This window comes from Carcharodon carcharias, chromosome 18 (genome assembly GCF_017639515.1).
Source record: "Carcharodon carcharias isolate sCarCar2 chromosome 18, sCarCar2.pri, whole genome shotgun sequence".
Lineage (NCBI taxonomy): Eukaryota > Metazoa > Chordata > Chondrichthyes > Lamniformes > Lamnidae > Carcharodon > Carcharodon carcharias.
In genome coordinates this window covers 105,385,458-105,673,815 of record NC_054484.1, presented here as the reverse complement: position 1 = coordinate 105,673,815, position 288,358 = coordinate 105,385,458, and the positions used below count along the sequence as shown (strand labels likewise).

The following is a 288,358-nucleotide window of genomic DNA, read 5'->3' as shown; positions in this document are numbered from 1 at the left end:
TCGCATACACCCACTCACTCAAACACACAAACACACACACTCTCATGCATTCATTCACTCACTCACTCACACACACACACACACACACACACACACACACACTCACATACACTCACACAGCCAAACACACTCACATACACTCACTCACACACAGCACAAATTTCCCGCCAGGCAAGAGTGGAAAATTTGGAGAGAGGCCAAAAATCAGATTCATGCCAGAGGGAAAGCAGTTTGGAATTTTCCCCTGATGATGGGTCAGGTATCCTGCTGATCAATGTCAGGAATTTCATTTGCATGCATTACCATCTCTTGAATATTCATTAGATATGCTGCTCGCCAGAATCACATTTCACCTTCCAACCTTGTGTCACACCAGTGGGAATTCACAACAGTCAGAAGCAGATTTGAAAATGACTGGCGTCCTGACTTTGCTCCTGACTTTGATGTGAGTGCACTATTCAAAGCCTATCTGCAACAGAGCTGCTCTGGTTTCCTAGTGATGCCAGTGTAACACTGCATTGATCGGGAGCGTAGGGTTGGTCTGCTCATGGTGGATAACTCCGTACTCTGGGAGGGCAGCACTGTGCAGTGGCTGTCAGGCAGGGCTGCACCCTCAGAGACCAGCATTGTGACTGGGTGAGGCTGGGGGGGGAGGATAACGCACACACGGAGGGGGGCAATGGCGTATGAAGGGATTGGAAGGGGGGAGGGAAGGGGAAACGGACGCATGGGGGGGTAGACAATGGGGTATGAGGGTGTTGGAAGGGGGAAGGGCAAAAACGGCAGGCAGAGGGAAGACTGAGGGTGGGAAAGCGGGAGGCCGTCATGAAAGACTAGAATGCAGGCACACAAGGGGGTGGATGGGAATCGAACTGTATGGATGGCAGGGGATGTATGCAGACTCTGGAGTAGAAATGATGGGGTGGGGAGTGTGTGTTAGTGTGGCGCAAGAGGGATGGACAGAGACTCATGGGTGAGGGGAAGGGAGACTGTGTTGTGATCAGTCATGAGGGAACAGGGGAGCTCATTGAAAGACAGTCATAGTCCCTGGTCTGGGGCCTACAGGTCAGAGTGAGAGATCCTGGAGCCTTGTGCATCTCACAGTCAGAGTGAGAGATTAGGGACAGTCCTGGGCTTTGCAGGCCATGCTATAGGGCTATGCAAGGCGCACATGTTGTACTCCTGCTCCAGGGAGGGCTGATAGACTCGTCAGGCTGCAGATGGGATGGTCATGGTTAGGGGAGGCCTGTAAATGGAGAAAACATAATAATTAGGCTGGGGGTGGGGGGGGCTCTCTGTATGTGACTGTGCACACAGCCTCTAGATTGGGAGGGGTGAGGTCCACATGAGTCATGGGCTCAACAACAGTGATGGGTTCAGGAGAGAGGGCTGGAATGTCCACCACAATGACAATGGGATCCAGGATTACTGCTGGGGGAGGCTGGAGAATAACCGGAGGGAGCTCTACCTGCACTTCGTGAGATTCCAGGAAAATTGGAGGGACCCGAACACTGACATGGGAAGGTCATAGCTGGTCTCAAAATAATAATGGAGCGCCACCATCTTGAGTCAACAAAGTAATGGTGCCGTTTGAAATCGAAACTGGAAAAGAATCTGCATGGGACAGGTCCGAGGAAGTGTGGGAGGAGTCCACAGCTGGACTAAGGGGTCCTTTTCTCAAACTGCTTAGAGTCATAACATTGAAATAGAGTCAGAGCTGAGAGAATGAGGAAGACCCACCCACAGTGGTGTTAGGTTAGGAATATCAAGTGCTTTGACTCAGTGACCATATTGAATTGGAGTTCTATGTGCAACACAGAGTGAAGCCGCGAAGGCCTTTCTGTTCTTGGTGTTAGAGGGGAAGAGAGGAAAATGCCTCGGTAAGTTGCTGCAATGCATCTTTGTATGGAGCTAGAGTGTGCCATCGATGTAAAGGGTGGTTATGAAGGCACCCTTTCAAACAAACTGCTCTGTCCAGGGATATTTCTGATTTAACAGTTGAAGAGTTCATTGACTCTTGAATTTCTCCCTTTAATGCCAAAATATTCTATTTGGTTTATCTCAATTTCAAAGCTTGATTGAGCTGGATTTCATCCAGGAACTAATAAATCTGCTTGAATGGATGACATTTCATCATCATCTTTTCAATCAGCCCATACCCCACCTCAGTGGTTCCTTTCACCTGAGAGGTTGTTTGTCCATTCCCCACCTCAGTTTATTCCCCACCTCAGTGGTTCCTATCGCCTGAGAGGTTGTTTGTTTTTGAAGCTGATAGATAAGTGGCATGAAGATTTAGATCCATATTGAGAGTAGCTGCAGTGTAAATACCAATCTTTCGGAGAGGATGTCCAAATCAAATTCTGCTTGGCTTATCCCCAATTTTGCTGCCACTGCCATTTCCCTCCCTTCCATTAACCCAACTGATCAAACTTCCTCTAACACACTGCCCCAGCCCTGAATTTGCTTCTTTCTCTATTCACTCCTATGTCACCTCACACCCTCCCTGAGCTCATCTAGTCCATGAAACCTACCTCCTGCACCCTTGATCCAATTCCCAATAAACTGCTGATCACCCAGCTTCCCTTCCTGTTAGCTGTTGTTGTAAGTGATTTGATTTGGTCCAAGTCGAGTGGGATGCCTGAGGTGGTGGCTGCGGTTAAGGGCGGTGCATCTTACAAGTTGCTGAAGCAGTCGCTGATCAAAGTCACCAAGAAGCCACCCAAGAAGCGGAGGAAATCCTGCAAGCAGAGCTATACCACTTACAAGTACAGGGTGCTGACCCAGATCCACCTTCCACCAGGATCTTGTTCAAGGCCATGAGTGTCATGAACTCCTTCATTGTTGACATTTTCGAGTGCAGCTACTCCAAGGCCTCACACCTCATTCACTCCAACAAGCGCCACACCATCTCGGCCAGAGAGATCCAGAGCACCGTCCGCCTCAAGCTGCCAGGGGAACTGGCCAAACACTCTGAAGGTACGAAAGTGGTCACCAAATACACCAACTCCATTTAGGTCAACCATTCCAAAGACTAAATGATTCCCTCTCCTCAGGTGTTGTCCCTCTGTCCTTTAAACCTGCCATCATCACCCCTCTCAAAAAACCTACCCTTGACTCCACCATTCTTGGAAATTACTGCCCTATCACCAACCTCCTTTTCCTCTGAAAAGTCCTTGAATGTGGTGTTGCCTCCTAAATCCATTCCCACCTTTCCCAGTACTCCATGTTTGAATCCCTCCAACCTGGTTTTCACCCCTATCGCAATGGCTCGTATCAAAGTCACAAATTATATCCGATGTGACTGTGACAAAGGGAACCTTTCAGTCTTCACCCTCCTTGACCTGTCTGCAGCCTTTGACACATTTGACCACACCATCCTCTTCCAGTGCCTCTCCACTGTCATCCAGCTGCGTAGGACTGATTTCACACAGTTCTATTGACATCTATTTAATCATAGCCCAGAGAATCACTTGCAATGGGAACACCACCACCTGGAGGTTCCCTTCCAAACCAATCACCATCCTGAGTTGGAAATGATCAGAAACTAGGAACTAAATTAGAGAACAGGTCCTCAAGTGTTATAATCTCCAAATTACTACCCAAGCCACGTGCAAATTGGCATAGGGACGTGAGAATAAGGGAAGTAAACACGCGGCTAAAGGAGTGGTGTGGGAAAGAGGGGCTCCATTTCGTGGGGCACTGGCATCAGTATTGGAACAGGAGGGATCTGTACCGTTGGGAAGGTCTCCACCTGAACCGATCTGGGACCAATGTTCTAGCGAAAAGGGTAAATAGGGTGGTCAACAGGACTTTAAACTAGAAAGTGGGGGGTGTAGGGAAGGGTAAAACTCCAAGAAGTATGACTAATGGGAAACGAAGCAGCAGGTTAGCGAGTGGGGGTGTGGATTCAACTTCATGGAAAATTATGAAAAAACTGAAAAGAAAGGAGAGCCCAGGAGAGGCTATTAAAGTCTCCAGAACACAAAATAGGACAGAGTGTTTGGAAAGGGCTAGGAATCTAACTTCAAGCACATCAGATAAAGGGATGACAATGAGAAAGAGGACGGGAAATACAGGACTGAAGGTGTTGTATCTGAATGCACGCAGTATACAAAATAAGGTAAATGAGCTTGTGGCGCAGATTGAAATTGGCAGGTATGATGTGGTGAGCATCATGGAGACATGGCTGCAAGGGGATCAGGACTGGGAGCTAAATATCCAAGGATATACATCCTGTCAAAAAGATAGGCAGGTTGGCAGAAGGGGTGGGGTTGCTTTGTTAGTAAGAAATGAAATTAAATCGATAGCAAGAAATGATGTAGGGTCAGGTGATGTAGAATCTGTGTGGGTAGAGTTGAGGAACCGCAAAGGTAAAAAGAACCATAATGGGAGTTATGTACAGGCCTCCAAACAGTAGTCAGGATGTGGGGCACTAGGTACACCAGGAGATAGAAAAGGCGTGTTAGAAAGGCAAGGTTACAGTGATCATGGGGGATTTCAATATGCAGGTAGACTGGGAAAATCAGGTTGGTAGTGGATCCCAAGAAAAGGAATTTGTGGAATGTCTACGAGATGGCTTTTTGGAACAGCTTGTGGTGGAGCCCACTAGGGAACAGGCAATTCTAGATTTAGTGATGTGTAATGAGGCAGATTTGATAAGGGAGCTTAAGGTGAAGGAACCCTTAGGAGGAAGTGACCATAATATGATAGAATTTACCCTGCATTTTGAGAGAAAAAAGCTGGAATCAGATGTAACGGTATTACAGTTGAATAAAGGCAAGTACAGAGGCATGAGGGAGGAGCTGGCCAGAATTGACTGGGAGATGAGCCTAGCAGGAAAGACAGTGGAACAGCAATGGCAGGAGTTTCTGGGAGTAATTTGGGAGACACAGCAAAAATTCATCCCTAGGAAGAAGAAGCATACTAAAGGAAGAACGAGGCAACCATGGCTGACAAGGGAAGTCAGGGTCAGCATAAAAGCTAAAGAGAAAGCATACAATGTGGCGAAGAGCAGTGGGAAACCAGGGGTTTGGGAAGCCTACAAAGACCAACAGAGGACAACTAAAAAAGAAATAAGGAGGGAGAAGATTAAATATGAGGGTAAACTAGCCAGTAATATAAAAGAATATTGCAAGAGTTTTTTTAGATATATAAAGGGTAAGAGAGAGGCAAAAGTGGACATTGGGCCACTGGAAAATGACCCTGGACAAATAATAGTGGGGAACGAAGAAATGGTGGAGGAATTGAATAGGTACTTTGCATCAGTCTTCACGGTGGAAGACACGAGTGACATCCCCAAAGTTCAAGAGAATCAGGAGGCAGAGGTGAGTATGGTGGCCATTACCAAGGAGAAGGTACTAGGAAAACTGAAAGGTCTGAAGGTGGATAAATCACCTGGACCAGATGGATTACACCCCAGAGTTCTGGAGGAGATAGCTGAAGAGATAGTGGAGGCGTTAGTGGTGATCTTTCAGGAATCATTGGAGTCAGGGAGGGTCGCAGAGGACTGGAAAATTGCTAATGTAACCCCTCTGTTTAAGAAGGGAATGAGGCAAAAGACGGGAAATTACAGGCCGATTAGCCTGACCTCGGTCGTTGGTAAGATTTTAGAGTCCATTATTAAGGATGAGATTTCAGAATACTTGGAAGTGCATGGTAAAATCGGTCAAAGTCAGCATGGTTTCATCAAGGGAAGGTCATGCCTGACAAATCTGTTAGAATTCTTTGAGGAGGTAACAAGTAGGCTAGACAAAGGAGAACCAATGAATGTTATCTACTTGGACTTCCAGAAGGCCTTTGACAAGGTGCCGCACAGGAGGCTGCTCAGTAAGATAAGAGCCCATGGTGTTAGAGGCAAGGTACTAGCATGGATAGAAGATTGGCTGTCTGGCAGGAGGCAGAGAGTGGGGATAAGGGGGTCCTTCTCAGGATGGCAGCCAGTGACTAGTGGAGTTCCGCAGGGGTCAGTGTTGGGACCAGAACTTTTCACTTTATACATTAATTATCTAGATGAAGGAACTGAGGACATCCTGGCTAAGTTTGCAGATGATGCAAAAATAGGTGGAGGGACAGGTAGTATTGAGGAGGCAGGGAGGCTGCAGAAGGATTTGGACAGGTTAGGAGAATGGGCAAAAAAGTGGCAGATGGAATACAACGTGGGGAAGTGTGAGGTCATGCACTTTGGCAGGAAGAACAGAGGCATAGACTATTTTCTAAATGGGGAGAGAATTCAGAAATAAGACCATGACACCATAAGACATAGGAGCAGAAATTAGGCCATTCGGCCCATCGAGTATGCTCTGCCATTCAATCATGGCTGATAAGTTTCTCTCCCCCATTCTCCCGCCTTCTCCCCGTAACCTTTGATCCCCTTACCAATCAAGAACCTATCTATCTCAGTCTTAAATACACTCAAGGGCCTGGCCTCCACAGTCTTCTGTGGCAATGAATTCCATAGATTCACCACTCTCTGGCTAAAGAAGTTTCTCCTCATCTCTGTTCTAAAAGGTCTTCCCTTTAGTCTGAGGCTGTGCCCTTGGGTCCTAGTCTCTCCTACTAATGGAAACATCTTCCCCATGTCCACTCTATCCAGGCCTTTCAGTATTCTGTAAGTTTCAATCAGATCCACCCTCGTCCTTCTAAACTCCATCGAATACAGACCCAGAGTCCTCAAGCGTTCCTCATATGTTAAGCCTTTCATTCCTGGGATCGTCCTCGTGAACCTCCTCTGGACCCCAGGGCCAGCACATCCTTCCTGAGATACGGGGCCCAAAATTGCTCACAATATTCTAAATGTGGTCTGACCAGAGCCTTATAAAGCCTCAGCAGCACATCCCTGCTTTTATATTCTAGTCCTCTCTAAATAAATGCCAACATTGCATTTGCCTTCCTAACTACCAACTTAACCTGCAAGTTAACCTTTAGAGAATCCTGGACTAGGACCCCAAGTCCCTTTGCACTCCAGATTTTTAAGAAGGGAGTGAGGATTCTCTTAAGGTTAACTTGCAGGTTGAGTTGGAAGTTAGGAAGGCAAATGCAATGTTGGCATTTATTTAGAGAGGACTAGAATATAAAAGCAGGGATGTGCTGCTGAGGTTTTATAAGGCTCTGGTCAGACCACATTTCGAATATTGTGAGCAATTTTGGGCCCCGTATCTCAGGAAGGATGTTCTGGCCCTGGAGAGGGTCCAGAGGAGGTTCACGAGAACGATCCCAGGAATGAAAGGCTTAACATATGAGGAACGTTTGAGGGCTCTGGTCTATACTCGATGGAGTTTAGAAGGATGAGGGGGTTCTGGTTGAAATTTACAGAATACTGAAAGGCCTGGATAGAGTGGACGTGGGGAAGATGTTTCCATTAGTAGGAGAGACTAGGATCCAAGGGCACAGCCTCAGAGTAAAGGGAAGACCTTTTAGAACAGAGATGAGGAGAAACTTCTTTAGCCAGAGAGTGGTGAATCTATGGAATTCATTGCCACAGAAGACTGTGGAGGCCAGGTCATTGAGTGTATTTAAGACCGAGATAGATAGGTTCTTGATTGGTAAGAGGATCAAAGGTTACGGGGAGAAGGCGGGAGAATGGGGTTGAGAAACTTATCAGACATGATTGAATGGCGGAGCAGACTCGATGGGCCGAATGGCCTAATCTCTGCTCCTATGTCTTATGGTCTAAATACATCACCGTTCCATCACTGTCGCTGGGTTAAAACGCTGGAACTCCCTCCCAAACAGCACTGTTTATGTACCTACACCGCATGGACTGCAGTGGCTCAAGAAGGCAGCTCACCACCACCTTCTCAAGGGCAATTAGGGATGGGCAATAAATGCTGGTCCAGCCAGCGATGCTCACACCCTATAAATGAATTTTAAAAAAGAATTCCCTTCCTGCTATTGCAGTGTTACCTCAGGTGTCCTCCACGGATCTGTCTTTCACCCCCTCAAGTTTCTCTTCCACGTTCTACCACTCAGTATCAACATCAGTGTTAGTTTTCACATGTACGCTGATGAGACCCAGCTCTGCCCCACCACCACCTCTCTTGATTCTTTTGATTGTTGCTAAATTATCAGATTGCTTATCCAACTCTCAGAACTGGATGAACAGAAATTTCCTCCAGATAAATATTGGGTAGACTCAAGTCATTGTTTTCGGACCCCTCTCCAAAACACGTTTCCTAACTACCAACTCCATCCCTCTCCCTGGCAACAATCTCAGGTTTATCCCATCTGTTCACAACTTTGGTGTCACACTTGTTCCTGATTATAGCTTCAGACCTCATACGAACATACGAACAAGGAACAGCAGTGGGCCACTTGGCCCCTCGAGTCTGCTCTGCCATTCAATAAGATCATGGCTGATCTGATTGGAGCCTCAACCCCACATTCCTGCCTACCCCTGATAACCTTTCCCCCCCTTTTAAATCAAGTATCTATCTAACTCTGCTTTAAAAATATTTAAAGACTCTGCTTCCACTGGTTTTTGAGGAAGAGAGTTCCAAAGACTCACAACCCTCTGAGAGAGAAAAATTCTCCTCACCCCTGTCTTAAATGAGCGACCCCTTATTTTTAAACAGCGACCCCTAGTTCTAGATTCTCCCACAAGAGGAAACATCTTCCCCACATCCCTCAGGATCTTAAAGGTTTCAATTTAGTCATCTCTTGCTCTTCTAAATTCCAGTGGATACTAGCCTAACCTGTCCAACCTTTCCTCATAAGACATCCCACCCATTCCTGGTATTAGTCTAGTAAACCTTCTCTGAACTTCTTCTAATGCATTTACATCTTTCTTTAAATAAGGAGGCCAGTACTGTACACAACATTCCCGATGTGGCCTCACCAGTGCCCTGTATAACTGAAGCATAACCTCCCTACTTCTGTAATCAATTCCCCCGTACTAGCTTCCCCAGTTACCTGCTGTATCTGCACACTAACATGCCTTGTGATTCATATACTAGGACACCCAGATCCCTCTGAAGTGCAGAGCTCTGCAATCTCTCACCATTTAGACAATAAGCTTCTTTTTTATTCTTCCTGCCAAAATGAATGATTTCACATTTGCCCACATTAGATTCCATTTGCCATCACTAAGACCACCTATTTTCACCTCTGCAAAGTTGCTCGACGTGCCGCTATCTCAGCTCATCTGCTGCTGAAACTCTCATTCATACCTTTGTTACACCTAGACTTGACCATTCCAACACACTCCTTACTGGTCTCCTGCATTCTACCCTCCATGAACTGGAGGTCATCCAAAGCTTTACTCCCCATGTCTTAGCTCACAGCAAATCTTGTTCTCCTGTCACCAAAGTGTTCCCTATCAAGCAGCGTCTTGATTTTAAAATGCTCATCCTTGTTTTCAAATCCCTCCATAGCCTTTCCCCTGCCTATCTCTGTATTCTCCTCCAATCCTGCAACCCTCCAAGATATTTGCACTCCTCTAATTCTAGCCTCTTGAGGAACCCGATTTTAATCTCTCTGCCACTAGAGGCCATGCCCTCATCTGCCTAGGCCCCAAGCTCTGGAATAACATCCCTACACCTCCCTGCCTCTCTACCACATTTTCCTCCTTTAAGACACTGCTATGTATCTGCCTCTTTACCAAGCTTATGGTCACCTAACCTAATATCTCCTTGCGGCTCTAGTCACACTTTGTTTTAAGATGCTCCTTTGTGATGTTTCATTACATTAAAGGCAATAGATAAATATAGGTTGCTGTTGTCAAATTTCTGCAAGAACTACAAATAGAATACTCTGTTCTTCTCTGTTAAAGAGTTGATATTTTCGTATTTAAAATGAAGCTGGTTCTAACTCATTGCTGACGCTTGAATGAATTCTGCTGAATTGACCTATTATCTTGAAATGTTCAAAAGGAAGATCTAGGTACCTAACCAGTATCTTTCAATTACCTAACTCTTCCCCTGGAAGGTTATATTTTCTGAAAAACTCCTCCTGTCATGACACCATTAACTGTTTTCAATCTTACATTGCGAAGGGACTATTTCCTGGACCATTCTTTGTACCGTTAAACCATAAACTTCACATCGTGGAGTGAGTCTATATAAAATGCATGTTTCCAAAGATACCCTTGGCAGTTTTATAATGTAATACACAGCAGCAAAGGAATCAAACAGGCTAAAAGTCAGAGGACAAACGGTGTTGGTGGGAAGGAATTAATCTCTAGGCCACGCTAACTATAAGTAGAAGACTCTATGGGGGAGAGGACTGCAGGGGCAACTACAGGAGAACATCTTTTGCAGCAGGATAGCAGACTTAGATGCAGAATAAAGCTCTTTGTATTTGGCCCCCACTGTGCCTCAGGTCTGATTTCAATAAAACTTCACCTGGTGCACCAGTGTAACATTTTAATATTTCCCATACCAGCCACCCAATAATCTGTCTGAGTGAGGTCGCCGAATAGTGCAGAGGTACGGTTACATTAATGGTGGAACTAGGAACTGGATGGTGACTGTTTAAACCTGTCCCTATTTTCCAGTTATATTGCGTACTAAATTTGCAAGGTGAGGATTGGGCTGGTCCATAGGACCTTTGGGCAGTGTCCCTTTTTACTTATAGGAAATGGCTTCATATAGGAACCAGGCTGATGGGTTAAAGGTCTCCTCCTACTTATCCTAAATGTTCTAAGTGTGAGCCTACAGTATAAAACTGCCCTTTAATTCAGCAAATGTTGGGACTAAATTAGGAATCTCAGTAATGGAATCTGGAAAGAGAGCGATGGAAAAAAAACAATTCTTAGTGGTTCAATTGAAGGTGCTCCTTTGATGTTGTTACTGGCCGTAGTATTGTAGCAGAACAGGGGGAACTTTACCTTGTGCCTAATGTCTGTTATTTTTGATATGTGTTGTCCTTAGCGTTTGTGCTGGAGAGATAATGGGCATTTTTCTGATACCCAATGGTGCCTGCAGATCTCACTTGTCAAAAATGCATATATAGAATATTGTACCCCGAAATGGAAATGCTTCATTCCATTCCAGTAACATCCTCACCTCAATGATCCCACAAAATTCAGCAACACAAAATGGTCACATTACTCTCACATTTTAGAAACGTATGGGGCAGAATTTTGCCCTTGATGGGCCCCACCGGCTTGGCGGTGGATGGACAGCTGAAATCCACCGCCGAAATGGGGCCTGCCGCCATCTTGAGTGGGTGCGCCAATTAAGGCCCACCCAGCGGCCTGTCCAACAGGGAGCGCTACGCTTCCCCATCTGTCAAAGTGCGCTCTTTGGTGCATGCGCACTGCTCCCTGAGGCAAAGTGCTGTCTCAGGGAGTTTACTGACAGGTAAGAAAAGTCAAAAAATAGAGAAATATTAAAATTATTAACATGTCCCCCTCATGTGACAATGTCACATGCGATGGGACATGTTAATAAGAAACACATAAAATTTATTAACCGTTTAAAAAACGGACATGAAATTTCATCCCGCCAGTGGATGAGGATTCATGTATTATCAGAAGCCCGCTGGGGGCCCTGGTCTGTCCGCCAGCCTTAAGGTTGGACGGGCAGGTCTTTAACAAGGTTAACTATCCTGTGAAAGGCCTCAATTGGCCATTGACAGGTCGGCGGGCAGACAGCTGATTTCGCTGCCCACCCGCCTTCCTGAAAATTTCAGTGGACCGGGATGACGTTGGAGATTCCTCCTGACATCATCCCTTGTCGGCGAGTGGGCCCCGCCCCCAAATCACCGACGGGAAAATCCTGGCCATGGAAAGATTTATGGCACAGGAAGAGGCCATTCAGCCCATCATGTCCTTGCCAGCCAAAATAAAAACATCCAACCTAATTCTAATTTCCATCTCTTGGTCTGTAACCTCAAGTGCATATCCAAGTGCTGTCTACACATGATGAGGGTTTTTGTCTCTACTACCCTCTCAGGCAGTGGGTTCCAGACCCCCACAATCCTCTGAGTGAAAATAATACTTCTCAATTCATCGCTACTTCTTCCACCAATTACTTTAAACCTATGCCCCCTGGTTATTGGTCCTTCCTGATCACTCTATCTAGGCCCCTCATAATTTTATACACCTCAATTAAAGCTTCCCTCAGTTTCCTATGTTCCAAAGGAAACAAAACCACCTTCCCAATTTTTCCTCACGATGAAAATTGTCCATACCTGGCACCTTCCTCATAAATCTCCTTTCTACCCTTTCTAGTGCAATCACATCCTTCCTGTAGTGCGGTGACTAGAACTGTATGCAATGCTCCAGCTGCTGTCTGACTAGTATTTTACACAGTTTTAGCATGACCCTCCTGCTCTTAAACTCTAGGCCACAGCTAATAAAGGAAAAAATACTGTATGCCTTCTTAACCACCTTATCCACCTGTTGTTCAGGAGGCAGGGTCATTGAATATTTTTAAGGCAGCGGTAAATGTTCTAAGGCTGCTTTGGTGTCTCACTAAGAGGTCTGGATTCTTGTATGGTAACCCATGACTATATACATATTCAAGGCATTGCCATGCATGGGTGCTGTCTCCACGTTGGCTCCTTCTACGCTCCACTACACACAGTCTATCAGACTCTCTACATAACTATGTGAGCAGTCCTGTTTCCCCAGTCCCACATTAACCCTTGCTCTGCCCAATCACCCTTATGCCATACCTCCCCGCAAGTCCTTAACCAAATATATTAACAATACAATCTTTTTTACCTGTTACCCCTTCTCCCACCTCAAATCTCTGAGTTCATAAATTCGGACAGCCTGGAGGCCTAACAATTCTTCCAGGTCTCGTTCTGTCACATTTGAAGGAATGATAGTCTTAGTTGCTTTGGGTTGACCTTGTCAGTTTGGCATTCAAACTGTAGTACTCTAAGTTTCTGGCACTTGGTTGCCTCCATTTGATTTGCTTTTTGCACTCCTTCGAGTTGAGTTTCTCCTTATCGACAACCGTCTGCTTTGTTCGGACACCATGGGTTAATCCCGTTCCTTCTGAAGGGAATGTTCACTCCATTAATTCCAAGAGTGGACTTGGATTTTCTTTTTCCCTGGGGTCTGCCATGTTCTTGCTGGACACTGACATTTCAAAAAATGGAACATTCATTTCCACTTGATGCCCAATTTCAACCAAGTATTTGTTTACTCTCTTATTTTCCAATCCCTCTTCAAATTTATGATTTTTTTCGTTCAACTCAGCAACATTCTGGTGAATTGAGTTGTATTTGTTTCAGAGTTATCTGTTTTTAATGTCTGGATTTGCTGTTCCAGACTGTGCAACTCAACTTTCATGTTCTTCAGATTGGATCGAAGTTCGAGAATTTCATTGCTCCTTTCACAATGAAGCTTCAACATTTTACCGAATTCAACTTCTAAACGTGAAAGTTGGTTTTCTACACTGAGCAGTTTTTCCTTTGTAGAGCCTAATTCCTGTGTGCTATCCTTCAAGATCACATTCTTTCATTTTACTTCTACTAATTGTTTCTGAGACTCTTCACGTTCCTTTGTGAGAACTTCTACTTCTTCTTGCAACTATTCAACTTCAGTTCTTCCAGGCCTCATTCTGTCACATTTAAAGGAATGGTAGTCTCAGTCACTTTGTCAGTTGGCGTTAAAATTGTAGTACTCTATGGGCAGAATTTTACGACAGTGGGATTTTACAGTCCCCATTGAAACAGGGCCGTAAAATTCTGCCCTATGTTTCTGGCACTTGGTTTTCTCCATTTGATTCACTTTTTGTTCAACAACTCAATGGTTCTTAGTACATTTGAGGCACTCATTGCTTTGACTTCTAGTTCTTTGATCGTCAGAACTGAATTGACATTTTCCGCTCTTATTTCTGTCTTTTCTTTCTCTGCCTGCAGCAGAGCTTTGTCCTTGTCCTTCATTTTGGTTTCACTGTTGCTCAGGTCTGTCCCAGTGAAGTCTTAACTTGTTTTGGTTCTGTAATTGTGCTACTCATGGCTTCATTGTCCAATCGCAGTTTGGAAAGTTCTCTGGCTTTTCCTTTCAATGCCTCCCCCTTCCCATTCGGTTGGTTCTTCAGCTCTTCAGGCACAGTCAAGGAATATTCCATCGAAAGGGAAAGATAGGGCTAACAAATCCAGAGTTCCCTGGATGAAAAAGGAGATAGAAATTAAGATAAAAAAGAAAAAGTGTGTTTATGACAGGTGTCAGGTAGAAAATACAATTGAGAACCAAGAGGAATACAGAAGGTTGAGAGAGGAGGTGAAAAAGCATATTAGAGAAGCAAAGAGGGATTATGAGAAAATACTGGGAGCCAACAGAGGGGAATCCCATAGTCTTCAATAGGCATATAAATAATAAAAGGGTGGTAAAGAGAGTAGGGCCGATTAGGGGCCTAAAAGGGAATTTACACATGGAAGTAGTGGCCATGGCTGAGGTATTAAATGATTACTTTGCATCCATCTTTACCAAGAAGGTAGATGCTACCCCAGGCCATGGTGACAGATGAGGAAACTCTCTCAATAAAAAGGTTCAAAATTGATAAGGAGGAAGTGTTGAATAGACTGTTAATACTTAAAGTTGACAAGGCACCGGGACTGGACAAGATGCATCCAAGGATATTAAAGGAAGTGAGAGTAGGAATTGCAGGGGCACTGGCCATAATTTTTCAGTCTTCTCTAGACTCGGGGGAGGTGCCAGAGGACCGGAGAATTGCAAACATTAAGCCCTTGTTCAAAAAAGTGTTATAAGGATAAGCCCAGCAATTACAAACCAGTCAGTTTAACTTAGGTGGTGGGCAAGATTCAGAAACAATTATTCAGGATAGAATTAGTAGTCAGATGGAAAAATATGGGTTGATAAAGAAGAGTCAGCATGTCTTTCTAAAGGGGAGATCATTTTTAACTAACTTGCTGGAGCTTTTTGAAGAGGTAACAGAAAAGGCCAATGAGGGTAATGCTGTTGATATGGTGTACATGGACTTTCAAAAGGTGTTCGATACAGTGCCACACAACAGACTTATGAGAAAATTTATTGCTCATGGAATAAAAGCGACAGTAACAACATAGATAGAAAATTGGCTGAAAAATAGGAAGCAGGGGGTAAAGGTGAATGGATATTTTTCAGGCTGGAGGAAGGTTTGTAGTGGAGGTCCCAAGGGTTGACCTTGAGACCATTGCTTTTCCTGATATATATTAATGATTTAGATCTTGGTGCGCAGGGGACAATTTCAAAGTTTGAGAATGATACGAAGCTTGGGAGTGTTGTGAACTATGAGGAGGACAGTGTGGAACTTCAAGAGGATACAGACAAGTTGGTGGAGTGGGCAGATAGGTGGCAGATGAAGTTTAATGCGAAGAGGTGTGAGGTGATGCATTTTGGTAGGAAGAACATGGACAGACAAAATAAAATAAAGGGCAAAATGTTAAAGGGGTTGCAGGAGCAGGAAGACCTGGGTGTATATGTGCATAGATCATTGAAGGTGGCAGGACAGGTGGAGAGAGCAGTTAATAAAGGATATAGTATTGTGGACTTTATTAATAGGGGCAAAGAGTACAAGAGCAGGGAGGTTATGCTGAATTTATATAAGACACTCATTAGACCCCGGCTTAAGTATTGTGTACAGTTCTAGGTGCCACACAATAGGAAGGATGTGAACACATTGGAGAGAGTGCAGAAGAGGTTTACAAGAATTGTTCCAGGGATGAGAAACTTCAGCTATGAGGATAGATTGTAGAGGTTGGAACTGTTCTCCTTGGAGAGAAGAAGGCTAAGAGGAGATTTGATAGAGATGTTCAAAATCATAAGGAGGCTGGACAGAGTAAATAGGGAGAAGCTGTTCCCACTTGTAAAAGGATCAAGAATGAGAGGGCAGAGATTTAAAGTGATTCGCCAAAGAAACAAATGTGACATGAGAAAAAACTTTTTTCACACAACGAGTGGTTCGGGTCTGGAATGCGCTGCCTGGAAGTGTGGTAGAGGCAGGTTCAATCGAGGCATTCAAGAGGGCATTAATGATTATTTGAATAGAAACAATGTGGGGGGGGACAGGGAAAAGGCAGGGCAATGGCACTAAGTCACAATGCTGATTTGGAGAGCCGGTGCAGACATGATGGGCCGAATAGCCTCCTTCTGTGCCGTTAAAATTCTGTGATTCAGTCTTTTTCTTGTACCTCTTTAAATTTTTTTTCTCTGCATTTATTTTCTTTTTCTTCTGTCTGTTCTTCCTGTGAGTTGTCGGGTTTGGGCAGGCTTCCATTGCCCATTTCCTTTCAAGCTAATCGATTTTCCAGGAAACGTCAAAACAAATTGTTTGGGTCGGCTACTTGTCCCTGAAAGCCTGGGAATCAACTGGAAGGTGATTTTTTTTTTTAAACACTGCCTGCCATTTTTAATACTTTTTTTCTCAATTTGGCCCAGCTCAGCTTTTTGATTCACTTGTTAGGTGTTTGCGTGTTATGGTGTCAGCTACAGACCAGTTGCTGCAGCTTTCTTGTAGCTGCCCTCTGGATCTGCTGATCCTGATTGCTGCCTATTTTAAAAAGTAATTTCAGCATTTTTTACAGTATTTTGCTCACCCTTCTTGAGATTTGGCTAGGCCTCTGGAATCTGTATGCACTCAGGTTCTTCTTTTCACCTGCACAGTGGATTCTTCCTCTGCTGTTCAGCCTTTTTCCCTTTTTTTGAATTTTACTCAGCCCTTGAACCAGTTAGGTCCCTTGACTCTACATTCGATCAAGTCTGGCAATGGAGTTCCACATGCCCTGGTGGAGTCCTTCAGCCCCCATGGCCTGTATTTCATGCTTGGCATGCGCGCAAATTCGGTGGGCCCGGGAGTGGATGTAGAATCTGATCCTGGGCAAGATCACGTTTTCAGCATGATTTCACACTAGGTGTCCAATTGAGGCCAGTCCCGTGTGAAACATGTCTTCTCAGCGGTCCAAAGGTCCGGGCGGGGGCTGGGGCAGAATCCTGTTGGGCACTGGTCCAATGACAACTCGGTAGGGGACTCAAAAGCAGCACAGGCGGCTTCCTGAAGGATGCCGGGGACACCCAGGGAGCTGTTGAGTTCGAGGAAGAAAAATTTGTGTGGAATAGCAATGGCATCTACACCTTCTGGGCATGCCAGGCCAGAGGGCAAGTCTGGTGGGCACTCGATTGAGTGCCTGGGAATCCTCGTGGGGGAGATCATTGCCAGACGAGATACCTTCACATCCAGGCTGGCAAGTTGGCATGGATTTGTGTGGAGAAGTGTTAACAGCTGGCCATCACACCATGGCGCTCAGGGGTGTAAGAGTCTGAGGGCGGAATTGTCCAAGATTTGCACTGAGCGCAATAGTGGGCAGGTAAAATGACATCTTACCCACCACAGGATGGCAGATTTTCATGCCGTATCATCCCAAACCCACCACATTAGTTCTGTATTCCCCGGGTGTTTGCATGGCAGGTGGGATCTCAGCCCCCTGCCTCACCATCGCCTCATCACTTCATCAAGCTGGGCACCATATTTGAAGCCTGACCATGTACACACGTCTCAGTGCTTCCAGCCCATGACTACTGCAGGGAAAACGTCCAAGAAAGGCAAAAAAATCTGCAGCCCCCAAGTATAGTGAAGCCTTCTGGACAGCGTGGAAGCTTGCCATGATGTCGTCTATCCCTGCTTTGGCCACAAGATGGGCAGCAGCATGACCAACTAGACTTGGGAGGCAGTGGCAGTGGTGATCAGTGCCAATGCTGCACAGAAGAGGTTGGTCATCCAATGCAGATAGAGGATGAATAATCTCATCTGTGTAGCTAGGGCATGGCAACCATCTCATCACCCTAAACTCACACACTCAAGCCCTTCACACATTCACTGGCATCTCACTCACTGCCAGCTCAACGTACATAGAAACATAGAAACTAGGAGCAGGAGTAGGCCATTCGGTCCTTCAAGACTGCTCCGCCATTCATTATGATCATGGTCATCCAACTCAATAACCTGCTCCTGCTTTCTCCCCATATCCTTTGATCCCTTTCACCCCAAGGGCTATATCTAACTCCTTCTTGAAAACACACAGTCTTTTGGCCTCAACTACTTTCTGTGATAGTGAATTCCAAAGGCACACCACTCTCTGGGTGAAGAAATTTCTCCTCATATCAATCCTAAATGGTCTACCCTGTATCCTCAGACTGTGACCCCTGGTTCTGGACTCCCCCACCATCGGGAACATCCTTCCTGCATCTGCCCTGTCTAGTCCTGTTAGAATTTTATAGGTTTCTATGAGATCCCCCCTCATTATTCAGAACTTCAACAAATATAATCCTAACCGACTCAATCTCTCCTTATGTGTCAATCCCGCCATCCCAGGAATCAGTCTGGTAAACCTTTGCTGCACTCCCTCTATAGCAAGAACATCCCTCCTCAGATAAGGAGACCAAAACTGCACACGCTATTCCAGGTGTGGTCTCACCAAGGCCCTGTATAATTGCAGCAAGACATCCCTGTTCCTGTACTCGAATCCTCTTGCTATGAAGGCCAACATACCATCTGCCTTCTTTACCGCCTGCTGCACCTGCATGTTTACCTTCAGCAACTGGTGTACAAGGACACCCAGGTCTCGTTGCACATTCCCCTCTCTCAATTTATAGACATTCAGATAATAATCTGCCTTACTGATTTTGCTACCAAAATGGATAACCTCACATTTATCCATATTATATTGCATCTGCCATGCATTTGCCCACTCAGCTTGTCCAAATCACACTGAAGCATCTCTGCACCCTCCTCACAGCTCACCCTCCCACCCAGCTTTGTGCCATCTGCAAATTTGGAGATATTACATTTAATTGCCTCATCTAAGCACCAATCCCTACGGTACCCTACTAGTTACTGCCTGCCATTCATACGACTTGTTTATTCCTATTCTTTGTTTCCTGTCTGCCAACCAGTTTTCTATCTATCACAATACACTACCCCCAATCCCATGTGCTTTAATTTTACACGCTAATCTCTTATGTGGGACTTTGTTGAAAGCCTTCTGAAAATCCAAATAAACCACATCCACTGACTCCCCCTCATCAACTCTATTAGTTACATTCTCAAAAAATTCCAGTAGATTTGTCAAGCATGATTTCCCTTTTGTAAATCCATGCTGACTCTGTCCGATTCTGCCACTGTTTTCCACGTGCTCAGCTATTAAATCTTTTATAATGGACTCTAGATTTCCCCCACTACCGATGTCAGGCTGACTGATCTATAATTCCCTGTTTTCTCTCTGCCTCCCTTTTTAAATAGTGGGGTTACATTAGCTACCCTCCAATCTGTAGGAACTGTTCCAGAGTCTATAGAATCTCGGAAGATGACCACCAATGCATCCACTATTTCTAGGGTCACTTCCTTAAGTGCTCTGGAATATAGATAATCAGGCCCCGGGGATTTATCGGCCTTCAATCCCATCAATTTCTCCAATACCATTTCCCTACTAATACTGATTTCTTTCAGTTCCTCCCTCTCACTAAACCCTGTGTTCCCCAACATTTCTGGTATGTTATTAGTGTCCTCCTTTGTGAAGACAGAACCAAAGTATGTATTTAGTTGGTCAGCCATTTCTTTGTTCTCCATTATAAATTCCCCTGTTTCAGACTGTAAGGGACCTACATTTGTCTTCACCAATTTATTTTCTCTTCACATACCTATAGAAACTTTTACAGTCAGTTTTTATGTTCCCCACAAGCTTACTCTCGTACTCTATTTTCCCCTTCTTAACCAATCCCTTGGTCCTCCTTTGCTGAATTCTAAACTGCTCCCAATCCTCAGGTCTGTTGTCTTTTCTGGCCAATTTGTATGCCTCTCCCTTGGATCTAATACTATCTCTAATTTCCCTGGTAAGCCATGGTTTGGCCACCTTTCCTGTTTTACTTTTGCACCAGACAGGGATAAATAATTGTTTCAGTTCACCCATGTGCTCTTTGAATGTTTGCCTTTGCCTATCCACTGTCATCCTTTTCAGTTTCCCAATCCATCATAGCCAATTCGCGTATCATACCATCGTAGTTTCCTTTATTAAGATTCAGGACCCTAGTCTCAGAATCAACTATGTCACTCTCCATCTTGATGAAAAATTCTACTATATTATGGTCGCTCATCCCCAATGGGCCTCACACAACTAGATTGCCAATTATTCCTTTCTCATTACACAATACCCAGTCTAGGATGGCCTGTTCTCTAGTTGGTTCCTCAATGTATTGGTCCAGAAAACCATCCCGTATACACTCCAGGAATTCCTCCTCTATGGTATTGTTACTAATTTGATTTGCCCAATCTATATGCAGATTAAAGTCACCCATAATTACAGATGTTCCTTTATTACATGCATCTCTAATTTCCTGTTTAATGCCATTCCGAACATCACCACTACAGTTTGGGGGTCTATATAGAACCCCCACTAATGTTTTTTGACCCTTAGCATTTCTCAGCTCTACCCATACAGATTCCACATCGTCGAAGCTAATATCTTTCCTCACTATTGCGTTAACTTCTTCTTTAACCAGCAAGGCAACTCCACTGCCTTTTCCTTTTTGTCTGTCCTTCCTAAATACTGAATACCCCTGCATGTTCAGTTCCCATCCCTGGTCACCCTGCAACCATGTCTCCCTAATCCCGTTATATCAGACCTGTTTACATCTTTTTGCGTGGTTAATTCATCTGCTTTATTGTGAATGTTCCTCGCGTTAAGGCACAAAGTCTTAAGGCTTGTCTTTTTAACATTACTTGTCACGGTCACACTACTTTTCATTGAGGCCCTATTTGATTATTGCCATTGATTGCTCTGCCTATCACTTCCCTTATTCCTCTTTCTGTCTTTTGTTCTTGTCCTTGATTCCCCCTCCTCTGACTGCTTGCATAGGTTCCCATCCCCCTGCCATTTTAGTTTAAACCCTCCCCAACCACTCTTTCAAATATTCCCCGTAGGACATCACAGCTAAGGTAGTGAGCTCTGGCTGCTTGGCCTGACTGCATTGCGGCTCGAGGGCCACGACTCAGATGTGCCCTGTGAGGTGTTCCTCAGCTGGGGTCGGCCAGGCTACAATGGTGCTAAAGGTAGAGAGTGCACTAATCAATGCTCCTCTGTCCTATCAGGAGAAGAAAAGCTGTTAAACCATCGAGAGGCCAGGGACAGGCAAGCACCCCCCCAAACCTGATTATTCTGATGAGGTATGAGATGGATGCCTTGGAGATGGAATGCAGATGGCCAGCTCAGTCCACTGTTCATGGAGAGGCAGGGGCCTCTGACAATGGTAAGAGTGCAGTGCAAAGATGTCAGAGTATCAAAGTGTGTAAACATTGTTTTCTTAGTAAAGGAAACTACGATGGTATGAGAGCGAGTTAGCTATGATGGATTGGGAAACGTTCTGGAATGGAAACCTCAAACCTTTGGTCTCCGTTGTTCATTGAATGATGATGGCACCATGATGCAGATCTTCACATTCAAGGCTATGGGCCAAGTAAATGGGATTATGTAGGCAGGTCAGGTTTTTCTCACGTGTCGGTGCAGACTCGATGGGCTGAAGGGCCTCTTCTGCACTGTGTGATTCTGTGATTCACTGTCTCACCAGTCCACCTAGCATGCACAGTGATGGAGTAATGACTGATACTACTGACGTGTTATTTTCCTCCCCTAGATTTGCCATCTAGCAAATGATTGCAGGACCCTGATGAGCTACCCTTGACACCGGAGGAACAGTGCCTCTCAGATGCACCTGCATCACACCCCGCTCTCTGAACCAGGCACCAGCTTAGATACCAGCACCTCGATGGTCATTAGATTGTCGACTACAATGTCAGTGCACAATGGGGAGGGGCCGGCAAACTTGCATGAGGAGTTGGTGGAGGCTGGGGGACTGCTGGAGACCAGGACAATGCTGAGTCCAAGGCAGATGATGAGCCTCTGGGGTCATCCATTAGGCGCCAGATGCTGGATGTCTAGTGGGATGCATGGGAGGATCTGGGGGAGATTCCTGAGGGTTTGTGTGCCATGGCCTCTCTCATGGAGGAGTCCATGTGAAACATGAACACTATGTTGACCCTGAGCACCGAGCGCACTGCCTTCTCCATTGAGAGAGTGGCGACTCTTATGGAGAGGCAGCTTCAGGAGCAGACACAGGGTTCCTGGGGTTGCGCTCGGACCTGTAAGCCTTCACGTAGGCAATGACCTCAGGAGGTCACTGCCAGTGTGGGAGATGGATGAGGCACTGAGCCTCTCTGCTAGGTGCCCGTCCATCGAGGGCAAGCAGGGAGGTCCAGACCGACCTCACATTGGCAGACAAGCTTCATGCCATCCCTGCGGGCTCCTCTCAGGGTGCTCTGGATGGCAGCAGCAGCTCCTCCGCCCCTCTGCCAGTGACTGTGCCATCTGACGACATACACTCCATGGACGGTTTGCTCCTGTACATCTCTCAGAATCCTGCCATTTATTGTGTATCCCCTGTCTTTGTTTGGCCTCTGCAAATATATTACCTCACACTTCTCCAGACTGAATTTCATTTGCCATTTTTCTGCCCACCTGACCAATCCAAGGACATCTTCCTGCAGTCTACAGATTTTTTTCCCATTGTCAACCACATAGGCAATTGTCATATTGTCGGCAAACTTCTTAATCATGACCGTACATTTAAGTTTAAATCATTGATACATATCACAAACAGCAAGGGACATAGCGCTGAGCTCTGTGTGAAAACCCACTACAAACAGCCTTTCATTCTCAAAAACATCAGTTGATCCTAACCCTTTGCCTCCTTGTCCCCTTTGTCTGCTTGTCTCCTGAGTCATTTTTTGATCCAACTTGCCACTTTCCATTAGATCCCTTGGGCTTTTACTTTACTGAGCAGTCTGCCATGTGGGGCCTGCTCTGTGACTTAAGTCCTATGTAATCCAAACACTTTAATCCTCATTGGCTCTCTATGTTACTTCCTCAAAATATTCAATCAATTTAGTCAAACATGACCTTCCCTTAATAAATCCATGCTGAGTGCCCTTGATTAATCTGTGCTTCCTAAATGACAATGTATGCCATCTCTCAGAATTTTCCCCAATAATATGCCCATCAATGACTTTAGGCTGACTGGCCTATAATACCTAGGCTAGCTCTTCCTAACTTTTTAACAACAGTACAGTGTTAGGCACCATGCAAGTAGCCAGAAAAGATTGGAAAATAACACTCAGGGCTCTGCTTCCTTGGCTTCCCTTGGGATATACTTCATCCAGGAATGCTGATATATCTGCTTTCAAGGATGCTAAACATCTTAATATCCCCTCCCTTCCTACATTATCACATCCAATATTTCACACCCTTCTCCCTTAAACACAATTTCTGCTTCATCCCTTTGTTTTGTGAAAACAGATGCCAAGTATTCATTAAGAGCCATGCCCATATCATCCACCTCCACACAAAAGCTTCCTTTTTGGTCTCTCTTAGTTATCCCCTTGATTTTTATGGTATCTATGAATTAGCTTCAGGGTTTTCCTTGAATTTTACTAGCCAATATTTTATCCTGCTCTTTCTTTGCTTTCCTCGTTACTTTTTAATTTTGCCCCTGTGCTATCTATACTCCTCAATCTTTCTGCAGTACTGAACTCTCAACATCTGGCATAAGCTTTCTCCTTGCCTTATCCTGTATGCTCCTTTGTATAGAATCAAGCCCAGCCCAACCCCCATACATAATGAGCTGAGAAAGGGAAAACAATATGCAAGAGGCTCATTCAATTGATTCATTCATTCCAATTGATTGCACAACCAATCCAGCCATACAGTAATTGCCACTCTGAGGATTATGTAATTAAAACCGAGGTACTGTATACGAACAGGGTAAACTATTATTCAGTTGTAAGAAATCGTGACATTATTAACTGACTTTTTTCAATATTCACAGTTCATAGTGGAATTAAATAAATGCATCAAACCATGATGATAAATACAATCATTTCAGTTGGCCTTGTAAAGTGGCATGAGCAGAATTAGCATGAATCAAATAGCAGTCACAACTTTCCTGTGAGCAATTAGACTCATTCAAATGCTGTCTAAGGCTGGAATCCCAGATTGATTACCAGAAGCACATTTATTTTGCTTGAATGAGAAGATCAATGTTCCTGCACATTGGAGTGAAATGAAATCTTGAGGGCATCCTTCATTTGAATTGTTTCCTACATAGGTTTAATCAGAAGAGTGGCATGTTGGTGCTGGCTTTTCCTCTTGCTAGAACAATATTAATTCAGGGTCAGTTTTTCTTTTCATTGAGGGCCGAATACTATTTCATCACAGACAATTGTTATTCAGTAAATGCCCACTAGAAATGGTACAGTTTTAAATTGTTAGCCTGTTGCACTACTTACCTTTAAACTTTCATATTTATATATATTCAAATCTTCTCTGATTCTGTCATGAAGGAGCAAATTTATATTGGAGTACAGGTCCACGGGTATAACTCTTTTGAGGTACAGATTCACAAGAGTGACTGTATTGGAGTACAGGTCCACGGGTATAACTCTTTTGATGTACGAATTCACAAGAGTGACTGTAATGGAGTACAGGTCCACGGATATAACGCTTTTGAGGTACAGATTCACAAGAGTGACTGTATTGGAGTACAGGTCCACGGGTGCGGCTGTATTGAGGTACAGGTTCACAAGTGTGACCACGTTGAGGTACACGTCCACAGGTGTTACTGCATTGTTTGACTGCATTAGGGTACAGGGGCACAGATTTTACTGTGTTGATGTGCAGGTCCACAGGTGTGACTGTGTTCGGGTACATGTCCCCAGGTGAAGGTATTGGAGTATAGGTCTACGTGTATGGGGTATAAATTTATTGAGCTACAGGCTCACAATTGTAACTCTATAGACATACAGACCCACTGGTGTGCTGATATTGAGGTACAGGCCCACAGATAAGTGTATTGGGGTATAGGACTATAGGTGTAACTGTATTGATGTAAAGGTCCACCAGTGTTCACTGTATTGGATTCAGTCCACAGATAAAACTATTTTCATCTATAGGTCTAAAGGTATAACCATATTGTGGTACAGGGCCATAGGTGAAACAGTATTTGGAAAACATCCATAAGTGCTCACTCTTATGGGCTACAGATCCACAGCTCATTGTATTGGGGTACAGGACACAGATGTGACTCTACTGGGGTACAGGGCCTCTGGTGTGTCTGTATTTGTGTGCAGGTCCACAGCTGTGACTGTATGGAGCATGGTTCATCTGTGCGACTCTATTGGGGTTAATTTCATTGGTGTAACTGTATTAGTGTACAGTCCACAAGTGTTCACTATATTGGGGGTACAGATCCACAGGTGTAACTGTGCTGAAGGACATTTCGACAGGTATGACTCTTTTGGGATCCAGGTCCACAGCTGCAACTGTAATGGGGGTATAGGGCCACTGGTGTGTCTGTACTGGGGTACAGTTCAATAGTTGTGACTGTATTGGGGTTCAGGCCCACAGGTGCAATTATATTGGGGTACAGCTCTATAGTTGTCAACTGTATTGGGATGCAGATCCACAGGAGTGACTATATTGGGCCACAAGTCCAGAGGTATAACTACATTGGGACACATGTCTACAGTTGCCAACTCTATTGGAGTGCAAATGCAAATCTGTAATTATATTGGATCACAGGTTCTCACGTATGACTGTATTGGGGTACAGATTCACAGGTTTGACTGTATTGGGGCACAGCACACCTGTGTGACTTTATTGGAGTACAGGTCCACACATGTAACTGTATTGGGAGTATAGATCCAGAGTAGTGATGTATTGGGCTACAAGACCACAGTTGTTCACTTTATTGGCATACAGATCCACAGGTGTGAATGTATTGAGGTACAGATCTACAGGTGTGACTGCATTGGAATACAGATCCCTAGGTGTAACTGTATTGGAGTACAGCTTCACAGGAGCAACTGTATTGGCATACAGGCCCACAAGTATTGGGGTACAGGGGCATAGATGTGACTGTATTGAGATACAGATCCACAAGTGTGACCATATTGGAGTATAGCTTCACAGGTGTAATCGTATTGGCATACAGGTCCACAGATGCTCACTGTATTGGGGTACGGGTCCGCAGCTGTGGCTGATTGGAGTGTAGGTTCACAGGTGTTGCTATATTGAGCTACATGCCTACAGGTGTGAATGTATAGGGGCACAGGTCCACAGAGGTGCAATATAGCGATATATTGGGATATAGGCTCACAGTTGCTGACTGCATTGAGATGCAGATCCACAGATGTGACTGTATTGGGGTGAAGGTCCACCAAATGCCATTGTCTTTGGATGTAGGTTGACATATGCCAACCTTGTTAGGATGCAGGTCCATAGATGTGACTGTATTGGGGTACAGGTCCACAGGTGCGATTGTAATGGGGTGCAAGTCCACAAGTGTAACTGTATTGGGGTACATGTCCATCGGTGTGCTGCAGATCTAGGGGTAAAGATTGTCTATGACATAAATGAGATGCTCTTCTTCAAAATAGTGCCCTTGGATCTTTTCTGTCTACCAGATGGGGAAAGCAGGACCTTCGCTTTAGCATGTCATCCAAAAGATGTCACCTCCAACGATGCAGTGCTCTCTCAGGCCCACACTAGAATTTCCACCTTTGAATTAGGACTTGCACCCATAGCCATCTGACTTTAAAGCAAGATTTCTACCACTGAACTATGGTTGGACTGTGAATGCAAGAAAGAGACATTATCAAACGTCTTCAACTGGAGATTGTGTTTTGTGGGTTATCTTGTGGCCTAACCTATCCTGGGAAGCTTTCCCTCTACTTGAGTGACTTGGGTCAGAGTCAGGTAGGTTACTTCAAAACTACTTTATTTACACTATATACATGATAAGCTACTATGTAAGTACATCTCCCATATGTACAGACTCTTCCGTCTTCTCTACAATCTCTAGCACATGACTGCTGATATCACTGTTACATCATGACACATGTCACTATCTAATTACCATAATTATTAACCCATTAAGCTACAGATTGTGCCAAAGCCACATCTTATTCTAATGTTGCCACAGAGATCAGGATCAGTTTAATAATCTATCATGCGGGCCTCCATTAAGAGAGCTGTAAATGCAAAGAATGATTTACCGCAAACTCTTTTAAAAGGGCTTGTGATAATTTTGTAAATATTTTTGTCATCTGCTTATTATACTGAATTGTACAATTACTGTGACAATATCATATTATTCTGTGGCATTTTTGTAGACAGGTCTATAAACCTGGCCAATGCCTTTACCACAGCATCAATTTATGTAAGACTTTTAACATTGAGAACATCTCAAGCATGTCACAGAGCAGGCAGAGAAAATAAATCAGATAAACCGGTGGGGCGGGTCACTCAGCTGTTATAGAAACTGAAAATCCGGCAGTTTCTCTAATGGTTGCTCTGCCAATTTAACCCACAAATGGTGAAGGTGAAAATGATTGCCACTGGGACAAATGAGGTGTCCCCAGGGCCACCGTCAGCTCACATATGAGGACATTTTCATTCTCACCAGTTGGACAGTAAACTGATGGGGTAAATCACTCACCTGTTATGGAAAATATAATGTTATCATGGCCTGGGATTTTAGTCAGCAGTGAAGTGGCATTGCGCAATAAGATTTCAAGCTTTAAGATTTTCACTGTAACAAACCAACTAAAATCAATTTGTTACAGTTAACAAAATCGGCAACTAATGCTCTAAACTAAAGATTATCCTTATTAATGGCTTAACACAACCAATAGCCACATGCCGCATTTTTATGGTACGAGCAAGCTCTCTGTAAAATTTACAGGAAACAGTCCAAAGTCAATCCTAGCTTTCAACGGGTTCACTTCTCCCTGTTTCCAGTGACCGTCGAAGATCCTTTCCCTTAGTCTTCTGAGGATTCCTGAACAAACCACTAGCAGCACAGGTTTCTTCAATTAATCCCTCCCCCAGCCACACCAGGACAAATCTATTGAGTGCTTAAATTTTCATGGGTTCCATCTCTGTGACCAGAGAATGTCTTCTCGCCCCCTTTCTGTTCGCTAGCCAGCAGCAAAAGCTGCCTTTTCCAGCAGCTGCTGTCTATCTCTTTCCCTGGGACTCTCTCTATCTCTGTTCAAAGTCCCTGAAACACTGGGCAGAATTTTACTGCCCCATTTTGGCGGGGATGTGCTGTAAAATGTGGCGGGCCGTTATAAATCCCATTGACGACAGCGGGAATGTAAAATCCGGCTGGCGTAAAATTCTGCCCAGTGAGTCCACAAAAGCAAAATCATCAAAATCATCCACCTCTCCCCCTGTGCTCAGGTATTAACCTGGCATGTGAATTTCAATATCATTTGACCTGGGCCACTAGTCCCCATATAACCGTCATCTGGCCTATTGCCTGGCAGAGTCCAATCCACCTTCACACCAACCCGCTTTTCCAGGGATCCTATTTTACCTTACATTAAAAGAGACAATTTAAACATAACCACCTTTTAAAACCTTGCATTCACAACATGACGTTAATTTCAACCTGGCACCAAGTCAAGGGGTTCTCCAGGTGTGTGTGCACTGCAGTTTAAGCAGCCAATCACATCACTGAATTCTCACAGACAGCAAACTAGGAAGTGAAATACACTGATTATCCCTGACTTTAATTACATTTTACAGAAAGCAAATTAAATGATTGGTTACACATAGGTTTAAGGCAGGCGCTGAAATGTTATAAAAACTCTTCTCTTAAAAAATATTATTTAAAAGAATATATGGGCCAGAAACTTATTTATATCGGGGAGGCTGGGCAAGAGCAGGTGAGGAGCTGATCGCCGCCCGTGATCGGCTGCGCGCTGCCATTTTACATGGGCAGGCCAATTAAGGCCCACCCAGCGTGACGCACGGCCAGTAGTGCTCAGCTACCTGTGTGGGTGGGGGGAGGAAGGAGAGTGGGGGGCCTGCGCTCTTTCATGCATGCGCGAGAAAGAGCGCAACGATCTCCCTGAGGCACGAAGCTGCATCAGGGAGATTAAGTTGATGTTAAAATAATTAAATTAAGCATTTAAAAAGTTATCTGAACATGTCCCATCTCATGTGACAGTGTGGATGAGGTTTCCTGACAAGTGCAAAGATCGCTTGGGCTCCTCGCCTGCTCTGCCATCCTTAAGGTTGGACGGACAGTGATGTTTTAATTGGCTTTATTAGTTTCCTAATGGCTTTAGTAGGCCTTTGACAGTCCGGCAGGTACGCAGCTGCCTCCGGTGCGCGCCAGCCAAACGAAAGATCTAAATGACGTGCAATGATGCCAGGACACACGCCCGATATCATCTCACGTCATTTTGCGCATCGGCATGTTGGGCCCACCCCCACACACCGGCGACTATATCCTGGTCCTTTTATCCATAGCGGAGAAATTCGATATTTTCAAATATAAAATTACCCTTTCAGGGTCAATGAAGCTGTTTACCCATAATTATGAACTTCAAAACCACATTCAACAAGGTGTGAGGGTTGTTAAGGGTTTTCACAGTGAGACTAAAAGAGTTCGAGTGGAATTTTTCACCAGTTCAGTGATTTCTAATTAATTGCAGTCTGCAGAGACCTCTGACAGTGTACCCTCTGGAGAAGGGTAGAATCACTGAGAGCAACTCTTGGGTTTCCATGTTTAACTGCACACGTTCAGACTTCAGCATGTGCTGTCAGTTTCAGAGTAGTGATGATGAATGCTGACGGTTTCGCTGGATTTACTGCTACGAAATCCAAGCCCCACCTGGCACTGGGATCGTCCAGCCCTGTCGCAAGTCAATGGTCTTTTGGCTGGACCGCTGCATTGCTTGTGGCAGGTCCTGACACAGTGGGGCTGGAAAACCCCAGCCGTAGAAACAGCTTGATTCTCATTACCGCCGGTTTTAAGGGAAATGCAAATGGGTCAAATCCCATAACATGGGTTAATTCACTCCATCAGCTTCTAAGGCAAGAGGTGAAGATGAAATTAACTCCATTGCTCTTTCACTTGAAGGGCCTTCCTTTAAACCTAGCTAGGACTGATGGGATGAAAGTCATTGATAGCTGCTCAGTATCTTTCAAAACGAATCTGGAAATATTAATTGTGGGATCAGTGTACACGGAAATCTGTAACGTGAAGTGAAATGTTGATGTAATGATAAGATATTGTTGTGAGGGAGAAAAGAGTGGAGTTGGGGGGGGGGCGGGGTGTGGTGCGGGGGTGCAGGGTTGCGCTGGTTGGAGAAATAAAACATCACATCTGAGTTGCTCCTTACCTGCCCTTGAAATGCTAGGAGCTGATACCAAATTGGGCAAGTCACCCATTCATCAGAACTTCCATACCTCATCCAGGCAATGAAGACGACATATGAATAATGAACCTTAAAGCAGATGAATTGCAGCCGTTTGTAAATGGAAAGTAATCATTTGTGCTATAACTAAAGGAGATCTGAGACACAATTTATATTTGGCGATAGCGCCTCAGTAATTTGCACTTACCTTGAAGCAATGGATAAAACTCATACTCTAAAAATGCTTGTGATGGTGAGAAAGAATAGCAATCTTTATATAGAACACTGTTCAAAAATCATTACTTTCAAAGGTTTTTTTTAAAGACAGGATTAATCTTTCAATCTTCTCTCCAGCCCTCCTTATACTGGGGTGCAGTTCCATAAATCCCAACAGTCCTACACCTCATTCAAATGGCATTGTGGCCCTGGTCCTGAATCAAACTGAACAAAAACTTCTCCAAAAAAAAATCACCCCTTTCTATCTCTATATCAACAAATTGTTTTCAGGTCAGCTAACTGTACATACCAGCCTGAATCTTACCAAGTGGACAATCTAATTACCTCTGTGAGTCTCTCCCTCAACTAAGCTGTCTGATACCACATGGTTATAGGTTCAAACAGAGCACTTACACTTCAAATCATTTCAATAAATATTGATACCACACAGCAAACAAGACTAAAGTTGTGAAGTTAGAACGAAACAGAAAAATGATTTTCAAAGAAAGCAAACTTATTTTGTGTGATATCTTGTATCAATGGAACAAAATCATTACTTTTTCTTGGGTTTGTCTTTCTATCTCATCAGAAGACAAAAGGATTTATTCCTTTTGGTCTTGTGGTTGGTTACTTTAAAGGTTATGCAAACAAAAGTTGATGTGACGGGTACAATTTCTGATGCTTTTGCGTAATACAGTGAAAGACCAACAAATTGAATTGATTCCCTCTGGTCTTGAGGTGATAGCACAGTGCATCTATATAATTATATTTCTTACACTTCTTTTTAAATAGATGAATCCCTTCTGGTTTAGCTATTTCTTCTGAAATGTGTATTCACTCTTGTTGCCTGAGGTAATGTTCAATTATAGTAGCTGAGGTCTTGAAGACCAGCGAAGGTATTTGGGATAATTTTAGGCAAGTTTTTAGAAGGTTGAGATAATTTTAATTGTCAGAAAAGCGGTAAGATTGATTAGTAGTATCTGCTATATACGTTTATACATCCTCTGCCTTTATAACTTGCATGTTAATACATTGTATTTACATTATTGAACGGAACTTTCAGTGCACAGCTAAGGTCTGGCTGAGATATGTCACCATAATTGGTGGCACCAGAGGGCACGATTACTCTTACCAGATTTCTGTCCTCTGTGCCAGTCAAAAGTACTCAAACAAGTGGTGAGAATTTATCTATTATAATGTACTTAAATAAGCTAAATAAAGCATGGCACAATTTCCAGACTACCGAACAGGAGTGGCTCTAATGTATAAAAACAAAAAAACTGCGGATGCTGGAAATCCAAAACAAAAACAGAATTACCTGGAAAAACTCAGCAGGTCTGGCAGCATCAGCGGAGAAGAAAAGAGTTGACGTTTCGAGTCCTCATGACCCTTCGACAGAACTTGCGTTCGAGACGTCAACTCTTTTCTTCTCCACCGATGCTGCCAGGCCTGCTGAGTTTTTCCAGGTAATTCTGTTTTTGTTTTGGCTCTAATGTATGCTATTTAGACTGTGCAGTTCTTAAAGGGGCAATTTTTTTATTTTTGCAAAGATCTATGGGGGTAAAAGGTATCCCAAGCTGTTTTTTCCTTCTTCGTCTCTGACAGTGAAGTGCTCCTTTTGAACACGTGCACAGTTTGATATGCCAGCTGAGGTGCCCAAGTGTTGGTCAATAAAAATCCATCTGGTGTGAGTAATGTTGACATTCGTGCTTGGCTTAATTTGCCAAACACTGATTGGGGCTTCCTCTTTCCCCCAGCACTGATGGACGTCCAAAATAGTTAACCTTACACTGTGTCAGCCTTCTCAGCTACAACAGAGGAAGAAGTAAAATATTAATATGCAGCCAGCCATTTTTTTTAAACAGTAATGTAGGACAGTAGAGGTGTGAGCTAAGAAACCTAGATTAATCCCAGAGGAAGTAATCTGTTCTGCTCAATTTACTGCAGATATAAAATGCCTCATTGCAGTTCCATAATAATCTTGGCAGATTTTGTTTTTAATAATTATGATTAATGCTCTGTTGCCGCTGACTTTATCACTGATCTTCATCTGAGTTGTAAAATTGTGAAAGGCTAGAAATATATTCTCATACATGTTAAGATGTGATTTAGAGAGTGACAGTCTGGAGGATTAGCTTTAGATATAATTAGAATCTGATGTTCTGATTTGGATTTGCTTGAGATACTTTTTCCTCATCTCCGATGCAATCAGTGCTCATACTCTCACAATGCCTCGTGGCACTTCAGAAAACAGATTGCGTCAGCCATGATAAACACTTTTCTAATAAGCCAAAACTGCTAAACAGAAAATTCTGGAGATAATCAGCAAGCCAGTCAGCATTGGTGGAGGGAGCTGGCAAGTTACTATTCAGGTGATAAGATGTTAACCTGTCTGTTCTCGCCGCAGAGGATCACTGACTGTTGAGTGACCTCAGCGATTTCTGATTTTATTTTTTGATTTTTGACATCTTGCACAGTCTTTTTCTTGCTTTTTATTTTCATTATTAAATCGATTTATTTATGAACAGCATTGTCAGCATAAATTACAACAAAACCAAAATATTAGAGCCAGTCCAATAACAAAATGTTGGAGCCAGTTCACCAAAGGCGTCATGAAAATATAATAATTTTCATAATACTATTGTGATTTATTGTAAAAGTGGGCTAATAGTGGTTTGGATTAGTTTCTCTGTGTGTATGTGTGTGTGTGTGTGTGGGGAAGTGGGGTGGGTAGTTAATTGAATTGGAGACAGCTTGTCTGGAGATTTTGAGTTATCAACAAGAAGCTGGGTTTGAAATGCTAAATATGTAAACATAGCTGAAGTTTTAGAATGTGAGATGTGAGGAACATTGGCATTTTTAGTTAACTTATGTTAGTTTGAATTTCAAAGAGATGGTAAGATGTTAGACCTAGCCAGAAGAAGCTAAGCCAAACAATGTGTTTATTTTCCCCAAAAGTTACTGGTAAAATTAGAACTATGAAAGATTTATATTATGAGAAAAGTAATGTTGCAAAAACATATATGAATAAAGGAATTTACATGAAAAACGGAGATGCATGTATAAAGGAGGTGAGGTCATGTATATGGAGAAGCATTCTAAGATCTAACACGAGTCTGAAAAGCCTCCAGCCTCTGTGCATCAAGTTGCTGTCTACAGGAACCGAAGCTGAGAAAACTCACGTTGAAGATCATTGTCCAGGGTAGCGTGTTGCCTTGCCTGGATCTGTTTAAATCTATTTGTTTTTACTGTTGCCTTAACAGAAGTGTACTGGAAGCCGGATTAATTAGGGGTTTTAGGAGTTATTATAGTAGTAATTTGTAGACCTATGCATGTGTTTCAAACCTTTTCTTTTTTAATAACTGTTTAATTTAGTTTTCTAAAGACCTCTGAAGCCGCGGTATTCTTATTACTTCTGAATTCAGGGCACATGTCTCGAAATCAAATACAAATTACAAAACAGTCATGACCGCGTGATCTAATTTCCCTTGTGGATTTGATCCACCTGGCACACATCATCTGCTACGTTATAACAAAGGGTTCAATCAGCAAACTGTTCAGATGAGATTCTTTGAATGACTCGTTGCAGAGCTTGAGACAAAACAAATACAGTCCAGAGAGAGCAGCCTGGTTCCTAAGTGAGCCAACAAAATATAGTCCTTGCCAAATGTTTGCCCACAGGTCCACTTTGTAGCTCCACATTCATTGCCAGACAGAACTGAACTACAGGTACATAGAATTATATCAACCTTTTACATCACAGAAAGGCCATTATAGTTTGATAGGTTAAAACCTGTGTTTATGCTGCACACAGAACTCCTCTTCATCCTTACTTCATTTGACTCTATCAACAGGTCCTTCTATTCCTTTCTCTTTCATGAATAATGTGCAGGGTTTTATATGTATTAAAACTCCTTGAAGACAGCCAATAATAGCATATGGAATTTGATGTGAATTCTGAAAAACGTTTTAAGCTACTGATTCAATCTGATGACTACTGGATCAAAGCAATCTCTTTGATTGGATTAAGTGATTGATTCTAGTGCTACATTCAACTTTAGTATCTTAGGAATCCAAATACTGACATGTCAAGGATTCTTTGTCCCCACCAACGTTCCCATAGACGCCATCATTTACACTTTGAGAATGATGTTTCAGAATTTATTCACAATAAGAAACATGTTAAAGAAGGAATAAGAAACCATGGACAAAATATTCCATTATTTATCACATCCGATGGCTCCCTACATTCCAGTAAAAATGTGATTTGATGTTTGTTTGATTTTATTCTCTGCTTTCCAGCAATTTGCTCTCTCGTTTTGTCATTTTGGCCAGAGTTTCGCGGTCAACGTGCAGGCACGGCCGGAGTGGGTGGAGGTGGTCGGGAAGCTGACCGCCAACCGCGATCGGCTCCACGCCACCATTTTACGCGGGCAGGCCAACTAAGGCCCACCCAGCATAAGACGTGACAGCGGCAACAGGGAGAAGGGGCGGGTGGGGGTGGGGTTGGGGGGGGTGCGGGAGCTCAATGTCCGCTGGGTCCGATGGTGACCCAGCGGCCAATTCAAAAGTGGCTGTGGCAACCATGCGAAGGCTGCTAGTGAAGCAGATGCACCTCATCATGGAGCTCATCACTGGTAAACACCGCAGGCAGGAGGGCAGGTCGGCAGGGTAGTCAGCTCCGCACTTTTCCAACGAGTGTCTCCAGAGAGAGATCCTTGTCTCCAGGGATGGGCGGAGGAGGCACCCCATCCACCTCACCAAAAATGCCTGGGAGGAGGTGGAATCCAGGATGAGCTCCCATGATGTGGTGAGGCGTAAATGGGTGCAGTGCCGTAAGCAGTTCAATGACCTCCTGCGAGCAGCAAGGGTGAGTACTGTGTTGGCATGGGTCACTTAGCACAGCAGTCAGGAGCTCCCCACCTCCCCCCGCCCACTTTGGGCCTCTGAGGTCTTAGACTGTGAGCGGCAAATGTCAATGGAGCAGCATCCGGACAAGGGGGTGAGCCCTGGCTGCTTGGAATGAGTGTCTTGCGGCTCCAGGTCATGAATTGGCTGAGCCCTATGAGATATTCCTCAGGTGGGGTTGGCCAGGCTGTAATGTCAATGCAGGTACAGGGTGGACTAATCAATGCTTCTCTCTCCTTTCAGGAGGAGACATCCCATAACAATGCTGAGAGGTTACAGACTGGCAGAGGACAACCCCAACTGCTAACGCTAACTCAATATGAGCAGGAGGCCCTGGAGCTGGAGAGGCACCAGGCGCCTCGGTCAACCAGCCGCGTTGAGGTTGGGGTGTCACAGGGAGGTAAGTGTGCAATACACTGAGGTCAGAATGTCTGTAATAACATCCATTCCACTGTTGTCTCTATATTTGATGTGAGTCTCGATCATAGAATCCCCGTTGATAATGGAAAGACGAGGGCACCTTGATCTGGGTACCAGGAATGCACAGTAACGGTGTAATTACTCCAACTAATGACAAGTGCCTGCTCTTCCTTTCAGGCTCACCAGCAGCCCATCGGGGTGAGGAGTCTGAGGGCCCAGCACTGACCCCAGAGGACAGTAACCATGGAAATATACCTGCATCACACCCTCTCAGCCAAGCAGGCACCAGCGCAGATACCAGCACCTCGGTGGGCATTAGATCGGCAGATAGTACCTAGATGCACAGCGGTGAGGGCACTTCACACTCTCTTGAGGTGCAGGCGGAGACAGAGAGTGACCAGGGCGCTGGCAGTCAGAGGACTACAGGGGACCAGGAACATGCTCACTCAGTGGCTGATGATGGGCCTCTGGAGTCGGCCCTGAGGCAGCAGATGCTGGACATCCAGCAGGGTGTGCAGGAGGATCTGGCGGAGATACATGCCGTGGTCTCCATTGTGGAGCATGTGCAATGCAATGATCCTTATGGCCGAGCACAATGCCCCCTCCATTGAAAGGCTGGCGACTCTCATGGGGAGACTCCTCCAGGAGAATAATCAGGGCTTCCTGGGGATGCACTTGGACCTGCAAGCCCTCAGAGCATCAATAACTTCAGCTGGTCCAGAGTCAGTCAGAGGGAGATGGGTTGGGCACCCAGTATCCCAGCCAGGCGCCCATCCATCGATGATGAGCAGGGAGGTCCAAAGCGACCCTCACATTGGCACACGAGCTGCCTGACGTCTCTGCGGGCTCCTCTCCGGGCGCTCCAGATGAGGGCAGCAGCTCCTCCACCCCTCTGCCAGTGACCGTGGCATCCGATGAGGCTGCAACGACTGGGGAGATACCAGCCGTGGCACTGGCCGTTCCCTCCCAGGCATGGGCACAGCAGGCTCCACGGGCCAGAGAATGTCCGCCAAGGTCATCAAGGCCAGCAGGACAGCAGAGTGGGCAGCTGTCTCCAATGCCGGAGCCAGTGATGGGGAGGACCTAGACGTAGCGCCTGCAAGTGAAAACTTAAAGCACCTTAAGCACAACACGGGGCTTATCACTGGTGATAATTTTTTCCCTCACTTTTATTTTAAATGTTATTTGGTCTGATGGATAACACCTTTCAGTTTAATTTTGTATTACGTATGTCAGGCACCACAGCATTAAATGTGTTTCTGTTCAACAAACCTCTGGGTGCTTCACTAGTTCTGCAGGTGCAGGGTAACCCATGATGTTATGATTGAATTATTTGTCATCGAACTTTATTGAAATGGTACATAGTGCATGTTGTTCACCAAGCAAACGTCATATCGAGTATGAAGTCTGCAGCCCTGGCATGTGGTGGTGGCTCTTATTTGGTAGGCTAGCTGAAGGAGCATTGGATCAAAGTGTCCCGGGTGTCCCTGCCTCCCTGGAGGTTACACTGGTCACCGTCTATCCCCTCAGCATTCTCCTGACTGTGCTCATCTTCAGACACACCACTGGACTGTTGCCAGAGCAGCTGCATCAACATCTTCTTCCTCCACTGCGTCCCTGCTTTCCAGTGCCAGATTGTGGAGAGTGCAGCATGCAACCACTATCAGTGACGCACGATCTGGGGGGTGTTGCTGTGTGCCCCCTTGATGGTCCAGGCATCAGAAGCACATCTTGAGAAGACCTATGACTCTCTCTACAACCGCCCTTGTGGATGCATGGCTCCTATTGCACCACTGCTCGCACTGTGTTCTTGGATGATGGAGTGACGTCATGAGCCACCTTCTGAGGGGATAGCCCTTGTCACCCAGCAGCCATCCATCCAGCCGGGCTGGAGTACTGAAGAGCCCCGGCACCTGGGAGTGTCTGAGGATGTAGGTGTTGTGGGAGCTGCCTGGGTACCTTGCACAAACTTGCAGAATCAGCAACCTGTGGTCACACACTATCTGCACGTTCATGGAGTGGAAGCCCTTCCTGTTGGCGAAGGCACCGGGCTCACCTGCTGGCGCCTTGATGGCCACATGTGTACAGTCTATTGGACATGGGGGAAGCCAGCAATCTTGCAATGCCTCTGGCTCACTCTGTCTGGCTGGCCTTATCCATGCAGTAGTGAATGAAAGTCAGTGCACACCTGAAAGGGTGTCCGTCACCAGCTTGGCACAAGTGTGGACAGCTGATTGGGAGACTCCACAAAGATCACCCACCGAGCCCTGGAAAGAGCCGGAGGCATAGAAGCTGAGGGCCGCTGTGACCTTCAGAGCCAGTGGCATGGGGTGTCCACCCACACAGCTGGAGCTGATCTCAGGGCCGATCATCTGACAGATGGAGGTCAGTGTCTCCCATGAGAGGCGGAGCCTCCTTCAGCATTGCACCTCAGACAAATTGAGGTAGCTGCATCGCCTGTAAACCCTGGCAGCAGGATAGTGGCGTCTTCTGCGGCCCCTTCTGCCTTGGACTTCCTGTTGTGCCTGCACCCCTTGTGTCTGCATCTTTCCTCCCAAAGCTCGCTCTCCTAGAGCCTGAATATGGACTCTTGGCCTCCTCCCTCTTCTGGCCCTCTCTTCCTCAGAGGAGGAGGTGCCTCCAGCGGAGACCACAATGCCTGTTGCAAGAGTAAGGAAATGCTGTCTGATACCTGGAAGGACCCAAGTGTTATGACTCCTCCGGAGTCCTGAACTGAAGCCTCTTATTTCTGTCAAAGCAGCTCTGAAGCGAAATGAAGATGTCCTGTTCGCACAAACAACCAGCAGCAATTTACAAGCTAAAGTACAATCAACTCGAATTAATGAGCCCACTCACCCCTCTTTTCCCACCCGTGGTTAAGGTTTTTGAAAATGTGGCCCTGAAAATCACACCGACTATGTAAACTCCCAGACAATTGGTATCTCAAGGGCCTTAACTGGCCCGTTAATTAATAGTGGGCGCGCCTCCCTGTTCATCGCTCACCCACCTAGTGAAATATCACAAGGGCGAGCGGTGACATCGGGACACATGCCTGATGTCATCGCGTGTCATGTTACACTCTAGCATGTCGGGCACGCACCCACACTTCCAACGTAAAATCCTGGCCTTTGTGTGCACGGCTGACCCTGGCTCCAACTTCAATCCCATTGTTACCTGGTGCCCACACTCATGTTGTATCGCGATCAGGAGCAGCAACCCAGGCTTACCTTAGCTACCCTTGTGAGGTCATTAAATCGTCCATGGCATCATGGCGATATCCAGGGTAGCAATCTTGCTGGCACTTACATGCTCTGTTAGCTCTGCTCATTGCACTGGGCTGCTGGCCTGGTTATCTTCTTACCATCTGCCTGCTTCTGCTGTCACCTTCTCCAGCAAAACCATTAATGTGATAGTAGACAACTGGAAAACTAGGGTGGGAGAATCTTTGAAGTTTCTGCTGTGCCTGCTGTATGACTGTTGCCTACAGCCAAGCTGCACCTTCCATTTAAGAAGCTCAGGCTGCCTTTAACTGGCACTAGCAATGTGAAATATTGACACCCTGATAAGATGTGAGCTACCATTGAAAAACACCAGTAGCACTGACAGCCTGCCTGTTTTGTTTAAATTAATGGGGGGCACGAGTCTGAGGCTCTCTATGCTGTCACATAATCAAATGTGCAGTCCGAGTGAGGTGTCCATTCACAATTTCTATCCCTTTAGCTGTGAGCCATTGGGTGAACCCTCAAAATAAGTTGCTTACCTCTAAGTCAAAGGTCACTGTGCATTGTTAATTTTTTGTGTTACTTCCTCACTAGCACTTCCTGTGTGGAACATTATATTATGCACTACACTAACACTTTTACCCATAAACCTGATGTCTCGCATTATAAATAATGCAGTTCTCATGGGCAACAGCACTGTTGGTAATGATTACAGCGGTTGAAACTGTAAGGTGCAAAGACTTCAGGAGGAGTGGTTTTCAGAGGAAACCCCACCACTCACTGATCTGATTCATATTTCTGCTTTCGTAGTTTGATAATCCATATAAACTACTTGTTACATGACGAGCTCTCTGGATTAAGCACGAAGGAATAGGCATCATGGTTTGTCCAACTAAAGCACAGTAAGAGTGTTGATCCTTGTTGATCTGTGTGCTGATATTACTCGCTTATAAATACATTGAGGCCTACTCTAACTACGTCATTTCATCCTCATTGTACAATAGAAGCCAAGCTTCTATTCCACTTGGTCAAGTTCCATTAAGGATTGCATGTAGAGGTCCATGTACAGTGAATACTGGCAAATGTTTGTTGTGTGTGCACAAATTGATTTGCACAGAGGGACCATCTGTATAATGCAAACAGTTTCCAGATAACTTACTGAATGTGCCTAAGTGATACATTCATTTATATGAAAAGAAAGACTTGCATTATGTATAATACTTTTCCTGATCTGAGGATATTCCAAAACCCTTTTCAGCCAACTTAAGCAGTCACTGTTGTAATGTTGGAAATGTGGTAGCCAATTTATACACAAGTCCCCACAAACAGTAATGAGATAATGGCCAAATAATTTGTATTAATGATATTGGTTGAGAACTAAATATAGGCCAGGACACTGGGGAGAACTTCCTTGGTCTTCCAATAATGGTATAGGATATTTTACATCCTCCTGAGTCTCAATTTAACTCCTCATCCTCTGACAGTACTGGCTCAGTATTGCACTGAAGTGTCAGTCTGGATTTTGTGCTTAGGCCTTTGGAGTGGGATTCAAATCATCAGCCTGATTCAAAGGCTACAAGCTGAGCCATGGCCGTCACTAAGGGTAGGGTTGATATAATAGATAGGTAAAATTGTAGTATGTTCTTTGCTGTGCTTAACGATGGTGCTTATCGCAGGTCCAGAAAATGGCAAAGAGTGAACACTGTAGTGTAGGCAGGTACAATGTTTTTGCTGAACCATGTTCCAACTAGCGTCATCTTCACCTTTCCAACTCCAACATAAGTGCACAGATGTGAAAGTACAGCAAGCTAGATTTGCAATAGAATCAATAAACTGCTTGCAATTTAGTCCGTGCACAGAATTGGATTGCTGTTTTATCTGGGGTAGAAATCCTTCTTTCTTGTACTGAAGAAAGAGTCAATCATTTAAGTTTACTTCATCGCTCCCTCCAGGTGTGAATTTTGAGAGATACTTGCCTTTTTTAATACTATGTATTGTTGTCAGTATCTATGCAACATGCTGCACGGTGCTGCATAGCTCCTGAATCTCTGCTCAGTCTTGCATGATGCTAACACCATCTAGTGGCTCTTTATAAAGATCACTAACAGCTGCATGAATAACACCAGTTGCTACTGTCATTTTAAAGTTACAGTAATGTTCCATTTGCTTACGTATATGTTACACTAAAATCTAATACATTGAAATACTAGTCCTTTTAGGTTAGAAATTTCCAAGGTAGCCTTAGTCAGTTTAAGACACTCCTAACACTGATGCAGGAATGATAGCACTTGGGTGAGTGCTACACTTATTCCCAGTAACTCCTATATGGATACAAGCAGAAAACATCACCTATGATTGGCACAAGACCGGTTAATGTTTCTGATGTTTTAATCTTCAGAAATACCACACTCCAAAGCATTTGTAACATTGTCTAGATGTCTTTCAGGGGAAGTTAGCTAAGTACACATGGATATTCTGATATGGTTAGATGAAGTGAATGAAGCACAAGGACAGGATTTTTAGGTCAGCATGCGGGCACAATCGGCGGGCCCGAGAGCGGCCGGGCAATGGACTGCCACCCACCATCGGCTCCCGACCGCGATTTCACGATGGTCGGCCAGTTGCCGGCCAGCCAGCGTGAAGCGGAGGCTGAAATGCTCAGCCCTGATGGGGTGGGGGCAAGAGGAGGGCGGGCGCTGACTGAAAACTCCCTGAAGGCAGGGAGCTGCCTCAGGGTGCTGAAGACCTCAAAACAATCAAATAAAGATTTTAAAATCCGGAAAAATGTGTCCAGACATCGGAATCAGTCACCTGAACATACACATGATGAAAATTCTGTCCATACATTTGAATTTTTTTTTTAGTTTAATAACGGAGACCTCATCTGGCCCTTGCATGAGGTTTCCTCAGAAATGCAAAGTCTGCCTGGCCGATTTGCCCGTCCACCAAACTTATGGTTGGACGGACCATGAAAAATCGGGGACAGTTGGAACTTTAACAACTTTATTTGTCTTCTTAATTGTCGGTAGGCGCACTTCTGACGCTCGCGCACACCCGCCGACCGAAATATCACAAGAGCGTGGGATGCTTGCCCGACATCATCTCGCGTGACTTAGCGTCCGATCGGGCCGGGTGCGCGCCCGCACACTGACCTGAAAACTCTGCCCCAAGAGTTCAATAGAGGGATGGAATTGAACTGCAGAGAAGTTTTGTTAAACTTGTATGGAATCTTGGTTAGACCACATTTGGAGCCTTGTGCACAATTCCGGTCTCCGAATTTTAAAAATAACATAGAGGCACTACAGACAAGGTGCAAGATAGATTCAGTAGAATGATAATATAACTGAGAGCTTGTACCTATCATGAAAAATTGAACAGGTAGCACTATTTTCTCTAGAAAAGAGAAAGCTGAGTGTTGACCCGATAGAGTCCTTTAAGATTGTGAAGGGATTTGATAGGATAAACATAGATAAGCTGTTTCCACTTTTAGAAGAGACTAAATCCAGGGGCCATAAATACAATATAGTCACCAATAAATTCAATGGAAAATTCAGGAGAAACTTATACAGGGAGTGATTAGAATGGAGATCTTGTTATCTTACGAAACAGTTAAGGAAAATAGCATTTGGAAAATCAGCTTTTAAGGGGAAGTTGGATAAACAGCTAAATGAAACAAGAATAGTAGATTACGCTGGTGGGATTAGATTAAGAGGAGTGTGAGGAGATTTGTATGGAGAATATACATCAGTATAGATCAGTTGGGAGGAATGGTCTTTTACTGTACTACACAATATAATTCTGGGTGCTTGATTAAAGTAAATGTTCAACCAGTTGAAGTATATAAATCAGGGTCTTTGGATTGTTTTAAGACCTTTTTGTTGAAATTAGTATGTCGCACCCAACATCTGATTCGCTATTTCTTAAGGCCACCTAGTAAATCATTGTGAGAGTGGTTTGGAGGCAGCCCACGGGAGTGCCATTTAAAGGGATCCTGACCCCCATTAAAGCAAGTGTCTCGTTCATCTTTATAGGGGGTTAGGGTGCCTGTCGGCCTTTTCTAGGCTGCAATTACAGTGATGAAAAGATTCCCTGAACAGCTTTGTGGATGTGCAGGAATCTTCCCTAGGCCTTGGATTCAACAATTATTTTCCTTTGTGTGATGTTGTGTTGTGCCAGAATGAGGAGGAGCAGAACAAGTAAGAAAGAATGCACAGAACTAAAGATGTCGCTTGAAGAGGCGAAGGAGAGGTAGCCAAACAAGACTCTTATACCAGGCAGGTAATTGGGAACCTCATTTCCTACCTTAGCCTGTTTGAGGATCGGTATGTGGGGTACCCTCGCTTCACTAGGGAAGTTGTCATTGGGTATGCCACCTATTACAGCACCAACTGGAGGTCCTGCACCAGAGCATTGGCTGTGGCTGGAAAGGTGATGGTGACCCTCAGTCTCTATGCCACGTGTAATCTTTATTCCAGGCTGCACAATGTGCCTTCAGCAACATCATCCAGCTTACTGCAAAAGCAAAATGCTGCTGGAAAGCTGAAATAAAAATCTTTAAACGCTGTAAATACCAGGCAGCATCTGTGGAAAGAGAAACAGAGTTAATGGGCACACAATTTGATGATCCTTGGAGTGGGCTGGGATGAAGGTTGGGCCATAACATGAGGGCAGGAAGGCTCAGGGTGGAGACCCTGTCATCTTTCAATATTTTCCCTAATTAAGTCATTTAAGGGCTACCTATGGGCCTCAGTCCACCACTGCTGGTATTCAGCCTTCAGCAGGGAGAACACACATGTGCACAAGCTGTCAGATATATCCTGGAGGGCACACCTGCAGTCTGTTGGGGGGATTCTACCTGTCAGGGCACCTGTGCCCAACAGAGGAACCTATGGGAAGCCAGTGCCGCTCCTGTGGGGAAATCCACCCCCCCTGCCCTTTACACCGAGCCCCCTCCCCTTGCCCCCTCACTGGGACCTGCTTGATTGGCCCAGCAAGCCTACCCCACTTGTTCCAGGTGTCCAGTGCCAATACTCCCCCTGGGGCCTATTGAATGATGGTGTGTGTGCCTGCATGGCATTGTAATGTAAAGGTGCTTGGCCAGCAAGGGTTTACATAGGACTGGAGAATAGCATAGCCCATGGTATGATGTATAGAGTTACATGGTAAGAGAGTCTGGGGGAGAACAGACTAGAAACAAAACTGTGTAGGTAAGCAGTCTACATGCATGGGGCATAACATGGGATCTGTGAATAGTTAACGATTACCAATAAACAGTTCATGTTTAAACATAGAAGTTTCATGATCTCCTCATTGAGACATCTAAAGAACCCAAAATTCAATATCGGGTGACAGCAACTAGTGCCATAGTACAACAGGGCCTACAACAGAACTGGCAGCGGCCACTGCTCCCAGTCAAAATGCTGGTGTCTGATTGGCCGGCTGCTCTCGAATGCAGGATATCTGCCCAGTAGGAACTGGAAACCCCAAAGGCAACGAGCAAAGTGCCTAACTGGGATTTAATCACATCGGGGCTTCGGGAATTGGCAGCGGCAGGGTTGCCATCAGTTCTCCAGGCAACCACGGCAACCATTAAATTCTGCCCAATGTTTCAGGTCAATGACCTTTCATCAGAACTGGGGGAAAGTTAGAAATACCCAAGGTTTTAAACAAGTGAAGGAGGAAGGTGGTAAAAGAACAAAAGTGCAAGTCTCTGATTAGGCAGTTGGCAGGAGAGATTAAATGACGAAAGGGTTGGCAGTGCAGGGCCAGGTGGCGTGGTCATCGGACAAGTAAAGAAACAAAAGATGCATCTGGAGGAGGTGTGAATGGCAGAATGATAAACAGTTGTCACCCAAAAGCAAAAAGAAGAGAAAAACAAAAGTAAAATCAAAATTTGCAAAGAGAAAGGAAATAAGCTGGGGACAGAGGTTATGGTGTGAGATTGTTGAACTGAATGTTGGGTCCAGCTGACTGTTAAATGCCTAACTGGAAGATGAGGTGCTCTTCCTTATGTAGAGCTTCAGTGTAACAATGGAGGTTGAGCACAGAGAGATCAGCATGGGAGTAAGGTGGAGAAATAAAAGGACAAGCTTGGGTCCACAGTTGTGGTGCTGCTTAGCCATTCAGGCTGTGTCATTTGTGAGGGGCAAAAAAGGCAGCACTTCCAAGCATCAACAGAAAGAGATATTCCTCATTAGGGCTCATGAGAGAATTGGAGGTATGCAATATGATGGCACTTAAACATTCACAATTACTGGTCTCAATATTAATGAGGACAGCAAATAATATGGGAGGTTTTGCAACTTCTCAGCCCTTAAGAAGAGAAAGTACTCAGTGTACTCTTGCAGGAAAACTGAATGAGTCTATAATACGAAGTTGACTGGGGAGGGTGGTGGGGGGAGGTCCACTTAGTCACCTTGCCACCATATTCCCTGCCTGGGCTGTCTTGTAAGCACCCCTACCCACTATCCCCCCTCCCCAACCACAGCAACCCTCAATCCCCACCACCATTTTAAACGAAGTAATTAGGTACTATTGAGACAATTCAGTAGTAATTGCTCCACCTTCCCACTACACTTGTTGAATAGTATGGCATAATAGAGAAAATATGCTCCCTTGACTGAGTGTTTCCCTTCATTAAATTGGTGCATCATCCTCAGTTAGGACTTCAATCGCACCCTTGATGTCAGGACTATACCCATTCAGAGTGTTGGGGAGTCTGGGACTAGAACAAAGTCTCAACATTAATGGCAGACCATTCAGGAGTGAAATTAGGAAATACTTTTACATGTGGAAATTTTTATCAATATTTTATTTTTATATATTATATATTTATAAGAATTGTTAATTTTAAAACAGAGATTGGTAGAATTTTGTCAACCAAAGGAAATAAGGGATATAAGGCAATGGTGGGCATATGGAGTTAGGTCAATGAGCAGTTATGATCTCATTGATCAGCCATGATCTCATTGAATGGCAGAACAGACTTGAGAGGCTTAATGGCCTACTCCTTTTTCTATTTCCATATATTCCAATGAATGGCAAAGGGTGTCAAGAGAAAAGCTGAAGGATCTACATGTTGTACCTTTGCTGGGACAGGTGTCAGGGGCAACCAGAAGGCACTGCATTTATACTTCCCAAGCCAAGTGTCTTGTGTCTGGACCTCTGGGCTGTGTTTGGACCACTGATTGGTATGAGTAGGGAAAGCACAGCTTCTTGTCCAGTTGCTGTATGTGCACTGACATTTTAATAACACTGAATTGGAGGACAAGTGCTTCCACCTAGGAGCATAACGGCAGAAGTAGCCTGTTCAGTCTCTCAAACCTGCTCTTCCATTCATTTAGATCATGCCCGATATATATCTCAACTCTGTTGGTTCCATATTCCTTAACTCTATTCTAATTTAATAATTATTCTTAATTCCAATTCAATTCTATCACTTAATATCCTTAGTTAATAAAAAAAATTATCTATCGCTGCTTTGGCTTTTTCAATTGACTTAACAGTTTTATGAGTTAAAGAATTCCAGATTTCCACCAGCTTTTATGTGAACAAGTGTTTCTTGACATCATTCCTGAACAGCCCAGATCTAAATTTAAGGTTATGCCCCTTTGTTCAGGACTCCTTGACCAGAGGAAATACAATAGATTCTCTCTATTCACCTTTTCAAATTCTTAATCATCAACAACACTTTAATTATAGTAAGGCCGATACATCTTTCCTGAGGAGGAGCAGAATGGATGGGATTGACATGCCAATTGACTGGTGAGTGTTGCATTGCACCGGTTTATCTCCTGAACATTTGTATGCTTGAAACATTGCAATCTAACATATCACAGAGGGGTAAATCTAGGGGCAATAAATAACTCAGCAAAGTGTGACACAAATTCACTTTTTCATTCTTGAGATCTGGTCATCAATGGCGAGGCCTGCATTTATTCCCCATCTCTAGCTGGCCTTACAGCTTCACCTGGAAGTTTCACCGTCCCCTCGCAGCCACAACCACCTTATACTTCAAGGGTTTCAAGCCCATATCCGTTTATTAAAAGGCTTGAGCTCTCACAGGAGGAAGGGACAACAATTTAAATAAAGTTATAATGTGCAAGTAAAAGATGCCTGAACCCCCAGCTGAAAGTGGGGCCAGACAAACAACAGGAAGCAATAATATAAGGTTGTGTTCTAACCTCTAGGGTCTTGTATGACTCAAAACATATCTAAATTACCTTGTGCACATTGATGATAATGACTGCACTTTACTTTGGTTCCATACTGCAGCATATCCCATCACAATTTCATAAGCTATAAACAGTTCAATATCCTTCTTCTGGTACTCTAATTAAAGACCTGGGGCTGAATTTTATGGTCCCATGGGTGGGCACGCACCCAACCCGATTGGGCATAAAATCGCACGAGAAGACATTGGGCAAGCATCCCGATGTCATCGCGCACTTGCGCAATATTTCGCTCGGCGGGCGAGCTTCCGAGGGCAATTAAGCCCATTTATAGCACAATTGTCTCCGATTTATCATGGCCCGTCCAACCTTACAGTTGGCGGATGGGTGAATCGGCCAGGCGGACTTTGCATTTTTCATCAAGCCTCATCCAAGGGCGGGTTGAGATTTCCGTTATGAAATAAAATAAAAATCAAAATCTGTGGACAGCATTTTTATCAGCTATATTTCCAAGTGCCTGATTGTGATGCATGGACATTTTTTTTTTTGCAGCTTTTAAAAACTTTATTTGATGATTTTCAGGTCTGCAGCTCCCTGAGGCAACTGTCTGCCTTCAAGGGCCTTTCTCTCAGCGCTCACCCACATGTGCAGTGATGTCATCACCCACCCTGACCCTGGCAGCATGCGCGCGTTTTATGCTGACTGGCTGTTAATTCACGGCTGGGGTCTGATTGCAGTCACCGGTCCATTTCCCGGCCACTCCCAGGCCCACTGATCGTGCTAGCCCACCAAAGGTAAAATTCAGGCCCTGGACTCAGTTTCATTTTTGTACCCAAAGGCCTTCGATGTTCAGATAATTCTTAATGCCCAATGCTACTGTGACAATTCCAAATGTTGACATCCTCTTTTAACTTGGCGAGGCTGTCCAGGATTATCAGCACAACTATCAGGAGGCTTATTTCTGGCATGTTTGGGCCTCCCTCCCAGATTTATCCCATGTCAAACTGTGTATATGTAGGTGTGTCTTTGTCCTCAGTTTCGCTGCATCTTTCTGTCTCTCGTTGTCAATCTCTCTCTCTCTCTTTATTTATCCTGCTATTGGTGCTGGCAAACACTGCAGGCTCTGTTAAAGCTACTTTCTTCAGCTGGGCTATTCCTGGTGATTCACTGGACTGCTCTGTGCCTACATCACAGTTAGGGCTGAGGCCCTCTAGCACTTGGGCTCTGCACCTCACTCTCCTCTGTGCATCATCCAAGGCTTTCTTTGCAGGCACAGTAGGACAATTACTGTGGAAAGGAAACTGAGACACTGTCTGGATTAAGGTTCCTGTATAGCTCTGTCTCTCTGTATTAGACTTTCTCACATGCACCCTTCTGTCTCTTTCTCTCTCAAGCGCACACACACACACCCCCTCTCTGGTTCTCACTCTTCTGCATTCAGTCTGATATATCTGCTTGTGCTCCCTCCTGCACCTTCTTAATTATTACACTTTCCATTTCTCCCTTTAGCCCTTTCTGTTCAGATTTTAAACCTCATTAGAATTTTTTGGACTCCAACATCACTGTGACAAAATAGGAACATTACTACATTTTGAAAATGTTGGAGTTCAAATGGTTGTTTTTTTTTATAACTAAATATTGGGAGATATGCTGTGTAGGACCAGGCCAGATTGATTAATCTGAAATCTTGGACAGATACAGGGTACAAATTGGATGTTGTGACATCCTTTGACCAGGAAGGCAGACAGAAAGGAACATTTTTAATTTTTTCAAAACATCTGTGGCATTTGTAATTGGTTTTAAGAATGTTTGAAAAGGACTTTTAAGGGTTTGCATTAATTGAGGGATCAGTTGTAATTTTCTTGGATAATAAGAAATACTGGTCTCTGTGACCTGCAATCCTCGACCTGGAAGCAATACCAGCAGAAAGTTAGTTAAGAAAGAAGTTGTGTGACTGGCAGACACAAAGGAGAGCTACAAAAAGAGGAGCTGGAGGGTAAAGGCAATCAACACAAAGATGCAAACACAAAGAGAAAGCAAACAGAGGCAGAAGGAGGAGCACAGAGAATTCTTGTGAGGAGAAGAAGCAAATCACTCTCAGGAAGAGGTCAATTTGTCTGTTGGGCAGAAAAGGAGGCAGGAGCTCTTAGAAGTGCAGTGCGAGCTGGCTAAAAAGATTTAAAACCTGGAAAGCTGTGTGAATAGCTTGGAGTTGCTAAAGAACTGGTTGTGTTCCCAGAAGTAGCCAAACTATGAAGCAAGGTGTTATTGGTGTTCGGTTGAAAAGCTAAACTATCAGGACTGTTGTGACGCAAGGGAGAGAGGGTTCATAGAGGTGTGGCTGGCTGATGATAATCATACTCGTAAAACTTGAAGATGAAAGCTGTTGTCGAATAGAACCCGTAATCTCCACTGTATGAATAAAGAACAGCATATTGTGGAACAGTGTAGCTATGTAATACTGTACATGCTAAAGGGGAATGCTGGTTAGTTGTATAAGATGTATCATTGTTGTATCGACAATTTAAAGTGAAATTTATCTTTTTATTTGAGGTATAATTTTCCTGATAATTAATGTTTAATTTGTTTTGGTGCTGATTTGTGTTAAAATAAAAGTTACAAAAAGGGAAATCTTGTTGGTAATTTCTTCATTTGTGGGTCAGTTAGTAAATTTGGGCTATATTCCCCCCAAGGAGACCATAAGAAACTACACTTTGGCTGGAATTTTAATGGCTATAGTGAAGTCCCAACATCGTGTTGTGCAGGCAGACAACAGGACTGTGGAGGCTATTTCACTAATGGTGGCCAATTAAGTGGCCTTTTTCAGGACCACCACCCATTCTAAGGACAGCAACCTGCCTCCCTAAGATGCTGGCCCTGTCGGAGTGCCAGCAGCTCTGCAGTCTCCACAGTGCTGAAAGGGGAGGCTGCTGCTGAGGTTGCAAGGGATAAGAGAGAGCGCCTCAAATTGAGGCGCCCTGACAGGCAAGTGGAAACTGTGATTTCTGTGCCGGGGTCAGCCCTGTTGATAGGAAGGGTGCCCCCCTCCAGCAGCACCATCAAGGCCACAGGGGCGAGTATTGCCAACAGTGGGACCCAACATGGTCCTTTGAGCCTCTGGAAAGGCAGCTGCCTTGATGAAGGTAACTGACTCCTCACGCGGCCAGGGGCTGTACCCATGCCAGTAAAATGCTGGCAGAGACATAAAATGGCCATTAATAGGCCAACTAATTGGCTATCTGGCCCTGCTCAGTGGGCTGTTGAGCTGCTGCCATTCTCACTTCTGGGTATATCCCCTAGCAGCAGGAACAAATTGGGCTTCCTTCCTGTCGCTTTCCACTGCCATTTTACCATACCTCCCGCCTCCCAACCCAGCTGGTACAATTCTGGCCAGCGAACGCATTAACAGCTAATCCGAATCCAGATGATAAATGAAGAGCTGCTCAGTAGCATTCAATATAACAAATCTGATGATGTTGTCATTAATGATTGAGTCACAGCTCTGACACGAGTGGTCCAGGTAGTAATGATGTTCAAACACTACTTTCCATTGAACTGTAGAAAATCTTAAAGAGCATATAGCAGTTATTACCAATAATGCCTTTCTCTTCGAGATGTTTGTCCAAATTTGACCTTGAAGAATTAATCGTTTTGCCCCTATAATCCCCCTTGTTCAGCTTTTCCAAAGGCCATCCTTTCAGTGAAGTAATTGTTTCTTATAACCCACCTGAATCCTTCCCTTTTCAGTTTACACTCATTCTCTTGCTTTGCCATCTTATACTAAATCAAATAGCCCTGAATGAACATGTACATTTGTCAACCTCACTCATATTCCCCCCTCAGTCTTCTTAATAATGCGAAGGATCCCAATTCTATTTTACGTTATTTACTTTAGATTCCTAATCAGTCCAACAGCTCTTCTCCGCAAATGTGGCAACTCAGGGGTATTTAACACAGGTATGTTAGCAGGCTGAAATACAGCTGCTCATTGTCTATAGAGAGCTAGAATAACCTCCTTGAACCAACACACCATTCCTCTTTTTATACTACCCAACATTCCAATTTGTCTTGGCCATTCATTCATTCATTTATTTGGTGCTTGTGAGGTCTCAGTATGCACTAATTGGCTACCATGTTTACCTATATAATGGAAATAACCATGCTGCAAAACATAACTCCGTGATTGTGAAGCATTTTGGAATGCCTTGAGAATGAATAAAAAGGACACAGGTTGTTTATTTATTGCGAAATTCAAGGATTGGTCCTGACATTCCTGCTTTAGTGTAAATCTCACTTCCACCAGGGGAAAGCCAGAATACAGGCTGGAATTTTGCTTTCATATTTGTGCCATATCCAAAACCATCTATTTCCACTTCCTGAACATAGTTCAAATTCACTCCTGTTTCAGCTCATCTGTTGCTGAAGCCCTGATGCATGCTTTTGTTACACCGAGGCTTGATTATTCCAATGCATTCCTGGCTGGTCTCCCACATTCTACCTTCCATAAACTTGAAGTCATGCAAAACTCTGCTGCCCATGTCTTAACTCGCAGTAAGCCCCATTCCCCTAACACTCCTGTGCTCACTGAATTACATTGGTTCCCAGTCAAGCAACATCTCGATTTTAAAATTCTTATCCTTGTTTTCAAATCCTTCCATGGACTCATCTCCTCCAACCCCACAACCCTGCGAGATAACTGCGCTCATCTAATTCTGGCCTCTTGACTAACCCTGGTTTTACTCACTCCACCACTGGTGGTGGTGCCTTCAGTTGCCTAGGCCCCAAATTCTGGAATTTCATCCCTGCACCCCTCTGGCTCTCTACCTTGTTTTCCTCTTTTAAGACACTTCTTAAAACCTCTTTGACCAAGCTTTTGGTCATCTGACCTAATATCTCCTCATTAGTTCAGTGTCGTGTTTTATAATGCTCCTGTGATGAGCCTTGGGATGTTTCATTACATTAAGGGTGCCATATAAATACACGTTGTTGTTGTTTTTAATAGGCATTCTCCCACATTTGGGCCAATCCTCTAAATTCCAGGTGGGGGTAGCAGTAGGTAGATATTCTGACTGACCCCTCCCCATGTCAAGGTGCGTGATGGGGGTGTTCCCAGGCTTCTGTGGGAAAATTCTCCCTTTGTGCCCAAGAAAAGTCTCAATGGGATTAAAAAACACCATTTGTGGGATCAGTGTGAGGTCTTTTTTGGCTTTCTGGAGACCCTAAACATTTGCAGAATGGTTCTCAATAGAACTGAGGACATGGGGAATTCAAACAGAACAGTGAGGATCACTGCACCTTCAAAGGGTGGTTTGGGTCAGACCAGCATGGACACTGGTGCAGGTTTCAGTGGCCCACTCTAGATGTGTGAATAGTTCCATTGCAAGGATTTGGATTTGGGGCAGGGTCTCTGGCCTGATTGGCTGGTGGGATTCCACTTTGCCACAGGTGGAGTAGGCCCTTGGGATTTCTATTTAATGATCTTTAGCCTTGGAGGTAATATGTACCCAAGGATGAAATAAGATTACAGTTTGCAGTCCATGTGACTGGTTGCGGTTTGCAATCGTCGGCTGCCCCTCAATTCAAGGATGACCGTCTGTCATGGGTCTTCATGTGACTGCACAGGTTGATTCTTTACCCACAGATCTTTCGGCATGTGGGGCAGGACATCCCATGAGGTAGTAGGATTCGGAGTGTAGGGTTTGCTTCCTTCCCTGTCACCGCTCTTCCTCGTCCTTTAGTTGTTTGGACTCAAAGCATGATGCAGTTTGATGGACAAGTTGTTGCCATCCTGAACGATTTGGTAGCAAGCTCCTCCCAATCATTAATGCCAATGGTGCCGAGTTTCAAGGAGAGTTTCAGAGTGTCGTTGATGCAGTTTCTTCTTCTTCCTCTGGAATGCTGGCCATGTGAGAGCTGAGAGAAGAGAAAACAGGGCCTGATGGGGGAGATGTCACCTCCGCAAGTCAACAAAAGTCCTGGTGGAGAGAGCAGCCGTTATCACCACACTCCTGTACTGCAAGGAGACCTGGACCATGTCCTTTCACAATAAAGAAATAACCTGTATCTCATCACATCCTCAAGACATTCCAAAGTGCTTCACAATCAAGGAATTATGTTTTGAATCATGGTTATTTCCATTATGTAGGCAAATGTGGCAGCCAGTTAGTGCAAACCAAGAACTCACAAAACACCAAATAAATGAGTGAATGGCCAAGGCAAATTGGAATGTTGGGTAGTATAAAACGAGGAATGGTGCGTTGGTTCAAGACGGTTATTCTAGCTCTCTATAGAACAATGTACAGCTGCACTTCTGCCTGCTAACATTACAACTGGAAAAATACCCCTGAATTGGCACAGTTGCAGAGAAGAGCTGTTGGACTGATTAGGAATCTAAAGTATAAAACATAAAATAGAATTGGGATCCTTTCCATTATTGAGAAGACCGAGGGGGATATGAGAGAGGTTGACCAATGTACATGTTCAGTCAGGGCTATTTGATTTAGTATAAGATGGCAAAGCAACAGAAAGAGTGTAAACTGAAAAGGGAAGGATTCAGGTGGGTTATAAGAAACCATTATTTACTTCACATAAAAGTGCTAGAGAAATTCCATTAGCATTGTCTCCACCACATCTTCCGGGTTCAGTGGGATAATCAGATAAACGCTAGCCTCCTTCTTGAAGCCAGCTCCACAAGGATTCAGGCAAAATTCCTGCAAAATCAATTTTGATGGACTGGGCAAAAACAGAAAACGTTGGAAAAGCTCAGCAGGTCTTGACGGGACTGGCCAGTGTGGCTGAAAAAGTTAAATAATGATCGTAATCTCACCATAAGCGTTCAACTCAACCTCAGGTCACCTCTGGGAGGGCGACCAAGAATTAAACCTTATCCATCCAAAAATCCGATTCAAGAACAGAATTACCTGGAAAAACTCAGCAGGTCCGGCAGCATCGGCGGAGAAGAAAAGAGTTGGCGTTTCGAGTCCTCATGACCCTTCAACAGAACTGAGTTGGGGCGAAATATAAGCCGATTGCTGGTTTTTATTGCCCAGTGATTTCCTCCCCGCGTCCAAACCACCCCCCACCACCCAATGTTAACCTTCCCCACTCTCCTGAGAGCTGGATGTTCAGCCTGCTGCACTGTTCCCAAGGGACTGAGAACATTTAAATGCCCCTGTAGCAGAGCAGAGCAGAGCTCTGCACAAGAGGGGGTGCAGCGCATAATGTGAGTGCCTGCACAGGGTGAGGGGTGGAGAAAGAAGCAAGACACAGCTCTCTCTCTCTCTTTCACACACACACACACACACACAAATCCTCTTCTGCAAACCCCCAGCAAGTGACAAGCGCCGGGAGAGTTTGCTGATACTTCGCTCCTGAGGCAAGGATGAAGAGGAGCTGCTGGTCCCGGTGCCTGTGCGCTGGGACGGGCCAGGGAGCACCCTGCTGGCCCCAGGCTGCTGGCAGAGTGGGCGCCGCGGCCGGCAGCGGCTCGGGGGAGTGCTCGGTGAGCCCGGCAGCGCCCCGGGGCCGGTCCCTGCGGGCTGTCTCGGTGCTCAATGAGACCGCCCAGCCGCACAGCCCCGAGTGGGGAGCGCTGCAGTGCCTGGTAGGAGCCTGCCGGAGCCAGGAGGCTGACCACCTCACCCTCCCCTTCGGCAAGCTCGACTTCGGGGAGACCCCAGTTCTCGACTTCTTTTACAATGCAGGTTAGTGGCCAAGCAAAAAGTGCCTTGCTTTGAAAATAAAAGCATTTGACATTAACCCTTTCACTGGACGCCCACTGGAGCTGCTGCATAAGTTTACTGTCAAGTACTTGGCTACTAACCTTTTCACTGAAAAACCAATCAGCCAATGATTTTCTTTTTTTTTAAAAGTAATTTATTTATTACTAACCCTTTTCAGTGTCAGAATCAGGAGGTTGTGGCTTCAAGTCCCGCTCTAGAAACTTGAACTCCAAAATCTAAGCTGACACCCGAGGGAGTACTGCACTGTCAGAAATCTTTCGAGTTAAAACCAATAAAACCAAATTAACAAAATTGGGATAAATCAGGCACAGCCCCTAATTCAGGTCAGCTGTAAAACCAAGAACAAAGTTTAAAGGAAACTTACAAACTTTAAACCAAAATGTGATTAAAGGGGTCAACAAAACACCCCAGTCCCCGTGGTGCCCACCGGGCACGGAAGGCCTCGAGTGTGCCGGCAGACACCGCGTGCTCCCTCTCCAGGGACATCCGGCTGTGAACGTAGCCACGGAAGAGGGACAAACTATCGGGAGGGACTCCCCCGTCGATCGCCTGCTGCCTGGACCTGTTAATGGCCAACTTGGCCAGGCCCACTGCACTGTCAGAGGTGCACCCTTTCAGGTGGGATGCTAAATCGAGGCCCCTGTTTGGTGTCTCAGATGGATGCGAAAGATCCCCTGGCACTATTTTGGAAAACAAGTGGTGTGTATCCAGTGTCCCGTTAAATAGTGATCCCTCATTGGATATATTCAAGGCCAAGAGAGGCAGATTTTGGACTATAGAGGAGTCAACAGCTATGGGGAAGAGGCAAGAAATTAGAGTTGAGGCCACGATCAGATCTGCCATGATTGTATTGAATAGCGGAGCAGCTTCAATGGGCTGTGCGGCCTATTCCTGCTCCTGTTTCTCCTGTTCTTATATTCTCTCTACTTTTCCTGACTGTGGCATCAGGCTTTCTGGCAGCTTGTCAGGTTACCCACCAGTATGTTGTGCCTGCCCATCAGCCTTTATCTGCTTGCTGCCCCATCAGTGTCTTCATCTGAGTTCTCTGCAGCAGATCCTCATTTGAGACCTCACCCTCGTGGGAGTGGCACATGTGTGACCCTTTCTGCCCTGCCCTGCCTTGCCCTAACCCTGCTGTAGGCCACTTGAGACCGGTGACTCACCACGTGCAGTTCTAGCTTCTACAGTACCCTCTACAATATGTACCTGAGCCGGTGGCTGAGAATGTGAGATTGAGCAGCGATGTTTCTTCATCAGCAACACAAGGTACCCCTTGCACTTCACAGTCCAGTACCACTGCCTGGCTATGTTTCTGTTCTTGGGTGCCTGAAAGGGAGAAAGGCACTAGGATAGTGTTGCAATGAGGCAAAAGAACAAGGGGGGGTGGGGTGGGGTGCATAGTGTGCCTGCATATGCTTTCTGCAGCTTGTAAATCAGAAGAGGTTACTGTTGGGATGGTGTTGGTTACACAATGTGTCTGTTAAGGATGTCTTCATGTTCTTCTGTATGTTAACAGCAAGTCTTTATTAACAAGTTGTATCTATATATAAATTTATAGTAAAGGGTACAGGCATGGAGCTATCTCCATCTTAGGTCTTAACATGTCTCTGGCCAATACCTCACTGACCCTAAGTCTAAGTCTTCTTACATCACTGCGTGGACAGTACTGCACTCAGTTTCATATCAATCTTGTATGTACCAGACCCTTCTACTACACCTCCCCCAAGTCTTTATCCCATGCATATTGAGTTACTTTAGTTTACTTTAAATCTGACTTTGTTATAAGTCTTATGCCTTTACTTTATTGTTCCAACTTTAATGCTATTCCAACATTACTGTTATTACAGTATTAGCATTAACAATGTTCTCACTACCCCATCTTGCTCGTTCAAGCCCTTGGAGTTAGAGGTTCAGGTATTCTGGAGGCCTTATAACCCTTCCACATCTCGAGCACCGATCTGTCAGAGAGCATCAGGCTCTGTTGGTTCTGGTTCTTGTTGGCTTGGAGGTTGGACTAGCAATTGGGTATGTGTTCATTCTTTTCTTCCATTGCTTAATGTTGAACCACGCCTGGTCAGTTTGGCTGTTGTGTTGATTTGTGGTTGCTTTTACTCTCGATTATTTCTTCCGAGGTGGACGAAGATGGTATTCAACCCATTGGCGCTGCTTTTTCTTGTTCCTGTGGTGAGAAGAAGATTGAGTGATACGCTCACCTCTGCTTTTATTTGGTGATAGACTGTCAAACGATTGCAGCATCCCTTGTAGTTGTGGCATGCTGGCTGGAAGTTGCAGTCTGTACACAGTAGGTGCTGTGTCAACATTGTAGCCGGAGGTAGAGTCTTCTCAGACTGCCGGTCATTCTCTAGTACTGCTTCCAGTGGAAGTGCCATGGTAATCTTGTGGGTGGTAGGTTTAGTCTGACCATTGAGGACTTTCCAGGATCTGGAATGATAATGGAGAAACCTGCTCCACAAAGCGAGAAGAGAGTTGGAAGGTGAAATCCAAGTGTGAATACTCTTTAGTGTTCGAGTACTCAGGAATGTGCTGTCCTGGTTGGCTAACAGCAATGATAGTCTTTACAACCTCCACCGTCTGGAGGAGATCCAGGGTGAAGCAGCCATCCCTGCTCAGGAGAGAGAAAAGCTGGTTACGAATAACATACATGAGCTCAAGGATCTGTTTGCTGCCCCATGCTTTATTCTCTCCACTGAATGGTTTTTCCTTGGCAAAGTATACCAAGTGCTACCTTTCAGGGTCACATTCTGTAACTGTGCTTCTGCCAATTGTTTTTGAAATTCCTCATGCTCTTTAGTGAGAACTTCCACCTTCGCTTGCCATTCCATGTTCTTGATTTTCATCTCTTTGTGTACCTCTTTGGGAATGTAATGTTTTTCCAGGGTTCCTTCTGAATGTGCATCTGTTTCCTTTAGCACTGCAGTTTCTTTCTCATACCTCTCAGTGTCCTCCCAAAATAGTAAACTTTCCTGCATCTTCTCTGGAAACTGAGTCATCAGTTCTTTCAGAGTGGGATTAAATTCATTTTGTCTCACTTTGTAATTTTCCTGAGGCATGAACTCGGACCTGAGGGATTTGTGAAGATCCTTCAACAGGTTTCCCTTCTCATTGCAAAGCTCAAGTACTTTGTCTCAAGTTTTCTTGTAATTTACCAGAGTCTCATTGAGTTTTTCTGCAGCTCTGCCATTCTGCTGCTCAAGATATTCTTTATTCCATCGTAAAAACAGAAAATGCTGGAAAAACTCAGCAGGTCTGGCAGCCTCTGTGGAGAGAGAAACAGAGTTAATGTTTCAAGCCTGTATGACTCTTTTTCAGAGTCCTGTATCTCTCTGGTGCCCTCATGCTTTTTGTTTTGGTGTTGTCTTTTGCCTTTTTGTAGTTTTGTTGGGGGTTTTTAATGCCTCTTATTAAACTCTGAACTTTCCTCAGCCTGAAGATTAAGATATTCATCAAAGGCTGTTAACAGTTCCCTGAGGCTGATATCAGATTCATCAATGCCTTGCACCAGGACAATCAGATTCGCAAGATCAGCAAGCCAGTAAAAAAAGCATTAACCTTGTCTTCCTCTGATTTTTTTTTTTACTGATGCCTGATGTACTCAAGTAATGTGAAAACTATTCCTCAAGGATGCCAAATGTCCTGTTCGATTTGGCCCTGGGATTGGCACAAACTGATCCGGCGAGTTGAATCTTTGATCCATGTTGACGATTTTAAAAGTGTGGGTACAGCTTTAAGAGTTTACAGACTTCCAAGATGGTGTCACCATTTGCTGCAGAACAATGGATATCCAGCACTTGCTGTTTTTGGTGGGCTTCGCAAAATGGTGGCGATGCACTTCAGGAAGAAGAATTTTCTACAGTGGCTGCATGGGCCGGCAGTCTGCCAACTCGATTTAATCAGCGCTATAGCGTTGCGATTAGTGAGACCTTTGAATAAATTTCAGGCTTGCTGATAAAGGATTTGGATGGTTGCAAGGTTCCCGAGAGTTGAGTAGGTTAATTATTCATTTGTTTTTTTTACGGAGGTTGCTTGTTGAGGCTCAGAGTCAGGGGATCGGGATTAGCGTTGGGTTTCATTCAAATGACACTTCTGACTGAATTAGCAAAGGGTTTCTCAGGACTGGTTGCAGCCTGGAAGTGAAGAGGATTTAGCTCAACCTTGCAGGCTATGAACTCTGCATGCTGAAGTTGGGTTTCTGAGGGAAATTGTGTGGAGTGTTCTGCTGCAGTAAAACCCCTGCCCTTGGCTTCTAGGCTCTTCTCTCTGGAGCTTTTTCTGGTGAATTTTCTCAGCGCCTTTAGCTTCATTTGGGAGATTCTTTCAGCTCGGGACCTGGGATGCCCTTTTTCTTAGACTTTTAGCATTTCTGTAAGGCTGAGGGTTTTTGATCTGGACCTGGCACCATGTTGGGATAGTGTTGGTCATGGAATATGTCTGTTAAAGAAAACTTTGTATCCTTCTGTATGTTAACAGCAAGTCTTTATTAACTACACGTAACTATATACAAATATACAGTAAAGGGTACAGGCATGGAGCTATCTTCATCTCAGGTATAACAGGTCTCTGGCCAACACCACGCTGACCCTAGGTCTAAATCATGTGCCTTCTTACATCACAGTGTGGGTGGTACTGTACTCAGTCCCACATTAATCCTGTATGTACCAGACCCTTCTACCACAATTATGGGATGAGGGGGGAAGTGAGATGTTAGAAGAAGGATTCTGTATGATCAAACCAGCATCTTTAATGCTGTTTGTCCTGCCACTGACCACAGCCTCGGTCATGGCTGCTTCAGTGGTAGTGAGCACCATCATTCGCAATGGCATGAGGACATGCAGCCGCACTTATCCCCGCACTCCCACCACTCTCCCCAAGCTCTCCCTCCCCCCATTGCTGAGGTGACGCAGCCTTGGGTTATGTGCCCCCTTGTCCTGCAAGACAGTGACATATATCAGTAAATGTAGTGCAGCCTGTGTTGGTGAGGTGCTGGCATGGTTTATTAGCTGCTAGTGTAGCAAGCTGTGATCTGTCAGCGTGAGGCTTGCAGCATTGGCATGCGTGGGAGGATGTGTGATATGAGTTGTGATTGATCACGCTTGTTGGTGGACGAGTAATGGCAGTATGGCGCATTGAGTAGTGTGTGAGGCTACTGGTACAGTTGGTGGAATGTGCTATTGGAGACACATTCACTTACCATCACCACTCATGTGACATCATTAAACATCTTGTAGCACTGCATCCAGGCCATCAAGGCTACTCTCCTGGGATTGACCTATACAGCTCTCTGCTCCCATTGCCCTTTCAGAGTTTGTCTGGAGGGCCTCCTGCTTCCCTATGAATAGACCCCTTCTTTCCTGTTCAACACGTGCAGCACAGCCTGCAGTGCTATGCCAGAGAATCTTGGCATCCGCTCTCTGCCAAGTTGCGCCTGCCCTAGGTCTCCTGCAGTGAATCCCAGCAGCTGCTGCAGCCCCCTCTTTAAGAGGTACATACTTACTTTAAGTAACATAGACTAGCTTGAATTCCTGCTAGCCTCTTAGGATTTTGTGCCGCCTACTCATGTTATTTTGGACATATAATTGGAACAGAAGGGGAGAGTTTGGAAAAAGAGATAACGCAAGGAAAAATACCTGGGGGAAAATTTCCCCCCCAACGGTGAGGGGAAGAGCAAGAGTGGGCGCGGGCAGGCGCGCCTCTGATCCATGCCCCCAATTGGGGGTGCACCTCCATTTTACGTGGGCGGGTCAATTAAGGCCCGCCCAGCGTGGCATCCGCCATGAAGCGCTGTGCGCTCCCTGTGTGGGGTGGGGGGGTTTCCCTCAGCCGAGAGGGCGCACTCATCTCCCTGAGGCTAAGCGCTACCTCAGGGAGATCGGCGCCAAATTTAAAAATGTTAAGCAAATGATAGCAACATTTCCCTGACATGTCCCCTCATGTGACACTGTCACATGAGTTGGGACATGTCCGTCACTTTTACTGAAACCTTTACTAAATATTTAAGAAGCCTCATGGAATCTCATCCCGCCCATGGATGAGGTTTTGTGCTTTTTCTGAAGCCCAGGGCTCCCAGCCTACCCGCTGACCCTAAGGTTGGTCGGGCAGGTCCAGTAATGAGCTTAATTGATTTATAAATGGCCTCAATAGGCCGTTGACAGGTCGGTGGGGACACAGCTGACTTGACTGCACCCCCACCGACCTGAAAATGGAAATGATGCGGGGTGACGTTGGGAGTTCCACCCGACATCATCCCGCGTCATCTTACATGTTGGCGAGCGGACCCTGCCCCCACTCACTGACTGGAAGATCCTCCCCCTGGATAATGTGCACAAGGAAGTCCCAGGCTGGTATAGATGGATAATATCAGAACATGGACTGGCATCTCTAGGGGACAGGTAGTGAGGGCAGGGCAGAATAGAAATCAATGGAGAAAGATTGTTCATAGTACAGCCAACCCTTGGAATGAAGATCGGTGAAAGACAAGACAGACAGAAAGACTCATCTGTGCAGCCACCAGGCTGCACATACAATCATGTAAATACGTAGTTAGCACAGTTCTAATGAAAGGCCACAGACCTGTAAAATTAACTCTGTTTTTCTCTCCACAGATGCTGTCATAATTTACTGAGTATTTCCAGCATTTTCTTTATTTCAGATTTCCAGTACCCGCAGTATTCTGCTTTTTGATTAGCGTTTAGTTAATGATGAAAGCAAAATACTGCGGATGCTGGAAACCTAAAATAAAAACAGAAAATTCTGGTAAAACCCAGCAGGTCTGGCAGCATCTACGGAGAGAGAAACAGAGTTAACATCTCGAGTCTGTATGACTGCTCATCAGAACTGAAAAAGAGTCATTCAGACTTGAAAGATTAACTCTGTTGCTGTCTCCATAGGCACTGTCAGACCTGCTGAGTTTTTCCAGAATTTTCTGTTTTTATTTCAATGTTTAGGAGATGTTGCTTTCAGTTTGTGTGTTACAGTAAAAGTCTAAAAACTTGAAATCTTGCTGTACAACTCCTTTAAGTTGGCCACTGGGAATTCAAATTTCTTTTTAGAAGTTAACTGTTTCTATGGGATCTTAACACTTTACTTCTGTTTATTTGGCATCCATCTATTTTGCAATTGCTTTGAATTTCAAATGCAACTTATGGACTCTTGGTCCTCCTTTGCACCATGTTTTAAGGTATCAATAATATCCATATTTCCACTGGTTGCATATGCCTCTAAATCCACTAATTTGAAATTTCCTTGACTTGTCTGAAGACATGTTCCCTTACCCCTCAAAATATTCCTATTGTATTTGATCTTCCTACATTGCATGTAATTAATTTTGTTTACTTATAGTTTATTTACTTGCTGCTCCTGCCTTACTAAATATAAATTCTTCTTTTTTCCTTAATAATTTATGTAACATACATTTTCCATACAAATAAATTTATGCAGAATACCAAGTATCCTGCTCAGTCCACTGAAAACACTAAGCTCAAGGTATAGCTGAAGTGTGATGTGCACAGTGGGAAGTTGAATTCTGCGCACTTGCTGTTCAAATGTAGATCTGAAAAAAATATGGCAACATGTATATGTTAGCTTCCAAAAATAACTTCCATTCAGCAGGAACTGAGTAAGTTGGGTCTCCTTTCTTTGCAAGTCACTCCAGTAACATCATTTATGTAAAGAGGGGCCTGTAATTCAAACTTAGCTCCATTTGTTTCAGTGGGGACTGGCACTTGGGCCTGGGCCGTGAACTGATCTGTAGGAGCCTCATAACTCACCCGGTATATTATACTAGATCAGTATAGGAACCTATCTGCAGTGGCATTGGAGCTGATGGAAAGAAAAATGGGAGAGATGGGTGCAGAGGTTCCAAATAGACACTTCCTTTGGTAGAAGCTCTACACAGAGGCTGATGGTGAGAACCAAGGCTAATGTTTTGTCTGATTTACATTACTTCTGCATAAAGTTAAGCCTTCCCATAAATTTGACAAATGCTCAATGCCTGAACTATATCTGTCAGCATATGGAACATTCAAAAATATAATGAGGGCAAACTGTACTGTTTTCAGTGACCATCTCAACAGTGCAGGGGTGCATTGTTAACCAGTGGACACGCCAATCCCGTGTTTTACAAGGAGCACAAATGCATATTGTAATTCCTGGCACCTTATGTCAACAGATCATTTTCTTCCTTCCAGCACTAATTCTAAGTTGTGCATGATCAAGAATGAACATCAAGCTGCCTGTTAGTAAAAAAGGACAGCTGATCATTTATGACATACTACTTTGCCGGTCACAAGCAGTTAAATAGGATGGTGTTAACATCCAGGTTTCTGGCAATTCACTTGCTCACTTCTGCCTTTCACCCCCTCTCCTCCATGTATCATTTCTCTAATATCCCGACCCACTCAACTTGAATCAGAAATACTACTTTTTATTCTTTATTCTTTCCTGGGTTGCGGGCCTCTCTGGCAAAGCCAGTATTTGTTGCCCATTCCTATTTGCCCTTGAACTGAGCAGCTTGCGTAGAATAATGGGCCAATAGTTATGGGAATGAGATGGTGATGTTTATCATGGCTTAACACTGACACCAGCAGTGATATGTAAGAGACTAAGAGAAGATGGAATAGTCTGTACAAGAACGAGATGTACTTACCTGGAAGCCAGTGTAACTGGCTCGTGTACCATACTATAAATAAAGGAGTTTTTGAAGAAACACACCAGAGTCACCATAAGTGGTCCCAATTCAGAACAGGCCACAAATTACCTGAAAAGAGGTTCAAATTGTTTCGAAGTGGAAACCAAACCACAAACCTGCTTGCAAGGCCACTTCAGAGAGCAGTTAAGATTGCCCGGAGTCACATGTAGGCATTATCAGGTAAGGACAATAGATTTCCTTTTCTGAAGGACGTAAGTGAGCCTGATGGGTTTTTATAACAATCAATGATAGTTTCATGGGCACCATTACTACAACTAGTTTTCAATTCCAGATTTTATTAATTGAATTTAAATTCCACCAGCTGCAGCAAGATTTGAACCCATGTTCCTACAGCATTGTGCCTAGGCCTCACAATTACTAGTCCAGTGATGACACCACTATTCCACCATCAGCCCTCGAGTTGGAACAGAACAGGGCAAAGCTGTGGTCCAAGTATCAGTAGCTTTCTCCTTGATTCACATTGATGCTTCATAGGTGAAAATATTTCAGTTGTGAAATTGGCCAGACCCTGAAAGTGGGTGCAGGTATCGCAATGCATAAGTAACCCCTGCCTACTGCTTCCGATACAGGCAGCATGTAAACTTTGTGCTTCCTTCTGGTTTGCCTGATAGCCACTTGAAACCAGCACTAAACACTCTGCTGAGTGATTGTAAGCACGGGCTGAATTGAATGTATGCATGTGTCATCAGTTTGATCCAAAAATGGCACTTGTACCATTGAAAATACAGGGCTACAGAGTAGGATCTTGGATGGAGAGATGTAATAACATCTGCTTGATGGAGTTCAAAGTGGCTGATATGGAGCAAGAGACTGAAATGGCTGCAGTTAACCTTTGCATTGCTCCCTATCCTAAATCTGTTTAGATGGTTCAGTATGACTTTTGGTGCTTTATGCATTAGTAAAAGTGAGTTATGAAGGCTGCCTGCTAGCTCCTCTAGCACAGCATCATCGAAGAGCTTTTATCAAAATTTCTGTCGGTAAAAATTTATTGAAAGCTATGTTGTTCTATTTAGTTTTCGAAATGTTTTTTGGAGCGCTGCCTCTATCCTTTTGCATGTCATAACATTCAAAGCTATGGGCCAAGTGCTGGTAAATGGGATTAGATAGGTAGGTCAGGTGTTTCTCACATGTCAGTACAGATTCGATGGGCCGAAGGGCCTCTTCTGCATTGTGATTCTGTGATTCCGTGATTCCACCCCCATCTTCTTGATTATCTAGAACACGTTGTTTGTGTCTGTTTGAAGTCTTTTATGCTGTTTAACTTTCAAAGCCAATGGCCTATTACAATACTGATTACTGATGTAATCTAAAGAATATATTTGCAGATGCTACCACATTAGGAGGATAACTTGAATTGAAGTCAATTCAGCAACTACTCAATGGGATGATAAGTATCAAGTAATGTTCACACCACACAAGCGCTAGGCAATGTCCATTTCCAAGAGAAAATCTAACCTTTTTCATTCAAAGGCATTATAAATACTAAATTGCCTGGGGGTAATAAGTCACTGCAAACTTAACTGCACCATTCATAAAAATAAATACTGTATTACAAAAGCAGGTTAGAGGCTGGGGAATTTTGCAGCCAATAATTTACCTTCTGTCCTCAAAATCTGTCCACCACCTACATGGCACAAGTTACGAGTGTAATGGAATGCCCTCTACCTATCTGGATGAGTGCAGCTCCAACAACACTCAAGAAAATCGACACATTACAGGACGAAGAAGCCTCAGGTATTCACTCCTCTGTACTGGTGCATGAAGACAGCAGTGTGTACCATCTACAAGATGTACTGCAACACCTCACCAAGGCTCTTTCAGCAACACTTTCCAAACCCTCAACCTCTACCACCCTTGAAGCCAAGGGCAGCAGACACATGGGAACACCACCATCTGCAAGTTCCTCTCCAAGTCACACAACATCCTGACTTGGAACTATGTCACCGTTCTTTCATTGTCACTGGGTCAAAACCCTGGAACTCCCTCCCTAACAACACTGTGGGTGTACCTACACCACATGGACTGCAGCGGTTCAAGAAGGCAGCTCACCACCACCTTCTCAAGGTCATCTAGGGATGGACAATAAATGCTGGGCTTTCCAGTGATGCTCACATCCCATGAACAAGTAAAAAAAAAAATAATTGGGAAAAGTATATTGTGAGTAGAGCAATTGCAAATGAAATTTAGTACTGACAAGTGTAAACTATTGCCCAGAAGAAGCAATAAGTGTAGGGCATGTACTCCATGACTGGTGTTAAAATAGCAAAGGATGAAATTGAAAGAGGCCTAATACACAATGCTTGACTTGTCTGACCAAAACAGAGCAGCAATCAACGAAACCTGTGAGATGTTGAAGTGTCCTGGTCAGGGACACCATGACCAGGTGGTGGTCCGTTATAGAGTCATAGAGGTCTACAACACAGAAAAAGGCCCTTCAGCCCATCGAGTCTGTGCCAGTCAAACAACCACCTAACTATTCTAATCCCATTTTCCAGCAGTAGGCCCATAGCCTTTATGCCATGGCATTGCAAGTGCACATCCAAATACTGAGGGTTTCTGCCTCTACCACCCTTTCAGGCAGAGAGTTCCAGATTCCCACCACCCTCTGGGTGAAAAAATTCTTCCTCACAACCCCTCTAAACCTCCTGCCCCTTACCTTAAATCTCTACCCCCTGGTTATTGATTCCTCCACCTAGGGGAAAAGCTCCTTCCGGCCTACCCTATCTATGCCCCTCATAATTTAACACGCCTCAATCATGTCCCTCCTCTGCTCCAGGGAAAATAACCCCAGGCTATCCAATCTCTCCTCATACTAAAACTCTCCAGCCCAGGCAACATCCTGGTCAATCTCCTCTGCACTCTCTCTTGAGCAATCACATCCTTCCTATAACGCGGATTCCAGAACTGCACACAATACTCTAGTTGTGGCCTAACCAGTGTTTTATACAGATCCAGCATAACCTCCCTGCTCTTATATTCTATGCCTCGGCTAATAAAGGCAAGTATCCCATATGCCGCCTTAACCACCTTATCTACCTGTCCCACTAACTTAATGAGCCGGTGGACATGTACACCAAGGTCCCTCTGATCCTTGGTACTTCCCAGGGTCCTGCCATTCATCGTGTATTCCTGTGCCTTGTTTGTCCTGCCAAAGTGCATCACCTCAATTTTATCTGGATTAAATTCCATTTGCCACTGATCAACCCATCTGACCAGCCCATCTATATCCTCCTGTAATCCAAGGCTATCCTCCTCACTATTTACCACCCCACCAATTTTCATGTCATCTGCGAACTTACTCATCAATCCTCCTACATTCAAGTCTAAATTATTTATATATACCACAAACAGCAAGGGACCCAACACCGATCCCTGTGGAACCCCACTGGACACAGGCATCCAGTCACAAAAACACCCCTCGACCATCACCCTCTGCTTCCTGCCACTCAGCCAATTCTGGATCCAATTTGCCAAATTGCCTTGGATCCCATGGGCTCTTACCTTAAGTATCAGTCTCCCATGCAGGATCTTATCAAAAGCCTTGCTGAAGTCCAAGTAGACTACGTCAAATGCATTGCCCACATTGTACACACCTGGTCACCTCTTCGAAAAATTCAATCAAATTGGTCAGACATGACCTCCCCTTAACAAAGCCATGCTGACTGTCCTTGATTAATCCCTGCCTCCCCAAGTGTAGATTAATTCTGTCCCTCAGAATTGCTTCCAATAGTTTCCCCACCACTGAGGTTAGGCTGACTGGCCTGTAATTCCCTGGTTTATACCTTCCTCCCTTCTTGAATAACAATGCCACATTGGCTGTCCTCCAGTCCTCTGGCACCTCTCCTGTGGCCAGGGAGGTATTGGAAATTATTGCCAGTGCCCCTGCTATCTCCTCCCTTGCCTCACTCAACAGCCTGAGGTACATTTCATCTGGGCCTAGAGATTTATCTACTTTTATGCCTGCCAGACTACTTAGAACCTCCTCCCTTTCTATGCTAATTCCTTTAATTATATCACAGTCCTTCTGCCTGATTTCCATACCCACATTGTCCCTCTCACTTGTGAACACCGACATAAAGTGTTCATTTAGAATCCTACCTATGTCTTCTGGCCCCAGACATAAATTACCACTATGGTCCTTGATGGGCCCTACTCTTTCCCTAGTTATCCTCTTACTCTTAATGTACTTGTAAAATAACTTTGGATTTTCCTTTATTTTACCTGCCAATGTTTTTTCATGCCCCCTTTATGCTCTCCTAATTTCCTTTTTAAGTTCCCCCCTACACATTCTATCCTCCTCTAGGGCTTCCGCTGTTTTGAGCCCTCAGTATCTGCCATAAGCCTCCCTTTTTCTCTTTATCCAATCCTGTATATCCCTCAACATCCAGGCTTCCATGAATTTGTTGGTCCCACCCTTTATCTTTACTGGAATATGTTGGCCCTGTACTCTCCCTATTTCCTTCTTGAATGAGTCCCACTGCTCTAATTCAGATTTACCTGGTGGCCAAATCATATTAGATCTTATTAAACTCGGCCTTCCCCCAATTTAGAACTCTGATTTCTGGCCCATCCTTGTCCTTTTCCATAACAACCTTGAATCTAACAGAGTTATGATCACTATCTGCAAAATGCTTCCCCACTGATACCTCTACCACTTGCCCAGCTTCATTCCCTAAAATTAAGTCCAGGACCACCCCCTCTACGTATTGGCTTAAAAAACTCTCCTGGATACATTTTAAGAATTCTGCTCCCTCTAAACCTATCACACTATGACTAACCCAGTTGATGTTGGGGAAGCTGAAATCCCCCACTATTACTACCCTATTATTTTTACACTTCTCTGAAATTTGCCTACATATCTGCTCTTCTATTTCTCTCTGACTGTTTGGGGGCCTATAGTACACTCCCGGCAATGTGATTGCTCCTTTTTTGTTTTTCAGTTCTATCCAAATGGCTTCATTTGAGGAGCCTTCTAAGATTTCGTCCCTCCTTACTGCTGTAATTGATTCCTTGATTAATATTGTGATACCTTCTCTTCTTCCACCTCCTTCCTTGTCTCGTCTGAAGACCCTGTATCCTGGAATATTGAGCTGCCAATCCTGCCCCTCTCTCAACCATGTCTCCGTGACAGCAATGACATCATACTTCCATGTGTTCCCAGGTCAATCCTGAACCTGGCAACCGTGCCCACCCGCCGAACTGAAAATTCTGCCCATAGGAGCAAGAATAGGTCACTCAAACCCTCAAGCCTGTTCTGCCATTCTCTTAGATCATGATTGATCTATACCTCAACTACATTTACCCACTATATCTGTTGATACTCTTAAAATACAAAATCTCCTGGGGCAGGATTTTTAGGCCAGCGGGGTGGACGTGATCAGCGGGCCTGGGAGCGGCTGGAGAATGGACCGCCGCCCGCGCTCAGCCCCTGGCTGCAATTTCACGCTGGGCTGGCCAGTTAACCGCCAGCCAGCATGAAACGCGTGCTGAAAGGCTCAGCATTGCCGGGGTTGGGGGCGGGAGGAGGGCGGCCGCTGATGTAACCTCGAGCGAGCGCTGAGTGAAAACTCCCTGAAGGCAGAGAGCTGCCCCAGGGAGCTGAAGACTTCAAAACAATCAAATAAAGATTTTAAAATCTGGAAAAAAAATGTCCGTGCATCAGAATCAGTCACCTGAACATATATATAATGAAATTTAGGTCCATGCATTGTCTTTATTTAATAATGGAAACCTCAGCCCGCCCTTGGATGAGGTTTCACCAAAATTGCAAAGTCCGCCTGGCAGATTTGCCCATCCACCAACCTTAACGTTGGACCGACCACGAAAAATCTGAGACAGTTGGAACTTTAACAACTTTATTTGTCTTCTTAGTTGTCGGCGGATGTGCTTCTGACACTCGTGTGCACCCGCCGACCAAAATATTGTGCAAGCACCGGATGAGGTTGGGATGCTCCCTCGATGTTGTCACGAGCGATTTTGCATCTGATCAGGTCGGGTGTGTACAGACAAACCAACCTAAAACTTCTGTTCCTGATGCTAATCTTAACAATTCCAGTTGACCCAGCAATGAAAGCGTTTTGGGGAAGTAAATTCCATATTTCTACAACTCTTGTTTCCCCACTTTCACTCCAAAATGACCTACCTCTATCTGCTTTGAAAATTTTGGGGGATAGTTGGATAAGGCCCCTGAAAATGTGTGTGGGAATCACAATGTGTGATCAACCCACATCTGTTGCTTCTGTTGCAGTAAGCATCCAATCTTCAGGCAGTGGTTTCTTTTGTGGCTTAGTACCATCAAGGCTGAGATAGACAGATCTTTGAACTATAAGGGAGTCAAGGGTAATGGGGAACAAGCAGGAAGGTGGAGTTGAAACCAAGATCTGATCAGCCATGATCCTAATGAATGGCAGAGAAGTTTCGAGGAGCTCCTGTGACCTACTCCTGCCCTTATTCCTTATGTTCTTATGTCCTCACCTCTGAATTTACATATCCTACAAATTCACTTGTGTGCTGTCAGCAGGAGATGTCTGCTATCCCAGTGAAGATACATGCATGCTCTGCCTGCTTCTCTCCATGGCCAGATAGATTGCAATGCACTAGCCCACTACTGGCATAAAGAACATCAATTACCTTCCTTGTACAGCAGTGCTTGGCAAACTGGGAGTTGTTAGAAATGTCACCTTCTCCAGCCTGGGAAGATCTCAGCACCATGAGGTTCATGACCATCACAGTCACTTGCCCTGCTCAGAGGCTGCAGGTCTGTGTGCAGATTTCAATGAACACCTCCTTCATTAAATGGAACCATCATACGCACTGTTCCCTGCTGAGCTTGAGGGAAGAGAGATGCTCTTGAAGACCCTGAGAAGATAAAGCTTCCTACTTAGTGCCCTTTTCCCCCTCCTCCTTTCTCTGTAAGTAGCTTGACCTCCTCCATTTTGCCTCCACTCCATTGCCCTGTCTTGCTGCAGGCCATGAGGGATGATAATAACAGCACTTATTTCTGGGACAAAATGGTTTTGTCAGAACTCTTGAAGTTAGAACCAAGGCCTTCGTGACATGTGGCACCATTCCCTGCCGACTTCACCAACTTTAAATGGCCCTAGAAAACCCACAGCACTTCTATTAACTCGGGCCGAACAAGTAGAAATCAATCAACAAATATCCTGGAAGTAGTTGATAATTTCTTTAAATAGTCCTAGGGAGGTCCTTTCTGCTGCTGAATTCATGTTCAGCTATGTTCAATTAAGAGACGGCATTGGTTGGAGTGTTCAGATTGAAAATGTTAGTGCTGGCATCAAGTCGGCATTAGATGTTCACTGATGTCATGACCTGCCTACTCTGCATACTTCCAGCGCACTCCCCTAACTCCAGCACAAATGCCCTCACCAAAATGGAGCCCTAATCAGGCCATAGCAGAAGCATGTAGGCATAGTGTGGATACCATTTTGCAATCACAACACTAAATGCGACAGTGAGAATATGGGCGCTATGGAGCCAAACTTTGCAGCCTATGATCCCTTGCTCTGGATTTCTCTATCAGAAGAGTTGGCTTCTTTATACCGACCCATAGAACCCCTTTATGATTTTAAATATGACAATTAGATCACCCCTCAACCTTCTAAACTCAAAGAATACAAGGCAAGTTTTTGCAACCTGTCCTCAGTATAACCCTTTAAGATCAAGTGTTTATTCTGGTGAATGTGGTGTGCATTGCTTCCAAGCCTAGTGTTTCTTTCCTGAGGTGCAGAGATTAAAACTAAATTACTCAAATGGAGTCTAACTAAGGCTATGTATAACTGAAGCATTATTACCGCACTTCTGTATTGCAATGACCTTTACATAAAGGCCAACATTTCATTACCTTTTTGATTATTATTTTAACCTGTGCACTAGCTTTTAAAAATCCACACATAGACACCCAAATCCCTTTCCTCCTCCATAACTCTTAGGCTCTCACCATGAAGAAAATATTCCAATTTGTCTTTCTTGGATCCAAAATGAATGACCTCAAACTTTCCACATCTGCCATAGCTTTGTCCTCTCCCTTAATCTGTCTGTGTCCCTTTGTAACCTTCCATTCACATCTACACAGCTTACCATCACTCAATTTTATTAGTTAGTGCTTCATCCAAGTTATTAACATATGGTGCAAAGCCACTTGTCATATCCCACCAAACAGAGAATGAGCCTTTTATTCTTACTATCTGTCCCCCAACCAATAACCGACCCATACCGCAAGGTTGCCTCTCATTCCACACACTTTGGTTTTTCCTAATATTTTCTTTTGCGGAACCCCATCAAAAACCTTGTAGAAGTCCAAATAGCCAAGAGGGTATGGTTTGTGCTTTAGACACAATTGGAAAACCACAGCCAAAAGACTCTTGAAATTGCCCTGATAAGACTAGGCTTCATGTGCTGCTAAAACTTATTTGCATAATAAATGTTGGGCTCAGCAAGATTTGGTTGTCCATGTGCATGAATCATGGAAAGCTAATATGCAGGTGCAGCAAACAATTCAAAAGGCAAATACTATATGGATCTTATTGCAAGGGAATTGCAGTACAAGGTTAAGGATGTCTTGCTGCAATTATATAGGGCTTTGTTGAGATCACATCTGGAGTACAAGTATAGTTTTGGTCTCCTTGCCGAAGAAATGGCAGACTTGCCTTAGTGGGGGTGCAATGAAGGTTCACTCAATTGACTCCTAAGATGACAGGTCTGCCCTCTGAGGAGAGATAATGGAATTACATTCTATGAGGTTTGGAAGAATAAGAGGCCATCCCATTGAAGTGTATAAAATTCTTAGAGGGCTTGGCAGGGCGGATGCTGAGAGACTGTTTACCCTTGGCTGAAGAGTCTTTGGTTGCAGTCAGAGGATATAGGATTGGTCATTTAGGACTGAGATGAGGAGAAATTTCTTGACAAGAGCTCAAGGACACAAGAAATAGGAGCAGGAATAGCCTATTTGGCCTATCAAGCCCACTCCATCGTTCAATGCGATCATGGCTGATCTTGGGCCTCAACTCCACTTTCCTGCCTGTTCCCCATATCCCTTAATCCCTGAGGGACCAAAAACCCATCTATCCCAGCCTTACAAGTATTCAATGGTGGAGCATCCACAACTCTCCGGGGCAGAGAATTCCAGAGGTTCACAACCATTTGAGTGAAGTAAACAGGGTCAGTCAGAGGGTTGTGAATCTTTGGAAGTCTCTACTCCAGAGGGATGTGGATGCTCAGTCGATTGGTATATTCAGGACTAAGATCGATAGATTTTTGGGAACTAAGGGAATCAAGGGATATGGAGATTGGGGGAGGGGGTGGGTGCGGGAGAAAATTGAGTCGATATAAAACTTCAGCCATGAGCTTTTTGAATGGCAGAGCAGGAGGGGGCAAATGACCAACTCCTACTTCTATTTTTTATGCCTTTATATTCTTAATGTATCTGCAATTTCCTCACTTGTTATTACCCTGGGGTAAAATCATCAGGCCCTTGAGATCTGCATAGTGTAAGTCTTATTATTTTCTCTTGCAATTTTAAAAACTTATATTAAATCCACTAGGTCTCTCCCTTGACTTATTTTTATGTCCCCTGATGTTATTCCCTTCCTTCCTGTAAACTAATACAAGGTACAGTATTCAGTTAACAAGACTGTTCATTTTCGAGATAAAAACAAAAAAACTGCGGATGCTGGAAATCCAAAACAAAAAAAGAATTACCTGGAAAAACTCAGCAGGTCTGGCAGCATCGGTGGAGAAGAAAAGAGTTGACGTTTCGAGTCCTCAAGACCCTTCGACAGAACTCTTAAAATTACCAAAAGCTCAGTGCTGTTTAGTTCCTACCATCTTATATTTTCAAAGTACAGGGGAGGAAATCCACTGGTGGCTCTATACAGTGGCCCTCATACATGCAAAAATCCTCCATTCAGTATCTGTAGTGGAATTTTAAACCTATTCTTTTAATAATTCATTTATAGTTTATTTTTTTAATAATTGTTCTTGGGATACGAGCATCATTGGCAAGGCCAGCATTTGTTGCCCATCCCAAATTGCCCATGAGAGTAGTTAAGAGTCAACCACATTGCTGTGGGCCAGAGTCACATAGAGACCAGACTGGGTAAGAACAGTAGGTTTCCTTCCCTGAAGAAGGACGTTGATGAACCAGATGGGTTTTTACAATAATCAATGATGGTTTCATGATTTCATTACTGAGACTAGCTTTTAATTCCAGTTTTTATTAGGTGAATTTAAATTCCACCAGCTGCCATGGTCGGATTTTAACCTGTGTCCCCAGAGCATCAGCCTGGGCCTCTGGATTACCAGTCCAATGACATTACCCCTACACCACCACCTTCATTCAAATAGCAAACAGGAACTCTTGGCAGGAAAATCTGGGCCAATGTATGTAACGTTTGTGGTTTTATGTCTGCTCTGTGGCGGAGGTATAGCTCGGTTTTGGCACAGGTGAAAAATAATGCATCAGCTGCCCTGTAGAACTGAAACTCAGGCAGGGTGTATAACAGAGGCCTGATCTGCGACTGCTTATTTTCTGCTCCCTTCAAAATGAAAATTGCCCCCAGCTTGAAGATGCTATGAACATTAAGTTTGGGTGGAGCCCCAGGTTTTACTTTCACCTACCCCCTCAATGATCTTAAAAATGATCTCCTCCAAAGATATCAAGGACTTGTCACTTCCTCCGTTTTGTGTCCGTCCTCTTGTATTTTTTGCCATCTTGTCTCATCGGCCGAGAAGCAGCTTTGTAATATTGTAATCACACAGGCGTATATAGGAACAGGGATCAGTCCCTGGAGCTTGTCCTGCCATTATAATCATGGATGATCTGTAGGTTTACTTAATTTATCCACGTTTCCTCAATATGCCTTGATGTCTTTACCTGACAAAAGTAGTGTAACTCAATATTCAAGTAGTGGGAGTGCGTGTAGAATCAGGCATTTAATCTGCAGATCCCATAGGGGCGGGGGAGTGGTATTTATGGAGGCACCAGGCCTCTTGTCTGCCAGTTGGAAAACCACTTGCCTGCTCTGGGAAGGACAGAATTGATTTGGCTAGAGCTAAGGAATAAGAAGGGTGTAATTACATTGCTCAGTGTATTGTATATACCACCAGCTAGTGGGGAGGATATAGAGGAACAAATCTGCAAGGAAATTACAGAGAGGTGTAAACATCATCGAGTAGTTTTAATGGGGGTCTTTAATTACCCATACGTATACTGGGATAGTGGTAGCATAAGGGGCTGTGAGGGACAGGTGTTCCTAGATTGTGTTCAGGAGAATTTCCTACAGCAGTCTGTGTCCAGTCCAACAAGAAAGGAGGTACTGTTAGACCTAGTTCTTGGGAGTGGGGTGGGCCAAGTAGATCAAGTGACAGTGGGGGAACATTTAGGGAACAGTGATCATTGTATCATAAGGTTTAGGATTATGGTTGAAAAGGATATTGGTCAATCCAGAGTAAGAATAATCAACTGGCAGAGAGTGGACTTCAATGGGGCAAGAACGGAGCTGGGTCAGATAGACTGGAGACAAAGGTTGACAAGAGAAACAGGAGCTGAACAATGGGCTACCTTCAAAGAGGAGAAGGGTTGGGCACGGTCAAGGTACGTTCCCTCAAAAGGGAAGGGTAGGACAAACAAATCTAGAGCTCCCTGGATGACAAAGGAGCTGGAAATTAAGTTAAAAAAGTAAAGATGTGCTTATGACAGATATCAGGTAGCAAATACAATTAAGAGCCAAGCTGAATACAGAACGTTCAGAAGGGATGTGAAAAAGCAGAAACGAGAAGCAAAGAGGGATTATGAGAAAAGACTGGCAGCTAACATAAAAGGAAATCCCAAAGTATTCTATAAGCACATGAATAGTAAAAGGGTGGTAAAAGGAGGAGTAGGGCCGATTAGGGACCAAAAAGGGGATTTACACATAGAGGCAAGAAGCACAGTTAAGGTGTTAAATGAATACTTTGCATCTATCTTTACCTACAAGGCAGATGCTGCCCAGGACATGGTGACAGAGGAGGAAACTCAGTCACTAGAAGGGTTTAAAATTGATAAGGAGGAGGTATTGGATAAGCTGTCGGTACTTGATAAGGCACCGGGACCACATGAAATGCATCCAAGAATATTGAAGGAAGTGAGGGTAGAAATTGCAGAGGCACTGGCAATAATCTTTCAACATTCCCTTAAGTCGGGGGGGGTGGGGGGGGCGAGGGTGGGGGGGGTGGGGGGGGGGGGGGGGGGGGGGGTGGGGGAGCGGGGGGCGGGTGCTGGAGGAGTGGAGAATTGCAAACATTACACCCTTGTTCAGAGAAGGTTGTAAAGATCTGCCCTGCAATTACAGTTAATTATTCTTACTCTGGATTGACCAATATCCTTTTCCACCGGAATCCTAAACCTTATGATACAATGATCACTGTCCCCTAAATGTTCCCCCACTGTAACTTGATCTACTTGGCCCACCTCATTCCCAAGAAATAGGTCTAGCAGTGCCTCCTTTCTTGTTGGACTGGACACGTACTGCAGTAGGAATTCTCCTGAACATAATCTAGGAATGCTTGTCCCTCACAGCACTTACACTAGTCTATTTACAGGTAATTAAAGTCCCCCATTATAATTACTCTACAATGTTTACACCTCTCTGTAAGTAAACCAGTCAGTTTAACTTTGGTGGTGGGGAAGCTTCTAGAAACAATTATTTGAGATAGAATTAATAGTCACATGGAAAAATTTGGATTGATTCGGAAGAGCCTGCATGGATTTGTTAAAGGGAAATCATGCCTAGCTAATTTGCTGCAGCTTTTTGAAGAGGTAACAGAGATGGTTGATGAGGGCAAGGCCATTGATGCGGTGTATATGGACTTCCAAAAGGCATTCGATACAGTGCCACACAACAGGCTTGTGAGGAAGGTTGTAGGCCATGGAATAAAAGGGACAGTAGCAACTGTAGTGGATACAAAATTGGCTGAGAGATAGGAAACAGAGAGTAATGGTTAATGGAAATTTTTCAGGCTGGAAGAAGGTTTGTCGTGGAGTTCCCCAGGGGTCAGTATTGGGACCCTTGCTCTTCCTGATATATGTAAATGATCTAGATCTTGGTGTGCAGGAGACAATTTTAAATTTCCCGGATGACACAAAACTTGGGAGAATTGTAAATTGTGAGGAGGACAGTGTAGATCTCCAAAAGGACATTGACACATTGGTGGAGTGGGCAGATAGGTGGCAGATGAAGTTCAATACGGAGAAATGTGAGGTGATACACTTTGGTACAAAGAACATGGAGAGACAGTATAAAATAAGGGATACTATTCTAAAGGCTGTACAGGAGCAGAGAGACTTGGGTGTATATGTACATAAGTCGTTAAAGGTGACAGGACAGGTAGAGAGAGCTTTTTCCAAAGCATACAGTATTCTAGGCTTCATTAATAGGAGCATAGAGTTCAAGAGCAGGGAGGTTATGATGAACTTATGTAAGACACAGGTTAGACCTCAGCTGGAGTATTGTGTACAGTTCTATGTGCCACACTATAGGAAGGATGTGAACGCATTGGAGAGAGTGCAGAAGAGGTTTACAAGAATGGTTCCAAGGCTGGACACTTCAGTTATGAGGAAAGATTGGAGAAGTTGGGACTGTTTTCCTTGGAGAGAAGAAGGCTAAGAGGAGACTTGATAGAAATTTTCAAAATAACGAGGGGCCTGGACAGAGTAGATAGGGGGAAACTGTTCCCGCTTGTAAATGGATCGAGAACCAGAGGGCACAGTTTTAAAGTGTTTTGCAAAAGAAACAAATGTGAGGCGAGAAAAAGCTTTTTCACACAGCGAGTGGTTAGGGTCTGGAATGCACTGACTGGAAGTGTGGTGGAGGCAGGTTCAACTGAGACATTCAGGACGGCATTGGATAATTATTTAAATAGAAACAATGTGCAAGGTCACGGGGAAAAGGCATGAGATTGGTACTAAGTTAAAATGCTCAGAGAGCTGGTGCAGACATGATGGGCTGAATGGCCTCCTTTTACACTGTAACAATTCTGTGATTCTGTGATTCTCTCTCAGGCACTTAAGTGGCCAGTGGCAGGATCAAGGACCCTGGGTGTGAAAATCCTACCCAAGGAAAGCTACCAGCCAATCAGAGGCTTTTGCTCAGCAGCGTCACTGTGAAGGCAATGGCTGCTGCTGGGCCGACAGCCATCAAAAGCCCAGGGTCAAGGAGTGACCCAGGCCAGAGAAAAGTGATGGTGGGAGGGGTTTCACGGAGTGAGGGCAGCAGGGAGAGGCAACAAGGTGCCAATCAGCAGCAATCACCCCTCACCCTTCCCAAGCTAGGTCCTTTGACCAAGCACTGAGTGCCTTTGAATGAGGACCTCCCCCCTTCCCCGCAGAACACAAGCAGCCCACACAGGTTTGTTTGTTGTGCTCCCTGTGTGGCAACAGGCCTGCCCATAGCTAAATTAATACAGGCAGCAGTGGGATGGGGCTCTTAAGTGGTCATTAAGGGCCTCATTTGGCAGCTGGGATGTAACTTTTATGTTTTATTTTAGCATTTCTTGTGGCCAGGAGTAGGAATAGTCCTCCTATGGGCCAGAAATGTTAGGCTTCCCTTGCTACCCACCCCCCCACACTCCGACCAAATCATAACCAAAGGCACAACCCTTCTCCTAAAGTTGGTCGGAAGGGTCCCCCCTCCCAATTTCTGCCTTACACATTCCAACCGCCAATGATTGCTGGGAACTAATCGCTCGGGTATCTAGCCGTAGCCTGCTGCCTGTGGATGCCCACTCACAGGCTGGTACTCAACCTGACCAGTTGTTGGGCAAACCACTGTATGGATTTACTTAACTGTGACTCTGCCATTAAGATCGCGAGGGTCTCTACACCCCAGCCTTGCTGGCTCCATCGCTCCCTACTGTGTTCCCCCACATCATTCCCCATCAACTTCCTGGCCCATCTTATGGAAATCAGAATCACTGATGCAGAAGTTTGTGACTCTCCTGTGAATAGGGAATGTACAGCCATGCTGACTGACTTGTGAGTGACGTGTAAGTAAATTGTGTAGCTGCATCAGAGCATAAACTGATAAGTTATAAAAACACTGCTTATACTTGTGTTGGACAGCTCTTGATTCATGAAGAATATTTGTTCCAGGTCTTTGGGACCACTTCAACTCAAATCCTTCAGGCTATCCTTATTTGAAAAGTCATTGAAATATGAGGGTACAGTTTGAGTAGCTTGCCTTTGCTGCATGGAAATGTTTGCTCTTTTCCATTTTGTATTTTGAAATATGAAGTCTTACAGTTTGCCAATCATTTGGTATTTGGATTTCTGGCTGATAGTTGTTACTATGGCACTGGGACACACAAGGACCCTCCATGATGCTCTCTGTACTGGGTGTGAGGGGATTGGTTAAAAAAATAAACAACCGCTACTGCATAGTGTCGTAGAATCTTACAACATAGTAGAAGGCCATTCATGCCTGTGCTGACTTTTTGAAAAGAGCTGTCTGATTTAGTCTCGCACTTTTCCCTTATACCCACAAATTATTCCTCTTCAAAGGCTGAATTTTCACCATGGAGGCGAAACAGGTGCCAGGTCTGTCTTTGAGTCAGGAACCCAGGGTAAACTGATTAAAGTTCATTTCACATGGAGAATGTCATTAGAAGATATGGAGATATTTTCCTGTCCACTTTCAGTCAGTGGGGGCGGGAACAAAAATGGTTCAGAACAAGCATGTGGGAGCAAACATTTAGACTCTTGCAGCAGGCACTGCTCAGGCTGCTGATTGTCCTGAGACAGAAATCTGTTGATTGTGCCAAAGCCTTTCCCTGCACCGGAGGGAAGCGAGATGTCACAGGGGGGCTGGAGAGCTGGCATCCAGAGCAGAGCAGACCCTTGCTTCATCAGTGCTGACTTGGATCTAATGCTGGAGACCGTGAGAGAGAGAGAGAGAGGAGGGAGGGTGGCAGGAGGAGGCCACCTTGTCATGCAGAAGGACACCTTTTCCAGTCAGCATCATCTTCCTCCACCTCCTCTTCCTCCTCCTCTCTTACCTCCTGGGGTGAGCTGTTACTTTTCAGGCCCTCCTTGTCCTTCAGGCCCACACTTCTCAGGAGGGCCAAGTTATGGAGAGTGCAGCAGATCACCACATTGACAGAGACCCTTGCAGGAGGGTATTGGAGGGCATCATCCGATTGATCCCAGTCTTCAGGACCCTGATGGTCAATGGTTCCCTGCTGAGCAGGTGACATTGGTTGCATCACCTCTGTGCCTCTGTCCAGGGCCGTTGTAGAGGAATATGCAGCCATGTCTTCAAAGGATTTTGCTTGTCCCTTTGGATCCACCCTTGCATTTTGGGGATTGGAGTAAAGATCTGAGGCAGCCTGGGCGAGTAGAGGATGAAGAGGATGTACTGTCCAGCTCTGGCAAAGAGGGCAACAGTGACCAGTGAGATGCAGGTCATTGGAAGGGGTCAGATACAAAGAAGTTGAAGCCCCCAGTGACTCTGACAACCACTGGCAGGGTTTGGCAACCAATGCTGTGAGATGTGAGGTCTTCAACAACAAGATGCCAGGGACCATTGACACTTGTGGCATAAGGTCTCAGTCATTTCCCGGTAGCTCTGTCTTTGGTGGTAGATCCTGTCTTAAGAGTGCCTCCTGCCCCTTTTGCTCTCCCTCATGTCTGGGTTTCTACCCTTCCCATGGGGCATATTGTCCCTCATCACCTCTGGGACCAAAATGACAGTAGTGCCCCAATGCCAGCAGCAGCTTCCTTTTAGACAGGTGGCTATCCTATTGTGTTTTTCAGCCTTGTCCCTGCACTGCTTCCCCTGCAATGCCAAAGTGGTGCCAATGCTTTCAGTGCCAGAGAATTGAGTGCTCACACTCCCTGACACTGGCACACGCACATATTTCACATACTTACCAAGTGCTAAGCCTTCCTTTCACAGAATCACAGTGCAGAAGAGGCCCTTCGGCCCATCGAGTCTGCACTGATACGTGAGAAACACCTGACCTACCTACCTAATCCCATTTACCAGCACTTGGCCCATAGCCTTGAGTGTTATGATGAACCAAGTGCTCATCCAGGTACTTTTTTAAAGGATGTAGAGGCAACCCAACTCCAACACCCTCCCAGGCAGTGCATTCCAGACCATCACTACCCTCTGGGTAAAAAAGTTTTTCCTAACATCCCCCACTGATCCTCTTATGGGACCTTGGTGATGTCCTGGGGCATCCTTGACCAGCTCCCCACTGTGTACCTGCCTCCCCTCAGCCGGTCAGAAACTGGTGGCTTCTGAAATCCTCGAAACGTTCCACCTACCCCATTCAACAAGATCTTAATGATCTTTCAAACAAACTTAATATGCCTCATTTTGGAGGACAGCGAGATTTCTGTCCGATGTCCCCCCCCCCCCCCCCCCCACCCCCCCCCCCCCATCCCCCCCCCCCCCCCCCCCCCACCCCCCCACTGGTGTGACAATTACCAACGCTGGGATCAGCACCTTGAGATTAACATGCTGTCTGGCACCAGTATTTTCAGGACACTGCTGCCTCTGTTTCTGCTATCCAGGGGTGGGGGACACGGGCAGGGGAGCGTTGGGAGTGGGCTGGGCTCCAGAAGTTCAGCTCCAAGTATTAAATAGAATTGCATTTTGAAAGCGCCCATGGACTCTGATTCCACCACATTTTCAGGCAGTGTGTTCCAAATCTTAACAACCCTCTAAGTAAAGAAATTTCTCCTCATTTCTCCCCTTGTTCTTTTGCAATTGTTGTAGTTTAATGACTTCTGGTTACTGACCCAGTGCTAACTAGCTTCTTCAGACCTGTTCTATCAAAGTCCATCATAATTCCGAATATCTCTATTAAATGTCCCCTTAACCTTCTCTGCACGGGGAGAATAATCCCAGTTTTTCCAATCTCCCCACATAATTGAAGTTCCTCATTTCTGCGATCATCCTGGTAAACCTCCAGGGCTTTGACACCGGTTGTGACTCGATGGATTGGACAGATTTCAATAAGAAACAGATAAGCTTTATTGCAGAGAGATTTTCAGTTGCTACATGTTCAGTCAGGACTCTCATCAGGAAGCCCGACCTCCTGGATTGCCTATACTTAGGGTTCATTGGTCAGAGCCTCCCAGAACATAACTTGACCCCTGATATACAGCAGGAGAGGCTATACCTTCAGTTATTACATTTCACCCCCCGTTAGTTTTTTTTACAATTTCTATTTACAGGGAAACATTTGAATATCCAACAACATAAACATATATACAACTTCAGGTGATTAAAGATCAAGTGTCTGAGGTGTTCTCAGTATATGGCTAGAGCTGTGTAGCTCTACTACTTAAGGCTCCTCAACAGGATCAACAGGATCTGGAACTGCGGCATGAGACACATCATTAAAAAGTGGCAGCTCTGAGTTTGGCAACACTACAGAGACATCAGGCATGTCTATTCCAGGTGAATCTGTCACCTCAGGAATTGATGGTTCAAAGTTAATCACAGGTGGAATAGTTGGTTGTCAGAATGTTTTTTTCTAGTACAAATATGATCCATTGGCTTACGAACAATTCTATCCTCCACTTGTATTTGGAAAGATAAGGGACCAGTCTCTGAGACAATGGTTCCAGGAACCCAACAAGGTCCACTTCCGAAACTTTGCATGAATACCATGTCACCTACATTGAATGTGTGAGCTTTGCTATGTATATTGTGGTTCAATTTTTGATTACTCTGATTCCGTTCTACCTTCCCCTCTAAATTTGGAAACATCAGGCTTAACCATATACATAGGTGGGGCATTTTATCAACAATTCAGATGGTATTGAACCCGTAGTCGAATGTGGCATTGTCCGAGAACTAAGAAGATAGTGGGAAAGCCGAGATTCTACAGTACCTTCTGATAACCTTTTCAATCCAGACTTGAAAGTTTGTACAGCTCTTTTGGCTAAGCCATTCAATGAGGGATGGTAAGGGGCTGTTTTAATATGTCTGATTCCATTCAGATTCATGAAGTTCTGAAACTCTGTGCTGGTAAATGCTGTAGCGTTATCAGAAACGGCGATTTTCGGTCGGCCCTGTATGCCAAAACAGTGACGCAGCTTCTCGATACTTGCGCTTGATGTTAGCAATTTGACATTGTATACATCGATTCATTCAGAAGATGCATCTACAATCAACAAAAGCATGGTACCTAAGAATGGTCCTGCATAATCAATATGTAGTCTAACCCAGGGTCAACCAGGCCACTCCCACAGAAGCAGGGGAGTTGAAATAAGCAACTTCTGTTGTTGCCGACAGTGGAGACAGTGCTTGACCACGCTTTCAATGTCACTGTCAATGCCTGGCCACCAGACATAGCTTTCTGCAAGCATTTTCACCTTTGATATGCCTGGATGCACACGGTGAAGCTCTGTCAAGAGTTGTTCTCTACTTTGTGATGGGATGACTGCCCTTGATCCCCAAAACAATTCCATCTTGACAGCTTAACTCTGTGTTTCTTGCATGGAATGGTCTCAAATCTTCAGATACAGGCAAATGTGACAATCCTTGCCAAACAAAGTCTCTGACTTTTGAGAATATTGGATCTCTCTTCATCCAATTTCCAATTTGCTTCACACACACAGACAAAGCATACAAGAAATTCAGCAATAGCACAACTTCTTATGGAACAGGAGCATGTACAATGCTATCTGGTAATGGGAGATGACTGAGTGTGTCTGTATTTACAATGTATAAAGGTGTACTCATACATAGATAATGTCAGACCACTGGAACTATGGGTGCTGCCCATTCCAAGAATTGGACAGGTTGGATGATGCCCAGCTTTTCTAACCAGCACAGTTCTGCATCCACCTTCTCCTTCAACGCATAGGCACAGGTCTGGCCTTAAAGAAACGTGGTGTTGCCTGAGGATCCACATATACATTGGCCTGCGTGCCTTTTAACTTCCCTAATTCATCTTGAAATCCCATGTTGTATTTCCTTAGCAGTTCAAGAACTCCTCCTGTTTTCATGTTTAATATCTCGGACCAGTCAAGCTTGATTGTCTATAACCAGTCTCGGCCTAAAAGACTAGGCCTTCTCCTGTCACCATTATCACAGACAGCTTGGATGTCTGTTGCCTGTAAGACACTGGTACTGTGACGATGCCCTTTACCTGAATAGATTCTCCAGTGTATGTCTTTAAATTAGCAGTTGTTCACTCCAAATTCATTGGCTGTCTATCTTCGTTAAGGTATTTGAAAGTGTGCTCTTGCACCACTGTAGTTAAGGCACCCATATCCACCTCCATTATTAGTGGCTTCCCATTAACTTGGATTGTGACAGTGATAAGATTGGTTTTTACAGCGGTGACATTATACAGGGAATAGATGTCAGTGTTGGCAGCTTCAGGTTCTGCTGTATTCTTTAATGCAGTCATGTTAGTTTGCTTATTTTTTACAGACTGTTTCCACTTTGCCCTGCATTGCCTTACTACATGACCTTTCTTATGGCAGTAATGACATTCTGCCTCCTTGAATTTACAGGTGAGCGCTCCGTTATCAGCTGCACATCTATAACAGATTAACCTCAGAGTCATTACTAAAGTGTTTCTCCTAGGCTTATGCATGTTCCCAACCGCAGACATTGCATCTCCCTCAGATGCTATGTTGGATGCGTTGCAAAGCCTGTGAGTCTCTCGCAGTACTTTCCACGGTGAGGGAGATGTCTACGGCGCGCTTAAAGCCGATGTCGACCTCGGCGAGTAAGCAGCACTGTGTGGTGTCGTCCTGAACTCCACAAACGAATTGGTCCCGCAGCATATCATTTAATGTTTCCCCAAAGTGGCAGTGTTCTGTCAACTGCTTAAGGCTCGCTACAAGGATTGTGATAGACTATCCCGGGGCCCTAACTCTGGGATTAAATTTATTACGTACAGCTTCGACTGGAGGTGCGATTTCGTGATGTCCATTAATTCATTATAGGATTTAGAATTGGGCACACTTGGGGCCATCAGGCTGTGGATGAGCTTGGATGTCTTACTGTCACTCAAGAGGATGGCCTTCTGCTTCCACTCCGTGGTAAATTCACGCGCCACGAAATAAAATCCCAGGAGCTCTACATACTGGCTCCAGCCTTCCATTGTCGCATCATAAGGATCGGTTCTGCTGAAGATTGGCATGACTGCTGAGTAGCCTTTTCTTTCTTCTTAGTAATCGATGTACTCACGGTAACAGGACAAGGTGCAGCGTTGGGGCTATTTTACCCTCGTCGCCAAATGTAATGACTCGGCGGAGTGGGCAGGTTTCGACAAGAAACAGATAAACTTTATTACAGAGAGCTTTTCAGGTGTTACACGCTCGATCAGGACTCTCGCCAGGAAGCAACCCCCACCCCCACCCCCAACCCTCCCCGGATTGCCTGAACTTAGGGCTCATTGGTTGGAGCCTCCCAGAACATCACATGACCCCTGATAGACAGCAGGGAAGTCTAGACCTTCAGTTACTACATCTTCCCTGAAGTGTGGTGCCCAGATTCATACACAATACTCCAGCCGAGCTAACAATTGATTTGTAAAGATTTAGCATAACTTGATTTTGTATTCAATGCCCCTATTTACAGAGTCAAGAGCGAATTCTTAACCACCTTACTGACTTAGCCTGCCACCTTTAAAGATATGTGAAAATGCAGTGCCAGGTCTCCCTACTCTTGCACCCCCTCAAACTAACACCATTTGGGTTATATGGCCTCTCCATATTGGCTTACCTAAGGTGCAAGATGCAGCGCAAACCTGGCAGTCAAAAAACAAATGATCAGTTCAGAATTAGCCTACTGAAATTAATTCCCAATACTGAGCCCAGACACGCAATGTGAGTACATGATGATGGCTCCTTGTGTATTTGGACGTTGAATTTGTTACAGATACTCAGCTTGTTGACACAAAGGTTAATTACACTGCAAAATGAGATGAGTCTATCTTTACTTACAGCCCAGTAATAATTTTCCATGTACAGATATGTTATAAAAATGGCACAAGCGGTAACCTGACCCGCCTGTAAGAATCCATTGAATTCACCCCTGACCTTTCTTCTTGAATTGAGAGGGACTAACCCTGAGAACCCCAAGGCTAATTGAATTTTAGAAGAAAGGTGAAACTTTATTTCAAATGTATTGCTGTACCCCAGAGGAGATGTACATTTTCAATAGATTGGCAGTACAACATTATGTACCAAGCAAAGGTTAGTGAAAGACAGGATATATGCATCAGGCAAAAAATGTTAATTAGTGTTTGTAGCTTGCAAGTTGCCATCTTGCTTGTTTAATTGTACTATATGTGTTTTGTGGACAGGTAGCATCACACATAATATCTTTCTTTTCAAAGTATTAAGAATCAGATACTGCCCAGAATTTCCCTTCATCAACTTGTACAGATATATTGCCAGAATATGTGGCATTCTTGTCGTTGGAAACGTATGCTGAACTCCTCTATAAATCTCATTTGCATACACTGAAGAGCAAAAATAAGCATAAAACAAGCACAAAGTCAGCTAATGATTAGCAGCCCCGAAAATGCATCTGGAGCATACACCGTTTTATCCAGCTGAAGTAATGGAAATTAGTTGGATATCATCAAACCATCATTAACACACAATAACACTGTGGCATGGTTAAGAAAATTCAATGGTGGAAGCATTTCCCCTTTTAATGTGACCGATCCTGATGCCATAATGAAGCATTCCAAGATATATACTAAATACTGAAGTAAAAATAGAAAACGCTGGAAATACTCAGCAGATCTGGCAACATCTTAGTTGAAAGAGAAAACATAGTTTATTCCGGGTCTATGCTCTATCAGTCAGAACTGGGAAAGGTTAGAAATGTGTAAGGTTTTGAGCAAGTGAGAGGGGAGGGAAAGGGGTTAAAAAGAACAGAAAGGAGGGTCTCTGATAAGGTGGAGGGCACGAGAATTTAAAGAACCAAGGGTTCATGTTGTAAGGCCAAAGGGAGTGATAATGGGACAAGTAGAGAAACAAAAGAGCCATCTAGAAGAGGTATGAATCACAGGATTTGTGCATAAAATGCAGTAGAGATCCCACAGAAAAAAAGCTGAAAAGTAAAAGCAAGAATTAAGGCTTGTACAAGGGCTTTTCCAGCATTGTTGAACCAAAAATTACAAGGAAATTCTGGGCCATTCTTATACCATCACATTGAGAGTGAAAAACGAGCATTTTACAACCATCATATCAATCTCCAAAGTGAAAGTGTTGCTTTTGCTCATTCCCAGCAGTCTGTAATTTGCATAATGAACACAGCTGAGTCAGTTGGACCATTTTTAGTCCGTTCTCTGTTAATTATTTTTAATGGTGGGGGGGATCATGGTAGACATTGTTGACACTGAACCTTCATATATTTGACGTAAGGAGAATTGTGATAGCTCCAGGCAGGCTCAGAAAATCAGGAATCCTGGAGGAACAGTTAGAAGATATTTTGTTCAAGCAAGGAAAGATGTGGGAAACATGGCGCATTCCTTATTTTATATCATTATGCAAAGATGTTTTGATTAAAATAAGTGAATTTGATTATGATTTTTGCTCTGTACATTTAGTCATTGTGGAATAAATTAGCTCAGTCTTTGAAGAGATTGAAAAAATACAGGTGTAAAAGATATGCCTATCTGACTCAGGTCATAAGGGGTGCTATTATTATCTCACCTACCTCATGTTATTGTGAAACCAGGTAGAAGGATGAATGAGTCAGCTCCCCCATGAGTAAGATACTCCGGCCACTTGAAGGTGAGACACTGAACCCAAACAGTATCTACAGTAAATCTGAACTTGTAATGCTCCTATTTATAAAACACCATCTTCAGTTCTTTATTAATGGCTTGTCTACCTATACTTGTACTGTCAGAGAACTATGTATTTGAACACTGAGGTAACTCAGATATTATCAGCATCTATTCATTGACTGGATACTTCCATTTCTTGTTATTCTTTGCAGAATGTATTAACTCAGACTTATCCACCTTATATTGAAAAGAAAAATTCTGCAGAAGGTGGAGCTAATTGGAAAACTTCAGCATGAGATCCAGAACAAGCAAGCTGGGACAAATGGCTTTCTGCTCTGTGATTCTATGATATTAGAAGGCAGTGTATTCAATCTGTCTAGATATTAACCAAGAAAGCTGCTTACTAACTATATCATTTAATTTCAAGGACGGAATTGATGAAAACTGGAGACTGTGGGCGGGATTTTCTGGTCCCGCATACAGCTGGGATTTTCCAGTGCCACCGAAAGTCAATGGACTTTGGCTGGCTCTCCAAATTTTCTATTCCAGCCTGCAACACCCGGCCTGTGAAGTAAAACATTCCTAAAGCTTTTTCACATAGCCTTGAATTGAGGAATAAAAGATGACTCCAACATGTTTTCAACAATGTCAGGACCACATAAGCTGTGTGATCAAAGAAGAACAGTCTTGTTCTCTTTTACTTGTCTTCTGCTAATTCTTCCTTTCTGCATTTCCTTTTCCTTCTTGACCACCAAACAGCTGTGGGGTTTGTACGTTTATATGTTCTTACTTAATTGTTCTTCTGCAAAGTAAGTAAAAATAAGAGATGTTTATGGAGACAAGACCATCCCAGTATGCAAAGTTCTAGTGTCAATCTTCTATCAAGACGCCTCCCCCTACAGTTTTAATAGACAGCTTTGGTATAGACCAGTTTCCAGAGTCACTTCTTGTATTCTTTTGCCGCCCAGCTGGACAATTGTCAGGAATCTTCAGAGAGCTACGAATCTCCAAAGTCATTTTCTAAGCTTCATGCAATGTCACTGAGCACAAATGTATGCCACAAATTAACACTGGTCAATTTCATGTGAGGAAAAATTGCAAAAGGGAATGGACACAACAATTATTGCATTTAGTTTTGTCTGCTCATTCTACTAACCTGCCCATTTTTAGAGGTAGTATCTGTGGGTCTTATCTTTCCATCTTGTGCTTAGTATTTTCCATTTGTCTGCATTATATTTCAACTGCCTTCATCTGTTACATTCGTATTTTATACAACTGACTCTGCTATTCCTGAGCTGCCTCTTCCAATTGGCCTCTTTGGTACCATTAGTAATTTTTTAATTCATTCATGGGAGGAGGGCATCGCTGGCTAGTCCAGCATTTATTGCCCACCCCTAATTTCCCTTTACAAGACGGTGGTGAACTGCCTTCTTGAATGGCTGCAGCTTATGAGGCGTAGGTACACCCACAGTGCTGTTAGGAAGGGAGTTCCAGGATTTTGACCCAGCGACAGTGAAGGAACGGCGATATATTTCCAAGTCAGGATGGTGAATAACTTAGAGGGGAACTTCCAGGTGGTGGTGTTCCCATCTATCTGCTGCCCTTGTCCTTCTAGATGGTAGTGGCCATGGGTTTGGAAGGTGCTGTCAAAGGAGGCATGCTGAGTTCTTGCAGTCTATCTTGTAAATGGTACACACTGCTGGCACTGTACATTGGTGGTGGAGGGCGTGAATGTTTGTGGATGTGTTGCCACTCAAACAGGCTGTTTTGTCCTGGATGATGTCAAGCTCCTTGAGTGTTGTTGGAGTTGCACTCATCCAGGCAAATGGGGAATATTCCATCACAATCTTGATCTGTGCCTTGTAGATGGTGGACAGGCTTTGGGGAGTCAGGAGATGAGTTCCTCGCCACAGGACTTCTAGCCTCGGACCTGCTCCTGTAGCCACCATATTTATATGGCTAGCCCAGTTCAGCTTCTGGTCAATGGTAACTCCCAAGATGATGATGGTTGGGGGTTCAGTGATGGTAATGCCATTGAATATCAAGAGGCGATGGTTAGATTCTCTCTTGTTCGAGATGGTCATTGCCTGGCACTTGTGTGGCGTGAATGTTACTTGCCATTTGTCTGCCCAAGCCTAGATATTGCATTTGGATGTGGACCGCTTCAGTGTTTGAAGAGCCGTGAATGGTGCTGAACATTGTGCAATCATCAGCAAACATCCCCACTTCTGACCTTATGATGGAAGAAGGAAGGCCATTGATGAAGTAGCTGATGATGGTTGGGTCGAGGACACTACTCTGAGGAACTCCTGCAATGATACCCTGGGGCTGAAATAACTGACCTCCAACACCACAACCATCTTCCCTTGTGCTAGGTATGACTCCAAACAGCAGAGAGTTTTTCCCTGATTCCCATTGACTCCAAGCTCCTTGATGCCACACTCAGTCAAATGCTGCCTTGATGTCAAGGGCAGTCAGTCTCACCTCACCACTGGAATTTAGCTCTTTTGTCCATGTTTGAACTAAGGCTGCATTGAGGTTAGGAGCTGAGTTGCCCCAGTGGAACCCAAACTGGGCATCAGTGAGCAGGTTATTGCTAAGCAAGTGCTGCTTGATAGCACTGTTGATGACCCCTTCCACTACTTTACTGATGATGGAGAGTAGACTGATGGGGAGGTAATTGGCTGGGTTGGATTTGTCCTGCTTTTTGTGTACAGGACATACCTGGGCAATTTTCCACATAGCCGGGTAGATGCCAGTGTTGTAGCTGTACTGGAACAGCTTGGCAAGGGGCACAGCAAGTTCTGGAGCACAAGTCTTCAGTACTATTGCCGGAATATTGTCAGGGCCCATAGTCTTTTCAGTATCCAGTGCCTTTAGCCATTTCTTGATATCACATGGAGTGAATTGAATTGACTGAAGACTGGCATCGCTAATGCTGGGGAGCTCCAGAGGAGGCTGAGATGGATCATCTACTTGGCACTTCTGGCTGAAGATTGTTTGCGAATGCTTCAGCCTTATCTTTTGCACTTGTGTGCTGGGCTCCCCCATTATTGAGGATGGGGATATTTGTGTAGCCTCCTCATCCAGCGAGTTGTTTAATTGTCCACCACCATTCATGACTGGATGTGTCAGGACTGCAGAGCTTAGATCTGATCCATTGGTTGTGGGATCGCTTAGCTCTGTCTATCGCTTGCTGCCCATATTGTTTGTAACGCAAGTTGTCCTGTGTTGTAGCTTCATCAGGTTGACACCTCATTTTTAGGTATGCCTGGTGCTGCTCCTGGCATGCCCTACTGCACAATTCATTGAGCTAGTGTTGCTCCCCTGGCTTGGACAGTAGATTAGAGGATATGCCCGGACTATGAGGTTACAGATTGTGGTTGTATGCCACTCTGCTGCTGCTGCTGATGGCCCATAGTGCTCCATGGTTTCCCTGTCTTTGAGTTACTAGATCTGTTTGAAATCTACCCCATTTACCACGATGGTACTGCCACACAACACGATAAAGGGTATCTTCAGTGTGAAGGCAGGACTTTGTCTCCATCAGGACTGGCTAGCCCAGTTCAGTTTCTGGTTAATGGTAACCCCCAGGATGATGATAGTTGGGGGTTCAGTGATGGTAATGCCATTGAATGTCAAGAGGCAATGGTTAGATTCTCTCTTGTTGGAGATGGTCATTGCCTGGCACTTGTGTGGTGCGAATGTTACTTGCCATTTGTCTGCCCAAGCCTGAATATTGCATTTGTACGTGGACCGCTTCAGTATTTGAAGAGTAGTGAATGGTGCTGAACATTGTGCAATCATCAGCAAACATCCCCACCTCTGACCTTATGTTGGTAGGATACTCGTTCCGATACTGTCATGGGCAGATGCATCTGCAGCAGGCAGGTTGGTGAGGATGAGGTCAACTAGATATTTCCCCCTTGTTAGTTCCTTCACCACCTGCCGCAAATCCTGTCTAGCAGCTATGTCATTTAGGACATGTCCAGCTCGGTCAGTAGTGGTGCTACCGAGCCAATCTTGGCGATGGACATTGAAGTCCTCCACCCAGAGTACATTCTGCGCTCTTGCCACCCTCAGTGCTTCCTGAGGTGTTCCACACAGAGGAGTGTTGATTCATCTGCTGAGTGGGGCCAGTACATTGTAATCAGCACGAGGTTTCCTTGCCCATGTTTGACCTGATGTGATGAGACTTCATGGGGTCTGGAGTCAATGTTGAGGATTCCTAGGGCATCTCCCTCCTGACTGCCACCTCTGCTGGGTCTGTCCTGCTGGTGGGACAAACATACCCAGGGATGGTGATAGTGGTGTCTGGGACATGATCTGTAAGGTATGATTCCATCACTATGACTATGTCAGGCTGTCACTTGACTTGTCTGTGAGACAGGTCTCCCAATTTTGACACAAGCCACAAGATGTTAGTAAGGACGACTTTGCAGGGTCAACAGGGCTGAGTTTGCCATTGTCATTTCCGGTACCTAGGTCAATGCCGGGTGGTCCGTCTGGTTTCATTCCTTTTTATTGACTTTTTAGCAGTTTGATACAAAACGTGACAATTTTGCATTGAGTTTCTGAGTCTGGGTCATTTAGAGAGAAAGCATTAGTGGATTCAGACACTGAGCCCACCACGATGTAACTCGTCTAATGAGCCCTCATTTTCCCCTCTCTTTATTTCCAGTATTGGCATCTCAATCACCATAATTTGAGTGTGACTACTGGTCTTTCTTGTGCGACTTTGTCAAATGCCTTTTGAAAGTTGAGAAACACTGGAATTGAAGTTCAACTTTAGTGAGCTTGCAAAATGAACAGTGGTAGGTCAGCTGCCTGTTGTACATCCCCATTATATTCACCTTTCCACTGAACTCAGCCAATCTACAAATGCTGAGGTCCCTAGGCCAAGATGCTCCTGTGCTGTTAGGGGGCATCTCAGTCGAATGAGCAGAAGTGGTTGCTGAGGAGAGCCCCTTTATTCCATGTCCTAACCCAGACCCTCTGAATTTCTGACCCTGCCTTACTCTGTGTTCTTCAATTTTCACCCCACCGTGGGTAGCTGAACCTCCAGCTGTCACCACCCAGCTGAAAGTTTTGTTGTATAATCTCTGCCTTCCTACGTGCTTAAAAAGCTGTATCAAAAGCTAGGTCTTTGACTGCTCTACCTGCTACCTACACTTGTTCAGCATGCATTCCCCACCCTTTGTAAAGTGCCTTAGAAAATCTTGCTATTGTTAAAGGCAGTCACTTGGTGCCAGTTGTTGTAGATGGCAGGCCTGTGGATTTCTACTGAAGAATGAGCTAAAGTAAGTTGAATGCTCTCTCTCTCTCTCTCTCATCTATATTTAGCTTTATGATTTTTATTACGTCACTGGTGAGAACTATTTGAATGATGACACATCCGAAGTGTACCTGCAAAGACTTCTCACAGATTACATTTCTCTTTGGGTTAAACGTGTAGCCAGACCTCATAAGGAAAGAAATAAATCCTAATGAATTTATGCCACCTGGCCCTTTGGTAACATAGCTTTATTCAAATCACTGTTTTGTGTTTTATATTGTTTGTGACGTAAAATAACCTACTCATACTTACAACGTTACACTATTCATAAAGAAACAAAAAAAATAGGAGTAGGAGTAGGTCATTTGGCCCTTCGAGCCTGCTGCTCTATTCAATATGATCGTGGCTGATCCTCTATTTGATCGCCATACTCCCACACTCTCCCCAGACCTCTTGACACCTATAGAGTCCAGAAACCTATCTATTTCCTTCTTAAATGTATTCAGTGACTTGGCCTCCAACGTCTTCTGTGGTAGAGAATTCCATAGGTTCACCACCCTCTGAGTGAAGAAGTTTCTCCTCATCTCAGCCCTAAATGGCCCATCCCGTATCCTGAGACTGTGACCCCTTGTTCTGGACTTCCCCCCCAGAGCCAGAGGAAAAATCATCCCTGTATTCAGCCTGTCGGGCCCTGTCAGAATTTTATATGTTTCAATGAGATCCCCTTTCATTCTTTGAAACTCCAGTGAACACAGGCCTGGTCGACCTAATGTCTCCTCATCCTGTCATCCCAAGAATCAGTCTGGTGAATCTTTGTTGCACTCCCTCTATGGCCAGTTTATCCTTTCTTAGGTAAGGAGACCAAATACTCCGGGTGTGTTCTCACCAAGGCCCTGTACAGTTGCAGTAAGACATTCTTGCTCCTGTACTCAAGTCCTCTCACAACATACCATTTGCCTTCTTAACTGCTTGCTGCACCTGCAAGCTTGCTGGTGTGAGCATCACATCGATTCATAGATGGGGGAGACCTGCTGCAGGAAAAGGAAAAGTCTCGTTAGCAGAGACCTTTCCTTTCGGAAACTGGTTTAAATGGGAGATCTGAAAGAGCTCACCACTGTGATCAGTGCAGGACACTTCCGGACAGAACAAGTGTGACCCCCCAAGCTACCCGTCGCCTGTCATTTTAATTCTCCACCTTGCTCCTACTCTGACCTCTCTGTCCTCGGCCTCCTGCAGTGTTCCAGTGCAGCTCCGAGTAAACTCGAGTTGCAGCCCCTCATCTTTTGACAGGGCGCTTTATGGGTAGAATAACACGGGGGTGGGGGAAAGGTGGCACATCCCCCTGGAAACCATGCTCCATGCTGTCCCACCCCCACAGCCATAAAGCGCTGCGGGGCTGACCATCGAGGGCCGAGTGGGCCTGCCGCCCCTCATGAGGGAGGAAGCCTTGCCCTCTGGAGCCGACGGCCAATCTGATTGGCTGGCAGCTCCAACAGTCCTGGTAGTGCCAAGAAGGCAGCTGCCGGGATCACAGGGAAAGAGGAAGATCAAGGCCTTGTATCCCCGGGCCAGGTAATCGGGGGTCTTGGGCCAGGAGCGTTTGAGTAAGTTCAGTAGAGGGGCGGGGTGAGTAGGAAGGAAGGGGAGTTTGGACCTAAGTGGGGAAGCCCCACGATCGGCCAAGGTAACTCCCGAAGAGAGGGCTTTCCGCCCTTTAAACATTGAAGTTTAAAAAAATGGGCTTCCTGTCCCACCCCCTGCTCGCACCAAACGTTTTTTTATGGTGTGGGCAATGTATTATCCGGGTCAATTAGCTCGATACTGAGCCTAATTGACCCTTAATTATCGATCTTGGTGTCCACCCATTCCCCTGTACTATGGGAGAGAGCTCGGGTGTGGGTGTGAAGGTGGTGGGATTGTGCCCATGGGAAATACAGCTGCTGACAGGTAGGGTCCAGCCCTATAGCTTTCCAGACCCAAAGGTGAGCTCAGCAATTTTAGATTGTAACCACTGCCCCCATTTTATTTCCTTTTTCTTTGCCGGTTTTGACCTATCTCCCTTGTGCCTCTTTTTTTTTCAGCTTTTGGACACTAGCTGTTCATGATTCCATTATTCACACCTTGGCGAGACACATCTTTCCTTACTTGTCCCATCACCACTCACTTTGACCTTGCACCATTAACCCTTTGGTCATATAATTTCTTTACCCCACCACAGGTCTCCTCTTTTATTCCCTATGCTACCTCTCCCTCCACTGCCACTACCTCACTTTTCGCTTGTTTAAAACCTATTACATCACTGACTTTTTTCCAATTCTGATGGAAGGTCATCGATCTGAAACATTAACCTTCCCTCTTTCCATAGGTGCTGTCTTGAATAATTCCAGTATCGTATGTTTACATTTCAGATATTCAGCGGCCGAAGCATTTTGCTTTTATATTGCCATTGTGATCAGCTCCTGTTTTATTGCGTTTTTTTTTTACATTCATTCTTGGGATGTGGGCATCGCTGACAAGGCCAGCATTTATTGCCCATCCCTGATTACCTTTAAATATAACTGAGTTCCTTACTAGGCTATATCAGAGGGCAGCTAAGAGTCAACCACCTTGCTGAATGTCTGGACTCACACATAAGGCCAGAACGGGTAAGAAGAGCAGATTTCCTTCTGTAGTGAACCAGATGGGCTTTTCGGACAATCCGATAGTTTCATGATCGCTATTTCTGATACTAGCTTTTTATTCCAGATTTATATAATTTTTATGTCTTGGGTAAATGAGTTCGTTGACCAACTGAACTCTAACTGCACACTTTGCTATGTACACATCAATTGCTGCTTGCAATCAATAACAGGGAGAGACTGATGAAAGAGTTAGTAGTGATGGTTTATTGAGACATAGGGCAGAGTGCCAGATCATATGTGCTCACTCAGAAACCTCCAGAACTAGACCTCCAGTTCCCAGTTGCCCGCACTGTACTGTGATTCGTCAGTGCTGTCACATGATCAGTACACAATTCTCTTAAAGGGACAGGGTACCTCACCTAATCACATCCCTCCCCCTTTACTTAAAACACATTAACTATTTACACAACTATTTACAGGTCAAGTCTCTCAGGAGGCCCTTCTTTGACAGGTTGAGCTTTGTAGCCCAACAACTTTGGCTGGTGTTTCAGAGACCTCCTTTTCAGGTCACTGCCCACCAGGTCCCTCAGTGGAAATTGGCAGGTTTGTCTCACTGACCCCCTTGGGTGTCACAGGCCCCACTGGCGCTTCCAAATCATTTGACCTGGCCTCTATATGTGGCACAAACTCAAGCGTAGATGAAGACTGCATTTCTCCTTGTGGGACTGGTATTCTTTTGTGGAGATGATCCACGTGTCATCTAATTATTTGGCCGTTTACTGGTACATTATAGGAGAGGGGTCCAGTTAATGCATTCACCTCGCCAACAGCCAATTGGACCCATCTCCAAAGTTCTTCGCAAGGACCGCATCTCCCACAGTGAAAGTTCTTTCGTGACCATGGCCATTGTGCCTGGTCTTCTGAGCCCTTTGGCTTTTCTCCACCTTCCCTTCTAAATTCAGCCGGATAAGGGTCAGGCAGATGTGGAGACGCCTATTCATTAGTAGTTCTGCAGAGGCAATACTGGACGCCATACGTGGCGTGGTCCAGTATGCGAACAAGAACCAGGACAATCTCATGCAGATGGAATCCCCTCCCATCTTTTTCATCCAGGATTTATTGGTTTGGGCTGCCCGCTCAGCCATGCCATTCGATGCTGGGTGGTAGGGTGAGGTTTTGATATGGGTATTGCCCTTAAGGCCGTGAACCTGTGGAACTCACCATGGAAATGATGAGCGTGGAGATATTGATGAAGCTTCCAGATGTGGAATGCAATAGATAAGTCCTTTTCAATTTGGAAACGTCGTCACTCCGCGACACTGAGTGTGCGAGATGTATAGCCAATGGGTCATTCGGAGCTATTCGCCACCTGATGTGAAACGACAGCCCCTATTCCATAAGGGGATGCAGCACATATCAAAATTAATTTCTTCTTGGGTCAAACTGGATCAACAAGGCCAACGATCTTAACAATCGCTTCATTTTCAGGAAGGCATCTTGGTGCGGGGCTTGCCAACTCCATTTCTGGTTCCTCAAGCGGGCCATAAAAAGGAGCCAGCACAGACCAGAGATTTGGGAGGAATCAGCCGTAGTAGTTTACCATGCCTAAGAAGGCCTTAAGCTCTGTGGTATTTCTCAGGGCAGGTGCCTCGCAAATGGCCTGGACTTTTTCATCCACAGGATTCAGGCCCCGAGCATCAACCTTGTGGCCCAAGTATGCTACCTCCTTAGCTTGGAATAGACACCTCTCTCATTTTAAACGTACCCCCGTTTGTGCAAAGCGTTTGAGCTCTTCCAGATTTGCCAAGGGTTAATCTCGGTCAGTCCCATAACCAACATGTCATCCAAGTAAATGATAACATGGGACAATCCTTGGAGCAGGTTTTCCATCGTTCTTTGGAAAATAGCACACGCTGAGGAGACCCCAAAGGGTAGACGTGTGCATTGATGCAATCCTCGATGCATACTAATAGTGATGAATTTCCTAGAGTTGTTTCCCAACTCTACCTGCAGGTAGGCATGGCTCATGGCTAATTTTGAATATGTGGTGCCCCCTGCCAACTTCGAATACAATTCTTCAATCTTGGCAGTCGGCTATTGGCAGTTAGCTTATAGTCAATGCATAAACGCACGCATTAGTCCGGCTTCAGTACAGGTATGATGGGTGCTGCCCACTCAGAAAATTGCACTGGTTATAGGATGCCCAATTTTTCCAGTCTGTCCCATTCCCTTTCAGCTTTGTCCCATAGAGCATAAGGGACTGGTCTGGCTCTTATAAATCTAGGGTTTGCGTTTGGGTTCAACATGGATCCTGACCTGTGGCCCTCGAATCCTTCCTAACACATTGTTGAAAACGGAACCATACTTTTGCAACAATTCTTGTAAGTCTTACTTGTAATTTGAAAAATTTCGGCCCATTTCAATTTAATCTTTTCGAGCCAGTTGCTGGGGCCCTTTACCACAATAATGAACTGTTTTTAAATTCACTAGTTGCTGTGGTGGGATTGAACTCGTTATTATTATTAGTCCAGCCCTAGAGAATAATATCATTAATTAACTGCACCGAAACCCTGCCTTAGTACAGTTTGTATAAACCGCATTTCTGAGATCTATCATCATTGTTCTTAATCATTTAATGTAGAATATAATAAAGAAAAATGTAACTTCCTGGTGTGGAAGGACGGCATTGGGCAAGGGGAAGTTTTGACTCAGGAAGCAGCAGGCAAAGGGGTGGGGGTTGGGGGGGTTGGGGCGTGATGTCAGCGATACTAGTAGACCATGCAGGGAAAGAGGACAAGATTGCTGAATTTATTTTAAAATCAGAATGTCAACTTCCTCTTTGGCACCTACACCAAACGCTTCTCAGATATCTAGCCTCACTGTGGGTGGCTCGCTCATTTGCATGGATCTTAGAGACCTCATGAGCCTGCCATATTGCCAGAGTCGTGCCACTTCTGTACCTTATTTCTGGGCAGTGAGCAGTATCAGCCATTACATAACTGCCCTTATTTGATATACTGCGAGCTGACATAGGAGGAACAAACTGGTGACACATGTGGTGTAACAAGAATCCTCAGGAGGTTCCATAAAGGAACGAGACCTTTATTTTCCACAATTGGAATTCAGTTGGGTTAGGTAGATGGAAGGTGTTCTCCTGCCTGTAGCTGTTATGGGAACCCTGCGGTAGCAGCATGAGTTAATGGCTCAGATCTTCTGTCCTACAGAGGGTTGTACTCTGGAAGATCCGCTGGGGTACCCCTTGGAGGTTCCCAGGCAAGGACCGCATGGGAATTGCCTGCAAAGTTCCAACTACTGATGGGCAATTATCCTGCAGTGGGAACTGTCTGCAACCCCGCTTTAAACTGGAGACTCCGGATGGTTCCAACTCTCTTAGCAGAATAGTTACCCAGGAACAGTTCGAACGATTAAAGCCACTCCGAACCCCTGGGGTGAAATTTTACAACGGTGGGATTTTACATGGGACCGAATCTTCCGTGGGCTGGCGTTTACCATCGGATTGTCACTCCGCTCCTTTTCACTTACCTTAGCCTGGAGCAAATTTCTCTCCCGGACTTCCGACCTGGCACTGCTGAGGAATATGCAGGATACCTGCTCCGAGAATCCCTCGCTCCGGGACTCCCCGCTGTGACAGGGCTGTAAAATTCTGGCCCTGGATAACTTACCTGCTGACCACACCAACAACAACCACCGCCCCCCCCCCCACCCCCCCACCCCGACTGCCCACCCCCAGACCCCCCGACTATCCCTCCACCACCACCCTCCCGACCACCGACCCTCAACTATCCTCCCGACCACCACCCCCCCCTCTCCCCGAACCATCCTACCCACCGACCTTACCCTCAAAGCTGCTGGGACGTTTGAGCTTAGCGGTTTACGGCATCTAGTGCTGTTAAAAAAAGGGGGCGTGATTTCACTGCCCCCCCCCCCCCCACAACAACAATCCTGCACTGCCCTGAAAGATTCCCGGAGCAGCCATCTTCAGCAAGCCCGAGTCGGAAGTCCGGATGAGAAAGCCGATGGTCCCATGCTTGCAGGGCCTGACTGGTGGTCTGGCTGAAAGCCAAACGGCTCACATTATATCTCGAGCTGCGCAAGAGATGAACAGAAATCCGGAGGTGTTGAGCAACAGAGCGGGATTGCTTAAGATCGTGCACCAGCTGAGAGGATATATTGGTCACGAGCTAGGCAGTGTTACTGATAAAAGGCGCCAAGGTGAAGGTGATATGTAACTTTTTTTTAGTTGTGTTGCAGCTGCAAAATAAGAACTTTCCCAGCTCCATTCCAGGACCAGCACCCAGCCTCTGTCGCCTTATAATCATTGGTTTTACTCAAGGTACAAGCAGAGCTGTGTTGGTAAATGGCTGTTCCTTCCTCTCTGTTAGCTAATAGAGCCACAACAGGCACTGTTTTACTGTTTAGCTGCATTCAGATGGGGTTTTCATTTTTTAAGTTTTCACAAATTTGTCCCGTTGACTATGACAATGCATATTTTTTTGGAATGTTGTTTTCACAAATAATATAATCCCCCTCCCGGAAAAATGGTTCTAAAATATAGCACAGTTCAGGAATTGAAAGGTTTCATCTTCTACGTTCTGCTGTAAAATTGTGTTGCAGCATAACTGGAGCGGTTTGAATACATCAGTTGGTTGGAGGGTTTGGGGGGGGGGTGGGGGTGTGGCGGAGGAAAGACCTTTTTATCTGACAGACTGGGCCTTTGGGAAGTGGGCTAAACATGCTGCTGAATTTATATTGTCATCAGACCACGTGTTCTGGGGGCAGTGTGGAGCTTCCTCATGTGCAGAGCAGCTTAGCCTCTCTCACATGTGCTTTGTTTACTTTGTGGCATGACCAAGAGCTGAGGCAGCAGCTCACTGAGCATCCTGGACTTTCTTCAACATTATGAGTGTACATAAGAGGGACATAATGTTACATTGCTGCTGGTGCTGCACTTTCATGGCAAGAGTACCCAATTTTAACTTAGGGGTTGTACTTTATTGCCAAATGCTGTCCTCTGCAAATGCCTTCATTCCTTCCGATATCCTGCACTTTATGTTAAATCACCAGAAGATGATTTTCATATTAATTTTGGCTCCATCCATTGCCTCCATTGGTTTAACCTCTACCCTGTGCTCTCTGCACTGGTTTGATTTGATCAGCTTCCTGCTTATCCTTGACCAGACTGATCAATGCAGAGTTATTCCTAGCCTGTCCTGATTCACACAGAGTGACTCCCAATCCAGCCCAGCCAAAGGATTTGGCTTAATTGTTTCTGCTCGAACTTCTTGCAGTCTCTCTCACCCTGTCTCAAATCTTTTTGTCTCAATTTTCTTGTTTCAAAGAGCTAGAATATGGTTCCATGGGTTGCCAGCACCCCTATGGTATCTAGCTCAAGTGGTTATTCTCCTGTGTGAGGCTACCTTGTGTGCATCTTAATTGCAAGTGGCATCACAAATGATCCTGTCCTTACATCATGGCCTCCTACCTAAAGGTTCCATCAGAGGTCACAGAGTAGCAAAAAACAAAAAAACTGCGGATGCTGGAAATCCAAAACAAAAACAGAATTACCTGGAAAAACTCAGCAGGTCTGGCAGCATCGGCGGAGAAGAAAAGAGTTGACGTTTCGAGTCCTCGTGACCCTTCGACCGAACTGAGTGAATCCAAGAAAGGGTTGAAATTTAAGCTGGTTTAAGGTGTATTTTGGGGGGGGGGGGGTGGGGGGGGGGGTGTGGTTTGGGTGTGGGGAGAGAAGTGGAGGGGGTTGGTGTGGTTGTAGGGACAAACAAGCAGTGATAGAAGCAGATCATCAAAAGATGTCAACGACAACAGAACAAAAGAACACATAGGTGTTAAAGTTGGTGATATTATCTGAGTGTGCTAATTAAGAATGGATGGTAGGGCACTCAAGGTACAGCTCTAGTGGGGGGAGCATAAAAGATTTAAAAATATTTAAAAATAATGGAAATAGGCAGGAAAAGAAAAATCTATATAATTTATTGGAAAAAACAAAAGGAAGGGGGAAGAAACAGAAAAGGGGTGGGGATGGAGGAGGGAGCTCAAGACCTAAAGTTGTTGAACTCAATATTCAGTCCGGAAGGCTGTAAAGTGCCTAGTCGGAAGATGAGGTGTTGTTCCTCCAGTTTGCGTTGGGCTTCACTGGAACAATGCAGCAAGCCAAGGACAGACATGTGGGCAAGAGAGCAGGGTGGAGTGTTAAAATGGCAAGCGACAGGGAGGTTTGGGTCATTCTTGCGGACAGACCGCAGGTGTTCACCAAACACATCTTCCCTTCACCCCCTCTATTGGCATTCCATAGGGATCGTTCCCTCCAGGACACCCTGGTCCACTCCTCCATCAGCCCCTACTCCTCAACCCCCTCCTATGGCACCACCCCATGCCCACGCAAAAGATGCCCCTTCACTTCCTCTCTCCTCACTGTCCAATGGCCCAAACACTCCTTTCAAGTGAAGCAGCATTTCACTTTCATTTCCCCCAACTTAGTCTACTGTATTCGTTGCTCCCAATGTGGTCTCCTCTACACTGGAGAGACCAAACGTAAACTGGGCGGCCGCTTTGCAAAACACCTGCGGTCTGTCCGCAAGAATGACCCAAACCTCCCTGTCCCTACAACCACACCACCCTCCCTCCACTTCTCTCCCCCAACCCAAACCACACCCCCCCCACCCCCCACACCTTAAACCAGCTTATATTTCACCCCTTTCTTGGATTCACTCAGTTCGGTCGAAGGGTCATGAGGACTCGAAACGTCAACTCTTTTCTTCTCCCCGATGCTGCCAGACCTGCTGAGTTTTTCCAGGTAATTCTGTTTTTGTCACTGAGTAGCAATCAGGCTGATTATGCATTTTCAACACCACTCTTGCTGAGGTCAACAGAACACAAACCAAACACAACAGGTATGCTAGTTTTGGGATTATGCTGCTGGGTTACTAATCCAGAGGCCTGGACTCATAATCCTATAAAACATGAGGTCCACTTTCAACATAGCACTTTGGGAATTTAAATTCAGTTTTTTTTTCTTTAAAATAAATCTGAAACTGGTATAAAGTGACTATGAAGCTGCTAATGTTGTCCTAAAAAGCCAATTAGTTCATTGATATCCTATAGGGAAAGAAACCTGCTGTCAGTACCTATTCTGGCTGATATGTGACTCCAGTCCCACAGCAACATGATTGACTGTTATAAGAAAAGCAAAATACTGCAGATGCTGGAAACCTGAAACAAAAACAGAAAATGCTGGAAAAACTCAGCAGGTCTGGCAGCATCTGCGGAGAGAGAGACAGTTAACGTTTCGAGTCTGTATAACCCTTCTTCATTGGGGTCCGTATGACCCCTGAAGAAGAGTCATACGGACTCGAAACGTTAACAGTTTCTCTCTCCACAGTTGCTGCCAGACCTGGTGAGTTTTTCCAGCATTTTCTATGATTGCCTGTTAACTGCCCTGCCTAGCAATCCACTCAGTTGTATCAAAGTAAAGAAGGCCCACCACTAAATTTCTCCAAGGATGTGCAATAAATAGCACCCTTGCCAGCAACGCCCACATCCTGAGAATCATTATATAAAAAGGAAATGGCTGGCATTAAATTTGCTGTATTGTAGCCATAGCCTAGTAGCTGTTATTATGGCCGTTAGCAGGCAATAATGGTGGACTGCAGCGTGCATTCATTAAACTGTGACCATGCTCTTGTTTTACAGACATTGCTGTGGTGGACATGAGTGATGTTTTCAGGCAGCCAACGCTCTTTTATCACCTAGGTATACGAGAAAGTTTTGGCATGGAGAACAATGTCATTCTCTACCACAACACCGACCTGGAAACCGCTCAGTCGCTCAAGGTTACTCACTTTCATATTTACTCTCCCATTTTCTGCCATATTTTAATTTCTGACATATATTCATCGCCAGTACATTTGGTATTGTATGTCTGAATGGGTTGTCGCGTTGATCTGACGTTTCAGATTAAAGCCATCCTGCGGATTTTTTTTCCCCTTGGATTTCATTTTCAAAATGAGTTTTGTTTTTTAATAACCAGGATCCAGGCTTCTGCTGCAAAGCCCAAGATTCTACGATGTTGACCATTGCACAAAATTTTGAAGCAAACACTACAACCTATAAGTTTAACTCCTTGCTGATAGCATAATTACACTGCACTGATACATCAACTGACAGCTCAGGCTGGATCCTACATTCTAAATGTGCAAGTTTCTTTTATACATTATGATATTTAACTTCTTCCCAGACTTACAAATGTACTAAATTGACAGGCAAGAAAAAAACCACTTGAGCCTTCAAACCTGCCCTAAACCATGACGGCCATTGTATCATAGGTAAACACCCACCCCATGCCCATCTCATGTTTCCCCCACTCCACCCATTCTCACAGTCATGGAATCTCCTGGAGAGGCAAAAAGCAGAAAGAAGTCAAGGGCCTGAAAGGGAAAAATACTCTACAAAAGCCTTCTCCAACCCCTCCAGTCAATTGATACCAATCCAGGATATAGCATGGACAGAGATATGTGTGAAGACTCCTTTAACTCTCAGTCAGCATTGTAATTGTCACAGGAACAGGTGTTGCCTTTTAAAAGCAGGAGTGTTTAGGCAAAGCCAGGTATTCCCAGTTAAAATCCAAGGTTTGTTCATCCACTTCCGTACTTTCCCACTTACAAAGGTTGCAAGAGGTACTAAGTCAAAAGTTGATGGAAACATGTAAGTTGTCGACACTCTTTATCTGGTTTAGAGTCACCACCTGTTCTATAAATTCAAAGAGAAAACAGACCGAAGTGTAAACCATGATCTCCAAAACATGGACAGTAATATAGAATTGCAGGGAATCCAAAAAATTTATTTTTTTTTAGTCACCTTAAAGAAATGGGGCTGGTCAGAGATCTGCCTTTGGAATTGTTTTTGAGTTACCTGTTATATTTTTGAGTTGCTATTTTTTCCATGCATTTTGAAGCAGGTTTTACAATTCTATTACTTGCCAGTAAGGCTGAAGGCTGGCTATCATCAGCCTATCCCCTTCTTCTGTATTCTGCCCAATGGCAGGTCCGACCCATAGCGCCACGACAACCCCAATGGGTGGAGCAAGGAGGCAGGTCCCCAATCCAGGATTTGGTGCCACAGGGACATGGAGGGCAAGCGGCCTGCCTCGTCTGGGCGGTGTGGTGACCTCATCACCATCATCCCCCACGACGTCCTCCTCGTTGGAGGATATGTGCAGCTCCTCCTCAGCCAAGTCCTCTGCACTTTGCAGCGCTGGGTTGTGGAGCACACAGCAAGCGACGATGATGTGTGACACTGGACCACATGAGGCACAGGAGCCTCATTTCAAAACGCAATTAGTTTGCTCCACCGAAGTCCGAGTTGCGACATGAGCCTCATTGTACCATCGCTCTGCTACAGCCCGAGCACACCCGACAGTTGTCATCAGCCACGTCCTCTGTGGGTGGCCCTTGACTCTGAGAAGCCAACCCTGCAGCCTCTCTGGACCCTAGAAGATGTCAGGAACCTGAGAGCTGCTAAGGATAGAGGAGTCGTGGATGCTCTCTGGGAATTGCGCGCAGACCTGTTGGATGCATTTGTGGTGGTCACACACCAGCTGAACATTCAGCAAGTGGAAGCCCTTGCGGTTGACGTGGTTGACTGCTTGTTGCCATGGAGATCAAAGCACCACATGAGCGCAGTTGATGACACCTTACACCTGTGGAAAACCTGAGATCTGTGCAAATCCCAGCAGTCTTGGCTTGCCTGATCCCGGTCGAAATGCACATAGCTCTGTGCCTTCACGAAAGGTGGTATCCGTGATCTCCTGGGTACACTTGTGTGTGGGGGCTTGAGAGATCCTGCACAGGTCACCTGTGGAGCCCTGGAAGGGGCCACTAGCATAAAAATTGAGCACCGTGGTCACTTTCACGGCCAGTGGCAGTGGATGCCCTCCTTGTCCCCGTGGCGCCAAATCCTGCCACAGGTGGCAGATGTGACTGACCAGTTCCCTAGACGTGTGCAATCTTCAGATACACTGGCTCTCGGTCATCTGCAGGAATGACAGGTGTTGTCTATAGATCCTTGGTCTATCGAGGCGCCTTTGAGTTACGGCTCTCTGTGGATCTTCAGCTGCTTGCGCAGCAAGTCCTGTCACCCCTCCATCTTGAGGGAGGTGCTTCTCCCTTTGCCAAGCCAGCCGCCAGCGCTGCTCTCTTCTCCTTCTCTGGTCTCTGTAAACGGTGAGGTATAACTCCAAATCACCAAGCTCCATGATCCAGATGTTCTCCTACTTCAGGATCAAAGGGAAAGACGCATGGGTTAGCCTGGGTGTGCTAAGAACCTCACTTGTTTAAGTCTGATGGCCCCTTTACTCATGCAGGAGAGTGCCGGCCACCACTTGGATGACCAGCGTGCTGTATGATGCTCGATCCACATCCACCCCACTCCACCTGACCGATTGGCAGCAGCTTTGCCCACTGGACTGCATGCTCAGGCACAGGTATTCTCCTAACCCCCACTGCAAGGCTGCACTGTTAGCGTGAACCATAATGGATCTGATCCAAACCTTAATAAAGACATTGCCAGGGGCTGTGAGCACCTCCACCAGTGACTGCACCACGGCTACCTTGCACAGGGGGATTGTACAACTTGCCCAGTCATCCAATCGTTCTGCTGACCCATAAAACGCACATTAATTTGCAGCCTGCGCTCAAGGGGTGAAAAGTTCTGGAGTATCTGGTGGCACTTTCATGTTTTTGAGTTGCTTGAGTGGGCAGAAAAGCTTCAGAGGCCCGAGTCCAAACCTGTCAACGGAGCTGCAGCTGAACAGCCTCAGCTGCGGGAGAATGCCCACTCTTGACAAACTTTTCCAAGTGCGTGGCCACTACCCTCACACCACTTCCCCCCCATCCCCCCGGCATGTGCTTCAGCACTCCCTTCATTCTGTCTGTGCTGCCTTGACCCCCACCCCCATCAACCCCGCCACCCACCCCCCACCCCAGGTCTGACCCGCGCTGGAGCCCTTGCTCCGGCATCGCGCTGAAAGCCAGCCGGGAAACGCGCCCTGCCAGTGCCCGCTGGGGATGCACAGCGCCTCTTCCTTGATGTCCTACGGGTGATGCTTGCCAGCGCTGCTTGGAGTAGTGCGCGCTCGCCTCCGAGTTCCTCCAAACTCCAGGTTGCCAGTTGCAGGCCTTTTCCAAGCAGCTGTGAAGCGTGCCACGCTAATGTGATGCCAACGCAGGCGGTAAATTTAACGCAGGGGAATTATTCCAGTGAGCAGGACGGATAATCAGGTGCAAATGTATTAAAATTAGCTTCCTGATGTGTGGTGGCAGGAATCACAGCCCTCCATCGACGGACAGAGCGGACGATCGCAATCTGGTTTCACAATGGCTTACGGCTGATTTTTGACTTCCTGACCATATTGTTCCCACCCATTCCCCCCATCCACCCCCCCACCCATTCGCCATGATACCCAGGCCAACAGGTTCCAGTTGGGGCAGCAGTAAGGGCGCTAAAATTTACCTTAGATTTTAATTGTGAAGAGGGTGAAGATCGTCCAGGGGCTCAGACTGCAAAGCATAAGAATCCTATAAGCTCTGAACATTTGGCATTGGAGATAAGAATATTGGAAGCAGAGGAAAGGGATCAGAGGAGTCAGTTTATGAAGGACAGCGTGGAATGGGTATTGAATACTGCAGAGGTGTAGCAAGGTTTAGGGGTAAGAGGGCCAAATAAAAACTTTAGGGAGGTTTGTTTCAATTGAAGAGGTCACCCGGAAAGATGGTAGAGGGGAAGAGTAGACTTAGTGGAAGGTTGAAATCACTTCAGTGATAAGAGTGGACATAACAAGAGGTAAGCAGGCAGTAGAGATTTTATGGTTAGAACTTAAAAAAAATGGAAAAAGATTTAAGACTGTAGTGGGAGTTGTGTACAGGTCCCCTGATAGTAGCTATGAAATGATAGAATGGTGCAAATGCAGAGGTTAAACAGAGGTTAAATAGAAAAGGCAGAGCGGTTTTAGAGGGAGGAGTTTTGCTTTCATTTTGATTGGGATAAGCAGACCAACTCATGGCAAAAGGACAGTGAATTCTTGAGTGTGCTCAGGATAATTTTCTGTAACAATATGTCCGAGAATGGGGCAGGCTATGTTAGATTTAGTATGGAATAATGAACCAGATTTAGTTAACAATTTAGCGATGCATGAACATTTCTTTAATGATAATCATAATTGTTTTTTATTCATTCACGGGATGTGGGCTTCGCTGGCTGGGCCAGCATTTGTTGCCCATCACTAATTGCCCTTGAGAAGGTGGTGGTGAGCTGCCTTCTTGAACTGCTGCAGTCCCTGTGGTGTAGGTACACCCACAGTGCTGTTAAGGAGGGAGTTCCAGGATTTTGACACAGCGACAGTGAAGGAACAGCGATATATCTCCAAGCCAGGGTGGTGTGTGGCTTGGAGGGGAAATTCCAATTGGCGATGTTCCCATGTATCTGCTGCCCTTGTCCTTCAAGTTCAATGTAATGTTTGAAAGGGAAAAATGTGAAACAACTACTTAGATTCTCATACTTTGTTTATAATGCTCCTGTGAAGTGCCCTGTGATGTTTCAATATGTAAAACACGCTGTATAAATAAGTCATTGTTCTTCTCGATTTAGGTAATGCATTATTTAATGGGATGAGACAGACTAAACACAGTAAACTGGATAAATCTATTCATGGCTAAAACTATTGAAGATCAGTGGGAGGAGTTTTAAAAAGAATGTGGTAAAGAATCCAGAGTATAGCCCTGAGGGACAAGAACTATACTTGCCAAAAAAAAGCCAAGGATGACTAAAGAGATAAGGGACAAAATAAAACTAAAAGGAAAAGCATACAAAAGTGTAAAAACTAGCACAGATCCTGGCCACTGGGAGAGATATAAAGAACGGAGCAAGGTGACAATGCAGATTGTAAGAGCCACAAAAAGGGAATATTGAAAAAAAACTTGCAAGGGATATCAAAATAAACACAAGAAATGTTTGCAATTATGTTAGGAAGAGAGGGTGATCAGGAGCAATGTGAGCCCCTTGAAAACTTGGATGATACAGTCAATGAAGATAAAGGAATGGTGGAATAAAAACAGGAAATGCTGGAAAAATTCAGCAGAGCTGGGAGCATCTGTGGCGAGAGAAATAGAGTTAACGTTTCGAGTCTGCACGACTCTTCGTAACGGACACAAAATATTAACTCTGTTTCTCTCTCCACAGATGCTGCCAGACCTGCTGTGTTTCTCCAGCTATTTCTGTTTTTATTTCAGATTTCCAGTGTCCCCAGTATTTTGCTTTCAAGAAAATGGTGGACCTGTTGAATAATTATTTTGCATCAGTATTCACTGCAGAGAGAGTGTAGCATACTGAACATCCCAAAGAAACGAATGTTAAATACTGACAGGAACTCACCAAAATGAATGTAAGGGAACAATAGTAGTGAAGAAAATAATGGCACTAAAGACTGACCAATCCCCAGGCACAGATGTTTCCAAGCTAGGATTTTAAGTAGGCGACAACACTGCTGATGCCCTAACTTTAATCTTCCAAATTTTCTCAATTCAGGAACTGTTCCATTCGATTGGAAAATTACATATGTCACTCTGGGAATGAGGGAAGCCAGGGAATTATAAACTAGTTAGCCTAAAGTCTTTATTGAAAATTACTATAGCCTATAATTCAGGAAAGGGTGACTGAGCACCTTGAAAATGTTCAGCTGCTCAAGGGACCCACCAAGGATTAGTAAAGTGGAGGTCATGCCTAATGAATCTGATTGAATTTTTAGGAGGGGTGACTAAAGCAGCAGACAAGGGAATGTCTATGGATGTTATTTATATGGACCTTCAGAAAACATTTTATAAAGTCCCTTATAAAAGATTGTTAGCTAAAGTTGAAGCTCATGGAATTGAAGGGAAATTATCGACCCGGTTAAGAAAGTGGTTGAATGGCAGGGGATGGAGAATAGGGACAATGGACAGGTATTCCAGCAGGATGTGACTTGTGGTGTCCTGCAAGGATCTGGATTGGGGCCTCAACTATTCACTGTGTTTATTAATGACTTGGATGATGGGATAGAAAGCTATGTACTGAAGCTTGATGATGATGCAAAGATAGGTGATGTTTAGAAGCAGTGTAGATGGACACATAAAAAAAATTAGTTGAATGGGCAAAACTGTGGCAAATGGACTTCAGTGTAGGCAAATATGAGGTCATGCTTTTTGGATCTATAGAGTGCCTTCTAAATAGTGAAAAGCTAGAAACGCAAGGTCCCTGAGAGACTTATGGGTTCATAAATATAAATTATCAAAATGTCATGGACAGGTACAGAAAATAATCAACAAGGCTAACTGAATTCTGGCCTTTATATCAAGATCTAAATTACAAGGGAGTAGCTGTTATGTGTAAACTATGTAAAGCCGTGGTCAGACCACATGTCGGGCAGGATTTTGAGGTCGTCTGGCGGGCGCAGTGGGGGAGGGGCTGGGAGCGGCCAGGAAACGGTCCCCCACCCGTGATTGGCCCTTGGCCATGATTTCACGCTGGGCGGGCCTAACCGCGGCTTGTCAATGGTCGGGAAGGGGCAGACGGAAGGGGGCCTGTCAGCTGCCGGGTCACCACTGGACCCAGTGGCCAGTTTAAAAATGGCAGCCCCTGGAAGGTTGCCATGGAAGGACATCTGTTCTGCATCTTCAACATTCAAGTTATGGAATCGATTTTTAGATGAGTGCCTCGCCGTCCTCCTGGAGGAAGTGGCTGCCAGGAGGGACACCCTTGTCCCCAGAGATGGGAGGGGGAGGCCACTGCACCTCACCAAGAGGGCATGGGAGAAGGTGGCTGCACTGGGGAGCAGCGATGATGTGGTGCGGAGCTGCTGGGTCCAGTGCCAGAAGCGCTTCAATGACCTGCTGCACTCAGGAAGGGAGAGTACTGTGTTGGCATGGGTCAGTGTGCCGAAGTGTTAAGATGTGGCCTTCCCCCCCTGTGGAGCTCAGGATTATAGAGTCTGAGTACCAACTGTCAATCACTCTGAAGCTGGCCAAGGGGGTGAGCCCTGGCTGCTTGGACTGAGTGCCTTGCGGCTTGAGGGCCACAACTCAGATGTGCCCTGTGAGGTGTTCCTCAGCTGGGGTTGGCCAAGCTACAATGGAGCTGCAGGTAGAGAGCAGACTAAACAAAGCTTCTCTGCCCTTTCAGGAGAAGATGCCCCATAACAACATTGAGAGCTCACATACAGGCGGAGACCCAGCCAAACTTCTGCAGCTCAGCAGGTTTGAGCAGGACAACCTCGAGCTGGCACGTTCCTCGTGCAGCTGGGTGTGAAGAGGCAGAATGCCAGATAAAGCTAAGAGCACAGTGCACAGAGGTGAGAGTTTCAGATTGTGCAACCTTTCTAGTGTAGCCTCTTCACTGATGGGAGCCTCAAACTGGAGTCCCCATTGATCATTGAAAGATGAGGGCACCATGATGGAGATCTCCATTGTCTCACCAGGGTGCCTGGCATGCACAGTGACAGAGCGATGACTTAAACTAATGACATGTCCTTCTTCTCCCTTTTAGTTTGCCAGCAGGCGTTCACTCTCTGGACCCTGAAGGGCTGTCCCTGATGCTAGAGGACCACCAGGCTTCACTTGCAGCTGCGCCACACCCATTTTCTGAAGCAGGCACTAGCGCAGATATCACCACCTCAGTGGGCATTAGATCAGCAACTAGAATGTTGGTGCACATTGGTGAGGGCACTTCACACTCACTTGAGATGCAGTTGGAGGCGGAGAGCCTGGGCACCGGCAGTTTGGAAGATGGCTGGAGTCCAGGATGATGCTGAGTCGGAGGCAGATGATGAGCCTCTAGAGTTGTCCATTAAGCGGCAGATGCTGGGTGTCCAGCAGGATGTGTGGGAGGATCTGGTGGAGATCCATGAGGGTCAGCATGACTTGGCCTCCGTTGTGGAGGAGTCCAGTCGGAGTGTGAGCACTGCGCTGACCCTCATGGCCGAGCCATAGAGAGGGTGGTGACTCTCATGGAGAGGCAGCTCCAGAGACAGAATGAGGGGTTCCTGGGGCTGCGCTCAGACCTGCAAGCCCTCACTGGTCAGTGCCAGTGTGGGAAATGGATGAGGCACTCAGTATCCCAGCTAGGTGCCTGCCCATCAATGATGAGGAGGGAGGTCCAGAGCAACCTCAAGTTGGCACACGAGCTGCTTGTCATCCCTGTGAGCTCCTCTCAGGATGCTCTAGATGATGGCAGCAGCTCCTCTGCCCCTCTGCCAGTGACCGGGGCATCTGATGAGGCCGTGACGACTGGGCAGATGCCAGCTGTGGCATTGGCCACTCCCTCCCAGTCGGGGCCTGCACAGGCTCCACTGACCAGAGGACGACCACCAAGGTCATCAAGGCCAACAAGACAATAGAGTCAGCAGGCTGTCTCCAATGCTGATGCCAGCGAGGGTAGGGGGTGGTGGGACGGGGTCACCAAGACGCAGTACTTGGAAATGTATGTTAAAGGCACCATGAGCACAAGAGGGACAGGTTCACGGGTGATTTTCTGTTAATTTACATTTGGTTTATCTTTACTGGTCTGGGAATAAAGACCAGAGAAGATCATGTAAATGTTTTTGGTTTGCCAGAATGAGATAATTTTGTTTCTGTTGTAATGGCCTGAGTGCGCTTCACCTTGTTATATTTTTGGTGCAGGGTAGGCCAATGTGTAATGCTGGATGGGAGTAGCTCTAAACTGTATTGCACAGGCATTGAGTAGACTTTGGGTTCAAATGAAAGGGTCATTTCAGACATCCAGGTTGGAGGTGGTAGCCCTGACATGTGTTTGAAGCTGATCTCTGGCAGCCTGGCCGAAGGAGAGTTGGATCAAGGGGTTCCTGGTGTCCCTGCCTCCCTGGAGGTTACTGAGATCTGCCTCCACACCCTCAGTGTTCTCCTCATCCTGCTCCTCTCGGACTCACTACTGGACTCATCATCTGTGGCCTGCACAGCTGTGTCAAAACCCTCACTTTCAGTGGGTCCCTCTTGCCATGAGGGGACATGTCTGAAATGTTTTTTTTCTCTTTATTTAGGTTTTTCAAAATGAATTTGAAGGCAGCTCTGTGCCTCAGGGAGGTTCCTGTGCTCCTTCGCATGCATGCATGAAACAGCGTAGGCCCCGACTCAGCCTCCCCCACCAACCACCACCCCCCCACCCGCACAGGGAGCGCTCAGTGCTTATGGGTGTGCATCACACTGGGTGGGCCATAGTTGGCCCTCCCGCGTAAAATGGCAGCACCCAGCCAATCGTGGGTGGCGATCGACTGTGCGCCCACCCTCACCCGCTCCCGCCCACCCTCTGAAGGGGAGAAAATTCTCCTACGGGACCTGAAGGGTTAATTTATGGGAAGGGGTTACACAAACTAAGGCTGTTTTCTCTGGACCTTTGAAGGCTAAGTGGTGATTTGATCCAAGCTTTCGAGATATTGAGGGGAACAGATGGATAGAGAGAAACGATTTCCACGGGTTGTGGAACCCAGGAATAGGGGCCATTGTTTGTAAATTAGAGGCAGACCTATTCAGGAGTGAAACACTTCTCCATAAAAAAGGTTTTTCGGAAACACTTCTACACACAAAGGGTGGTACAACTTTGGAACACTCCTGCAAAGAGCAATCGACTCTCGGTCATTGTTAGTTTTAAACCTGAGAAACAGATTTTATTTTTATTCTAAGAGATTTGGCGCAAAGCTGGGACTCTGTTGTAGGTTTCATTGCCTTGATCACATTGACTGGGGGATCTTGCTCGAGGACAAAGTGACCTACTCCCATTCCTATGTTCCGAGAATCCAAATGAAAAGATTCCGGCGGTTAATTCACCCTGCCCAATTTTCCATTCCATTAACTCCACAGCAAAGGAAATTTGGGCAATGATTATAACTGGCAGTTGATCCGCTCCTGCCTATTTTGTGTTCCCACTGAAGTCGAATCTCAGACCCACTGTGTCCTTCATCTCGGCATCTTTAAATTTAACGTAAAGATTCTTTTTGTTTAAGTTATCTTCATTCACTTCTATTTACCTGACCATTTTAACTGGATTATCAAAAGAACTCAACTGGTTCAGTAACACCCTTTAGGGAAGGAAACGTGCTGTTCTTACTCAGCCTGACCTATATATGACTCCAGTCCCACATCAGTCTCTAAACTGCTTTCTGAAGTGGCCCAGCAAGTTTTTCCATTGCTTTTGGGCAGCTGAGGCATTTTTATTTTGCAGCAGTATTCCATTCCTCCACCCTTTGCACCTGAGAGGATGTTAAAGGCTGGCTGCTTGGGGCAAGTGCTGGATCAAGAACTGCTATTTGTATTCACAAGTCATGCCACTCCTCATCATAGCATAGGACTAGGAAGGGAGAAGAGAGAAGAACAGTGCTGCCAGGGCATGTATGATCATCTAGTTTCTGGTACATAGAGAGGAAGGCGGAATTGGAGGCAAAAGAAATTGCCTTACATTTTCCAAAACACAGTGGCCTAGATCTTCCGTTATAATTTAAGAGTGAACTTGAAATGGCATTTTATAATCATGCCCAGTCTTTCTTTAATAATGATAATCTGGATATAATGGATGTCTGATGTGCATATGTCCAGGACTTTATTCAGGTGTCAGGCCTGACTCAGTAAGCAGCAGCAGTGGCCCAGTTGATAGCACACGAGTCTCGGAGTCAGAGGTTCAGGTATTGAGCACAAAAAAGAAAACCAGACTGACACCCCAGTGTAGCACTGAGGAGGTGCTGCACTGTTGGAGGTGCTATCTTGCAGATGAGACATTAAACCAAAGTCTTGTCTGCCCTCTCAGGTGGATATAAAAGATTTTATGGCACTGGTTCGAAGAACAAGGGAGCTCTCCTCAGTGCCCTGGCCACTGTTTCTCCCTCAATCAAAAACAGATTATTTGGTCATTATCACATTGCTGTTTGTGGGAGCTTGCTGTGTGCAAATTGGATGCCACATTTCCTACACTACAACAGTAACTACACCTCAAAAAGTACTTCATTGGCTGTAAAGCACTTTGGGATGTCCTGTGGTCATGAAGATGCTATATAAATGCAAGTTTTTTTCTTGTTCCATGGAATTATTTTAACAAACCACACAACAACTGGAGCCACCAAATTCATATCAGTAAATGTATTTACTTTTCCATTTTAAGTTGTCATATGTTAGTCATTCACTAAACCTTGTAGGCCTGTCAGTCCTGGCCCTTGGTATTGGAGGAGCTCTACTTAAGTTTGTTATGAGGCAGGAAAGAAATTGGATCTTGAAAGACAAGTTACAAGGGCTACCCTATTAGACCCATTTGAATATAATGGCATTTGTGCCACAGATACTGCATAAAAACAGTGTAAGGTTTTGTACCAATTTTCATTGCACATGATGTACTGCAAGTGGTACACTGGCACTGTAGCACCCAGCCCACTCTACTTCGGTTTGCTGTGCTAGAGCCAGGGATGTGTCATTGCAAGCTTCTTGTTGTGAAGGTTCAACTCAGAGTTGCCAACTGCTTGCGCTTGGACTGAATGAGGAGCTTTTCAAGCTTCCATTACTTGTGCCATCTGCATTCTACTCAGTGATTTCTCCAACCCTAAATCTGTAATATAAGGTTCAAATCTCTTACGTTAGCATATAACACAGAGTTTTATGAGTATCTTTTTTGTTGACTCAAACAGGTATTTTCTTTTTGCCAGACTGCTAGCGGGAACTATCATTTCATCCCCTATGTGATGACTACTAACGACGAATTCCTGTGCTGTGAGAATGATTTCCAACGGAGAGTCTCAGAGTACTTACAACCAAACTGGGACAACTTACTGGGACCTTTCTGTCAGCCATTGGTGGAGAAATTTATCAGTCTTCTAAAAGATGTTGATGTTACCTCATGGTAGCTACTTCCATTTGATTAGAAATATTTATTAACACTTTAACTTGAGGTGGTAATTGAAAACATGGTTGGGGAGAAGGGGAGCAGGAAATTGGAATGCCCCTCCTCCCTATAAAATCAATGCATGACTTAACTGAAAGCAATATTTACATTTATATAAGGGCCAATATTGACGGGGACAGGTTTGATAAGCAGGGAGTAGAGGGGACTTTCAGCCAGGAAACCTGGAATCCCTTCCTGCTGCAGAGTTTTAACTCCACACCACACAGCCTTCCTTTAGGATTCTCACTGGGAAGTTAGCCTGATTGCCAGTCAGGAGTGGTGGTCTCTATAACAGGCCACAGCTGCAGCCACAGCTTACGAGCTTGCAGCTGTTAGTGATGGGGTGACGGAGGGTGTGTGATAGGTGAGGGCACTGGAAAATCAAATCCCCAATTGTGGATGGGGTAGTGGAGGGCTTCTTTGGATGGGAGGCCAGTTTGATGGTGGGGGGTAGCTCAATCTGGAGGCAGACTGGTGCTGTTCGATGAGAGAGGAATGTCGGACACACACCAGAAGAAATATACTTCGTAATGGGATTGCAAATTGGACCTCAGTTTATTATCGCACCAGAATGACAGTACCTCCAACAATGCAGCACTGCCTCGGGACTGCACTGAATTATCAGCCTGGACAAGGTGTTAATGTCCTGGGATGGAATGGGATGGAATTTGAACCCACAGCTTCAACAGGTGTAAGTGACATCATTAGAAACAAGCTGAACCTGGCTAAGTGTGGGGAACCTCCATGTTGGTGATGTGTGAAAATCCCAGTGAACCACTTGGTTTAAGCTGAAGTGAATATTTTGACCAACTTTTTTGGAACTTCCTCAGAGAGTTCCTGTAAAAGCTGGAGAGGAAATTAAGAAAATCAAACCAGAATCCACTGATATCTGGTCACAGATAAAAACTGACTTGCATTTTAAATGTAAAAATTCATCCAGTTCACTTCCATGCCACCTCTGTCATCCATTTTGGGAGAGTTGCTTAGAAAGATCATGACCCTGTTGAGCTAAGCTAAATAAATAAAAACTCTTCCATTTTACAAGTGCAGCAGTTTCTACCAAGTCCAAAATTAGACAAGGCTGGCTGTTTGCTTTTCTGAAAAGGAACAATGATCTAGAGATTTCACAGGGCATAGAAGTAGGTAAAAAGATTTTCGTTTAAAAGACTTTTGTGGGTGCTGGGTTTGCGTTGTAGAAATTTGTCAAAGGTTTGCCGAAAAACATGGTTGCTGAACCCCAATCACGACAGTGGCTGTCTGCTGCTTCACAAACCAGTTTTTCTCCCCGGCCATTTCTCTCTCTCACCATTTCATTTGGTGTCTAACTCAACCATACCATCAATCTGCTAATTACAGTGCGGCTATTTACAACTCCCTGCAGTCATAGTTTTTACTATTGTAGGAGCACACTTATGGAAATTCCGCCAGATAAATAGGTAAAATAGATCAATAATATTTACAGTTTTGGCCTCATGTCACACTCTCTGTTTTAGCTGCAAACAGTTGTAGTCGCCCATTGAGTCGTCACCTGCAACACATTTCCTTTTATAGCTGTTGTGCAATCTCTTTGTTGTTGTGTTCACAGCACATATTTCAAGGATACCCTGCTGAATGACATTAGAAAATTGAGGGAGAAATACCAAGGAGAAGAGCTTGCCAAACAGCTCTCTGGCATTAAGCAGCGTATAGAAAGTATCGAGGTCATCACGCCTGACATTATCACAAACTTGCTTTTCTCATACAGAGACATCCAGGTACAGAGAAGCAAAGTGCTTTGGAAGAGATGCTTGATGCTGTTCTTAGAAAACTGCATGGAAGTCTTACTGAGGCAAAACAAAGAAGCTTGCGGACAGAGAGACTACAATGTTCCAACAAATTGCATTTATATAGCTCCTTTATAATGTAATGAAAGCCGAGCCATTACATCTCCTATCTCCATCCACCTCAGTTCCCCTGCTACTGAAAGCCTCATCCATGCCTTTGCTGCCTGTGTCCTAGTTCACACCAAGTTCCATTCACCATAACTCTTGTGCTCTCTGACCTACATTGGCTCCCAACTGAGCAGCGCCTCAATTTTAAAATTCTCGTCCTTGTTTTCCAAACCCCTCCACAGCCTTACACCTCCACATCTCTGCGGGCTTCCTCTGGTCCAAAAAGCTTCCAAGATACCTAACATCCTTCAATTCTGTCCTCTCAAGCATCCCTGATTTTAACCACTCCACACAGTCTCCTTCCTTCTTTAAGATGTTCCTTAAAACTTTGACTAAACATTTGGTCATCAGCTCTAACATCGCTTTATGTGGCTGAGTGTCAAATTCCTATTGATAATGCTCCTATGAAATGACTTGGGTCATTTTACTATGTTAAATCCTATATAAATGCAAATTGTTGTTATTGAGTCAGCAACGAAAAAATTAGGAACATTAATGAAAAGCATGGTTAACAATGTCTTTCAAGGATTTTTTTTTAAAATGAGTGGCAGGATTTTCCGATCCTGTGGGCATTGTCGTGGGCAGGACCAGGAAAATTTGGAGAGAGGCCAAACCCCACCCGGAAGATAGTTACAGAGTCAGGGGAGTTTAGAAAGGGAGGTGCAAAGTGTATGAGTGTTTGTCAGCTGAGACCTTGACCACCGGCAGTGGGGTAAAGAGAGACTGCATTTGGGAGGGGATATAGAACTGGAGGAGATTGCAGATGGAAGATGGAGCAAAACTACATGGAAGGATTTTGAATTAATGTATGTTTGTTATTAACCTATCCTCAAACCTCAGACCACAATCCACTATCTTCAAATGACGCCAGTCACGGCTCAGTTGATAGCTCCAAGTATTGTGGGTTCAAGCCCCACTACCTGCTTTAGTTAATCTTTTAAAAAGCTTTTAAGTGTCAAGTTTTTGTTTTGGTCTTCAGTGTTTTTTTGTCATTCACTCTTGCTCTGACAGGATTATGATGGCATGGTGAAGCTGGTGGAGACCCTCGAGATGCTGCCGACCTGTGACCTGGCCAATCAGCACAACATCAAGTTTCACTATGCATTTGCACTGAACAGGTACAGTTTTCACTGTGAGGCAGTTGGGAGAACACCTTGCTTTTTGTATTCGGAGGCATTTTTATTCACCATCAATTATTTAAGAGAAAGCTGGATAAACAGATGAGAGCGATAGGAGTAGAAGGTGAAGCCTATGGAGTTCAATGATAAAGGATGAGAGAAGGCATAGACCAGTTGGACCAAATGTCCTGTTTCTGTGCTGTAAATTCTATGTATTTATACAAATTAAATCCTTTGGTCTTGTCATTTATTGTAAAGTAATTCCTAAATTAATACTGAATGAGGGGAGAGGGCATATGGCTACCAATTATGTTCAGTTATTAAAATGCAGCCACATATAGTCAGAAGAACACTCCATTTATAGGCCTGTGTCATAGGCTGCAGTTAGACTTGGTAAAACCTGGGATTCTAGTCATGTCACATGATTGACTGATCGCTTCAAAAGTTAATATATTTGAACAGAGATATCCCCTGAGCCTGTTCCACCAATCAATTAGACCATGAATAATCTGTATCTCAACACCTTTTTACCTGCCTTTGTTATACATCCTTCCATACTCTTGTCCAAGAAAAATCTATCAATGTCAGTCTTGAGTCCCAAACTGATTCCCAGTATCCACAGCTTTTCTGGGGAGTGACTTTCAGATTTCCACTATCCTTTTGTGTGAACTTTCTGATTTCACTCCTAAATTCTTCGACTTAGTAAAACCTTTACTTTTAAAATTGCATCCCGTTGTTCTGGATTCCCTCGTCAGATTTTTTTTTCCCCGGTATTACTTTTGTTGAATGCCTTTATCACTTTAAACACCTCACTCCATAGTATTCTTAACTAATGGGAATGCAAACACAAGGGAATACAAGCTATGAGTCTATAAAGTCTCCTCATAAGTTCATAAACATAAGACAGGATTTAATCAACCTGATGGTGGTCTTGCCCTTTGTTCGAAGAACTTCTGTCACTTCCATGTGGGAGGTCCCAACCGTGTTAAATACCCTTCAGACACTTAATTGGTCACCGGCAGGCCTTCCCCAGGATTCAGGACCTGGGCAGTGGAAGTCCAATCAGAGGCCAACAGCCCCCTCGTTGGCACTGTCAGTGCCACTGGGAGTGTAGGCAGCTGCCAGCAGGATTGCTGGGGAACCCCAGGTCAAAGGTGAGTGAGAGCGGGATGGTGATTGTGGGATGCAGGTTGTGGGAACAGTGGGGGAGGGGGTTTGGAAACAAGGGCAGCGGAGTGGCTTTCAGCGCCTGCCTGACCCAAAGCCAGTTCCCTCAATCGGGTGCAGAGGGCCACTGAAGGCCCTCTTCCCATTGCCTCTAACGTTTTCCCAGTAGTGGGTAAGTTTTTTTTTACCATGTTGGGCAAAGACCGGGTACAGTCTGGTGCCTTCCTTGCGGGCTCAGGGGTGGAGGGGAGGGGAGGGGAGTCCTCCTGAGCAGGCACCCTCCCCGCAAACCTCCCACCACAGCAGCAATGGCTGCCCACTAGGAAAGGCCCTATAGCTCTCAGGAATTGCTCCCCCCTTGCCGGATCCAACATGAATGGCCCCAGCAAACCTGACCCATTTATACAGGTTCTGTGGTCTGCTCCATGATTGCTGTCACTCTATGTTTACAGTCCTGGCATTGGCCACCGCTCCACGTGGCGTGTGAGGACTGAAGAGCTACTGGACAATCAGATGAGATCCCTTAAAGAGGTGAACGCCTGGACTGCAGGCAGTTAATTGCCTAACGTTCGTGAAATGCAGTCGGGGCTTCCAGCACCAGCCAAGGTAGGGTTACTCCCGACTCTCTGCTGTGTGGGCAGGTCCACTGCCACCCCGTGGAATCCCACCCCAGCTGCAGCATCTCAATTCCTTCACGACTGAGGTCGACCGATTCACCCTCTGACCAGGGAGGGAAGCTGAAGCCTTCCTGCTCTGAAAGGTTTGCAACCGTTAAATTAACAGGGAGCTGATTTCTATGACAGACGTTTAAAATGTCAGGAGGATTTGACAGGAGGGTCAATGCAGAAAAACTATTTCCCTGGTTTGGGAATCAAGTACAATAACCTTAAAATTAGAACTAGATGGTCAAGAGCAACATCAGGGAGCAATTTTTCACCTGAAGCGTAATGAACATCTGGAACTCTCGCCTCCAAAAGACTGTGGAAGTTGGAACAATTGGAGCTGGCGGGACTGAGATGGATTGATTTTTGTGAGGTAAGGGATTTGGCGAACAGAGGAAAAAATTGGTTTGAGGGGCAAATCAACCATGATCTGATTGAATGGCCAGGCAGGCACAATGGGCTATACCCATTGCTATTGCATTTATTTTCCAACAGCCTCGTATTGCTTTGGCCAGCTGCCTTTCAATGCAGTTTGATAAGGGAGGGCTGGCATTTGGAATGGTTGTGGCATAAATGGCCATCTTCAATCAGTGTGCTGGAACAAGGAGCGGTATTCACTGCTAAGATCAGGATTCAATTCTAAAGATCAGTGAGAGATATTAATACCCTGTCATGGCTTGCGCTGGCAGGAACGTTCAGAGTTTGTTTGGTTAAACTCTCCCTAACTGCAGAATCAAACTTACTGCTTTCTCATCAGTAAATTGTTATCCGGAATCAGGAAAAAGAATGACCATCGAAGTTAAAATGTTAGTGTGCTAGTATTATCATTTGGGAAAGGACTGCAAACACCCTACCTATAGCAGGACTAGAAGAGAATTTAGTTCCACAGTACCCAGTTGACTCTTAGTTGGAGTGGGGTGGCTGGGAGGAAATGGGGGTGCTGTGTGGGGAGATTTGACTCTGGTCGAAAAAGAACAATCAGCTGGTGGAGTGAGTGTCCCATTGCCAGTCCATGCCAGGCTATGACCAAACCACATTTGACATCAGGCCTCATGAAAGTGGTAAACCCTGGTACCAAACGGGCATCCCCTTGGAGCTGCTAGTCAAGGCCTGAGTTATTCCAGCCAGCTCTGACACTGAGCTGGATAATGATCAGCTCAGGGAGTGGGGAGGCGAAAGGTTTGGGGAGGAGTTGGCAGCCTGCCTAGGCCAGCAACAGCTACAGGTGTTGTTGTGGAGCCAGGAGAACCACTTCTCTTCGTGGCTCCAGAAAAATATCACCTGCAAAACCTTTCGTGCCAACATTTTGAGTGGCCTCTAGCGGTCCCTTTAAGGACCACTGGTTAAACTGCTCCATCCCTATTGGAACTAAGTGGAGCTTGCTCAGCACAAACTGTACCTATTTGTAGTTGAATTTCTCATTGGGGCCCAAAACTGACGTATGAACTGATTTGCATAGAAAAGGAGCCTTACACATGTTTTAAATAGACAGGCTGTTCACCCATTTACAGGGCCACATCAATGTGCTTTAACTTGGGTGCCAATACGACAGCCAGGGTGCCACTCCCCCTAATTTGTAAACGCTTGGCTACTGATTTTTCAGTCAAGATGGATGACCATGAGTTGAATTTCTCCCCTTTAATCAGTTAATATCTTCTGAAGTGGATTAGCAAGCCACTCAGTTGTAAAGGTTCGTTACCGATCAAAAGCATAAGGGAAATATTGGACAGCCCTATAGGCATTGGATCGGGATAAAACTCTGCAGATTCTGTTCTGTTCTCTCCCATCTGACTGGTGCCTAAGTTTGAAAAGCCATGTACTGGTCAAGCACCTGATCTAGTTATAATCATGGAGCTATTTTTATGAGTGGCATCTGTGATTCTCCCACCCCCTGGGTATTTCCCATCCACCAGTAGGCATGGGAACATAGAGATATACAGTTGGACGGGCCTGGCACTGAGTGTACTCAACACTTACACCAGAATCCAAGGCCTCATGGCTCAGCTTCAACAAAACCAAGGAAATCTCCTGCTGACTATTACCAGCCATATCTCCCTTCAACTGACAAATCCTTTATATTGAGGGAAGAAAAAGCACAGAATTTACCCCTGGTGAGCCACTGAATGAACTGAAACACTAGCCACTAGATTGGACCTGTGTCGAGAGGTTAAGGAACCAAATTAGGCCTAACTGACTTGATATCGCTCTTACAAGATGAAGCTTACTAAGAAGGAAGTTTACTGGAAGTCTGATTAAGAAGAAGCAGTTGACTGTTCCATAAGTTTCAGGAACTGTTTCCCTCAGCAGTTTCTACTCCTGCCTATCCAACCAGAAACCAGTTTAAAGGAAGCCCTAATTGAGGGGAACATCAGCCTTATATTTCCCAACAATTGTTAAGCAATCCTCATTAACGAACATCAGACAATTCTTTCTTTGTTAGCATCTAAATTTGTCAGGGCTAGAAAATAAGGTCGGAATAGGGAAAAATGGTAAAAAGGCAGGATTATAGGTTCTTTATCTGAATGCTCACAGCATTTTTAACCAGATCGGTGAACTGATTGTGCCATTGGAAATAAATACGTTATGATGGCATTTTAGAGATTGTTGCAAGGTGACCAAAGCTGGAACCTCAATATTCAAGGATATTTGACATTTCAGAAGAACAGGAGGTAAGGAAAAGGAGGTGTGGTAGTTCCGTTAATAAGGATGAAATCTGTACAATAATGAGAAATGATCTCGGTTCAGAAGATCAAGATGTAGAATCAGTTTGGGTGTGGATAAGAAATAGCAAAGGAAAGAAGTCTCAGTTGGGAATACTCCCAATGACTGGTGGATTGTATCAAACAGCATGTTCCTTCGGATGTTCATCATAAGCAGAGCACTAACTGCACACAACCAACCCATGATTGCAAAACTCGGAACATAATGTTTAATGTTAGATATGATTCTGTGATTGGATAGCAATTGCTGAAGAATCCCAAGTGTGCTGAGAATTACGCTAACAACAATTTAAGATTATCAGTCAGGCTCGCAATGTGCCTCACTTACACTTGCTGGAAGCTGAATCTATTCATATGCAGGGACCTGCCCTCTGCTGGCAAGAAGAATATGTCCAGATATTGCACCTTTTTTGATAATCAAAAGCCTAGCGGACAATAGCTTCCTGGTGCATTCCCCATAGCAACATCTTGACAAATCAGAGCCGACTTGCCAATCAATCGGCACCCCTTTTCTCATGCGGTATAAATTGTTGTTCCCTTTGAAATTTGGCATTCCTGCTTCTGTCCTGATGAGTGCAAGATAAAAAACTTCAGTAGCATGTGCCTTTTTTGCTTGAGTTCTGTACTAGCAAGCAACTATAAATAAATTGAGTGGGCATAAAATTGGCAGATGGAGTATAATATATGAAACTATGAGATTGTCCACTCTTCAGTAAGAATATAAAAGCAGAATGTTATTTAAATGGTGGGAGACTACAGAGTACTTCAGTACAGTGGAATGTGAGTGACCTTTTACATGAAAGTCAGCATGTGGGTACAGCAAGTAAATAGGAAAGCAAATAGAATATTGGCCTTTATTGCAAGTGAGATAGAGTATAAAAGTGGGGAAATCTTGCTACAGCCATACAGGGCATTGATGAGATCACACTGAGAGTACTGTGTCCAGTTTTGGTCATCTTACTTAAGGAGAGACATACTTGCATTGGAAACGGTTCAGAGGAGGTTCACTAGGCTAATTCCTGGGATAAGGGCTTTGCGCTGTTAGGAAAGATTGAGCAGGTTGGGCTTATGGAGTTTGGAAGAATGAGGGGTGATTTTATTGGAACAGATAATCTGAGGGGGCTGAGAAGGTAGATGCTGAGTGGATATTTGGTCTTGTGGGGGAATCTAGAACTAGAGAGCAGTTTCAAAATAATGGGTTTCTGATTCAACATGAAGATGAGGAAGAATTTCTCCTCTCAGAGGGTCCTTAGTGTTTGGGATCTTCATCCCCAAGGAGCAATAGAGGCTGGGTAATTGAATATATTCAAGGCTGAGATAGATTTTTGATTGACAAGGGAGTTAAGGGCCATGGGGGGGCAGATAGGAAAATGGAGTCAAAGCCATCAAAGATCATATTGAATGATGGAACAGGCTGTAAGGGCCGAATGCACTCCTCCTACTCCTAATCCTTATGTTCTTAGAAAAGGTAAAAGGGGGACCCCCACTCAAAGGCTATCTACTCATAAAACCTCAAACATAGACCCTGTATATAGAGCCCCAAGCTAACAGGCACCTGCTCACAGACCCCCACTTACAGACCTCCACTCATAGGGCTGGATTTTTCACGCGGGGCAGGTTCCCCTCCGCCCACCACCCCCACCCTTGCCACCCAGGTAAATTTTTTACTTTCCTCATTCATGGGATGTGGGCATTGCTGGCTGGGCCAGCATTTATTGCTCATCGCTAGTTGCCCTTGAGAAGGTAGAGGTGAGCTGCCTTCTTGAATCGCTGCAGTCTATGTATTGTAGGTACACCCACAGTGCTGTTAGGAAGGCAGTCCCAGGATTTTGACCCAGCAACAGTGAAGGAACGGTGATATATTTTCAAGTCAGGATGGTGAGTGACTTGGAGGGGAACTTCCAGGTGATGGTGTTCCCATGTGTCTGCTGCTCTTGTCCTTCTCGGTGGTACTGGCCGTAGGTTTGGAAGGTGCTATCTAAGGAGTCTTTTGAGTTCCTGCAGTGTAGGTGGTACACACTGCTGCAACTTGACATTGGTGGTGTAGGGAGTGATTGTTTGTGGATGTGGTGCCAATCAAGTGGGCTGCTTTATCCTGGATGGAGTCAAGCTTCTTGGATGTTGTTGGAGCTACACTCATCCAGGCGATTGGTGAGTATTCCATCACACTCCTGACTTATGCCTTGTAAGATGGTGGTCAGGCTTTGGGGAGTCAGGAGGTGAGGATTCCTAGTCTCTGACCTGCTCTCGAAGCCAAAGTATTTATATGCTTATTCCAGTCCAGTTTCTGATCAATGGTTAACATCCAGGATGTTGATAATGGGGGATTCAGTGATAGTCGTGGCATTGAACATCAAAGAGCAATGTTTAGATTCTCCCTCGTTGGAGATGGTCATTGTCTGACACTTGTGTGGCATGAATGTCATATGCCGCTTGTCAGCCCAAGCCTGGATATTGTCCAGGTCTTGCTGCATTTGGACATGGACTGCTTCAGTATCTGAGGAGTCGTGTATGGTGCTGAACATTGTGCAATCATCAGTGAACATCCCCATTTCTGTCCTTATGATGGAAGGAAGGTCATTTAACAGCTGAAGATGATTGGGCCTAGGACACTACCCTGAGGAACTCCTGCAGTAGTGCCCTGGAACTGAGATGATTGACCTCCAATAAACCATCCTCCTTTATGCTAGGAATGACTCCCACTGGTGGTGAGTTTTTCCCCTGATTCCCATTGACTCCAGTTTTGCTAGGGCTCCTTGACACCATCCTTAGTCAAATGTTGCCTTGATGTCAAAGACAGTCACTCTCACTTCACCTCTGGAGTTCAGCTCTTTTGTCCATGTTTGAGCCAAGGCTGTAATGAGGTCAGGAGCTGAGTGGCCCTGGGGGAACCCAAACTGGGCATCAGTGAGCAGGTTATTGCTAAGCAAGTGCTGCTTGATAGCACTTGATGACCCCTTTTATTACTTTACTGATGATCGAGAGTAGACTCATGTGGCAGTAATTGGCTGGGTTGAATTTGTCCTGCTTTTTGTGTACAGGATATGCCTGGACAAGTTTCCACATAGCCGGGTAGATGCCAGTGTTGTAGCTGAACTGGAACAGTTTGGCAAGGGGCGCAGCAAGTTCTGAAGCCCAAGTCTTCAGTCCTATTCCAGAATATTGTCAGGCCTTTGCAGTCTCCAGTACCTTCAGCAGTTTCTTGTGATGTCACATGGAGTGAATTGAGTTGGCTGAAGACTGGCATCTGTGATGCTGGGGACCTCTGGAGGAGTCCAAGATGGATTATCCACTCGGCACTTCTGGCTGAAGATTGTGGCAAATGCTTCAGCCTTATCTTTTGTACTGATGTGCTAGGCTCCCCCATCATTGAGGACGGGGATATTTGTGGAGCCTCTTCCTCCAGTGAGTTGTTTCATTATCCATTCACGACTGGATGTGGCAGGACTGCAGAGCTTGGATCTGATCCGTTGGTTGTGGGATCGCTTAGCTCTGTCTATCGCTTGCTGCCTATGCTGTTTGGTGTGCAAGTAGTCCTGTGTTATAGCTTCACCAGGTTGACACCTCATTTTTAGGTATGCTTGGTGCTGCTCCTGGCATGCCCTCATGCACTCTTCATTGAACCAGGGTTGATCCCCTGGCTTGATGGTAATGGTGGCGTGGGGGGTATGCTGGGCCATGAGGTTACAGATTGTGTACAGACAGGTGACTGTAAAAGACCCTATGGCACTATTTTGAAAAACAGGAGGTGAGTTCTCTCTGGTCACCAATATTTATTTAACCCTCAATCAACATCACAAAAGCAGATAACCTGATCATTATCACATTGCTGTTTGTGGGCGCTTGCTGTGAGTGAATTTGTTCTATGTTTCCTACATTATAACAGTGACCACGCTTTGCTATATAAACGCAAGATTTTACTTCTTTTAAGACTTTTCTTATTTCAATTGATGTCAATTGTTTTTTCTCGTTGCAGGAGGAATCACCCAGGTGACAGAGAAAAAGCCTTAAGTATAATGCTCGAGGTCCTGAGTTTATGTGAGCAGCCTGCCCCTGACATGTACTGCTTGTGTGGAAGAATTTACAAAGACCTCTTTCTGGACGCATACTGTAAGGATATAGTCAGTCGTGACAGTGCTACAGAATGGTAAGAAGATTCAAGTCCTTAGAAATGCTTTGCGAAGTAATGATGAACTTCTCGGTAGTAAGATTTCCTCCTTTATATTTTTCAATCGAGCTGTTTTTATTCTGACCCGTAGCACATGCATAAGTCAGGAAGATCAGGAATATAATGAACCGTACCAAATCCTGCAAGAGCTGGTAGATGCATCGGGCGAGTGAAAGAAATTGTGATGGCAGTTCCAATTGCAAGGGTGGAAGGGGAGGATCCAGATTGCAAGGAATCACATGATGAATACTTGGGGGTACCTGCTGCTAGCTGGGGCTTAGTGGTCGCTGAGCAGGTGTGAGGGCTGGAGGGTGTTTTACTGCGTGCTTTGCTGGGCTTGAAGTAAACACTACTGCCCCTCCTAGACCACAAGCCAAAAGCACTTTTTTTATTCATTCATGAGATGTGAGCATTGTTGGCTGGGCCAGCATTTATTGCGCAACCCTAATTGCCCTTAAGAAGATGCTGGTGAGCTGCCTTCTTGAACCGCTGCAGTCTATGTGGAGTAGGTACACCCACAGTGCTGTTAGGAAAGGGAGTTCCAGGATTCTGACCCAGTCACAGTGAAGGAACGGCGATATATTTCCAGGTCAGGATGGTGTGTGACTTGGAAGGAAACTTGCTGTTGGTGTTGTTACCATTAGTCTGCTGCCCTTATCCTTCTGATTGATCGAGCTCAAAGTAGGTGCTGGTCAAAGGAGCCTTGCTGAGTTGCTGCAGTGCATCTTGTAGATGGTACACACTGCAGTCACTGCGTGGTGTTGGTGGAGAGAGTGAATGTTTACAGTGGTGTATAGGAGACTTATTTCATAGATTACGTCCTTCTTGCCTCCTTTCAGCTGTTGAGTTTCCTTTGAGATGGGTTCAGTTCTTGTTTCAGGTTATTTTCATTTTAGCCTTTGATATGACCCCAACCTGCCAATTTTTCAGACTTAAGATTCAGCACATAAAAACTTACAATGCAGAATGAGGCCATTCAGTCCATTGTGCCCGTGCTGCTCTTTTCTTTTCATGAGATGTGGGCTTCACTGGCTGGGCCAACATTTATTGCCCATCCCTAATTGCCCTTGAGAAGGTGGTGGTGAGCTGCCTTCTTGAACCACTGCAGTCCAAGTGGTGTAGGTACACCCACAGTGCTGTTAAGAAGGGAGTTCCAGGATTTTGACCCAGAAACAGTGAAGGAACAGCGATATATTTCCAAGTCAGGATGATGAGTAACTTGGAGGGGAACTTCCAGGTGGTGGTGTTCCCATCTCTCTACTGCCCTTGTCCTTTTAGTTGTAGTGGTTGTGAGTTTGGAAGGTGCTGTCGAAGGAGCCTTGGTGAATTCCTGCAGTGCATCTTGTAGATGGTGCACACTGCTGCTACTGTGTGTCAGTGGTGGAGGGAGTGAATGTTTGTGGATGTGGTGCCAATCAAGCGGGCTGCTTTGTCCTGGACGGTGTCAAGCTTCTTGAGTATTGTTAGAGCTGCACTCATCTAGGCAAGGGGAGAGTATTCCATCACACTCCTGACCTGTGCCTTGTAGATGGTGGACAGGCTTTGAGGAGTCAGGATGTGAGTTACTCATCACATGATTCCTAGACTCTGGACCTGCCCTTGTAGCTACAGAATTTATATGTCTAGTCCAGTTCAGTTTCTGGTCAATGGTAACTCCCAGGATACAGATAGTGGGGGATTCAGTGATGGTAATGCCACTTGAACATCTTTGAAAGTGCTATCCAATTGCCACTTTCTCTGTCACTATAGCAGTACATTTTTTTCCATTTTCAAATATTTAGCAAATTCCCTTTTGAAAGTTACTATTGATTCTGCATCCATCACCCTTTCAACCAATGCATTCCAGACCATAACAAGGGGAGATTTAACAGTGCTGTTCAGAATAATGAGGGGTTTTGATAGAGCAAATAAGGATTTTTTTTTCTGAACAGCAGGAGGGTTAGTAACCAAAGGATACAGATTTAGGAGAATTGTCAAAAGACCCAGGGAGAGATCAGAATTTTTTTAATCAGCGAGTTTATGATCTGGAAAGGGTGTTGGAAGCTGATTCAATAGAAACTTTGGAAACAGGAATTCAATATTGTTATTGATCCTTGGCCAGACCTTGGGACATGGGGGGAAATCCATTTAGCGTTCAATAATGTTTTGTTTAAAGTAGGTAAAGGGTGAGATTCAAGACACTAGTTTTAGGAATAAAGCGACAAGATTCCGCGGGTTTTGAACAAACAAAAACAAACTTTACTGTAAAAGTTCAGAAAGATAAAACAATTTACTATATACCTTATACTCTAACAATCAGAGTAAGTATGAGGTACATGTGAATTAACAGATGAACTGTGGTTGAACACCTCACATTACAGAGTAAATGACAGATGCAACCAAGGCAGAGTCCATGGATTTCTCAAGAAACCACCCAGGTGTTAGTCTTACTGGGAGTCAACCAATCTCACTGAAACTTTGTCATTCTCATAAGGCTTTCCAATCTCTGCCTTGGAATTCTCTTCAAACGTCACTCCCACCAGGAAGGCTTTAACAATGGCCACCTCGTAGGGTTCCAGTCTTGCCTTCCGAGATTCCTTTTCCCTGGATTCCCAAGAACGCTTAAACTCTAGCTTACAAGCATACTTTCAGATTTATGGCTGCTCCAAAACATCACGGCTCCAAAGGGGTGCCTTTGCCCCCAAGACCCTCTTTACCCAAAGTCTGCTCCCCAAAACTCTTTCTTTAACTTAACTTAACTGGGGCTTGTTTCTGTAACTTTTGTCCTTTACACTTCTTGGTTGGCTCAAATTTACTGCCTCAAGAAGAACGGCTTACTGACCCTTGAACTGATCTGGGGACCTATCAAAACACTCCCAGAGGGTTCCACCATTGTCAATTGGCAAGAACCAGTGTAACAAGCATCTGAACATCCTGTACCTTAAATGTTACAATCTTCACAGACATCTAATTTAACACCCAGGGACACACGGATCAATAGGTTTCATGACAATATATACATGAAAAGGAAGATTTTCAGGGCTATGGGGGGAAAAGGCAGGGGAGTGGGACCAATGGGATAGCTCGTTCAAAATGTTGGCACATGTACAATGGGCGGAATGGCCTCCTGTGTTGTAGATTCTGTCATCCAATAGTGCATGATAGCACAAGTTTTTCTCAATGGCATGCAGGTTAGGTAGTCATGCAAAGCAAAGAAAAACCACATATCTTTTATGGCCACTGTTCCTTGTGCCAGATTCTCTGATCTGCACTCAGATATGCTTGGACTGGAGCCTCACCATTTTCTTTTTGACTCCAAGTGCATCCCTTACAATGTCACCCGGCCCATTTTTGAAGATATATAAATAGGATGGATAACGGTGGACAACCTTGCTTCACTCTCATCAGAGATGGGTTCAGTAAGTTGCCTGCCTACCCTCACACATGTCATAGACTTGTCATACACATTCCAGATTAAATCCAAGGTTTGGCCACTGACATCTTTATGAGGCATGAGGTCAAAAGCCTTATTGAAGGTCAAAAAACTTATGAAGCTTTGCAATCTCCTGTAAAGCCACAATCTATTCCAGCCATTTCAGGATGGTCCCTAACTGCAATATCAGGATTGGTGCACATTGGCAAGTAGCTAACTGAGCACAAAACTGGAATGTAGTCTGTTCCTTTCTAATTTGCTCCAAGAGAGGGCCTAATATACATGCCACATGAAGTTAGGGAATCACCTTAATGGCCACTATGTCAGTGTGATTCTTCAGCACTTTCTGGTTTACTCAGTTTCTTCTTATAGATGGAAGTGGCATCTGCATCCTGGAATACCTAGGATATACATGCCTCAGCCAGAAAGCTATTCATCAGCCTTACAAGGACAGGCAAGTTTGTAGTTCCTAGCACTGTTAACCCTTTCTCAGTACGAGTTTAGGACCGTACCTTGCAACTGTCCACATTCCATATGAACAAGTGTTGCTTGAAGACTGGAGTCTGCCTGCCTGAGTTTGTGGGTGAAAATCAGTGCCAATCCCACCTCAGGAACTAAGTGGAGGGTTAGATGTCTGCAACCTGAATCTGGGGAGGGATGAAGCTTGTGTTGGACAGCTATTGGTAGTGTTTTTTCCCTCTGTGATTAAATATGACATTAATGAATGCCTGTTTGTTTCTGTTAATGACTAGGTACCGCAAAGGCTTTGAGCTCCAACCAACCCTATACTCGGGTATTAACTTGGCCATTCTCCTAATTGCTGCTGGTCAGCAGTTTGAAAGCTCAATGGAGCTGAGAAAAATCGGTGAGTGCATCAGTGTTACAGTGTGAATATTTGTTTTTAGTCTAAATAAAGCTCCTGAGCAGCACCAAGTAGGAGCTAAAGAGACCCATCACTGAATATCGCTCCCATTGCACTGAATGTTCCAAGGGTTATTTTTAGTGCTTAGGGCAGGGAGAGATTAAGATTTTCACATTGCTTTTTGTCACACTAGCATTAGGTACAAGTGATGCAGTGATATTTTTTAATTTGAATTAGATCTTTGTTAATGCACATTCATTAGCACTGATTTTCATCCACAAACTCAGGCAGGCAGACACTAATCTACAAGCAACGCTTGCCCAGTACTGGACAAGTTCCTTTGAGTTTAATGATCAATTTTAGCAACATATGGCCATATTTGCTCATCACTTCTGGGTCTCTGAGGTGAAATGTATTGATTTGAATGAAGCATCAGTCCATAGTCCTCACATTGATGGGACATCTCAAGCAGCGGCTTTCCAGCTTTATGTCTGTGTCAGGGAACTTCAACCATTGGAAAATTATGAGTCGCAATACACGTGAATTCATGGAAAACATGGAAATTCACATGTACTGACTTTCACACCAAGGTGTGACCTTTCTTATTTCCCCTCAAATTGATCTACGTTTTATCTTTGGGATCGTTTGTTCAAACAATGTGCTGATAGCTGCAAATTTACAAATGAAAAATAGCAGAAACATTTGTTACTGAAGGGGCATTTATGAGAGAACTCCTGTCACTGGTTTGGCTGGAGTCTGTGAAAATGGTTACAGACTTGGCTGGGACTTGGATATGCCAGCAATGCCCTTGAGACGGAATTTCCCATATGTTTTCTTCTTGGCTGCATAAGTTCTGCCCACCCCTACAAAGGCATCAAGAAAAGGGTGGGAATCCAGTTGGAGGCAGGGATTTCTGAAGTTGGCAATTCCAGAATGCAGTTACAGCCTAACGTAACACAGGTAATCCTGCTCTTCATCAAACATATCCCACAAAAAACATGGAGGTGAGGCCAGCTGAGAGGGGTTGTTAAAGCAGTGTCCTTTTTAAGGTGGCTGCAGGACAACCACAAGGTTCACCACAGAAAGTGGAGGGAAGTGATGGGCAGGACAGATCCAGCATCCCTTCCCTTAGAGTTAGCTTTCATTGTGATCAATGCTGTCTTTACTAAAGAGATTAGAGACCTTCCCCTAACCACTAAAAACCCATTCCTGGAGGTGCCATTCTTGCTCTTATAAACTTTAGCAGGGCCAATGTTAGAATTCTGCAGTAGGGGAGGGATACCCAGTCTAACAGCTAGGATCATGCTGTGCATACATTCTAGACCTGAGTGCAAACGGACTAATCAACCATGGGGGAATTATAGTGGAGCCCAATGCCTTACAAACAGGGAGGAGTGAGGAGAGAACAGAGGCAGGAACCTTTGGTAACTCTTATCCCCATGTCCCAACCCAACTCCCTCCTTCCAGTACCTTGCCCTGGCACACTGAACCTAAGTGTAGCATCCATGTCAATACCACAGCTCAGTACCAAATGGGTGGCGCATTGACCCACTAAACCAACTGGAGAGCTGCTTCATTTATTGTGCAAGCCCTGTAATCATGAACAACAGCACATAGGAATAATGAAGCATAAATGGTGGCCTTTGGCAGAGACAACGTCCCACACCACGGTACTGGCGACAGCAAGGACCTGCCCTGCTTAAGTGTCTGTTACTTACGGCTATCAATTCAACTCTTGGACAGGTATGCGATTGAACAGTCTGCTGGGTAGAAAAGGAAATCTGGACCAAATGAACAACTACTATGATGTGGGCCATTTCTTCGCAGTCACCATGTTAGCCAAGGACATCAACAAGGCTGTACAAGCAGCTGAGAAACTCTTTAAACTCAAGCCCCCTTTTTGGTAAGAATTGGTGTTCATGTTGCACCATGTATGTGAATAAGCTGCATCTGAGTAAACTGAGTGTCTGATTTTGGGTCTGACCCACAACACAATGGGAGTAATTATAACTGTGGGTGATATTGGAAAGTAGCCGCTATTGAATGAATGGTAGGAAAGTCTGGTGGGGTGGATAGAGGGCAGCTCATTTGTTATTGGCCATTTTGCGCCATCTAAATTAAAATTACCCTCAGTGTAACCATGATAGTAGAGTAGAGCAAGTATTAAAGTATAAATGGTTCACATTGATTTATGTAGCAAAATGACAGGGTAGATGTGACTTTGTGTGATTGTGTGAAATAAGTAACAGCGAATCAGCAGCCAGTTTTACTCCTGACTTTTTTCCCGATTGCTATTCCCTTGTTTGCAATGGAGGAGGAGAAGTACAGGATGGAAAAAAAATAGCTTGGAGTCGCATTCGAGGAGGAGGTGCCTTTAAGAATATGGATCTTAGGAAGATCTCAGTGTAGCGCTCTCAATGAGTGATAAGGAGCTTCTGCAGCTACTACATGTAGAAACATGGTCATGATCTTTTTTCAGAACAGTTCTGCCTGTGGCTGTGAAAGCAAAAGCTGCACTCAGTTAGTATGTCTTAGGCTCATTTCACAAGGGCCGTGTGCAATATCACAGGGCCTGTATTTAGGGTTGCTATCCCTCCCGGAATGGCGGAGAGACTATCGGAATTGCCCTCAATCCCCCAGCAGCTATTACAAGCAGCCTGGGAGACTTTTAAATGATATGATTCGGATTGCCCATGAGTCGATCGACTCCCGGCAGCCCAGAGTCCATTTAACTGAACGGCAGCACTCCAGGCGCAGCATGCGTACTGCATTTGTGGACGTTGCTGTTTGCTGCCCTGTCTATTCTATCCTGCAGCGGCTGGTGCTGAACCTGTAGGAGAGTGAACCTCAAGTCCTTGAGTGACTCACTCAAGGCTCCTGGAGAGATGAATGAATGAAGGGGCCAGCCCAGCCAAGAGGTAAAGGAACGAGCGATAGGGCTGGGCAACTAAACTGTCTGAAATTTCATCTGGAAACCTCCAGGTCACACCCTGGAATTTTCTAGAAAATTCATACCCACTATGCACATCCCTACCGGTCCTGCCCAACCCAGAAGCAGCTCCCCAGGCCCAGGCTGAAAAGAAAGTCCGGAGAGAGACCAAAGTTGGTATTTTCTGCTTCTCCTGGCAGTTAGCATCATGGCGGGCAGGAGAGGAAACTATTGCAAGAGCAGAGAAATCGGTGTCACAACATCGTAAAACCAGCTTGCGATTGTGCCGTACCGACTCCACGTTCCCTGCCGCGCAATGTCGGGAACATATTTAGCATACTTTTAAAAATCGTTAACGCTCATTAAAAGGGCCCCTCGCCAGGATCGTTCCCCTCCCTGCCTGCTCAATCCACACGTCACATCGGTGTGCGATCATGCCAGTGTCTTTCACAATGCTACTTTAGTGCCATGCACCTGGGCGAGCTGCGCTTTGCTCGGAGACTCGAGGCTCGTTCGCTTACCTCAAGCAGCGCTCCTGGCACCGAGGATTCTTCATGATGCTCAGCTGGCAACCGTGCCTCACTCTTGGAGGGCAGAGGGGTGTTGAGCCAGCAGTAAGGTAGGGGTGGCTTCGAGTCGGCTGGAGGGTGAAGACCCTGCTCAGGGAAGGAGTAAATGGCCAGAGGCATGACAACGGGCTTCAGGACAAGGCCTTCACTGGTGGGGAAAGGGGTGCTGATGCACATGATGGGTTTTGTGGTGGAGGCAGTGGGGGGAAGGTAGTGTAAGAGCTTCTACATCACACCGTGCCAGAGCCTCCAAGAAGGGGATGGGCAAGGTCCAGCCGGTGATGGCCACATTTGCGATCACAATGGGGTCAAAGTTTTCAGTGGCTCAGAAATCATGGAGTGAGGGAGACCTCAAAATCATGGATCACCAGGACATTGGGAGGCTTTTCCACATTCACACAAGGAGGGGTAAGCTGGTCTGGCACTGAGACCTCAGCACTACCATCTTCAACATGAAGCAATTGGGCAGCAAAGGATTTAAGTGAGGACGAACTCAGCCGCTGAGCTCTCTGAATGCCTCTTGGACTAGTGGTGTCTGGCACTGTGGGACCAAGTAATGGGCCAGGCAACAAGACATGAGCATCCTCAGATGAGGAGAGATGCACAGCTGAGGCAGGTTATGAGCCCTTTATTCACAGTGCAGTAAATCAAATAGGTAGCAATGAAGGGCACTTGTGTGAGATTAATGCCAATAAGTGGCACTAATCCAACACCTTGTATTGAACCCTTGGCCACAGCCTCAACATTCCCCAGAGCGAGAAGGGAGTCAAGTGCAATTGGACAACTTGACCTGCTTCACATGCTGATTATAATTGTTCACACGGTCACCCATGAGAAGGGTCAGCCCCTTTCCTCCCCACCACCCCCCACCAAATTATTCCATTCCTTGACCAACCGCCTTACGCCAAAAAAGCCTAGTGTCATCACCTAAAGGATAAGGGGAAGGGTAATGTAGAAATGCACCCTGTGCGCAACCTAATTTCAGGCACGATTATTTGCTTTCACTATTACCCAGCCCTTCAGTCAGCCAGTGACTTGCTCATCCACCTGGGGAGGAATAGGACCTTTGGACCCTCATGGCCAGAATTTTACACTCCGTGGGCGGGCATGTCCCCGACCTGAGGGGGCGTAAAATCATGCGAGATGGCGTCAGGCGATCGTCCCACCGCCTTTGCGCACTCGATGGGCACACGCGGCAGCCAGAAGAGCACCCGCCGACAATCAAGCTCATGAACGGCCCAACTGTAAGGGATTTTTGGCGGCCTGTTCAACCTTATAGTTGGCTGATGGGCCGATCAGCCAGGCTGCCTTTACATTTTTGATGACGTCTCATCCAAGGGCAGGATGAAATCTCCATTAGGATATCAAATAGAAAGAAATATCTGGGCACAGCATTTTTGTGAGGCCTGCTTTCAGGTGCTTCATTGTGCTGCATGGGCATATTTTACAGCATTTGGAGGTCTGCAGCTCTGCTTTCAGGGCTTGAAACAGTGCTCAACAGCACTCTCCCTCTTCCTGTTCCCCCCCCCCCCACATCTACCGGCAGCGCTGAGCCTTTCTCAGGGCACGGTTTCCCCCGCTGGCCGGCTGTTAATTGGCTAGCCGGCGTGAAATTGCGGCCGGAGGCCGATCGCGATCGGTGGACCGTTTCCTGTCCACTCCGAAGCCCACCAATCGCGCGTGCCCCATAGAGTAAAATTCAGGTCCATGTCTCTGCAGAGGGAAGACTGTCAGGAAGACGGATGCTACATTGATTTCAGCCGCCATAATTGCAAGCAGTCAGGAAAGGAGGAGAAGACGACGATGGCAGTGCCAGGCATGCCAAAGATAGGCGATTTGCCCTCATGCATGGGGCAGCTGGCCTCGTCCGCACGCTGAGCTTCTGGCTTCTAGAGATGCCGTTTGTAGGTGCCTTAAAAACCCAGTGTGTGTCGGACACACAGGCATTTCCTGCAAATGAACGAGAGCCAGTGTTGTCGACGCCTCCGCATGTCCAGGGATCTAGTGACACACGTATGCCACCTTCTTCAGGACTTGGCACCACAGGGTTTGAGAGGACATCCGTTGCCAGTGACCCTGCAAATCCCCAACACCCTGAACTTCTGGGCCAGTGGCTCTTGCCAGGGCCCAGCTGGGGACCTCTGTGGGATCTCTCAGGCTTCTGCACAGAAGTGCATCCAGTTGGTAACAGACGCTCTCTTTGCCAAGGCCCACAATTACGGGCATGTTGCAAGAGATCAAGCAAGCCAAGACTCCAAGGCATTGGGCTTCACAGCTATTTCCAACTTCCCACTGGTGCAGGATGCTATCGACTGCACGTGTGTAGCTGGAAGATCTCCCTGGCAGCAGGCGCTCCAGTACATCAATAAGAAGGCCTTTCACTCGATAAATATGCAGCTCATGTGGGACCACAACAAGGAAATCCTGCAGGTTTGTGTGAGGCTTCCCGGAAATGTCCATGACTCCGATATTTTAGGCAGGTTGCAGATCTCAGATATCTTCTTGAAGGACAACACAGCATCTAGGGTTGGCTCCTTGGGTCAAAGGAAACCCGCAAAGGGTGTGGCCGATGACGCCCATCCAGAGGCCACAAACCTCATCAGAGAGAAGGTACAATAATGCTCATGCCGCTACTCGAATATTGGTGGAGCACACCATGGGTATTTTAAAAATGAGATTCGATGCCTAGACAGGTCACTGGAGAGTGTCACGGATCATTGTGGCTTGCTGCACGCTTTACAACCTGCCAATACAAAGGGGGAGGAGCTGCCAGATGCCAAAATGGAAGAGCTGCAGGTTTCTTCCAATGAAGAGTACATTGAAGGGAATGAGGACAGTGAGACCGAGGATGCAGATGAAGAGATCATAGCATGGGCCAGACCAGGCAGGCATGCACATCCGGCCCTCATACCCACCAGGTTCCAGGAGGAGAGTGTTGACCAGTAGTGAATATCCTCTTGGACAAGTGCCCTCCATCATGGGTCCACATGAACACCAGTGTGACTGTCCTCACACTTCAACCATCCACTTCAATCTGAGTGTGAATACTCACACATGAGGCTCACACTGTCCTGACTCTTTGAAGCATGACGAGACCTTGGGAGAAGATGTCCTTCCTGAGACGGGGTGCTACCTGGAGTAGGTTGTCCTGGAATCAGACATCTGAAGGTGCAGCTTCTTGCAGTGTCGCTCACCCATCCCAGTCACGATGGGTGCCTGCAAGAGGCAGCAGCTGCTCTACTATCCTTGCTGCGCTCGTAGCTGTATGCCTTCAATATCACAAATCTCTTCCATGCGATCCAACAGCAGCAACTCTGAAATGCCCTCTGTGTCATTATCACGTGCCTCTCGTCTATGTAGTCTGTTTCCATCACATGCCAGTGTGTGCCCATTCATGGATCATCCCCAACATCAGTGGTGCGTCATCTTTCATGTAAGGTTTCCTTGTGGGAGAACCTGGTTCACATGCCATGCTGGGTCATACACTGCTATTTCTTGACTGTGTATCACTGAGGCTGATGTGAACTCTCAGCTCGTCTGCTTTCAGAGAGGTTCAAGGTGTAGTGTAGAACGAGGACCATACTGAGAGGCAGCACTCAGGCCAAGGCTGCCAAGGGTGGAATGCATGCTTCCAGACAACCATATAGACATGACTGAGTCCTCCATTTCTCCTTCACAATTAATATGAGACCTGGCACTCCGGCTTACAGATGGTGATCTTCATGCATCCTCAATATTTATCTGGATGTAGACCACATGAGGAGGACGAGATTCTAAAAACTGCCTGCCACACATTACCCTGTCTCCTCTTGAGCAATGACAGTCCACCATCATGGCTGTCCCTGGGGATCTACAGGAGGCTCACACATCATGAGGCCCTCAAGGTTGCCTTAAACTGAGAACAAGGAGCACACGTCAGCTTCACAACATTGTTGTACCTATCCAGTTGATCCCCTCTGCATCGTTTAAATCCACCCCATGCGCTCCCAGGTCTTGCTCTAAGGCTACGTTGAGCGCAATATATCACCATTTGCAATCACGATTGCTGATCTCAGCGAGTGTTTAGGTGAGGCAAGACACAGCGCTGCATGCCTATGTTGTGAAAAGAGCCTAGCGGCCGCTAGACAGACAACTGAAAGGTAATACACTCTCAAGGATGCAGGCATTGGCGGCATAACCATAAGGTGCCCGAGAAGGACATAGCCTATGCACATTGAGGAGGCAATCATTGGTGAGCTTATTACATGTACATTCAGAAAGTCAGAAACATGATTGGCTCATAGGAGTGCGCATGACCTCTGAGGAGGGACTCACAGCTTTTATGCCCTGTCGCAGTACAGATTACATAGAGTTCCAGGATTAATGACCCTCCTCTATTCCTGCCAACATCTCTCATTCTACACTACACCTTGAACCTCTCTGAAAGCAGATGAGCTGGGAGCTCACATCAGCCTCAGTGATACATAGTCAAGAAATAGCAGTGTATGACCCAGCATGGCATGTTCTCCCACAAGGAAACCTTACATGAAAGATGACACACCACTGATGTTGGGGATGATCCATGAATGGGCACACATGCGATGGAAACAGACTACATAGACGAGAGGCACGTGATAATGACATCCGTGATAAGCAGGGGGAGGGTCTTTGTTGGCACACCTGTTTGAGAGCGACACAGCTCATGAGAAAGAGGAGGCATACGCAAGAGTAGATGTGAAATGTGTTGTATTCTATGTACAATGGTGAACATTATAAGCATGTGGTTAACACCTGTGCCACCCTCGTGCTCCTAATATTTCTTAGACTTCCTACTCCTACCTAATCCTTCCCCAGCACCCAGAGCAGAGGTGGAGGCAGCCTGCTGACTGCGGCTCCTTGTTGTCTGTGATGACTTGGGCGCGCGCCCTCTGGAGGACCAAGAGGTCGAGGGCTCCGGCCTGCTTGGGGTGTCCTGCTGCGGGACGGGTGCACCTCGCCAGCCTGTGGGGCTGCAGCTGACGGGGTCACAGGAAGAGGGATTGAGATCGGATGGATACCTGCCGGAGTCACCTGAGTGGATGGCACCAGGGTGTGCGCCTGTTGACCCTCCTCCCTATGGGCGCCGAGAGCTGCTGGCTGACTCCTTGAGCAGAAAGGGCAGCTAGAGCGAGATCAAGCTGGCCTGTCCCCCCTCTTACATAGCCGCTTTTGGATGCCACCAAGGGCTACAGCAATGGAATGCTACTCCTGCAGCAGTGCAGGACTGATGTCCTGGACCAAGATCTCCACAGCGGCTGCCAATTTGCCAGTGTTGACCTTGGTGCATTGGCATGCCAAAGATATCACCTTGGACTGAACGCAGATGGGCTCCTTCATCGTTTGTTGCAATCTGAGGAGCACAGCCAACATCCTTGCCTGATGTTCCCTCGAAAGTCGCTGCAACTCACGTAACTGAGTTTGGACTGATCCCGAGCCTCAACTGACTGTGACTCAGCAGAGTCGTGGCCTCCAGCAGTCCTCCGAATACCGGCAATCTCAGATGGTCCTGCCCCCCCCCCCCCCCCCAACCTGCTGTGGACCAGGTTGTGTGCTGCACTCACCAGATTGTAACCCCGAGCCTGTTCTAGATTGATGCCCCAATGGTGTCACCAGTGGAGGGTGTGGGTGAGCGCTGTGACAGGTTCCCGAAGCTACTGTTATCAGGTTCCTCCTCCGAGCTAGGCTGGAGCTGAGGGGCTGGCTTGCAGGTGCCCTCGGGCACTCTCCAGATGAACCTATAAAAGATAGCAGAGAAAATTAGTGCATGGTAGAGGATTTGAACAAAAGCATTCACAGTGTCGTCGTCCGTGGGATGAGCTGGTGCAGGACCCTCATTTAGGTATGTGCCACCCACTTCCACGTCACTACAGGCACGACCTACTTCCTCCCCTGCCAGCACAATGGTACGCTCCTCAAAGGGAGTGAGGATCCTAATGTTGGGCACTCCTCCCAGAGCCTGGGACCTCTTCCTGTTGTTGCGTGAGCTTATCTTGCATAAAGAGAGGTTGATAAGGGCGCCTGGCATGTGCATGTGGTGAGTGGAGCCATGGATGGACTGAGGATGCGAGCTCGAGAGGATATAAGCTTGATGGAGATGTGAAGGTGTGTGTGAGAGTGAGCGGTGATGTCCCTTGAACTGGCAGTGTGTGAGATCAATGTGAAAATGTGATGGGCTGGTGAGTCCGTGAGGTAAGTGTAATGACATGATAGACTTACCCTGTCGGCACGCATGAGATCATTGCTGCTATTCATTGATTAAAAATCAATAAAAGCCAAACTTGGAGAGCTTTCTTCCAAGAGACTTGAGTAATCAGAGTCTCGCACTAAAATAAAAAATAATGGCTTATTGTGCAAGGATTTGGAAATGACAGGTCGAAGTTCAATCAATATTGTCATCATGTTGAGAGAAAGAAAATCTCTTGCAATAGCTTTACTCTGAGTTGGTAACCCTACCTGTATTCGGCAGGTAACGGGACAAAACAGGGAGTTCCTCCAGATTTATACGACATCTAGGCAGCCGCATGATTGGTTCATCCAGTTTTATTGCATTGATGGGTTTCCCAATTGGTGGTCCCCATGTGCGATCGTAAACTCACTTACTTAATTATGAGGAGGAAGTCCCACTCACTAGATTCCTAGCTTGTGTGTGATCAGATGGAAATAATCCCTTAATCTTAATGCCTGATTTGAATGAAGTGCTGGAATATGTTCATCCCCAGAAAAACTCCCCTTCTTGAGCTCTTATCTAAAGCCACAATCAACATCCACTGCTTAAAAAAAACTTAAAAGAGAAATGCTGGATAAGTAAACAAATGAGAGATTTTAAAGTTTAATTACTAAAGATAACAAACACTGCAGATACTGGAAATCTGATAAAAAACCAGAAAATGCTGGAAATGCTCAGCAGGTCAGGCAGCATCTGTGGAGAGAGAAACAGAGTTAACATCTCGAGTCAATGACCTTTGATGGGAATTCTCATTGACCTGAAGTGCTAACTCTGTTTACCTTTTCGCTGATGTTGCCTGATCTGCTGAGTGCATCCAGAGTCAATTTGCAACCTTGATTTTCAAAATGGTGAGACTCATCGAAAATGCAGCATGGAGCTTAAGTGTAGCAGTGTATAACAAGAATATTGACCTTCCCACAGCATTGAAAGGACAACTGGAGTATAAATGCTGAGCCACCTTTTCTGCTTTTTTCAGGTATTTGAGGTCATTAGTTCAGAACTTGATGTTACTACAGCAATTCCAGAAGATCAACAACGATCATTCCCCAAAACAGGAGTGTCTCAATTTCTGGTTGGACATCATTGCAGAAGCGACTAAGACGAATATTAATGGGCTACGTTTTCCAGTATGAATTTTAAAATCTTTTTCCAGTTTCCCCCCCCTCGTGTTTTGAGGGTGGGGATTCTATTCTGCAGATTGTAGCTTTTTCCTCAACCAAGAAGGCAATCAACCAACTGGCTCCTGGATTTCTGCTCACGGTCCATGAACAGATACAAGGGGGTGTGTGCGCGGTATCACTGCATGGTGGTTCATTCTCCATTTTCCCTATTCCCTGAGGATCCACCTTGATCCCAGTTAGACCCCAACCTACCCCAAGAAAAGATGTAGGAAAATAAGGGCAGCACATTCAATATAGGATTTAGAGAAGACCTGAATGGATGCTGGTTCTCTCAGCACCTCACATTGACTTTCAGGATTATATCCTCTAAATTCTTTAATACCATAAGCCATAAGAAGGCAGACATGAGAGGAAAAAAAAACTCTCCTTGCATTTATTCAGCAGGGGGAGGGGACACAGAATATTAGCAGAATAGGGACATATCATAATACAGCAAAACAATCAAGTCAGAGGGAGTACAGCTGCATTAAGTTTCAAGGGAGTAAGTCAAGGCTGGATGGCCTCTACTTTAATGCCAGGAGTATGACAGGTAAAACAGATGAGTTAAGGGTGAGGATTAACACGTGGAATCGTGATACAGTAGCTGTCACTGAGATGTGGTTGAGGGAGGGGCAGGATTGGCAGCTTAACATTCCGGGATGTAGAATCTTCAGGCGAGACAGGGGAGGGGTAAAAGAGGAGGAGGTATTGCATTATTAGTTAAGGAGTTAGTTACTGCAGTAAGGAGAGATGATATCTTGGAGGGGGCATTGAATGAAGCTTTGTGGGTAGAGCTTAGGAATAAAAAAGGGGCAGCCACATTGTTAGATGTTTATTATAGACCCCAAGATAGTCAGTGGGAAATTGAGGAGCAAATATGTGCACAACTTGCGGAGGTGTGTAAAAACAATAACAATAGGGTAATTATATTAGGTGATTTCAACTTTCCCAACATTAATTGGGCTAGACATAGTGTTAAGAGCTTGGTTGGATGGATTTCTTGAAATTTGTACAGGAGAAATTTTTAGGTCAATATGTAGAGGGTCCAACAAGGGATGGTGCATGGCTGGACCTAATTCTGGGGAATGAAGCCAGACAGGTGGCTGAGGTGGTGGTGGGGGAGCATTTTAGTGATAGCGACCACAACATGGTACAGTTTAAATTTGCTATGGACAAAGAAATAGACAAATTGCAAAAAAATGTTTTGGATTGGGGGAGAGTGGATTTTAGTAAAATAAGGCAGGATCTGGCCAAGTTAGACTGGGAACAGCTACTTGTGGGGAAATCTACAGAGGAACAGTGGGGGGTGTTCAAAAAGGAAATGGGGAGAGTACAGGCTCAACATGTTCCCTCCAGGGTGATAGGAAGGAGTAACAAGCCCAGAGAACCATGGATGACCAGAGATATTCAGGATATGATGAGAAGGAAAAGAGAGGCTTTTAGCAGGTACAAGGGAAGCAAATCAGCAGAGGCATTAGTGGAGTACCAAAAGTGTAGGGTGGAGCTTAAGAAAGCAATTAGGAGAGCAAAGAGGGGATATGAGAAAGTTCTGGCTGGTAAAAGTAGGGAAAATCCCAAGATATTCTATAAGTATATCAATGAGAAGAGAATAACCAGGGAAAGAGTGAGGCCCATAAGGGACCAAGGGGGCAATCTATGGGTGGAGCCAGAGGACATCGGTTGAGTGTTGAATGAATATTTCACATCCATCTTCACCCAAGAGAGTGAGGATGAAGGTATTGAACTCGGGGAGAGAGACTTCGAGGTTCTTAATCAAATTGATATAGGGAGTGACAAGGTATTGGAGGTGTTGGCAGGCTTAAAAGTGGAAAAATCTCCAGGTCTGGATGATTTGTGTCCCAGACTGCTGAGGGAGGCAATGGAGGAGATCGCAGGGGCTCTGACCCAAATTTTTAATTCCTCTCTGGCCATGGGGGAGGTGCCAGAGGACTGGAGAACAGATAATGTGGTTCCGCTATTTAAGAAGGGTTGTCGACATAAGCCAGGGAACTACAGGCCAGTGAGTCTCGTGTTAGTGGTAGGGAAACTTTTGGAGAAAGTTCTGAAGGAGAGAATCTATCTCCACTTGGAGAGGCAAGGTTTGATCAGGGATAGTCAGCATGGCTTTGTCAGAGGGAGGTCATGCCTAACGAATTTGATTGAATATTTTGAGGAGGTGACCAGATGTGTAGATAAGGGTAGTGTAATTGATGTAGTTTATATGGATTTCAGCAAAACTTTTGACAAGGTCCCACATGGGAGACTTATGAAGAAGGCAAATGCACATGGGATGCAGGGTAATTTGATAAGGTGGATTCAAAATTGGCTTAGTTGTGGGAGACAGAGGGTGATGACAGAAGGATGCTTTAGTGACTGGAAGCCAGTGTCCAGTGGCGTACCCCAGGGATCTGTGCTGGGTCCCCTATTATTTGTCATTTATATAAATGACATAGATGACTATGTGGGGGTAGGATTAGTAAGTTTGCAGATGACACAAAGATTGGCCGGGTGGTTAACAGTGAGGTTGAGTGTCTTGGGCTATAGGAAGTTATAGACGGGATGGGCAAATGGGCAGATAAGTGGCAGATGGAATTTAACCCTGAAAAGTGTGAGGTGATACACTTTGGAAGGAGTAATTTTACAAGTAAGTGTTCAATGAACAGCATGACACTAGGAAGTTCTGAGGAACAAAGGGACCTTGGCGTGCGTGTCCATAGACCTCTGAAGGTGGAGGGGCATGTTAGTGGGATGGTGAAAAAGGCATATGGGACACTTGCGTTTTTCAATCGAGGCATAGATTACAAAAGTAGGGAGGTCATGTTGGAGTTGTATAGAATCTTGGTGAGGCCACAGCTGGAGTACTGTGTGCAATTATAGGAAGGATGTGATTGCACTGGAGGAGGTGCAGAGGAGATTCACCAGGATGTTGCCTGGGATGAAACATTTAAGTTATGAAGAGAGGTTGGATAGACTTGGGTTGTGTTGTTGGACCAGAGAAGACTGAGGGGCGACCTGATCGAGGTGTACAAGATTATGAGGGGCATGGACAGGGTGGATAGGGAGCAGCTGTTCCCCTTAGTTGAAGGGTCAGTCACAAGGGGGCATAAGTTCAAGGTGAGGGGCAGGAGGTTTAGGGGGGATGTGAGGAAAAACCTTTTTACCCAGAGGGTGGTGACGGTCTGGAATGTGCTGCCTGGGAGGGTGGTGGAGGCGGGTTGCCTCACATCCTTTAAGAAGTACCTGGATGAGCACTTTGTGCATCATAACATTCAAGGCTGTGGGCCACGTGCTGGTAAATGGGATTAGGTGGTTGGTCTGGTGTTTCTCATGTGTCGGCGCAGACTCGATGGGCCAAAGGGCCTCTTCTGCACTGTGTGATTCTGTGATTTAGCTCGCGCCATCATCTAAAAATTTAGCACCTTTCATAACCTCAGGACATCCCAAAGTGGTTTACAGCCAATTAAGTACATTTTGACGTATAGTTACTGTCATAATATAGGGAACTTGGCAGTAAGTTTCTACAACTGATCAGGTAGTTGGTTTTGGGATAAATATTACCCGGAGCATGAGGGAGATCTCCCCAGCTTGTCTTTGAATAGTCCGGTGGGTTCTTTCACATCCACCTGAGAGGATAGGCAGGTCCTTGGTTTAAAGCCTCATCTGAAAGACAGCACCTCTGAGGGTGCAGCAGACTGACCCTTAGAAATGGGCCTGGGATGGAGTGGCAGGCAGGGAATGGGAGGAGGTCCTGCTGTGTTAGAAACCCATTACCAGGATCAGAATCAGGACTTCTGTGGGTGCTCTGTAGAAAAGTGTAGGCATCCCCGTGTCATACTTTTTCCCCCACAAAGAGAAAGGAACATTTTTCAAGAGTAGTCTCAGCTGAACAATATTCACTTAAAGTCACAATATTTGGTTCGACAGAGGAGAACCATAAAAAGATGTTAAACAGAAAGATTGCTGTCAAGGCATGATTGAGGCCTGCACCTACCAAATAGGACTAAAGGCACAATCAGAAGTATGTCTTAAGAACTTCTTACATTTTGTGTTACATACATTGTTCTTAACATTAAAACCTCATATTTGTGTTTTAAGATTTGAGGACCAAATTCCAGACATTATTTTTAGTCCCCAAGTCCCAATATTACTTAGAAGTACTGTAAATTAAATGAAAAACACATAACATTAGTTCCATTTTGCAAGGCTACAATTAGTACTAAAGTACTATATCCATTTTTAATTACACAAATACTGTTATGAGCAGGAATGAGAAAGAACTCAGCCCCAAATTCCCTTGACTGAGTGTCTGTAATCAGTGTGTTTTTTACCCCATGAGTTTGTGGTCAATTTAAATAATCAGCAGCAAACTTTCATGGGTTTAAATAAAGAGGATTATTTATTCATGCATTCGCCCCAAAAGTCTAAATGCGATGTCACTCAGCCATGCACACGGTTGAGAAAGGTACAGTTTGAGAAGGTGGTACACTTTTAAAATTGTAAACAAAAGAATAATTCATAGGTCACATGTTTGGCTCAGTGTAGGAAAAACAGTCATTGCAGGTCTGTTGAAGAAGGCGATTCACTCAATAAAGGTAGCCTAGGTGGTTCCAATAGCTGGAATAGTGTGTTTAGAGTACTGCAGGATTCCTTCAAAGAAATGGGTGTTCAACAGATTGCGAAGCTAGTTACTTGTAGATTTTCTTGCCAGCAAGCCAAGTTTCTATACTGGTGAGCTTTAAAAAGGAAGAGCTGGGAGACTTTAAGATGTAGCCATCCCTAGGTTTTAGAAAGATTAGACATTAGTGCCTTTTGCTGAAGCTGCTGTTTCTTGTTGTGTCCTTTGCAGACTGAGGAGTTTCTTTCTGGTTCTTGGGATACAGTAAAGTCTCGCTTTTCGGTGCTTCCTTGTTCGCGTATTCACTTACCCACACCGAAGACTTTATACACCAGACCACTCATTGCATGAGCAATTGTTTGCTTACCTGCATTTTCTTTCCCCTCCCTCATTAAAGCCACTATATTTTAAATTAAATTAATTCCATTGTCCGAGACCCCGGCACGTTTTAATGGTGAGGTGATATTGAAGTCTCTGGAAGCAGATTCCTTTCATTAGTCCTGATCGTGGACATTTAATTCTCTGTTTTTTAAGCACCTTTCTGACAGGGGTGAGAAGCGGTGCCTGGAATGGTTACAGCTGAACTGCAATAAAAACAGAGTGATTAACCTGAAATGTCCAAACCTCTCAGTCCAGAGCTGCAATAATGGCTGTTTTCAATTTTGAAATGTTCACCGATGTATTTGTCCTTTTATGTATAAACTTTCTGTCAGTTTTGAGGTGAGCCTTTTTAAAATTTTCAATACATGTCTGGATGTTAAATACATGTTAAAAGAACAAATGAGTCCGTAGTTGGATTCTTTTGTTACATCATTGAGCTTAGACACCTGCCCCCGGCCCCACTGTCTGCTGCATCCCACGATTTGCTGCATAGTAACTGCACAAACCAATGCTGCCCTTGCATTGCTTTAACCTGTCTAATTGATTCACATTGGAAAGCATTTTCGTCATTCGCAATTTCAGCTTTTGCGCTGTTTCATGGGAACAATAACCCCTGCGAATGGCAGGACTTTACTACAATAGATTTGTAATCTGAAGATAGTTTTACTCACATGATCAACTGCTATTGTCCACTCAGAAAGGCTTGGAAGTCTGAAGCCATTGCTACTCAATGGAGATAGATAATGGCCATTGATACGCACTTGTGATTATTGGTTTCTGCAGCACTCCTTTGTTAAATATCGAGCCTGGAGACAGTGTGTCTAGGAGTCCATGGATTTTGATAAATCACAAACGATAGCAGGCGCAAATTTCACAAATAGGTTCCATCTGGCATGCCCATTCAAGGGGAGACACCCCAACCACGGTTATTCTATCAGGAGGCTTACAAATGTCACTTGACCTTCAGGATCCTTCTTAGCCACCTTTTAACGTTCACATTTAAAAGAAAAAGGCAGTTCCAAAAAATTCTATGTGAATACAGTCCAGGTTTAAAGTTATGAATCAGACATGCCTTTACTGGGCATGACAGATGCCATGACAGCTGTTTATTAGATAGAATAATAGCTGCATTGAAGTGAATTTTAAGCTGTAACAATTTCAAGATTTGGATGACAGTTGTAAACTATTTGACCATTCTCCTTGATGTCTTGTAAATCCCCATATGCAATCACAACCACATTTTAACCTAATTGTTATGCTAGCATCTTTAAAAATAGTTATTGCAATCACTCTAGGATATGTCATTTCATTTTTTTTATTCCCCCTTATATTATTATGATTACTATAACCATATCACACTGTAATTTGTTCATTTGGGAGCAAAAAATATGTTTGGTCAGTGCAATAATTTGAAATATACTTTTGAATTGAAAATAACTAATGCCTTAATTGTGTGTAATTCCTCTGGATCCATTTGTTTACGATGACTGCCTTCATTAAAATATCAGAGGATTTCATACAAATATCCTCAATACTGATATCACACAGTGCAAATGTAACCAATGGTGCAGAAGTGTTGAACAACCATCGCCGCTTTGTTCATAGTTAAATAGGGTAACAGATTCCTCTGTCCTGTTTTAGGTTTTGATTCTACAGCCAACCAACGTCTACCAGCCATCCTACATTTCTGTAAATAGTGAGGCAGATGAGAAAACATTTTCCATATGGCATGTCTCACCAGAGGAAGTGGTAAGATTGAGAGATATCTAGCCTACCATCTGAGTTGCAATGTATTTTTGATTATTATCACTGATTGTTTGGCTTGTGTCCCTTTTTAAAATGAAGCCGTACAATTGTTATTTGTTAGTTTTCTTTATATATTTGTGTTTAAGCAATGCATGCTTAGAATTGGTTTGGTGGCTCCGTGGCTAATTGTAATCCATGTTATAAATTTACAATCCAAGGAAATCTAAGGTTTAGTTATCTGATTTTACTGTAAGGCAGCACTGGGGGTACTGAAGTTGGCCTCAGCACCCCAGGAGAGAAAAAAAAATCATCCAGTGTTTGAAACCTGAAAAACCGAGGCCTCAAACAAATAGTAAACTTCTTCCCATTCCCCGGATAATGAGTGCATCACATGCATAGCTTCTCTAGGTATCACATCAATGGGTGGTTTGGGTACAAATTCATAGAACCTTCTTAGAAATGTTACTGATATTAAGCTAGACGGGAAGTATACATGTCAGATAGGATTGGGCTCTGCCATCATGAATCTGCCCCAGCCCCCATGATAAAATGACTCCTGGAAAATCATCATCTAAGTTCAGACGTGAAGAGTGGCATTTAGCTTATATCCTGAAGGGCTGTTGGACTTATACTCCACCAGTGTCTTCAGGAGAGGAGAACTGAGAGACGAAGCAAACATTAAGAGGGTGAATTTCCTCAGAAATAATTGTCGGAATCTAGGGGAGAAGCCGTTTCCCCTAGTTTCCCGTCACTGACTGGATCGCCCTTTCAAAATTCCTCTATGATTTATGAATCTTCCCACAACCTGCCTGCCCCATCCCACGTGACCTCATTTAAATATTTGGTAATGAGGGCGTTTGGCGCTCGACTCGTTTGATTTTTGTTATCTTACATCCACATTACTTTCTGGGTAAGTTAGGTATGAATCGTGACAGACAGAGGTGAGGCGCTTCTGAGTCTGAAGAATCTGGATGGTTGCGCTGAAGATTTCTGCAGCTGGAGAAGACTTGTCTCAGCAAGAATACAAAAGCAAAATACTGAAATCTGAAATAAAACCAGGAAATGCTGAAAATCAGGCGGTCAGGCAGCAGAGTTAAAGTTTCAAGTTGATGACTTCATCAGAACTGGGGAAGGTTAGGGATGTAATAGGTTTTAAGTAAATGAAAGGGTGGAAGGTGGAAAAGGAACAAAAGGCTGGGGCCTGTGATAGGTTGGAAGACAGCAGAGATTTACGTACATACAAACTTATGAACAAGGAGCGGGAGAAGTCCATTCAGTCTCCTGAGTCTGCTCCACCATTTAATATGATCATGGCTGATCTGATAGTCACCTGAAATCTGCATCCCACCTACCCCAATATATCCTATCACCCCGTTGTTTACCAGGAACCCATCCACCTTTTCCTTAAAAAATATTCGAAGACTCTGCTTCCACTGCCTTTTCAGGAAGAGAGTTCCAAAGATTCACGACCCTCTGAGTGAAAAAATTTCTCCTCATCTCCATTTTAAATGGACGACCCCTTATTTTTGAACAGTGACCCCTAGTTCTAGTTTTTTCCACAAGAGGAAACATCCTCTCCACATCCACCCGGTCAAGACCCCTCAGGGTTTTATACGTTTCAATCAAGTCACCTCTTACTCTTCTAAACTCCAGTGGATACTAGCCTAGTCTGTCCAGTGTTTCCTAATAAGACAACCAACCCATTCCAGGTATTACCCTGGTGAACCTTCTCTGAACTGCTTCCAATGCATTTACATTCTTCCTTAAATAAGGTGACCAATACTGTACACAGTACTCCAGATGTGGTCTCACTGGTTGTCTGTACAACTGAAGTATAATCTCCCTACTTTTCTTTCAATTCTCCTCGCAATAAATGATAACATTCTATTAGCTTTCCTAATTATTTGCTGAACCTGCTTACCAGCCTTTTGTGATTCATGCACTAGGACACCCAGATCCCTCTGCACCTCAGAGCTCTGCAATCTCTCACCATTTAGGTAATATGCTTCCCTTTTATTCTACCTGTCAAAACGGACACTTTCACATTTCTCCAGGTTAAACTCTATCTGCCAGATCTTTGGCCACTCACTTAACCTATCAATGTTTTTTTGAAGCCTCCTTATGTCCTCTTCAGAACTTACTTCCCTACCTAATGAATAAAGAGTTGGTGGTGCAAGACCAAAGGGAGTGGACAAGGAAAGAAACAAAGGGTGCCTAGAGGAGCCATGAATGGTAGGATCCTGAACAGCTGCCATCTGAAAACCAAAAAAAGAGAGAAAAATGAGAATATAACATAGTTTCAACAATGTATTTGTTTTCTGCTGACTTAAAGCTGCGTTTGTTTCACACAGCTTCTGATAGGGTAACCCACTAAAGGATTTGGAACCCACCCTCTTCAATCCCTACATCATATAACTTACATGTCACATGAGGGCCTTTGTGAGGAGATGGGCATGAAAAGGTTAATCTTCACCATAGAGACAATCGAGCAGTTACTCCATGAGGGTCTGTATCCACATTCATCTGTCAATGTTGCTGTCTGCGGCTATGATGGAATTATTGCTATGATCTCAGCTGGTGTTACTACTGGGCTAGTCAGGTTCGAGGTTGGAACCTGGCTTGATAGTTCCTAACTTTAATTTTTTTGTTTAGAAGCGTGGAGGGTGGCTACTGAGCAGAGTCAAAGGAAGCTGCTGATGAACTTTTAACAGCAGAATAAAACATTTATTAAATAAGAAAAGATGAACGATATTACATTACTCTTTTACCTCAACTGTGCCTCTACAAATATATGCAAACTTGTAAAGATAACACACGTTCCGAATCTACCTTATACTCTAATGTTCACAGTAAGTATACAGCCCATGTAAACTAATAGACGAACTGTGGTCAGACACCACAGTCAAAACCAAGTTTCTATGGATTTCTCATCAACTCCACCTCACACCGTGAACCAGATAGTCTCGCTGAAACTCTGGCTTTCTCACGAGGGTTTCTAGTCTCCACGCTTGAAGAGCTCGCTTTGTGATTCTCTACCAAAAGACACTTCAGCTAGGACACCTTCCACAAGGATCCATTTCCAAGGTTTCAAGGTTCCTGATGTTCCTTTTCTCTGGATCTCTACATGCATTGAGGCTTCACCCTCCATGTGTACTGTCAGATATTTGGCTGTGCCAAACAAGGCACCGCTGCTTAAAAGCCTGTAGTAAGGAGTCACCAACTTTTGGCTGTCTCCTCAGATCTTCTGGCTTCTCACAAGCCCACTTTGTTCCAAGGCTGCTCCCTGCAGCCCTGTCTCTTTAATGCAGAGCCTTTTCCTCTGCTCCTTACTCTTACCAGCTTGAAGATGTGAACATGCACAAACTGCGCATGTGCAGCCGTTCTCTGGCTGGCACATATGCAGAAGCCGAAGAATGTAAAAAGGAACGATCTGTGCATGTGCGGCCATTCCAGGGCCTGTGCATGCGCAAAGACCACAGGGGCCTGATGGGAACTGTAGTTCCCAAACTCCAAGGGCCGATCTCCGTTTTTAAAAGGTAAGCTTTCTTTTCCTTTCTCTTTGGGATTTGTCATACTATTTTGAAACAAAATTATTTCAGATACTCATGCGCAATATTGGCCATCCTGTTGTTTGGTCATGTTCGGTCTACAAGAGAGCTGGGCAGTTCGTCACCACCTGTGCCATGGCAAGGCAGCATGAGGATAGGGCCTTTCAGGTTTGCAGCATTGCTGACTTTCCTAAGGTCCAAGATGCAATCACTGGTGCCTGTGTAGCTTGCGACCTTTGAAAGAAGGTGCCTCTCATGTCAATGGATGGCTTCTGAGTTGAAAAAAAATCAGCCTCCTGTCCCCATCCAAAAAACCCAACAAGGAGTTGCACTGATAGCAACAGAGGATCACTAGAATGAGACACGTTGAATGTCTTTCAGGATCTTAAAGGCCGTTTTTGCAGCTTGAGCAGGTTGGGAAAGGCTCTAAAATATGCTGAAGGAGTGGGCCGTGCCTTACAGGGAGGCAGTAGGTTAGTGGTAATGTCACAGGACTGTTAATCCAGTGGCCCAGGCTAATGCTCTGGGGACAAATTCCACCAGTAATGGTAACCATGCAACCATTGATAAAAACAAAAAAACTGCGGATGCTGGAAATCCAAAACAAAAACAAAACCAGAATTACCTGGAAAAACTCAGCAGGTCTGGCAGCATCGGCGGAGAAGAAAAGAGTTGACGGTTCGAGTCCTCATGACCCTTCGACAGAACTTGAGTGAGTTCTGTCGAAGTTTCATGAGAACTCGAAACGTTCTGTCGAAGGGTCATGAGGGCTTGAAACGTCAACTCTTTTCTTCTCCGCCGATGTTGCCAGACCTGCTGAGTTTTTCCAGGTAATTCTGTTTTTGTTTTACCATGCAACCATTGTTGCAAAAACCCATCTGATTCACTAATGTTCTTTAGGGAAAGAAATCTGCCGTCCTTACCTGCTCTGACTACATGTGATTCCAGATCCACAGTAGTGTGGTTGATTCTTAACTGCCCTCTGAAATGGCCTAGCAAGCCATTTGGTTCAAGGACAATAATATCCACCTTCATGAAGAAAAGTTGTAGTCTGCTTCACAATTAGTTTGTAGTCCCAGTTCTAAGTCAAGGTTGTACCAATTCAGATATAATCCACAGACGCTTTATCCACTTATTTGTTCTGAGGGTTGCAAGATCAGTTGCAGTCTTTTATGCACCTACATGAAACTAAACATCCAAATTCAAGTTGGCTCATTTCATTCTTTAAAGGACTAGATTTGGTCCAGATGGACAGGCTATTTGTGTTCGAAAGATCACGGAGGATTAGGGAACATGAGTGTAGGTTGCATAAGTGTAGAACTAGATTTGATGTCAGGAGGATCATTGACCAATAGGACAAGTTGCCGGTTGGTTCAGGGAGTGTGGATTTGCTACAAAGATTGAAAAGGGAGCTGGAGGCTTTCCTGAGTCTGGCTGACTACATATAGAAGGTGGCTGGGGGGGTTGCTGGGGAAGAACGTGTCTCCTTCTCACCATGTTGTTCTGGAATTTATCTGATTACCTTTAAGAGTAATTGAGGGATTTCTCAAAGTATGTTCCTAAATTGGGCTGAGATTTTTTTTTGCCATACTCGGAGCACTGCCTGATGTGGGTCCCATGGGTAAATGGAGGTCATGTATTTAGAGGAGATGAATGAGTGGGTGATAGATACGTAGATACACTGGAGAATGTTCAAACATTTTAAGCATGTCTTTCCCAAGCGTCAAAGGCCAATAGGAGCAGCTGGCCATTTTCCATCATTTGTGTTTGTCGTTTGTTATGTTCACTTGGTACCCAGCTTGAAAGTATGTCTTATCATAACATGAATCACTTCACAACTCTACACTAGACTAGCTCCAGGCTGCACTGATGCCTTTTATAAGCTTTATTTGTTGGCCGTCATTAATCTAGGAAAAAAGTGAGGTACTAAATGTGAAAAGAACTAAGGTACATGATTTGCTCAGCCCAAAATTCACAATTCCCAGAAATTCAAACAGAAGCTTTTCAGTTCATTGGTTGCTGTTGGGACTGGTATCAGTGGCAATGCTACAGGCACATACAATCATATTGCAATTATATGCATTTCTATAGAAGATACATGCTATTTGTGTGGCCTTTGGTCATGCCAGAAGTGCTAAATGACATGTAAATGTCCCAATTGTGCCCAACATAGCCTTTCACTCTCCAGTCTTGCTGCCTTAACTATCCTGGATTTGTACAAATCCAGTTTACTGTAAGCAAATTGTCAGCTTTAAGATCTATATTTAGAGAAGATGAATGGATGAGGAATAGATGCATTGGAGTGAGGAGTTTGCACGGATTTAAATCTGGCTGTTCCATTTGTTATGTTTTGTTAAACTATTAAATCTCTTGGGATTTACAGGCACTTCATGTTTAACAATGTTAGAAGAGTAGGACATGTTCAGTGATAGTGTATTTATTGTCATTGCTTCATGGTTCTGTGTAACTAATGCACTTGTTATTACCTTTCTAACAGAAGGGTATTCATGAATGGAATTTTACATCCTCATCTATTAAAGGTATAAGGTGGGTGTGTGCAATAATACCTGTATTTTGTAAAGCAAAAATCAGGGGTGTAACCTTTCTTTAAAAGGTAAATGTGCACATACGCCTGTGTGTATGCATTTCCTATCCCCTTCCACTTGACTTACACCTGACTGCAGTCATAATGTGAGCAGAAAATCTTATGCTACATGCTTAAATTGACAAATGGCCATTGTGGTTAATCTGCCAATATGATGGAGTGCTTGGAGAACCCAATGCCATGTTTGCCCCAAGGAAGTCATTTTTGATATATAGAATTTAAAAGGGAAATTTAATTCAATTTGGAAGTGCTTTTTCACAAAAACACCTCTAAATCTATATTTTCTGAGCCATGTGCTGTTGTACTGTAAAGAAATTCACCCAGTAATGCAATATCTGGGTGAGCAGAGAGTAGGCATTGTTTTGTCTTTGTTGTTTAAACAAATCTGGAGGTTTCAACAAAATTGATAGCCCCTTTCATTTTTGAGCTTTTTAATTGGTACTTCCCCTCCAAAAGATCCTCTCCAGAGCACTCAGACATTGTGCAAGTCCAAGTTAGCTTACTGATTTAACCCCACGCCAGCACATGGCAGTGCCATAGTCACCTTCTGTAAAAGTACCAGGGATTATATTTCATGAGCTCACAGATTTCCAGAAAGAGCTTTTTTTGTTGTCTATTTTTCCACCCTACTCTAGATCACAGGTGCGACAGTGCTATCTCCTGTCACCTTACTGGTTCAATTAGAAGACTGGATACTGAAGCATGTGCTGTTCTGCCTCTCACTTAGCATTACCAGTAGTAGATATGTATATATGCACCAGGAGTCTGCCTGTAAGTACGTGAAAATGATCTGAGGGTTTAGGGTTACATATTCAGTAGACTGAATCAAAAGTATAGAGAGCCGATTTTAACTCCCTGCCAATTGCAACACTGGGTGGGGTTAAATGGTGGGGGATTGTCCCACATTTTTGATCCATTCCTTTCCCCCCACCACCACCACCCCCCCCCCCCACCCCAGTATTTTTATTTGCCTGAAATCTGGCACAGGAAGATCAACTGCCCTAGAGGAATGGGGCCCTAATTGAGATAGCAGTATCACATGGGATTGCCCACCTTTTTAACAGAAGGGTTGTCCAGTCTCCAGTCCAGCCATGGATGCAGGTGGTGGGATCCAAGCCCAATTCAAAGAGAAAAAGTATAGTTGCATTTATATTGGACCTTTCATGACCTCAGGATGTCAAACATGATTTGCAGCCAGTGAGTTACGTTTTGAGTTTTAGTCACTGCTATAACGTAGGTAATGTGGCATCCAATTTGCATACAGCAAGGTCTCACAAACATCATTGAGATAATCTGTTTTTGTGATGTTAGTTCAGAGATAAATATTGACCAGAACAGCAGGAAGAACTATTCTATTCTTAAAATAGTATCATAAGTGTTATTATATCCATCAGCGGGGGAACAAGGTCTCATTTAATGTCCCATCCAAAGAAGGCACCTCCAACAGTATCGCTCTTCCTCAGGTATCAGGATCGATTTTGTGCTCAAATTTCTAGGTTGCCTCACTAACTGCTTTCACAACCTGCCCTGCCACCTTCAACAATTTGTGCATGTACATACATACACCCCCAGGTCCCTTTATTCCTGCACCCACTTTTGAGTTGAATCCTTTATCTTTTATTGCCTTTCCTTGTCCTTCTTATCGAAGGGTGTCACATTATGTTTCTCTGCATTGCGTTTCATCCATCATGTGGCTTCCCATGTCTTCTTGAAGTTTATCACTCTCCTCCTCAGAGTTCACCATACTTTTGGGTTTTGTGTTGTCTGTAAGTCAAATCAAACCCAAATCAAGGTTATTAAATATAAGCAAGTAATCATAATACCAGGGAAACCCACCTCATAACTTCCTTCTCTCCAAAAAACAACCACCTCTTTGTTTCCTGTCACTCAACCAAATCTGTATTCACGCTACCACTGTCCCTCTTACTTCATCAGCTTTAACTTTGCTGACAAGCCTGATGAGTCACACTTTATCAACCGCCTATTTGAAGTTCATTAACTCCACATGAACCTTCATCAACCCTCTCTGTTACCTTATCAAAAGACTCAATTAAGTTACTTAAGCATAGTTTGTCTTTACCAAATCCATGCTGGCTTTCTTTAGTTAATCCACATTTGTTCAAGTGACTGTTAATTTTGTGCTAGATCATTGTTTCTAAAAGTTTTTCCACCAGCAAGGGTAAACTAACTGGCCTGTCATTGCTGGGTTTATCCTTATACTCTTTTTTGAACAAGGGTGCAACATTTGTAATTCTCCATTGCTCTGTCACCACCCCTGTATCTAATGGGGATTGGAAGATGATAGGCAGAGCCTCAGCAATTTCCACTCTAACTTCCCTCAGTATCCTTGGATGCATCTGATTCGGTCTAGGTGACTTATCAACTTTAAGTACAGTCAGCCTTTGTCATACCTCTTTATCAAATTTAATCCATCAAGTGTCTTAACTACCTCCCCTTTCACTATGACTTTGGCCGCCTCCTCTTCCTTGGTAAAAAAAGATTAAATGACTACAAAGTAGCCATTTAATATCTTTGCCATGCCCTCTGCCGCCATCCCCTTTTTTTTTATCCCTAATTGGCCCTTTTTGCTATTTATATGCCTTTGGAAGCCTTTTGGATTCCCTTTTATATTAGCTGCCAGTCTCTTCTTACACTCTCTCTTTACTTCTTTTGTTTCTTTTTTCACTTGCCTCTGAAATTTCTATATTCAACCTGGTTCTCACTTGTATTATCCACCTGAAAAACTGTAATACACACCCTTTTTCTGCTTCCTCTTACACCTTCGTCAGTCAGGGAGCTTTGGATTTGTTTGTCCTACCTTTCCCCATCATGGGAATGCACCCCGACTGCACCTGAACTATCTTTTCTTTAAAGACAGCTCGTTGTTCCAATACAATTTTGCCTGCAATCTTTGATTCCAAGTTAGCTGGGACAGATCCAGTCTCCCCTGTCAGAGTTCCCACCCAGTCCAATTGGCAAGCTGTTTGTGACAGAAGTGCTTTACTGGCAGTGAAGGACTCACAAAGTCTAGTCACTGCTGGAATGTAGGATGGTACAATGTCCAATTGTGCATTTGAATCACAGCTCACCCTCAGTTTGAATATTACTGACTGTAGTAACATGACTCCTAATGGGTGTTTCTCCCCCTGTTCATTCCAGCATATCCAAATGTGATGAGCGCTGCTGCTTCTTATACGTCCATGACAACTCGGATGACTTTCACATCTACTTCTCCACAGGGGCTCAATGCAGCAGGTGAGGTGTCAACAGCTAACCCATCGTTGCCTAGATTATCTGTGAGGAAGAGTTCTCTTTTCTCCACCTTGTCATAGTCATGTGGTTGATTATTAAAAGCCTAATATTGCTTCAATTTGTAGTGATGCAAGAGACATGATGGGTCATTTAGACCTTAGGCAATAGTATAAAACAGCTGATATCAGGTTAGTTGTCCATTATACATCTCTCCCAATTTTTGTATAGAAATAAATAAGGGGAGACATGTACTGATCAAAGAACACCCATCTTACTGATTTTATGCCCAAAGTCTGAATGAACCCCATTCTACTTGAATAACTTGCCAGGTAAAGCTTTCTCTATATTAAATGTATGTTCTTTCTGCATTATGGAGTTCATTTTTGCTTGATGCATCTGAGATACAAGAAGATGAGGAATAGGAATAGGAGTAGACCATATGGCCTGTCGAGCCTGCTCCACCATTCATGGCTGATCTTGGGCTTCAACTCTGCTTCCTTGCCCTTCCCCATATCCCTTGATTTCCTGAGAGAGTAAAAATCTGTTTATCCCAGCCTTCAAGGAATTCAACGATGGAGCAGCCACAACCCTCAGGGGTAGAGAATTCCTAGGAATCACAAGCCTTTGTGTGAAGTAATTCCTCCGCATCTCAGTCCTAAATAATCAGCCCCTTATCCTGAGACTATACCCTTGGCTAGGATTTCTTCTTCAGTGTGCGGGCCTGCGCCCAACACGCACAAATGTAATATGACGCGTGGTGACATCGGGCTGCGTCCCAATGTTGTTGCGGACTCGCACGATATTTCATTCAGTGAGCGCACACCAGTCGGCTGTGTGCCCACTGATAATTGAAAGGCCATTAACCAGCTAATTAACTTCAAATTTACACAGCCCGTCCAACCTAATGGTTACATTTTTTAGGAAACCTTGTCCATGTGCAGGATGAGGTTCCCTAAAGCTGATACAAATTAAATAAACACTTTCCTTTGACATTAAAAACATGTCCTATCTCATGTGACACAGCCACGTGAGAGGACATGTTTCATTAATTTTTTATTGCCTTTAATAATTTTTTTTAAAAGTGCTTCAATCTCCCTGAGGCAGCTCCGTGCCTCAGAGAGATTGAAGTGCTCTTGCGTGTGTATGTACAAACTGCGCAGGAGGCCCGCTCTCCCTCCTCCTCCCACCTGCACAGGTAACGCTCAGTACTGCTGCCCATGATCCACGGAGGGTGGGCCTTAATTCTGCCTGCGTGAAATCATGGTGCGGAGCGAAGGCGGGCGGTAGTCAGCTCCCCGACAGCCCTCGCCCGCTCCCACCAAGCCCACCCGACAAGGGAAAATTTCTGGCCCTTGTGTTCTAGATTCCTTGACTAGGGGAAACAATCCTTCAGTAGTCACCCTCTCAAGTCCCTTCAGAACTTTGTACGTTTCAATGAGATTGTCTCTAATCCTTATAAACTCCAGAGAAAATAGACCCAATTTGTTCTGAGATGTGTCGGTATTGCTCGTAATATCATTACTAACTTTTAATTTGATAATGAGCCTTTAAATTATGACTGTTCCATCTCTACTTTGTCATTAAATGCACTTTCTAAGTGAGTTGGAATACTCTTCTCCCCATCATAAACCATGATGTTATAGCAAGACACCTGACAAACGCAAGTCGTCCTTCTTCTCCCAACTACTTTTCCAACTACAAAAACTTTTCCAACCTTCTCTTCAGTGATCTCCTGTCGGCCACTGTAAAAGTGGAAAATCTAATCGGACCTTTTGTGGTATATGGCTGGAATAGGACAAAGCTTTTACCAATTTCTATTGCATTGTGCTGAAATTGCTCAGGGACATAATACTGGGATGTACACCAGCATTGTGCTAGCCGGTACCTTCCATTGTTGACCACGCCAACATAAATGGGATCAGAGGCAGTCATTAACTAGCATGGACCTGGCAGGTGCCCACATCCAGAAGGACTCATGCCACTAATCCACATAGGGCACAAGCTCTGCTGAGTCCCCTCATCCCATATCATTTTTCCCATTCAGAGAAAGGAATCTTTGGGGAGGCAATGGTATAGTGATATTGTCACTGGACTAGTAATCCAGGGACCCAGGATTATGCTCTGGAGACCTGGGTTCCAATCCCACCACAGCAGATGGTGGAATTTGAATTCAATAAAAATCTGGAATTAAAAGTCTAATGATTGCCATGAAATCATTGTTGTAAAAACCCATCTGGTTCACTGATGTCCTTTAGGGAAGGAAATATGCCATCCTTACCTGGTCTGGCCTACATGTGACTCCAGACCCACAGCAATGTGGTTGACTCTTAAATGCCCTCTGAACAAGGGCAATTAGGGATGGGCAATAAATGCTGGCCTAGCCAGTGATGACCCACATCCTGCAAATGAATAAAAAATAACTCTTGCTCCATTTACAAAAGTGAAATAGATTACCTTCAAGACTCTAGACTGCTTTCCTGACATGGACCCATTCCACACCCCATTCACCTCTACTCCCCATGCTCCTGAGTAGACCATTCAGCCCCTTGAGCCTGTTCCACCATCCATTAGATCATGGCTGAACTTTACTCTGTCTCCCTGCCTTGGTTCCATATCCCTTGTCCAATAAAAATCTATCAATCTCAGTATTGAAATTTTTATTTGACCTAACCACAATAACTTTCTTTGGAAAGAGTGTTCCACTACCCTTTAAAAAAAATTTTGGATATGAACATCACCAACAAGACCAACATTTATCACCCATCTTCAGTTGCCCTTGAGCAGGTGGCGGTGAGCCACCTACAACTGCTGGTCCATTTCAGAGGGCAGTTAAGAGTCTACCATATTTGTGTGGGCCTGGAGTCACATGTAGGTCAGACTTGGTGAGGACAGCAGATATCCTTCCCTAAAGGACATTAGTGAACTGAATGGGTTTTTACAACAATCTGATAGTTTTGTGATCATTATTTATAAGTGTTATGGACAGGGTCAGGAGAGAACTGAAAACCTTATGCCCTTTCCCTTACTGTCTGCAATCAATGTGCTTTTAGAAAAGGAAGATGTACGTGTATCTCTTAGCTGACCCCCAGGGGTGTAGTCAATTTGAATAACAGCAGCAAGCTTTTGCAGGTTTAAATAAGAGGCTTATTTATTCATGCATTGACACTGAAAATCTAAAGGCTACATCACTCATTCACACTCAAGAGAGATGCAGCTGATGAGGATAGTGCACCTTTACAAGTTGCATACAAAAGGATAGTGCAAAGCTTACATGTTCACGTGTATCGTAGGATAAACAGTTATTGCAAGCCCAGTAAATTGGAGTTTCACTCTGAAAGAGTAGTCTAAATAGCTTCAATAGCTAGAGTTGTATATCAGGATTATTCCAGGGTTCCCTCAAAGAGGTGGATGTTCATCAGGACACGTAGTTAATCATTTGTAGATTTTCTTACCAGTAGGTTAGGTTACAGGTAGTCTTGGATTAGGAGACTTTTAAGGTACAGCAGCCTTCAAGTTTGAAAAGGCTTTAGTGTTACTACCTTGGTCTGGAACTGATTTTCTGCAGCAGAGTTTTATGAGGACTAACAGTTTCTCTACCTTTCTTGGGATAATAAAGGATTTTGCTATCAGAAGCCAGTTTCGGTCACATGAACAACTGTTATTGTCCACCCAGGCTGAATTAATGCTAACTACCATTGCTATGCAATGGAGATAAATGCTGGCAATTCACACCTACTTGTGATTAACTGGTATTCTGCTGTTCCCTTTTGTTAAATTGCAAACTTGGAAACATGAAGTCTGCAAGTCCATTGATTGTGGGTTTGGAGTAAACCATGAACAATGGCAGGTGTGAATTTCACAGAGGGGTCCTCTCTGAGTACGTCCATTCAATGAGGAGGCCCCCACCCAGGATGATTCAATTAGGAACTTTCTGGAAGCTTGAGGTAGTCTGTGTTGAGTTTGCAAAAAGTCACCTGACACTTGGCAGCCATCTTAGTCATCTTGTTAGTGTCCATTTTTAAAAATTAAAGACAGTTCCAGAAGCTTCCTTGTGAATACAGTCCATGTTTGAAGTTATGAATATGACATGCCATCACTGGGCATAACATGAGACTAGTATTTTATTCCAGATTTGAGTATTGAATTTAATTTCCCCAGCTACCTTGGTGGGATTTGAATTCTTATCCCTGAAGCATTAGTTCAGGGCACTATATTACTAGCCCAGTAACATTACCACTGTGCTATCATTCCCATTTTTTATGAAAATTGCTTCCCAACATCATCCCCGAGCAGCCTAGCTCTAATATTAGATTACCTCACTGGAGGAAGTAGTTTCTCTCTATTTCTCTCTCCCTGTCAACTCTTAATCATTACAGGGGCATACTTGTGATGAAGCACCTATCATAGACCCTGTTCCCTGTCAGGCAGGATTTTTGGGGTCATGGTCTCTTTTCATAGAAGCATAGAATCACGGAATAGTTGCAGCTTAAAAGGAGACCATTTGGCTCTTCATTTTCATGCCAGCTCTTTGCAGGAATAACACAGTTAGTCCCACTCCCCATCTTTTCCCCATGACCCTGGATTTTTTTTTTCCCTTCAGACAGTTGCTTAACTCCCTTTTGAATGCCACAATCGAATGTGCCTCCACAATGCTTTCATGCACTGCATTCTAGATCCCAACCACGTGCTGTTTTTCTGCATGTCCCTTTTGCTTCTTTTGCCGTTCACTTTAAATCGGTGTGCCCTGGTTCTCAATCCTTTCATCAATGGGAACAGTTTCTTCCTATCTACTCTGTCGCGACCCCTCATGATTTTGAACACCTCCATCAAATCTCTCAACCTTTTCTTCTTTAGTGCGAACAGTCCCAACTTCACCAATCTATCCACATGAATGAAGACAGTCATCCCTTGAACCATGCTCGTAAATTTTCCCTGTGCCCTCGCTACAGCTGTCCCATCCTTCCTAAAGTGCAGGGCCCAGAATTGCTCCAGTTGAGGTTCACTATAATGTCCTTGATTTTGTATTCCATGACTCTAATTATAAAGCCCAGGATCCCGTTTTCTTAACCTGCCCTGCGACCCTCAATGAATTGTGCATGCATACCCATTGGAGCCCCTGCTCCTGCACTCGCTTTAGAATTATATCATTTATATTGTCTCTCCTTGTCCTTCCTATCAAACTCTATTAATTCACACTTCACCGCATTAAAATTCATCTGCCCTGTTTCTGCCCACTTTGGTAACCTGTCCATGTTTTCTTCAAGTCTACCACTACCTTTACATTTCACAATGCTTCCAAATTGTGTGCCATCCACAAATTTTGAACTTGTGCCCTGCACACTCAACTCTATTTCATTAATATAGATCAAGAGAAGCAGCTAATACTGATCCCTGGGGAATCCAACCATATACTTTCCTCCAGTCCAAAAAAACAACCCTTCCCCACAACTCTCTTTTTCCTGTTCACCTAACCAACTTTGTATCCATGCTGCCACTGTCCCTTTTATTCCATGAGGTTTAACTTTGCTGCCAAGCCTGTTATTTGGCACTTTATCAGATGTCATTTGGAAATCTATATATGCCACATCAACTGCATTAGGCTCATCAACCTCTCTGTTACCTCATCGAAAAATGCAATCAAGTTAGTTAAACACAATCTGCCTTTTAACAAACCCACACTGGCTTTCCCTAATTAAACTACGTTTGTCTAAGCGACTGTTAATTTTACCCTGGATTATTGTTTCTAAAAGCTTTACCGCTGAGGTTAAACTGACTGGACCATATTTGCTGGGGTTATCCATACACCCTTTATGAACAAGGGTGTAATATTTGCAAAAAGTCCCCTGGCAACACCCCTATAATTAAGGGACTGTGCAATGCCTGCACAATTGCCACCCTTACTTTCCTCAGAATCTTACTAAATTTCTGGCCCTGGCAACTTATCATCTTTAAGTACAGCCGGCCTTTGTAATATCTCCTCTTTATTAACTTTTAGCCCATGCAATGCCTCAATGACCTCTTCTTTCATTATGAATTTTGCAGCATCTTCCTTGGTAAAGACAGATGCAACATATCCATTTCATACCTCAGCTATGCCCTCTGCCTCCAAGCATAAATCGCCTTTTTGGCCCCTAATCAGCCCCACCCCTCCTTTCACTATCCTTTTGCTATTTATATGCCTATCGAAAACGTTTGCTTTCCCAAGTATGTTAGCTGCCAACCTCTTCTCATACTCTCTCTTCGATTCTTTTTTGACTTCTCTGAACTTTCTATATTTATCTTGGTTTTCTTGCATTATCACCCTGATATCTGACATAGGCAGCTTTTTTCTGTCTCACCTTACTCTTTGTCTCAATCTTCATCCAGGGAGCTCCCACTCTGTTTGTCTTACCTTCCCCTCTTGTGGAATGTACCTCAGGTGAAGCTGAACAATCTCCTCTTTAAAGGCAGACTATTGTTCCATTATAGCTTTTCCTGCCTATCTTCAATTTTAATTTGCCTGGGGCAGATCTGTTCTCACCCCCACTGAAATTGGCCCTCTCCCAGTTAATTAATTTTACTCTGGATTTTATTCTTTGTCCTTTTCCATGGCTAACCTAAACCTTATGATATTATGATCACTGTCACCTAAAGGTTCCCCCACTGGCACTTAATCCACTTGAGCCACCTCATTCCCCAGAATCCGATGCAGAAACGCCTCCTTGCTCATCGGGCCATTAATACACTGATCAAGAAAATTCTCCTGAAAACACTTCAGAAACATATTCCTCTCTCTATTCTTTACACACTTACTATCCCAGTCTTTATTAGGATAATTACAATCACCAATTATAGCTATATCATTTTTGCATCTCTCCCTTATTTCCTTAAAAATTTGTTCTTCTGTACTTTTCTCACTAGTTGGTACCTAGAGAATATATTCAGTAGTGTAATGGAAGCTGTATTGTTTCGAGCTTTATCCAAGTTGTTTCTGTCTTTGACCCCTCCAGGACACCCTTTATTCCAGCACTGTAATATACACCAGGCCACCCCTCTTCCTTTCTTTCCTTCCCTAACCTTCTTGACCATCTTATATCCAGGAACAGTAAGCACCCAGTCAGCCCTTTTTTGAGCCAAGCTTCCATTATTGCCGCAACATCAAATTTCCTGGTGTCCATCTATACCTGCAGCTGAGCAACCTTAAACCATGCTTTTGCATTCACATATAAACATTGTAAACCCAGGGAGAATTTTCCCCATGTTGGGTGGGCCGGTTGGGAGTGGGCGCGGGCGGGTGCGGAGCCGATCGCCGCCCGCGATCGGCCCCACGCCACCATTTTACGTGGGCGGGCCTTAATTGGCCCACCCAGTGTGACGTACAGCCGGTAGTGCTCAGCACCACCTGTGCGGGCAGTGTGAGGAAGGAGAGTCGGGGCCTGGGCTCTTTCATGCAGGTCCTGACTGCCCGCCAAAGAACACAGAAACCTCCCTGAGGCACAGCGCTGCCTCAGGGAGATTAAGTTCATACTGAAGTTGTTTAATAAAGAAAGTGAAAACTAATTTAGACCATGTCTCCTCATGTGACAATGTCGCATGAGCCGGGACATGTTTATGAATTGTTCTAAAAATATTTATAGGTATTATTAAACCTTCATGAAACCTCATCCCGTCCGTGGATGAGGTTCCATGAAAATTGCGAAGGCCGTTTGTGCTCTTCGCCTACCCCCCGCCAACCTTAAGGTTGGACGGGCAGCGCTGTTAATTATCCAAATGAGTTTCCTAATGGCCTTAACTGGCCTTTGACAATTCGGCGAGCGTACAGCCGCCTCCAGTGTGTGCCTGCTGAACAAGAGATCTGAATGATGCGCGATGATGTCAGGACGCATGCTCAACATCACTGCGCGTCATTTTACATGTCGGCATGCTGGGCCCACCCCTGCATGCTGATGTAAAAATCCTGGCCCCAATTTAAGCCTTGTTGTATTCCCTCTTACTCTGTAACCTCTGATGCATTCTCCATGGCAACGCCTCTACTAATCAGAGTCCACTTGCCAACCAATCAGTGCTCTCCTCCCACACAGTAAAAATTGCTGTTTTCCCCTTTATATTGGTACTTTTCTCAAGTGTCCTGATGAGTGCAGGATGAAAAGCTTCAACATGTCTCTTTTCTCAGCAATACTCAAGTTCTGTAAAACCAAACAACAAATTCTGAATCTAGTGCTTTCTGTCACCTCCCAGTCCCTTGTGCATCTTCTTTTTCCTTTCTAATGTTACATTCTGATTCCTATCCTTCTGCCAAGTTACTTCATCATCATGAGCAAACTGCCCCGCAGGGAATTTTGTCCTGGACCTGGTGAGGTGCAACCACTGCAGCTTGTACAGCTCCCACCTTTCTCAAACCTGGCCCCAATTTTCCAAAAGTCTACAGAACTGCTCCCTACTCATATTTCCAACAACACATTCATCTGTTCTAGCCTCCTAATTTCCTGAACCTTTTTTTGGAGTGACAGTGGGAGTGTACCAGAATGCCTGTAAATTTTCATGATCTCTCTGCTTTTTATCTATTTTCACCAACTTGGGTGCTTTTAAATTCTCTGCCACTGACCCTGAATCCTTTTTGTAACCATCTTGCAGGTTTTGTCGCTTGGTAAAGGAAATTAATGATGAAGCAGCCAGCAGCGGGGAACTGGAGGGTGACACTGATGGAGATACACTGGAGGTATGATGATAAACAGTTCTCTGTGGCACTGTGGGTCTGTGGTGATTCCTTGAAATGCATCAGTTTTGTGCGAGGTTCTGCCCAGGAATCTCTGTAAAATTCTGTGCAAGGTTCTGTGGGAGGTTCTGTTCACAGGTCTGTTGCATGTTCAGTAGGCCTCACAAAGAGGTTCAGAGTCTTGTATGGTTGAACATTAAGTGTTTATTGACAACACTTAATGAAGTCCATATATACAGGGTATAGCCCAAGCTATGAGCTAACTCCATACTGGCTTCTACACAAGTCTCTGTCCAGTCCACAACTGACCCAAATCTCAGGTCATATATCTCTTTACATCACACAGTGGGTGGTACTGTTTCCCAGTCCCACATTAACCCTTGCTGTGCCAGATACCATTATACTACAAGTCCTACCCCTAAAATAGTAGTGAGGAGTTTCAGGTGTTTATGTTAAGTATTTGGCCACTCAAGTCATATGGAGCATTTTCAAGGCGATTGTGTCACACAGAGGACAGCACGGTGACATTGTTTGGCCTTTCCTTGAGGCTTCGTGGGAGTACAGTAGGGACTGGAATTAGAAACAAAGTAGTTCACTTTAACTATGGCCACCTGAGGTGAGTTTAGTCTTCAGCGTGAAAAGAAAAGAAAATCAGGTATGGTGTAAAGTTTCCACTGCTTTCGCTATCGCCCACTTTGTGTTTCTGCTGATGATCAATGTTGTCCCCATGGAAATAATTTTTTGTGCCACGGTCAGGCACCCACCCGACCCGAGCGGGAGTAAGATGGTAGGCGATGATGTCGGCTGAGCGTCCCACGTCATCGCGCGCTCGCCTGATGTTTCACTTGGTGGGCACGCGCGGGTGCCAGAGAGGTGCCTGCCATTAATTAACAGGCCACTTAAGGTCCTCAACTGACTGTGATTTTTCCTTGCCCGTGCGATTTTCTGCTCGTTGCACAGGTAAATCGGGCAGGCGGGCAGCCGACATTTTCACAAACCTCGTCCAAGGGCGGGATAAGAAAGGTCAGCAGCATTGCCAGTGTGAGTAGTGAGGAGCTTTGGAGATAGTTTGCTGCTGGTTGCTCATTAGTACTTGGCAGCTTCATCTCTCTTCGGGGCTCCATTGTTAGCATTTCCAGGCCTCATTTCAGGACTCATTGCTGTCTCCTTGGCCTCTGGAGGATTCAGACTGCGTGCACCCTTCCAGGTATCAGACAGCCTTCCCTTACCCTGGTAATGGGGATTGTGGTCTCCACTGGTGGCACCTCCTCTGAGGAGGAAGAGAGGGGCAGAAGGGAGAGGAGGCCACGTGTCCCAGTGCAGCTTTCAGGGGAGTGACCTGTGGGAGGAGAGGCGCAGGCATAAGAAGTGCAGGGTCAGTAGTCCAAGGCGTTAGGGGCCACAGAAGACGCCACTATCCTGCTGCCAGGGTTTACAGACACCAATGCAGCTACATCAATATGTCCGAGGTGCAAGGCCGAAGGAGGCTCCGTCTCTTAAGGGAGACTGTGACTTCCATCTGTCAGATGATTGGCCCTGAGATCTCCCCTAACTGTGTGGGTGGACACCCCATGCCAGCAGCTCTGAAGGTCACAGTTGCCCTCCACTTCTATACCTCTGGCTCCTTCCAGGGGTCGGTGGGTGATCTTTGTGGTGTCTCCAAATCAGCTGTCCACACTTGTGTCAAGCAGGTTACAGACGCTCTGTTCAGACGGGTATTGACCTTCATCCACTTCCACTGGGACCAGCCAAGTCAGACACAGTGAGCCAGAGGCTTCGCGGCCATTGCTGGCTTCCCCCGTGTCCAGGGTTCTATAGACTGTACACATGTGGCCATCAAGGCACCAGCAGGTGAGCCCGGTGCCTTCATCAACAGGAAGGGCTTCCACTCCATGAACGTGCAGATAGTGTGTGACCACAGGATGCTGATTCTACAAGTCTGTGCAAGGTACCCAGGCAGCTCCCATGACGCTTATATCCTGAGACACTCCCAGCTGCCTAGACTCTTCAGTGCTCCAGACTGACTGAGTGGATGGCTGCTGGGTGACAAGGGCTATCCATTGAAGAGTGGCTCATGACACCTCTCCGTCACCCAAGAACAGAGTCAGAGAAGCATTACAATAGGAGCCACGCCTCCACAAAGACTGTGGTAGAGAGGACCATAGGTCTTCTCAAGATGCGCTTCCTATGCCTGGACTGTTCAGGGGGAGCACTACAATACCCCCCAGAGAGGGTGTCACTGATCGTAGTTGCATGCTGCGCACTCCACAATCTGGCACTAGCAAGGGGAGACCCACTGGAGGAAGGGGGTCTTGACGCAGCTGCACAGAGCACATGATGAGTCCGGTAGTGAGTCAGAGAGGAGTACAGTGAGGAGAACACTGAGGGTGTGGAGCTAGACCTCTGTAACCTGCAGGGAGGCAGGGGACACCAGGGGTGACTTGATCCAACACTCCTTCAGCCAGGCTGGCAAAGATCAGCGACAAACACATGCCAAGGCTGCCGCCTCCATTCCAGGTGTCTGAAATGACCCTTTCATTTGAACACAAAGAACACTCAGTGCCTGTGCAATAATGTTCAGGATCACTTAAGTCCAGCATTACACCCTGGAGTTCCCCGCACGAATAAAATAAAAAGGTGAAGTATAATCAGGCAATGATAACAAAAACAAAATTTATCTCATGTGGACAATTCCAAACTATTTACATAGACTTCTCTGGTCTTCATCCCGGACCAGGATAGATAAAGTAAACATAAATTAAGATAAAATCACCCGTGACCTGTCCCTCTTGTGCTCATGGTGCCATTAACTTACGTTTACGAGTGCGACATCCAGGTATTCCCCCCTCGCTGGAACCGGCGTTGGAGACAGCCTGCTGACTCTGCTGTCTTGTTGGCCTTGATGACCTTGGCAGTTGTCCACTGGCCAGTGGAGCCAATGCTGGCCCTGTCTGGGAGGGAGCGGTCAGTGCCATGGCTGGCATCTCCCCAGTCGTTGCAGCCTCATCAGATGCCCCAGTCACTGGCAGAGGGGCGGAGGAGCTGCTGCCATGACCTGGAGCTCCCTGAGAAGAGTCTGCAGAATCGACAAGCAGCTCATGCACCAATGTGAGGTCACTCTGGACCTCCCTCTACACCATCGATGGACGGGCACCTAGCTGGGTACCTCATCCATCTTCCACATGGACACTGACCACATGAGATCCGTGCCTGTGTGAGGGCTTGCAGGTCCGAATGGAACCCCAGGAACCCCTCATTCTGTCCCTGGAGCTGCCTCTCCATGAAAGTTGCTACTCTCTCAATGGAAGAGGCAGTGCACTCACCCATGATGGTCAACGCAGTGCTCACTCGCCGCATGGACTCCTCCATCATGGAGACCATGTCATGCCAACCCTCATGGATCTCCGCCAGATCCTCCCACACATCCCACTCAACACCCAACATCTTCCGTCTAATAGACAACTCCAGTGGCTTATCATCAGCCTTCAACTGAGCATCGTCCTGGTCCCTAGCATCCCTCCGACTGTTGGCACCCTGGGCACTCTCTGCTTCCACCTGTACCTCAAGCAAGTGTGAAGTGCTCTCACCGCTGTGCACCAAGATACCAGCCGCCACTCTAATGCCCACTGAGCTGCTGGTATCTGCGCTGGTGCCTCCTTCCGAGAGCAGGTATGGTGCACATGCAAGTGATGCCCGGTGGTCCTCAAGGGTGGCCCTTCGAGGTCTGCAGATCGGACACCTGCTGGTGAACCTAAAAGGGAGAAGAAGGACATGTCATTAGTTAAAGTCATCACACTGTCACTGTGCAACGCCAGGCACCCTGGTCAGTCAATGGAGATCTGCATCATGGTCCTATCGTCTTTCAGTGATCAGTGGGGCCTCCAGGTTTGAGGCTCCCACCAATGTGGAGACTACATTAGAATGGTTGCACAATCCAAAAGTCTCACCTCTACACTGCACTCTTACGTTCGTCTGGCACCCCCCCCCCCCCCAGCCTCTCCACACCTGGTTGCAAGGGGAGAGTGCCAGCTCTCCAGCTCTAGGGTGTCCTGCTTGAATTGGAAGAGCAGCAGCAGGCTGGCCAGGTCTCTGCCTGCACGTGACCTCTCAGTTTGGTGATGGCTCATCTTCTCCTGAAAGGACAGAGGAGCGTGGATGAGTCCACTCCCTACCTGCAGCGCCATAGCAGCCTGGCCAACCCCAGCTGTGGATCACCTCACCTGAGTCATGGCCCTTGAGCCACAAGGCACTCAGTCCGAGCAGTCAGGTCTCAGCCCCTTGGCCAGCTCCGGTGTCATTAACATTTGGCACTTAGACTCCAGCACCACCCCCCACCCCCCACCAATGTCCATGGGGGGAAGGGGACAGCCACACCTTAATATATCTGCACACTGATCCATGCCAACATGGTACTCACCCTTCACTGAAGCACTCCTGGCACTGCACCCATGTGCTCCACACCAAATCATGGCTGCTAACCAGGGCTGCCACCTCCTCCCGTGTCCTCTTGGTGAGGTGCAGTGGCCTCCTCCACCCATCCCGGGAGGCAAGGCTGTCCCTCCTACCAGCCACCTCCTCCAGGGCCCCAGCGAGGCACTCGTCCGAGAAGAGGGGCGCCGACCACCCCACCCGACCTGCCCTCCCGCCTGGCATTTGCAGCCGCCCACTCGACTCCATTGTTACAGCAGCAGACAGCGACAGACCCGCACCCCCTCTCCCCCTACCCCCGGCTCGGCCCTTTCCACCCAGGACAGAGCGGCATTTCACGCTGGGCGGGCCTTGATCGGGATCCGAACACGGGCGGCGTTCTGTTTCATGCTGCTCCCACCTGCTGCCTGCTCCTGACAAAGGAAAGATTCTACCCCAGCACATTTAAATAAACTTGTGGCCGCTGTACAGCTGCTAATAGACAACTGGTTTGCATTCTGTCCTTTGTCAAAAGACTCGTATTTTCTGAGTGAAGGCTGGCTGGAACAGTGCCTGGAGGCCTGCATGTTAGGCTGGGCTGCAGACGCTAGCCTGAATTGCTAGTTTACTGAAGGTTCTGTTGGTGGTGGAACTTCCATCCATTCTAAAGGGGAGGCATTGGCATATTGGAAATACCACTGCACTAGCAATCCAGAGGCCCAGGGTAACACTCTGGGGACATGGGTTCAGCTGGTGGAATTTGAATTCAGTTAAGAAACCTGGGATATAAAGCTAGTCTCACTAATGGTGACCATGAAACGATCATCAATTGAGGTAAGAGCTCATCTGGTTCACTAGTACAGATGACTCCAGCCCCACAACAATGTGGTTGACCCTTAGCTGCCCTCTGAAATGGACTAGCAAGCCACTCAGCTCAATTAGGAATGGGCAACAAATGCTGGCCTTGCCAGTGACGCCCACATCCAGTGAATAAGACAAAAAGGACCCCGCATACCGGGGAGAAATCCCCCAAGTTTCAAGCCTCCCTGACTCTGGCTTGGGTTGTTCCAGTGGCTGGTCTGCGAGGAGAAGACAGGCAGTTAGCTCGGCCTCAGGCAATGGATATGACATCACCCCTCTCCTGGCGAGATTCTCCTGGCCTGAGATTCCAACTTCCACAGATCTCCTTATGACCACGATTGGCTTCCTTCAAAGATGGATCTTTGGAACTTTGTGGTTTTGGTGGGAGCTGCTGCAGTTGTATTGAATGGCTAGTCTTCACAATGGTGCTCTCTCCCACCTGTCAGACAGAAATCTGGGAATCTTTCCCAACTCCAACCCCCGAACTCTGACCTCAGATATTTAGATGACCATAGAGGTTCCCAGCAGAATGAAGTCAGCATGTTGATTAGAATTAAGGACCCATGGATTTGCAGAGCCAAAAGTCTGATCTTTTCATATTTTTGGAAAATATTTCTATTAAAGAATGAAAAAGTTGCCTTTATGGAATGTCTTTCACAACCTCAAGGTGTCCCAAAGTGTTTTATGGTGAATGAAGTACTTTTTAAAAAAGGAATCATTGTTGTAATATAGGAACCATGGCAGCCAATTTATGCAAAAACAAGTTTGCAGAAACAGCAATGTGATAATAATCAAATAACCTGTTTTAGTGATATTGGCCAAGACGTCTCGTAGAACTGCCCTGATCTTCTTTGAATTGTGCCATGGGATCTTTTATATCAACCTGAGAAACCAGGACAACTACTTGCTTTCTCCTGGCATTCAGCCTCAAGCCTACTGTCTGCTCTGAAAGGCAGCACCTACTACAGTGCAGCATTCACTCTGTACTGCACGGGATTGTCAGACTGGATTTTGCGCTCAAGTTTTTGGAGTGGGAATTGAACTCACAATGCCAGCTTACCACTGAAGGCTAATTGTGTTTTCCCTTCTCTTCCCTTGCAGTATGAGTATGACTATGAAGAGACTGAAGAAAGGGTGGTGTTAGGTAGAGGCACATATGGAGTGGTCTATGCTGGACGGGATCTCAGCAATCAAGTGAGAATAGCAATCAAAGAAGTCCCAGAGAAAGTTAGCAGGTGAGTGTTGAATAACTCTGGCTTAGTCTCCCTGGGACAAAACAGATATTAAATGGTGGCAAATGAAACTTGCTGCATATCCCTTTGCATAGATATTTCAGGGCTAATGACCACAAAACCTCAAGGGGCAAAATCATCCCAGAATTACAGTAAGTGCGGCAGCAGGCATGATAAACGTTTTATCGGCTGGTGGAAATGGTGGGTATCGTATTGTCCCCTTCCTGTCTCATAAATTACAGGAAACACCCCATTGCACTGGCAGGCAGCCTCCAAATTACCCGTCACGCTGTTGCTTTGTCGTTCCCTCACTCAGGGTGCCATATTTGAACTGCAGCCGTATACACAGTTCTCAACGCTTGCAGCCCAGGAACACTCCAGTGAAGACAAGGCCCCAAAAGCCAAGAAGAGAGCAGCCCCCCCCCGATGCAGTGACGCATCCCTGAGATGCCTTTTGGATGCTGTGGAGACCCACCGTGATATCCCCCATCCCAATCCTGGCTGCAGGAGGCCCATCAGTCTCACCACTCCAGCTTGGGATGCAGTGGCAGCGGTGGTCAGTGCCAACACTGCACACAAGAGGTCGGCCATCCAGTGCAGAAAAAGAATGAATGATTTCATCCGTGCCGCCAGGTTAAGTCAACCATCTCATCAGTCTAAACTCACACACTCACCAGCCCATCATACATTCACTGGCATCTCACTCACTGCCAGCTCAAGGGACATCACCACTCACTCTCTCACACACACACCCTCACATCTCCATCTGCTTCAACACCTCTCCTCAATCAATGGATCAGATCTAAGCTCTGCAGTCCTGCTACATCCAGTCGTGATTGGTGGTGGATAATTAAACAACTCACTGGAGGAGGAAGCTCCACAAGTATCCCTATCTTCAATGATGGGGGAGCCCAGCACATCAGTGCAAAAAATAAGGCTGAATCTTCAGCTGGAAGTGCCGAGTGGATGATCCATCTCGGCCTCCTCTGGAGGTCCCCAGCGTCACAGATGCCAGTCTTCAGCCAATTCGATTCACTCCACATGACATCAAGAAATGGCTGATGGCACAGAATAGTTATGGGCCCTGACAATATTCTGGTAATAGTACTGAAAACTTGTGCTTCAGAACTTGTTGCGCCTCTAGCCAAGCTGTTCCAGCACAGCTACAACACTGGCATCTACCCAGCTATGTGGGAAATTGCCCAGGCATTTCCTGTCCACAAAAAGCAGGACAAATCCAGTCCCACCAATTATCGTCCCATCTGTCTACTCTCGATCATCAGTAAAGTAATGGAAGGGGTCATCAACAGTGCTATCAAGCAGCACTTGCTTAGCAATAACCTGCTCGCTGATGCCCAGTTTGTGTTCTGCCAGGGCCACTCAGCTCCTGACCTCATTACAGCCTTAGTTCAAACATGGACAAAAGAGCTGAACTCCGGAGGTGAGGTGAGAGTAACTGCCCTTGACATCAAGGCAGCATTTGACCAAGTGTAGCATCAAGGAGCCCTAGCAAAACTGGAGTAAGTGGGAATCGGGGAAAACTCTCCACTGGTTGGAGTCAAACCTAGCACAATGGAAGATGGTTGTGGTTGTTGGAGGTCAGTCAGCTGCCAGACATCACTGTAGGAGCTCCTCAGGGTAGTGTCCTCGGCTCAGCCATCTTCAGCTGCTTCATCAATGACCTTCCTTCCATCATAAGGTCAGAAGTGGGGAGTGTGTTGGAATACTCCCCACTTGCCTGGATGAGTGCAGCTCCAACAACACTCAAGAAACTGGACACCATCCAGGACAAAGCAGCCCGCTTGATTGGCACCCCATCCACAAATATTCATTCCCTTTACTACCGATGCACAGTTGTAGCAGTGTGTACCACCTACATTGCAGGAACTCACAAAGACTCCTTAGACAACATCTTCCAAATCCACAACCACAACCATCTAGAAGGACAAGGTCAGCAGATAGATGGCAACACCACCACCTGGAAGTTCCCCTCCAAGTCACTCACCATCCTGACTTGGAAATATATCGCCGTTCCTTCACTGTCGCTGGGTCAAAATCCTGGAACTCCCTCCCTAACAGCACTGTGGGTGTACCTACACCACATGGATTGCAGCAGTTCAAGAAGGCAGCTCATCACCACCTTCTCAAGGACAATTAAGGAAGGGCAATAAATGCTGGCCTAGCCAGCGAAGCCCACATTCCGTGAGCAAATAAGAAAAATGTTACCTCCTCCCACCCCACAGAATGAAAATCTCGCCTTTGCAAGCACTTTCTCTCAAGCTGAGTGGACCGAGTCAGGAAATTTCCCAACTTCCACTACTCACATTGAGAATGAAAAACGAGCCCTTTGTGTTCTTTTTCTACCTTGGGAAGGCTTTCAATCATTTGTGGTAAATGCGAACTCTGATAAGCTCAGGACAGTTGCGTTGGGTTTTGCACAAAAATCCAGGGCTGAATTTTACCAGCCGTTTGGAGATGGCCTGGGAGGTGCCCCATGGCAACAGTGCCACCCGAACCCCTCACCAGAGCCTGTCTACTTGCCCTAGAGCTCCCAGTCACCTCTTACCTGACTTTGAGGGCATCTATGCCTCCCCATCCTCTAGGTGCAGTCCTTCACTAGTCTAGCAGTGACTAGTGAAGATGCTGCTGGGGCTTCCGAGTTGCCAGCTCTCCGATTGGCTGGCCACTCTTGGGGGAAGGCCACCATCCTCAATATGGGTGGGAGCCCTTGTGGCAGAATACATCACAGCATGGAGCTGTGATTTAGATGCGGAAGCAATTCAGCCAGGCCTTGGGAAAGGCTTGCTCTCAATTACGATCACATGAACAACATTGCATTATTCATGCACATTTTGTTCTTCTTAATAAAAACACAGATTTTGACCAGTGGCAACACCTAAGCTCATCAAAGGCTTTTAAATTTTCAGCGTATTCTTGTTAAAGTACCCACCCTCTGGTTTGCAGAGAAACAAAACTAGAAGTATATGGAAAAACTCAACGCAAGATCTGTAGGAAGTAATCATTTAATAATTCGTTTCTCAGATATCCCTGTCTTTAGATTCCAAGCAGGTGGAGCCATATAATCTCCAATTTTAGGCATCACCCTTTAAATTCGTCAAACTCACATTTAGCCGTTTGGGAGTACAGAACTTGAATGGTGGTGAAAAAAGAAACATGTCAAAGTTTTTCACCTTGCATTCACCAGGACACTTCACAAGAATACCAATATAAGAGGAAACATCTATTTTTACTGTATAATAAACTGCTGATTTGTTGGCAAGTGGACTCTAGTAGAGGTAATGCCATGGAGAATGCACCAGTTGATGGAAACTGACAGTTAAGTGCCAGCATGTCAAAAAGTTTTGACATTTCTTTTCTTCAGAAACACTCACATTTATTCTGGCACAGGAACAATGGACTGAATGGCCAAATTCACTATTGGATCATTCTATCATTCCCTCAATAAAAAATGACTTGATGCAACACCCAATTACTGTGGAATTGCAAATATTTGAATGCCAAAAGCAATGCTTATTTTGATCGATACTCTCTGTTAAAGCCAGAAAGTGACACTGCCAAGGAGCCAGAGATTAGTAAATGGGTACAAACGTTAAATTGGCTATCAATAATACAATTCCATTTAACAGGAAACTTTATAGTACATCTGAAAGTCAATTATTTATTCATTAGCTAAATAAATCTCCAAAGCTCAGTAAAAAGACATCTGTGCTAATGGGAAATCAACCTTGGAGCAATAAATCGTGCGACTGCCAGGTCACCCAGAATCGTTCTGCTTGAGTCTATCAGCAGCCATCAAAGCAATGTTAATCACACAAATTGGACATTAATTTTGATTTAATAGAAGGGGAAGCAGAACTATGAAAGCGGTTAAAAATAAGAAAGACATGTATTATATTGCTTTTTTCCCAACATAGCAAAATGCTTTACAGCCGTGAAGTAGTTTTGGAATATAATCACTGTTATAACCTAGAAAATGCAGCAGCCATCTTGCAAACGGCAAGACTCTATGAAAAGCAGGATGTTTATGACCAGTTAATCTGTTTTTAGGTGTGGCTTGAGTGATAAATGTTGACCAATACACCAGGAACAGCTCTCCTTCTCTTTAAACAGCATGGGATTTTTTACTTCTGCCTGAGAGGTCAGATGGGGCTGCGGTTTAGCGTATAATCCAAAAGACAGATTCTCTGAGAGTGCAGCATTCCCTCAGTACTGCACTGGAATCTCGACAGAGATTTTATGCTCAGGTGTCTATAGCAGGACTTAAACTCACAATCTGGCTCCGAGACATGATTGGTATTTATTTATTCGTTCATGTGATGTGGGCATCACCAGTTAGTCCAGCATTTATTGCCCATCCCTAATTGCCCTTGTTCAGAGGGCATTTAAGAGTCAACCACATTGCTGTGGGTCTGGAGTCACATGTAAGCCAGACCAAGTAAGGACAGCAAATTTCCTTCCCTAAAGTGAACCAGATGGGATTTTACAACAATCGACAATGGTTTCATAGTCATCATCAGACTTTTAATTCCAGATTTTTATTGAATTCAAATTTCACCATCTGCCATGGTATCACTGAGTCACAACTGACATCTAATGGTGCTTTTGTTTTTGACAGTTTTCACAATGGACCAGTGCAGGGTGGCCCTGGGAATTTTGATTTGCCATAAGTAATGGTCTGAGCCACATGCCATAAATTCCTTCAAAGCCTGGCACCACTTGTAATGACATAAGCTTTTGTTGCATCATTGTTATTATGGCACAAGTTATCAGCTAATTTCAGGCACACAACCAACCTCTTTTGCGCTGTTACTGAGCTGGGCACTGACAATAAACTTATAGAGGCTAATTTCCTCACAACTGGCATAACTGGGATTTGGAGGGGAGTGCAGAGCCATCACGTTGTCTCCCAAAAATCCACTGCCACTTTAAGACTCCCTGTCAAAAATATCAGCAGGCATTGGATACGTCCATGTAAATTTGGCCAACTATATTCAAAGTGACGTCAATGATGGAAGTACGACATCTGACAAATGTCCGGTCATTAAGGCTTTAGCATTACTGGGCCTCAGGTATGTATGGGATTGTTACAACTGAAGTTGCTAAGGTGCTGTTGGAGGATTTAAAAATGAATGGGCCGCAATGAAAAGTGAGAGATCAAGAAAAATGTAAACCTTTGCTTCTTCAGCTGGGGTTACTGGCAACCTGAGTTTCTTCTCCCTTCCAATCCCAGTAAAAGTGGGGGAGTCCACCAACAAATAACTTAGCCTGAACCATAGAATTCCAGTGGTCACCGGGAAGTGGGATGACTCAGCACCTGTATTGCTACCAGTCCAGTGGGATTCCTGCTGAATTGGGAAATCAACCTGTCGTATGAGTGTTACAAAAGATACATTCAAAAGGAAATAATTTAAGCCTGTATTGAACTTGTGCTCAACCTGATCTGAAAGTGTTTGATGCTGATACTTGGTGCAAAAATGCAGAAGTATTGATCATAAAATTCCCTATAAATATAGTGCATATTAATGATTGAGTAAAGATTCTAGCCACTTAATCTTTAGTAATTAGTTGTTTTTTTTACTCCCAGGCACTCCCAACCCCTTCATGAAGAGATTGCCGTATACAAGTACCTTAAACACCGTAATGTTGTCCAGTACCTTGGTTCAGTTTCTGAAGATGGCTACATCAAGATCTTTATGGAGCAAGTGCCAGGAGGTAAGTATATCAAACCCCTCCATGTACACTAGCAATTTTAAATTGATGTTTCTTTGGATTTACCTGTCATTGCCAGCTCCCAGCTCACAGGTCTCTTACAGCCAGTGGCAGCATTAAATTAAACTTGGCGCATTCACTGTGGTAGAGATCAGATCCAAAATGTTAGTGTTAAGAGACTCAGAACTATGAAGGAGCTAAGTGATTTGGATGTCCGTGAACACTTTGCTAAAAGTTAACGCACAGGCAACCAAAAAGGTTAAAGGCTGGTCTTTTTATCTCAAGGGGACTTGAATGGTAAAGTGAGAAATGATGCCTCGGTTGTATAGAGCCTTGGGTAGATCCAATCTCAAGTGCTCCACTCAGTTATGGACACCCTGGGGACAATTTTAACAAGGGCAGTTGGGTTGGGATTCGCGATGGTGGTTAAATTTGTCAAAAATGGAAGTGCAACAAGAAGCTGGCTCCAATGTACAGTGTTGAACTCAGCCATGTTTGAATATGTGTGCATAAATCCCCCAGAGAGAGGGTTACTCCTTCTAATGTTTGAATGAAGCTATTTTAACTAAACTTACACCAGTGTTTCAACTGAACAAAAATGCATGTGTTCCCGGACTTCCTAACAGTCATCACTGAAAGGAAAGTGAGAAGATTGTATTACAATTCATGGGCCTAACTAAAAGGCACAAATATGGAAATCAACAAAGGCTCAGTGCTCAAAGCTGCTTTCTCACTTCTCACCCACTGGAAAAGGGTTTAGTGAGACTACTTGTTCTCAAAGGTTAAATGATATACTTTAGAGACATGACCAACATTCAGAACATCAGATAAAAGCAAAATACTGCAGATGCTGGAAATCGGAAACAAAAATAGGAAATGCTGGAAAAACTCAACAGGTCTGGCAGCATCTGTGGAGAGAGAAAAACAGGATTAACGTTTTGAGTCCGGATGACCTCTGAAGAAGAGTCATACAGACTCGAAACATTATCTCTGTTTCTCGCTCTACAGTTGCTGCTAGGTCTGCTGAGTTTTTCCAGCACTTTCTGCTTTTGATTCAGAACATCAGGATGGGTGAAGCTATGGCTGCCTTAAAATGGGCTTCAGACAAGGTGCAAAATAACCATCAGCAGCAGAAATGAGGCTGAGATGATTGGCCTTCGGAAACAAAACAGCCTTACTTTGTACTGGGTAGGACAGCAACCAGTGGAAAGTTTCCTCCTCGATTTACATTGACTTCAATTTTGTTCAGACTCCTTGATGCCACACTCAGTTAAATGCTACCTTGAAGTTAAGGGCAGTAGCCTTCACTCCATCTCTTTAATTCAGCTCTTTTGTATATGTTTGGGTCAAGGCAATAATGAGGTCTGGAGCTCAATGGCTCTGGAAGAACCCAAACTGAGCATCCGTGCACAGGTTATTGCTGAGTAAGTACTGCTTGCTAGCACTATACTAATGACATCTTCCGTCACTTTGCTGATGATTGAGAGTAGACTGATGGGGCGGTAATTGGCTAGGTTGAATTTGCCCTACATTTTGTGGACAGGAAATATTTTCTGCATTGTTGGTTAGGTGCCTTGCATTCTGCAAAACATTATACAGCAGTGAGGATTGAAGCTGCCGGACGAATATGTTGCTTAGCACACATTGTCAGTGAGCGATTCCAGTGAAGAAGAGGAGAAAGCGGAGGATAAAGGTAGTGCCCCAATAGTCCACCTGATCCTTACACCATTGTCCAGGATTCCAGGGATCCCTTTATGTCTGAAAGGTTCAATTAGGCACTCTCATTGGATAAATGTAACAATCCCATGCAATGGCCACTTTCCCTCATCCCCCAATCCCATTGATACAAACCAGTCTTATACCGATTACCACCAATTGCCTATGCCCCCATTGGTGCTATTATTGGTCTTCCCAATCATCAACAAGCAACTGAAAAAAGTGAGTTGCCACCCAGCAACCAGGAATAAACGAGAGGGGAAAGTGTTGCAAAGTAATACATTTTAATATGATTCCAGTAAACAACAGAAAATTAATCTCTCAAACCCCTATGTGCTTACATTTAGTGAACTGCAAAGCTTTTCCCTTCCTGTCTTTATCTGATGCAACCACTGTGGCTTCAGCAAAGGTCGAGACAGACTGCTCATCTCCCTGCTCTGACTGCTGAGATGCTCAAGGCCAATAACTCTGGAACTCATTGGGGCCCTGCCAGGGACTGCCACATCTGTGCCTGTGCAGGGTCAGACTTGCCCATTTGGACACAAGGTAACATGTTGGGCACTGAGTACTGATTTTGGGGGTGGGGAGTGGACCAGGGGTTGCAATGGGTGAGAAGTAGGAATGTACTGAGTGGAGTTCCCACTTCCAGTTCCCTTTTTGCAATCATCCCTCTCATGGGTCAACTACATTGCATTCCTTCCAGTTTGCTGGAGAGTAGCATGGTGTAGATCTATGACAAACTGTAAAGTATCTCTCAGCCTTATTAAGGCACCAGACATGTTGCCATCCAGAGTTTGCACGGCTACATTCAAGCCCTCTGCCAACTCATTTGATTGCAGCGATTGATGTTTCACAAAGAAAGCCAATCTATCCATGGCACAAGACATTCTCCCCATGCCCAGTGACATCAACTCATTCATCCTTGAACTGGACTGCTCCATTCTCTTTGCAATAGGAGACAGTGTGTGTGGAAGGCATGCTGTATATCAGAGACTTTCTGCTGCTGCCCAATGATAATCCTTTCCATCAATGGACCCTGGGATTCAGTATCTCTGTCCAGCAGAACAGAGATTAGAGAGGGCTGCACTGCAGTCACTGCCACCACTTTCTACTTGTGCTCAATTGTGAACTATGAGTCACCAGGTGAAAATCCAACTAACTGTCCAACTGGACCTACTGATGTGTAAGTTTCTGAGCTGACCCATGGTAAGCTAGAATCCTATGAGTGTACCCTCAGAATGAATCACCTCTTTTGAGGACTCATTGGGTGGATTTTAATCTTGCCCATTGTGGTAGGGAATATTGTGGCCATACTTCTTAATCGTGGAGAAGCCACGCTTCTGTTTCCCAGCGGCAGGACACCCTCTGGATGAAATTGGTCTTTGCCAGCAGAGCAAGACTGGCTTGTAGCCAATGGGAAGCCTATTTTTCACTGTGACTGTTTTTATTTACTATTAACCAACCGGGCACAGTGTACAGCCTTTAAACTGCACTCCATCCTTCCACATCAGTCCAGGTTTAGCATGAAGAGCATATGCACAGCGAGAGAGAATATTATAGAGAATCCAATGGGTGTAATTTGTTGTACTGCAAAACACCACAGTGCAAATCGTCATCAACTTTAAGCATAGGGTTTTGTTTAATTTCGTACTGACAAACATAAAAAAAACTTATCATTACATTTATCCCAAGTTCCAATTAACTCCTTTCCTCTGCTCCACATGGAATTAGAATGTTATGAAGTTATACAATCCCTGAAGGGACTGTCCGGGTGAATATTAATTTGATACCATGTTGTCATCTGGCTATGTTACTTTCCATTGGTCAGCCCAATATAGCTCCCACCTGCCCTTTTTCATCCATTCTCTTCCTCTCCTTCTGTCAACATTCGTCATATTTATGCTGCTTGAAAATAAAAGGAAAGAATCCCCAAGTAACTCCCAACCACTTTCAAATTGTGAACATGAATTTAGTTAAGCTTTAACATTGGTATTTATTCTAACATAGGAACATTATTGAGGGAATAACAAAGCCCTGCTTTTTAGACTTACAAGCGATGCAGAAAGAATTCTCATGTCATCGACAATTGCAGCTGTTATCTTCAGTGTCTTTGGTGTCCTCATAGTTTTGCGCTGTGCTAATTCTGGTAGTGCTTCCAGGGAAATTTTAATAAACATCAACGTAATTACCTTTAGACAGTTACTCAGAGGCAAGTGATTGGATCATGGCCAATAGTGTGCAGTCTTTATGTCATTCCACTTGTTTTGTTTCCACTTTAACTGGAACTTATGCATTAGCTAGGGTCTTATATCAGTGACTAATTTGAAATATTCATGGGTAAGCCACTGAGACACAAAGCAAGCCAATTGGAGGAGCAATCCAAAGTTAACCCTGATAAAAGCCCATGGGATGTCTTTAAACAGAGGCTAGGGCATTGTTGGCATGAACCTTCACCCTGGATATTGAAAGAAAAAACAAAAAATGATTTGCTTTTATATAACACCTTGCTCAACCTCAGAATGTCACATAGCACTATACAGCCAATGAAGTATTTTGAAGTGTAGTCACTGTTGTAATGTAGGAAATGTGATAAAAAAGCAATAATCTATTTGGCTTTTATCATGCTTTTCATGTTGTATCAGTAACAGCTTTAATGGTACCTACACTTGAGGAGCAGTAAACAGAATTGTTGTCCTGAACATAGCAATGAGCACACAACTCCCACTATTAATGACAGGTTGCTGAACTTCAACACAAGTCAGTTCTTGATTAGGAAATCGGAGTTGTGGTAAACATCCTGGGCAGAATGCTTGTCATATGGGTGTTGATAACTGAAACCATGTGGCTCAGTTACACCAGCACTTTTTTGCCCCAGTCCTGCATGAATCAAGTTCCATGACTGCTGCACTGAAGAATTTGATGGAAGAATGCCAACAGCACTAGGCCACTTCCCCAAACAGTGAGTTTAGAGATACTTATCTGGATGTGTGTAATTATATCTCAATTCCTTGGAAGAGTAGGATTATCATCTGGAAGCAAAGGGCACAATATCAGCATTGGCCCATTTGTACATACGAACATTAGGCCCATCAAGCCTGCTCTGTCATTCAATAAAATCTGGCTGATCTGATTGCCTACCCCCAATATTCTTTGACTCCCTCATTGGTCAAGAATCTATCTACCTCTGCCTTAAAAATATTCAATGACCCTGCCACTACCACTCTCTGGGGAAGAGAGTTCTACAGATTCATCTCCCACTGAGGGAAAAAAAATCTCCTCACTTCTGTTTCAAATGGGAGACCCTTTATATTTAAACTGTGTCCCCTAGTTTTAGTCTCTCACAAGAGAAAAACATCCTTTCAGCATCCAATCTGTCAAGCCCCCTTAGGATCTTTAATGTTTCAATAAGGTCATCTCTCATTCTTCTAAACTTCAATAGGTATAGGTCTATCCTTTCCTCATAACATAACCCCCTTATCCTGGGAATTAGTTGAGTGAAACTACTCTAAGCTTCGGAGACCAAAAATGTGATCTCACTAATGCCCAGTAATTTGCATGCAAAACATCCCTACTTTTATATTCCATTCCCTTTACAATAAGCGATAACATTCCATTTGTCTTACTAATCACTTGCAGTACTTGCATACTAGTTCATCTAAATTAAGGTCAATTGATTTGAAATCATTTAAAATATGGCCATGGATGCAAACCACTAGCTTCCACAACAGTGAGAATTCAGTTCTGGCATCCGCACATTTTGTTAGCTTGATCATCCAATAACTTGGACAATTATGCATTAACAGATAATAATACATTCAGTTCCTAGATTTGCTTCAGCACTCACAATACAATGTAACTCCCAGTGCTTTAAAAAAGTTGTCCTCCATGTATCAAATATTGCATTTGATATTCTTCTGAATGTTGATGTGGATTAAGGAGAAACTTTTATTTTGTTTTCTACCATAAATAATCCATGTTCTCTGAGTGAACTCTGTTTTGTCCCGTAAAGTTACAACTGGACCAAGGCCTTATCTCAAAGAAATAAGGTATGTTGTGTGCAGTGCAAACTGGCTGAGGGAAGTCTGGTAGTTTTAGACAACCAGTAAAACAAAATCTGCTGACTGCTTTCTAACAAACTGTCCTCCAGGTTGGGTATTAAACTTCTGAAAGTGTCACTCTTCTACACAAAGATTTCAGTACAACAACAACACTTGCATTTATATAGCACTTTTAAACATAGCGAAAAGGGATGATAGGACAGAAGAGCAAAGGCTTGACCGAAGAAATTTTTTGGAGTGTTTTATTTCTTTCATGGTATGTGGGTGTCACTGGGAAAACCAGCACTTGTTGCCCATCCTTAATTGCCTTTGAACAGAACACTTCAGAGGACAGTTAAGAGTCAACCACATTGTTGTGGGTCTGGAGTGAACATGTAGGCCAGACTGGCTAAGGAAGGCAGATTTCCTTCTCTAAAGGACGTAAGTGAACCAGGTTGGTCTTTATAACTGTCAATGATAGTCTCAGGGTCACCATTACTGAGACAACCTTTTTCATATTCCAGATTTATTAATTGAATTTAAATTCCGCAAGCTGCCTTGGCAGGATTTGGATGCATGTCCTCAGAGCATTAGCCTGGGCTTCTGGATTACCAGTCCAGTGACATGACCACAATGCCCCCATCTCCCCCTTGGGTGAAAAGATAAAGGTGGTGGGGGTTAGATGGAAAATTCCAGGATTTAGGGCCTAGGCAGATAAATGCTTTGCCGCCAATGGGGGGAATGATGCAAATTGCGGTTCTGCAAGAGGCAGGAATTGGAGGAGCGCAGAGATCTCGGAGGGTTGAAACACTAAAGAGGGAAAGATTTTCAAAATATTCGCAGATATCACCATTCCTCTCTGTTTGCAATTGTCTACAAAGTGATTACCAGGCAATACTGCATAATACTATTTGAAAGTCCTATTGAAAGAAAATAATTGTTCGACTCAACTTTGTATCAATCTGAAGAAAAGTTTTTGAATAGACTGAATAGAAAATAAACTGAAATTAAAGCAATATAGTGCACTGCTGGTTATTACTCCAGATATCCATAAAAAAGAGACATGTTGAAGCACTGATGCATTCTTCTCTTCTCATTCAGTATAAATTGTTGTTTTCCCCTTATATTGGTATTCTTGAGAATTGTCCTGATAAGTGCGAGATGAAAAGCTTTGACATATCTCTTCCTTCAGCAATACTCAAGCTCTGTACCACCAAACGACAAGGTCCAGAAAGCAGAAAATGCTGGAAACCCTCGTCAGGTCCGGCATCATCTGTGGAGAGGGAAACAAGAGCTGAAGTTCTGGGTTGACAGCCTTTTGTTTTCCAATCATAAAGATGCCTGTGAATTTCAGAGCAGGTCCACAAAGGGAACTCTCAGGAGCATTGCACTTTATCCAGCAAACACACACACAAGATATGATGGAAAGATATATTTGTTATTGCCTTAAGAATGAGATTACAATTGAAGACTAAAAGCATTGATTTTCTTAATTTTGAATAATGATTTCAAAGTCGTGTACACAGGGCCCATCAGGATGTGTCCTGACATGATTTTACTTGCTCCTGGTGACTTTGTAGAAAAATAAACCATACTGCAAAAAAACACTTCTGCATAATAGCCTTGGATATGGATTTCAGGTGGTGAGCTACCAAGAAATACACAAATTAACTTTTGTTTGTAATGTGCATCTTTATTCTTTCAGGGAGTCTTTCCGCACTCCTCAGATCAAAGTGGGGCCCATTGAAAGATAACGTCTCTACCATTGTGTTTTACACCAGACAGATACTGGAGGGCCTACGATTTCTTCATGAGAACCAGATTGTGCACAGAGACATCAAGGTGACTGATTTAAGTTGGCATTTGATGTGTCACTCTGAGCTCAAATGGGATAGACAGATAATATCAAAGTAAAAGATAGAAAAGACTGGGGAAAAGATGGGTAATCAGAGATGTTAAATCCTAACGCACCTGCAATGCCTTTCAGGGGTACACATACCCAAAACTAAGCAATTTTGGAGGCAACAGAATTTAAACAGATAAACAATATTGCCCTCATTATAGTTACAATCATAGCTAATCCAACTCTTTTAAGTAAAAAATGAGATTCTGTATAAAGTCTTTCTCTGTATATATTTTAATTAATTTCCATAAAAGATTTAAAAGAAAATTAGTTCTGCCATACATAACATTTTTAAATGGAAGGTTCATAGACTTGATTATCTTATGACAGTTGCCCAGCAATTGATCTCTGTAGTAGAATTCTGGAATCCTCTGCCAAATAGGCTGTGGATGGTGACGTCAATGAAACTTTCAAAACTTCAATCAGTAGTTTTTTGCTAGGCAATGGTATCATGGAATATAGAGCTAAGATAGACAAATGAAGTTGAGGTACAGATTAATCATCACTTGATTGGATGATGGTGCAGGTTCAAAGGGCTGAATGGCTTCTTTTCCTATGTTGCTATGATCTAAATATCTGATAGTTAAATATCACTGACCATTTCTTTTGAAAAGATCTGCAATAGCTGAGTATCTAATTTCATTTTTGCCATTATACTTCCTACCTGGCCCTCCTCTTTTTATTATATTCAGATTATTTTTGAATTTGTGAAGACCTTTTTAATTTCAGGGAGACAATGTCCTTGTAAATACGTACAGTGGCGTGGTGAAGATCTCAGACTTTGGGATGTCCAAACGGTTGACAGGAGTGAATCCTTGCACTGAAACATTTGCTGGTAAGAGGACCCAACCAAAGGACTAAATTTCTTAGGCCTCAAAATCTGGGTGCTGGAGAGAGCAGGAAGCAGATTCATCACTTGCCAGACAGTCAAACTTCCATATTGTTTAACTTAAATCTCAATTTCCAGTCTTTGAAAGGAGTGGACCAATAATCTGCCCCCTCCCCAGTATCTTGGGAGCATGTATGGCGGAACTCTTTGGTTACTCCAGCTGTATGTCTTTTTCTGGTCTAATGGGTCTGGTGTTGGCTATGAACTGTGGGACATGGTGGTGCAGTGATAATGTCACTGGGCCTGAGGCCTAGGCTAATGCTCTAGTGGCACAGTTCAAACCCCAGGAATTTAAGTTCAATTAATAAAATCCGGAATTAAAAAGAGCATAATGGCTATGAAACTATCATCAAAACCCATCTGGTTCACTAATGTCCTTTAGGGAATGGAATCTGTTATTCTTAAATGTACCTCCAGCCCACAATAATATGGTTGACTGTGAAATAGCCTATCAAGCCACTTCAGTTTATGGGTATTTAGGGATGGGCAACATCCCCATATCCCATGAAAAAAATAGCCCAGAAGGAAACATATGGGCCCCAAGAAGCAAGTGACATTGTGGCTCCTGAGTGGCAGTAGCAACTCGCCCCCATTATTATGATGAGGACAAAGGATGCCAATGGCAATAATTGGCAAATATATCCAATGGACAGGCGAGTCGCCACAACCCTTTCCATACAATTGCACTAAGCCAAGATGTACCCTCTCCCACTCTGTTTGCATCTTGGTTACAATTTAATTTTTATTTCAGTTATGTTGTCTTATCATATATTAAGTCTATTCTATTTACTTAATTTATTTATTCACTTTTTTTTCTGTTTATTTGTATCTTCTTTTCCCCTCTTTCAATCACAGAATGTGGAATGATTATCCACCCCCAGGCGTCTGACTGCCTGGTAATTTTCCCTTCGTCCCCCCAAACCTCCAGAGGAAGAGGCCCCTGCTTGACACAGACAAAACAAAATCCAACCTAAAATATTACATAGCATTTTATAACTTCTAAAATGAGGCAAAATAATTTTATATGTACTTTATGGAGCTTTCCATTTTTTAAATTAGCTTCTCTGCCCAATTCAAACCATCTTTAGGAACACTTCAATATATGGCTCCTGAGGTTATAGACAAGGATCCTCAAGGCTATGGTGCTCCAGCAGATATTTGGTCCTTGGGCTGTACTATCATTGAAATGGCAACAGGGAGGCCACCATTCTCTGAATTAGGGGAACACCATGCAGTCATGTTTAAGGTAAGATTGCTCTTAAATCACTCTTTGCTGGAAGTAAATGGGGAGAAGTTTCTGAGCAGAAAGAGGATTGGACATGCCAAACAGGCCAAAGAGAGTGCCCCAAGTCTCTCCCATGCAGCACTGGGGGCCTTGGTACATGAGCTGCACAAGAGACAGGAGGTCCTCTTCCTTAACAGAAGCAGTGGGAGCAAATAGCTCTCCAGTCAATGCGAGGACCTGGATGCAACGCTGTGACATACGTACATAAGAGCATACGCGTTAGGAGCAGGAGTAGGCCACTCAGCCCCTCGAGCCTGCTCCACCATTCAATAAAATCATGGTTGATCTGAATGTAACCTCAACCCTACATTCATGCCTACCCCTGATAACCTTTCACCCTTTGTTAGTCAAGAATCTATATAGCTCTTAAAAATATTCAAAGACTCTGCTTCCACTACCTTTTGAGGAAGAGAGTTCCAAAGCCTCACTACCCTCTGAGAGAAAAAATGTCTCCTCATCACTGCCGTAAATGAGTGACCCCTTATTTTTAAACAGTAATCCTTAGTTTTCAATTCTCCCACAAGAGGAAACGTCCTCTCCACATCCTCTCTGTCAAGACCACTCAGGATCTTAAAGGTTTTGATCAAGTCATCTCTTACTCTTCTAAATTCCAGTGGTTACAAGCCCAACGTGTCCAGCCTTTCCTCATAAGACAACCTGCCCATTCCTGGTATTAGTCTCGTAAACCTCTGAACTGCTTCTAATGCATTGATATCTTTCTTTAAATAAAGAGACCAGTACTATACACTGCAGATGTACTCTCACCAATGCCCTGTACAATTGAAGCAAAACCTCCCTACTTTATAATCAATTCCCCTCACAATAAGTTATAACATACAATTAGCTTTCCTAATTACCTGCTGTACCTGCATACTAACCTTTTGTGACTCTTGAATGGGTGGTCATGGTCAGTGAATGCATCTTCAAATGCTGTAGCATTATAATTGCTACATTGAATCACGAGCCTCTCACAGAGTGCTCCATTCCAAACCTTCACTCACCTACCAACAATCTTTATAAAGATATCTAAAACCCACCATTCATAGCCCCAGCTCATCTTTGCACACTTAGTATTGCTGCAAGCCTCACACTCACATCTCAACTTGCACAAATTGAGCTATTCAATGCAATAGGTGCATCACCCATATTGTACTACACTCACTATTGCACTACCTTCTCCCCTGCAGATCAAGGTGATAGATAATCAAACCAAATGCAACCAACTGATGGCTAGCTCCATGGAGGGGATGCTGATGGCTACCCCCATGGAGGGGATGCTGACAGCTACCTCCATGGAGGGGATGCTGCTTACCATCATTGGTTTGACCATGAGTGAAGCCCTGATCAGCAGAATAGGCTGAAATCATAGAGGATGATGGCATGTTCCTACCTATTTGAACTTCTCACAACCCAATTCCGCTTCTTCCCAATATATCTACTGATATGCAAGCTGCAGAGAGTGTAAGCATGCATCTCTTAATTATCTCCATTACCCCTTCACTCATCCCAATCCTACCCTTGTGCCTTCCCCTTTCAGACACCCAAGAACTATCACCTGGTCAAGAACTAATGTGGGAACTTGATGTCCAGGAGGAACACTGGATGAAGAAAAAAACACCATCACTTGACCTCACACTTGCAGCCACCAGCTCAGACACTGACACTCTGCCTACTTTAGAGGGTAGCATAGAGTTGGGGTCTGCATGTGGTGAATCACTGGGCATGAGTGGCCCACAGCTAGGGCATGGGGAAAGGGTAGCACTACAGGCGCCAGATCCCTGGGGACAAGGTCATACAGGAGATCTGCTACAGAGAACTTAGCTGAAGACTCATTGCAGTGGCCTACATAAAAAATGCTAATGGTTATTTACAAAGAAATGCTTGATATATTGACAGACTTGCTAGAAAGTCTGTGGTCATTGTCAAGGAGCATGGAGGACTCTTCTCCACCTTGGAAATATCAGGCTCAGTCTTGTCCTAAGATGGCGTCTCATCAACAATTCTGCAGGTGTTGTTCCTGTTGTCGTTCTGTAGTGAAAAAGAAAGCATGCAAGCTTGGCCTCCAATGAATCACCTGTTAACTTCCTCATATTCATCTAGGGCATCTAGAATTCTTTCCAGATAAGGCCTTGGAAGTAACTTGAACCTCTTTGATTTTAGCTTCTCCATCATCATCCAGCAAACCATTGGGAAGGACTGGAATAATATCAAAAGAGACACAGTTTGATAATTTGTTTATTGCCTCCTTCGAGTGTTTATAGGTGCTACCAGCCATCATTTTATTGTCTTCTTGGAAGCTTCTTCCTTTTTGTCTTCTTCTTTCTACCACAGAGTTTAGTCTCGCCCTTCATTTTGACTTCACTATCAGCCAGAATTCTCTCAGGTGAAGTAAAAACAAAAATACTTGGAAAGACTCAGCAGATCTGACAGCATCTGTGGGGAGGAATACAATTAACGTTTCGAGTCCATGTGACTCTTCACCAGTTCTGCTGAAGAGTCATTCGGACTCGAAATGTTAATTGTGCTCCTCTCCGTAGATGCTGTCAGACCTGCTGAGTTTTTCCAGGTATTTTTGTTTTTGTTTCAGATTTCCAGCATCCACAGTTTTTTGCTTTTTTCTCTCAGGTGAAATTTCAACTTGTCTTAGTTCAATAGCTGAGTCTCCCAAAACTTCATTCTCCCCTTGGAAAGCTCTCCGATTTTTGCTTTAAAAGCCTCTTTGACTTCAAGTAGCTGATTCTTCAGCTCTACAGTCTCCTTTTTGTGTTTGTTGGCTGCCTCCTGGAAACTTGAACATTAATTGTCTTCTCTGTCAACTGGTTCTTCAGTTTGTTCAGGGAGGTGCTGAATTATTTCTATTTCTCTCCGTACTGTTCCAGAGGCACAAACTTTGACCTGAGGGAACATTGTCATGTGTGAAGGTTTTTCAACAGGTTTTCCTTTACCTTGCGAAAGTTACTTACTTTGTCTTGAACTCTGTCATTCAGAAGGGTCTCCTTGAGTTTCTTGTGCTGTTCTTCCATGTTTTTGTTTGAGATAGACTGCATTTCCTCAGGATGTTAAGTCCTTACACACTCCTTTTTCATCCTGTTGCTGTCTTTGGACTCTCCCGGCTCTTTCTGCCATACTTTGCCTTGTTCCTTTTTCAAGACATGAACTCTTCCAGCTTCCTTTTGAACTCTCACTGGCCAATCAAGGTTAATTTCCCTTAACCAATTTCACCCTAGAAGGCTTGGTCCTCTGCCTCTCTATACCATCACCAGTAGCTGTGTCGACTGGTTTTTGGACAGTTACTCTGCTGATACCTTTCACTTAGGATTTCTTCACCTGCGCACATTTTCATATTGGCAGATGTTTGTTCCAAATTTAATTAATGTTCACCATTATTTAAATACCTGAAAGTGTGTTCTCCAATAACAGTAGTGGAAGCTCCTCGTGTCAACTTCCATTTTTACTGGTTCACTATTCACTTGCACTGTCACAAATAATGTCTCTGTCTTCCCAACTTTCTGTTAAACAGTGAATAAATGCCAGAATTTGTTGTTTCAGGCTCTTCTACACTGTAGATTTCATTGGGCTTCTTCTGTTGTTTGCAAGTCTGTTTAAGTCTCTCTTTGCACTGTCTCATTAGGTGTCCACTTCTGTGACAAAAATAACTACTTTTTTAAACTGCCAATCACTAAAAGACTAATTGTTTCCACAACGATGAAAGATGTTCTTCGATTTAGTTGCTAAATTATTTCTTCTTCTTTTTCAATTAGCGGGGGCTGTTTCCTGCCTCACGGCAGAGTCTCGCTTTCTCGCACCACTTCCGGCTGACTGTTCCTGCCCGATTTGGAGTATGGCGCCATTTTGCAGGCCTTGAATTGCTTGTCAATCTCTTACAGCGCTTTCCATGGCCAGCGCTACTCCTGGCACCTTCTTAAAATCCAGATTCACATCAGCCAGTAATCTTCTCTGAATAGTGCCTTCTTTCACACCACACACTAAACAATCTCTGAGCATGTCATTCAGAGTCTCACCGAACTTACAGTGTTCCATTAGTTGCTTCAGATTTACCACATGGCTAGTCATTGTCTCACCTGGGGCTCTATTTCGCGAGTTGAACCGGAACCTCTGCATCGTGACTGAGGGCTTGGGTTGAAAATGTCCCTTCACGAGGCTCACCAATTCTCCGAAATTCTTCAAATCCGGGGCACTGGGGGCTGTCAAGCTTCAAATCAAATTGTAGGTTTTGCTCCCACGAGTACTCAAGGGGATCACTTGCCTCTTCTCTTACCCTGTGAATTTGTTCACTTGAAAGAAGATCATGGGGCGTTCTATATACTGTGATCAATCGTCTGTGGCTGGCTCAGAGGGATCCATTCTACCAAATTGTGATATTTTGGGTGAGTATACCTTCTGTTGTTTTAACAAACGTTGATACTCACAATCTTCAGGTGAGGTACAGTGCCGATTCCGATCTACCTTGATTTATCCTAATTTATCCTCATCACCAGTTTGTTGTGGTGTGGCCTATTTGTAATAGGGTTGATCTGCAGACAACTTTCTTAGTGGAAACATTAGGTTTATTTACAATACAGCCAGCAGTAACTACACGTGCGCTTTCAACTGACCGTGCTGCTAACACATTGGTTTACACAGATCATGTGATCTTACACCACAGGACTATTCTTAAAGGTACAGCCCAACATTTAACGAAACCATAATTACTACATTTGCTTAACACATTAACTAATGTCACCATCTGCCTGCTCTGTATAATTCCGGCACGCGCTCCTAATGCCTAAGGCCCTCATCAAGATGTTGTTTGATGCAGGCCACACCAGAAATCTGCTTGCACGGCTTACCAAAATGGCACCCACAGTGCTAGATCTAAGGCTGCTATGAAGCCCAGCTTTGCAGTCTATATCTTCTTTTATCCCTAGATCCCCAATTTTAGAGCACAATACAGATTGTGTGAGGAATGGTGTGGTTGTACCGGAATGTGGCATTCTTGAAGGCTTGTTCTGTTTTGATCTTTACCTGTTCACCTGGGCTCCTTCAATAGGTCGGAATGTTTAAAATCCATCCTGAGATCCCAGAATCTATGCCAGCAGATGCGAAGTCCTTTATTCTTCACTGCTTTGAGCCTGATCCAAATAAACGAGCAACAGCTGCAGAACTGCTTGAAGACCCCTTCCTCAGAAAGACTAAGAGTGGCAAGAAGAATAAAATTGCCTTCAAACCAAGTGGTGAGACATACACAAATAATCAAAGATACCGTATCCTTTGTAGGAGGCCATACTGTGTCTATCTGATTAAATAGGGGCTTCTGCATCATATATAGATGGGGCATCAGCAACACTGTAAATATCAATAATTTCGATACAGGATGGCAAGTAATAGTGTTGAAATTTAGGGGTGGTACCAAAATAGGACATACATTTAATTATTTAGAAGACCAGAGGGATGTTGATAAGATGGTAGAATAGGCTTAAAACTGGCAGATGGAATTCAATGTCAGTAAGTGTAAGATAATGCACCTTGCTTAAGTCAGTAGTGATTATACTCTTAATCGAAGTAAGCTTATTGCTGTTGGAGAGAATAGGGATTTGTGAGAACAACATCCCAGAACATTAGAGGCAATACCACTGGTTGATAAAGCTGTTAAAAAAAAACTAACGGAATTTTAGATGTTATCACTAAAAATATAATATGAAAGCCAAGAGGTTAAGATAAATCAATATAAAATATTAGCAAGACCTCAGTTTAGTGCACTCTGTGGAGTATTGGTCTCCATGTTGCATAAAGGACAATAGGCTTTAGAGAGGGTGAAATGTAGATTTGCTTAGACACTGCCTGATATTACAATACATAAGTAGAACAAAATCAGGTCTTTTATCATTAGAGCTGCGTAGGTAATGGGGCATCATGTTCGAAGTGTTAAAATTATCAAAGGATGGGACAGGGTAGATAGAAGCAGACTGTTTAAGTAGTTGAGGTGAAAAGTGGATGCATTTACTCACTAGTTTTAAAAGCTTGTGCTGATTCCCAATCCTATTCTCTATGAAGTGGAAGAGCAGGCAGCTACCACCCCAATGTTTTAGTGGCAAATGTACATTAATGGTGTTGCCCTGAACCATACAGATGTGCAAAGCTCCAGGTTTGGTCCTAAGGTAACTGATCTTAGCCAGGACTACGTCCTTGAGTTTCAGAAGGAATAGTTTGATCAGGGCTCCTACTCCTGATCATGCTTTTATGATGCTTGGTAGGAGTACACATCTGTGGATGTTGGGTAATTACAAGGGCCAGACTTGGCTGTGATTCACTGTCTACAGTTGATGGTTGCTATGCAGGTTCATATCTGATACTTTGTCACTTCATCAAGGCTCTCTCCTCCATGGAACCCTGCTGTAATGTGAATTCCTGATTTGGACAATGATAAGTGAAGGAAACCAATCACTAGCGGTTTTAAATCAGAGGAAAATGGAATGGGAATACTGAAGGCAATGCAAGTTATCGACCTTGCATGCAATAGGGCAATAGTGCAGGCAAGTGGGGAGCTCTATGATGCTCACTTTGACCAGCTCATACATTGGTGTGAGTAGCTAGTTGAGCATTTGCCATTTGCACTACTACATCAGTATGGTATCACATGGTACTTCATTAGTACGCTCAGTATGAAAGGGCTGAGCTCTACCTGAGTAGAAACAGAAACATAGAAATTAGGAGCAGGAGTAGGTCATCCAGCCCTTCGAACCTGTTCCACCATTCAATATGAATATGGCTGATCCTCTATTTCAATGCCATACTCCCGCTCTCTTTCCATACCCCTTGACGTCTTTAGGGTCTAGAAACCTATTTATTTCTTAAAATATTCAGTGACTTGGCCTCCACAGCATTCTGTGGTAGAGAATTCCATAGGTTCACCACCCTCTGAGTGAAGATGTTTCTCCTCATCTCAGTCCTGAATGGCCTACCCAGTATCCTGAGACTGTGACCCTTGTTCTAGACCACCCCAGCCAGGGGAAATATCATCCCTGCAGCCAGTCTGTTCTTCCCTGTCAGAATTTTATATGTTTCAATGAGATCTGCTTTCATTCTTCTAAACCCCAGTGAATACTGGCCTAGTCGGCCCAATCTCCCCTCACACGACAATCCTGCCGTCCCAGGAATCAGTCTGGTGAACCTTTGCTGCACTCCCTGTGTGGCAAGTATATCCTTTCTTAGCTAAGAAACCAAAACTGCACACAATGCTCCAGGTGTGATTTCACCAAGGCCCTGTACTTGGCCAAAATGAGGAAACATTGAAAGAAAAACAGAAAATGATAGAAAAACTCAGCAGGTCTGACAGCATCTGTGGAGAGAGAAACAGAGTTGACGTCTTGGGCCCGTATCAACCTTCTTCAGAGCTACAGAGAAGTAGAAATGTGATGAAATTTATACTGTTTAAGAGGGTGGAGCAGGTGAAGCTGGATAGAAGACCAGCGATGAGTGAGGGCAAAGGAGAGATTGACAAAGATGTCATGAACAAAAGGACAAAGGGAGTGTTAATGGCAGTGGTTAGGGCTAAAAAATGGCGCTGATAGAGGCATTAAGGTAAGAAAGCAGAATGTGATAATGGCAGGACAGGGTCAAGCACTCTGAAAAGAACAACATGAACAAGTGACCGATGATATTGGTGGGAGTGATGGGGAAAAAAGGATTGCCCCACCACCACCCCTTTCCCCCACCCCCACAAGGATCATCTGTCACTTGTTCATGTTGTTCTTTTCAGAGTGCTTGACCCTGTCCTGCCATTATCACATTCTGCTTTCTTACCTTAATGCCTCTATCAGCGCCATTTTTTAGCCCTAACCACTGCCATTAACACTCCCTTTATCCTTTTGTTGATGACATCTTTGTCAATCTCTCCTTTGCCCCACCTATCGCTGGTCTTCTATCCAGCTTCACCTGCTCCACCCCCTTAAACAGTATAAATTTCATCACATTTCTACTTCTCTGTAGCTCTGAAGAAAGGTCATAGGGACTCGAAACATCCGCTCTGTCTTTCTCTCCACCGATGCTGTCAGACCTGCTGAGTTTTTTCCAGCATTTTCTGTTTCTCTTTCAGATTTCCAGCATTCACAGTATTTTCCTTTTATATGAGGAAGCATTGAATTCCCTAGCACTGATTTCCTCCACCTTGATGAACACAAAATAGACTAAAAGAACAAGAATAATAGATAATTTTCTGTCCTTATGCTTCCAGGAAGGAGTGTTCACCAGCTCAGTTACAGTTCAGAAATTAGGGCTCCTATTAGTGATGTACAGCATGTGTACCTATATCCATTAGGTGCTCCTGGCATGCAAAGCTGGTTGTGTGAGGTTGGAAAAGCACCTTACGAGATGAACTTAGAGTGACAAAAATAATGAAGATAAATCCAAAACCCCAAAGTTGTGAGACTTCACTTTCCGCAGAAATTCTCACTCAATCAGAATGTAGATCCTGGAATTGGGCGCGGGGTCCCTGCATCCCTGATGTTCCATCCATCAAGATTAATGGTGTTAATTTCGGGTGTGCTACAACTTAGGCATCCTGAGTACTGGGAATCAGGAATACTGACCTCTGCACCTGATTGTCCAATCTCCACTCAGCCAACTGAAGAAAACTGCCCCAAAGAAATTCAAGAGAAATTATAGAATTAAGAAGGTCATTGTTTTTTTTTTCCTTTTGTTTGCTGTCCAGAGTACAGTCCAAACTTATCTCTTCCTATCATGGTCCAGAGTGAAACATTAGGCAGCAATGGAAGTGATCACGGATCTTTGTCACCAGACTCCGATTCAAAGCATGATGTGTTCTTCGAGAGAAATGAGAAAGCAAGTTCAGAAAATTTGATCAGAGCTATTGGCTCTCCATTATCGAGGTAAAAACCAAAATCTTATCTGTTCTGTCTAAAACACCCCTCTTCCTGTTCCATTGTTCTACTGTTTAATGAACAGTGTCACTGTGGCAGTGAAATATTTGACTAAATTTATAGGCAGAGGACAGATGACGTCTTCAATTACAATTTTATTATTGTCACCCAATCTTCAATAAAATGAATTTTGTTAAAAATGTCCTGTGATATTAAATGATGCGCAGCATCAGTCTTCAAACATTGTATTCCCAATCTCATCTGAGCTACAATGAAGAAATACAGAATAGAGAAAGAAATTGACCATGAACTTTGCCCAACCAGCTCTTGTGTAGCGCTTAGTGCTGGTTTCCAGGTGCCATTAGTAGGGGCCCAGGAATGGGTTCCTCCACACCCTCTCAATCCACCGCAGGACATGGTGAGACTAAGTAAGGGGAAGAGCAATAAGTTGCAAATAGAGAGCCTTCTTCTGCAAAGCACACACGCGCGCGCGCACACACACACACACACACACACAAACACACACATGAGCTACCACTGATTTGGCATCGGCAACTGGTTACCCTGGACGTTTTCAAGAAACTGGCCTATATGAATGCTCCTCGCTAGCAAGAATTGATTCAACCTGAATATCCCCTGATGATGTAGCATTCCTGCTCCATTCTCTATAGTCTCTATAGCTCAAGATTAGGGTAAGGACTGCCCAAGCCTGAATCAATATTTTTTCACTCAGCTGATCTGAAACCCAACCACTTATTGACTGTTTGTAGATGAAGAGGGTAGCCAGGGAAAGGATAGGCCTACTCAGAGACAGAGGTGGGAATCTGTGTGTGGAGCCAGAAAAAATGGGAGAGATACTAAATGAATACTTCTCATTAGTATTCATCAAAGAGAAGGACTTAGTGGTCGATTTGTCTAGGGAAGAGTGTGTGGATAGCCTGGATCATGTTGAGATCAAAAAAGAGGAGGTGTTAGGCGTCTTGAAGATTATTAAGGTGGATAAGTCCCCAGGGCCAGATGGGATCTACCCCAGAGTACTGAGGGATGCAAGGGAGGAGATTGCTGGGGCCTTGACAGAAATCTTTGTATCCTCACTGGCTATGGGTGAGGTCCCAGAGGACTAGAGAATGGCCAATGTTGTTCCATTGTTTAAGAAGGGTAGCAGGGATAATCCAGGAAATTACAGGCCAGTGAGCCTTACGTCAGTGGTAGGGAAATTATTGGAGAAGATTCTTCGTGACAGGATTTACTACCATTTGGAAGCAACTGGGCGTATTAGTGAGAGGCAGCATGGTTTTGTGAAGGGGAGGTCATGTCTCACTAACTTGATTGAGTTTTTCGAGGAAGTGACAAAGATGATCAATGATGGAAGGGCAGTGGATGTTATCTACATGGATTTCAGTAAGGCCTTTGACAAGGCCCCTCATGGCAGACTGGTACAGAAGGTAAAGTCACATGGGATCAGAGGTGAGCTGGCAGGATGGATACAGAATTGGCTTGGTCATAGAAGACAGAGGGTAGCAGTGGAAGGGTGCTTTTCTGAATGGAGAGTTGTGACTAGTGGAGTTCCGCAGGGATATGTGCTGGGACCTTTGCTGTTTGTAGTATACATTATTTATTTGGAGGAAAATGTAACTGGGCTAATGAGTAAGTTTGCAGACGACACTAAGGTTGGAGGAGTTGCAGATAGTGAAGAGGATTGTCAAAAGATACAACAGGATATAGATCGGTTGGAGACTTGGGTGGAGACATGACAGATGGAGTTTAATCTGGACAAGTGCGAGGTAATGCATTTTGGAAGGTCTAATACAGGCAGGAATTATACAGTAAATGGCAGAACCCTTAAGCGCATCGACGGACAGAGGGATCTGGGTGTACAGGTCCACAGGTCACTGAAAGTGGCAACGCAGGTGGATAAGGTAGTCAGGAAGGCATATGGCATGCTTGCCTTCATTGGCAGGGGTATTGAGTATAAAAGCTGGGAAGTCATGCTGCAGCTGTATAGAACCTTGGTTAGGCCACACTTGGAATATTGCGTGCAATTCTGGTCACCACATTACCAGAAGGATATGGAGGCATTGGAGAGGGTGCAGAGGAGGTTTACCAGGATGCTGCCTGGTCTGGAGGTTATTAGCTATGAGAAGAGGTTGGAGAAACTTGGATTGTTCTCACTAGAGCGACGGAGATTGAGGGGTGACTTGATAGAAGTTTACAAAATTATGAATGGCATGGACAGAGTAGATAGTCAGAAGCTTTTTCCCAGGGTGGAAGAGTCAATTACTAGGGGACATAGATTTAAGGTGAGAGGAGAAAACTATAGAGGAGATGTGCAGGGCAAGTTTTTTATGCAGAGGGTAGTGAGTGTCTGGAATTCGCTGCCAGAGGAGGTGGTGGAAGCAGGTACAATAGTGATATTTAAGAGGCAAATATATGAATAGGATGGGAATGGAGGGATATGGAGCCCGGAAGTGCAAAATGTTTTAGTTGACGGGCAATATGATTGGCGCAGGCTTGGAGGGCCGAAGGGCCTGTTCCTGTGCTGTACTTTTCTTTGTTCTTTGAATGATTCAATAAGATTTAGACTTGTCACCAAGAGTACAAGAAAGAGGCACAACTCTTTTGTAGTGTAGAATAATGGAATTATACAACAGTACAGCACAAACGGGGGCAATTTGGCCCATTGAGTCTATGCTGGCTCTTTCAAAGAGCAATCCAGTTCGTTCCAATCCTCTCCTGTTCTTTCCCCTGTATCCCTGAATACTATTCCCTGGCGAGGGTTAGGAGAACATCTATACTTGCTAGCCACTTTATACAACTGTACGCACCATGGCAGTTATTTTTACTTTGAAAATATGTGCTCCCAGCTCTTTGCCAGAAGTGCAAGTGCCTAAAATGTACCCTTTCTTTGAGTTTCAAAGGAAAAGCTAAAGAGCAAGTACAGAAATCTAAATTGTCATTGGATAAACTATTTTGATGTTTTTGAACATAAAAGTTCCTAATAACGAGGAGGTAATGTTAAATAAAGAGAACCCTGGTTAGGTCCATGGCCATATATGCAAAGTCATTACGTTTCTTCAAACACTGAGGTGAAACTGACACCATTACCCTGATCACAGATGCCCCTCCAGGCCTGCGCAGGGCTTTTCTGTGAAAATAAATCTTTGTACAGGGACTAGGAGGTCCTTGTATGTACTCGCTCTGCATTAAATCCTACATTGGAGAATTGTGACGCTGTCCCTTGGAACTTTTATGATGCTTTTAGTGTGATCTCCCGCTGTTGTAATGCTAACCTGCTTTAACAGAGGGTGCACATCACTTTAAGAGGTGCTATCCCTCTCTTTTTATGACAATGAACTCATCAGAAATTCTATGTTTTGGTCATTGTATCCACCCCACTTCATCGACTAATTTGTATCATCGAACAGCAGAGATGAGATGTCCATTAACAACTGGAAATCCATGGGCAGTTCATCGCTGATAAGGTAATGGGCAGACTCCTCCCAGATTTGCACTAAGTGGGTGGGTTAAACGCTGTTTGACCCGATGGCCGCAATGGTGGCTTTTCATGCCGTAGTGTCCCAAACCCACCGCATTAATAACGCATTCCTGGGAAACATGCCGTTTCCATGGCGGAGGCTGTCTCATTCGCCCACCACACCATCACCCCATTGCTTTAACACTCCGGGCACCATATTTAAAGTCCAGCTGCACGCACACCTCTCAGTGCTTCCAGCCCACGACTGCGGTATGGAAGACAGGATGGCCTTGAAAGGCAAAAAGACTACAGATCCCTGGTTCAATGACACGTCGCTCAAGCACCTTTTGGACACAATGGAGGCTCACTGCTTTGACACAGCAGATGATGTGCGCCAGGCAGACCCAAATCCACAAGGGAAACTTGGTTCTGCGGTCACAATGGTTTTGCAATTTGTATTTATTATTAGAAGACTGAGCACTGAAATCAGAAGTCATGAGTCCACCAAGACCTTTAGTTTTAAAGTTTTAAATTAAGATATTTATTAACAGAAGAAAAGTTGTCAAACACATACATAAGATTCCAGTTGCTTGGTCCTATAGTAAATACTAAAATTCCTACCTAAGCTGACTCCCAAATACACCTCCTTGTAAGGCAACAGTCCCAAAATAGATTTTAAGGTTGGAAAGACAGGCCAGCACAGTTATCACCTTTAAGGGCAGGATGTAGCAGACTCATGCAGACATGGTTGAAGGCTGTTTTGCAAGCTTCTGCTAGATGTCACAGTACCTCTCCCAACATACCCTTTCATTCTCCCTTATATATGTTTTCTCTCTTTTTAATCTGTAAATTCCATTCCCTCCATATGTCTTTGAAAATGTACTTTCCCATTATGTAGAACTTTTCATGGTGCGAATATTGTCAGTAACCTTTGGGAAAAATAAATACACTGCTTGGCCTAGCTTCTGGCTAGGTGTAAACATCCTACCACCTCTTTGAAAATTAACTTCCCCGATTTATCTAAAAATATAAAATTTCCTCACACCTTACATTCTAAAATTTCAGCCACGTTTACATATTTACATTTCAAACCTGGCTTCTTTTGATGAGTCAAAACCTTCAGACCAGCCATCTTCAATTCAGTTAAATCCCACACAGACACACACACATAAACACAGAGAAACTATCCAAACTCCACTATTAACCTACTTTTACAACAGATCACAATAATATTATGAAAATTATTATACTTCCTTAACACTCGCCGTCATGTCCTCTACCCCAGCTCTGGCCGCAGGATGGGCAGCAGCCTGACTATGCCAGCTTGGGAGGTGGTGGCAGCAGGGTCAGCGCCAATGCCCTGCAAAAGAGAACAGCCTCCCACTGCTGCAAGATGATGAATGATCTCCTCTGTTCCACCAGAATAAGCCTGTCTTCTCATCATTCTCAACTCACACCCTCACAAACACATCCCAAATCACAGGGCCCTCACTCACTGGCAGTTCAAGGGACATCACCATTCACTCTCAAACACACATTCATTGTCCTCATCCCGTCCATGGGATCTCTCACCACCCACACAGGCCAGCCATACTTATCGTCTGGCCTGGCAGGCATCCTGTTAACACTCTCCCCATCTTTATTCATGCAGGACAAGCTGGCTCACAATGAGAAGGACAGGTTGCAGACCGGTGGAGGAATGTCTGAAATCAAGGTGCTCATGGACTTTGAAAACAGAGCCATCCAGCTGGGCAGTGAGGATCTGGACCATTGCTGTGCTGACAGTGAGGTCTGTGCTGGTCTACCAAGTGAGGGTCCAGCAGTGAAACATTCATCAGACGACCATGCTGTGAGTGATGTGTCCTGTATCACAGGCTACTGCCATGTGCTAATTATCTCCCCTTGTTTCCGCAGGCAAACAGCCGATGGAGTCCATGAGCCAGGGCCAACAATCAAGCCCCGGGGAAACCGCCAAAGAGGAATCTGGAAGCAACCTTCCTGAAGTCCTGTCTCAGAGCCACCCACACCCTCCACCAGCACAGAGACACACACCCCCGATGGGACCTAGCGTTAGAGTAGCCCCGGGAACACAATCTGGTGAGCACATCGCACTTTCTGATCCACAGCAGGTGGAGGCAGGGACTCCCCAGGTGTCCGGCACTCAAATATCCGCTAGAGGCCGGAAATCTGCTGAGTCCGAAGATGAGGAGCCTCTGGACTCGATCCTGGCATAATTGTTGGAGCTGCAAAGGCAGGAACATCAGGAAGGGATGTCCGCAGCAACCCTCAGATTGCAAGGCACAATGGTGAGTCCACCTGTCTTCTGGCTGAGGCGATAGCGCTGGCATGCCAACACACCGAGCTCAACACTGGTAGGATGGTGGCAACCATGGAGGCCTGAACACAAAAATGTTTTGTGTCTCTGGTGATTTCCCATGCACATACAGAGCAGTCACCTCATCAACCTGAAGCTGACTCACACCTGGCTGTTGAAAATGTGGATTTTGCTACCACATGGAATGGTTGAAGCAGATAGAATGGACGTATTTAGAGGGAGGCTTGATGCATACACATACAAAATGGGGGTTTGGAAACATGATGGAAAGAGGTTATTAGAGTGAAAGGAGACTCTTGTGCCATATAAACAGAGGCATTGACCAGTTGGACCAAAGTATTTCAGTGCTGTAGATTCTATGTAATCCTATGCTTTAGTTATTTTATCTATTCCCTCCATTAGTTAATTTGTATCTTTGATATCATGCATGAGGTACATTCACAGAGCCAAATTCTTCACCTGTCAGTTGTATTTTACATTAAAAGCAGTTGATTAGAGTGCTAAAAATTGAAGACACTTCCATTCCTGAGAAGCTGTAAACTCCCTTTTGCATTAAAACAGACAGTTCTGAAGACCCTGCGTTGTAAGAGAAGTCAACAAGTTCATGAATTGAATTGTACTTTTTAAAACAATTCAGTGGAGCCTGTTGACTTTGAACAGTTACTTCCATGTGCCTGTTGCATGGAAATATTTAGTTTCAGCAGTGATTTCTCTTAATATTCTATTCATGCTGCAGACTTACCCATGCAGAAATACATACCATGAATGAATACTTTGAAATAAAGCATGACCAGAATCTCAATACAGCACTAAAACATACATGTTGTGTTCAAAAATCCTGCAATTTTATTTTCTTGCTTAATGACGTCTATCATTTTTTAAATTGATACACTGATAGTGGACTTAAGGGGCTGTATAGCCTTCTCCAGTGTATATTCCTTATGTTCACAATTATTGTGCAGCAAGTTACTGGCGTGCTTTTCTGGTTTATGAACATTAGCAAGAATTGTGGCACTCCCCAGGCCCTGTTGAGAATTAAGTTTTTTTTGGTCACCCAGTGATACATTATCAAGTTACCAACTCTGGCCTCTTAATTGTCCATTCCCCACTTAAGTTGCTTCAGCATTGCTGGCTGTATTTTCAGCCATCTAGGCCCTTAGCTTGGGAATTCCCTCCTCAACCCTCTTCACTTCTCCATCTCTGTCTACCTTTAAGATGCTGCTTAAAACCTACCTCTTCGACCAAGTGTTTGCTCAATTATCCAAATGTCTCCATATTTGGCTAAGTGTCAATTTTTACCTGACTTCTCACCTGCGAAGCACCCAGGGAGCTTTTTTATGTTACCAGTGCTGTATAAATATAAATTGTTGCTGTTGATGTGCTTATCTTCGGTGTGAGCTCCATCTGTGAATGGATCCATGCAGATCTATCATTACTGGATATGTCATCAGTCACAAACAAATGAATGTAAAATTCCGAATTAAGAAATGTCAATATTTCCAAAATGTACTATTTGGATGATAATATTTAAAATTGCTTACTCTAATCCCCAACTATTCAATAACACAGTATCCCTGATGTATCTTCATCAACTGAAGATCGAAGCAGTCCAGTTTCTTCTGATGAGATAGACACAGGCCTCTTCCTGTTAAAGAAAGACAGTGAGCGCAGATCCATTCTTCATAAACTCTTGAAGACGGACCAGGATCAGGTTGTTTCCAACCTGTTGGAAAGTCTGACACAGGTAAATGGACTCTTCCACACTCTCTGTGGTTGTATAAATGGGATTCCAATTTTGTTGTGCATTGTACACAATGACTAACTTCCCCGATGAAGATTGCACGAAATATTTTTGCCTATTTCAGTAAAGTTCAAAAAATCATCACAGTTACTCCTGATATGAACTAGTTGAATCAAGCGGTCAGAATTTATTTTTATTTTTCTTAATATGCATTATGCTGATCACCTTGTGTGATGACAGTGCTGAAGATTGGAGCATCCTTTTGGCTACTTGGCATCTGCATCAAGCATTCCAATATTGGAAACAGAATGGTTAGATGCAACTTTAAGAAATTAAAGAGCACTGTCTAATCTCCTATCCATCCACCCACATATGGTTTTTATTACTGTGTCCTCACTAAAATTATAGTATCCATCCCGATTTTCACTGACATTTCGACCTTCCGCATAAGCAGTATTGTGAGGGGTTTTTTTTGTTACTCAATTGTTAGTTGCTCTTCACTTTAAGTTCACCTTCAAACTCACCAGTTTTCCAGTTACATATAATAATTGGATGTTTTATTTTATAGGGTAATGAAGAGCTTAAGCTGTCAGTTGACCACATAAAGCAGATTATTGGTATTTTGCGGGATTTTGTCCGCTCCCCGGAGCGGAGAGTAATGGCCAGCACCATCTCCAAACTCAAACTGGACTTGGATTTTGATAGTATCTCCATAAACCAGTTTCAGTTGGTTTTGTTTGGGTTCCAGGATGCGGTAAGTCCTCGGGCAATGGTATAATGTAAACAGTAAAGTTCAAATTGTTCCATTCAGGGCTGACACATGATATCCACATGCGAGGTGTTCATCGCATGGAGTTAAATGAAAGCTTAATTGATTAAGTAGTGCTGAGAATGGAGAGCCTCACCTCCAACTGCAAGATGATTAGCTGAAATTGGACATGAACTTTGTACTTGACCTGTAAGTGAAGCAGGGAAAGCAGTTTCATTAGCTGAAAATCCAGCAAAACAGCTTCAGTTTCAGTGTATTAATAAACGGGTGATTTCCATTACTTCTCATTGACCTGGTCAAGTAAGGAGATGATCAGACATCAAGGTTGTGGCAAAGACACACTGGAGATACTAGAAGAAAATAAAACAGGAGTAGCTGAAGTAACCTCCCGGTCAATAAAGGAAATAAAGGAAGCAAAGGTACAGATGGTCAAAAGTGTAAATAAGAACAGAAAAAAAAGAGATCTGAAAAGTCTCAGAGAAAAGGCATCAAGTATTCAGAAGTAAGGTGGGATATTGGTTGACTCTTAAATGCCCTCTGAACAAAGGCAGTTAGGGGTGGGCAATAAATGCTGGCCTAACCAGCAACATCCACACCCATGAACGAATTAAAAGAAAGAGGGGAAATATGAATCCTTGGAGAATAACACCACACAAATAAAAGAGACAAAGGAAATAACTTGGTGCAAGAAACACTTTATAGATCAATAATGAACTGCATGTATTTTGAGCCAGCGAAGGACAATGACCAAACTTAACGATGTGAAGAAGGAGTCATGTCTGCTGGCAGAGATTTTAGCAATTCTTGCATTGTAACTAAAAAAGTAACAGTGCTCACTGGGGAGCTGTCCAAGATAGCAATAGAGGTGGAGAAAGAAATAAAGTTGGAGGAAATTGAACAGACAGTAAAGCAAATGAAGAAAGGAGAAAAGGCATAGGCAGAACTGCGGCTGAAGTGCTTGAAGGTAGGGAAGGAGGCTGGAGAGGTGGAAGAGTTTCATTTGGCAAGTAGAGGCACATAGTGGGAGCTGTGGAGAAGGGTGTCAAAAAGTGAATGTCAAAAAGAAAAAGGTAGCAAAGACCTAGCTGTGAACTGGGGTGCAAAAGGGAAGAATTCTAATTGATCTGTGGAAATGGAAGGGCGGATAGATGGGCTGATAATAATGACCTATAATTATAAATATAGAAGAGTGTAATATAGTCTGAATAACATGCAGGAATAAATACAAATGTTAAAAAGAACTACGAATGCTGGAATTCTGCATCAAAAACAGAAAATAGTGTATACTGGAATTATATAATGAGTCCATCAGCATTCGTTAAAAAAAGGGTTAACATCTCAGATATAACCATTTTCCTGTATTTTCATAGGGTTACACTCGAAACTCTAAGCTGTCCTTACTGATGCTGATCAGCTCACTGTGTACACAGAACATTCTCTGTTATTGCTTCAGAATGGAGGGACACCCGTATTGAAGCTGTATGAAGAAAGATGATTTTACAGGGGCGGGTGTGATACACTCTTCAGATCTTTCCGCTCAGACTTATTTTAAAAATGTTCTCAGTATACAAACAGAAGCTTTTAAGTATATAAGACAGATTTTTAAGGGAGTAGTCCTATTTGACTATTTTAGTTCTAATTTTTTTTTTGGGAAACTCCCCAAGCCTATGAAGAAATGAAATGCAGTGAATGTGGTGTATTTGGACTTTTGAAATACCTTTGATAAATGCATTAAGTTTTTGTAAAGATTAAGGGCCATTAAAGGTAAAACGTCAGCAGGGATAAGAGGTATGGCTTAAGAATGGAGGGAAGGATTAATTGGATATTTCTCAAACATTCAAGTTGGAACAGGTGGTGTACTCCAGATATCCAGTATTGAGATCTACCATACTCTACATTAATGAAAGGATGGACATATCTTTGGTCAACTTAGTAGAAAGGGGACCAGGGAGGAGAATACTGACATGCCTAGCTAGAAACCATGCAGACTTGGAGGCCAAAGCTGTAGGCCAAAGATGGGTGACAGGGATTTCTGGGAGCAAAATGACGGCGGGGTGGGGATGGGGTCATGACTCCACCAGCACGCTCAACCCTATCCCACTACTGTTGACACTGCCACTGCAAAGAGGTCATTTAAAACCCTACAAGAATCTGGTTAAGCCATCTGGTTGCATTAGTGTGTACAGTTTTGGTCATCCCAGTCTAGAAAGCTGTGGGATAGTTCAACGCAGATTTACTGGGATTAAAACAGAGTTGCTAAAATGTAGTTATAACTAGTGATTTGTTTGCTACAGCAGAGAAGGATGAGGGGGAATCTGATAGAAAATCTCAAAGTTTTGAAAGAATTTGAGAGGTTAAATCGTAGAAGTTTATATCCACTAGATTGGAAACAAGAGGGCATCAATTTAAATGCTTTAAAATAAATTTATTCACACAAAATTGGAATTTAAAATGCACGAGTGCAATAAAGTAAGGAAGTAAATTTTGACTAGATGGTTTGGACATGGAGCTAATACGGACACAAATACAGTTGCAATATGCCTTTAAGGGATAGCAGCGTGCCATCACTAGAAGGAAAGTGTGTCATGTGATCCAGTCTCAGTTTCACTTTGGCCTTTGAGCATAACTCAGCACACACAGCTCTGCTGCTGATGCCTTCAAGCTTTCTACCTTTGTATAAGTATTACTTAATAAATGAACCCATGGGCAGGGTTTTTACCTCGTCGGGTGGCGGGGTCCTGGGAACGGCCGTTAAGCCACCTACCACCCCCACAATCGGGCCCCGGCCGCGATTTCACACCGGCTGGCCGACTAACGCATGCTGCAGTGCTGAGCGGTGCCTGGATGGGGGTGGGAGGACAGCAAGTGCGTGAGTCAGCGCATACGTGTGGGTGCGCGCACTGAACGCTCCCGGAGGGCACAGAGCTGTTTCAGCGAGCTGAAGATTCTTAAAAACACAAATAAAGAATTGAAAAATGTTAAAAACCATTGTCCCCTCATGTGACTCTGTGACATGAGCAGGAATACGTTATCAATGAGGTGCGAACATTTTTATTGTATTTTTAATTCCTGATTTGAGACCTCACCCTACCCGTGGATGAGGTTTCATAAAAAGTCCAAAGGCCACCTGACCGATTCTCCTGATTTCGCCGGAGAGGCAGCGAAAATTTCCATTTAATTAAATGGAGTTAATTTCACTTACTGACCTTAATAGGCCTGTTAACTGTCGGCAGGCAATGCTGTTGACTCCCGCACTCACCCGCCGACCAAAATATTGCGCCAGTGCGTCAGGACCTCATTTTACACTCGAGCAGGTCAGGCACACACCCACCCGCTCAGCTAAAAATCCTGGTTCATTTGTTGACACAATCTCTTGTGAGCAATTGACGCCTTTACACCATTATAAAAACGCAACAGGTACAACAGGTAAAAGGCCTCCCTACGAGCATAAACCTCTTGATTCTTGACAATTCCATCTGGATAAATCATTTCGAGGGTTACTCGTTCTTTTCTCCACACTGCTTCATATCTTTCCTCTTCATGTGTTTCAACAAGTGCTGGCTTAAGTTTCTTCTAGATCTCGTAATTTCAAGTTGATACACTCTGGTTACTAATTTATGGACAAATGAATATAATCTTCCACTATTTGCTCTTTCAAAACGTTGAGCGTTTATATTAGATCCACCCCACCCCCACTTAGCCCTAAAGGAGTCAGTCTGCTGAAAAAAATAAAGACTTATGTGTAGGTTGAAGGCAAAGTGTTCAATTAATTTAAAACCAGATCTGTGACAGGATTGTATCAGACCAGATTGTGAGCGGTGTGAAAGAGACTGAAGGCAGTGACACTAAAGGCAGTCACTGCAGGCATGCAGGTCTGCAGGACATACCAACCTACAATGCATTCTTGATTGTAGTTATCAGGGTGACTAAAGAGCCTGGGAGATTAAGGAACAGAACAGCAACACAGCTTGCTTTTAAATAACACCTTTTAATGCGGTGAAACTTTCCACATGCTTCACTGGAACATTGAACAAAATTTGACCTCGCTGTCAGGAGCCCGCATGGTGTGAGCAAGTGTTACTCATTGTGATTCTCCCCGAGGTGGCTAATTCATGGTCAGAGAGTGGGCTTCCCATCCAACTCAGGACGACAGACTCTCAAAGCAGGAGAGTCAGTCAGAAGCTTTCCCCGCTGCAGCAGGATGCCATGGCAGGAAAGTGAGGGCGAGGGCTTTTCCTCCACCTTCTTTGAAAATTTAAATTAAAAATGGCTTTTGCAGCCAAGCCACCAATGTGGGGGCAAGGAGGGCCTCAACATCTGTGCAGGGCAGCTTGCAGCTGCTGCTGAACCTGGGCTGGCAGTGAGGTCCCCTAAATTGCCCTGAAATGCTGGCCTCTTGGTCTGCTGCTGAGAGGCCTCCTCACGCCTCTGTAGCCTGTGGAAACTGGGACAGTGGCTGGAAGATCCTATCTGCCTCCTTTAATTGGCCTTTAATAAGTCGGATCAGCTACCCGCCGATCAGCAGTGGTACCAGTGCCACACCCCCAACCCGCCTTCATGAAAATGGCCCTGGGGGGGGTGGGGGGATGGGGCTGGGGATCTGGCACACCAGCGGTGGAGCTACTTTTGTTGCCTGGCCGCTCCCAGCCTGTCTGCATCTCTGTTCCCAGCCCTTGGCGGGGGCTAAAAATCAAGCCCCAAGTCCATAAGGAGACATTAGGGAAGATGTCCAAAAGCTTTGTCCGGGATTTTCCAGTCCCACTGTGGCAGGGCTAGAACATCCCAGCCTTTATCAAAGAGGTTTCTCTTCTCTTTTATATTTTCATGGGACATGGGTGTCACTGACAGGGCCAGCATTTGTTGCCCATGAACTGAGTGGCTGGCTAGGCCATTTCAGAGGGCAGTTAAGAGCCAACCCCATTGCTGCACTCTGGAGCCACATGTAGGTCAGACCAGGTAAAGATGACAGATTTCCTTCCCTTAAGGACATTAGCAAACCAGATGGGTTTTTATAAAATCATCGTATCATTACTGATAATGGCTTTTCAATGCCAGGTTTTATTAATTGAATTTAAGTCCCAACAGCTGCTGTGGTAGGATTTGAACCCACATTCCCAGACTATTAGCCTGGGTCTCTGGATTATTAACTGAGTGGAATTACCATTATGCCATCATCACCCCCTTGATTACTTCATAAGAAATGTTTGAAAGGACAAAAGCAAGGTCTTGGTGGGGGAAGGTAACAGAGATAGGAAGGGATGAGGTCATGGGGGGGATTTGAAGGCAAGGATTAGAATTTGAAAGTCTAGGCTGTGCTTAGCCAGGAATCAGGGTAGGTCAACGAGCACAAGGGTGGTGGGTGAATGGGACCTAGTGCGAGTTACGGCACAAGCAGCAGAGTATTGGATGACCTCAAATTTGTGAAGGGCAGAAAGCGGAAGACCAGCAATGAAATAGTCAAGTCGAGAGGTAACAAAGGCACGTATGAGGATTTCATCTCCAGGTGAAGTGAGGCAGGAAAGGACTCGAGCAAACAAAGTGTTCCTAGTGATGACACAGATCTGCAGTCAGAAGTTCGTCTTGGGATGCGATTTGGCAATAAGGCTGCAAATAAACTGGTTCAGCGTCAGACATTTGCCAGGGAGAGAGAGACTGAGTCAGCGGCTATTGAACACAGTTTGAGGCAGAGCCCCCCTCAGCAATATTACCTGACAACTTAGTGTTAGTTTCCACTTGTCCACTGATGACTCACATCTGTAGCTGACCATCACCTCTCTTGGCTCCTGCACCATCTGTAATTTACCAGACCAATTACCCAATGTCTGGTTTTGGTTGAGCAGAAATGTTCTCCGCCTAAATACTGGGAACAATTATTGAACTGGGAGGAAGTTTGATCCAGGGGTGGAGACAGAAGGAAGCAGTGTTGGGATGTTGAAAGGATGATTTGGGTAGAGAGTGATACAAGGGCCTGAATTTAACCTTTGGCGGGCACACATGATCGGTGGGCCCGGGAACAGCTAGGAAATGGACTGCCGGCCGCGATCGGCCCCCAACCGCGATTTCATGCTGTCCGGCCAATTAACGGCCAGTGTGAAATGCGTGTTGAAAAGCTCAGCTCCCAGGGAGTGGGAAGAGGGTGGCCAATGAAATCACTGCGGGCATGGGTGAGCACTGCGAGAAAGCTCCATAAGTCAGACAGCGGCCTCAGGGAGCTGCAGATGTGAAAATGATTAAACAAAGTTTTAAAAATCTGTGAAAAAAAGGTCCAGGCACCAGACAAACACACCTCATAAAAATCTTGGAGGCAGATATTTATTTTTATTTTATTTCATGACGGAAATCTCATCCCACCCTAGGATGAGGTTTGACGAAAAATGCAAAGGCAGATTTGCCCATTGGTTGGATGGGCCACAAAAAATCGGAGACAGTTGCTCCATTAATGGGTTTAATTGCCCTCTTAATTATCAGCGGGCGCGCTTCCGACTCTCGCACACGCCCATCGACTGAAATACTGCGCGAGTGTGCGATGACGTTGGGATGCTCCCCGACACCTTCTCGTGTAATTTTATGCCCGATTGGGTAAGATGCACGCCTGCCCACGGGACATAACATTCAGCCCAAGGAAGTGATAAGAAATGGCTTTATCTGTGATTGATACGATGGGAGTGGTGAGGCCACTTGAGATAGCAAGGCCAAGGTGGTGGCTGTGAAAATGGGCTGGGGAGTTTACATGAAGGAAGAGATGAAGGGTAGATAGAAGGGGAGTGAAATCTGAGAAGATAGAGCATGATGAATTCAGATGGAGGGTGGAATCGCCAAGGATGAAAACTTAGTGCAGAGGGAGAAAAGCGTGTAAAGATATCTCAGTGAGAAAATATTTATGGTACTTGTGTGATTGGTAGAGAACAAGGATTTTAAATGAGGTGAAAGGGTTGGAACAAGCTGAGATGCTCAAAGGAAGAGAAAGTGCCAGAGAAGTCAGGGGCAGACTAGGGTGTCATTTGGTCATAAGAGCCACATCACCACTGTGCAGTCTTGATGGGGCAAGTGGTATAAGGAATAGCTAGGTTGGGAGGATTCGTTAATGGGGAAGATCTCATTGCCCCTCAGCCAGGCATCCATTGAGGCTATGGTGGCGATGCAATCAAGAACAATAAGTCTATGAATGGCTAGGGTTTTATTCATAAGTTAACAACATTCTGGGGGGGGAGAAGTGGAAAGGGGTGGTGAAAACTGATCCACTAACAGAGTCCACGTTGTCAGTACTGGGTGGGTGTCAACTGGTCAGGGAGAAGATTGATAAGCTTAGCTCCCAGGGACTTGCTGGGTTGAAAGGCCAGTGAGAGAGTACGATTGGAGAGACAGCAAGTACCTCAATGAGCCCTTCACAGGCTGCTAGGGGAGGCACAGAGCAAAGTTGTAAGATTATCTAAGAGGGAGTCAAATCTGGGATGCAAACGGGAAAGTAGTGGATCAAGGAGTAAGGATTGGGGTAGGGATTTGGGAGGCCAGAGTCCCTGACAGCAGAGAAATAAAAGGGGGTATAATGACAGGGAAGGGGTAAAGAATGAGGTTTCAGGTTCTGCTTTTCATGGATAAGTTTGGAGGATGAGGAAGAGCGAAAAAAGGTTGCAGGTATGCGTAATAAATTGGATGCGATTTCGAGAAAATAGAAATGGTACATTTGTGAAATTATACACCCAATGAGGGTGGATGTGAGAAAGAGATGTGAAGGCTTCTTTTTTAAAGTGGAATAGTTTTTGAAAAGTTATAGAAACCATCCTGGAAGAGGAGAGATTAATCATCTGATGTGAAGTACACTCAATGAAGGTGGTACTGTGGGGGGCAATTATGAGGGCATGAAAACACAGCTAGCTAAAGTGAATTGGCAAATTAGGGTTAAGGGATAGGTCAGTGGATATGCAGTGGTGGACATTTAAGGGGATATTTCAGAATACGCAGAATGGATATATTCCAACAAGAAAGAAAAATTCTGAGGGGAGGACTCAGCATCTATGGTTACCTAAAAAAATTAAAATATTCTATCAAACTTAAAGAAAAAGCATATAATTGTGCAAAGATGGGTGGCAGGTCAGAAGTTTTTTTTATTCATTCATGGGATGTGGGCTTCGCTGGCTGGGCCAGCATTTATTGCCCATCCCTAATTGCCCCTGAAAAGGTGGTGGTGAGCTGCCTTCTTGAAGGCACTGTAGGTACACCCACAGTGCTGTTAGGAAGGGAGTTCCAGGATTTTGACCCAGTGACAGTGAAGGAACAGCGATAAATTCCCAAGTCAGGATAGTGAGTGACTTGGAGGGGAGGTTTCAAGCGGTGGTGTTCCCATCTACATGTGGCCCTTGTCCTTCTAGATGGTAGTGGTCATGGATTTGGAAGATGCTTTTGAAAGAGCCTTGGTGAATTCCTGCTATGCATCTTGTAGATGGTACACACTGCTGCTACTGTGCATCAGTGGTGGAGGGAGTGAATGTTTGTGGATGGGGTGCCAATCAAGCGGGCTGCTTTGTCCTGGATGGTGTCAAGCTTCTTCAGTTTGTTAGAGCTACACTCATCCAGGCAAGTGGGGAGTATTCCATCACACTCCTGACTTGTGCCTTGTAGATGGACAGACTTTGGGGAGTCAGGAGGTGAGTTGCTCATCGCACAATTCCTAGCCTCTGACCTGCTCTTGTAGCCACAGTATTTATATGGCAGGTCCAGTTCAGTTTCTGGCCAATGGTAATCACCAGGATGTTGATAGTGGGGGATTCAGTGATGGTAATGCCATTAAACAACAATAGATAATGGTTGGATTCTTTCTTGTTGGAGATAGTCATTGTCTGACACTTGTGTGGCATGAATGTTACTTGCCACTTGTCAACCCAAGCCTGGATATTGTCCAGGACTTGCTGCATTTGGACATGGACTGATTCAGTATCTGAGGAGTCGCAAATGGTGCTAAACATTGTGCAATCATCAGCGAACATCCCCACTTCTGGACTTATGATGGAAGGAAGGTCATTGATGAAGCAGCTGAAGATGGTTGGGCCAAGGACACTACCCTGAGGAACTCCTGCAGTGATGTCCTGGAGCTGAGATGACTGACCTCCAACAACCACAACCATCTTCCTTTGTGTTAGGTATGACTCCAACCAGTGGAGAGTTTTCCCCCGATTCCCATTGACTCCAGCTTTGCTAGGGCTCCTTGATGCCACACTCAGTAAAATGCTGCCTTGATGTCAAGGGCAGTCACTCTCACCTCACCTCTGGAGTTCAGCTCTTTTGTCCATGTTTGATCCAAGGCTGTAATGAGGTCAGGAGCTGAGTGGCCCTGGCAGAACCCAAACTGGGCATCAGTGAGCAGGTTATTGCTAAGCAAGTGCTGCTTGATAGCACTGTTGAAGACCTTTTCCATTACTTTACTAATGAATGAGAGTAGACTGATGGGGCGGTAATTGGCTGGGTTGGATTTGTCCTGCTTTTTGTGTTCAGGACATATCTGGGCAATTTTCCACATTGCCGGGTAGATGCCAGTGTTGTAGTTGTACTGGAACAGCTTGGCTAGAGGCGCGGCAAGTTCAGGAGCACAAACCTTCAATACTATTGCTGGCATATTGTCAGGGACCATAGCCTTTTCAGCATCAAGTGCCTTCAGCCGTTTCTTGATATCATGTGGAGTGAATCGAATTGGCTGAAGACCGGCATCTGTGATACTGGGGACCTCCGGAGGAGGCTGAGATGAATCGTCCACTCGGCACTTCTGGCTGAAGATTGTAGCAAATGCTTCAGCCTTATCTTTTGCACTGATGTGCTGGGCTCCCCCATCATTGAGGATGGGGATATTTGTGGAGCCATCTCCTCCAGTGAGTTGTTTAATTGTCCACCACCATTCCCGACTGGATGTGGCAGGACTGCAGAGCTTAGACCTGATCAGTTGGTTGTGGGATTGCTTAGCTCTGATTATCACTAGCTGCTCCTGCTGTTTGGCATACAAGTAGTCCTGTGTAATAGCTTCACCAGGTTGACATCTCATTTTTAGGTATGCCTGGTGCTGCTCCTGGCATGCCCTCCTGCACTCTTCATTGAACCAGGGTTGATCCCCTGGATTGATGGTAATGGTAGAGTGAGAGATATGCTGGGCCATGAGGTTACAGATTGTGTTCGAGTATAATTCTGCTGCTGCTGATGGCCCACAGCACCTCATGGATGCCCAGTCTTGAGTTGCTCGATCTGTTCGAAATGTATCATTTAGCACAGTGGTAGTGCAATACAACACAATGGAGGGTATCCTCAATGTGAAGGCAGGCCTTCATCTCCACAATGACTGTGGGGTGGTCACTCCTACCAATGCTATCATGGACACGTGCATCAGGCAGGTTGGTGAGGGTGAGGTCAGGTATGTTTTTTCCTCGTGTTGGTTTCCTCACCACCTGGCACAGACCCAGTCTAGTTGCTATGTAATTTAGAACTTGGCCAGCTCGCTTAGTTGTAGTGCTACTGAGCCAGTCGTGGTGATGGACATTGAAGTCTCCACCCAGAGTACATTCTGTGACCTTGCCACCCTCACTGCTTCCTCCAAGTGATGTTCAACATGGAGGAGCACTGATTGATCAGCTGAGGGAGACCGGTACACCGTAATCAGCAGGAGGTTTCCTTGCCCATGTTTGACCTGATGCCATGAGGCTTCATGAGGTCCGGATTCAATGCTGAAGACTCCCAGGGCAACTCCCCCCCAACTGTGTACCACTGTGCCGCCACCTCTACTGGGCCTGTCCTGCCGGTGGGACAGGACAACTCAGAGATGGTGATGGTGGACATTATCTGTAAGATATGATGTCATGAGGATGACTATGTCAGGCTGTTGCTTGACTAGTCTGTGAGACAGTTCTCCCAATTTTGGCACTAGCCCCCAGATGTTAGTAAGGAGGACTTTGCAGCATCAACAGGGCTGAGCTTGCTGATGTCGTTTCCGGTGCCTAGGTCGATGCTGGGTGATCTGTCCAGTTTCATTCCTTTTTTGTGACATTGTAGCGGTTTGTTACAACTGAAGGGCCATGTCCTTCCCCAAAGGGCATTAGTGAACCAGACGGGTTTTTACAACAATCAACAATGGTTCCGTGGTCATCATTAGACTTTTAATTCCAGATTTTATTGAATTCAAATTCCACCATCTGCCGTGGCAGGATTTGAAGAGCATTACCCTGGGTCTGGATTACTAGTCCAACAATACCACTACGCCATCCCCTCCCCTTCTAAGGAGCCTTGGTGAATTCCTGCAGTCACCTTGTAGATGGTACACACTGCTGCTCATGTGTTTCGGTGGTGGAGAGAGTGAATGTTTGTAGATGGAGTGCCAGTCAGGCAGGCTGCTTTGTCCTGGATGGTGTCAAGCTTCTTGAGAGTTGTGGAAATTGCACTCATTCAGGCAATTAGGGAGTGTTCCATCACACTCCTGACTCGTGCCTTGTAGTTGGTGGACAGACTTTGGGATGTCAGGAGGTGAGTTACTCTTCACAGGATTCCTAGTCTCTGATCTGCTCTTGTAGTCACAGTATTTATATGGCTAGTCCAGTTTAGTTCCGATGTTGATAGCAGGGGATTCAGTAATGGTAATGCCATTGAATATCAAGGAGCAATGGTTAGATACTCTCTTGTTCGAGATGGTCATTGCCTGGCATTTGTGTGCACAAATGTTACTTGTCACTTGTCAGCCCAAGCCTGGATATTGTCCAGGTCTTGCTGCATTTGGACATGGACAGCTTCAGTATCTGAGGAGTTGCAAATGGTGCTGAACATTTTGCAATCATCAATGGACATCCCTACTTCTGACCTTATGATGGAAGGAAGGTCATTGATGAAGCAGTTGAAGATGGTTGGGCTGAGAACACCACCATGAGGAACTCATGCAGTGATGTCCTGGAGCTGAGATGACTGACCTCCAACAACCAAAGCCATATCCTTTGTGCTAGGTATGACTCCAACCAGTGTAGTTTTCCCCCTGATTCCCATTGACTCCAGTTTTGCTAGGGGTCCTTGATGCCACACTCATTCAAATACGGCCCTTATGTCAAGGGCAGTCACTCTCACCTCACCTTGGGAGTTCAGCTCTTTTGTCCAAGTTTGAACCAAGGCTGTAATGAGGTCAGGAGCTGAGTGGCCCTGGCAGAACCCAAACTGTGCGTCAGTGAGCAGGTTATTGCTAAGCAAGTGCCACTTGATAGCACTGTTGATGACCCCTTCCATTACTTTACTGATGAGCGAGAGCAGACTGATGGGGTGGTAATTTTCCAGGTTGGATTTCCCCTGCTTTCTGTGTACAGGACATACTTGGGCAATTTTCCACATTGCCGGGTAGATGCCAGTGTTGTAGCTGTACTGGAACAGCTTGGCTAAGGACACAGCAAGTTCTGGAGCAAAAATCTTCAGCATCACTGTCAGAATATTGGACAGAATATAAAAAAGGGAAAGAATGACCAAACGATTGATAAAAGGGAAAATTAGAGTATGAGAGAAAACAAGCTAGAAATTTAGAGACAGATAGTAAGAGTTTCAATAGATATTTGAAAAAGAAAAGAGTTAACAAAGTGAGTGTTGGTCCCATAGAAAGTGAGTCTGTGGAGTTAATAATGGAAAATATGGAAATGGTGGATGAATAAATTGTTATTTTGCATTGGTCGTCACAATAGAGGTTACAAGTGACATCTCAGAAATAGCTGTAAACCAGGAAATGGAAGGGAGGAACTCAGGAAAATTATAATCATCGCCAAAGTGGTACTGAGCAAATTGTTGGAAGGACTTCATCCTATGTCTTAAAAGTGGCTAGTGAGATTGTTTATGCATTTGTTTTAAATTCCAAGATTCCCCAGATTTGGGGAAGATTCAATTAGATTGGAAAATAGTGAATATAACTCCTTTATTCAAAAAGGAGTGAGACAGAAAGCAAGGAACTACAGACCAGTTAGTCTAACATCTGTCATAGGGAAAATGTTAGAAGCTATTATTAAAGACATCATCGCAGAGCACTTGGAAAAATTCAGGGAAATCAGGCAGAGTCAACATGGTTTTGTGGAAGGGAAATTATCTTTAACCGATTTATTGGAGTTCTTTGGAGAAGTAACAGATGCTGTGGATAAAGGGGAACCACTGGATATACTGCATTTAGATTTCCAGAAGACATTTGATAAGGTGCCACGTCAAAGGTTATTGTGAGATAAAAAAAGCTCATGGTGTCGGGGGTAACATATTGGCATGGATAGAAGATTGGCTAGCTAACAGGAAGCAGAGAGTAGACATAAAAGGGTCCTTTTCTGTTTTGCAAGATGTAATCAGTGGTGTGCCAACTCTTCACATTCTACATAAGTGACTTGGATGAAGGGACTGATGGTACGGTTGCTAAATTTGCTGATGACACAAAGATAGGTTGGTAAGATGTGAAGAGGACACACAGAGGCTACAAAGGGACATAGATAGGTTAAGTGAGTGGGTAAAGATCTGGCAAATGGAGTATAATATGGACAAAGGTGAAATTGTCCATTTTGGCAGGAATAAAAAAGCATATTACCCAAATGGTGAGCGATTGCAGAGCTAACATATAAGATGCAGAGGGGTCTGGGTGTCCTAGTGCATGGATCACAAAAGGTTATAATGCTGGTACAGCAAGTTATTAGGAGAGCTAATGGAGTGTTATTGTTTAATGTGAGGAAAATTGATTACAAAATTAGGGAGGTTATGCTTCAGTTATACAGGGCATTGGTGAGACCAGATCTGGGGTACTGTGTACGGTAGTGGTCTCCTTATTTAAGGAAGGATGTAAATGTGTTGGGAGTAGTTTAGCGAAGGTTAACTAAACTAATACCTGGATTGGGCAGGTTGTCTCCTGAGGAAAGTTTGGACTGGCCAGGCTTGTATCCACTGGTGCTCAGCAGAGTAAAGAGCCAACTTGATTGAAACATATAAGATGATGAGAGGACTTTACAGGGTTGATGTGGAAAGGATATTTCCTCTTGTGGGAGAATCTAGTACTAGGGGCTGCTGTTTGAAAATAAGGGGTTGCCCATTTAGGGCAGAGGTGAGGACATTTCTTTCCTACAAAGGTTGGGAGTTTTTGGAAGTCTCTTGCTCAAAAGGCAGTGGAAGCAAAGTCTTTGAATATTTTTAAGGCAGAGGTAGATAGATTCTTGATAAGCAAAGGGTGGAAGGTTATTGAGAGTAGGTGGGAATGTGGAGTTGAGGTTACAATCAGCTGAGCCACAGTCTTATTGAATGGCAGAAGAGGCTCAAAATGCCAAGTGGCCTACTCTTGCTTTTCATTCATATGCTTGTATGTATGTTCATATGTATGGTGTGCATATGTATGGTGTTCATATGTATGGTGTGCATATGTATAGTGTTCATATGTATGGTGTGCATATGTATGGTGTACATATGTAGGTGTTCATATGTAAGAGCTGAATGCCTTGGGGCAGAAACACACTTGATACTTTTGGAAGACTGATCAAGAAGTAGGTTGGGTATGTGCTGATAGACATAGTGATTGCTGCTAAAGTAGTGAGGAGGAATGTACTGTCTGTAGTAACAGGCTCCTTCAGCAGCACCTTCCAAACCTTCAACCACTACCACCTAGAAGGAGGAGGGCAGCAAATGAATGGGAACACCACCACCTGCAAGTTCCCCTCCAAGCCACTCACAATGCTGACTTGGAACTATGTCACCGTTCCTTCACTGGTGCTGGGTCAAAATCCTGGTACTCCCTTCCTAACAGTGCTTTGGGTATTTCTACAGTGTTTCAAGAAGGCAGCTCACTACCAACTTTTGAAGGATTATTAGGGCTGAACAATAAAAATGCTGTCCTAACCAGCAACACCCACATTCTATGAATGAATCAAAAAAACAGGACATTACAGCAGGAAGATTGAACAGATCCAGGTACATTGGCTGACAATTGATGTCGCTAGAAAACAGAGACATAAACACTTCGAAATGTTGTGACTGTGGCAAAAATTTTCATTTTCTGAAAGGAAAATCTGAAAACAGGTTCAATAATAACTTTCAAGATGGAATTGGGCAAACACTTGGAGGGGAGAAATTAGAGGGCAATGGGGAAAGAGCGGGAGAGTAAGACTAATTGGGTAGCTCTTCCAAAGAGCAGGCACACCTCTGCTGTAAGATCAGTCCACAGGAAGCTGACAGAGGCAATAATATGACGGTGAGATCTCGTGGTACCTTTCATCAACCTTTAAACAATGACACCATGTGAAGTTCTTAATAATTTGATTGTTAAGGAACCAATCCTGCATTAAACTATTACTAATCTATGTTTCTAAATTATGCTGTTAGCTTCAGTCATTAATGAAAACTTCCAAGAATATTAAATTTCATCAGGGACAAGTAGCCAGCCTAATTCAAAGCATAGCCAATGAATCCTGCTAATTCACACGCTGGTACTTGTATCACACTGTATCACCAACAAAACTTCTCCTGCTGTCAAACATTGATGAGTTTGAATAGTTATATTCATGGTTATCTAGGGACCATTGAATCAGATACCATCACATTGGCAGAGTGATACAATTCTACTGAACACAACCCCAAGCCGTGCTGTGCAAACTTATGCTGTGTGACTTGAACAACAATTAGCTTTGTAGTGCCTTGTCAAACCAAAGCTGAATGGACATCAGCCTTTGATCTCAACCTTCAATAGATAGATTTTAGCGGAAGTTAGGTAGCTACATGAGGGAGATGGGAAGAGAGGGATATATTGATAAGATGAGATGAAGTAAATAGAATGGGAGGAGGCTGGCATAGAATGACTTGTGTTGAATGGCCTTTTTTGTGCTATAAATTTTGTTTAAATCTAATTCAATTCTACAGAGTTTGGATAAACAGATTACAGGATTGTCACTCAGCTGTTACAGAGTATGTCCAAACCAAATTGTTCTGATTTGACGTTTGGAGGTAACTTGGAGCAGTGAGAAAAAATATCTATGAAGTTCATCTTCAGAAGTTGGAAGATTTGATGACTTATTTTTGTTCATATAATAGGATAAAGACTTCAGTATAAGATATAACCCTTTTGTGTTTTTTTTGGCATGCTTTAGGTTAATAAGGTTCTGCGACACCATAACATCAAGCCCCACTGGATGTTTGCAATGGATAATATTATCCGTCGTGCAGTACAAGCTGCAGTCACCATTCTCATTCCAGGTACACAATTCCCCATCTCTGGAAGATCCCTCATCTTTATCATTTGGGCCTCAAGTGTTTTTTTTTTGGGAGATTTTGGCGCTTAAAAGAAAATGTTCAAAATAAAATTGAACCAGTTGTAGCTAAATCCTCTTAATTGCTTGAAGTTAGGTTCAAACTTCATGCTATTTAGATCAGCATTCAACAGACATACTACATAATTTAGAATGTACTGAGACCAAGATGATGGTAAAATTGAGGTTTGCCCTTTACACCGAAGGAATCAATACCTGTAATTTCCGGATGCTGGAAATCTGAAATGAAAGCAGAAAGTATTGGAAAAACTCAGCAGGTCTGGCAACATCTGCGGAGAGAGAAACAGGATTAACATTTCGAGTCCAGTATGACTCTTCTTAGGAACGGATTCAGAATCAATTCCTGTGTTGTTTGAGTCTTTAGATTTGTTATTGATGAGACTGCATTTCCTAGAGATTGGTGTGATGAGACAGTGATTTCAAGGGGCATACCCATGAAATTACATCATGTTGATAATCAGAAGTAACACACTTGGAGGTTTGGATTGAGCTTAATTTCTCATTTGGCCTTTTCTCTAAATCTGCAGGTTGAAAAGCCTACAATTTGATCATTTGTCATGGTTCCAATCCAACCTCTGTCACCATGTCCATTGGCAGTGAAAAATACAAAGAGACTTTGAAATTAGCTTGTAGAGCTATGACTGTTCGGCTGAAACATTATGGCCTTGAAAAATACTTGGCTGTGATCATGGCAGTTATGCTAAGGTTGAACTCGCTGATGCTTTCAGGTGCTGACTCCACCAGTGTGTATAAGGCTGATGGGTGCCCATACCTTTACAGGTGGCCAGAATATCTGGTGACTGCCCGCAATTCGTGTGGGGGTGTCCAAGTTCCTCCCACTAAACCCCATCCAGCTCCCTCTCACACCTTGTGAAAGGGTACCACTTTAATTAAAAAAAAAACAACCTTTATTCTTTGGGTGCAAGCCGCTTCCCTTACCTGGACTGCTCCCTGGTGGGGCTGACCTACCATTTGGAAGCTGGTCTGCCTCATCTCTCTTGACACACAGGCCTCTAAGTAACATGGTAGGTCCTCTCCGAGGCGGCAAACCTCCTGCATTGGGAAGATCCTCCATCTGATTCCACCCACTTGGCCTTACGATTAAACAAAATTGACAGGCAGGAAAATACAGCTGCTTCATCAAGCCCATTCCTGTAGCACAGCGGCCAAACAATCGTAACTAAATACTTATTACCTCATTCCAGCTCCCTCCCCACTCCACACTCGTTATCTCCTCCAAATCTCAAATTAGAAAAAGTGTTATGTGTAAAACCATGAAGAACACTAAATATATAGAGGTTCATGTTAAAACCATATTTTTTAGAAAAGAACCACAGCTTTGTTTTATTGTTATTGGTTACATACTAATATTTCAATGGCTATTTGGCTGTTTATTTAGAACTGCGTTCGCACTTTGGCCCTGCCTCTGAGGGTGAAGGGCCAGACAAAGATGCAGATGAGGTGGAAGACCCTGTGTGCCAAGTGGAAGGGCAACCTGTAAACGTGGAGCCTCCCATTACCCCCAGAGTGAGCCCCTTTAGTTCAGTCCCATCGCAAGACTTCCAGCACGCACAGAGCCCTCTGAGTGTGCAGCTGGGAAATCTGAGACTGGAGACAAACAGGTATTGAGCATTTGTTCATCCTGATTTTCAAGATAGAAACTCATTCCTTGGCGTCATCTTCAAAAACTTCAGTGTTCTACAAAATCTCAGCAATGTTGAATTCTGGTGTCAGCCTCACTGGTAGCTCTTGTGCCTCTGAGCTAGAAGGTTGTGGGTTCAAATTCCACTGACAGCTTCATTGTTCCACTGAGGCAGTGCTGTGCTCCTTTTCAGATGAGATGTTAAACCGAGGCACTGTCTCTTAGATTGATGTTAAAGATCCCATGGCACTTTTTTTAAGAAGAGCTGGGGGGAGTTCTCTCAAACTCCTAGCCAATATTTATTTATCCCTGAACTAACACCTAAAGTTAATGATCTGGTAATGTATTTCATTGTTGCTTGTGGGATCTTGCTGTGTGCAGGTATGCTGTCGTAAATTCTACATTACAATGGTGACTTCTGTTTTAGTAAAAAGCGTACTTCATTGACTGTAAAGCACTTTGGAGTATCTTGAAATTGTGGCTGACATCTGTATATAATTTGTATATAGACTCATTCATTGGAGTTGAGGTTACAGGCAAACAAATGCCCACACTCCTTTACCACTCCTTGATAAATTATAAGGATATCCCCCTGTCTTTAGACTCACAGAGTCCATATTATAAACAAAAGGACTATAGAATAAATTCAAAGTTGTTACCTAATTTCAGTATTCTAATTGGTAGGACTTTAGTCCTATTGTTTATCATGTAATTTGAATTCACTCGATTATTGCCTGCAAACTTAAACTATTAATGTTCTTCTCTGTATCTCATACTGTGAATAAGCAAAATCATAAAACTCTTTTGTACATAATTGAAAGGGTTGATAATGAAGTTGACTCGTATTGTCTTCCCTACATTACAACAGTGACTATATTTCAAAAGTACTTCATTGACTGTAAAGCATCTTGGAACGCTCTGAGATCATGAAATGCACCACATAAATGTAAGTTTATCTTTCTCGCTGAGCTGTGATCTCATTTGAACCCTGTAGGCTTTTGGAAGATTTGGTCCAGAAGGAAAAAGAGTACCAGAAGCTCCTTCAACAAGCAATTGAGCAGGTACAACAGGACACGTGCCATCTCCAGTTAAAATCCAAACCAACAGGTAACTAAATAAACTGAGAATATTAGACCAGCCACTCACAAAACTGCCCACTACAGGTTATTTTCCTCCTCTAGGTCCTTTACTTCATACTGAAGCGAATGTAAAATGAAACACTCATCCATACTCTCTGAACACACTGGAATTTTTGGTTTACCTACTTTTGTTTGGCAAAATACATCTTCTGCATTTGTTTAAAATCATGAAAAACTGGTTTAAACTTACTTTTAATCTATTCATCTACTTGGCTATTGTATTAACTCACTCCTGAAAAAGAAACGGTGTTGGCTGAGACTCAATAACTGACTGCATTGATTATGTTCTCCATTCCCAGGTGTCTCAGTCCCTTCAGTGTCAAAGCCTCTTATATGTCACAGAGTGGATCAGGAGCTCATTGACTGGCTGCAAGAACAAGGAGCAGACCCAGTTACAATAAACAGGGTAATGGGTAGGATCTCTAGTATGAAGTGATTAAAACCACAAAAATACATTCTTGTCAGTGGATGATTACTCCGACTGAATGGCTTATTTCTGTGGTTGGTGTATGTTCCTTGTACTTGGACCAGAGAAGAACTGTTTAGTTCCATTAATATTCTTCTTGTTTTTCTTCATTTATTTGCCCTATTCTCTCCCTTACCTCTTTATCCTTCCTCTTCTCCAGTTCCACTCTTTATTCATGTTCTGCCTTCCTTCTCTTTTGCCTCTCTCTCTCTCTCTCTCTGTCTCTCCTGTTCTCTCTGGTCTCTCTTTCTTTATCCCTCTCTCTCTGGTGTCTCTCACTTTATTACTCCTTTGCAATCTGCAAGTTAAATTTAACCCTGATCTGGATTTTTACTGGGAATGTGGGTGTTGTTGAAAAGTGGCATTTGTTGCCCATCTCTAGTCTCCCTGAGGAGGTGATGATGGTGGGCTTTTTTCCTTGATCTGCCGGTGTGTGGTGATGGTACTTCCAGAGCGCTGTGTGTCTGGTTTTATTCTTTGTAGTGGTTTGGCCAGTTCAGTGTCAAGCATGTTGCTGTAGACAGGAGTCACATATAGGTCTAACCAGGTCAGGACAACATGCTGTCTTCCTGAAAAGAAATTAATCAACCACGTGGGTCCCAAGGGTTTATGGTCACTTTTACTGATACTTTATTTTATATTTCCAGCTTGCTTAAACTGAATTCAAATTCTTAACCCATTACGAATGAATATTAAGAATGTATACTGTTCTTGATTACTAGACCAGTAACGTAATGACTGCCCTATCATACTCAACTTCCATTGCCACTGCATCACCTGCTGGCAATGTTTAAAATGACATGCAGTTAGTTAAAAAGACTTTGGCATTTCTTACTTTCTTATTGTCTGCCACCAAATGTAACTTTTCCTTATTTACTGATTTCCCTCCCCTAGCATCACATCATTAGGAACTAATCCCAAGTTTATTATATGATTAATTTACGATTGTTGGTTCATCACTGGGCAGATTCAGGTTAATAAATTATAGGAGAAATTTCATGCAGGTGATCGATGAATATGTTGAGCTGTTCCTTCGCTTTTATCAACTTCTAAATAGTTCTCTCTTCTTCAGATGTGTGCAGAAGGTTACGTGTTGCCTGATGTTCTCAGACATATTACTAAAGATGATTTAAGATGCCTACGACTCAAGTAAGTGCAGCTTAGAACAACAGGATGAGGGCGGATACATTCTCTTTTGCAGTTTAAAAATGGCAAACTTATTTACATAACAATTGACCCATCCTATGGGTCACACTGAAGAAAAATCAGGTGGCTCTTAAGTAAAATGAGCAAAGAGAAATATAAGATGGTGATTGGCACGGCACAGTCTGCATTGCAGAAAAATGTTTTGATCCCTGTCTGAACTGAGTGTTTGCTTTAAGTGTAGGCCCTTGTTGGGAGGGAAGCTCTCATTGTTCTCATTGTAACTGTTGCAGCAGCAACTCTGTTAAATCTTAATTTACAAAGTTGTCAGGCAGCCCTGTAAATCTCTTTTTAGTGTTAGTCCAAGAGCTAATGGGTAGCAGCTGGTTACCAATGCAACTGACTTTATTGCATTTGGGCCCTGTTGAGCAGAACTGTGTTAGATGTTGAAGGACATATATACAGGCCTCAGTTTTTCCTTGAGCTGAGAGTGTGAAGGTTGACTCAGGGCTGTACCTTTGCACCACACTGAAAACAGCATTCAGCAGCAGTGACGATGTGGATCACTGGTAATGAAGTGAACTTATTACAAATACAGCTCATTGTACACAATGCTGACCAGGCTATCCTCAACTCTGTGAAGTCCCCCTTTAAAATCAATCCTGGAAGAGTAACACAGGTAAAGCACTGGACACCCAGGAGCAAATACAAGGCTGCAAACTAATCACGGAATTCCAATGATATGATTTGTCAGAAGTGAAACTTGATTGATTGATTTATAAGAGTCCTCGGTACCCTGAGGTGAAATTACTCTTGAAATCACTGTTGAGTCTTCACACTTACTGTGGCTTTAATCTCATCTCATGGTCGAATGCAACACCAAGGTTACAAACAGTTCAGTTCAAACTCAAGACGGTTGCCAAGGAGAGGGACGGGGTCAGTGACTAGGGAACAAAGTTTGTGGCGGGATCTGAAAACAATGGCTTTGGTCTTCCCAATAGTGGAAATTTCTGCTCATCCAGTACTGATTGTCAGACAAGCAGTTTGACAAATTAGAGATAGCTGAGTGTTTGAGTCATATTACCGCTCATCACCAAGCCACTTTTCAATCAGAAAATTTGGAGACCACCAGCATTTTATTTTACTAACGCAACATGCTAAAACATTAGGTTAGCTATCCCACTCATGTCAATGATTTATAAGCCTTCGATTTTCCTGATCATTAAAATGAATCATTAGAAAATTAAGAAGTGCTGCATGACTGCCGTGATAAGCAAAGCCCAATTCTCCAATCCACGCTAATTGAGACACTGCTGCACAAAAAAATAATGTGGGCTGCAGTAATAAAACTGAGTCACCAAAGGACAACATAGTAGATCCACAGTGTAATTTCAGTCCTTCAGCTGTGACCAGGGAAGAGAGATGAAGATCCTTTCTAGACCACTTGGTATATATGGACACAAAGCATTTGACCATCAGACAAATTAGAAGCTTGATCCCTCAATCAGTAGGCATACCTAGCACATACAGGAGAGTTTGGACACTGGCATACTTCATTGTATTCAAGTATTATTGCTCCATGAATGGAGCACTAAACTTCCTGTCCGTTAATGTGCCTATAACACATTGGGTGTTCTCGCTTCCAAGTCTGTGCCATGCTCTATCGTATTCAGAAAAGAGAACATGCAATGTGCTTTGGAAATAACCTAACAAAAGGATCAGCAAGCTTTTGAGGCTTGGGAAGAGCAGTACAAACAAGAAATGCATAAAGCCTGCATATAATTCAGATAGGTAGCAACTATGGATGTTACGGTACACAGTATTAAATGCTCTGTCCTATTGAACTAGCAAGTTTTCCCGTGGACTGGGACCTAACACTGTTATTTTCCATGTTTCAGAGGAGGACCTATTTGCCGAATCTGGAATGGTATATTAAAGTTCAGGAAAACAACCAAGGATTGATTAACAGCGAAAACAAGAATTACACTGTGTTATTTTTATAACACGAATGACCAAAGCTGCTGTTATATGGAGTCATTATGTCTGTATTGAGTTTGTGTTTTTGCACAGATTTAATTTGAGCCATCACAGCATTAGGATACACATTGTACCCAAGGACTAAGTAATACTGAGAATCATCATGGAATGCAGTCATATCATGGATGTCTGCTGGACCTGGGATTAGCAAACAATCTAAGAGCAGCTAAACCCCCTCAAATATTAAGCTGACTCATTCTGCTAGGTCCTATTGTCTTCTTTAGTTAAACGGTATTATGAGACTATCACTATGTGCCAATTCAATTATAGTTCCCCCTTCCCATTCCATGATAGATATTACATAACATGCCACGGCTTTTGAACTGCTCATTTCATTTTTAAAGAACAGGTTGTGCATTTTGACCAATAAATCAAAAGTTGTGTTTCCAACAGCAAGGGACCTTTCATTGAAGGAAATAGTTCATTATTTGTTTAAGATTTGTGCTTAATTTAGCCATGGATATCAGTCAGGGTTTGTGGCATTGAATCATTGTGTGTAGTGAAATCTCTACACTGTCTAACTGAATTTACACAAGAAGCATTTTTTATCCTGCTTAAACAGCTTTGCCAATTGGCTCACAGGAACCATTATTTTATTTGGACCTGAGGAAGGTAGTGATTGAGTTTCCAGAATGGATGAATGCAGCAAAGAAAGGAATGCCTATTAGTTCTGTTTGACATTTTGTAAGTGACCAGGCAAAAAGCAACTCCATGTTACTGCTAGCCTGAGTAATAAACTATGATGATATTATAGAAAATATCATGCTAAATTTTCCAGTCAGAAAAAGAGCGATCTGAACCTTTTATATTCTTCTGATGCCACTCTCATGAAGGGTAATTATCTGATCAAAGGTGTATAAACATATTCTGCTTTTCATATTTGGTGATTTTTTGTGCATGTCTAATTGTAAATAAACATATTACTTGGCGTAGTCTAAGAATAATTCTGAACACACATATGAACATAAGAATTAGGAGCAGGAGTAGGTCACTTGGCCCCTTGAGCCTGCTCCACCATTCAATAAGATCATGTCTGTTCTGAATGTAACCTCAACCCCACATTCCTGCCTAACCCCCGATAATCTTTCACCCCCCTTGTTAATCAAGAATCTATCTAACTCTGCTTTAAAAGTATTCAAAGAATCACATAATCACAGAATTTTAATGGCACAGGAGGAGGCCATTCAGCCCATCATGTCTGCACTAGCTCTCCAGGTGAGCATTATGACCTAGTGCCATTGCCCTGCCTTTTCCCCATACCCTTGCACCTTGTTTCTATTCAAATAATCATCTGTTGGCCTCTTGAATGCCTCGATTGAACCTGCCTCCACCACACTTCCAGGCAGTGCATTCCAGACCTGAACCACTCGGTGTGAAGAAGCTTTTTTTCACATTTGTTTCTTTTGCAAATCACTTTAAATCTGTGCCCTCTCGTTCTTGATCCTTTTACGAGCGAGAACAGCTTCTCCCTATCTAGTCTGTCCAGCCCCCTCATGATTTTGAACATTTCTATCAAATCTTCTCTTAGCCTTCATCTCTCCATGGAGAACAATCCCAACCTTTCCAATCTATCCTCAGCTGAAGTTTCTCATCCCTGGAACCATTCTTGTAAACCTCTTCTGCACTCTCTCCAATGTGTTCACATCCTTCCTATAGTGTGGCGCCCAGAACTGTACACAATACTTAAGCCGAGGTCTAATGAGTGTCTTATATAAATTCAGCATAACCTCCCTGCTCTTGTACTCTATGCCCCTATTAATAAAGCCCTGGATACTATATGCTTTATTAACTGCTCGCTCCACCTGTCCTGCCACCTTCAATGATCTATGCACATGAACACCCAAGTCTTTCTGCTCCTGCACACCCTTTAAAATTTCATCCCTTATTTTATATTGTACATTCATGCTCTTCCTACCAAAATGCATCATCTCACACTTCTCTGCATTGAACTTCATCTGTCACCTGTCTGCCTACTCCACCAACTTGTCTATATCCTCTTGAAATTCCACACCATGCTCCCCGCAGTTCACAACACTCCCAAGCTTCGTATCATCCACAAACTTTGAAATTGTCCCCTGCCCACCAAGAGCTAGATCATTAATATACATCAGGAAAAGTAAGGGTCCCAATACTGACCCCTGGGGAACTCCAATACAATCCTTCCTCCAGCCCAAAAAATATCCATTGATCATAACTCTCTGCTTCCTATTTTTCGGCCAATCTTGTATCCATGTTACTACTGTCCCTTCTTATTCTATGAGCAATAGCTTTTCTCACAAGTCTGTTGCGTGACAGTCTCAAATGCCTTTTGGAAGTCCATGTACACCACACCAACATTACCTTCATCAACCTTTTCTGTTACCTCTTCAAAAAAACTCCCAACAAGTTAGTTAAACACGATTTCCCCTTTAGAAATCCATGCTGGCTCTTCCTTATCAACCTATATTTTTCCTTGTGACTACTAATTCTATCCCTAATAATTGTTTCTAGAATCTTGCCCTCCACTGAAGTTAAACTGATTGGTTTGTAATTGCTGGGCTTATCCTTACAACATTTTTTTGAACAAGGGCATAATGTTTGCAATTCTCCAGTCCTCTGCACCACCCTTTAGTCTAGGGAAGATTGCACGATTTTGGCCAGTGCCCCTACAATTTCTACTCCCGCTTACTTCAATATGCTTGGATGCATCTCATCTGGTCCCGATGCCTTGACAACCTAAGTACCGACAATCTATTCAACACTTCCTCCTTGTCAATTTTGAACCCTTCTGGTGACAGTTTCCTTGTCTGTCACCATGGCCTGGGTAGCATCTACCTCCTTGGTAAAGACGGATACAAAGTATTCATTTAATAGCTCAGCCACGGCCCCTTTTTCCATGTGTAAATTTCCTTCTAGGTGCCTAATCAGCCTTAATCCTCCTTTTACCACTGTCTTCCTATTTACATGTCTATAGAAAACCTTGCTATTCCTCTTTATGTTGGCTGCCAGTCTTTTCTCATAATCCCTCTTCACTTCTCTAATATGCTTTTTCACCTCCCCTCTGAACCTGCTGTATTCCTCTTGGTTCTCAATTGTATTTTTCACCTGACACCTGTCATAAACACACTTTTTCTTTTTTATCATAATTTCTATCTCCTTTTTCATCCAGGGAGCTCTGGATTTGTTTGGCCTACCTTTCCCTTTTGACTGTGCCTGAACCATTTCTTTTTTGAAGGTAGCCCATTGTTCAGCTACAGTTTTTCTTGCCAATCTTTCATTCCAGTCTACCTGGCCCAGCTCCATTCTTGCCCCATCGAAGTCGGCTCTTGTCTAGTTAATTATTTTTACTCTGGATTGCCTATCATCCTTTTCCATCATCATCTTAAAATGTACAATACAGTAATCACTGTGTTCTAAATGTTCCCCAGCTGACATTTGATCTACTTGGCCCACCTCATTTCCAAGAACCGGGTCCAACACTGCATCTTTTCTTGTCGGCTTGGACACATAGCGCTGTAGAAAATTCTCCTGAACACAATCTAGGAACTTTTGTCCCTCTCCGCCCTTTACACTACTACTGTCCCAGTCTACATTCGGGTAACTAAAGTCCCCCATTATAACTACTCTATAATACTTGCATCTTTCTGTAATTTCCCTGCAGATTTGTTCTTCTACGTCCTTCTCACTAGTTGGCGGTTTACAGGCTACACCGAGCAATGTAATTGCACCCTTTTGTTCCTTAGCTCTAGCCAAATTGATTCTGTCCTTGAACCCTCTGGGACATCATCTTTCTCCAGCACTGCAATGCTCTCCTTAACCAATACCACCACCCTCCTCCTTTCCTATCTCTTCTGAACACCTTGTACCCAGGAATATTTAATATCTAGTTCTGTCCTTGCTTGAGACAGGTCTCTGTTATAGCCACATCATCATATTTCCACTTGGCAATCTGCACCTGTAACTCCCCAATCTTATTTACTACACTCCGTGCATTCACATACATGCATAGTAACCCTGATTTAGATTTTGTTACTTTCTCCCTTGCCCTGACTTTACCTATTAACTTACTATTCCCTAAACTAGTGCTCTCTGTCCCTCCCAGTATTTTGTGTACCCTGGTATTCCTCTCTAATATTTTCTCTTGGTTCCCACGCCCCTACTGAGTTAGTTTAAAGCCCTCCCAACAGCACTAGCAAAACACTCTGCAAGGAAATCAGTCCCGGCTCTGTTCAGGTGTATCCCGTCCGGCTTGTACAGGTACCATCTCCCCCAGAGCCATCCCAGTGTCCCAGGAATATAAAGCCCTCCCTCCTGCACCATCTTTCCAGCCACATATTAATCTGCCTTGTCCTTCTATTCCTGTACTGACTGGCATGTGGCACTGGGAGTAATCCAGAGATTACTACGTTTGAGGTCCTGCTTGCTAATTTTCTACCTAGCTCTCTACATTCTGATTGCAGGACCACATCTCCCTTCCTACCTAAGTCATTGGTTTCAATGTAGACCATGACCTCTGGCTGATCACCCTCCTCCAGAAGAATTCCTATAGCTGCTCTGTGACATCCTTGACCCTGGCACCAGGGAGGTAACATACCACCCTGAAGTCATGTCTATGGCCATAGAAAAATACTCTGCTTCCAGTGCCTTTTGAGGAAGAGAGTTCCAAAGATTCTCTACCCTCAGAAAACAATTCTCATCCCCTGTCTTAAAAGAGTGACCCCTAGTTCTAGATTCTCCCACAAGAGGAAACATCTTCTCCGTACCCACCCTGTCAAGACCCCTCAGGATCTTAAAGATTTCACCTTACTCTTCTAAATTCCAGTAGATACAAGCCTAACCTGTCCAACCTTTCCTCATAAGACAACATGCTCTGCTCATTCCTGGTATTAATCTAGTAAACCTTCTCTGAACTGCTTCTAACGCATTTACATCTTTAAATAAGGAGACCAGTACTGTACACAGTACTCCAGATGTGGTCTCACCAATGCCCTATATAACTGAAGCATAACCTCTCGACTTTTATAATCAATTCCCCTCACAATAAATGATAACATTCTATTAGCTCTCTATAATTAACTGCTGCACTTGCACACTAACCTTTTGTGATTCATGTACTAGGATACCCAGATCCCTCTGAATCTCCCACCATTTAGGTAATAAGCTTCCTTTTTATTCTTCCTGCCAAAATGGACAATTTCACATTTGCCCACATTATTCTCCATTTGCCAGATCTTTGCCCACTCACTTAACCTATGTCACTTTGTAGCCTGCTTACATCCTCTTCACAATTTACTTTCCTACCTTTGTGTCATCAGCAAATTTAACCACCGTTCCTTCATCCAAGTCATTTATATGAATAGTAAAAAGTTGATGCCCCAGCGCTGATCCCTGTGGCACACCGCTCGTCACACCCCAAAAAAAGACCCATTTATGCCAACTCCGTTTCGTTAGCTAACCAATCTTCTATCCATGCCAATATGTTATCCCCTACACCACAAGCTTCTATTTTCTGCAATAACCTTTGATGTGGCACTTTATTACCGCTATCACACCATAGGGACAGGACGAGGTCATTCAACCCCTTGATCTAGTTCCAGCATTCAATTATTATGGCTGATCTATACAACTCCACCTACCTGTCCCTTGGTTCCATAAGCCTTGCCTAACAAAAATCGATCAAACTTGGTTTTGAAATTTTCAATTCAGTACTTTCCTCAAGTTATTTTTTGAGAGAATTCCAGACGTCGATTGCCTTTTGTGTGAGGAAGTGCTTCCCGACTTCACCGATCAACAGCCTAGTTCTAATTTTACAGGTATGCCATCCTTATTCTGACCTCCCCACATCAGGGGAAATCATTTCTTTCAATCTAGCCTATCAAATCCTCAGGCGCTTCGATTGAAAACTATTGCAACAATGCACAGGGTTCAAGTGCTTTGCTGATGGGACACAGATAGCTAGGCTGTTCTGTTGTGGTTAAAGCAGCTCAGTGGGAAAGCTTGCATTCCTGCAGAGGTTTCTTAGGAAACTTTTCTTGATTTCTTCCCATTTATATAGAATTGAGGTGGTTTAGAAACCACCCAATTAAAAACACTGACCTGCAATTGAAAATTGATAAATGTTTATTAAAATGGATGCAAGTCCCCACATCACTGATGTTTCTCAGAGAAGCAGAATCCATTTTGCCTGTATTAGAGAGAATGATCCATTTAATAATTCAGAGTGTTAATACTTGTGAAAAAAAAAGTTAACTAGAATTTAAATAATTTTTTTGGAGATAAAACTTGCTGTTAGACCTTGAACTGCCCTAGTAACTCCACAAGCCTTATTTAGTGTCGTGGATACAGAGTAACATTCACAGCGTGCAACGCTTTTAGCTTCATAAACTGTGCCATAGCGTCCTACAGTACACAAGGTGGCCAATCGGCTCACTATGATTGTGTACTTGCTCATTGCTGGAATAATCCAAAACTAAACCTACTGCCCCACTCTCTTCCATAACCCTGCATTTTCCTTTTCGGATTAACCCTAAAATAATAAGCTCATTTACATTGCCAGTGTTGCACTGGATCATTATTAAGTGTTGCAAGACTCTATTAACAACACTCAACCAGCCACTTACATCTGAACCAGAGAATCTACAAATTAAATCCAGCCCTGACTCATTATGTATTAAGACTACTTGTAACATATTGGGAATTCAGACACAGTGTCAGTGTGCCCCTACTGCATTTTCTGTGTATTAATGTTGATGACCCCCATGCCTTAATTCCTGATGTGCACAGTTCTGCATGTCATAATATCGAGCCTATAGAATCCTGATGAAATAGCAAAGCTATTGATGTTAGTGTGGAGGCTCTCTCACTTCTGGGACTTGGGTCAGAATCCAGCACAACCTAATAGAATTTAGGTCTCCTCCAGCAGGTGTTAGATAAAAAGGCCCATAAAAATATACATTGTTTTTATTCACTGATCAGTAAGGGGCACACGAGGAGACAGGAGACTATGCCTGAGTAAGACGGGGACCAAGTGAGTAGCAAATTAGGTTAATATGGGAATTTGGTGCACATGGGAAAGAGGTGTGGTATGCATAGGAATTATTCTAAGTTAATTAAGAAAGTAATTAAGATAACTAAATAACATAAGTAACATTGGCAGGACAAATGTTATGTTGCAGCTGTGGAATGTGGGAGTTTTTGGATGCCAAGGTGAGCCATGACAAATGATGCAGAAAGCGTAAGCAGCTAGAGGAATTCTGAATTGGGGTTACTGATCTGGAAACCTAACTGCAGACACTGTGCAACATAAGGGAGGGGAAGAAATACCTGGACACTTTGTCCCAGAAGATGGTCACACCTCTTAGAATAGGGTATTCAGTTTTGAGGACAGCGGTGAGGACAGAAGGATGTGACCGTGAGTGAGGCAGGCAAAGGGACCAAGCAGGCATATATTGAAGGAGCCTCAGATTTGCAATTGTCAAACAGGTTTGAGGCGTGTGCAACCTCTTTAGGCAAAAGCGAGGAACTTCCAGTAGGAGGGGGTGGATCCAATTTTCGTAGTCTATGTAGGTACCAACAGCAGCAGAAGGAAATAGGTTCTGCTTATGTCAGTATGATAAGCTAGCTATAAAATTAAGCAGAGCCTCAAAGGTAATAATCTCCAGATTATTACCTGAGCCACGTGCAAACTGGCGTGGGGCAAACAAGATTAGAGATGAATGCATGGGTCAAAGACTGGTATGGGAGGAGTGGGTTTTGGTCTGTGGGACACTGACACCAGTACTGGGGAAAGTAGGGGCTGGACCATTGGGACAGTCTACACCTGAACCATGCTGGGGTGTGTTCTTGCTAACCACAACTAGGGAAGTAGAAAGGATTTTAAACTAAATAACAGAGGCAATGGATCAAATGTGGGAAGATTTGGCATATCAAAGAGTAGAGGCAAGGTAAGATAGGGAGGTATGCATGTGGAAAATGATAAGCAGACAATGACAGGATGGGACAGAGACTACAAGTCTAAGAGTAAACCAACAGATAAGGCTAGAGGTTACATAAATAATAAAATGACAAAACTTAAGTCTCTGTATTTGAATGCACGTAGCATTCGAAACAAAACAAATGAACCGACAGTGCAAATAGAGATAAATAAGCATGATCTAATAGCCATTATGGGATATGACTGCCAAATGGCATAGATTGAGACCTGAATATTGAAGGGTATGAGACTTTTAGGAAGGATAGGAAGTTGGAAAAGGTGGAGAGGTGGCTCTGTTAATTAAAGACAACATCAGCACAACAGAGAGGGATGACAAAGTTCACGAAAACAGGATATAGAAGCAGTTTGGGAAGAGATGAGGAATGATAAAGGCAAGAAGTCACTCGGGGGGGGATTGGTGTACAGACCCCCTAACAGTAATCACATGGTAGGATGGGACATCAAAGAAGAAATAGTGGGAGCTTGTCAGGAAGGGTGGCAATTATCATGGGGGATTTTAATCTACATATAGACTGCAACAATCAGATGAGCAAAGGTAGCAAAGATGGCGAATTTATAGAATGTTATCGGGATAATTTCACTTTCTGCAACCAACCAGGGAGCAGGCTACACCAGACCTGGAATTGTGCAACGAGATAGGATTAACTAATGACTTCAAACTGAAGGTGCCCCTAGGTAGCAGTGATCATAATGTGATTGAATTTTACATTCAATTTGAGGGTGAGAGGAGTGAGTCTAAGACTAGTATTTCAAACTGAAATAAGTGCAATTACGAGGGCATGAAAGCAGAGTTAAGTGAACAAACAGTTTAGGTTAACAGATTAAGTCAACAGAGATGTAGTGGCAGACATTTAAGGGGATATTTCAAATTGCACAGAATAAATACCAAAGAGAAAGAAAAATATCAAGAGGAGGGCCCACTATCTGTGGTTAACTAAAAAAGTTAAAGATAGTATCAAACTTAAAGAAAAAGCATATAATTGTCCAAAGATGGGTGGCACGTTAGAAGATTAGACAGAATATAAAAAACAGCAAAGAATGACTAAAAGGTTTATGGGAGGGAAAAATAGAGTGCTAGAGAAAGCTAGCTAGAACTATAAAGGCAAATAGTAAGACTTTTTAATAGCTATTTTTAAAAAAAGAGCTAACAAAGTAAGCATTGGTCCTATAGAAAGAGTCTGTGGAGTTAATAATAGAAAATAAGGTAATAGCAGATGAATTGAATAACAGGGCACTTGAATAAATTCAAGGTAATCAGACAGAGTCAACATGGCTTTGTGAAAGGGAAATCATGTTTAACCAATGTATTGGAGTTCTTTGAAGAAGTAACAGGTGCTGTGGATAAAGGGGAACCAGTGGATGTACTGTACTTAGATTTTCAGAAGGCATTTGATAAGGTGTCTCATCAAAGCTTACTGCAGAAAATAAAAGCTCATGGTGTAGGGGGTAACATACTGGCATGGATAGAAGATTGGCTAACGTGATACAGAGTTTAGGCACAAATGGCTCATTTTCTGGTTTGTAGGATGTGATGAGTGGTGTGCCACGCGTATCAGTGCTCTTTGTAATTTATTGAAATGATTTTGATGAAGGAACCGATGGTATGGTTGCTAAATTTGATGATGACACAAAGATAGGTAGGAAAGTAAGTTGTGATGAGGATATAAGGAGGCTACAAAAGGATACAGATAAGTTAGGTGAGTAGGCACAGATCTGGCAAAAGGAGTGCAATGCGGGAAAATGTGAGGTTGTTCATTTTGGCAGGACGAATCAGAAAGAGGCATATTATCTCAACGGTGAGAGATTGCAGAGCTCCGAGATACAGAGGGATCTGGGTGTCATAGAGCAAATATCACAAAAGGTTAGTATGCAGGTACAGCAAGTAATTAACAAAGCTAATAGAATGTTATTGTTTACTGAAAGAGGGATTGAATACAAGAGCAAGGAGGTTATGCTTCAGTTATACAGGGCATTGGTAAGACCGCACCTGGAGTACCTGTGCACAGTATTGGTCTCCTTATTTAAGGAAAGATGTAAATGCATTAGCAGTTCAGAGAAGGTATACTAGATTAATACCTGGAATGGGCGGGTTGTCTTATGAGGAAAGGTTGGACAGGCTGGGCTTGTATCCACTGGAGTTTGAAGAGTAAGAGGCGACTTGATTGAAGCATGTAAGATTCTGAGGAAACTTGACAGGGTGGATGTAGAAAGGATGTTTCCTCTTGTGGGATAATATAGAACTCAGGGTCAGTGTTTCAAAAAAAGGGGTTGCACAATTAGGACAGAGATAAGGAAAAACTTTTTCTCTCAGAGGGTTGAGGCACTTTGGAATTCTATTCCTCAAAAGGCAAGGTTATCAGGGTAGGCAGGAATGTGAAGTTGAGGTTCAAATCAGATCAGGCATGATCTAAATGAATGGCGGAGCAGCTTAAAGGGCAGAGTGCCCTATTCCTGCTCTTAATTTGTATGTTCGTATATTTAATATGTTGCACTGGTTCAGCAGGGAGCCATCTTTGAGAGTTGGGCTTATTGGGACAGAGGGAGTTTTAGATAAGGTTTAGTGAAAAGAAATATAAATTTGAACACCTACCAACCTTTCACACATCTTTAAATTAGACTTTGAAAAATAAAGGAGTTCTAATTAAAATTCACAAAACCACCATTTCACAATACAATCTAATTTTGAGATACATCTTTATTACACTGATGTCAAGCATTTCAGCTATCAACCAAAACAGCAGCAGCTTGGATCAACCCAAAGCACACCCTTGATTAAAAACAACCTAACGCATGATGTTAGATAACAAATAAATCACTGGATATAAATGATTCATTTGATTAATAAAAAAATGAAGGTAAATTCATTCAGTAAAAAGTCTTAATTTTCTTAATGTGCAGTTTTGTTTAACTGAAGTTTTATCTTTTATGAACCTGACTTTTAGATTCCATTTGAGAATGGACATGTTGGTTGTAGGTGGTCGTGTAACAGAATCAAAGGGCATTGCTGCTTTTAGGAGGCAGATTTATACTTGATCCATGGGTTGGTGCCACGAACATCGAATGCTGCTTCATTGCAGTAAATGTTGTGGGCCAGCTCATCTAGGGCTGGTTCAGGGTCAGTGGTGGCAAACTGTGCTGCTTCTTCCACCTCATGCCTGACGTTAGCATCAATTTCCTATAAAACAACACAAATGTTACGCAACTACAAATGAAACATTGCACAGCAACACTATGAAACACCAAGCAGTAAAATGGTATGAAAATGCAGCATCACTGGGGGATAGGCCCTTACTTCACTGCACTTGTACACGTTGGGATGATAATGGTCTATCCCAGTAGTGCAAACTGAACTCACAGTGAATCAGGAGCCAGTGGGGTTAATGGGAAGGAAAATTGGTCACAATGGTAAACAGGCTACCAAGCCTGTCAAGGTAACGCTGTAGGCCAATTTCATTTACATTACACCTACGTACACATAAATTACCGTTTACAGTGCTTGACTCTATTTTTTTCCAAAGAATTCACTTAATTTTCTCCAAAACAAACTAAGTGCTGGAAATGCACAGCAGGTCAGGCAGCATCCAAAAAAGACGTTACTCTTTCAAGTCACATAGAAACATTTTATTTTTTTTTTCAGATGAGATGTACCTATCCAGAATTTTTGTTCCTTGTTTCATGCAGCATTGGCCCATTTTTATTTTATTTCTGCTTTTGAAACATTTAACATCCAGCTGCAAAAAAAGTCAGGTGCTCTTTCACAATTTTGAAAACTGAACTATCTTCACCTTCACAATCTGACCATTTGTCCCCGTTTCTTTACTCTTCCTCTTTAAAAGCAGGTTACCTGCTCCCAGTCATCCTTCTTTTGCTTCAGTTTTCTAACCTAATTCATCATTCTTTCTCAATTCCTAATCACCAATGTCAGAGGTTGCTCCTCTGTCAAACTTTTGCACATATTACACCTCCATTTGTTCCCCATCCCACCCCACTAATACCCAACATGCACTTTGTAGCTGTATTTCCATCCATTGTTTTATCTCCACCTTTTAGCCCATTTCGATCCCTTCCCCCCACCCCACCCCCACTAGGACTATCTGTACCTTGCTCATCCTGCTTTCTACTCTTAATGTCACCATTAGCACATTCCTTAGATAACATCACCACCATCAACACGCCTTTGTCCTTTTGTCTATGACATCTTTGACAATCTCTTCTTTGCCTCCACCTATCACTGGCCCTCTATCCAGCTCTACCTGTCCCACCCCCCTCAATCAGCTTATATTTCACCACATTTCTATATTTCTTAGTTCTGATGAAGAGTCATACGGAATTGAAATGTTAACTGTATTCCTCTCCGCAGATGCTGTCAGGCCTGCCGAGTTTTTCCAGGTGTTTTTGTTTCAGATTTCCAGCATCTGCAGTATTTTGCTTTTATATTATAATTTTAAGTTAGCTTGTTTCATCCTACCTCCAAGACCTTAAAAACAGTCATTCCACAAACTGGTAAAATGGAGAATGGGTGATAGGAGTAAACTGGCCTCTGGAATTAATCCCTGTTCATATTAATACCTAGGTTTACATAGTGCCTTTCATGCAAAAATATTTCAACGCACTTTTTGAAATGTATGTAGACAAATTTGACAACTATTCAACGCCAGTCGTGAGATGAACAATCAGTATGCGTTAATTTAAAATCAAAGTCTTAACGCACACGATCACTTGTCAACATTCAAGCCACCAGCAAAGGCCACGGACAGGAACATACCTTCAGCTCTTCTATGCTGGACAGGTTATTGTTCAGCATCCTTTCCTTCAACATAGTAATGGGATCACTTTTACTTCGCACTTCCTGGATTTCTTCTCTGGTACGGTAACTGCAAAGTTCAATTAAAATTATTTATTTACAACATGCTGCAGGACATCAACTTTTTCTCTGATATCTGGAACTGACTAAATCCAATCGAAGAGAGCAATAATTTGGAAGCCTTAAGAAGTTGTTGCTCAATTCTTAATAATCATGGGTGTCTTTGAACTTGGTTAACTTTTCACTCATTAGAAATTATTTTGTGAACTTTAATCTGAGGAAATGAATACCAAAGGAGGAATAATGTAGATTGTTGGAGAAGTGGAGCTAATCAGTAGAGATTAAAAAAGGTTTGATGCAGCAAAGCAGAAGAAATAACTGATGGGAGATGGAAGGATAATTATGCAGAATTTATTTGTGAACTTTCATTTTGCTTAATTTTGCCAACTTGAATTAGAATTCCCCACTCCTGCGTGGGATAAACATAGCGCCCTAACATTAAAACAAGTTTACTGCAGTAGCGGCTGAAGTATATTTAAATGAGATGTCCCATGGTACCAGTGTTATTAAAGGGTTACTTGCATGGGAGCCTCTCAGTTGTCCTTGTTGATGTTTTATATTTTAGAACTGCTGGTTAAAGGTAGACTGGGAGTAGATATTTTTTAAAAAAACGAACTTCCATCCTGTGACGTGACATTCCAGTAGAATTATCAGGAGTAGAGGGCTTGTTAAGTACAACTTTTGGATGGCATATTAAGGGCTACCATACAAAATGTTGTTTACAGGTTTACTGTCTCCAAGTAGAAATTCAAAACAGTAATAAAATGTGACTAAAAGATGCCAATAAATGGTATGAGTTGCACTGCTTTGTCTAATAGGGTGGTAGAAACAGATCCAATTTAGTTTTCAAAAGACAATTAGATAAATACTTAAAGGAGAAAAAATTGCAAGTATATGGGGAGAGAGCAGAGGAGTGGGATTAACTGGACTACATTCCAAAAGGTCCAGTGAAGATTTGATGGGCTGAATGTCCTCCTCCGGTGCTGTATTAATCTATAATCAGCAGAAGACACTTCTCCTTCAAGGAGTCAAATACAATAAAAGCACCAAATACAAACAGCAGTATCTCTGAACTTCACGTAACGCACACTGGCTCTTGACACAAAATGTGCAGCCAGTGACCAATAGACAAAGGAGCTCATTGTGCAGCAAATTTACTCTCCTTCATTATGAAGCTGCTGGTGCAATTTGAAGCACAACCAATTAGAAGCAGACTTAAGTGACTGAAAAATGCCAACTACTGTCATTCAGTCCGTTTCAAAACTGTACTTCTTATAAGCTTCTTATATTAAACAACATCCCTCTATATGTTCCAAAATCTATCAAAAGCATGCTAAGTCTGTAATTCTGACCTTCTGGCATGAAACAGCAATCTTGTTTCTACAACATCACACACGATTGAGTGATATTCTAACATTCCATCAGTTACTTTCTCCGCCCAACAGAGGCACATGATACCAAAGAGCAAAGAAAGGGCCAATGACCATTTGCAACCCCTCAATGATTCGGACCTTGAGCAACTCAACACAGGTGTCTATGATTCACTGAGCATCCATTTTTGTAGAAGGATTTATTATGGGCCAATGTCTGATTCAAAGTTGATGCCTGCACGGTAATCTATGGGTTTCAATATCCCACTCAGATCCAACATATCTTTACCTGACACCAGGGTCGCTCATACTGTGTCCATGATAACGATAGGTTTGTAGTTCCATCAGGATAGGGCCCTGAAATTGAACAAGTATTAGAATTCAATGAACATAGCAACAAGCCATTCTTAATAACGGCCATTCCAATACCGAGGAAGATATAGAGCACAACAGGTGTCTGGAATCGCTACAGGGTATTCACCTCATGGAAGGATTCGTACAGCATCATTAACCATAGGAATGTCATGACTACTTAACTGCTGTCATCACTTCTCATACATCCTCCTCCTATTATGGGATTATTTTCCCTTTCCAATTCCTATTAAGTATATACACACTTCTTAAAATTAAAATTAAAGCGCATGGGATTGGGGGTAGTGTATTGAGATGGATAGAAAACTGGTTGGCAGACAGGAAACAAAGAGTAGGAATAAATGGGTCTTTTTCCGAATGGCAGGCAGTGACTAGTGGGGGACCGCAGGAATCGGTGCTGGGACCCCAGCTATTCACAATGTATATTGATGATTTAGATGAGGGAGCTAAATGTAATATCTCCAGATTTGCAGGTGACACAAAGCTGGGTGGGAGGGTGAGCTGTGAGGAGGATGCAGAGATGCTTCAAGGTAATTTGGACAAGCTGAGTGAGTGGGCAAACACATGGCAGATGCAATATAATGTGGATAAATGTGAGGTTATCCACTTTGGTAGCAAAACAGGAAGGCAGATTATTATCTGAATGGCTATAAATTGAGAGAGGGGAATGTGCAACGAGACTTGGGTGTCCTCGTACACCAGTCGTTGAAATTAAGCATGTAGGTGCAGCAGGCGGTAAAGAAGGCAAATGGTTTGTTGGCCTTCATAGCCAGAGGATTCGAGTACAGGAACAGGGATGTCTTGCTGCAATTATACAGGGCCTTGGTGAGATCACACCTGGAATATTGTGTGCAGTTTTGGTCTCCTTACCTGAGGAGGGATGTTCTTGCTATAGAGGGAGTGCAGCAAAGGTTTACCAGACTGATTCCAGGGATGGCGGGATTGACATATGAGGAGAGATTGAGTCGGTTAGGATTATATTCGTTGGAGTTCAGAAGAATGAGGGGGAATCTCATAGGAACCTATAAAATTCTAACAGGACTAGACAGGGTAGATGCAGGAAGGATGTTCCCGATGGTGGAGGAGTCCAGAACCAGGGGTCACAGTCTGAGGATACAGGGTAGACCATTTAGGATTGATATAAGAAGTAATTTCTTCACCAAGAGAGTGATGAGCCTTTGGAATTCGCTATCACAGAAAGTAGATGAGGCCAAAACTTTGTATGTTTTCAAGAAGGAATTAGATATAGCCCTTGGGGCGAAAGGGATCAAAGGATATGGGAAGAAAGTGGGAGCAGGTTATTGAGCTGGATGATCAGCCATGATCATTATGAATGGCGAAGCAGGCTCGAAGGGCTGAATGGCCTACTCCTGCTCCTAGTTTCTATGTTTAATTTCCTTAAGAATTCTAATTTCAGATTGTAAAATATTCTCTTCATAGAACATGCCAATTTATTTCCTTAGAGCCAACTGAGAGTTATCACAAGGTCAACTTTTAGTGGATGAATGTTATCAACTACAAAGTGCAGTGGTTACTGGCCTTCATTGTCAAAACCAACCAGCAAAGAAAAAATGCAATTAAACCATCTCTAGAGAATCTTCGGTACAATATGAAAAAACACAGACATAGCAGAGAGAATTCAAGGATTTTACTGTAGCTCAAGTAAGCAATAATGGTTCATACTGCTGCTTGAACCCTTCAATGAGATGAATGCCTTGTAGCTATCCTAGATACTTATTACAGTATAAAAACAGAAAATGCTGGGAAAACTCAGCAGGCCTGGTAGCATCTGCAGAGAAAGAAACAGAGTAACGTTCAAGTCCAATATGACTCATGACCATATTACACCATGACCAATATGACCATATTTTCCCAGCATTTTCTGTTTTTATTTCAGATTTCCAGCATCTACAGTATTATGCTTTTATTACCTATTATGGACTATACCTTCCCATAAAATTATTCAATAGTGCATAATAGGCTCTTAGTCTCTAATTAACGTAATACAAATAATCTTTCTTCATCATTTATTAGGGATGTATTTGTTTTATCTGAACTGCAACAAGTTATAAAAGTTGCAGATGACAGTAGGCATTATACAAGATAAATTAATCTCAATTTACAAAATCGCACACAAGTATGTCCAAACCTCTGTAGCAATTCACACCTGAACTGAATTTGCACGTGTCATGTAACCACAAATTGTTTTTATAGACTTACTGGCATAAATAACATTCTCTGAACTAAAGACCTTAGGAAATCTAATGTTTTTCACAACCCCAACAATTGAACCATTTCTAACTATAGAGCGAAGTTCACATATTCCAGTCATGACAATTTTTGTGTTACCTTTCCAGACCTGCAATAATCTGCTGCAAACTTTGTTGCTTCTCTAACACACAATAAATCCATGCCATCGACCTGTAAATGGAATTGTGCAAGATGAATTCATGTATGACATAGATGCAACTGCAAAGATATCCTTAAGAATCAGTGTTTTTGTTCTATTTTTCTCCCATATTCTTTGTTCTCCTGTTGTTCCTTTGCCAGGAGATAGCAGTAGTGCTGCTTCTAACAGTAATCTGGGTGTGGCTGATGCTTCTGGGATTGCTGCATAATATATGAAGAACATTAGGTACCAAATAGCATCTTGCTGCTTGGTGGCAGTGTGCACCAAGAAACGGTAATGCCACGCTGCCCTTAGCAATTAAAAAATAAACGCTTTGATAAACCAATGTGCTTCTGTCTAATAACAAGTAGCAGTCAAAAATTGTATAAAAGGAAATAAAAATATGTACAGCACTTTGCAGTTTGTTACCCAACTGAACACAATGTTAACCAGGGTCTCGACAAATATTTTTTAAATTAATTGATGGGATGTGAACGTCTCTGGTAGGCCAGTATTTATTGCCCATCCTAACGGCCCTTAAGAAGATGGTGAGCTTGACAACTGAGCGGCTTACTAGCCCTTTTCAGAGGGCAGTTAAGAGCCAACCAAAATGTTGATATGTTTCAATCTAGGATACATGCCTTAGTTGTGTACATCTGCATTGTGATTGAAATGAAACCCATCACTAATAGCACTTGATGCAATTTGATGGTACAAGCGAAGAGATGGCACAAGTTCTATCATATTTTAGTAGCTGGCATTGCTCAAAAATGGTCCGCTTATTGAATAATGTAAGAAAACATGGTCAGATAAAACACCTTTCGTCAGAGTCAATGACTCAGAGGAATTTCTAACATCTGGTGAGACAGTGAGCTTAAATGAAAGAAAAACAAAAGAAATATGAAAATAAGAAATAATAGTTTATATGCCGAAAAACATTGCTAATATATCGCTTTATTTAAAAGAAGAATTTTCTTTGCTTAGAATATTATCGTTGTCCAACTGAATGCCCATGTGCCATTCTGTAATGTTAAGTGTAATTAGACATTGTGTTAAAAATACTAGCACTGTGACATTGTCATTCTAGGTATAAAATGAATAGCATCTATATTGCAAAGCAGACTGAATTGTCTCTTATTTACAATACTTGTGTAGTATTCTAGAATAGGTCAGGGTATCTTACCCTCAGGCCGGGGATGTAGTCACCTCTCTTGTAGTAGTCTGTGCTGGCTGCTGCTCTCTCCACAGAGGTACCCATGCCATACCTGTTGTTCTCACAGATAAATATGCAGGGCAGCTTCCATAGCATTGCCATGTTGTAAGTTTCAAAGATCTGGCCCTAAAAGGTGGGAGATTAAAATAATAATGCAGTAGAAAGAGATCAAATGACAAAATAAGTATTTGAGTAAAAATTCCAGCATGATTTTCCTCTCGCTTCCACAGCACCTTGCAACACCTCAAAAATTTAGGGTGCAATCCATCCAGCCATCAAGTTCATTCTTTCAAAACTTGGCTAAAAATCAACACACAGAATGTTACTGATTTAATAAAATAGTTCCATGAGCCACTGCACTTTTACAAAACCTTACTCACCAGTCACTGTCTCCAAACAATGCTGCGGTATGAATCAAGTGCATCTCTTACACCCAACATGTCCAACTCTGAAGAGTCAAATGGACTTGAAACGTAAACACTGTTTTTCTCCCCACAAATGCTGCCAGGTCTGCTGAGTTTTTGCAGCACTTTTGTTTTTATTGCCATGTTCCTCGTTGTAAAACTTCATAACTGCATAAGGAACCCTATAATTTGCATATACTTCAAATTGCTGATATAAGTAGATCTTGTTTTCTAATTTACCATTTCTCCAATGCTGAGGTAACAGCAGCCGTTACTAACCTCCAGGCTCTCACAATATATCAAAAAATAGCATAAGTGCTGATAAGACCGAGTCTCTTGGGCAGCAAGGGCTGTAGTCAGGCTCTGGGTCCAGATATTGGACACTCCAGTCTTACACTTTGCTTAGATAGTCATTTGGAACTTAACACTTTATGAACATTCCGGTTTGCAACTGACCCAGTATAAACACATCGGATGCATTCTAAAGTGGATTGCAGTCAAAGCTGAATTCAGCAACTTTGGCTTGCCGCTGCCAATCACAGTCAAAATTTCCACTCATATCCAGATGTCAATGTCTTATTACTGTATGATGCATTGACACATTCTTCTTGGTGGTATACTGCAGCATTACCTGTCTTATTACACAACTACATAAATGAATGGAAAGCATGCTTTACCTGATTAGCTGCACCATCACCATATAAAGTTACACATATCTCATCCTTCTCAAAGTATTTACAAGCTAGTGCGATTCCAGCTCCAAGAGGAACCTAATTCAAAGGAACAACTATAATCAGGTTTTTGTGAACTGCTCTTGTAGCTAGCCGGTAAGCAAAATTATATTGCTTACCGGGTGTCGTAGCTTTACTCCATTGTCATTAATTAATCTGGACAGCATGTTATATCAAAAACATTCTCTGAACGAGTGTAATCATATAGATGGATCCATCCTTACCTGTGCACCAACAATGCCATTGCCACCATAGAAATTGTTGGCATACATGTGCATAGAGCCACCTCTGCCTTTAGCACAACCTCCACGTCTACCTGTTGAGAGCAAACATATCATTTTCATGAGTACCAAAGGAAACCAGGGGTCTTCTTATATTCATGATATCCCTTTCTTTATTAATTATTTCACAGGATGTGGACTTTGCTGGCAGGATCAGCATTTGTTGGCCATCTTTAATTGCCCTTGAGATGGTACTGGTCAGCTGCCTTCTTGAACTGCTGCATGAAGTGTAGGTACACCCACAGCGCTGTTAGGAAGGTAGTTCCAGAATTTTGACCCAGCAACAGTGAAAGAACAGCAAAATATTTCCAAGTCAGGGTGGTGTGTGGCTTGGAGGGGAACTTGCAGGTGGTGATGTTCCCATGAATCTACTGCAATTTTCTTTGAGGTGGTAGAAGTTGCTGGTTTGAAAGATGCTGTTGAAGAAGCCTTGGTGAGTTGCTACGGTGCATCTTGTAGATGGCACACACTGCTGCAGCGGTCAGCGGTCGAGGGAACAAATGTTGGAGGTGGTGGACGGGGTGCCGATCAGGTGGGATGCTTTGTCCTGGATGGTGTCAAGCTTCTGAGTGTAGTTGGAGCTGCACCATTCAGACAAACAGAAAATATTCCATCACACTCCTGACTTGTGCCTTGTAGATGGTGGAAAGGGAGTCAGAAGGTGAGTTACTCACCACAGAATTCCCAGCCTCTGAACTGCTCTTGTAGCTAGCCAGTCCAGTCCAGTTTCTGGTCAATGGCAACCCCCAAGGATGTGGATAGTGGGGGATTCAGTGATGGTAATGCCATTGGATGTCAAGGGGAGATGGCTGGTTTCTCATTTTTTGGAGATGACCATTGCCTGGTACTTGTGTGTTACTTGCCACTTGTCAGCCCAAGCCTGGGTATTTTCCAGGTCTTGCTGCATATGGGTACGCACTGCTTCACTATCTGAGGAGTCACGAAAAGTGCTGAACAGTGAACATCCCCACATTGGACCTTAGGATGTTAAACAAAAGATGGTGTGTAAGAGCCAAGAGAGTGGGAAATAATGGGACGTAACTTTCTCGATGTGGCAATCAGCATCAGATTGTCACTCCGTGGCCAAATACTTAAGGGATTTTTCTTCTGACCGTATCTCGCCCAACCTCCAAGTCGGGCCGGGTGAGATCCAGGCAGCGCTCGGTGCTCCTGATGCTCGGCATCAAAGTCCAGCTCCGTTGAAATGAAGGATACGCCTCATTTTTACAGCACTAGCTGCTGTAAACCAGGTCAGGGAGAAGGTATGTGTCTAAGGTAAGTGGATAGGATCTGGCAGTGGGGAGGGGGTGGGGAAAGATCAGAGGTCCAGGGGAGTCAGTGTTCAGGTGAGGCTCGCATCTCAGTGGGGTGGGGTTGGGGGGGTCAGGCCTCAAGGGATCTTGGGGGGGGGGATGGGCCTTGGGGGCAGGGGTGTGGTTAGGGGTCAGATTGGGCCTGCAGTGAGAATCAGGTCAGTTGTGGGCTTGTGGGTGGTGCAGATGCATAGGTCTGCCCTCCCAGGGGTAGGTGGTGCTCAGAACAGGCCTGCAGGGTTGGGGGAGTTGGGTCAGGCCTGCGGGGGTGTGGTGGGTGTCAGGTTGTGGGAGTGGGGTCGGGTCTCAGGCTGGTGTGGATTGAGTGCTGGGCCCACTTTTGTGGGGGATGGTCGGTGGGGGGGGTCCATGCAGGTGGATGGAATCCCATGGTGGGTCGGTGGTGTGGGGGATACTGAAAGGTGGTGGTTAGTCAAGGGGTGGAGGGAGCCCCGGGGGGGAGGGCGGGTCATGGGTGTGAGGGTAGTCCTGTGCGGGGGTGGATGTCAGTCTGGGTCTTTACAATAGTTACCCAGAAATGAGGAGAGGTTTTAATTCTTCTAACTTTCCTGAGTAACATTTGGTGTAACCCTGTCGGAGCCATCCGAACTTTGCCATTTAATTCGCACTTTCAGATGGTTTCCAAAGCAGGGCAATTGCCCTGTGGAAGTTTATGTTTCTGGGCAATTGCCCTGCAAACCCTTACCTGTGAAGTTCTGAGAGAGGTTCCCCAGCGCATTTTTGGGGTACCTGCCCAATCCCCAATGCTAGGGAGCTCGGATTGTCGTGTGCGAGACAATATTCTTACAAATTATAATCAACATGTAATGTCAGGCTCTTTTTTCTAAACTTAGACCCTGGGATGGGACAGGCAATGTTCGCCAGGCACTTGTACTGGGCTCTCAACTTTTCACCATATATACCAAAGGCTTGGATGAAGGAATAGAGATTTATTCATTCACGGGATGTGGGCTTCGCTGGCTGGGCCAGCATTTATTGCCCATCCACAGTTGCCCTTGAGAAGGCAGTGATGAGCTGCCTTCTTGAGCCGCTGCAGTCCATGTGGTGTAGGTACATCCACAGTGCTGTTAGGGAGGGAGTTCCAGGATTTTGACCCAGCGACAGTGAAGGAATGGAGATATATTTCCAAGGCAGAATGGTGACTGACTTGGAGGGGAACATCCAGGTGATGGTGTTCCCATCTATCTGCTGCCCTTGTCCTTCTAGATGGTAGTGGTCATGGATTTGGAAGGAGCTGTCAAAGGAGCCTTGGCAAATTTCTGCAGCGCATCTTGTAGATGGTACACACTGTTGCTACTGTGTGTCGGTGGTGGAGGGAATGAATGTTTGTGGATGTGGTGCCAATCAAGTGGGCTCCTTTGTCCTGGATGGTGTCAAGCTTCTTGAGTGTTGTGGGAGCTGCACTCGTTCAAGAAAGTGGGGAGTATTCCATCACATTCCTGCCTTGTGCCTTGTAGATGATGGGCAGGCTTTGGGGAGCCAGGAGGTGAGTTACTCATCACACGATTCCTTGCCTCTGACCTGCTCTTGTAGCCACAGTATTTATATGGCTAGTCCAGTTCAGTTTCTGGTCAATAGTAACCCCCAGGATGTTGACAGTGGAGGATTCAATGATGGTAATGCTATTGAATGTCAAGGGGCAATGGTTAGATTCTCTCTTGTTGGAGATGGTCATTGCCTGATACCTGTGTGGCGCGAATGTTACTTGCCCCTTGTCAGCCCAAGCCTGGATATTGTCCAGGTCTTGCTGCATTTGGACATGAACTGCTTCAGTGTCTAAGGAGTCGTGAATGGTGCTGAACTTTGTGCAATCATCAGCTACATCCCCACTTCTGACCTTATGATGGCAGGAAGGTCATTGATGAAGCAGCTGAAGATGGCTGGGCCAAGGACACTACCCTAAGCAACTCCTGCTGAGTTGTCCTGGAGGTGAGATGACTGATCCCCAACACCACAACCATCTTCCTTTGTGCTTGGTATGACTCCAAACAGCAGAGAATTTTCCCCCGATTCCCATTGACTCCAGTTTTGCTAGGGCTCCTTGATGCCACACTCAGTCAAATGTGGCCTTGATGTCAAGGGCAGTCACATGCACCTCATCTCGAGAGTGCAGCTCTTTTGTCCATGTTTGAACCAAGGCTATAATGAGGTCAGGAGCTGAGTGGCCCTGGAGGAACCCAAATTGGGCATCTGTGAGCAGTTTATTGCTAAGCTAGTGCCGCTTGATAGCACTGTTGATGACCCCTTCCTTTACTTTACTGATGATAGAGAGCAGACTGATGGGGCGACAATCGGCTGGGTTTGATTTGTCCTGTTTTTTGTGTACAGGAAATACCTGGCCAATTTTCCACATAGCTGGGTAGATGTCATTGTTGTAGCTGTACTGGATCAGCTTAGCTAGGAGTGGGTTGTTCATCCAAGTCTGCAGATGATACTAAGTTAACAGGCACAGTGTGCTGTGTGGATGGAAGGAGTAAGTTACAAAAAGGACACAAATATACATGAGACACATTAAAATTACACTAATGAATATCAGAAGGTTGTGAAAAACTATTGTATTGCGCACTGTATTGTAAATGCGTCATCATATTGTGAAAGAACATACTCCCTGCAGGCCAGTTTCACACGGATAGCTGATGCTAACTGTGACCAGGCTTGAGGGCCAAATGGCCAACTCGTACTCCTATTTCTCATGATCCTATGAACTGGTGCAAGTCTTGCTAATCATTACTTTGCTTACCAGTCAGTTCAGCCAGAATTTCTTTGGCAGAGACCCCACGTGTGTAGGTGTAGCCATGAGACCGATATGCTGTTATAAGGTGGTCTGTTGGTTTGATTGCAACTTCGATTCCAACACAACAAGCTTCCTGCAATAAAAAAAATGCAATAGTCTTACAGTTGGGAGTTCATGTGTGTCACAATTCAACACAACACTTTCGTAACAGATCACTAGGACTTCTGCCTGTGCTCACACAGATTACCCAGGCTGGATTTCAACTGTGAGCACCCAAGTATGTGAGACAATATTCTTAAAAGTAAGCCAAATAGTAATTCTATAATGCAATATTTAGGAAGTACAGGGTACAATGGAACAAATGGATGTAATAGCACAGACTTTTCATCTGGTCCAGCATGATTTAATATTAAGGTTAACTACTGTGGCCAACTTCAAATGGTAACTCCATACTGCTGTATTTTCAAAGCAAACAGTTCAGACCAACACTACCAATACTGATATAACAAAAACCACTGGTTTTAGCAAAACTATAGGTTACATAATTAGAAAGAGGAAGAAAATATAAGCAACAGCAAAAAGCAAAATGGAAACAAAAGAGTTAGAAAATGAGAAAAATAGAAGGAAAAATATAATCAGTGAGAGTGCAGCAAATGAATAATATGGAAACCCATAATGCAACAATCAGCCTTTAACACAAAGGCAAAATTCTGCAGATGCTAAAAATCTGAAACAAAAACAGAAAATGCTGTAATGCTCAGCAGGTCAGGCTACATCTGTGGGAGGATGTGTTTCAGGTCAATGACCTTTCATCAGATTTTACAACAATCAACCTGACCATTTCACAATGTCTTCCGCAATTGGCAGGATAAACATCAGATATCTCCCATGCCATTCGTCATGGGTTAGGTGGGAAGGATCAATTCCATTAGCCTGTTCTCATGCTAGGCACCTTATCTTAGGTTTTCAAACCTACGCTTTAGGAGAGCCTCTGTATGATGGCCGTTAAATGCTACGATTTAAACTTGAATCATGTTGACAAGATTCCAACATCAACATTGCAGGAGGGAGATTTTCAATGCACAATATTTAGAGCACAATCATAAATAAGTGTATAAAAATCACTTTTCTACAGAAGCCCAACAATGGAAAGTTTCCCCATTGACTTTAAGAACTGTGAATATGTATAATTATTGTGTTCCTAGGATTCACTTCTTATTATGACTAAACATCTTGCTTTATAGATAAGTTAATGGAAGCACTTGATCGAAGGACCCATTCTGGCTCCATTTCCGTTTACATACTTGACCATCATACAAATGGCAGAACCCACGGATGATCTTCTGTTTGTACAGCTGATCTGCCTTGAGCTCCATACGCCGAATTAGTTGCATTGTCCGGTAGTATTTAAGGCCATCCTCTCTGGTCAGGACAACTGTGGTTGCAGGACCTTCTTCAAGACGATGCAAGTCACATTTCTATATTTAAAAACAATTCTTTATAAAAAAAAATCCAAAACAGCAATAACTACAGCAGAAAATATTAAACAAAGGCTTTCCTAAATATGCTAATTATGAGCGCACAACCAATGAATGTTCTATATACTGGGGTTGTACTAAATCATTCTGAAGAAAGTGGACAACTAGAGTATCAGAGAACGCAGAAATTGGGCTAATGTGAATTTTGTACTGGATTGAATCAGTCATCTTAATGTTGACTGTCTCTGGAGTTTGGAAAAATAAAGATTTATCACTGAGCAAAGCTTCAGCAGAATTATTGGTGAGGACTTGTTAACTTAGTGATTTATGTATTAACAGACCTTTTCACCTGTTTTTTTCCTCCCTGAAACATATGGTGGGTGATAAGAATGGAGGCAGGCAGACATCTGATGTGGATTTATTGGAAATGTGCCAAAATGATCAAAAATGACAGCAAATCACTTCCATCTGCTCAGATAGACCTTTGCCCTCATTTTCCAATTTTCTGTTTTCCACTTGCTCTCCCCAAGGTAATTTCACAAGGCATGATAAAGTTTCACAGATATTGGAGCTGCCTTGTACTTCACCCCTTCTCCACACGAGTCTGGATGAAGAACGTAAGCAGGCTATTGAAGCGGAGGCACAGGTGCAGGGAAAATCACGTCCTGTGAAATGGTTGATCATTTCAATCGGTGCCTTTAAACCTATTCCAAATCAGCATTCATACCATATACTAGGCAAGGAATAAAATTAGAATCGGTTGCAAACACACAGTAACTTTAAATAAAATTGATGAGAGGCCATTGTGTACTTTTGCTTAGTGTTGTCTGTTCTTAATAACACCATCCCCACAAAATGCATAAGAAAATTAGAGCACAAATTTGAACTCCAATTAATACTTCAGCAAGGTCTTTCTGGAGCACAACCCCTGATGAGGCAAATGTTGAGCTGCGTTAGTTGAGGGAAATGACACTGTTCTGACCAAATATTTTCTATGCTTCTGAAAGGTTAAAATGAACATACAAACACTGGAGCATATAGCAGACATTTTGTAGCAGATCACATTTCCTTGATGGAAAAATATTGAATAATCTTTGTAAAATTAATGAGTATATGTAGAATACTCCATTTAAAATTTAAGGATTTTTAAACAAAGTAGCAATTTACTCCCGACAGCACTGCCTCAAGTCACTGACATGCTCATTTTACATTACATAGCGTACACTGGTTTTCAAATTCAGCTGTGTTTCTTTTCTCTAATCTTACAATTTATTCAATTAAGGAAGCTTAAGGCTTTACTTGAAGCAGAATTACTATTTTATAAATAACCATGGTTAAGGGATGATAACGCAAATAATTACCTTAACATCAAATGATGCTTCGGATGCAAAATCTGCATAATTGCGAGATCCCACTACAGCTTTGGCAGGCTGGAAGAAATGAAACACAGAATTCTAAACGCCCAATGATAAATAACCGAAAGAAATCAAGTCCATGGCAAGGTGCACAGGCAAGTGAGAGTTAGAAAGAATGAAGCAGCATCTATAGGTGGGCAAATGCAGCAGTCTTGCATTCCCAGCAAGAGCACCGGCGAATGGAATTGCAATTTATTATAGTGTCACAGCATTATCTTGGGCTCTCACTCCCACCAGGAATAATGGATCACTGAATTCAACTAAAGTGATTTATTGGAATTATTTTGTACGTGATGAATTACTTTACACTGTTATTAGGCAGATGAACAGAACGCAAGGTGGCCCTAAAAATAGAATGATGAATGATCAGTTAGTTTGCTTCTGGTGGTGTTGAATCAATGAAGAAAGTTGGCCTGGACATCAGAAAAATTCCCTGCTCTGCTTCAAAAGATATGGCATGAACCATCAGAACGAGCATAGACCTTGATTTTAACCTGACAATACGACAAGTCCCTTGGTGCTGCACTGAAGCCCCAGCCTAGATTAGTTGCTCAAACCCTGGAGTGAGATTGGGACCCACAAGTACATTTTCTTGAATGTTCCAACTATTCAAAAAAAATCTCTAAAACAGCAGTCCTGTAACCTAGAATTGTGATCTCTGCTTCGGAAGGGAATTTGACTATGCATCATTGAACAATTTCCACTGGTGACTGGACAGCTGGGTGGAATTAACAATAGGGGTGTGCGATGGTGTAAAAACAACAGTGTAAAAATAAAGGACATGAAGAGAAAGTACAAATATTGCTGAAAAAAATAAACTTTGTCAAATATTTTTGTCTTGTACTCTTCAGGACAATCTGCAAGAGAACAGCAGCTTGTGAATTCTCCTGATGAGTGTAAGATGAAAAGCTTCAACGAAAAATGCCTCTTTTTTCAGCAATACTTAAATTCTGTACGACAAAGCGACGATTAGAAAGTAAAAACAAACTTTTAAAAAGACGCTGACATTTGTGTGTGTGTTTGGCCAGAACATCCTCCCCATCCGCTAAGAGTGGTCCAAGATTGGTTTCCAAATTTCTATCAGTGTCACTCAGACAACTGTTGGCAAAGTACATAGGGTGGAGGGCGCTGGCAAATTTCACCCCTCCTCCTGCCAGCCACCCCCCCCCCCCCCCCCCCCCCCCCCCCCCCCCACCCACCCGCAGACTTCCACTGCATAGAGGAAGCGTTTGGCTTCTGCTCACTGCTCTTCCCTAGTAAAAAGTTTAAGAAGCATCTCAAAACTGAGGAGGGTTGCTTGCATGAACTCATGTGCCACTATTCAATGGCTTGGTGTGTTCATGCTGTGACATGAAGGACAATACCACTCCTGTCAAGAATGTAGATACACGACAGCTTTAAATTTTGCTACAAGCTCAAAGTCGAGGAAACCCCCCACAACAGGAGTTATCCCTTGAGCAGCAAATATTCTAAAGAAATGAAAGAACTTGCATTTATATTGAGTCACAACTTCAGTGCTGTCTCTAAGCACTTTCACGTAGAAAACAGTACTTTTTTTGACGGATAGTCATTGAAAGTAGACAATGCAGATAAAGCAACAGCCAAATTGAGCACTGCAAGTTCCCAAAAACAACATTTCCTTCAGGTAAAAGCAAAATACTGCAGATGCTTGAAATCTGAAATAAAAACAAAAGAACTGGAAATATTCAGCAGGTCCAGCAGCATCTGTGGAGAGCCAAATAGAGTTAACAAACAGTTCAAGTCGAATATGACTCTTTCTGTTCTGAAGAAGTCATATTTCATTCGAAATATTAACGCTGTTTCTCTCTCCACAGTTGCTGCCAGACCTGAGTATTTCCAATGCTTTATTTTTAATTCTGTTTTTAGGTGTTGGTTGAGGGATAAATATTGCTCAGGACACTAAGGAGAACACTATCCTTCTGAAATAGTGCTATGAATTGCTCCAGAGTGTGGCCTGAACTCACAACCATCAGGTTCAGAAGTGAAAATGCTACCAACTGACTGCATTGAAGATCCTATCCCTACGTTTCTGGGTTTTAAAATCTGAGTAAAATGGTTACACATGGGATGATAGAACAAATCATCTTATATGTAAAATTACAGGAAGAGAATTTGGATGTTCTATCATAAAACTGGCAAATTACATTTGGAGCAAAAGTCAGAAGATAAATTGCAGCTGTTGTGATCCTGTGTTTGAGACTAATAGGCTTATAACTGGCAATGAATACTACATATGTGGTCCAACACTTAATTCTTTAATTGTCACAACATTGGACAATATAGTGCAGTATGTGTATAAAACATCTTTTCCCCCATTACGATGGAACCTAAAGTGGAAGCACATTCCAACAATTAGTCACTGAACCCAAAATATTATGATGGATATTACTGCACAGCATTCAGTCTCCTATTGCTTCCATACTCAATATTTCAAAAATGCCGTTTAGCAGTAGTTCAGGACCACCAAACATTTTGTTTTAACCTGTTCTAATGTGGCATTGCGTGTTTCACCCTGGTGGGCATGGCTGGTTATTATAGATATTACACATTTATATCAATGTGGAACATCATGTTGTCAGATCACTTGATGGTGCTAGCACTCTTGTATTTGATGTAGGACTGCCAACAGTGGGTCCCAGTTAACAATTCCTAACTGACTGCCCTTAAAATTAAGAGAACCATTACCGCCAACTAGAATGTCGACATGCACCTGATGTTTAAGGCCATAGGATGTGGTATATCCTCTAACACAAGGCAGTTCTGGAAAAAAAAACAGGAACTAACTTTTACAATACCTCAGCAAGGCATTGATAAATTGTAAGATACTACATTCTAATAATGGATAACCTTAAGGATGATCCTAAATAACTTGACGACTGACCCCTAGAAATGGGGTGTAGTGACCACAGCTGTACCTCTCAGTATCCTGTTTGCTTGAAGGAGGTTGACAAAAACGAAGGATATTGTCCACCATGAGTGCTCAACATGCTTCCTGCTGGTTCAGTTCTTTTATGATATAAAAATCAGTAGGACTTTTAGACTTATTGGATTCAAGCAGCATCTTTCAAGGTAAAGGCATAGCTGCTGTTGTACAATGATGACAGTTCTCCCCTTATTTGGGATAGAGGTATCTTGCTAGTTTCAGTAGCTTTCTACTCAGGGATTTAAGGTAAATACTACTTTAAATATTGATGAATATCTTAAACATCTCTTTGTAACATGAATAAGATTTTGATTCTCTATTAGAAACAAGGTTATACTTTCTTTTCCTAGAACTATCAAGGTTGCAATTACCATCAGAGTGAATTGCATATCCAGTTCTTTAATAAACTTATAAACATATAATTCAGGAAGTCTTCCATATGTCTCATACAGCCTTCCACAGTCAAATTTGAAAACCCATGTCCGTACACTCTTAAGTGGAGAGGTACATTGCTAAGGAGAGATGCCCGCATGCTCATAATATCCAGGTTGTTATGATGTAGCTAAGACCTGTTAAAAAGGCTTCTGGATGATGGTAACATTCTTTGGTGGTTCCTTGGGGGGAGGGGGTAGGTTAGATCAGTTCTTCAGACCCATTTAAGTGTCTGTAAGGCCTGTAAGGCCTTAAGTGAGGTTGATCATCCGAGGAGTACACCTGATCTGGGATAGTCCCAGAAAAGGGTTAGGAGATCATAATCCACTGCAGAGTGGGAGACACAGGGAGTGAAGAGTCTCAAGGAGGTTCAGTACTAGTCATTGTTATTTGGGACCTTTCTGGCACGTGATACAGATTATTGTGTGCGCGTTCTGCACTGCACATGGAGAGCACTAATGGTGACTGATAGAAAACCCAGCTCTTTTTCCAAGCTTTCTGACTGGTTCATTAAAAACAGTAGCCTGACTGAAACCCAATCAGATGCTGTCTCCTTTACACTGGTGTGGGCAGGGGGGTGGGGGGGGGGGGGTGGGGGATCAAATGCAGATTGGATGGCCACTTTGTGGAAAACCTCCATTCAGCTTGAGCCTGAGCTTCTAGTCACCTGTCGTTTTAATTCTCTACCTTGCTCCCAGTCTGATCCCTCTGTTCTTAGCCTTCTGCAGTCTGCCAGTGAAGCTTAACATAAGCTTGAGGAACTGCAGCTCATTTTTCAATTACTTAACACTGAGTTCGACAAGGTTAGATCCTAACATCTACCGCATTTTGTTTCCCTTCTCTTTGCAGGTGTTTGTATTTTTTCCTGGCTTTTCTCTTTTAGCGCCAGCTGTTCACGATTTTAAAAAGCACAACTCCTCTAGACACATTTTTGTTCCATTACCACGCCCCTTTGCCTTGCAACAATGACTTTGTCATTTAATCTCTCCTGCTTTCCACCATATCACAAATCTTCCCCCCGCTCACTTGCTTATAACCTACTACGTTTCTAAGATAAAAGCAGAATGCTGTGAATGTTGGAAAACTGAAACAAAAACAGAAAATACAGGAAAAACTCAGCTGGACTGACAGCATCTGCGTAGAGAGAGAGACACAAAGTTAATGTTTCCAGTCTGTATGACCCTTCTTACATTTCTAACTTGTTCTAGTTCTGATGAAAGGTCATCGACCTGAAACATTAACTCTGTTTATTGTTCCACAGATGCTGCCTGACCTGCTGAGTATGCTGAGCATTTCCCATTTTCATTTCCAGTATCCACAGTATTTTGCTTGTGAAAATGTTGTTTGCTATTTCAATTCTTCAGCTTATCAGAGAACCAGAAAAAGAATCTGGACGAGATCAGTCTGAAAGTTTGCACAAGGCTTCGAACACAAATAAACTAACTGCACAGATTTATCTCTAAGTGCAGGTATATCGCTATGCTGTATTAATAACAACAAAAATTAGTATAGAAATGACTTTTTTTTATAACATGGGAGCAAGGTGTGATCACTTTTAATATATTACTCATTGATCCTTTTTGAAAGGTTACCATAGAACACTACAGCACAGAAAACAGGCCATTCGGCCCTTCTAGTCTGTGCCGAAATATTATTCCGCTAGTCCCATTGACCTGCACCCAGTCCATAACCATCCAGACCTCTCTCATCCATGTATCTATCCAATTTATTCTTAAAACTTAAGAGTGAGCCCACATTTACGTCAGATGGTAGCTCGTTCCACTCTTATCACTCTCTGAGTGAAGAAGTTCCCCCTAATGTTCCCCTTAAACCTTTCCCCTTTCACCCTAAAGCCATGTCCTCTCGTGTTTATCTCTCCTAGTTTTTATTTAGATTTTAGTAGTAACTAAGTCCACCATAGCCACTGGTGTCTGTAGTGTATAGAGTCCCAGTCAATAGCTTACCTTACACCAAGGTCAGGATATTGAGGTCAGCTAGCAGGGGGGGAGGGGCCTATTCGCCAGCGCGTAAAATGATGCAGGATGGCGTCGGGCGGAATTCCCGACGTCACCCCGCGTCATTTCAACTTTCAGGTCAGCGGGGGCACAGCCAAATCAGCTGTGCACCCGCCATCTGTCAACGGCCTATTGAGGCCATTTAAAATGTAATTGAGCTGGTTAATGGACTTGCCTGTCCAACCTTAAGGCCTCGTTGTCTTCAGGAAAAGTATGAAACCTCATCCACGGGCGGGATGAGGTTTCACGTAGGTTTTTAAAAATTTTTCAAAGTTTGAATGAAAGTGATGGACATGTCCCAACTCATGTCAGAGAAATTTTAATTTTGTGCATTGACCATTTTTGAATTTGGTGCCGATGTCCCTGAGGCAGCACCTAGCCTCGGGGGATGAATGTGCTCTTTTGCGCTCATGAGCGAAAGAGCGCACTCCCGGCTGAGGGAATCCACCTCCCCAACGCCCCCCCCAACCCACCGCCCGCACAGGGAACACATAGCGCTTCCTGGCGGACATCACGATGGGCCGGCCAATTAAAATGGCAGCATGCCCCCAATTGGGGGCGCTGATCGGAGGTGCACCTGCATGCACCTGCTCCTGCACTTACCCCCCACCCCCCCCCCAAAGGAAGGAAAATTCTTCCCCAAGAGTCTTCGCACAAACTCTGTGTAAATGACTACTTCTTCATCTTGAACACATTTTCCTCTAGATAAAACACTATTGTTTGGTCAGAAACAATCGTTATGAAAATCAAACAGTTCTCCAAAACGGCGAACTTTCAAACTTAAGAAGGCCATAGACAGGCTGGGGAGAGGTGAGGGGAAGAGAAGGCACATCCATTCCCCAGAGACATCACATTCAACCAATTTTGCTGTTAGGCAGTTTTCATTTTTTGGCTCAGGAGGTAGCTGAAGTTCCAGGACCTCACTGCAGGAGTTCCTCAAGATAGTGCCCTCGGCCCAACCATCTTCAGCCGCTTCATCAATGACCCACCCTCCATCAGCAGGTCAAAAGCGATGGGATGTTCGCTGATGACTGCACAACGTTTAGCACCATTCGCAACTCCTCAGATACGCAAGACCTGGACAACATTCAGGGTCGGGCTTATAAGTGGCAAATAATATTCATGCCACACATGTGTCAGGCAATGACCATCTCCAACAAGAGACAATCTAACCATTAGCCCTCAACATTCAATGGCCCTGGCTAAAAACTGAACTGGACTAGCCATGTAAATACTGCGGTAGTTCAAAAAGGAAGCTCACCATCACCTTCTCATGGGCAATTAGGGATGGACAATAAATGCTGGCTTAGCCAGCAACACCTACATCCTGTGAAAAAATACATAATAAAATGTTCAAGTTACTCTGGGGCTTGATATAATAGCATCTGTGGAATGTGCTCCATACAGACATTACATTTGAAACAAGAACAGAAAATGCTGGAAAACGGAACAGACCTGACAGCATCTGTGGAGAGAGAAATAGAGTTAATGTTTCGAATCCGTATGACCCTTCTTCAGAGCCCCAGTGATTGCAACTTGAATCACATCTTACAAGTACAATATTATGCACTAATTTTTAAATGCCAGAGGCACCTGATCACTCCATATTAACACTTCTGATTTTAACTAAAAGAATATCTTTACAAATATTTGGTGCTTTAGGCATTCAGAACACATGACAAGTACGCCTATTAAAGTACACCATAGTTAAGTTTGCAAACACTGCATCTAAAGCCATCCAATGACACTATAGATGGAACTATAAAACTTATGGGCTAAAAAGAAAAGATCAAAAGGAACACAATCTTACAATGAGGTCAGAAATTAGTCAAACCCACTCTGACAGTCTAATTTTCCTCACAATATGTTGGATTTGGATAAAGCTGCACAAGGTGAAACTGAAGTAATAAAAGAGCACTTTGCTCTTTCGATCTCTGCCCCCAATATCATTGCTCAGCTCATCTAGCCCATTCACCACCTTCCTCAGATGTTTGAGTGCAACAGAAAATGAGAACATTTCATAGGGAGACAGCCACAGCATTGCAAATGAAAGACTCTGCTAACTCTACACAGTGGAGCTACAGTGAGCCTTCTGATTCGAACTGTTGATGGCTGCACATCCCATTGCAAAGAAGGGAGTAGTGCTGAAGCCTGGCAAATGATGTGGAAAACCACGCAACCAGGGGGATGGAACAACACAAAAAACATGTCATTAATGTTGGAAAATGGAAGGAATGTAAAATTTGCATTTATGCAAGATTTCCATTCATCTGGTTTGACTGGTTTTGGAAACTAGGATCTGCAAATTAGGAAGTGTCACAAAGTGTGACTGAGTATCCTTGAACAACTCCAATGAAACTTCCAACAGCAGTAACAAGGCCCTAAAATCCACTTGGAAAATAGCTGGTGACTTACAATAGGTATCATGTCACAAGCTACTAGTATACTTAAGGTTCACTGTCAAATCATAAGGTTATGGCCAGAAAAAATCTCAGGCATTCATTTAATTAAGCAGTGGCACCAGAGAGATCACTTGAATCTGGTGTGACAATTTTATATAATTGAGTGTTGGGTGCGTATTGAAAGGAAGTTGAAAAGGTTTTAGGCCCGGTAGTTAATCAACTCGAAGATGGGTTCCTACTTTGGAACATTCTCCAGAATTATTTCTATTTGATTTTCCTCCTTTGTGTGTTCAGTTTACCATTTATATTTTGTCTGCAAGGTTCTATTGGGACCATTATCAAATGACAAGGACCACTGCAAATGTAGTAGAATTTTACTGCTAATATAAAAGCAAAGCTTTTTCTAAAATTTAAACCAGTTTTGAAAAAAAAATCTACATACATGCACATTCCATGTACACAGATTCTCTTTCACTTTGGCTGACTGGTGGCAGAGTCACAAAGACAGGAAGCTGGCTCGAAAGGCTCAAAACTCAAATGCTCTGCAATAATAATGTCATGTATAATCGTTATTGCCTTTATGTTATTTAAAAGGTCACAATTAACCTTTACTGATAAGGACACTGGGCCATGGTTACCAGTAATCCAGCCATTAAAATTATGCAGGCTTTAAGTGATCCAAGGTCACCCTCAAACACTCTACTATATATACAAATATGCTACTACATGCCTGGCATTCTACAAACACAATGTACCACACAGCCTCAGTCCTGTGTACAAAACACGGCTGTCAAAACTGGATCTTGGTGCATTATTGGCTTTGCAACCAAATATTTGTGTTCAAGGTGGAGGAGGTCAGCGATGCAGAAGGCAGCATTTTACTAATTTCTCACTCCTTCCTGTGTCGACATAATTCCCTCCATGCACAGGTACAGCAGACATCAGAAGCAGATTAAATCTCCACCCGTATCCAAGAGCACCTTCCGCTGACTGTCAGACTAACACAAGGAACCACTTTGTATCCACAAGGTGGCCAACTAGGAGGTACAACCCTCGGAAGTAGGAGAGTGCCCAATTTCCTTCAGAACTAATGAGGTTGTGAAAGCCCTTTGCTTTGATGTGAGAGATTTCTGAGAATCAGAATTTATTAAGATTAATTACAGAAAAGAATGGCTATTTTCAATCAAGCAGCACTCTCTACCCTCACAGAAAGACGACAGAACACAGAGATGTCGTCAATCTAGGCTAGAGCTGGTCCCATCATTAAGGTGACAGGGTCAGGTTGCTCCACAATCCAAAACTAGTTTAAAAACTCCAAAATGTTTTTAAATAAATAAATTCCTTCTGCGGAGTAATGAGCAGGAGGGCCACTGCCATTAGCATTTAAAACAAAAACACTGCACTTTTTTTATAACATATGCATTTAAAGCATTAACCATCAGAGCTCTGTTCTAGAACAAGAGATACTGCCAAGTGCACCTTATTCAGCAGGAATTTGAACTGAGCTACAGGGGTGGAAGCTGACCAAGGAAGTCAGGCAACATCACGCAACATAATAACATAAGAAAAGTAGTTTATAATCACGATGCAAAGTCAGGTTTGATCCACCACCAGGCCTGACCCCCCCCTACCAATCTTATCCGTGCTGATTTGGGGAAGAGGGAGAGAATTGTGCCACAGCTATTGAGAAAATCAATGCTATGTCAGCATTTAGAAACAGACATTAACTCGATATGTGGCACGGCAACTCATCATGCTCACTACATGTTACAGGTCTACAACATAATCTGTAAGTAACTACTTCAAAAGACAGAGAGAACTAGTTTCAGGTTATTTTCTTCAACTTTGAACTCTAACACTGCGACAGAACTCTGAGATAAGCAGAAAATAAATTGAAGCATAATCCTAACCCTAAAAAAAAGTGACTTATCTGCAATTCTAACTGTGGGTAAATAGCAATCTAATTTATAGCTCAGTCAGTATGGTAATGAACCACATCAGAAAATATCTGATTGATAGAATTGTGGAAAAAATTACAAGGAAAGCCAGCCCTCAATGTAACAGATTCCAGATGGCTGGGAGAACCAACACACTGCATTTCCAACACAGACCTGCAGAAGCGGATGGTTAATTCCCTTTACTTGGCCCATGATCATGCCATGTGCCAAATTTAACTCTGATTGTCTTTCATCTTCCACAAAAGCACCATGTCACATTTCCACCCCACCCTCTCACCAAGTACATTTAATTTGACAGGGAACAGTAGGAGGAGGAGGTCTGGTGAGGCTTGGCTAAACTCAACATAAGGATCTGTAGGAACAGGAAATGACTATTAGGCCCAATAAACTTTTGATACATCAAATGCATTTAGCTGCCTTCTGATATTATTCAATCCCTTCTCTCTCCAGAAACATTTGTAACTGCTGTTTACCTGCGATTGCAGTATCCCCCTCAGTGGCCTTTCCTCATCATTTCTTCCACAATTCTATTATTTGTTGGATGAAACTAACCTGCCCAACTTTCCTTCTTGCTCCTACCTTTTAACATGCATTTCTCTATAGTACAGGGCTTTCCCACTCTAAACAATTCAACGGGATCAGCTTGCTCAAACTCTTCATAAGCTTGAAACTTGCTGCTACAAGGGAAGGCAGAGGAGGCATCAACCTGTGGTAAGAATGTTTTGGTGAACCTTTAACCGTGGGCTTTACTTCCTCATTCCACTCAATAGCTAACGCCTCCAAGGTGATGTACCATCCAAGATGTATTTTTGTGTGCTGATCTGGCTCAGAGCTTTACACTTCAAACAGGGTTTAGAACAAATTTTTGTTCTGCAACAGAACTTGTGTGCCCTGATTTGAATTTAAAGGGAGTACAATCTCATAATTCACCATAGCCAGGCAAAATCAAGAGGGGTGGTGGTGGGAAACAGTCAGAACCGTGAACAACCTCAGGAAGATAAAGGCAGGTTACCCAGACCCTTGATGCAACTTAATGTGGAGAATTGAGGGGCAACGCATTGTGGAAGGAATAATAAAGAATGGGAGCATAGCCTCAATGGAACAACGTGGAAGGGCTTGAATTAATTCCAGAAGGTATGAGGCCAGGTAGAAAAGCCTTTCAAAACAGTAACATTTTGGGTATCCTATTTCGGGGGCCAAAGAGCAAGAATAAAGAGTATTGATAAATCTATACAATGCTTTGGTTAAGCCACATTTAGTATATAATATAAGGACATTAAATAGGCAGGACACCAGCATTAGAAATAAAAAGTTATAAAAATTGAAGTTCTATTTTGAATGTTTCCGCCCTGAGAATTCTTTAAGATTCAGAGGGAGGTAAAAATTTTTTTAGCTCATTTATTGATTGACCAAGTGACAACCCTGCAGGTGAGAATTTACACAAGAGGCAATTGCAGAGAACTGGGCAGAATAGTGAATGTAGGGTCTCTCTCATATGGAATAAGTACCTGCTGTAGAAATCTCAACCTATATACAGACAGAAAACAAGCTATTTAGAATATATGAATAGCCTCAGGACAAAGCAATTACCCACAGGTATAATCATCAGTGAAGAGAGCAACGATGCTCTGCAGAATTGAACAGCAACAAGAGATTTGATTCATCAAACCGACAGGAAGTATTAAAGGGGCAGATCTACAAGTAATTGCGCAATATTTTTCTCATTTGGCTTACAAACAGCACTACAATTTAAATCTGCTTTAAACACATCATCTGCAACATCATTTTGACAAAATTATGAATATTAGAATATTTACAGCACAGAAACAGACCAGGCTGTACAACAGGCCCACGGTGGTGTTTATACTCCACAGGATCCTGCTCTCACCCTTCCTCATCTAACCTCATCTATATCCTTTTCTTTCTTTCTCCCTCATGTTCATCTAGCTTCACCTCAAACACACCTCCGTGAGTCACCTCAACCACTCCATGTGTGAGCAAGTTCCACATTCTAAACCTGTCTAGATTCGCTTGCTGTTGCTTTGCGTCCAGCTCACTTACTTTCCACCTCACTTTGCATCATCAGCAATCTTGGATATATTTCACTCAACCCCTCATCTGAGTCACTGATTATAGATTGTAACTAGCTGAGGGCCAAGCACCGATATATGCAATAGCCTGCCAACTCAAAATTGACCCCTTTATTCCTATCCTGTTTTCTGTCCATTATCTAATCCTCAATTCCATTAAGCCCTGGGCTTGATAATCATTTAATATTCAAAAAAAAAGGTTTAGGCTGGAAAAACTCAATGATAGCCTTCTTCCAAAGTCTGAGCCATATTCTCTCACCTTCCCTGTAGGAGAACATGGTATCTTCAGCCACAATGAGGCCAACCTGGAGTACTTATTCCTTTATGTCTGTTGTCACTGATTGATAGAAATGATGGACTAGCCAGGTATTAACAAATTCCTCAGCTCCCTAGAGACAGCAACATAATATGGTGGGCACGTTAAGGTGTTTGGATAACCTTGAGACTATAATTGCATAGTTACATGGTCTACCAGGGCTCCCCAGCTCTAAACAATGGTGGTTGGGATGATACAAAAGGTCTCAATGCCTCCTTGTTAACAAGTATGAACAGAAGGAAATACGAGTTCATTTTTCTGAGTGTTCAGGCATCAAAATTTCGAAAACAAACTAAACCACTGGCAAACTCCCACCAGGGCTGAAGAGTGGCAGTGTTAGAAATCTCGCACATACCAGTCACTGAATAAAATGGTGAATGAGGCAAAGCATTGTTGATGCAGAATTTATTTCCACAATATTTTCGGTTGCAGATATTTAAGGCAACAACACCCATAGGTGCCACTATCAGGAAACTATTGGGAGAGAGGCAGGAGCAATGTGAAGCTAATCAACAGCTTCCTGAAAACGACTGGAAATGCTCAGCATATCTGGCAGCATCTTCCAGAAACCAAAGAAAGAACTCATCCTAACTGGACAGGCTCAGAAACGTGGAAAGCTTTGTGCATTTAACAGTACTTTTCTTTTACAATTCGACTACCCTGATATCCCCAGGGTAATTTCCCAGAATCTTCTCGAGGGCCATTAGGGATTGGTAACACATCCTGGCCCAGCCAGTGATGCCCACATCCCATAAATGATTTTAAAAATCTACTTTTGCTACGATGGCCAATTTCCCCTAAACACCGGGATCTTCCCAGTGAGAGGGAGAAGCAGCAAAACTGGGAGACTGGAAACCAGACAGAGTGGGCAGGGGAGGGACCCCAGACCCCGGGCAGGGCAGGGACCCCAGACCCCGGGCAGGGCAGGGACCCCAGACCCCGGGCAGGGCAGGGACCCCAGACCCCGGGCAGGGCAGGGACCCCAGACCCCGGGCAGGGCAGGGACCCCAGACCCCGGGCAGGACAGGGACCCCAGACCCCAGACCCCGGGCAGGGGAGGGACCCCAGACCCCAGACCCCGGGCAGGGGAGGGACCCCAGACCCCGGGCAGGGCAGGGACCCCAGACCCCGGGCCGGGCAGGGACCCCAGACCCCAGACCCCGGGCAGGGACCCCAGACCCCAGACCCCGGGCAGGGCAGGGACCCCAGACCCCAGGCAGGGCAGGGACCCCAGACCCCGGGCAGGACAGGGACCCCAGACCCCAGACCCCAGACCCCGGGCAGGGCAGGGACCCCAGACCCCAGACCCCGGGCAGGGCAGGGACCCCAGACCCCAGACCCCGGGCAGGGCAGGGACCCCAGACCCCGGGCAGGGACCCCAGACCCCAGACCCCGGGCAGGACCGGGACCCCAGACCCCAGACCCCGGGCAGGGACCCCAGACCCCAGACCCCGGGCAGGACCGGGACCCCAGACCCCAGACCCCAGACCCCGGGCAGGGACCCCAGACCCCAGACCCCGGGCAGGGGAGGGACCCCAGACCCCAGACCCCAGACCCCGGGCAGGACAGGGACCCCAGACCCCAGACCCCGGGCAGGGCAGGGACCCCAGACCCCAGACCCCGGGCAGGGCAGGGACCCCAGACCCCAGACCCCGGGCAGGACCGGGACCCCAGACCCCAGACCCCAGACCCCGGGCAGGACCGGGACCCCAGACCCCAGACCCCGGGCAGGGACCCCAGACCCCAGACCCCGGGCAGGGGAGGGACCCCAGACCCCAGACCCCAGACCCCGGGCAGGACAGGGACCCCAGACCCCAGACCCCGGGCAGGACAGGGACCCCAGACCCCGGGCAGGGCAGGGACCCCAGACCCCAGACCCCGGGCAGGACAGGGACCCCAGACCCCGGGCCGGGCAGGGACCCCAGACCCCAGACCCCGGGCAGGGACCCCAGACCCCAGACCCCGGGCAGGGCAGGGACCCCAGACCCCGGGCAGGGCAGGGACCCCAGACCCCGGGCAGGACAGGGACCCCAGACCCCAGACCCCAGACCCCGGGCAGGACAGGGACCCCAGACCCCAGACCCCGGGCAGGGCAGGGACCCCAGACCCCAGACCCCGGGCAGGGCAGGGACCCCAGACCCCGGGCAGGGACCCCAGACCCCAGACCCCGGGCAGGACAGGGACCCCAGACCCCGGGCAGGGCAGGGACCCCAGACCCCAGACCCCAGACCCCGGGCAGGACAGGGACCCCAGACCCCAGACCCCAGACCCCAGACCCCGGGCAGGACAGGGACCCCAGACCCCAGACCCCGGGCAGGGCAGGGACCCCAGACCCCAGACCCCAGACCCCGGGCAGGACAGGGACCCCAGACCCCAGACCCCGGGCAGGACAGGGACCCCAGACCCCAGACCCCGGGCAGGGCAGGGACCCCAGACCCCAGACCCCAGACCCCGGGCAGGACAGGGACCCCAGACCCCAGACCCCAGACCCCGGGCAGGACAGGGACCCCAGACCCCGGGCAGGGGAGGGACCCCAGACCCCAGACCCCAGACCCCGGGCAGGGCAGGGACCCCAGACCCCGGGCAGGGCAGGGACCCCAGACCCCAGACCCCGGGCAGGGCAGGGACCCCAGACCCCAGACCCCGGGCAGGGCAGGGACCCCAGACCCCAGACCCCGGGCAGGGCAGGGACCCCAGACCCCAGACCCCGGGCAGGGCAGGGACCCCAGACCCCAGACCCCGGGCAGGGACCCCAGACCCCAGACCCCGGGCCCGGTGACCTTGATGTTCGGCATCCAGCAAAGAGGCTCCGGGACTCCGCTTCCCTCAAGCCCGGGCCCGGCAAGGTCACCGCGGCCCCCCGCCGGCCCCGAGCCCTGGGCCTCACACTCCCCGCTCCCCCCGCCCCGGCCCCGGTACTCACGCTGCTCCCTCCCCGGATCAGGTTGCCCAGGAGCCGCAGCATCTTGGTCATTCCCACAGAAACCATGTGACTGGCCGACGGACAGCGGCTCCGGAGTGAGGGGGAGGCGGGTGGCCGACTGGCAGCGGCTCCGGAGTGAGGGGGAGGCGGGTGGCCGACTGACAGCGGCTCCGGAGTGGGGTGGGGGGGGGGGGGGGGGGGGGGGGGGTGGGGGCGGCGGAGGCAGGTGGCCGACTGACAGCGGCTCCGGAGTGAGGGGGAGGCGGGTGGCCAACCGACAGCGGCTCCGGAGTGAAGGAAAGTGGGTGGCCGACCAGTAGCCACTTCGGAGTGAGGGGAAGGCGGATGATCAACCGAATGATGTAACTGAGTGAGTGCGAGGAGGATGCCCTTCCAGCAGCTGCTGTGGAGTGACAGACCTCCAAACGCTATAATGGCAGAGTGACGGCTACACCAAAGTGAGAACCATAGCTCACATTGTGAGGGGAAATTCCTGTAGTTGTTATTTCTGGCGAAATTAGTGGAGAGTTTTAAAAGAACAGGTTTACTAATGTGCTTGAAATTATCTAACTATGCTCCTTGTGTGGCAGATAACCCTGCCACTCTTCACTGGAGGACCATCTTAACTGCAACAGCACAACATTTTAGTTGCAATTTCATTCAAGCATTTCTTGCCATTCATAGAGCTGAGCAGGTTTACAAATATTCATTTCGGTTTAAAATTGCAACCTATCTTGATGAGGGAGACTGTGTACAATATGTTTAAAATAGTCTATCTTACTTTTGTCAATCAGTTGCCAATAATTGTCATTTAATTAATGATTTGTTAATTTTGTACTGTTTTTGGATTTTTCTTGCCCTCTCTTATATCCTCATTAATCAATAAAATCAATAAAGGAATCCCAAATGCTGGCAAAACGTCAAACATTGGCCTCCTATTGAAAGCTTTAGAGAAACTAGTTTGGGTGAACTTTTTAATTTGCAGTATCACACTGCAGTGGCATTTGAAAGTAACATATTACGTAATATTAACCCGATAATAGTTAACATTAACCCAAAACTGTCTTCCCAGAAAATAACACAAGTGCCAGGAGTTTCCTAAGTGGCTGTGGTGGAACCTACCACAGGGGTTGTGGTGGCCCAGCCAAAAGTCCATTGACTTTCAGCGGGCTCGGGCAATTCCAGTGGCGGGCAGGACTGGAAAAACTTGCCAACGTGTTGTAACAACACTGCAAGTCCGCCTGAACACAGCAGCAATGCTCACTGCAAGGAAAATACTTCACTGGTCTTCAAACACATGCGAGATGATGTTAAACCATGCATGCATGCCAGGTGTCAGTATGAAAAGAACGCAGACTGGGTGACCGCTTTGCGGAACACCTTCGGTCTGTCCACAAGCGTGACCCAGACCTCCCTGTCGCTTGCCATTTCAACACTCCACCCTGCTTTCTTGCCCACATGTCCGTCCTTGACCTGCTGCAATGTTCCAGTGAAGCTCAACGCAAACTGGAGGAAAAGCACCTCATCTTCCGACTAGGCACTTTACAGCCTTCCGGACTGAATATTGAGTTCAACAATTTTAGATCATGAACTCTCTCCTCCATCCCCACCCCCTTTCCGATCCCCCTTTTTCCAATAATTTATAATTTTTTTAACAAATACTTTTTTCTTTTCCCACCTATTTTTAAATTTATTTCGATCTATTGTTTCATCTCCACCTTTTAGCCCATTTTGATCCCTTCCCCCCACCCCACTCCCACTAGGGCCATCTGCCACTAGCTTGCTTCCCTTAATGTCCCCATTAGCACATGCTTTAGATAATATCACCACCGTCAACACCCCTTTGTCCTTTTGTCTATGACATCTTTGGCAATCTCTTCTTGGCCTCCACCTATCACTGGCCCCCTATCCAGCTCTAGCTGTCCCACCCCCCCTTAAACCAGCTTATATTTCATCTCATTTCTATATTTCCTTAGTTCTGATGACGGGTCATACGGACTCGAAACATCAACTGTGTTCCTCTCCACAGATGCTGTCAGACCTGCTGAGTTTTTCCAGGTATTTTTGTTTCTGAAAAAAAAACGCATGTACTGTTGCAAAGAAAAAAAACATTTGAAATACTTTCCACTAAACCTCTCCATTTAGCTGCCTGTCTGCTTTTTTAAGAACAAAAGAGTTACCGCACGTAAGTGTAATGTTTCATATCTTTGTCCCACCTGACATTATTATATATTTTTCTAATTTCATTTTTTTGTATTTTAATAATTAGGTCATGGGCCTGTTGATCCCACCTTTATCCATCTCGTCTCCGAGACAGTTAGAACGATAGACGCAGGACAGGATTCGCTGCCCCCCGCTCACTGCCGGGATCATCTGGTCCCCCCGAAAGTCAATGGACATTTCTCAGATGGGGCTGGAAAATCCCGGCCGCACTATTGAGCCAACAGTATTGCTCTTAGCTCCCTCCTGCCTCTGGTTGTAGGAATCAACTGCAGCAATTGGTTCAGAGTTAAAAAATGACAGAAGTGACAGCCTTTACAAAAGAGTCAGCACTATTTCACTTAGAAGTTACTTGAATAAAGGACCTTTGCCAAGATTTTGTTGTAACCACGTTACACCAACAGCCTGCATTTATATGGTGCCTCTGAGGTAGTAAAGCACCTCAGGATTCTTTGCAGGGCTTTAATAAAGCCAAATTTGAAACAGAGCCACAAAAAAACAATAACACAGGAAACCAAAAGCTTGGCCAAAAGAGGCAAGATTCAAGAAGTGTCTTAAAAGAGGAGAGGCAGAGAAGCAAAGAGGTTTAATGATTAAAATTAAAATATTTATTTTCATAGTTCAGGCACTTAGTTGGTGGACCAATGACCAGTGAATATTATGCTTGTGTCTGTGGTCCACAGCTGGTTTTCAGTCATATTAGACAATGCATCATGATAATGACAGTGTACGAGGAATGGTGATGTAATAAGGAAATCAGGGACTGCACGCACCTGGTCAGTTATCTTTATCCAAAGACTTTGAAATGCTGGAGGATCAGTATATCCCCAAGAATGAAAGACCTATCGATGGGTCATTTGAAACTGTCATTTCTCACATTTCACACTGTGTGCTGTTCTGTCTTTTTTTAAAAAAAATTACCTGAAAAGCTGGCAAAAGGTGACCATCAGCCTCCCCAAAAAACTGAAATCTCAATAACAACCTGAGAAACAAAATAGTCCACACTTTGAACTTGGCAACTGATGTGCCTTATCTCCAATATAGTATCACTACTGTCTGATGTTATGTCAAAATTACCCAATAGTTGAATGAGAAATTTCTGAAGACTGGAGATTTATTGTCCCTGGGGCTCTGCAGAAAATGTTGATGTAATTCTTTTGTTTACATTGATGTAACTTCCAGGGCTCCTGGAGTCGTGATTGTGCTGGAGTTTCCAGGAATTAATCTTTAATTATCCAGGGCACTTCCACAAACGATCTGGGAGAAAAATCATGTACAAATGTTTTTTTAATTGTTTGTAATATTTTCATTTTCTTTGAACACGTTCACTCATTATTGATGAGAATATTGGATGTGGGATGGTAAGGCTGCTTGACTGACAGTCAGGCATCAGTCAGTCATTAAGAGCCTGTTTGTTTTCTGATTGATGTGGTAAGGCATTGTGCTGCGAAGATGGACATAGAAAGTGACCGGTGGCACAAGTGTGGAGACAGGAGGTCGTGGGTTGAAACTTGCGCTAACACTGGGAAATCAGCATTCCCCAGACACAAGGCAGCCTTTGAGCTGTCAGAGAGCTCTCCTGCATCTGGGCCAGAGGAGCCACAGGGTTCTCAGTGCAGGCTCAAGACTGGAGTGGACCCGTCACATTTTGAAATTTTTGATCATTTTATTTTTCTTTACTGAACGATTTTGGAATTGAGTTACGTTTAATGTTTGTGCTTTAACACAAAGTGAATGCACACAGGTTTTGAAACAAAGTGTTGTCAGGCTATAGGCCTAAATAGCCAAGTGGTTATGGTACTGGGCTTGCAACCCCAAGATGCAGAGTTCAAATCTCACAATGGCAAACTATGAAACAATGTAACTTTATCTGAATAGGAACAGATGGAAACGTGATTGTACTCGAAAGAGTTACAGGCATTGACTATTTGCATGATAGTTACATGTATCATTTTGAGAGATGTCACAAATCAGTCCATTTCCAACAGATACAAGAAGGATCTATTGACTCCTCTTAGGTCCAGTAGCCAAGGTGACCAGAAACATTTCTCACCTTGTAGGTGGCCAGCAAATAATCCTCCCTCTTGTGGGTATTTTATAGGCTGCCTGCAGAGAATATATTCCAAGGAGTTGGGGCAATCAGTTTGGGTGATGGATGTGCTGGGAAATCCCTGCTTCTGCCACTCCATTTCTTCGGATTCCAATAAAAAGAGTGATTTGCGGGTTCTGTGAGAATTGCTAAATTTCTTCAGTTGCAAGGGGTGATGGACTGGACTCACTGGACCCTTCAGATCCCCGTAGAAGGTCTCTACCAACAGGAAATGATTCCTTTCTTAACTGTCTAAATTATCTGTGACCACTGGCAACAGGGTTTAAAAATATATATTCACAGGACATGGGTATCGCTGCCTAGAGCAGCACTTCAGCATTTATACCACCCCTCCCTAAACATAACAGGGAGAAGTTAAAAATCCACCACTAATCTGGAACCAAATAGAGGCCAAAAGACAATTGAGGCATAGACCGGAATTTTCCAGCCTACCTGCTAAGAGTTCCCTGTGGCGGGGCCAGTGAGACATTGAAATCTCCATTCACATCAGCAGGATCTTCTGATCCCACCAGCATGAGGGGCTGGAAAAGTCTGGCTTTGGAGACATTTATGGCAAAGAAGGAGGCCACTTGGCCCATCAAGGCTGTGTCTGCTCCCAGTAGAGTAATCCAGACAGTCCCATTCCCCCATTCTATCCCCGTAGCCCTGCAAACTTATTTCCTTTAAATGCCCATCCAACCTCCTTTTGAAATCATTGATCATCTCCCCTTCCACCATCCTCATAGACATTGAGTCATTCCCACTCACTGCATAAGAAAGTACTTCCTCACATTCCCTCTCATCTCTTGGTCTAAGCCTTAAATCTGTGTCCCCAGTCCTTGTACCATCAGCTGATGAGAACAGTTTTTCCTTGCCTACCTTATCCAAACCTGTCATAATTTTGTACATCTCTATCAAATCTGCCCTCAATCTCCTTTGGTCCAAGGAGAACAACCCCAGCTCATCCAACCTAACCTTATGGCAAAAACCCTCTATGCCTAGAATCATTTTGTTAAATCTGATAAAAAATCTCCTCTACACCTTCTCAAGGACCCTCACATACTTGCAAAAACATGGTGACCAGAACTGTATGCAGCTGTGGCCTAACCAGAACTTTTTAAAGGTTCAGTATAATTTCCCTGCTTTTGTACTCAATGCTGCTATTTCTGAATCCCAAAACTGTCATCCCAATATTAAGCTTTAACCACTCTCTCAATATGTCCTGCCACTTTCAAAGACCTATGCCCATGCATTCCTAAGTCCGTCTGTCCCTGCAGAAGCTTTAAAATTGTGCCATTAAGTCTGTATAACTACCCCCCCACACTATCCTTTCTGCCAAAATGCATCACTTCACATTTCTCTCTACAAAATTCCATTTTCCACTTGTTGCCCATTCTGCAAGGTTCTGTCCTGTTGCAATAGATTTGTATCATCCTCACTGTTTGCCACATCTCAAGTTTGGTACATCGGCAAATTTTAAAATTTTATTCTCTATTCCAATATCCAAGTCCTTTAAACCTATCAGAAAGCAGTGGTCCTAGCATTGACCCTTGGGGAATACCACTGTCTACCTTTTGCCATCTGAAAAATAACCACTTGCCATGGCTTGCTGGTTTCTGTCTTAGACCATCTTTAAAAATCAAGTTGACACTGATCCTCCTTTACCATGTGCCTCAGCCTTTTGTGTATCTTATCAAACGCTTTCTTAAAATCCACATTGACAACATCCATTGCGTTCTTTTCATCAAACCTCTCCAATACATCATCAAAAAATTCAATTAGGTTAGTCAAGCATGATCCACTTTTTACTAATCCATGCTGACTCTCCTTGCCAAGCCTGTCCTCAGCGCATTCTGCTCTACTGATGAGATCTGGACAACGTATGATAGGCAGGAGAAAGGGCTAAACAATTTCACTTTCACTGTCTCAGACGTACTCTTGGTATCTCTTGGAAAGACAAGGTCACCAACTCAGAGGTTTAGAGCATGCTAATTTCATTCGCTTACGTTCATTGCTAAGCTAATGATGTCTGGACTGACTTGGCCATAATCACTTTTGGATGATGGCTGTATTCCCAAAGGCCTTGTGTAATGGTGAACTGGCCATTGGGTCATGACCTCCTGGGCACCTAGACCTCTGCTTCAGGGATGCTGCAAGTGAGATGTGCAAATGGCTGTCGTTGACATTGACAACTGGGAGACAGTTCCCAATGGCTGTGGCCTCTGGAGGTTGACTGGAAGGACATTTGAGGAGGCAGGGAGAAATGGAAAGCTCAGGTGGCCAAGAGAAAATAGAGACCAGCGAATTGTGAACCTTCTCAGCCCCCTGTCTTCCTCTACTGTAAATGTAGCAGAGACTGCCATGCCAGAGTGGGGCACCAGAGCCACACCAGATGATGTTTAACATTGAGTTGACCACCATGGCGCAAACCATCATCTCACAAGATGGAAAACTGCCAGCAGAAGATCCTTAATTAACTTAAACCTCTCCAAGTGCCTGTAATTTTTTCCCCCCGATTATTGTTTCTAAAACCTTTCCCACCACTGAAGTTCTGGCTAGCCTGTAGTTACCAGGAATGTCCTTGCACTCTTTCTTGAATTAGGTGTCATATTTGCCATTCTCCAATCCTCTGGCACCTCCTCTGTATCTAGGGAAGACTGGAATATTAAGGCAAACCCTTCTGCTATCTCCACTTTCACTTCCTTGAGCAATTTGGGATGTAAGCCCAGGCAGCCAGGCGATTTGTGTAATTTGATCATAGCCACAGCCTCTCCAGTACCTGGTGTCTCTCAATTTTCACCACATTCATTACCATCTTCACTCCCACGGATATTTTGTCAGCATCTTCATCCTTAGTAAACACCAATACAAAGTACTCATTAAGCATTCTAGCCCTTCCCTATATCTCCAAGTATGTATGACCCTATTGTCACACTCCACCTCTTAGACCCGCTTACTATTTACATGATGGTAGAAGATTTTAAGTTTCCCTATCACTGGCCTTCTATCCAGCTTCACCTGCTCCACCCACCTTAAACAGTATAAATTTCATCACATTTCTACTTCTCTTCAGCTCTGAAGAAGGGTCATCCAGACTCAAAACGTTAACTCTGTTTTTTCCTCCACAGATGCTGTCAGACCTATTGAGTTTTTCCAACATTTTCTGTTTTTCTTTCAGATTCCCAACATCTGCAGTATTTTGCTTTTATCTTAGTGTATCTGAAGCATCTTCTCTTTAAAGATACCCATTGTTCTAATTGTTCTATTACAATTTACTCTGTCTATCTTTTGTTCTATTTCACTCTGGCTAGATCCCATCTCATCCCATTCAAATTAATCCTCTTAAAATTTAGACATTCCACTTTAGATTGTCCTTGCTCTTCTCCATTACTGGCATGAACATTATAATCGCTCTTACCCGAGTCAGGTACTTGATCCACCTGGTCCACCCCATTCCCCAGCACCATACCCAGCAATGCCTCTTTCCGAGTTGGACAGAGGAAAAACTGGTCAAGGGAGTTCTCCTAGGGGCAGAATTCTCTCATCGGTGTGGGCAGGGAGGGGGGGTGCTTCACGCTGACACGCGCGGTGACATCACGGCACACCATCGCGATATTTCGGTGGGCGGGCGCGCAATGATCTCCGAAGCATGCCATTAATCAACGGGCCATTTAAGGCCCTTGAGCCTGTAATTGACGCTGATCTTCAGGTTGTCACATGGGTGCAACGGGCAGACGGGTAGGACACATCTTTATAAACCTCATCCACGGGTGGGATAAGAAGGGTAAGTGAGGTCGCAAGTGTTCTTTAGCAGACATTTAATGTTTAAACACTGCTACTTGCCTGTATCAGCAGGAATACTTCAAAACTCTTTACAGCTGCTTGGACAGGAGTAACAGGCTTCTGGTAAGGACTCTGGGGCCCTTTCTGGTTTCAGGGAGCCTTCCCTTACCCTGGGAATGTGCTCTCCAGTGGAGGCACCTCCTCTGAGGAGGAAGGGAGGGCCAGGAGGTGGAAGAGGCCAGGAGTCCATATTCAGCCTCCAGAGGAGCCACCTTTGGGAGGACAGGCGCAGGCACAAGGGGCCCAGGGCCAGCAGGTAGTCCAAGGCAGAAGGGTCTGCAGAAGACACCACTATCCTGCTGCCAGGGTGTACAGGCGGCAAAGCAGCTACCTCAATATGTCTGAACTGCAGTGCCGAAGGAGGCTGGTCTCTTAAGGGAGACAGTGACCTCCATTTGTCAGATGATAAGCCCCTGAGATCTGCGCCAACTGTATGGGTGGACACTCCATGCCAGTGGCACTGAAGGTCACAGCTGCCTTCAACTTCTATGCCTCCGGCTCTTTCCAGGAGTCAGTGGGTGATCTTTGCGGTGTCTCCCAATCAGCTGTCCACACTTGTGTCAAGCAGATGACAGACGCTGGGACGAGGACAGTCGGACCCAGTGAGCCAGAGGTTTCGCGGCCATTGCTGGCTTCCCCCGTGTCCAGGGTGCTATAGACTGTACACATGTGGCCATCAAGGCACCAGCAGGTGAGCCCGGTGCCTTCGTCAACAGGAAGGGCTTCCACTCCATGAACGTGCAGATAGTGTGTGACCACAGGATGCTGATTCTACAAGTCTGTGCAAGGTACCCAGGCAGCTCCCACGACGCCTACATCCTCAGACACTCCCAGGTGCCGGGGCTCTTCAGTGCTCCAGCCCGGCTGGATGGATGGCTGCTGGGTGACAAGGGCTATCCCCTCAGAAGGTGGCTCATGACGCTTCTCCACCATCCAAGAACAGAAGCTGAGCAGCGGTACAATAGGAGCCAGGTCGCCACAAGGGCTGTGGTGGAGAGAACCATAGATCTTCTCAAGATGCGCTTCTGATGCCTGGACCGCTCAGGGGGACGCACTGCAATACCCCCCAGATCGTGTGTCACTGATAGTGGTTGCATGCTGCACTCTCCACAATCTGGTGATGGAAAGGGGGGACACAGTGGAGGAAGGAGATATGCAGATACAAATGCTGCAGCTGCAGACGATGAGTCCAATAGTAAGTCCAAGGATGAGCACGGTCAGGAGAATGCTGAGCGATAGACATTGAACTGGGCATACTCCAGGGAGGCAGGGATACCTGGGAGGCTTTAATCGAATGAGCCTTCAGCTAGCCCACCACAGATGGATCTCTAAAACACACCAGGGCTGCAGACTCCACACTCGATACCTGAGTGCAACATCTGCCTGGTTAGGAATATTAACTATGTGCCTTGCCAATAAAGCTCAATGACAAACTCATAACATCATGGGTTCCTGTCCACCTGCAGGAGTAAGGAATCACCCTGAGCCATGTTCACATATGAAGCATTTAATGAATTCACAAAATAAAACAGAAAACAAACTTAATTCAAAGGTGTTCAGCATCACACCAACTTGTCATCAAGTAATACCGGGGCAACATAAAACCACCAGTGAGAAGCCGGTGGTGTGCCTTTACATTTCCAGTTGCTACGTCTAGGTGTTCCCCCCTCGCTGGCACTGGCATACGAGACAGTCTACTCGCCTAGATGTAAAAACAAAAAAACTGCGGATGCTGGAAATCCAAAACAAAAACAGAATTACCTGGAAAAACTCAGCAGGTCTGGCAAAGACCTGCTGAGTTTTTCCAGGTAATTCTGTTTTTGTTTTACTCACCTAGATGTCCTGTTGGCCTCGATGACCTTGGCGGTCGTCCTTTGGCCCGTGGAGTCTGTGCTGGTCCCGCCTGGGAGGGAGCTGCCAGTTCCACAGCTGGCACCTCCCCGGTCGTCGCAGCCTCACCAGATGATACAGTCACTGGCAGAGGGGCGGAGGAGCTGCTGCCCTCATCCGGAGCGCCCTGAGAGGTGCCCACAGAGACAACAGGCAGCTGCTGCACCGACATGAGGTTGACTAGGACCTCCCTGCTCATCACTGATTGATGGGCACCCAACTGGGATAGTTGGTGCCCGAACCATCTCCGACACTGGCACTGACCAACTGAGGTCAATGCCGCTCTGAGGGCTTGCAGGGCTGACCACAACCCCAGGAGGCCCCGATTGTTCTCCTGCAGGAGCCTCTCCATGAGAGTCGCCACCCTCTCTATGGAGGAGGCAGTGCCCTCAGCCATGAGGGTCATTGCAATGCTCACGCTCCACATGGACTCCTCAACACAGAAACCATGCCACACATTCCCTCATGTATCTCTGCCAGCTCCTCCCGCACACCCTGTTGGACTTCCAGCATCTGCTGCCTCAGGGCCGACTCCAGAGGCCCATCATCAGCCACCGACTGAGCATGTTCCTGGTCCCCTGTAGTCCTCCGACTGCCAGCGCCCTGGACACTCTCTGTCTCCGCCTGCACCTCAAGCGAGTGTGAAGTGCCCTCACCGCTGTGCACTGAGATACTAGTCAGTGATCTTATTCTCACCGAGATGCTGGTATCTGCGCTGGTGCCTGCCTGGCTGAGAGGATGTGACGCTGGTGCTTCTAATTGTTCTGGGCCCTTAGGTGTTAGAGGTGGCCCCTCTGCCTTCTCCTCCTGGCCCTGCTCCAGTGACGCTGAAAGGAAGTAAAAGGACATTTGATTAGTTCAAGTGGAGTCAATGTCAATGTGCATGCCGCTCCCCCGGATCAGTATGCGCTCATCCTTCCATAATCAATGGTCAGCCCATGTTGGAAGCTTAAATCACTGAACATTCACCAGTGGGATGGCTACTGGGACACACATGGTGACTTCAGTGCACGGCACTCTTACCTCCCCCAGGCACCCCAACCTTGCCACCAGTGGACTTGGGTGCTTGGCACCTCTCCAGCTCCATCGCCTCCTGCTCATATCTGGGGATTAAGGCCAACTGGGCCTGGCCTCCGCCAGTCTGTGTCTGCTCTGTTGCATTGTGTGGGGTCTTTTCCTGAAAAGGAGAGAGGAGCATTGATTAGTCCACTCCGCACCTGGATTCCCATCGCATCCCTGCCACTCCCACCTTAGTGGGACATTGCAGGGCTCCAGTGAATCGTCACCCCACAGCTGCCGCACGCTCACAGCAAGAAGCCAGGACTGAGCCCCCACCCTCTCAACCCCCACCACATGCTGCCTCCATCACATTTGCCACCCACATGGCTTCACCTTCCAAAGCAAGGACACACAGGCACGTGGAATGCCAAGGACCCCGCCACCTGGAGGTTCCCCTCCCAGCATGTCATCACCCTGACTTTGACATGTTTTGCAGTTCCAGCGCTGCCTAGATCCTTGAGGTAGCCCCCAAAACAGTGTCAGTCTAACACGTGCTGCGGGTGTAGAACCCAGCTCACCACTACCCTCTCAGGGTGAACTAGGCATGGACAATACCTGCTGGCCCACCCAGCGAGGGACATATACCATCAATGATTCAATGCAGTCACTACACTGGGGGGGGGGTGGGACGCACTGGGGGGAAAGCCTACCTGCTGGGTTAAGTGACTCATACTAACACGGTACTCACCCTTCCCGAGCACAAGAGGTCATTGAAACTCTTGTGGCACTGGATCCAGGTGCGTTATGGGAACTCACGTTCTCCGCCAACTCCTCCCGGGCAGGGGTGGTCATGTGGGGGGGGGGCCTCCTCCTCCCATCCCTGGGAACGAGAACCTCCAGACTGGCTGCCACCTCCTCCAGGAGGGCAGCTAGGCACTCGTTGGAAAGGCGAGGGGCACAGTGCCCCCCTCTGCCCTACCCTCCTGCCTGGCCTGCTCACCAGCAGCGCTCTGAGGAGCCCTCCTGCTCGCCATGACTCATAGCCTTTGTGAGGCTGCAGGAACGCTATTTAAACAGGCAGCCGGGTCGCCAATTGGACCTGGTGGTCTTTGCAGTCCCACCCCCGCCCGCCCATTCTTGCTGTCCTTGGGAGCCGGGTTTCAGGCTGGGCTGGGGTTAATTGACCCGCCCACGTAAAATGGCAGCATGGAGCCAATCGCGGGCAGCAATCGGCCCATACCCGCTCTCAAATGGCCTGCCCGATGGGGAGAAAATTCTCCCCTATACACATTTCTCAACTGCTATTTGGGTAATTAAAGTCCTCTGATATCAATGATGGTGGTGTAGTGGTAAAGTCACTGGACTGGTAATCCAGAGGCCAGTCTGATGCTCTGGGAGTATAGGTTCAAATCTCATAGCAGTTGATAGAACTTAAATCCAATTAATCAATATGGAATATAAAGCTAATCTCAGCAATGAAACCTGCATTGATTGTTGTTACAAACCCACCTGGTTCAGTAATGCCCTTTATGGAAGGAAAGCTGCTAGCCTACATGTGACTCCAGACCCTCAACAATGTGTGTGACTCTTCACTGCCCTCTGAAATGGCCTGGCAAGCCATTCAATTCAAGGGCAACAAATGTTGGCCTTGCCAGCAATGCCCACATCCCATGAAAATTACTTCTTAAAAATGCTTTGATTTGCCCCACCTCTCTCTTTATTTGGAGGCCTTTAGAATACCTCAGTAGTGCGATCTTACTCTTTTCGCTTCTCATCTCTAACCAAATGGATTTCACCCTTGCCCCCCACCCCACCTCCAAAGGACAAGCTCCGCCTTTCAACACTGCCACCCCACCACCCTTTGTTCCTTAATATAACCTGGTGTTGGGGAAAGTAAGGAAACATTTCCTGCTGATCAGGAACAGTTACATATGCCCACTCAACACCCACTCCATCTGCTCATGTGTGCGCAGTTTCTTCCAATGCTGACCTCGTTGTTGTGTGTCTGTTGTCCACCTCCGCTCTCCTGAGGCATTACCATCCCGTTTGCCATCCACTTGCTGCCGCCTTCTCTCCCACCCTCCCTTTCCCGACCCCTCACTACCCCATTCACCAAGCCTCTCCTCCCCTGTTGCTCCGCTCACCTGCCCCGCAGAAGGCTCTCGAGAGAGGTGGTGAGGGCTTGAGAGAGAGCTGCAAGTTGGGTTGCTTTGGGGCGGGGGTGGGGTTGGTGGTTGCGGTAAGTGGGGTGGCGAGGGTTTAAGAGGGGTGGAGAGTGGGTACAGTGAGCGGGTGAACGGGGCGGCAAGGCCTCAGGAGAGGGACGCGAGTGCTCAGGAGGGACCGTCGAGTGGAACGGAGCGCAGAGCATTCAGGAAAGGGGCAGTGATCGGGATGGCAAGGCAGGGCGCTGTGTGGCATGAAGAGGGCTTGGGAAGGGATGGAAAGCAGAGGGCACAAAGCTCAGGAGAGGGGTGGCGGGTAGGGTGCACAGGACCTGGGAGGGGGTGGCAAAGACATGGGAGAGGAGTGGAGAGCGGGGTGGCGAGGGGGCGGTGAGATGGGGCTTGGGAGTGGGGAAGCGAGGGCTTGTGGGAGGGAAAGCGAGGGCATGGGGAGGGGTAGCGAGGGGTTGGGGGGCTTGGGGGAGGGCAGCAACGGATAGGGGGTCAGTGAGTGCTAGCCGGGGTGGTGGGGGGGCGGTGGTGGTGCAGTGAGGGCTCAGGGGACAAAGCTATGAGGGTTTGGGGAGGGTTGGTGAATAGGTGGCAGACAACCAATGCACAACAATGATATTAGTGGTGGGAGAAGCTGCACTGCCAGACACAGTGGGTACTGAGTGGGCATATGCACCTGTCCCTGTTCAGTGGCAGCAAACACATCCTTTTGTGTACTCCAATTAGGTTCTGTGCTACAGTGTACATTCAAGAAGTACCAGCAGAGGGACATAAAGAGCTAAGCTGTCCTTTGGAAGGTGGGAGCTGTTTAAAAAAAGGGACGTGGGGGGGTTTTTGCATTTTTACACTGTTGCAATAACACATGGAAAGTATATAATATCATGATTCGAGTTTTAAATTTAGTTCGAGCAGTTATCAGCGGAATTTGAAGACGCTGTTGCAGAGATTTGAGCCTGGAACACCTCAAACCTTTGAAATCCAGTTTGTCAGACATGCAAAGGCATAAGTTCATCTATCCTCACAGGTGAATATTTACAGGGCAGGTTCATTTAAATCATTTCTGCACATGCCCAAACTGGTTAATTCAGCTATATTTGTCTTTCCAATCTCAGCATAACTTCACCAAGAAAGGCAAACAGGAAGAAATGTCAGTTGGCAGAAACAAGGAATTCGCATTTGTTTAATGCCTTTCCCCATTTCGGGACTTCCCCAAGTGCTTTGTTTCCAATGAACTATTTTGATGTGTAGTCACCATTGTGGTGTGGGAAACACAACACCTAATTTGCACTCAGCAAGGTCCCACAAATCGCAGAGGAAGTAAATGTTCAAATAATCTCCTCTAATGATGGGAGGTTAAATATCGCCTTGGATTTTTTTCTGCTGATCAGAACTGGAATTCGTGGCCTCAGTTAAACACCTTTGACAGAACAGCACTTCTTTAATACTGCATTGAAGTGTCTGCATAGATAACGTGCTCAAATATAGGTGTTATATGAACCTATGATCTGATGTCGGCAGGCAAGAGTGATACCTATGAAGTTAAAATGCTAGGATTAAATATGTCTGAATTGCAAAGCTAATGTCTTTTCCTATAGTTACCAAGCTGTGCTAAAGTGTCCGTGGCCAACTATCTTCAGCTGCTTTTTACCAATGACATTCCAACATCAGGTTAGAAGTGGAGATATTTGCTGATTATCACATAATATTCAGCACCATTCACAACTCCTCAGATGCTGAAGCAGTCTGTGCCCACATGCAGCAAGACCTGGACAACATTCAGGCTTGAGAAGATAAGTGGCAAGTAACATTCATGCCACACAAGTGCCAGGCAATGATTATCTCCAGAAAAAGAATGCTTAACTAACCCTCCTTGATATTTAACAGCATTTCCATCACTCAATGCCCCACCCTCAACATCCAGGGAGGTACAATTGACCAGAAACTGAACCGAACCAGCCATATAAATACTGTGGCTACAAGGGCAGGTCGGAGGCACTGCAGCAATTCACCAAGGCTCCTGTCACAACAACTTCCAAACTCACGACCTCTACTACCTAGAGAGAAAAGGGCAGCAAACACATGGGTACGCTACGACCTGCAAGTCCCCCTCCAAGCTACACACCATCCTGTAAATATATCGCTCTTCCTTCACTGTCACTGGGTCAAAATCCTGGAACACCGTCCCTAACATCACTGTGAGTATATCCACCACAAGGACCGCAGTGATTCAAGAAGGTGACTCACCACCACCTTCTCAAGGGCAATTAGGAATGGGCAACAAACACTTGCCTCGACAGTGAAAACCACATCACTTGAATTAATGAAAAAAGAATTAGAAGAGATTTAGTGTCATGATTAGTCTAATTATTGTTTTATTACACAATTACTAGGATGGAGGATGGTAGGGTAAATGGGCCGTGGTCCTTAATCATCTAGCAATTCTTATGTTCCTCCCCCCGACTCCATTGACTTTGAAAGTCTATAACAGGGAGGAAGACAGGAGAGATAAATGACGAAAGAGATGATGGTAGAAGGCAACAAGGAATGGTAATCAGACAAGAAAGTTAACAAAATACAGGTTGTTCTGAAAAGCAAGACATGTTGCCAAAGCTTTTCATCTTACACTTATCAGGACAAATGCAAAAATGTCAAATTTCAAATGATCACAACAATATATACTACAGGAAAAAAAGGTGCTCGTTGGTTGGAAAGTTGACTCTGATTGACCGAGGCTTTGTTATGGAGAAAGCAACAGAGAAAGCAATAGGCTCCTCAAGCTCCCAGGTAATTCAAGAAAGGCACAAGGCTTGAACATATTCCTTTTGTTTGCAGAGAATGGTTCCTTGTGTATGGATGTATGCCGCTTCTAGCAAGGGCAAATGAGTCACCTTAGAAATTCATGTCTCTCTTTTCAGCAACATTGAAGGTCTACATTACCAAGTGACTGAAAATATGGGTCTAGATGTTATGTAAAAGTAGTAGCAGAATCATCACCAACAGCTTCCGGGCGCTCCGGATAAGGGCAGCAGCTCCTCCTCCCCTCTGCCAGTCAACGTTTCTTCCATTGAGGCTGCGATGACTGGGGAGGTGCCAGCTGTGGAACTGGCCACTCCCTCCCAGGCGGGGCCAGCACAGGCTCCACAGGCCAGAGGATGTCTGCCAAGGTCATCGAGGCCAACAGGACAGCAGAGTCAGCAGCTGTCTCAGATACCACTCCGAGCGATGGGGCGGCACCAAGACGTAGCACCCGGAAATGTAAACATAAGGCAGCTTAGGCACACCACGGGTATGTCACTGGTGATTTTGTGTTGGCCTTAGAATAGGCACCCATATTTTTCTTATCACAAAAAAGTGCTGTGTGCTTTTCTTTTGGACACAATAAAGTCCACCTTTGTTACCATGGCTGAGGGTCTTTTGTTTGTGGTGCATTTTTCTTTTTCACATATTTATCATGAGTGTTTGAGTGGACATTGATGTTTCTGTACTAAGCCTTATTTTGCAGTCGATGAGCTGGAAGATGTAGCACCTAAGTGCAACATGTGGAAGCGCCAGGCAATGCTGGTCCTGCTGATCCATGAGTGTGGAGCTAGCTGAAGGTTTGTTGGATTAAATTGTCCCGGGTGTCCCTGCCTCCTTGGTGTAGTAGTGGGTCGGCGTGCTGGCCCTCATCATCACCCTGTGCTTCCTCATCCTCTGGATTCATCATGTGCAGCCTCATCCACTGTGTCAAGGTCTTCATCGTCAACTGCATCCCCCTTTCCAGCTCAAGATTGTGCAGAGCACAGCATGCTACCAGTATCACAGAGACACGATCTGGGGGGTACTGGAGTGCGCCCCCTGAGTGGTCCAGGCATCGGAAGTGCATCTTGAGAAGACCAATGACTCTCTCCACCACAGCCCTTGTGGAGCCGTGGCTCCTATTGTACCCCTGCTCAGCTTCTGTTCTTGGATGGTGGAGACGAGTCATGAGCCACCTTCTGAGGGGATAGCCCTTGTCACCCAGCAGCCATCCATCCAGCCGGGCTGGAGCACTGAAGAGCCCCGGCACCTGGGAGTGTCTGAGGATGTAGGAGCCGTAGGAGCTGCCTGGGTACCTTGCACAGACTTGTAGAATCAGCATCCTGTGGTCACACACTATCTGCACGTTCATGGAGTGGAAGCCCTTCCTGTTGATGAAGGCACCGGGCTCACCTGCTGGAGCCTTGATGGCCACATGTGTACAGTCTATAGCATCCTGGACCCTGAAGCCTCTGGCTCACTGTGTCTGGCTTGCCTGGTCCCAGCGGAAGTGGATGATGGTCAATACCTGTCTGAACAGAGCGTCTGTAACCTGCTTGACACAAGTGTAGACAGCTGATGGGGAAACACTGCAAAGATCACCCACCGAGCCCTGGAAGGAGTCAGATGCATAGAAGTTGAGGGCAGCTGTGACCTTCAGAGCCACTGGCATGGGGTGTCCACCCACACAGTTGGCAGAGATCTCA

At 44.5% G+C, this 288,358-nt stretch overlaps 2 protein-coding genes across 2 annotated transcripts; one reads left to right on the top strand and one right to left on the bottom strand.

The window, feature by feature from the left end:
• Nucleotides 1–54,523: 54,523 nt before the first annotated feature.
• map3k15 (mitogen-activated protein kinase kinase kinase 15) lies at nt 54,524–229,947 on the top strand. The gene is made up of 28 exons (XM_041210936.1): nt 54,524–54,845; nt 103,009–103,148; nt 115,040–115,233; nt 116,861–117,029; nt 118,218–118,324; nt 126,850–127,020; nt 131,206–131,318; nt 133,059–133,218; nt 142,034–142,184; nt 148,855–148,962; nt 155,005–155,054; nt 158,272–158,367; nt 166,978–167,062; nt 173,429–173,562; nt 179,165–179,292; nt 186,748–186,884; nt 187,675–187,780; nt 188,923–189,080; nt 194,170–194,353; nt 197,830–198,007; nt 205,378–205,552; nt 206,118–206,303; nt 222,413–222,518; nt 223,992–224,214; nt 225,229–225,341; nt 225,673–225,779; nt 226,912–226,988; nt 228,881–229,947. The coding sequence occupies exons 1-28, from the start codon at nt 54,524–54,526 to the stop codon at nt 228,942–228,944; spliced, it is 3,942 nt and encodes a 1,313-aa protein (XP_041066870.1). The 3' UTR covers nt 228,945–229,947.
• A 9,721-nt stretch (nt 229,948–239,668) lies between these two features.
• Nucleotides 239,669–270,814, bottom strand: LOC121290942 (pyruvate dehydrogenase E1 component subunit alpha, mitochondrial-like). Its single transcript, XM_041211999.1, has 11 exons — nt 270,657–270,814; nt 255,523–255,591; nt 253,988–254,161; nt 252,690–252,816; nt 248,559–248,650; nt 248,281–248,373; nt 247,170–247,325; nt 245,947–246,018; nt 243,515–243,582; nt 241,757–241,865; nt 239,669–240,166 (listed from the first exon to the last, which is right to left on the bottom strand). The coding sequence occupies exons 1-11, from the start codon at nt 270,720–270,722 to the stop codon at nt 240,002–240,004; spliced, it is 1,191 nt and encodes a 396-aa protein (XP_041067933.1). The 5' UTR covers nt 270,723–270,814; the 3' UTR covers nt 239,669–240,001.
• Nucleotides 270,815–288,358: the final 17,544 nt, after the last annotated feature.

Bases quoted from the DNA above. Each gene is read 5' to 3' on its own strand.
- map3k15 (XM_041210936.1), top strand. From the start codon at position 54,524: ATGAAGAGGAGCTGCTGGTCCCGGTGCCTGTGCGCTGGGACGGGCCAG. The intron at 148,963-155,004 runs GTAAGATTGAGA...CCTTTCTAACAG, and splicing joins ATGTCTCACCAGAGGAAGTG to AAGGGTATTCATGAATGGAA. The intron at 222,519-223,991 runs GTACACAATTCC...CTGTTTATTTAG, and splicing joins AGTCACCATTCTCATTCCAG to AACTGCGTTCGCACTTTGGC.
- LOC121290942 (XM_041211999.1), bottom strand. From the start codon at position 270,722: ATGGTTTCTGTGGGAATGACCAAGATGCTGCGGCTCCTGGGCAACCTG. The intron at 248,651-252,689 runs GTAAGCAAAGTA...TGCTCTCAACAG, and splicing joins AATTCTGGCTGAACTGACTG to GTAGACGTGGAGGTTGTGCT. The intron at 243,583-245,946 runs GTAACACAAAAA...GTTCAATTTCAG, and splicing joins ATTATTGCAGGTCTGGAAAG to GGCCCTATCCTGATGGAACT.